General features: G+C 32.0%; 25 protein-coding genes, 1 long non-coding RNA gene and 8 pseudogenes across 65 annotated transcripts; 17 read left to right on the top strand and 17 right to left on the bottom strand.

The window, feature by feature from the left end:
* Positions 1 to 6926: 6926 nt before the first annotated feature.
* On the top strand, positions 6927 to 10147 carry LOC145189952 (uncharacterized). Of its 2 annotated transcripts, none has more exons than XM_080066688.2 (2): positions 6927 to 7971; positions 9101 to 10147. In XM_080066688.2, the coding sequence occupies exons 1-2, from the start codon at positions 7047 to 7049 to the stop codon at positions 9751 to 9753; spliced, it is 1578 nt and encodes a 525-aa protein (XP_079922814.2). In that variant the 5' UTR covers positions 6927 to 7046; the 3' UTR covers positions 9754 to 10147. The 2 variants fall into 2 exon arrangements, 1 of the variants encoding a protein (XP_079922814.2); XR_016453192.1 differs by having other exon boundaries at positions 6928 to 8258; positions 8484 to 10147.
* Positions 10148 to 14913: 4766 nt separating this feature from the next.
* Positions 14914 to 16549, top strand: LOC149887034 (uncharacterized). The gene has a single exon (XM_090089884.1). The coding sequence runs from the start codon at positions 14914 to 14916 to the stop codon at positions 16537 to 16539; it is 1626 nt and encodes a 541-aa protein (XP_089946010.1). The 3' UTR covers positions 16540 to 16549.
* LOC149887033 (uncharacterized) lies at positions 16127 to 19777 on the bottom strand. The gene is made up of 2 exons (XM_090089876.1): positions 17762 to 19777; positions 16127 to 16330 (listed from the first exon to the last, which is right to left on the bottom strand). The coding sequence occupies exon 1, from the start codon at positions 19659 to 19661 to the stop codon at positions 17949 to 17951; it is 1713 nt and encodes a 570-aa protein (XP_089946002.1). The 5' UTR covers positions 19662 to 19777; the 3' UTR covers positions 16127 to 16330; positions 17762 to 17948.
* An 8895-nt stretch (positions 19778 to 28672) lies between these two features.
* On the bottom strand, positions 28673 to 30469 carry LOC145186005 (uncharacterized). The gene is made up of 2 exons (XM_080062045.2): positions 30226 to 30469; positions 28673 to 29928 (listed from the first exon to the last, which is right to left on the bottom strand). Exons 1-2 carry the CDS (start codon positions 30467 to 30469, stop codon positions 28673 to 28675), a joined length of 1500 nt encoding a protein of 499 aa, XP_079918171.2.
* Positions 30470 to 41754: 11285 nt separating this feature from the next.
* LOC149887032 (uncharacterized) lies at positions 41755 to 51649 on the top strand. Its single transcript, XR_016453200.1, has 3 exons — positions 41755 to 41874; positions 41966 to 42186; positions 51212 to 51649. It is a non-coding gene; the product is annotated as an uncharacterized LOC149887032 (long non-coding RNA).
* Positions 51650 to 79904: 28255 nt separating this feature from the next.
* LOC149887031 (uncharacterized) lies at positions 79905 to 80732 on the top strand. Its single transcript, XM_090091464.1, has one exon. It carries the CDS (start codon positions 79905 to 79907, stop codon positions 80730 to 80732), a length of 828 nt encoding a protein of 275 aa, XP_089947590.1.
* A 7972-nt stretch (positions 80733 to 88704) lies between these two features.
* On the bottom strand, positions 88705 to 90977 carry LOC149887030 (E3 SUMO-protein ligase ZBED1-like). Its single transcript, XM_090089872.1, has one exon. It carries the CDS (start codon positions 90784 to 90786, stop codon positions 88933 to 88935), a length of 1854 nt encoding a protein of 617 aa, XP_089945998.1. The 5' UTR covers positions 90787 to 90977; the 3' UTR covers positions 88705 to 88932.
* Positions 90978 to 97792: 6815 nt separating this feature from the next.
* Positions 97793 to 99922, bottom strand: LOC149887029 (uncharacterized). The gene is given in 3 exon segments (XM_090089911.1): positions 97793 to 98927; positions 99261 to 99525; positions 99668 to 99922. Coding segments are annotated over 3 exon segments (531 nt in total). The 5' UTR covers positions 99797 to 99922; the 3' UTR covers positions 97793 to 98790.
* A 2111-nt stretch (positions 99923 to 102033) lies between these two features.
* LOC149887028 (histone-lysine N-methyltransferase SETMAR-like) lies at positions 102034 to 103215 on the top strand. Its single transcript, XM_090091463.1, has 2 exons — positions 102034 to 102982; positions 103208 to 103215. The coding sequence occupies exons 1-2, from the start codon at positions 102034 to 102036 to the stop codon at positions 103213 to 103215; spliced, it is 957 nt and encodes a 318-aa protein (XP_089947589.1).
* A 12230-nt stretch (positions 103216 to 115445) lies between these two features.
* LOC145190590 (40-kDa huntingtin-associated protein-like) lies at positions 115446 to 128700 on the top strand. Its single transcript, XM_090089905.1, has 3 exons — positions 115446 to 115861; positions 123690 to 123805; positions 128050 to 128700. The coding sequence occupies exons 1-3, from the start codon at positions 115623 to 115625 to the stop codon at positions 128616 to 128618; spliced, it is 924 nt and encodes a 307-aa protein (XP_089946031.1). The 5' UTR covers positions 115446 to 115622; the 3' UTR covers positions 128619 to 128700.
* An 897-nt stretch (positions 128701 to 129597) lies between these two features.
* On the top strand, positions 129598 to 130538 carry LOC145190297 (myophilin pseudogene; annotated as a pseudogene). The gene has a single exon (XR_016453196.1). The product of XR_016453196.1 is annotated as a myophilin pseudogene (transcript).
* A 1516-nt stretch (positions 130539 to 132054) lies between these two features.
* Positions 132055 to 135428, bottom strand: LOC149887027 (uncharacterized). 2 transcript variants are annotated; one of them, XM_090089868.1, is made up of 3 exons: positions 134568 to 135428; positions 134349 to 134412; positions 132055 to 134259 (listed from the first exon to the last, which is right to left on the bottom strand). In XM_090089868.1, the coding sequence occupies exons 1-3, from the start codon at positions 135008 to 135010 to the stop codon at positions 132424 to 132426; spliced, it is 2343 nt and encodes a 780-aa protein (XP_089945994.1). In that variant the 5' UTR covers positions 135011 to 135428; the 3' UTR covers positions 132055 to 132423. The 2 variants fall into 2 exon arrangements, with proteins under 2 accessions (XP_089945994.1, XP_089945995.1); XM_090089869.1 differs by having other exon boundaries at positions 134801 to 135033.
* A 2392-nt stretch (positions 135429 to 137820) lies between these two features.
* LOC149887018 (uncharacterized) lies at positions 137821 to 243269 on the top strand. Its single transcript, XM_090091462.1, has 3 exons — positions 137821 to 138118; positions 234134 to 234147; positions 242541 to 243269. Exons 1-3 carry the CDS (start codon positions 137821 to 137823, stop codon positions 243267 to 243269), a joined length of 1041 nt encoding a protein of 346 aa, XP_089947588.1.
* LOC145190786 (uncharacterized) lies at positions 142518 to 149800 on the bottom strand. Of its 6 annotated transcripts, none has more exons than XM_090089878.1 (10): positions 149581 to 149797; positions 148729 to 149325; positions 148429 to 148566; positions 148307 to 148348; positions 148020 to 148219; positions 147754 to 147943; positions 147423 to 147665; positions 146952 to 147061; positions 146696 to 146722; positions 142518 to 142844 (listed from the first exon to the last, which is right to left on the bottom strand). In XM_090089878.1, the coding sequence occupies exons 1-10, from the start codon at positions 149624 to 149626 to the stop codon at positions 142773 to 142775; spliced, it is 1665 nt and encodes a 554-aa protein (XP_089946004.1). In that variant the 5' UTR covers positions 149627 to 149797; the 3' UTR covers positions 142518 to 142772. The 6 variants fall into 6 exon arrangements, with proteins under 6 accessions (XP_089946004.1, XP_089946007.1, XP_089946005.1 ...); XM_090089881.1 differs by having other exon boundaries at positions 148429 to 148521; XM_090089879.1 differs by having other exon boundaries at positions 148429 to 148521; positions 148729 to 149340; positions 149581 to 149789.
* LOC149887026 (uncharacterized) lies at positions 149784 to 157606 on the top strand (annotated as a pseudogene). Its single transcript, XR_016453195.1, has 3 exons — positions 149784 to 150116; positions 156366 to 156500; positions 156847 to 157606. The product of XR_016453195.1 is annotated as an uncharacterized LOC149887026 (transcript).
* On the bottom strand, positions 157623 to 158563 carry LOC149887025 (uncharacterized; annotated as a pseudogene).
* LOC149887024 (uncharacterized) lies at positions 162233 to 163004 on the top strand (annotated as a pseudogene).
* Positions 163156 to 164961, top strand: LOC149887023 (uncharacterized). Of its 2 annotated transcripts, none has more exons than XR_016453198.1 (5): positions 163156 to 163294; positions 163531 to 163758; positions 164106 to 164273; positions 164438 to 164500; positions 164851 to 164961. XR_016453198.1 is itself a non-coding variant. In XM_090089915.1 (5 exons), exons 1-5 carry the CDS (start codon positions 163283 to 163285, stop codon positions 164922 to 164924), a joined length of 483 nt encoding a protein of 160 aa, XP_089946041.1. In that variant the 5' UTR covers positions 163156 to 163282; the 3' UTR covers positions 164925 to 164961. The 2 variants fall into 2 exon arrangements, 1 of the variants encoding a protein (XP_089946041.1); XM_090089915.1 differs by having other exon boundaries at positions 164168 to 164273.
* LOC145190798 (uncharacterized) lies at positions 167880 to 171461 on the top strand. Of its 4 annotated transcripts, none has more exons than XM_090089919.1 (5): positions 167880 to 167969; positions 169702 to 169770; positions 170035 to 170094; positions 170791 to 170829; positions 171031 to 171461. In XM_090089919.1, exons 2-5 carry the CDS (start codon positions 169719 to 169721, stop codon positions 171309 to 171311), a joined length of 432 nt encoding a protein of 143 aa, XP_089946045.1. In that variant the 5' UTR covers positions 167880 to 167969; positions 169702 to 169718; the 3' UTR covers positions 171312 to 171461. The 4 variants fall into 4 exon arrangements, with proteins under 4 accessions (XP_089946045.1, XP_089946043.1, XP_089946047.1 ...); XM_090089917.1 differs by having other exon boundaries at positions 170035 to 170112; XM_090089921.1 differs by having other exon boundaries at positions 167926 to 167969; positions 170031 to 170094.
* On the bottom strand, positions 173686 to 174796 carry LOC145190535 (epithelial membrane protein 1-like). Of its 2 annotated transcripts, XM_090089916.1 has the most exons (3): positions 174507 to 174796; positions 174115 to 174360; positions 173686 to 173956 (listed from the first exon to the last, which is right to left on the bottom strand). In XM_090089916.1, exons 1-3 carry the CDS (start codon positions 174541 to 174543, stop codon positions 173820 to 173822), a joined length of 420 nt encoding a protein of 139 aa, XP_089946042.1. In that variant the 5' UTR covers positions 174544 to 174796; the 3' UTR covers positions 173686 to 173819. The 2 variants fall into 2 exon arrangements, with proteins under 2 accessions (XP_089946042.1, XP_079923547.2); XM_080067421.2 differs by having other exon boundaries at positions 174115 to 174791.
* LOC145189896 (uncharacterized) lies at positions 180291 to 187155 on the bottom strand. Of its 2 annotated transcripts, none has more exons than XM_090089839.1 (12): positions 186913 to 187155; positions 186097 to 186210; positions 185920 to 186006; positions 185379 to 185504; positions 185220 to 185273; positions 184729 to 185133; positions 184089 to 184556; positions 183248 to 183913; positions 182909 to 183124; positions 181224 to 182825; positions 181055 to 181135; positions 180291 to 180837 (listed from the first exon to the last, which is right to left on the bottom strand). In XM_090089839.1, the coding sequence occupies exons 1-12, from the start codon at positions 186994 to 186996 to the stop codon at positions 180463 to 180465; spliced, it is 4278 nt and encodes a 1425-aa protein (XP_089945965.1). In that variant the 5' UTR covers positions 186997 to 187155; the 3' UTR covers positions 180291 to 180462. The 2 variants fall into 2 exon arrangements, with proteins under 2 accessions (XP_089945965.1, XP_089945966.1); XM_090089840.1 differs by having other exon boundaries at positions 186361 to 187135.
* On the bottom strand, positions 187537 to 227674 carry LOC145190779 (E3 ubiquitin-protein ligase SHPRH-like). 17 transcript variants are annotated; one of them, XM_090089847.1, is made up of 25 exons: positions 226474 to 227086; positions 226306 to 226396; positions 225696 to 225780; positions 219353 to 219403; positions 218785 to 218855; positions 208516 to 209000; positions 208191 to 208295; positions 206006 to 206126; positions 205544 to 205741; positions 203865 to 204496; positions 203537 to 203737; positions 203072 to 203208; positions 202342 to 202399; positions 202081 to 202199; positions 199159 to 199236; positions 198911 to 198999; positions 198647 to 198720; positions 194384 to 194518; positions 193618 to 193719; positions 190616 to 190684; positions 189606 to 189800; positions 189179 to 189361; positions 188842 to 189020; positions 188576 to 188665; positions 187537 to 187633 (listed from the first exon to the last, which is right to left on the bottom strand). In XM_090089847.1, exons 2-25 carry the CDS (start codon positions 226340 to 226342, stop codon positions 187582 to 187584), a joined length of 3546 nt encoding a protein of 1181 aa, XP_089945973.1. In that variant the 5' UTR covers positions 226343 to 226396; positions 226474 to 227086; the 3' UTR covers positions 187537 to 187581. The 17 variants fall into 17 exon arrangements, 15 of the variants coding, with proteins under 15 accessions (XP_089945973.1, XP_089945967.1, XP_089945974.1 ...); XR_016453187.1 differs by having other exon boundaries at positions 189713 to 189800; positions 226306 to 227674; XM_090089841.1 differs by having other exon boundaries at positions 226306 to 227674.
* LOC149887022 (uncharacterized) lies at positions 191645 to 193578 on the bottom strand. Its single transcript, XM_090089926.1, has 3 exons — positions 192434 to 193578; positions 192068 to 192302; positions 191645 to 191924 (listed from the first exon to the last, which is right to left on the bottom strand). Exons 1-2 carry the CDS (start codon positions 192562 to 192564, stop codon positions 192092 to 192094), a joined length of 342 nt encoding a protein of 113 aa, XP_089946052.1. The 5' UTR covers positions 192565 to 193578; the 3' UTR covers positions 191645 to 191924; positions 192068 to 192091.
* On the top strand, positions 221076 to 224067 carry LOC149887021 (E3 SUMO-protein ligase ZBED1-like). Its single transcript, XM_090089870.1, has 6 exons — positions 221076 to 221581; positions 221725 to 221969; positions 222072 to 222145; positions 222361 to 222721; positions 222880 to 223291; positions 223470 to 224067. The coding sequence occupies exons 1-6, from the start codon at positions 221222 to 221224 to the stop codon at positions 224025 to 224027; spliced, it is 2010 nt and encodes a 669-aa protein (XP_089945996.1). The 5' UTR covers positions 221076 to 221221; the 3' UTR covers positions 224028 to 224067.
* Positions 228389 to 233623, bottom strand: LOC149887020 (uncharacterized). The gene is made up of 4 exons (XM_090089927.1): positions 233335 to 233623; positions 230751 to 230798; positions 230347 to 230533; positions 228389 to 230123 (listed from the first exon to the last, which is right to left on the bottom strand). The coding sequence occupies exons 1-4, from the start codon at positions 233618 to 233620 to the stop codon at positions 228389 to 228391; spliced, it is 2256 nt and encodes a 751-aa protein (XP_089946053.1). The 5' UTR covers positions 233621 to 233623.
* Positions 238140 to 240225, bottom strand: LOC145180573 (uncharacterized). Of its 4 annotated transcripts, none has more exons than XM_090089890.1 (4): positions 239679 to 240225; positions 239017 to 239210; positions 238581 to 238740; positions 238140 to 238293 (listed from the first exon to the last, which is right to left on the bottom strand). In XM_090089890.1, the coding sequence occupies exons 1-4, from the start codon at positions 240223 to 240225 to the stop codon at positions 238172 to 238174; spliced, it is 1023 nt and encodes a 340-aa protein (XP_089946016.1). In that variant the 3' UTR covers positions 238140 to 238171. The 4 variants fall into 4 exon arrangements, with proteins under 4 accessions (XP_089946016.1, XP_089946017.1, XP_089946019.1 ...); XM_090089891.1 differs by having other exon boundaries at positions 238585 to 238740; XM_090089893.1 differs by having other exon boundaries at positions 239675 to 239893.
* On the bottom strand, positions 240771 to 242176 carry LOC149887019 (uncharacterized; annotated as a pseudogene).
* Positions 243270 to 243277: 8 nt separating the features above from the next.
* Positions 243278 to 249380, top strand: LOC149887016 (uncharacterized). Of its 3 annotated transcripts, none has more exons than XM_090089902.1 (4): positions 243289 to 244361; positions 244830 to 245023; positions 245300 to 245455; positions 249228 to 249380. In XM_090089902.1, the coding sequence occupies exons 1-4, from the start codon at positions 243815 to 243817 to the stop codon at positions 249288 to 249290; spliced, it is 960 nt and encodes a 319-aa protein (XP_089946028.1). In that variant the 5' UTR covers positions 243289 to 243814; the 3' UTR covers positions 249291 to 249380. The 3 variants fall into 3 exon arrangements, with proteins under 3 accessions (XP_089946029.1, XP_089946028.1, XP_089946030.1); XM_090089904.1 differs by having other exon boundaries at positions 244147 to 244365; XM_090089903.1 differs by lacking the exons at positions 245300 to 245455; positions 249228 to 249380 and having other exon boundaries at positions 243278 to 244365.
* LOC149887017 (uncharacterized) lies at positions 246178 to 249097 on the bottom strand (annotated as a pseudogene). Its single transcript, XR_016453190.1, has 4 exons — positions 248984 to 249097; positions 248631 to 248726; positions 248298 to 248452; positions 246178 to 247995 (listed from the first exon to the last, which is right to left on the bottom strand). The product of XR_016453190.1 is annotated as an uncharacterized LOC149887017 (transcript).
* A 2005-nt stretch (positions 249381 to 251385) lies between the features above and the next one.
* On the top strand, positions 251386 to 253290 carry LOC145197547 (uncharacterized; annotated as a pseudogene).
* On the top strand, positions 253285 to 261851 carry LOC149887014 (uncharacterized; annotated as a pseudogene).
* Positions 259019 to 261090, top strand: LOC149887015 (E3 SUMO-protein ligase ZBED1-like). 2 transcript variants are annotated; one of them, XM_090089874.1, is made up of 2 exons: positions 259019 to 260452; positions 260658 to 261090. In XM_090089874.1, exons 1-2 carry the CDS (start codon positions 259019 to 259021, stop codon positions 260973 to 260975), a joined length of 1752 nt encoding a protein of 583 aa, XP_089946000.1. In that variant the 3' UTR covers positions 260976 to 261090. The 2 variants fall into 2 exon arrangements, with proteins under 2 accessions (XP_089946000.1, XP_089946001.1); XM_090089875.1 differs by having other exon boundaries at positions 260698 to 260751.
* A 9499-nt stretch (positions 261852 to 271350) lies between the features above and the next one.
* On the bottom strand, positions 271351 to 272139 carry LOC149887013 (uncharacterized). The gene has a single exon (XM_090091461.1). It carries the CDS (start codon positions 272137 to 272139, stop codon positions 271351 to 271353), a length of 789 nt encoding a protein of 262 aa, XP_089947587.1.
* A 6752-nt stretch (positions 272140 to 278891) lies between these two features.
* On the bottom strand, positions 278892 to 284955 carry LOC145190797 (uncharacterized). Of its 2 annotated transcripts, none has more exons than XR_016453197.1 (2): positions 283402 to 284955; positions 278892 to 279348 (listed from the first exon to the last, which is right to left on the bottom strand). XR_016453197.1 is itself a non-coding variant. In XM_090089909.1 (2 exons), the coding sequence occupies exons 1-2, from the start codon at positions 283693 to 283695 to the stop codon at positions 279199 to 279201; spliced, it is 444 nt and encodes a 147-aa protein (XP_089946035.1). In that variant the 5' UTR covers positions 283696 to 283733; the 3' UTR covers positions 278892 to 279198. The 2 variants fall into 2 exon arrangements, 1 of the variants encoding a protein (XP_089946035.1); XM_090089909.1 differs by having other exon boundaries at positions 283402 to 283733.
* Between the last annotated feature and the right edge of the window lie 3403 nt (positions 284956 to 288358).

The following is a 288358-nucleotide window of genomic DNA, read 5'->3' as shown; positions in this document are numbered from 1 at the left end:
TAGGTGTTCGTAATACAAGAGGACCATCTCCAGTTGGATAAGAATATTTTACTGGCACTTTTTGATAGACTACTGGTTTTGTTGCTGCGTAAATTTCTCCAACTGATAATTTGCTCTCATCAAAATTTTCCATTGTAATAAAATTCATTTCTTTTCTATATACAAGATTTTTATTTAACTCAAAATAAAAATTTTTTCACTTCTTTATTAACCTAACCCTTTGACAAAGGAATTAACTTTATCATCATTTGAATTATTTCACTCATTTTACGGTAGCAAAACTTCAAGTTATTCTTGGTTGTTCTCAATTTCATATTTTCTCTATCCCAACGATATTCATCTTGTACTTCTAAATAATCATCAGCCAATTTAGTATGAAGATTTTCCATCTTTTCAAGGATATCATTCATATCATCTAAATTCTCTGCTTCATACATACTACAACGTAATTCATTCAACAGCAATTGATACCTAGACATGAACATATGCAAATCATTATCTCTCATTCGCTTATACATTGCAATTTCAGACACATTTATTAATTCAATCATGTTATTCATTTCTTTTCTATATGCAAGATTTTATTTAACTCAAAATCAAATTTTTTTTTCTTGCCATACAAAACGACGCGTCTATTTTTGCAAACGTATCAATTCATTATTATCTACCCATGAGTTGAACGAGTCTGGATATCCCAACCATTTGACTAAAGATCTGTTCTTTTGCTTTCGAATGACTTTTTCAATTCTGAATATGTCTTGAGTTGACTTTTGCATTTCTTGTTCATAAAATGTACCTTTAATTTCTTCACCGTTAGCATCAGCGATTTTATACGTGGGTGGATTCGTATGCTGAACTTTTGACACGGTAAAAACCTCTTCAGTCCATCTCGGTGTATACCCCTTTTCAAAATGAGACTTCTTTTTTACGATCCTCACTTTGTCTCCCATTGAAAATTTTGGTTCTGCTCTTTCTGTTTGCGTCTTTCCATTCAGGTTCATCCAAACCCTATATTTATTCTTTTTATCCCTGGCTTCCACTGGAGTCATTTTGATAGAAGAGTGTTTGGCGTTGTTGTAATTTTTCACCATTTCATCTAATACGTCAATGTATTTATTGGTATTGTTGGCTGAAAAATATTTAAACATTCTCTCTTTCATCGTTCTATTCCATCGCTCGACAACAGAACTTTTTTCCTCGTTTTCAGTGGAATACAATTGCACTCCCAACGCTTGTACATGCTTGTTATAAAACTCTTTACCTTTGTCCACCCACATCTTTGTACACCTTCTCTCCTCAAATATTTTGCTTAGAGCGTTAGCTACATCAACTCCAGTTTTACTCTTTAACGGAACGATCCATCCATACTTTGAAAACACGTCGATCACCATGAGCAAATATTTTACGCCGTTGTTGAATTTTGAAAACGATTGCATGTCAACCAAATCTGCGGCCCATATTTCATCCATGTCGTTCACAAACACTTTTCTTCTTTTAAAATGACGAATGGCTGGTTTATGAAGCTCGTTTGCAAGTTGATCCGTCCATTTCAGGTTCTCCGGTGCTTTTTTTTTAGACCTAATCCGAATTTAGCTTTGGCTTTGATGATGGGAGTGATCAGTTTTCTTTCGTTTATCTCTTTTTGAGTAGGGTTTGGAATGGAGTTCATTTCTTCAAGCATCATTTGATCTGCCAAATTTCTGCTTTGAACGTCGTTTAAATATTTATAAGCTAAATCATGATGGTATGCTGCATTGTCCACTCGATCTACCGGTTTGCTCCACTCTTGATACATGTCTGTGGATGTGAGTCTTTTGTCCAAGTTTGTGCCAGGTCCTGCAAAATTCATTCCTGGAATGTGCATTTCTCCTGGAAATTTTGCCCATGGAAGCTTTATTTTTTTTGAAAAATTGTTAATCGTTTCCACCAAGTCTCCTCCTTTTGCCGTATGCGAAGATGATCCTTTGAACGCATGCGAAGAAACAAACTTACATTTGGTTGTTCCGCAAACGTTGCAAACCCCTTTAACCATATACCGGTTGTTTTTTGTGATTTCGTTTCTCAAATGATTCGTTTCTGTTTTCCTTTTGCATTTAACACAGTACATTTTATTTAAAAAAAATATTTTTAAACTAAAAAATGGAAGTGTCTGATTTGTCATGGAATATTGGAAAAATCAAAAGAAACAACAACAAGCTTTTACCGAGAAGCATTCGAGGAATCATCGTTGGGAAATCCGGATGTGGAAAAACAACGTTGCTTCTCAATTTATTGCTCAGACCTGGATGGTTGGATTATAACCATTTGCAAGTTTTTGGAAAATCTCTTTTCCAACCCGAGTACAAAATACTAAAAAGTTCGTTCGAAAAAAAATTACCAAAAAAAATAATTCTCGACTTGTTCAAGGTGCAAACCGAAATTGAAAAATTGAAACTAGACCCTGAATGTGTTATCAACGATCTTTCAAAAAATTTTTCCGAAACCGAGGGTATGGAGTGTGAATTTTTTGAAACGGCTGACGATGTGCCTAATCCTGAAGATCTTGATTCATCCAAAAACAATTTAATGATCTTTGACGATTTGCAACTTACCAAACAAAACAAATGTGAAAAATATTACATCCGAGGAAGACACTCTAACGTCGACTGCTTTTACCTCGCTCAAAATTATTTCATGCTCCCAAGACAAACGATCAGAGAAAACACCAATTTTATCTGTCTCTTTCCTCAAGACTTAAAAAACATTAACCACATTTATCAAGATCACGTTTCGAGTGATATGGGAAAAAAAGAGTTTGAAAAGTTTTGTAGGCATTGTTGGTCTGAACCTCACGGATTTGCGGTGATTGATTTGTCGTCAAAAAAGGACAATGGAAAATATCGAAGCGGATTTGACACTTTTTATTTTCCAAAAGAAACCATTTAAATATGTCTGAATCCGAAGGATTTAAAATTTCACTTGTGAAATTCCATGAATCCGAAGGATTTAAAAAAAATGTTACATAATAAAAAAATGTCAGGCATAACCATCGACGTGGACGGAAATTCCAACGTAATCATAACAGAATTTTTAGACAAAATCGTTTTTGAAAAAGGAAAAACTTATGAAATGGCTTTTCTTGGGCTTGAGACGTACAACAGCTTTCCAAACATCATCAGCAAAAACAATTCTTTCCGGTATAGCATGAACAACGGAAGGAATTGGGAAAATGTCACCATTCCAGACGGGAGCTATGACATTAAAGACATCAACAATTATTTACAAAAGGTCGTCTCAAACACAATAAAAAATTATGCGTCTCAAAGCGCTAGCTACGTCACAGCAAATAAAATCAGCTACTCTCCCGATAACATAAAAATCGGACCCAATTTAAACACTTTAAAATCAACCATCACACTTGGAATGAATTATTTGATGGATTTGAACGTGGAAAACAGCATCGCATCAGTTTTAGGATTTACAAAAAGACAATTGGATCCTAATTCCGAATATGAGTCTGACGATATTGTTAGAATTTCAAGCATCAACACGATCAGAATCCTCAACAACGTCATCGGGTCTGCTTACGTCAACGGATCCCAACTCAATTGCATCTACTCTTTTTATCCAGCTGTTGGTCCTGGTTTTAAAACCATCGAAAGACCAACTCATTTGACTTACCTCCCTATCAAAGTCCCAGAAATTTCCACAATGATCACTCGCGTTGTCGATCAAAATGGAAATTTGGTTGATTTTCGTGGAGAGGAGATTACGATCCGTTATCACATTCGAGAAGTGAAATAAATATTTTTTCTCACATTTAAAAATGAGCAAATATGTTAGTGTTAAATTAAATGTGTCTCAGGGACAGATTGAAAAAATAAAAAAATCAATGATAGCAGGTAAACCTGTGAGCATCCGTATTTCAAAAGATGATTTTAACGGAAACGACGTTTTACTTGTAACACAAAATCAACATCGAAAACTTTTGGACGCTCTCCATCGAGGAGTTGGAGTCACCATTAAAATGAGCAAAACCCAATTGGAACATAACGCAAATGTGAAAGGAGGATTTATTGGAGCTCTTCTACCTTTATTGGGTATGTTGGGTAGTACACTTGCAACAAGAGTAGTTCCAGCTCTTGCTACCGGATTGTTAGCAGGTGTAGGATCTTCTGCAGGTTCTGCTATGGTTGATAAAATTGCAGGAAGAGGTATCGTTTATTTGAAAAAGAATGGAAATGGAATGAAAATGGGAACGCACAGAGGAAACGGATTATTTTTAACACCCTGGCCTAAAGGAGGATCATTCAAAGACGGAGTTTACGTTAAAAGCGGAAGAGGATATGAATCTATCGGCGCTGGTTTGCTTCTCGGACCAAACTCTCCATTCTCAAGCATCCCTTTTTTAAATTTAATTTTGTAAAATATACAGTGAAAAAAAACTTTTTTTAAAATGACTTAAATAAATTTTTTCTTGTTATAAAAATGAGTATTACAGAACAAGAAGAATTTGAGGAATTCCTTTACAGCGAACTACAGGAAATAAACACTTTTGATCCAGAATTACACAGAATGGCCATACAATTCCACGATGATAATCACAAAAAAAGAATTGATGAAAATTATATTAATAAAATTAAAAAATTAAATACCTTACCCATTCATACCAATACTAAACTCTTACTAAAACATGGATTTGAAGAACAACGACAAAAACAACATGCGAAAAGAATTAGAGAAACGCGAAGAGAAAAATATAAACATCTTTTTCCATACTTGAACTACTACAAAGAATAAATTAAGTCATTCACAACCTTTTTTTCATAATGTCATCTCATTATGAAAATGCACAAAAATGTCAATGAGTCTGCGCAAAAATGTTAATGAGCCAGAACCCGCTTTTTATAGTAGTACGAACATATCTAGATTTGTAGGTTAAAATAACATATCTGTTGTTTCCCATCAATTTATTTATATTAGCTTTTTGTTTATTTGGTTTTAATAAGACTAATTAAAGGTAAGATTAATTTTAGTGTTAATTTAATGAAGTATATAAAATAATTGTATAAATTTATTTTATAAATAGAAATTATGGGTCGTGCAAAGCATTGTAGTGCAGAAAAGAGACAACTAATTATTAAATTAAAAAAAGAAGGGAAAACATACACATTTATTCAAGAGACATTAAGTTGTTCTCCTATGATGATTAGAAATGCTCTAAAATGGAAAAATGTAGGCGAAACAAGGGGCCGAAAACAAAAAACGACTGAACATGAAGACAGATTGATAAAACGTGCTGCTGTTGCCGATCCTTTTGTAACTTCCCGCCATATTAAAGAAGATTTAAATTTAAGCGTTTCTTCGAGAACAGTACGTAGGCGGTTAGTACAAAGTAAGTTAGTCGCCAGAAGCCCAAGAAAAGTTCCCCTTTTGAAAAAAAGGCATGTGGTAGCAAGATTACATTTTGCAAAAACGCATGCAGATTGGCCTGTTTCAAAATTGCGTAATATTTTGTGGTCTGATGAAAGCAAAATTGTTTTATTTGGGTCAAGTGGACGCAGGATGTATGTAAGGAGGCCACCTAACTCTGCATACAAACCACAATACACCATAAAAACTGTAAAACATGGCGGAGCAAAAATAAATATTTGGGGTTGTTTTTCTTATTATGGCGTAGGTCCAATCTATAAGATTGATGTTGTTATGGACCAAGACATATATCTTCAAATATTACAAAATACCATGTTGCCCTATGCAGAAGAAGATATGCCCCTAAGATGGGTTTATATGCAGGACAACGACCCAAAGCATACCAGTCGCAGGGTAAAAAGTTGGTTCATCGAGAATAGGGTTGCAGTTATGGAATGGCCTGCACAGTCACCGGATCTCAATCCGATCGAAAACCTTTGGACGGATGTAAAAGAGGCAGTTTATTGTCAAAAACCAAAAAATCAGCAGGAGTTATGGCAAGTTGTCCAGAATGCTTGGAACAACATTCGTTTGGAACGTTGTCAAAATTTGATTAACTCAATGCCAAATAGATGCAAAGCTGTGATAAAAAACCGGGGGCATGCGATTAAATATTAATTTTTTACCATTGTTTAATTAAATTTATATCATTTTTTTGTTAATAAAATAAATTACTTGCAATATAACATTAAATAAATTAATACTACTATTATTATGTCCAACCTGTTTTTTATACTTATATAAATATTATAAATAAAAGCAAAAATTTAAAATTTTCTACTAATTAGTTTATCATCTCACACCTATTTAATTAATAATCCAGTATTACAATTTCATTTTCAGTAACTGTTGAAAGATAATAATATTAATTCCTTAATTTTAATCACACTACTATTATTTTGTCCACAACTGTATATATATATATATATATATATATAAAAACATATATACATATATTTACGTATACATATATTGTTTGTATGTCTTGCTTTTTTATAAAATTTCTGGTTTTCAATGCTTCTGTCTGTTAATTGAAAATAAATGAATTCAAATGACTTGATTTATTGAAAAGCTTTATATGCATCGTACATAAAATGTAGGTCTACTGTTTTTACTTTTGATTGATTTGAAGGTACAAGAAGCCAAAACTAGTATCAACATTTTAAGGGACATTTTTATTTATAGCTACAAGTTCCTGTACGGAAGGAATTTTTAAATTATTTCAATTAGAAATCAGTCCTCTCTTTCCTCTGCTTAGGACATCAACGTGCGCCCTTGTCAAATAATGTGCAGCTCTAATACCCTTCCCCCCACTCTGATAACTCTAGAAACGTGTAAGAGCGTGAAACATTTTATGGAATCGTCAACAAAAATCTGAAATCTAGTCGAAAGTTCTAGGAGTTTTTTTTTTTTTTTTTTTTTGCGAAAAGCCCGTACGTCTTATATGGCTAAAAGACTACGTCATTTCTCGCTCTTTGTACTGTATTTTTACATAAATATAGTTTAAATTGCGTACAGATAACACTTTCTTTAATACTCCCACAACTTGAATGGACTTTTAAAAGGTGGTAATATATATTTTTACGTCTATTATTATGATTTGGGAGCAATACTCCAGTATAATTACTGTAGCTACTGCTTTATTTTTGACAAAATGGGTTTTACAATCAGATGACACATCGTATCCCAATGTTTTTTTAAAAAATGACCTATCCAAGAAAATAGAAACATGTCTCGTTAAATACAGTAATTTACAAAAGTTCAAAAGTTCTAGCGGCTATAATCACTTTTATGAACTTCAGAATCTTTTGAGTTGGCAAGATGCATATCGTAGAGGTGATCTGCGATTTCATTCGGAATTAGATTTTAGCATTTTGCCAGTTAACGTAATTATTAAAGAAGATAAAAAGGGAGAAGATTCTCTCCAAACAATTTCTAATTTATTTTTTGACGATGGCTATGATTCAAGCGGATTGAGTTTAGATTCTCCAGCTTCTAGTATATTGTCAGGAACCAGGAATCCAGACTGTTTGTCTCTGTCTCTATCACCATCACTCTCGGATTATAATAGAGAAAATGTCAGTTATAATGACTTACCTGGAGCTGTTGGTTTTTCTACTGATTTTGACATTGATGCTTTTCTGGAGAATTATGATTCAAACTTAGAGGTTGAAAAGTCCTCTAAGATTAAAATACCATTTTCAAAATTAGAAGATGTTGATCAAGATTTAGATTATATTAATTTAGATTATATTAATTCTCCTCTTAAGAGTCCAACATTTGATGAATTTTTAGTAAGTCCTAATCCTGGTTTTCCAACAAAGTACGGGTTAGATATATCCTTGGAAGATCCATTCAAAATGCATTTCACAAACTCATCATATGCTCATGGCAAATTGTTATCAGATGTCTCCTTGAATATGGATGATTATGAAATAAATGGAATAAAGATAGAAGAAGATATTGATAGAGCCTTGGTAGAGTCATTGTCTCTTAAATCATCAAGACATGTTGCTAAAGGTAAGATTTAAAAAAATGTTTGTGTTCACCTTTTTGAACTGGCATTTTTTTTTAGTGAAAATGGAAATTTTGAAAAAAAATTCTTTTTTTTTTATTGATTTCTTAGTCATTCTAATACATGCTATAGAATAATTATTTCCCTTCTTTGCTAAAATGGAAGATAGCTTAAAAAATATTAGAGTTTTTGGTTTTTAAAATATGATTTGAAATAGGTGATATGTGTTATGAGAATATAGCAATTACAGTTACATGCTTGCTTATTTGGTACCTTTTTTTTAAAAAACATAGTTAACCCTTAAATGCATAGTGTTGCAGAAATGCAACATTTATTTAACACATATAAAACGTTTTTAAGATAAGTTTAAAATATCAAAATATCAAAATTAAATCAAATAAGATAAAATAAGATATCAAAATTGAAATATCATTTTCAAATTTATTTTTTAAACGAATAGACATCAAAATACATGTATGAATTTTTCTGATATTTTTAAAAAAATCATGCATTTAAGGGTTAAATGAAATGAAAGACTATGACTTCAAAATGTTTAAAAATGGTTTTTGTTTATTTCTTCACATTTTTTCAACTGAGCTATACAAGGGAAAGAATTTTTTAACTAAATTTCTAAGGTATGAAAATATCAAAAGAATTGTTTAAAGATTGTTTAAAATTCTGATGAGTTCTTGTGTTTATGTCAAGTTGATAAGTTAGAATATTATTGCATACAAATGTATGCAAAAGTATTTTGTTTGTCATTATTTTATACCGGAAAATATGGTAACAAAACCAACAATTTTATATAACCAACATAAAAACAACAAAATATAACCAACACAAAACCAACAATTTTATATAACCAACTTAAAATCAGTATTGCTTTTTGAATCATATATATCCTTACACAAGAAATTTAAAGGGTTTTATTTTATTTTCAAAGTAAATTTTATGAATAAAGAGTTAGACTTTGTAGATTTGTAATTTCCTTATGATTTGACATATAAGCAGCACCTCTATGTTTTTGTCTGAACCTTCAACCTTTTATTTAATTGTTATGTGTAGTTTTTGACATTTTCATTGTAGCAGACTCCACAATTTCAAAAACTAAGTTTTAAAGTTTAATTATTTTAGAATTGAATAATGATGAGGAGACTAAAGAACTTTTTTCTCTGACTGAGAATATTACACATAAAGTAGATCATGATTATTATCAAAGATCAGACTCGTATTTAGATTATAACTCTAAGAACAAGCCTATTAATTTATTAACTGAATCTGGACATGTGACTGAGCTATCTCGTACATTTGCTCCACCTAATCCAGCAAGAGTGAAAAAGCATGAAAAAGATTCAGAGTATGTGTGGCCTGATTTTCCTTATACATCAGAAGAGCTTGTGATGATGCCTGTTGATACTTTTAATGATGTAATCAAGGTTCTGACTGAAATCAGGAAGCATGTTGCAAAGGATATTAGGAGAAAAGGTAAAAATAAATTTGCTGCCCGTGGCTGCCGAAAGAGGAAAAATGACTTAATTAAGTATTTAGATAACGGTGTTGATGAGCTTCTAAGGAAAAAAGAAAAGCTCTTAGATGAAAGAAGAAGAATTATAGCAGAAACACTGGAAATTAGAAGAAAAACATTGTGGTTAAATAATTATATATTTATGCATTTGAGAGACAGTAATGGAAGTCTTTACTCGTCTGTTGACTATTCACTACAGTACACATCTGACGGTAATGTTTATATTGTTCCAAGTGGAAAAAAGAGCAAAGCAATCATTTGATGATATGTTTCTATTGTTTCAAGTGGAAAAAAGAGCAATCAAAAAATTATATTCAAAGATTTGTTCTTATTGATTATAGTTTCGAGACAATTTTTATACAATCATAAAATAAAAGAAGTTTTCAAAATTTTAAACTTTTTTTTTTTTTTTTTTTTTTTTTTTTTGAAAAAAGGTGAAAGTTGTAAAGAAATGCAAAAAGAATAAAGGACTTTTTTACCTTGATATATCTCTAATGTTATGTAAATACTTATGTAAGTAAAATTCAGATTTTTCTGCTCATTGTTTAAATAAACGATCCTATGGATAGCTATTCTTTGTTTATGTCACTTTACTGTAAATATTATTTATATTCCACGTTGTACTTTTTATTAGCTTAAAACAAGTTTTAAGAAAAGACTTTTTGCCGTTTGTTTTTGTTTTTTTTGTTTCACCATAATGTTCATGAGTCAAATTTCTGATTTTAAAACTTAAAAAATGACATATTTAAAAAGTTTGATGAACATTTTTTGTCTTCTTTTTTGTAGAAACATGTTTTATTTTTTCACTTTTATAAAGACATTTTTCGAGACATCGAGTCATTACTGTTTCCAGGACAAAAAGTTCTTTAGAAAAGCTTTATAGATCTATAGATTTTCCTAGGAAATCTTATAAAAGCCTTTAAATTTTTTAAATTTAATGCACTTTTAAAACGTTACAAGAAAAGTTTTTTTTTATGGGTTGACTTGGGAACAGTTTGATAGTAAAAAAAACTCCAGCCAAAAGGACAAGTCCCTAAACATTTCCAAATAATTCTTGTTTAGGAACTAATATAATATTCCTTTTATTTTGAAAGTGCATTCGGTTTTTCATTTAATAATAGTTAAGGAAACTTCGTTTTTTTTCTAACATCTTGAGAATATCTGAAAATAAATTAATATACAGTGTTGAACAAAATAATAGCAATGTCATCAAAATTAATGAATACATCTTATTCTTTACTCTTATTTGAATAATGAATTAAATTGCTGTGAGATAATAAACTCATTAGTAGAAATTTTTAAATTTTTGCTATTGTTTTACAAATGATTAAGCATTAAAAAAGGTTGGACACGATAGTTGTATTGATTTTTTTACGTTTTATTGCAAACAATTAGTTTTGTTATTAATTAGTGATTCAAAATTAATTAAGCAATAGTAAAACAATATTTAATCGCTTTCCCCCGGTTTTTCTATTATAGCTTTGCACGGAGTTATCAGATTGACAAGGTCCTAAAGAAATGTTGTTCAAAGCATTCTGCACAACATTCCATAACTCTTGCTTATTTTTTGGCTTTTTATTAAAAGCCGCCTCTTCTATATCCGTTCAAAGATTTTTGATGGGATTGAGAACAGGCGACAGTGCAGGTCAATCCCTAACTTCAATCTTTTTCTCCACGAACCAATTTTTCACTGGGCGACTGGTATGTTTTGGGTCGTTGTCCGGCATAAAAGCCCATTTTAGAAGCATATCATTCTTTGCACACTTTAACATGGTGTTTTGTAATATTTTGAGGTAAATGCTTTGATCCATAATCCCATCAATACTATAGATTGGCCATGAGCTAAGAAAAGGAAGCCTAAATATTTATTTTGCTCGCCATGTTTTAGCAGATTTTATGTGTCGCAGTTTGTAAGATGAGTAAGTTGGCCTTCTTACTTAGTTCTGCGTGCACTTGACCCAAATGAAACAAATTTGTTTTCATCAGATCACGAAATATTTTTATTTTGAAGCAGACCAATCTTCCTGTTTTTTGCAAGACGCATTCTTGTTATCACGTATCTTTCTTTCAAAAGAGGAACTTTCCTTGTGCTACTGGCGGTTAGTTTACTGTTTACTAACCGTCTGCATATTGTTCTGCAAAAGAAAATCTTAAATCTAAATCTTCCTTAACTTGGCGCGAACAAAAGGATCAGCAATAGAAGCACGTTTTGTCTGTCTACATGCTCAATTTTCACTAAATGTTTCTATTTTAAAGAAATTCTGATCGTCATAGGAAGACCATGTCATGTCTCTTGAATAAATGTTTTTCTTGCTTCTATTTTATAATTAGTTGTCTTTGCATGGCCCATAATTTCTTTTTAGAAAATAAATTTACTTGATTAATACGTATCTCTAATAAAGTCAAATTAACAAAAAGCCAAATATAAATAAATCGATAACAAACTACATATGGGCAATTCCATTTTTAACTTACGTTACACGCGCAACAACTTTATCAAATATTTGCATATTTAAACTTTAAATTAAATTTTTAGCTGATTTTTATGAAAGCTGTCAGTCTAAAGAATAAAACAAGCTAAAAAGTTTTGAGTCTGGCTAAAAGAGGGCAAATTTATTACCGAAAATGCCACTTAACTTACGTTACGCAGAAAACAAGGTAAAAAAAGTGTTGCAACTTTTTGGTCGAATATTTGCGAACCATTAATCCGGATCATGTTAGAAATTTTTACAAGATGTTGAGAATTCAATACTAATTACAATGATAAAAAAAAAATTATCAGAGGTGACCGGCAAAGAAAGATATACTTGTTTTCTTGATACTAGGTTTTTAACTTACGTTACATCACTTACTTTACCTTGCGATTATTTTCGTGGAATTTTTATATCTATTATTTCGTGATAGATTTTTTGAGTTATGTAACAAAAGAACGGCAGTTGTATTAAAACTCATTCATTCAAAGTAATTAACAAAAGTAATTTTCAATAACCGGGGCCAATGCTATAAACATAAAAAACGAAGTTTTTTCCGTAAAACACGAAGTTTTTACCGTAAAAAGCGAAGAAAAAAAAAGTCCATTGCTATAAACATTCAAAAAATTCCGTTTTTAAGATAAAAACTTCGTTTTTAAATCCAATGCTATAAACGAACAAGGGAATCGCCTTTTCAGATAAAAAATGCGTTTTTTCGAAAAAAAACTTCAGATAGATTTTTGATCTCAATTTTAGATATTTTCTTCGTGATTTTTGGCGGCCATTGCTGGAACAACGTTAGCGCTTCAAAATCATTGAACATTCTTTGTTTGTGTTTTTATGTAGATATTTTATAGATAAAACTGAAAAGGATTTTGGTAACTCCATAATAAACTAATTACTTAAAATCTGCATTTAATCGATATTCAGTTCCTTGTTGTTTTTCCTTGTTAGGTTTTCGATAGTAATTTTGGTTAAACAAATTTTTCATAGTGTTTGACGAAAGAAAAGTATAAATAGTCGATAAATATGCCATATAATACACAAATACACAACAAAATAATACACAAATACACAACAAATAAAATGCTGTCTAAAGAACTTAAAATGTTACTAGCAATATAAATAAGAGAAAACAAAGAGGTTCTTCTTGGGAAGCTTAGTATGTTTTAATTAGCAAACTATTTAAATAAAAATATGTATTGCTACATTATATTTTATATATATGTATATATATGTATGTATGTATATATGTATATATATATATATATATATATATATATATTATATATATATATATATATATGATATATATATATATATATATATATATATGATATATATATATATATATATATATATATATCATATGTTGGTAAAGATTCCATGACAGTCTCTGAGAACATGATATATATATATATATATATATATATATATATATATATATATATCATGTATATATATATATATACATGATATATATATATATATATATATATATATATATATATATATATATATATCATGTTCTCAGAGACTGTCATGGAATCTTTACCAACACAATTTATAGTATTATACAGTGTAGGAGAAGCTATTTTCAATGTTAGTGTATTAAGTTAATAAAACTATTGGAAGTATATATATATTTATATATATATATATATATATATATATATATATATATATACATATATATATATATATATATATATATATATATATATATATATATATATATATATATATATATATATATATATATATTAAATATATATTTACAAATGTTATAGTATAAGTATGATGTAATATATAGTATATATTAACATAATATAAGTATGTAATCAATCATATTTCTAAATAAAGATTTTACATTCATGTAAATATATATATACTTCCAATAGTTTTATTAACTTAATACACTAACATTGAAAATAGCTTCTCCTACACTGTATAATACTATAAATTGTGTTGGTAAAGATTCCATGACAGTCTCTGAGAACATGAAAAAAAACATTTGTGCCAATAAAATGAAGAAATGCTTAGTATAATGTTGCAAATTGCTTAGTATAATGTTGCAAATCATCTTTAAGCCTAGTTTCTAAAAAATCTAATACAGCTCTTGGTACTCGATACTGCTCTCGAAAAACGTTGTCAGAAACATCTTCGTTAAAAAAGCGAACATTAAACTAAAATGATATTGAAAAACAAAACAAAAATATAATTTCTGCGCCTATTTAGTATGATTTCTGATTTTGTTCGATAAAAAATCATTAAAAAAATATATATATATAGTAATTTTAAGTAATGTTTTAAACACCAACCTCTCGAGGCAATCGGTGGCGAAGCTCATTTTCTGCAACTTCGAAATCTAAGTCTTCATCCGAAAAAATTAAACTCATGTTTCTACTTTAATTTTACACAGATTTTTTAAACACCAAATACTAGAATTTAAAAATATTCATAAAAATAGAATAGATAGCACAGCATACTTAATGACTAATTAAATTCATTAAGTAGGCCTAATAAATAAAAGTTACAATAAAAATTACTATTATATTACTACTATATATTACGGATAAAAAAAGTTCGTGAATTTTAGTGACGTTTACGTTTTATGCTTTATAGCAATGGACGAAAAAAATACAAACAGCGATAAATTCTTCGAGATTACGAACTTTTTTTCGTACGTGAAAAATTGCGTTTTTACGAAAGATTTTTTTTCTCGAAAAAAACTTCGAATTGTTTATAGCATTGGCCCCTGGTGACTCTCTACTGACAGATTTTTTTGTAGATATTAATGAAGTTTTTAAATTCACCTATCCAACTTAAATTCTACCATTTTGCGCGGCGGGGACTGAACTCTAATTGTGTGGGTAAAAAGTCGAAAAAGCTTCCAAAATATCTGTATTTGAATTAGTATTTGTTTGTATTTACCTTTTGAACTCATCACGATGGGTAACAGAGGTAACTGTGCAGTAATAGGGTGTTCGAATAGCCATTATAAACTTTTTAAGTGGAAAAAACAAGAATGTAATGTTCATGAAGGTTTGAAAAAAGAACAATGTGGTTGTAATCGTCCTTTTAATCTTTACTGTTTTCCAAGTTCTTTAAGAAATTCTAGAAAAAGAGAAAAGTGGAAAATTTTGTTTAAAAGAGAAGGTAAAAATAAGAAAGAATGGAATCCATGCGACAGTGATCGTGTTTGTTCGATGCATTTTGTAGATGGAACACCTACGATTGCTAATCCAGATCCTACTTTAAATATGGGATATAATTCTACTAACATTAAGCCAAGAAAGAGTTTATATAAACGTTGCCCAAAATCGAACTTTTTAATTTTGAAAAGTATTAGCACAGAATGTAATGATATGAATAATAATACAAGTGAAGATAATACCAATGAGTTAAGTAATAATAATGATAATACAATTTATTTACCACCTCCAAGCTGTGAACATTCATATGCTAGTCAGTCATTGCTAAATGTGTGTGAAGGATGTAATTCTAAAACGTCTTTGATTGATTCACTCATTAAAAAAGTTAATTTCTTGAATATATCCTTGAAGCAACTAAACCAAAAACAAGTTAATCAAACTAAGAAATTAATGATTTTTTCATGCAACAAAGTTAAAACAGACAAAAAAATGAACTTTTATACAGGGATACCTACAATAGCTTTATTTAATGCTATCTTCTTACTTATTATACCATTTCTTCAAAAGCTTAGTTACTGGCGAGGACCAAAACATGTTCAGAATACTAGCAAATTAAAGCGCAGATTTCAGTCAACTAAATATAGAAAACTTTCTCATCGTGACGAATTTTTTTTAACAATTGTGCGACTTCGTCTTGGTATTCTTAATGAAGACATTGCAGAACGATTTGGAATTTCTCCTACAACTTCTTCTAACATATTTACCACATGGATTAAACTTATCAGCAGTGTGTTAGGTAGTGCTCTTATTGTATGGCTTCCACGTGAAACCATCAGGGAAAATTTGCCTAGTGTATTTAAGAATGCAGGATATTACAAGTGTCGTGTGATTATTGATTGTGCTGAAGTTTTTATTGAACGACCCAAGTCTCTTTTAGCACAAGCCTCAACTTGGTCTGATTATAAACAACACAATACATTTAAGTTTCTTGTTGGAATTTCGCCTAGTGGTTTTATTACTTTTTTATCTGATTGTTATGGTGGAAGATGTTCAGACAGTTTTGTTACAAAAGACAGTGGCTTTTATGACTTGTTAGAGCGTGACGATGAAGTCATGGCAGATCGTGGATTTCAAATTCAGGAAGAACTTTTGTTAAAATTTTGTACTTTGATAATTCCTCCAGGTGCTCGTCTCAAAAGTCAAATGATTGCATCTGAATGTAAAAAAACTAAAAAAATAGCAAACTTAAGAATACACGTTGAACGAGTCATTAATAGAATGAAAACTTATAGAATTTTAAAGAATGTTTTTCCACTAACAATGTTGCGTCATGTTGATGATATTGTGAGGGTTTGTGCTGTACTCTGTAACTTGAAACCTGTATTAGTCGATAATTCAAGAGATAGAAATATAAAACCTTAAAGTTGTTAAATAATTAAGTTAATTTGTTAATTAATTAAGTAATTTGCGTACGTGGGGGGTAGATGGGTGATGTTCAACAAGTGTATGTACGCAAACTCAAAAAATCGAGGTGTTCACTTGCCAATTAGTAAAAGGTGATTGCCGCCTACGTTCATGGCCTGCTAAGGCTATAAAAGTTGAACAGCACAAAAAAATAGTGATCACGTTTGCGAGCGTGAATGGAAAAACAGCACAAAATGAATTCTAGATAAATTAATGTTAACTTATTTCTAGAAATAAAACTTACTAATCTTTCAAGTTTTAATATTAAAACCATGTGGGGGGAGGGGAGGGTGTATGAAAATGTCATTAAAACGTCAAATAAAGTTACTTTTCAAAAAACTACGATGATTGAAGCCTGGGAACAAAAAAGACCTAAAAAGTTGGCCTCCCTGGCCTAAACTTAAGAGCCACAAGTTTCGCTTCCCTTACCTTTTCTAATCCATCACATTTAATTATATCAGCACTAATAATTAGGCACATAACGAACTAAGAAAAAGTTACTTCACGTTGAATTATTTTCCTAACGATATATCATACTTACGAGTCCAAAGGAGAAATATTTTTTTTATTATCTCTTAATTTCCACTTTAAACAGTTATAACTCACGAACCATAGAACCCCGTATCGTGAAATATTTTAGTGAAGGGAGGGGGAGGAGGATCATTTTTCAAAAAAGAGGCACTTTATAGTAGCAAATAAGTATATTGCTTGATCTTTATAACAAAATTTAGACGATACAGAGGACAAATGGTAGAAGGAGAGGGCGATTGCTACAAAAGGGGGCGTTAATTGCCCCGTATGTTCGTTCTCGAAATGCCGCTACTGATATTCCCGGGATTTTGATAATATAAAAAAAAGGAACATCCATATAATTTTGACATAGTTGTCACTTTTATAGTTGGGGGGGGGGCTGAAACACAAATTAAGGGAGCTTAGGCATTCAGAATCAGAATTTGAATAGAAAAAGCAGAAATTTCTAGAAATGCAGCCATATTTATTTTTCCTTATCAAATAAAAAACAAGCTATATAAACTGCCATATATTGTCACAGTGGAAATCTTATTAAGCCTGTACTAAATGCTACCGAGGAAGTCGAAGAACTTAATGATAAATATCAAAAAATATTTTAACTAACAATGTTAAATGCACTAATCAGTTACTTTATCAGATGGTTGGTTACCTGAAAAGGACAGTATTAAACAATGGCCAATGTTTTTCCCAACCATTCTCGCTTTCACACATTCACAACATATTAATGACACAAGCCAAAGTGTCACCAGTCAAAGTGTGGTTGATTATAAGTTGAATACCAATTGTAGGCAGTTTGCATAACAAGTTTAATCCAGTTTCCAATTATTCAACAAAGCTTAGTGTTGAATAAAAATTGTGCTCAAATAATGTTGATAGTAATAGTCTATAAAATCACACTTGAGTTCTTCCCATTTGTTATTGTCAAACTTTATATGTTCAATAAAATTTCCATGAGGTGTCCACACCATAAAATATGAGTGATGGTGCCTTGTAACAGCCATTTGTACAAGGCATTGCATATAATATGCATGATTTTTATTTAAAGAAACACCAACATCATTTTTAATCAAATATGGAAGTTTTATGCTTGGATCAAGTGGGGACAAGTAATTTATAGAAAATGGGCATTTAACTTCAAGACATGCAGGTGGACAACACAAACAAGTAACGATACAATCAGGACTACCACCAATGAAGGGAACATCTCTATCTAAAAATAGCCCACAATCATGCATTGCTACACCTTTATGATTGATTTTTAAAATTTCATAAAAACAATTAACAGCATTTTGTTCCATTTCCCTGCCATACTTTATTGCAGGTATGTTTGAATTAACAAACGACATGCCAGATATACATTGATTTAACTCCCACATATCAGCATCAATTTTATTTAACTTGTTCATTTTTGTCCAAACATTATAACTTTTTGAAGCTGTTATAACACCTTTTCTATATTCATACCAGTATTTGTTTTTATTTTGTCCTTTGGTCAACTGCTCAATTTCTTCAATATTTTTAAGCGTCATATGAAGTGTTATATTTTTTTCAAATGATAATATATCTTTTGACATAACCAGTATATCATTAACACTCATTAGATTTGATTGGCAAGTACTAACGTCGTTTACGACTTCTAAACTAAAGTCAATATCTGGTTTTGAGACAGCATTAAAAATGATGGAATTAGGCGCTATTTCTTTTAATGCTTTTGCAACATCCTGAAGATTAAGTTTAGTAGAATAATTAGAAATTGGATTAAATTTCTTATACAAACTGTCTACAAATGGTCTTTTTTTTTTTAAATGTTGAGAAAAATTTTCTCTGCTAAAATCTAGATTTTTAATTTTAACAGGTAAAACATCTTTTCGATTTGGAAGCCATTGATTTGAAACCATTGTGCAAGCCGGATTTGTTAAGCCCATTCTTACAGCAGCTTCAATTCTAAACATTGCTGCAGCAACATGGTTACATGTTTGGCTCATTCCTGCCATACATGTACAGTGACAAGATCGGATTTTAGCATTTTCTTTTTCTATGATCAACCACAGTTTATGGCTTGTGTCATTAATACGTTGTGAATGTCTGCATTCGCCTTTTATTGCACAAAATGGACTTTCCTCACTTATACAGTGATAAGAGAGTTTTTGAAGCCAGCCTGTTTTATAAAAACTAAAAGCTTTTGAATTTTTATAATCATTTAAGTCATTGCTGCCTAATTCAGATGGGTTAAACATCAAATAGTTAAAAATATCTGGATACAAAACCATTGGCCATTGTTTAATACTGTCCGCTTCAGGTAACCAACCATCTAATAAGATAAACGGATCACTGCATTTAACATTGTTAATTAAAAGTTTTTTTTGATATTCATCTTTAAGTTCTTCGACTGCCTCGGTAGCAGTAAGTACAGGCTCAATAAAGTTTTCCATTGCAGAAAATACACGAGCAACTAATTCCCTCTTCGTTCCAGAGACACGCAAATTTCGAAGTCTTAAATACTGCTTTAACTCATAAACTTTCATTTTATTAATTAAATCGAAATCCATTATGAGTTTATCTTAGGATAAATAATCTTAACAAAAGAAAAGCTCAATGTTTACTTAAAAATCCTTTGTACGTAAAAGTTTATTTTTATTTTACCCACACAATTTGGATCCAGATCCTCAATATTTCTACGCGTTTTTTACGATCGGATTGGTGTATTGTTAACACTTTTTTTCCGAAGCGCAAGAGCAACTTAAAAAATTACATTTGGTATGACAACTTTATTAATTTTTATTGAGTTATTCAAATAAGAAAATGTTACAGTTATTCGAAAATTTTACTTACGCTTATAATTTTTATGTGCCCGCTTAATTTTTTAAAATGCTGCTAACTATTTACTCTCCCCTGCTGAATAAACGGGAGGGGGTGGGGTCTTAATAAACAGGAGAGTCGGAAACTTTTCTAAAATCTAATAAACTTTAATAATAACGTTTAATAAAACGGGAAGGTCAAAGTTTTAAAAAGCTTAAAATATTTTTATTGGTTGGTTGTTCATATTTTCATCTAATATTGAGAGAAACTTTTTCTCAAAGTAAAAAAATAAGAAAATATTTTATATTGCTTCAAAATTATTAAAAGGGGGTTGGGGGGTGGGTGGGGGTGGGGGGGTCCTAATAAGCTCCGAGGATTCGGAAAAAAATTAAGGAATTAATAAACGTCCCCTCTTGTTTATTCGGCTGGCGAGAGAACATTAAAATCTTTTTAAAAGATTTTGACGCTAAAACTGCTCGAACAACTTTGAAAACACCAAAGTGGATGGAATCAAAATATTTTATTTCATTTAGTTTCAATAACGTGAAAAAAGGTTTGCTTGCTGTTGGTTGTTTTGTGTTATTATTATTATTATTTTTTTTTTTTGGGGGGGGGGGGGGTGTGTGCTGAAATATGCGACATACTTTTAATGAGAGAGGGGTGCATGTATATCTGATCGTTTGTGACAGGAGGAAAGGGTTAAAATTGACAAATATTGGGTGACATACTTTAAGGACGCCCCCTTAATTCCATTTACAAACCATTTGTTTTAGGAAAACAAAATTAAAAAGTGAATAAGAATATAATTTAAAATAAAAATGGTTACATCTTTTTATTTGTTTTAAATACTAAATACGTCACGGTGAAGTTTTTTCCGCTATGATCTGGCTCTTACCGACATAAAAGTAGTGGGATTTAGAGATATCTTTCACTTTTTTGGCTTGCTAGATAATTTGAGATAGTTTGAGTGCACAATTGCGCGCTGACTTTTCTTCCTCTGACAAATATAGAACTTTGACATTTATGTCTTAAATAGCATTCACAAAATCATTAGCTGATTGGATTTCAATTTTTCCAGACTTTACTCTGTTGGTTGCCAAACGCTTTACAGTAGCCCCAACGCCATCGACAACTCCTTTGCCGTGCATTGCTGCAAAAAAATGCCAAAATATTATTCTGTTAAATTTCTTTTCAAAGTGCATTATTGCGCTCATCACGACTTTATTTTTAAACTGCGATGTAGCATTACCGCTAAAAATGTGAATTTCTTGGGTATTAAATGAAATAAACTCCAATAACTTATCCAAATTTGCAATTAAGGAGGTCTTTGTGTGATCCAGAGAGTCAGATGCAATGGTGAAAGTTTTAAGATTTTTTTGCCAAATAGCTGCAGTTAAAAGAGAAATTTGATTTTGGCCATAGTGTGCTGCTTGAGGCTCATTCTGACTAAAACACTTAAAATTTTCTGCATAGTCAACCTGAATAGTAGCAACATTCAATGATGGATTCATGGATTTAGTAATGCTTATTTTAAAACATTTAGATTGGTTACCCTTGATATTGGCATGAGTTGTGAATTTTTCTCTCATACTCATAATGTGAGCAATCAATTCTTTACCACTTCCAAACTTTTTAACTTTTTCGATTACAGCGTAACGCTTTTCATTTGGTTTCTGCCATTGGTACCAACTTGTTTCAAAGTTAAGGGGTTCAATGGTGGCCAGGAATTGCTGGAAAAACTTTAGATCTTTGCATTTGTTGCATTTGTTGTAGAAACAATCGTTTAATGAGTCCTTACAAACAAAATTTTGAGACATATCTTTCCCAATTTTAATGTTACACAACAGTAAACGATCAACTTTCACCAAGGAATCAAAACCTGCTTAATCCAATCTTGATATCTAAGTGATCATGTTTAAAAAGTTGGTACGCTTCTTTCATGGTTAAAAGAAGGTGACGAACTTGGATCTTAATCTTCTTTCCATTTTCAATTACTGATACAAAGTCCCTAACATTTGGAAACAGTCGACTAATGTCATCTTCGCAGTAGAACCTTTTTACTTTTATTTTTACTTCAGTTAAAGCTGGATTATTCACGCTATTTAATGGAAGAGTAGTTTCTTTGTTGAATGATCCATTCAGCAATGTGGCTAGGACTTCGTAACGTTGTGCGGGATCTTTGGGCAATGATTTCTGGACTTTCTTGAGCAATTTCCCTTTTGTTTGAACACTCATAATGGTAGAAAAATTAACTGTTTTTGCAGAATCTTTCTTTTTGATTCGATACTTTCGGACTCTTTCCTTTATTTTTTCTCTTTCTTTCATTTTTTTTTCCGGATCTTGTTTTATTCGTTGACGATGAGCTTTTTGGTGATCAGCATTCATATATTTTTTCCGTTCGGAATCATGCTGGCGATAAGCAGCTTGATAAGTTTTAACTCTCTGTTTAGAACTTTTAGCCATTTTAAAATGCAAAGCAAATTTTGCTAAGTTTTGCTTGAATAACTTTTAATTAATCAAAACTTATTGGCATATAAAGAATAAAAAAAAAAAACCTTTAAGGAATTGCGATGTAAAATAGTTTTCGTCTTTATAAACAACCGTAACTTTAAAAATTTTTTGTTTTTTTCAAACCCCTTGGGAGTTGCGATTAAAATCGTTTTTTTTATGTTAAAAAACTTTACGAAAAAAGCGCTAAAACTTTTGGAAATAAATGTAGTTTTAACTTACGTTACACAAATTCAAAATGAAAATGTGCCTTAACTAAGCATCGTTATTCAAAAATCTTAATGTATAAATATAAGATTTAATATTCTTTCACATATAATATTACAAAATTTAAGTTTTCAAATTAAATTTTCGAAAAAACAGAACTTGATCATGTTTTTGTTAACTTACGTTACATGAAAATTGCAAAAGTTATTTTATTATTTTTTTGAAATATATTTATCTTTTAAAGAAAAAAATCTGACCAACAAGAAATTGAACATCTTAGCTCCATTATCACTTTAAAATATTTCGGAATATACAAAAAAAATCATGGGTAAAATAACATTTTACAGTGGTACTTTTTTAACATGACTACTATGACTTGCCGATTCTGGCGCATTGACATTTTTATAATTCTGCATCCTGATTTTCTGCAATCATGAATTGTGAATTATAGCGCATTGACATTTTTTTAATACTTAATGAATTCAAGATGGCGTCATGTTTTACGATTCTGGCGCATTGACATTTTCTTAATACTACATTGATACTTTTCCATAGTTAATGAATTCAAGATGGCGTCGTGTTTTTAATTTTTTCTGCAATCATGAATTGTCATTTTTGTTGACTTACCTTTTTGTGTCCTCGATAATCTTTCTGCACTCTGCGATCAAGCATTTTGACTTAATTGAAATTTCTTTGTTTTCCTCGATAATCTTTCTGCACTCTGCGATCAAGCTTTTTGCATCTGCCTCTGCCTCGTGTTCTGAGCCAAAGAGTTGATCATAGTCCATAAATGTAAAGCATGGTTTTAGTTCGATAATCTTTCTGCACTCTGCGATCAAGCTTTTTGCATCTGTCTCTACCTCGTGTTCTAGACTGAAGAGTTGATCATAGTCCATAAATGTAAAGCACGGTTTTAGTTTGTAGTGTCCAATGGCTAGCGTGTGAATTCCGTCTTGCAAGATGTGTCTTTTGTCATCGTTAGCGCTGAGTGCGACTTTGTTGATTTCTTCGGTGTAAATGTTATGCTGATGTGATCGGATAACGTTCATAGCTGCAAGCTTTTCATTTCCACTGAATAAGCAGTCTTTATAATCTTGATGAGTGATGTGTTTTTGAACGACTTTATTTTTAACCCCTTTGCATCTTTTCTCTTCTTTTTCATAGGTTTTGTAAGAGTAGAGCTTAGGGCGAAGTCCAACAAACTCTTTAATTATTTTTCCACCAGCCTCGTCTTTGAACATACCTATAATCTTATTATTTAACCCTACTTTAAACCCAGCGTTTTCAATAGCAGGATGGTCTTTAGAAAAGTTGCTCGTGTCAAATTTGGTTTCAAGATCGCCAGAAATGTCTTGATAAAAATCATCCGTTTCGATTTCATAGATGAGCGAGTCAGTGTCAGTCATGAGTAGTTTCGCGCGATCTCCGTATTTAGGTTTGATATAGTTGTAATGGAAATCAAACATCAAAGTTTTGCTTATGTCTAGAACGCTTAGTCCTAAGTAAACAGGCTTGTTGTAAAAGAGTTTTGTTCTTTTCATATGAACTGCAGTAAGGTTTTCATCAAAAATGGTATTTCTATCATAATTAGACTTTCTTGACAATTTCAAGACTTCTTTTCTTGTGGTGATTAGTTTAATATCAACATGCTTTCGAATATTCTCCATGGTTTTTCCAAAGACAGAGTTATTCATGAGTTTAAAAAATTCTTTTTCAAACTCGTTTTTAGCTTTTGCTCTTAATCCAGTGTTGAGATCGATGTATTGTTTCATGAAGGGTTCTTCTTCAAAGGTGACACCTCGATGAATTTTAGTAGTGATCAATCCAAGTCGTTCATAGAGTTTTAGGTTTTCATGATGAATGACGTATTTTTCTTTGTTGTTTAAATTAGGAACGAGCTTATCCACTTTATTAATTTTTAGTCTTTCAGGAGCTAAAGGATAGTCGTTGTGTAAATCGTGTAGACTTTTAGGATAATCCAAGTCCACTTCGAGAATACAAGGCATGGATTTCCAATTTAAAAGTTCATCTTCAGTCATCCATCTGAATCCTCTAAAAGGAAGAGGCTTACACATAGCCCATCCATATAAATTATTTGCGTCTAAATACTGAATGAATTTCGAAGGTTGTGAAGGATCATAATCACTCATGTATTTGTTGTTAGCAGTTCCATGTCGTTTGCTGATCATGCAAATTCCACCGCGTATCCCTTTTTCTATCATATTAAGCATATCAATATCAGACAGAAGCTCTAACCGAATTCCAGTTAGTTTTAACATGGCATCCCAACCCAAACCAGGTGAGGTGTAATACCAAGCAGGATCAAGCTTGTAATAGGTACGGCACACGTCTCTGAAATTTTCAAAGATATCAGCAAGTATCAACACGTCTGACTTGTTGTACAGTTCTTGGTAATCTTTAAACGTTTTACATCCAAATACATTCCAAACGTTTTTTGCATGCGCATAGTCTTCACAGCTTATTCCCTCATCATTCAGTTTGGAATAGAACGCTTCAATAGGAGGTAATTGCGTTTCGGAGAACTTTTCAATCGAGTCTACCCAGTCATAAGGGTAAATACCTTTTTTTCTTAATAAATCAAACTTTTCTCCATAGTAATATTGAGCAACGTTTTTGCATTGGTCGTTGTTTAGATTTTTAGCTAGATCTTCTAACTTGAAACTCATGAACCTGTAGCTATCGATAAACCTCAATTCTTTCCATACTTCCTGAAGTTTACCTTTCTTATTAATAAATTCTCTTACTTTGATTTTTTTCGAGAAACTGATATATTTTTCTTCATTGTTGGGTATGCAATTGAGCTTTCCACCTAATTTCTTGATGAACAAATGACTGTCATAACCGGACAAATTATGGAAAATGATGGGTATGAATTTTGGAAGTTTATAATTCAAGTTGCATTTGTTATGAGCAGCTCCTCGATACTTTCCAGTTAAATGGCAGTGATCCCACACTTTGTCACTGTTAAGATCTGATTCACAAATATGACATAGAGTTGCAGTCTCAAAATTCTTTTCATCCTCATCCGTTACCACTTTCTTTTTTACTATATCAATCTTGTCGAGAATCTTTATAAGGTCGGATTCAAGCATGGTTATAAACTTTTGAGCTACGTCATCCTCTTCGCTTTCAGCTGTGTACATGACTGGTTCTCCTTTGTAAAGGCTATCGTCAAAGCATTTGATATAATAGCAGAAGGAGCTTGGAACGTGCTTTTGATATTGTCTGGTGTACGACTCTTTATGATTATATTCAGTGTTATCCTCGATGGGTTTGATGAAACTTTCAAAGTCTGCATATACAACGTATGGAACTCTCATAGACTTGTTATAGTTTTTAAAATGAACGGTCGTTCCTTCTTTAGGAAGTTCGATTCTTACTGCATCGTTGTCATAGCAATAAGGTTGATGCTGTTGAAGCTTTTCTTCCTGGTCATAACCTTGTAAGCAATTTCTGCAATAATACATTTTGTGCTGATGATTTGATGTTTGTGTAGATAATAACCGACTCAAACTTTTAATGAGACAGTAATGGTCAGTGTCTTCGTTTGAAATAAGCAACAAATCAATGCAGTGCTTTCGATCTACAAAGTCAGATATTTTCAAAGGGTAAAGTTTTTTATTTTCATACCCAAAGACGTTGATGCTAATGTCTGGATTATTTTTCTCAAACTTATTGATTTTATTAAGCTTGACAGGAAACTCTATTCCTTCCCAATTCAGTTCTTCTGATTTTAGAACCAAGTCTTTATCAATTCTTTCGTTGTCTCTATTTTTTAAATTCAACGCTCGAGTGACTGACCATTTAAAGCATTGATCGTCCTTGTTTTCCATGTTGATGATCGCCTTTTTGTCTTTCAGCTCTTTAGACAGTTCAATATAGGAAGAACCGCTGATAGGTTCGTAATCAGTAAAGTTAATGTCCATTCTTAAAATCTTAGATAGGATACTATTAGATCCTAAGGCATTGTATTTAACACTATTTTCCAAGACTTTTTCTTCCATTTCACCCATGAGCTCTCTTACATCCGTAGTCGCTAGAATAATCTCCGATCTTGATGAAAAGCTCGCTTCCCGAGTCACTTCTTCACCAGTCATCATGCTTACAGATTTCATTTCACACGTTAAAACAATTCTTACCTTTGTATTTCTTTCCCCTTGCATGGTTTGAATGGCAGACTCTCTCACCAAATTAAAAAAGGTTGCAAGGTCGTTATATCGAGAAGAAGGTCTATAAGAAAATTGTCTTACAGAACCCTCTGCCGAATGTTCAGTCATTTTAAACTTTACTTTAATTGGTTTTACCACAGGTTGTTTTACAGCAGGTTGTTTATACTCTGTTTTTGATACAAGCGATTTGATAGACTTTATCTTTTCATCGATTTTGTTCACTGCTTTGCTTACCTGATTCTTGACTACTTCAGGAACGTAAGGCTCCACCCATTCTTTAACATCATTTAACTTAGTTTTAACATAGGACGCCACACTTTTTGTAGTTGCCTTCAGACTTGAAAAAAATGAAGGTCTAGGTGGAATGACCGGTTTTGGTGTTATAGCAGGTGTTAAATCTGAAACAGGTTCGTCAAGGATAGGTCTTTGCAAATGAATTGGTTTCGGAGCAATAGGAGGTTTTACTACAGGTCTTGGTGGAATGATTGCTGGTTTCGGAGCAATAGGAGGCTTTACCACAGTAGGTCTACGAAAAGCAGCAGGAGCAGAGACAACTCTAGGAGGTTGTAAAACCATTATAAGTTCTCCTTTTCTCATTTTAGAGTATCCTCTTATTTTTTGCTCTTTAGCAATTTCTTTTAATTCTTTCACCGTTTTGTTTTCCATTTTATTAACACAAGATTTTTTATTTAAGCCATTTTCAATTTTTAAATTTGATATATATCAAATTTAAAAATTTCTACCTCCAGAAATCTCATATTTGTAACCATCTATTACTTTTCCATTTCTGCATTCAAAGTACTGCCAGCTATGTCCTGTCTTTTTATGAGTCTCGTAAGCAGACTTGTACTCAGTCACCTCACCAGTATCCACATGAGTTATTTTTAAATGTAAAGGATTATTTCTAATTAAACCAAGTCTAGCATATTTTGGATCAAGAGGTTTCTTTTCTTTTTTCTCATGTATTCTAGGTCTACCAACAGGTTTCTTGTCTTTCGAGTTTTCCAAAATGACATCTTTATCAATCAGATTGTTTTCAACTGCAAGCATCATGAGAGACATTTTATTGTCTGACGTTTTGGAAACACCGTTTTCTTTTAACAAATTTTTCAAAAGTTTTCTTGTATATTTCATCTTTTTTATTTGTAAAGATTTTTTTTAAATCAAATTCGATTTTTTTAAATTTATGTCATTGATGAAAATTATTCTAAAGTTTTTATATACAATATCATTAGGATCAAGTGAATGATTTAAAATTGCGCTTTTTAGATTTCCAGAAATCTTTTTCTTCTCCTCGAAATCACAATCCAAACCAAGCACATAATTGTCAATCATTCTTAGTTTTTCTTTTTTAGGCAAGACTTTCCAAGTACTGAGATGCTCTTTGATTTTCTTTTCCATTCGTGAATATTCTGTCTCACCACTCCATACAAGTAGGTAAAGCTTGTCTCTCTCTTCGTCGTTGTACTCTTTTGGAATATTAAAATCTCCGTTTTCAGTGATGTAAACAGATTCGCGAAACACACCTATTTTTCCAAATGCAAGAAGCTCAAGATGTCTTTTTTTATTTATATCAGTCTCTTTGATACTACATTCTAGAAAAAATGGAAAAAACTGTATCATTTTATTATTCTTTTAACAGATTTAAATCCTTTTTAGGTCTACCCACGGGTCGATCTTCCTTCACGTCTTTAATCAATATGTTTTTATCAATCAAGTTGTTTTCAATCGCAAGCATTAATAATGACATTTTATTGTTTGACGTTTTGGAAATTCCGTTTTCTTTCAGCAATTTTTTCAAATCCTTTTTCGTATATCTCATTTTTTATTTTAAAAAATATTATTTTTGAGTCCTTTCAATAAACAAAATTAAATCTGCTTCCATCTGATTCAAATCTAAGCAATTTATCAGAAATGAGAACAGCAAAAGCCTGGGTGTTTGCAGGAACGTTCGCATTAAATGTAGCTTTTATTTGCACATCTACCACTGAAGTTTTTAGTCTCTCAGCCTGTTTGCTCACATCAAAAACAAACAGAGGACAAATGTATCTATAGTTTAAGGCAGATATATTAGGTTGACTTATGATATCGCTTACTCCATAAAGTCTATTGTCAAATTTAGAAGCGTCCTTATAAGCTCTTGAGTATTTTTGGTTGTTAAAGTCCAAATTGTAATCAACAGCAGGATATCTTTCACTGTTTAAAGTGACATTTATGTTTTTCAAGTCGCAGTGATCAAAGACTGCAGGATTTAGTTCTTGACTTCCAGATTTATTGGTTTGGAATCCAACAATGACATACCTTGGTCTTTCGCTAGCTGATCTTGCGCTTAATCTCCAACTAAAGTTATTGGATACAGGAACAGCGATGGTGTCGCATTGTCTAGATCTGAACGAAATTGGAACATTTACTTTTGATTCAATGATTTTGTAAAGATTGTTGCTAGCCACTACAGAGGGTGTGACATGAGGCATAAACAAAGACAGTTTAGTCAAATCCACTTTTCCTGCAGCTGTTGCAGCTGTTCTAAAAATAGCATCACTATCACTCTTTCTCACAAGAGCAATTGTATGCTTAAATCCATAGAGCACTTTATCGTAATCATCACAAAATCCAAAAATGTGCTTTAAAGGAATGCAAAACGAAAACGTTCCTTTTTCTTCACTTTTTGCAATGATGTAGTCTTGTCTTTGCTTAAATCCAGTGTTGTTGACAAGATCTGCTAAAGCCGTCGTGTCTCTTTGCCACAGCTGATTCATTCCTTCAGACACTTGGAACTCTACTGGATATTTGAGGTATCCAATCATGGTGGTAGCTTGTCCAGGTTCGTAAATGGTCTCCACCTCGTTATTCGACAAATGATAAGAAATCTGACTGAACATGTACATGAAACCATTGTTAACCAAAGTAACAACATCTGTATCAGCGTAAGAAGTTCCATCCGCTTTTAAAAGTCTTCCTTCAACCAAAAGGTAGGCTTCAGATGGAAGCGTGAACAAATCTTGCTGCTCAATATTGATCCTTATTTCTCCATCCACATTTATATTTTTATTCACAGGTTCGTATTCGTGAAACTCAAATCTCTCAATTTCTTCATCCACAATAATCTCTTCTGTAAAATTTAAAACATCGGAATTTGCCATTTTTATACATCAAAGAAAAAAATTTTTACATCCTCATGCAATCAAAAGTCCATTTCCCTTTTTTACCAAGTCTTGTATTCTAATCGCGTTGTTCTTCGACAATCCTGATCCAAACATAGAATATTCGTTCATAACTGGTGATGCTGACGCCGCTGCTTTGTTAACAATGCTCGAAATAATTTCTTTGCTTTTAAGACTGAGATCATTCTTTGCAGCTGGCTTTGGAGTTCCAGTCTTGGCATACAATTTCTCAATGGTCTTTTTACCTTTATCAATAGCTACGTCTTTAGCAGTGGAAATGGCTGTTGAAGCTAGCTCTTTTCCTGCAGATTTAGTAGCCATGATAGCTTCTCTCCCCAGTTCAGTTTTTGCAATTTTATTAGCCAAAGTAGATGCTGCTCTTGAAGCGCTTGAAGCTGCTGCTCTTCTCAAGAAATTCTTAAGCGTGTCCATGATTCCACTTCCACCCACAATATGCTTCTTAACATATCTATTTCTATAAACGATCATTTTTTTATTTACAAAGATTTTTTTTATTTCATATCGATATACGTCATCATAGCCTTGTATTCGTCTTTATTAATCCTATTCTGTCTCAACAGCTCATCGCAAATGGAAACAGCTACATTTCTCGACTCTTTATTTCCAGCATGCCATGCAGCGATGCTCAATTTGAGATTTTCCACAAGAGCATTTGGATCGCTTGGAAGAATAATCACACCATTGCCTTTTTTGACTTTGGTTTCACTTTTAATTTCTTCCCAAACAGGCTTTATAAGTTCTGTGTATTTTGGACTTCTTGAAGATATTATCCTGTTTGGATTTGATTCTGAAAAAATAGATCTACTTTGGAAAAGAATTTTTGTATAGTTATCCTTATCTTCTTTGCTTATAACGCTGCTGTTCAAAAACTCTTTTGAAATGTTCGGATTGGTTAGCAACTCCCAAAGACCTTGTGTTCCTTCATACTTTTCTCCTCCAACAATGATATCATTTCCATCCACCTCCAACCCCATTTTTCCAATGTGCATTTGTTTACCATCTCTACTAATTTCATAAGCTCTTTTTTTAGAACTTTTTACAAAACGCTTATTATACCTATTTAAATAAACGGATGAAATGTCTCCTAAATGATTTGTCTCATCAAAACTGGGAGGCACTTGTTCATTGCGACTTTCTTCAATGCTCTTGATCATCTTTTCATTACTTTCAATCAGAGGCTTGTAAAGCTTGCTCAAATCCGTCTGAAGATTAGCATCATAAATATTTTCATTCAAACTATCTTGATAGATTCTTTTTCTTCTTTCAACAAATTCTTTCACCAGTTCATCCCTCTTGTTAGGGTCTTGTATTTTAAAAAAGGACATTTTTTAAAACGCAAGAAAAAAAAAACGTAAAACACAAACTTATCTGCGTTTTTTAAATTAGTTTTTTAGATTCGCTTGCGAATCCGTTGAAAAATCTAATTTTTCTTAAACATGTTGTTGAACGCTTTTATTGCGTCTTCTCTTCCTTTTTGGATCAACGACTCTTTGGTTATCTCGTCAATGTTGATTTTTGTTTTAGTTCTTATTTCTTTCATCAGACTCTTAAACTTTTGAAGCTCGTCTAAAATCAATTCATACTCTGAATCGCTCACAATGTTGTCTACTAAAGCCTTTGAAATGTGACTGTTGATGGTGTTCAATTTCGACTCTGCCAACACTTTAATCTTTTCATGCTTCTCCGCTTTTAATGCTAGTTTTTTGTTGACTTGTCCTCCTACAATGGATAAAAACCCCATTCCAATAGCCACACCTTCACACGCAATCGCAATAGGGGCAGCAGCGATGGTGCTCAAAGTTCCAATTCCAACAACTCCAAGTGCAACGCCACCTGCTTGCAACGTAGAGTCTACAAAAGAAATGATTCTGAAAGCGCGATGATACTTTTTGCTGAGATGAACTCGCTTTTTCCTCTCGTTGTCCATCTCTTTCTGAATCTCGCTTATTTTCTGAAGCCTATAAACATGTCCTCCATCATCTGCAGGAGCTGTTGGAAGAACTGGATAAAGTCCATGCGCTTTTGCGTTAGATTTAGCATCGTGATTGTATTCCATTTTATATTAAACGAAAAAAAATATTTTTTTTCACTCATTAATGAAATTGACAAAGCATAAACTTTCCCCTTTTTTAATAATGACATCTGACTTGCTGTTATTGTAAATTTCCATGATCACATTATCCGTCGACTCTGATAGTATGATGCTGTGACTGAAATAATCCAGTTTTGATTTTAGGCTTTCCATCAAATTCACTAAAGCTAATCCGCTTTTAAGCTTTATTCCAAACATAAAAGTTATTTTCTGATGACTCAGTTTATTTAATGTGATGTCTTTTTGAGCAAATATTTCATACTTACTTCCCACTTTTACAGGAGGATGCTTCAAATACTTGTCGAAAAAAAGATATGATTTATGACGAGCCTTTCGATCGTTATTAAAAAAATTTTTTTTATGCACATGATTCTCCATTTTTATTATCACAAAAAAATTAATTTTTATAATACATCATTTTATTCCTCACATATAAAGAATAAAATGATTATTGTCTGCGTCCATTAAATATTATTGTTGGTCCTCTTTCAATTATTTCATATCGTTTTTGTTTTTTAAGAGTTAATTTTTCTTCTAATGTAATTTCAACTACAGACGGTCTCCTTATAATAAGTTTAACTTTAATTTTTCCACCAGGTTCAGTAGGCTCTGTTATAATTATTTCAGACGGAGGACGTTCAATTCTTCGTCGTCGTTCGATAATATCATGTTCTTGATTTCTTTCTCTCTCATCGCGTATTCTGTTTGCTCTCGTTTCATAATTTCCTCCTTGGATACGTCTCTCTTCCCTCGGTAATTCATTGTAATGTAAATCTTCAGGGTCATCATCGTCAGGGTCAACTAATATAAGTCTATTGCGAGGACGTATTCCGTTTGCACTCGCTTCAATATTATTGTTAGGTATATCCTCTGGATCATCATCTTCAGGGTCAACCAACATATACCAATTGCTAGGCCTATCCTCAGCAACATAATCATCATCAGAACTATCATCGTCTTCGCTTTCATAGAGTTCATCGTCTTCGCTTTCATAGAGTTCATCGCACTGATCTTCTAAAAATTCATTATCTGACATACTCATTGTTATTTTTTATATGAAAAGAAATTTATTTAAGTCATTTTCAATTTTTTCTTTCATCTGTACATTAGATCCGTTTGCGGATTCATGGAAATCACTAGTGATTTTTATGCGTAATAATAGGCTTGTCCTAGAAGAAGGTAAAAGCTTCCGGATTGACCGACTTGAGCATCACCAGAGTTGAGCGTGACAACGAGTCTTCTACCAGCTGCAACAGTAGGCATAGAATCTGCTTCTCCAAAATTTCTGTAAAAAGAGATGGTGGTGGCGGAACCGATGGATGAAGTGGATTGGTACAAAAGTCCAGTCGATTTGTTGTTGAATGAAGTTAAATTTGAGCCGTTCCACGACGACAAATAAAAATCTTCTAATCCAGAAGAGGAAAAGATGCATGTGCTGTCACCGTCATATCCTGGAAAATACGTGTAATTGTTGGTGTTGTACGGTGTCCAAGGAGTGAGAACAGTGCCGTTACCTGGAGGTAGATTTCCATCGTACATTCTAACTCTTGATTCCCACCAGTTTCCAGAAGCTCCAATGATGTGCATCCTGATGTATTTCAACGACACGCCATTTCCTTTTCCCGCTGGTGTTCAGCAAAACGTATTCGCTGCCATAAGTGGTGTTCAAATATCGAAACGTTCTGCAGTACAGCTTGTAAAGAGGGATGCTCGCAGGAATGGAAGCAAGTGTGGAAATGAACGGTTGAATCCAGTACGTGATGGCAGTAGCATTTCTGTTGACGAGTTGAATGGAGATGTCGTTTCTGAAAGGCATGTCTAATGTGAAATATCCTCCCAATGAAGTGGTGTTATACATGTTGCATCCCTGCAAAGAATTGGCGTAAAAAGCTCCTCCCAATGGTGAAAAAAGCAAATCGGTAGCAAGTCCTGTTTGATCCACTCCAATTCCTTCCGTTGTTTCTGCATAATTCCCTACATTGATTTCTCCGTCAGTAAAGATTCGAATAAAAACTTGACCTGGAATATTTGTGTCAGAGGTGCTGTATAAAGCCAACCACAATCTTCTCAGCACTCCGGATTTTCCAGAAAACGCAAACACAGGAGAAGTGGTTAACGCTGCCACTGTCTGAGACTTGAATCCCAAACTTGTAAAACTAGATCCTGGAACGACACTGGTCAAACTCGATTTTTGCAACAGCAAGTCTACATAATTCTTTGTTGCTCCATCTTGCGCGTTGACTGGATCAGTCACGTTGATCAATTTGTGAGAGTTCAAATCCAAATCTGCTGTACCTATGACTGTTCCACCTGACGAATGCGTATCTACATAATTCTTCGTAGCTGAATCCGAAGCTGATGTAGGTTCAGCCAAATTAGTTAGTTTATGAGCTGTCATGTTGATGTCGGTGTATGAAATAGCGTTGTAAGAGACTTTGGTGTCTACATACCCTTTTGTTGCTGCGTCTTTTAAATTGGTTGGATCGCTCACATTGATCAGTTTGTGTGAATTCATGTCGATGATTCCAGTGATGGTGCTAGATCCGTCTGTTTTAACACACTGACTTGAGCTGACGTCAACGTAGTTTTTGGTGGCAGCGTCATGCAAATTAGTTGGCTCATTCAAATTGATGGCTTTGTGAAAATTTAAATCCAAATCTGTAGTTCCAATCACCGTTCCTCCTCCTGACGAATGCGTATCTACATAATTCTTCGTAGCTGCATCGTGTGCGTTGGTGGGTTCACCCAAATTGATGATTTTATGAGAGTTGTAATCTAAATCTGCAGTGATGGTGCTGTTTCCATCTGTTCTGACATAGAGATCACCTGTTATAGCTGTTGCTGAATAAGGATCATAAAAATACCTCCCTAATTCAGTTCTTCCAAATTTGTCAATCATTTTTTAATGAGGGAAAAAATTTTTCACCAAAGTGTGTTAACAACGCTTTGAAAGTTCACCCCTTCCTGTAATTTTTTCAAGACGTAGAGACACAAGTGACCACAATAAGACGTATCACCAAATTGAACTCTCTCGCTGTTATAATAAACAGGGCTTTTCAAATAATGAACTAGCTCGACAAGAGGAGGTTGAGCATAAGAGTCAAAACTGTATTTTTTGTCTCCGTCTTTATACCAGCAGACCCAATGAAATCCATCTGTGCTCGAATCTCCCGTATTGGTAATGCCACATTCTTTTACTCTTGTCTTTTCTGGCAATTCATCCCTCACAAAAACACCTCTAAAGTTTTTAATTTTAAGCTTTTTTGCAGCCTCTATTAATTGAAAGTTGGTAAGAGGTTTGTTCGGTAGTACAATCCCTTCAACGTTGATCATTTTTTAAAATTCAGAAAAATTTTAAAAAATCGTAGATTTTTCATGGATTCAAGGAATCTAAAAATTTCACATGTGAAATTCTATGTATTCAAAGAATCTAAAAAAATTTTTTTAATCCTGCTCTATTTCATCTGATTCTTTCACCTCTAAATCCAAGTTTTCACACAGCATCATGCTATGAGGTAAAGACGCATTTTTTACGATGACAGCCTCCACCAGTTTAACTTGAATAGACACAATCGAAGGACCAATATATACCCCCTCAATTCTAAGTCCTCCAATAGCATAACATCTTTGGTTGATAAAATCATGTCCAGAGCATTTGACCAAATTTCTATTACTGCGTTCTCCTTTAACTCCATTTTGTATATCAAGATTTGTTTTCTTTCTATGGAATAAAGAAGTAATGAGTATTTCATCTTGCACATTTTTAGTAAACGTCTTTGCATAAAAGACTGGTGCTGCTTCAGGATGCTCAGCTTTATATTTTAAAATACTCAATTCTTCTGAATTAATTTGCTTTTTTCTTCCTCCTTTTTTAAGTTTGGTTGACAATTTATCTACTTCACCTCTAATGAACAAAGTAATCTTTTCCATCATGCTAATAAACTTTGCTTCTTCTTCTGTCTTTCCCTTTTTAGCATCAAAGCAGACAAAAGACATGGAATAACCAGTCAATTTTTGTGTTGCTGGTTCTTTATTCTCGCATACACCATACGAAAATAAGATGGGAGATCGTAATACAAGAGGAGCGTCGCCATTGGAATAAGAATATTTTAATGGTATTTTTTGATAAGTTACTGGTTTGGTCGCTGAGTAAATTTCTCCGACTGATAATTTACTCTCATCAAAACTTTCAATTGTAATAAAACTCATTTCTTTTATATAGAAAAGAAAATTATTTAACTCGTTTTTCGGAATAATGAAAATCTACGATTTTTTAGATCATTTTTTTTCATAGAAATCACTTCTTTATTGTTCACCCAAGAGTTAAAAGAGTCTGGATATCCTAGCCATTTGACTAGTGATCTGTTCTTTTGCTTTCGAATGACTTTTTCAATTCTGAATATGTCTTGTTGCGTCTTTTGCATTTCTTGTTCATAAAATGTACCTTGTATTTCTTCATTGTTAGCATCAGCGATTTTATACGTAGGTGGATTCGTATGCTGAACATTTGTCACGGTAAAAACCTCTTCAGTCCATCTCGGCGTATACCCCTTTTCAAAATGAGACTTCTTTTTTACGATCCTCACTTTGTCATCCATTGAAAATTTTGGTTTTGCTGGTAATGTTTGATCCTTTCCATACAGGTTCCACCATACCCTACCTTTATTCTTTTCATCGCTAGCTTCCACTGGAGTCATTTTGATGGAAGAGTGCTTTGTGTTGTTGTAATTTTTCACCATTTCATCTAATACGTCAATGTATTTATTGGTGTTGTTGGCTGAAAAATATTTAAACATTCTCTCTTTCATCGTTCTATTCCATCGCTCGACAACAGAACTTTTTTCCTCGTTTTCAGTGGAGTATAATTGCACACCTAGAGCTTGTACATGCTTGTTATAAAACTCTTTACCTTTATCCACCCACATCTTTGTACACTTTCTCTCCTCAAATATTTTTCTTAGAGCGTTAGCTACATCAACTCCAGTTTTACTCTTTAACGGAACGATCCATCCATACTTTGAAAACACGTCGATCACCATGAGCAAATATTTTACGCCGTTGTTGAATTTTGAAAACGATTTCATGTCAACCAAATCTGCAGCCCATATTTCATCCATGTCGTTCACAAACACTTTTCTTCTTTTAAAATGACGAATGGCTGGTTTATGAAGCTCGTTTGCAAGTTGATCCGTCCATTTCAGGTTCTCCGGTGCTTTTTTTTTAGACCTAATCCGAATTTAGCTTTGGCTTTGATGATGGGAGTGATCAGTTTTCTTTCGTTAATCTCTTTTTGAGTGGGGTTTGGAATGGAGTTCATTTCTTCAAGCATCATTTGATCTGCTACATTTCTGCTTTTAACATCGTTTAAATATTTGTAAGCTAAATCGTGGTGGTATGCTGCATTGTCTACTCTATCCACCGGTTTGCTCCAATCTTGATACATATCGGTGGATGTGAGTCTTTTGTCTAAATTGGTTCCAGGTCCTGCAAAATTCATCCCTGGAATGTGCATTTCTCCTGGAAACTTTGCCCATGGAAGCTTTATTTTTTTTGAAAAATTGTTGATCGATTCCACCAAGTCTCCTCCATTGACTTCATTCGCAGAAACAAACTTGCATTTACCTCTTCCGCAGACAGCACAAGTTCCTTTAAGCATATTTCTATTGCTTTTGCTTATAGAATGGTACAAGTTGTTCGTTTCTGTTATTCTTTTGCATTTGACACAATACATTTTTTTTTTATTCAACATAATAAAAAATGGAAGTGATTGATTTGTCATGGAATGTAAATAAAAGCAAAAGGAAAAACAACAAGCTTTTGCCTAGAAGTATACGCGGAATCATTATTGGGAAATCAGGATGTGGAAAAACAACGTTGCTACTCAATTTATTGCTCAGACCTAGATGGTTGGATTATAACCATTTGCAAGTTTTTGGAAAATCTCTTTTTCAACCGGAATATAAAATACTCAAAAACTCGTTCGAGAAGAAATTGCCAAAGGAAGTTATTCTTAATTTGTTTAACATTCAAAACAAAATTGAGGAATTAAACGTAAGCCCTGAATGTGTTATTAATGAAATTTCAAAAAAATGGGATAACACAGAGGATATGGAATGTCAATTTTTCGAAACGGCTGACGATGTGCCTAATCCTGAAGATCTTGATTCATCCAAAAACAATTTAATGATCTTTGACGATTTACAACTAACCAAACAAAACAAATGTGAAAAATATTACATCCGAGGAAGACATTCTAACGTTGACTGCTTTTACCTCGCTCAAAACTATTTTATGCTACCTAGACAAACCATTCGAGAAAATGCCAATTTCATTTGCTTGTTTCCTCAAGACTTTAAAAACATAAACCACATTTATCAAGATCACGTTTCAAGCGATATGAAGATAGAAGAGTTTAAAAAGTTTTGTAAATATTGTTGGTCACAACCTCACGGATTCGCCGTCATTGATTTATCCTCTAAAAAGGATTGTGGGAAATATCGAAGCGGATTCGACAATTTTTATTTTCCCAACTCTATATAAAAAGATGAGCGGATTTTATCTCCTTGCAAAAGCAAAAAAAGAAACTCCAACCATAAGAAACAGCGTCATCCAAACCGAGTTTGACAACCCCATTGAATTTGATCCTAATAAAAAGTATGAAATGGCTCTTGTTGGCTTTGACACTATTCACAGCTATACCAACATCAATTCGACAAATAATGTTTTCAGATATAGTCCCAACGTCGGTTCAAACAGCTACACCATTTACATCGAAGAAGGAGCGTATGAAATTAGCGAGATTAATGATTATCTTCAGAAGGAAATGGAAAAACAAGTTGGAACCTTGTATAGAAAGGATGGTGTTGTTATCGGTGCAAACCTAATGACTTTAAGATCTACTCTGAAATTTGGAAAACCTGGATCTACAACAAAATATTGGGTGGATTTCAACGTGAATAACAGTTTAGCTCCTGTTCTTGGATTTAATAAAGCAGAATATACCTATGTAGAGAAAAAAGAAGATCCGGCTAATCCGGATAAAGTCACAAGTTATATTGACTATTACGAGTCTGAAGCACTTTCGAGAATAGACGATGTGACCATCATCAGAATCACAAACGATGCGATTGGAGCATCTTATGATAACGGAAAAAGAACATCTGACATTTACTCTTTTCATCCTGACACTCCTCCAGGCTACAAAATTAGCGAAAAACCTTTCCACTTGATATACCTACCTATCGTGGTGGGTAGAATTTCAAGAATGGAAACAAGAATTTTAGATCAAAACGGTAACTTGATCGACTTTAGAGGTGAAGACATTATCCTCCGATTTCATGTGAGAGAAAGAATAACCTCTGTGCTTCAAGATCTTTTTACGAGCAGCGCTGTTCAACGATAATTTTTTTCTTTTATTTAAAAAATGAGTTACCAAAAAGTAAAATTAAACATTTCACAAAGTCAATCTGACAAAATAAAAAAAGCGATTCAAGACAAGACTGATGTCAATATAAGGCTATCTCATCAAGACTTGAACGGTGAACATATTCTCGCTATTACTCATGCGCAATTGAACAAAATTACAAAAGCGTATGAATCCGGTAAAGGAGTCACTCTTAAATTAAGCAAAAGACAACTTGCACACAACTCAACCATTGAAGGTGGATTCATCGGAGCTCTTCTACCGTTATTAGGTATGATAGGTAGCACTATTGCTTCAAGAGTAGTTCCTGCTCTCGCCACTGGATTGTTAGCAGGTGTAGGCTCTTCTGCTGGCTCTGCTATGGTTGATAAAATTGCAGGAAGAGGAATCGTTTACTTGAAAAAGAATGGAAGTGGAATGAAAATGACTGCTGCAGGATCAGGAGTCTTTTTAAGACCTTGGGTGAAACCTACTATTGGTGAAGGACTATTTGTTAAAAATGGAAAAGACTATCAATCTATTGGATCTGGATTATTGCTAGGACCAAACTCACCCTTTAATAGCATTCCCTTTTTAGGTGCTATTCTATGAATAAACTCTTGTAAATTGTACAAAGAAAAAACTATTTTATATATTTTTCAGATATATAAAATTTGCATCTTCACAATATATACGTCACTATCGTCAACAGTAATAGAACAAATACGATGACGAATTAAAATAATGAACTCGCTCTCATTTAAAAAATGAGCATTGTCTTATTAAACACAAAAATTATGGAAAAGTTTGACAAGGATAACATTGACGATATAGTGCACTTAAAATCCATATTTCTTCTTTTGGAAAACAGGCACAATCTGTCAGATGAAGCTATTAAGCATCTGATGGAGACCAAAGACGAATTGAATAAACGCAAGACTGAAAAAATAACGTTTATCGCCAAGACAAATCACCTCATCCAGCGATACCAAGACATTTTACAGACGCAGCTTTCGTTTGAAGACCGCGCTAAATTTGACGAAGAAAAAAACCAGCTTCAACGTCAATATTTTACCATTGCAGAAGAAACGCTTTCTCAACGACGGTGGATCGATATTAAAATTGCCCAAAAACTCGTCTTGCATACCAAATGTAAATTTTGCATCAACGACGACCCGAGCCAGTTTGAAATGGACGAGAGCAATAAAAAATACTGTCTCTTGTGTTCGGGTCAGCAAGAAATGTTAGAAACAACTGTTCCCAATAAAGACTACGACCGATCCAATTCAGTAAACAAATACACTTACTCGCGTATCATTCACTTTCAAGAGTGCATAAAACAGTATCAAGGTAAACAAAATTGCAAGATTCCTGAAGAAGTCTTTGAAAAATTGGAGAAAAAATTCAAGGCGCTCAACTTGCTGATTGATTCTGAAAACACCAATGTGAAATACTCTCGCATCACCAAAGAACACATTTTAATCTTTTTAAAACAACTCAACTACACGAACCAGTATGAAAACGCCAACTATATCTATTACGTGCTCGTCGGTAAACGGAACGATATAGAATATCTGGAGGAGCAGTTGATCAAAGATTTTAAGGATCTGTCTTTCTTATACGATCTGGTGTACGGAAAAGACAAGCCAAAAGAATTGAAAAGAAAAAGTTTCATGAACGTGCAGTACATTTTGTTTCAGCTGCTCCAAAATAGAAGTCACCCGTGTCGCCTGGAAGATTTTTCAGTTTTAAAAACCATCGACAAGAAACGATTTTACGACGACATTTGCTCCCATCTGTTTGAAAAACTCGGATGGAAATTCACACCCACCTTTTAATTATAAACCGTGCTTTACATTTATGGACTATGATCAACTCTTCGGACATGATGATTAAATATAAACTCAGAACACGAGGCAGAGGCAGATGCAAAAAGCTTGATCGCAGAGTGCAGAAAGATTATCGAGGAAAACAAAGAAATTTCAATTAAGTCAAAATGCTTGATCGCAGAGTGCAGAAAGATTATCGAGGACACAAAAAGGTAAGTCAACAAAAATGACAATTCATGATTGCAGAAAAAATTAAAAACACGACGCCATCTTGAATTCATTAACTATGGAAAAGTATCAATGTAGTATTAAGAAAATGTCAATGCGCCAGAATCGTAAAACATGACGCCATCTTGAATTCATTAAGTATTAAAAAAATGTCAATGCGCTATAATTCACAATTCATGATTGCAGAAAATCAGGATGCAGAATTATAAAAATGTCAATGCGCCAGAATCGGCAAGTCATAGTAGTAACATGCATCAATGAGAAAAACCGTAACTTTCGGAGCCATAAAAATGACTTAAATACATTTATTTTAGAACTAAAGGTATATTTTAAATAAACTTTCATGTGTCTACATCAATATTCATTTGTTAAAAACTGACAAAAAAGAGTTTAAAATTTGACTGCTTTTTCAGTTTCCGCCGTGGAATTGCCCATATATTTTAACAAGCGGATTGTTAGAAGGAAAAAGAGGACGACAGAAAAAAGTTCAATCGAATTGCGAAAAGAAAATTAAAGAAAAGCAGGCGGAAACTCTACCGTTTCTGACAAATATAAAAAAAGATTAATTCGTTTAAAGGAAAGAGCTAGAAAAACAGAAGAGGAGTAATTATGAAAACAATCGCAAATACATCCGGTAAGAAATATTAAAAGAAATAGTAAAAAAATATTATTTTTAATTTATTGACATAATGAATAAAGAGTCCTAGCGGCCATTATATATTAAATAGAACGTTACATTTAGAACAATTGAAGTTAAGACCCACTGAGGAAAAATAACTAATCATAAGTCCATAACCATTAACCGTTTCCTTCTTCTAACCAAACAGTCCCCATATCCTTAACTTCAACCTCAACCTTCCTCATAACCCTCAAACCCATACCTCTTTAACCCTTTATTACCCCCATCATACAAGCACCCTTCATCGAAGAATCAAAAGGTCAAACAGCGTAATATTATATCCTCACATTATGAAGAAAAATGAAAAGTAAAAAACCCTAATATTTATTAAAGATTTGAAATAAATTATGACATTTTCGTTGTTGTGCGAAAATGACGACGATATGTGATAATGATGGCGATTGTTCATAGAAATTTCTAATCTGAAAGAAGATTTTAAGATAATTGAGAAATTGATACTTTAAGTAAACTTCACTATAATAACCTTGGATTGGTTAAAAATGCTGTAATAAAGAAAACTATAGTTTCCAATTTCTTCAACTCAATAATAAGAAGAATTTATAAAGAAATGGAGATCAAACAAGACCAGTTTTTTCAGATCAGAATATTAAAGTACTCAAAAGGTAAAAAAAAAAATTTTTTTTTTATTTTACGCGATTTAATTTTTTAATTTTTTTGATTTTCTCTCTCGAACATTGAAAAGACCTTAAAGGTTAAAAAGTAACGATATGTCAAAACATTGGGGTTTGATTTTCTCCGCAAATAACTAAAAATAACGAAAAAAGCTTGATGTAAGCCTTTTAAGATAAGAAGAATGTTTTGAGTTTGTTAAAATTTAATATTCGTGTAACACGGCATAAAAAACTACTTAGAAGTTTGTTCTTTTTTCGTTTTTATTCGTTGTTAATGGAAAAACTAAACGCCCACGTCTATATGGTTATTTGCTTGTTTCGTGACCGACACAGCTACATAAGGTTTTAAACCCGTTGACTAGCCTTTAAAATTTAAAGTATTTAATCAGAACTTTGAATCTATAGCGATGATATAATGAAGACAATCAAAAAACGGGCGATAAAATGGAAAGAATCGAGAAACGATAATTTAACAAAGATTCGAGAAACGATTGTATGATTAAGAGAATTGAGAAAAGATCATTATGATTTAATACGCTGTAGCAATATCCATTAATATCCAAGTGTCAGTCTTAATCAATGTTAATAACTTTTTATATTAAGAAATGTACCAAAGCTTCGTTTTAAACATCTCAATGAACCTGAAATAATTTATTCGTAATCAGTTCATACACCACTGATTGCGAAACCGCAGTTAACATTAATTTTGTATTTTTACACGGATCATCGACTTTGACTACTGCATTGTCTGTATGGTAAAAGATGATTAAGTTTATTGCTAAAGTCTGCGTTTCTGTACTAAATTTCTCACCTTTTAAGACCATTTTTATTTGTATTCTAATGATTGTGCAGTTGTTGAGTGGTTACGTTGGTGTAAAATATGTAAATTTTATTTGTAAAAACTTGAAGAAAAAAAACAAACTATTATTTTAAAATTGAGTTAAACATCTATGAGAAGTTAAACAGAAAAACTTTCAAATTTCTTTTAGGACAATTCTTGTTTCTGGTTAATTGTAAAGCTGGTCTTATTAGGCTTCTTCGCTCGCCTTGATTATAAAAATAAGAAAACGTCGTTACTGGATTATAAAGTTTCTCCGCTAAAATCGTGAACACGCCAAATATTTGTTGTAAATCCAGTTTTGATAAGGAAATAATGCTGGCAGTTTTCCGAATATATTTTGAAATGTGATATTTCAAACACAAATAACATTTTCTCAACATTATAAAGCTCTACCTAATCATGCAATGACGTAAATAACTTATTTTCTATAATCACTTTGGCTATTGCTATTATTTCGCAATTATTGTTAAAAAAAAAGTCCAGCGAAATAACTTATTAAACGCATAATTACTTAGTAGACAAACAAAACAACAACAACAAAATAAAAAAAACAGTGAAATTTAAAAGTATTCGAAGAAACAAACACTGGAATTTGGAATTTTCTTTAAAACATTCTTTAAAGAAAATGTATTTGCTTTGCTTTGAAAAAAAGCCAACCTGAGATGTTGGAACTTGATTAGTAAAGGTTATTTGGTATTTACGCACACTTCTTAACGCAATTCTTATTTCCAATTTAAAGTTTTTAAGAATTTTCACAATTAATACCTCAGCCATTTTCTCTAGAGGTTTGTTGTTTGGAACACTGAAAAATATTTGAAGCTTGCTCTTTTTTACTTTGTAAGAGAGAACTTTAGTGTACTACTTTAGTGTAATATAGAGTTGTTGTTTTGCTTTGGTTTGTTTTGTTTTTGTTTATTTTAACAAAAAACAAAACAAAACAAAGCAACTTTAATACACTAAAGCAACGTGTCGTTTAAGTTATCCGCCACCATATTATGGTGGCGGATACAATTACAATTCATCTGAAAACGAAAAAAAAAAAAAAAAAACAAGTTGTTAAAAACTTTGATGCAATCAAGGTTTTAAGAAAATCGCCATAAATATATTTTTTCAATCTGGCATGAAAATTTATTCAAGTTAAAATGACAATTGACCAGATTAGTCTTATATACAACAAATGGCGGGAGAAGTTCACACGTTTTGTTACCTAAAATCCATTATGGAAACACAAGTCTCGGAAGTGCTTCTTACATTACCGGACTTTATACAATCTCTCTATATTAAGCATATTTCAATCATTTTTTCGCCACAGTCATGTGTCTACAGAAGAAACATTCAAGAAGGTTTTAGGTGTATATACTAGAAAAGTCTAAAATTTTAGAAGTTCGGTCGGTTTGACGGCTAAAAACTAGATTATTTTCAATAAAAATGTGCGCGAAAAGTATAAAAACTGTAGACGAATGAAAATCAAACAAGAAATTTTGATCTTGTATACATTCATAAAAAAGGAATAACTTCTCAGCTATTTCATAAATTAATAACTTTGCAGTATGACCCGCTTAGAAAAAATCTCGTAATTCACTTAACATACGATAATTACTTATTAAGGCATTGTGGGTATAAATTAATGTTTATGCATCTCAGTTTGTTCAAGTTTGTACGTCATTTTAATCTAATTCGATAAAAACACAACACTAGACACTCTAATTCCTAACGGAATAGTTTTTGCCGACTTAAAGAAGATGCCGTTATAATTCATATGATTTAAGATGAGTTGTTCTTTGTGTTTGTGAGTCTTGCTGCTTATAGTATAAAGACCACCTTCCGAGCTAAAGAACGAAAACTGATTGAGTCAATTGAGCTTTGGTAAGAATTCTCATTGTGATCTCCGAAAAAGAATTTTCGTTTGTTTGGTGTTTGAATTTTAATCTCAACATATCGCACCAGCAGAAAAAGAATGTCAAAAGCTTTTGTTTTTAAAAAAGTAATTGTTTTGAAAAAAAAGCTATTGTTTTGAAAAATGGAATTAAAGTTTAAGGTTTATCAGTAAATTGTGGTGTTTACAGAAAAAGACACTAACTCTTTTTTAACTTACACTCTGCTATAACTTAGTGGCATCTGTAAGAGCTGTTGCGTTAATTTTACAAACATGTCACCATTTTGAGCTTTCTTCTTCTGAAACTTCGATTTAAAACTGAAGCATTTAGAATTCTTTTCATTCGAAATTTTTTTCCTAATGAAAACTAAATCAAAACGAAATCCTAAAAAAACATTTAAGCTAAACATAAAAACAATTATGGTTCTTAATACAAAATTTTAAAGTCTCAAAAACTTTTTTTTATATGAAATGATTTTTAAAACCTTAAGATAAATTCACTTTATACAACATGGTGCTCTATGATAATCTGCTTCTTACTTTCAACCTGCAAGAAAAGTGTCCAATTCTGTAATATGTTTTGTGTCCTATGTTCAAAGACTTCCAATCCAATTTTACTAGAAACAGTTCCTATTCTCTTAGTTAATAGTATTCGCTTATTCACGGTGTTCTGTTATTCACGGTGTTCTGTTATGCATAATCTCAGTGTTCCATTAAAAAACAGTCGCATTTAGTAATATTTCTGCACTTATGCATTCCATAGTAGTTATACCAGTTTTTTTATACTTCCTCTTGATCTTAAATAAGGGTTAATCCATTTTTTTCTAAGAGGATTTTTATTCTCTGAGTTCACTGAGTTTTCTGAAGCCAAATCGCTTTCTTTAGATTCTGCACATTCATAGATTAAACTTTGCTCTTCGGAATGAGGATTTAAACTTTGATCTTCGGAATGAGGATTTGTATTTTTTGTAAAGTTTGCTAAGTTTTCGGGAACTAAAATTCTTTTTTTCACTAAAGCACATTCATTTTGGGTTAATTTCTGTTCTTCGCCATTGCAACGAAGGTTTGTAATCTCTGTAATGTCCGCTATTTTTTCTAAAGCTGAATTCTTTACTTTCATCAACGTGTTTTCATTTGATGTAAACTTCTGTTTTTCATCATTAGTATGAGAATTCGTGTTCTCTGTTTCGTCTGCTAAGTTTGAACGCGATGAATTGCTTTCTTTACTTGATAGGCAAATCTTCTGTTTTTCACCATTACTATGATAATTAAGCTGACTTTCAGAAATATTTTGATCCTGATTATGATTTTTTAAGTTCGTAATTTGGGTTGCTGAACTCTCTTGCGTATTAGGGTGAGCTATTCTTATTTGAGGAATTTTGTTTAGTTCGTTGATATTCGTCTTTGATCTTTTGTACAGAGAGACGCGATTGCTTGATGTTAATGAACTATTTTTTATTGGTTTTAGATTATAAACTTTCAAATTTTTTTTGATGTCTTCCTCCTTACCCGTTGAAGTCGATATTTTCGTTACAATCCCAGTTGTTGACCCAGTTGTTGACCCAGTTGTTAACCCACTTGTTGACCCAGTTGATGTAGAAGTTGACTTCGAAATACTTGATGAGTTTTTGTCATCATGTTTAGTCGAAGAATTGGTCATTTCAACCGTTTCATTTTCCCTCGATTCTTTTGGTTGAGACTTTAGTAAACAAAAATCATCATCTAATCTCTCATTTTTAGTATAACTAAGAGAGGAAGATGTTGTGTTTCCTGATCCAGTTTCTAAAACTTTTTTCTCATAATTAGAATCATCAAGTTGTTCTTCACCAACCTTTAACGAATTTAATAACAGCTTGTTTTTCTCTATGATTTGAAATTGCTCGAGACTTTCAACTAATTTATTTGCTTCGCTAAAACTTCTTTGTTTTGAGTTATTGGAACGAGTCCGAATGTCGCAGCTTCCGCTCCTTCCTCTATTTAAATTGGATTCTGCATCTCCTCCCACAACTTTCTTTAAATAACATAGAGAAGGCGATAATAACGAGCTAAGTTCTTCTTTTTCCTCTGTAGATGTATCAACACATTCTACTTTTTTTCGGCGTCCTTTTCGTGAGGCTATTCGCGTAGGAGACTTTGTTCGACATATTTCACTCATTTCGAAGATATTACCTCAATAATTTAACAAAAACTAAAGTCCACTCTACTGTCACACAAAGTTTTAAATATGTCTTGATAAAACTTTCTAAATTAGTAATAACAACGAGCTATATCATCTCGCATCAGATAGACTTAAAACTGCAGCATTGTTCCTTTAAATAGAGTTGTTATCTTTTGTACTTTACAATTGGTTTTCTTCTGCATAACTAAAATATGCTGAGATTATTTGAGATTATTAAACTACTTCAATATTAAAAGGTTTATCCAACAAAGCCCTTGTTGTTTTAAAGCCACTGATATCTAACATTGGCGAGGTCTGGGTATATAACAAATGCATACGCGTGAAGTAAGTTTAAGAAATGCAAAAACCTGCGAAACTTAAAATATTTTATCTTTTTTATTCACTTAAAATCTAAATTCGTTTAAGTAATTTAAGAAACACATAAGTTTTAGAATGAAAACACAAGTAGGTTTTCTTTACCATATTACAAATGATCATAAAATGCTAACCTCTTGTTTGAAGAATTGATTACCTTTTACCGTTTATGATGTCATCATAAATTGCTGTTTACTTACAGTATGCATTTATAAAGTTTTAAAACTAATTGGTAATGCAAATTACACTAATATGAATATAATTTCTATTATGATGTTTCATCACAGTGAAGCTACTAATTTAAATATTGTTCCCAAACTTTAGAGATAAACAAGGTCATGTCTCGTTAGGTCGGTTTGGAAAGATTTCTTGTTTTCAAATTGTCTCATTGGTTATTTTAAATAAAATATAGATTAAATTTATTACAACAGAAAGACAGCATCTAGAGCCTTAGGTACACACACGCATACACACACACTTATGCTTATCGATTTCAAGATGAAGACATGAATAGATTTTCAGCATTTTTTTCTTCTCGGTATCTATAGATTATTCGATCACAGTATAAAAACCATTCTGTCAAATCAAAATAACGTTATTACCAAGAATTTTACTGATTTCAAAACCTGCAGCGAATATATTTTATATTACAAACGATACTTAGAAACGGCAAGTAATTTCGCTAACAATTGTCGGTTTTTGTTGCTATGATACTGAGTCATTTGTAACTGTTTTTTTAAAATCTTTTTTTTTTTTTTTTTTAGTTACTTGTAAATAATTCTTATTTTAATTGAAGCGTGTATTTTTAATAACACGATTAAACGCTACGTGTAATCCATTCAACCTCGGAACTATTTAAGTCAAAATGCGATAAGCAATTTTAATGAAAATTTACTTATATATGTGTAAAATTTCATTAAAATTGCTTATCCCATTTAGTTTTTACATACATTTTTTTCAGACTTTTCGAATTTTTTTGACAATAAATTCAAGTCCAAACGAAAAAAGTTGAAAATAGAATATGCTCCTTTTTTTTAGTTTCCAATCATTTTTATTAAACATTTTTTCATCATGTTTTATCAAGTAGCTCATAATGATAAAACCTTCATTTAAAAAAGTGGGAATCCGTCGTGTTTATGTTTTCCTATTGCAATTTGCAAATTTACTAAAGTTTTATATAAAAATCAGCAAAATCTAAATCATATTTTAATCTGTTTTTTGTTTCACTTGTTAATATTTTGTTTCTTTTATTGTATTTATTTCTTTGTCTACTCAATCGATTTAAAAAATGTTAAGACGCTTTATTGAAGATATGTAAAAAGCCATATCGAGACTATGAAAGGATTGAGTGATATTTATTCCATATATATTTTCTCTGTTAGCCCTTGCTTGTTTAAAACTCTTTAACGTTTTAATAAAAACTTAAACATTTTACTAAACTTAAACATTTTAATAAACTTAAAAATGCACCATTAAAAATATACAGCTTTACTGTAAAATTTATTTTACAGATAGAAAATTTTAAATTAAAAAAAGAAGATAATAAATAAATAAAGGATTAAATCTTTTTTCTGTTTAACTGTACAGAAACAGATCATTTCTGAAGACTATCTCTGAAGATCTTCTCTGAAGCAGATAAAAAGTAAAACTGCGTTTAACTTAAAAGTTAAACAATGATCTACCAGATTCTATGGAGGAGATAAGAAATGATTCTATGGAGGAGATAAGAAATGATGTCAGTTAAAGAAATGATGTCAGGTAAAGGAATGATGTCAGTTAAAGGAATGATGTCAGGTAAAGGAATGATGTCAGTTAAAGAACTAAAATCGGAATTTTATTCAATGATTTTGACTGAATTGAAATTTCAAAGATAATGGTATAAACAGAATTTAATATTCTATGTATTATTGACTGTCAACATAAGACTCTAAGATTATGGCAAAGTAAATCTGGAGTCTCAGGAGTCATGTTCACACTGTATACAATTATTTCAACATTTGATTCCCTAGAATAGCTGTACTGATACCAGTGGTTCTACTACCTGAATAAAAATGCCATCTCAAGAGTGGAAGCAACTTTGATAAAAAAAAAAAAAAAAAATTTGTTTCCTTTTTAAAAATAAAGTTTGTTCTCTTTTTGAAAATAAACAAAAAATGTTCTTTCCAAAAATTCCATCGCTTTATGCAAAATGGATAACAGGATCGAATTTCCGGAATGAATACATCAACGACAGACATTCATAAAAAAAACTAAAAAGATGCTAAGGTTTGTATGATGATTATTGTGAGGATGGAGAATTAGATTAAAAAACAACGATCGGAAAAGACACTCACAAGATAACTCGTTAACTCTTTATATAAATAAATGATAAAGCGAAAAGAAGAAAAGTTAAAAACAACAAACGGAAAAAGACTTATACACAATGATTCCACTATCTATCACGTAAGTAAACAATAAAACTGAAAGAAAGTTCAAAACAACTGAGAAAAGACGTAAACACGAAGACTCATCAACCTGCCATATAAATAAATGAAAAGATATCGCAACCGGAAAACAAGCAAAAATTATAAAAGCTCAAAAAAAAAAGCCAAACAGAACCTTAGCCCGTTAACGAATAAACCTTACCCATTCCTAACCAAATTATCCCCAAACCTCGCCCTTTCCTAATCCAGTAATCCCCACGCCACTAACCTTGATCCCAATCTCCATATACCTTTTCTACACAGCTCTACAACCAATACCTCCCTAATCCCTTACCCTCATCACATCATCACAAAACAAAAGAAAATCACATAACAAAAGAAAAACATTAAATTAATATAAAAACGCCGCCCTCACATTATGCTAGTCATAGTTTGAAATGTAGATGAAACAATACAATCTTAACAAAACCTGAACAAAAGTCAGAGGCCTGGATCACTTCAATCACTTAAAGTCTATCTTGGTCTTTGACTTAAATTAATTCTAGATTAATTAATAGAAAGTAATTCTAGATTAATTAATAGAAAGTAATTCTCTTATTTGTTTTACTTAAATACAAAAATAATACACATTAAGTTATGCAAAAAAAAAAAATATTTCTCTAACCTTTTTTTTAGCCTCATTATTGAATGTTAATTGGGGACGAAACTTGATGCATCATATGAGACTTAATGCAAAATACTTGATGCATCATATGAAACTTGATACAAAATACTCTTGCGGAACCCATGCTTCACTTGAAGATATACATATGTAGTATTTGGAAAGTGTATTTCCTTTTGATACTATGTGTTAAAAGTGACAGTAAAAAATTAATTATTAAGAAGCATGTTGAAAGTGATATTTATTATTTAATTATTGTATGTGGGTGTTATTAAATGTGGTATTTGTAACTTAATTATTGTTATTAGTGTTAATGGTCAATTTATTGGTGCGTGCTCTCCACAGACCTCTTTTTTATTATATATTCTGTTGGTGGAGCATAGATACTCTTGCATTTATACTAGTGGAGCATAGACACTCTTGCATTTATACTAGTTAAAAAATATATTGTCTCTCCAAACGTTCAGCTTTTTAATCCTCGAGATTTTACACTATGTATGTGTTTTGACTTCTCCGCCATGATTCTTTGAACAGATTTCGACAGTTATTTATGACTTATTTAACATTTGTTTTTGGTCCTTATTATTAGTAAAAATCATAAACTATTGCGTCTTCGGTTGTCAGAAACATTTTTTAATTCGAAGAGTAATGTATGGAGGGAGAAAAGTTAAAAACAGCGATTAAGAAAAGATGTACACATAGAAACTTATTCACTATGTCATGTACAGGGTGCGGCAGCGGTTTGCGAGCTAGTTTTAGGCTAGGTTTCGCGATGTATATAAAAAACTTCTGAAATTTGTTTTTGTTGGTTAATGTTCAATGAACGTAATAGTATGTATGTAGTAGATTTGAATAAAGTTGTAAAGAAAAGTTGTTGAAAGTTTTAAAATGGAGGCCAAAAGGACTGAAATTTTTAATTTGATTCACACGGGTTTGCTTGTAAGTGAAGTGATTTGTACTTCTGGCCCGAGTTACATGCAGTCTTTTGACAGAAAGACTAAAAGCTTTTAGATTGGAGCGATTGAAGGAACTTCTGAATCTGCTGAAAAGCCATGCTTCATCAACAATCAACATTTTCTCAGGTGAAAAACTTTTTAGTGTTGATTGTGTAATCAATAGATGAAATAACAGATTCATAATCCAGAAAGGTTACAGAGTACCACCTGTGTGTCACACCAAGCACCCTCAGTCCGTCATGATGCTCGGAGCCATCGTTTCTAATGTAGAGAAATTTCAACCAATTTATATCAAAGAGAAAGAAAAAGTTACTTCTGATGTACAGTATTGGACAAAACGTTTGCAACCAACATCGAACAACGCTGAAAAGTGTTCCTGATTTTACATGTCTTAAAAATGAAACGAACTATACTACCACAGCAAACAGTTCAGGAGTCTGGAGTCATAGCATGCCATGACATGAGCAATCAGCTGACAGGTGACATTTTGCAGCGGACAAAACAAGTGCAACTTTTTTGGTTTGTTTCATTTTCTTAAGTCTGGTCCGTGTCAATTATTTGGTTGCAAATGTTTTGTCCAATACTGTCCAATATCAGCTTACTAAAACGTCATGTGGTACCATGGCTGAAGAAGATATTCCCAGAAAACAATCGTTCAACAGGACAATGCACCCTGTCATGGGTACAGAAAAATTCCACAATATCTTCAGGACAGTATGGCTAGTTTCTTGCCTAAAATCTTTTGGTCACCATCCAGTCCTGAATTGAAGCCCCTTGACTACAGTGTGTAGAGCATAGTTGAGAAAAAGGCTTGCAAAAAGGCCTACTCAAAGTTCAAGTTACTAAAGTCATCTATTACCCGTGCTTGGAAATCATTGTCAAAGGACTTACCTGTCAAGTAAAGAAATGATAAGTAGAAGTAGCAACGAAAAAAAAAAAAAGGAAAATTATAAAATCTCAAAAACAAAGTTACGAAGGACTTCCTGAACTACATACCGTACGAAGGCATTTACGAAAAAGAAGGGAAGAGTTTTAAAAGAGAATTTTTAGAGAAAGAGAGTTTTTTATTGAAGAATTTTTGAATAAAAAAGAATTTTTCGAAGTGATCGAAGAAAAAAAAAAAGAAATTTTTGAAAAACAGAAGTAAAGATAAATAATCAAGACAATAGAAGTCAGAAAAAAAAAAGTTGATTAAAGGAAACTAAGCAGAATTTTCGCTGTTTCTGAAAAAGAAAAAAGAACAAAGAAATAAAGATATTTAATGCTAAAAGAGCTAAAGAGAAAATTGATAAAAACAATATTAAACAGATATTATTCATTACGTTTATAAAATAAAAGTAATAATCTCTAGAGTAAGAGAGTATTATTTTTATTTTATAAACGTAATGAATAAAAGAGTGCTAACTATTAAATACTAATAGAACGTTTATTTTATAATAAAATATACTGAGGACGGGAAACATAACCTTAACCCTTTAACAATCAAATCTTGCCCATCCCTAATCAAATAGTCCCCAGACCCTGACCTTTCCTTACTAAGCTATTCCCAGACCCTCCACCTGAACTCCAACCTCCACATTGCATAACAAAATCTGCCTCAGTAAGAGAACATAGAAATGGAAAGATTTTGATCAACCTAATGCAACAATTTGTGAATCCCAAAATATAAAAAAGCTTATAAGTGAAGATCCAGAAATATCAAAGATGCAACAAGTTTATTTAGCAGCTCTCATGACGTTTAAAGTGATACGGAAAATAACCAAAACGCCATTCACAAAATCATCACAGATACCTACCACGAAATACCTGGTGATAATTCTAAAGTCGAGATAAAAGACGTTAGTTACCATTATTTCACTTCTGAACATTACAGTGGGTTGCATAAATGTCACTTGATTTTTAATAAAACTTTTTTTATTTTTTTTTTAAAATTTATAGCAAACAAAAAAGTTAACAATTTAAATTGTTTGAAATTTTATTAACAGTGGTTTTATAAATAAAATAAGAAAAATAAATTTTTCAAAAAAAAAAAAAATTAAGATTTTTTTACATTTTTTATGAGAAATGTTAACAATTGTTAAAAAAAAACAAACAAAAAAAACGGAGCAAAAATATAGAGTCAGGGTGCATTTTAGTATTTTGTATGCGCACCACGAACTTTCACACATGCACAAACACGTCTAGGCATATATTCAACCAGTCTGATGCATAATTCTCTTGGAAATTCTTTCTAAAGCTTTTCTAAGGCCTGCTGTAATTATGCAACACTGGCCATGCTCTCTTTGAACAATCTTTTGTCTATCCAAGCCCAAATGTTCTCGATGGGATTGAGATCTGGAGAAAAAGCTGGCTAAGGCATGACCGTAATGTTTTTCGACCAAGCCACTCTTCAACCGAGATTGCAGTGTGAGCCGTTGCTCAATCGTGCAGAAAAATCCATTGTTGTCGTCTTCTGTAAAAAACTCTGGCCGTTGGCAAAAATTTCGAGGGTTTCTTTATATTTGTACTGGTTCTACTGTTTTAAATGTTGTATAACTTTGTTTCTTTATGGGAGAAGCATCCCTATATTCCGACTGATCCTCCTCCGCCTTGTATCCTTGATACACAAAAACGCTCTTTGAACTTTTCACTAGCCAGCCTCTTGATGGCTAATCTTGACTTGCAATTTATAACCTAAAAATTGGATTCGTCGCCGAAAATGAGTTTGGCCCAGTCTTCTGCAGATCAGTGTCTTTCTATACACTACTTTAATCTTTTTTGGCGATCTGAGACAGGCAAAAGTAATTTTCGAGCAGCGACATAGCAATCTAAGCCTTTCTTATTTAGGCATCTTTGTACAGCCCATCTACTAAAATTAACGTTACCAGGCATATTTGTAAACCCTTCAGCAAGTTCGCGGTAAGAAATTTTAGGGTCTTTTCTAACCTTTCGATAGAGATAACTTTGGTCTTTTGAAGTTAGCTTTAAAAGCCTACCAAACTTGTTTTATCTTTTAGCAGACCCACAATTTGCCATCATATGTTGACTGAAACAGCTTTTCAGCCCATTTTCGTCTTTTTACTTTACCAAATAATTACCAATGCAAATAACTCAAGATATAGAAATAATAACTTAATTTTATTTTCACAAGAACATTTATATAGTTCGAAAGAAATCAACTACCAAATTTTATACCATTCGAATAACATTTCGTTAAGATATTTCAACTTAAGCTGTTAAATTTTAACTGACTCAATATCTTTGCTACATTAGAAATACAGGTTCTAATTGAATTAATAATTACTCAAGACTGGTTAACCTAATGAGTTCGAATTATATACCATTCGATAGAGAATCAATTAATTAACACATGTAATACGCTTTTAATCGTATTAATTTGTTGGTTTCAAAGATAATTTTGATAAAAACAAATATTTCGCATAAAATACTTGTGACATTATATTTATGCAACCCACTGTACGAGGAAGTAAAAAAAGATACTAGAAAAACAATCATACCAGTTAGATTTATAGATTTAAGTCAAGAACCTGCGTTTAATCAAGTTACGAATCAATGCCTAAATAGAAAAATCTGTGCCTCAAACTATGATGTTAAAATTGGCAAGGATTTCCTCACGGAATACAATGCGCGAGGTTAGAATTATTTTGTTCTATCTCCAATTTTAAAAGTTGGGAGAAAATGAGTTATTAATTTTAGTTAGCAATAATAACTTTTAAAATACGCATTATTTTATAAATTTTTTTCTAAATAATTTGCTTAAACATAAATTATTTAAAGCATAAGCTATTATTTCTTTAAAGATAAAAGCTAAAACTTTAAACAATTTTTACTTTAAAAAAAAAATCAAAAACTTTCTCCCAACGTTTAAACTTGGAAATAGAACAAAATAATTCTAACCTCGCGAATGGATCATAGACTTAAAAGAAAACAAGTTATCTCTGGAAATGAATGACAGCCCTCATCAGTTAGTACAACGTGCTATCTCAGAAAACAGGTCGTACCAACTTGACGGCAAGCACCAAGAAATCCTTACCACAAAATGAACATTTTTAACATCCATTTTACAAGGTTCCTGTAACTTCCCAACTAAACGTAATTGTTGCTTTAAATCAAATCCAGAACTTCTCTATCAAAATAATGTATATCTCCAACCTGCTCTTTTATCCGGTGAAAATAACAAAATCACATTGTTAATTTCAAACCTACCTATGGAACTGCAAGAACTTAAAATTAAAAAATAATGATCACACTCAAACATAAGAACTGAGACTCAAACATAAGAAATGAGAAAAAAAAAGTTACCGTAATAGAACCCTAAGCTAACAGAAAAACATATTGCTGACATTACTAAATTATTATTAAAACACCAAGGTTATATTCGCTAAATCTCCGAACCAGCCTGGACGCACATATCTCATGAGACACGTTATCGAAACAGGAGATAGTGCAGCGGTTAGAAAAAGACCCTACCGAGTGTCTCCAAAGCAACGAAAACAAATTGAAGAAGAAATGAAAAAAACATTGAAGACAAGATTATAAGAAAATCAGCGAGTCCCTGTGCAGCACCAGTTAGATCCAAAACGAAACGGAGAAGCTTTAGACTTTGGACTGATTTCAGAAAGGTTAATTCAGTAACTAAAAAGGATTTACATCCTCTTCCTAGAAGTGAAGGATAACTGGACAGTCTCAACGGTGCAAGATATTTTACAGCTCTAAATATAACGAGGGGTTTTGGCAAATTGAAAGGAAAAAACTTCTAAGCAGAAAACAACTTTTATAATATATTGAGGATTATTCGAATGCAACTTTATGCCCTTCGGATTTTTTAACGCGCCAAGCACTTTTCAGCGACTAATGAAGCATGTTCTACAAGAAGAGTTATGGAAATTCTGTTTAACACATATTGACGACAATAATATTTCCCTCCGTATTTTAGGGACTTGAAGAACCAAATATAAAGCTAAAGACTAGCAAATGCTATTTTGCGCAAGAATAAGCCACTTTCCTTGGGCACATCGTAACTAGGGATAGAATAAAACCGAACCAAGAAACTCTGCCGTACGAAGCTATTCTTTACCGAAAAATGTAAAAGAAACAAGATTGTACTTAGGATTAGCATGCTATTACCACAGGTTCATTAAGAATTTTAGTAAAATTGCTGCACCCCTGCAAAACCTGACCAGGTCAGGAGTCAAATTTCAATGGGATCAAAACTGCCAAGAACCTTTACTGGCTTTACTCAAAAATTTATCCTCTCATCAGATGCCAGCACAACAGGATTCGGTTTTACTCTAAATCAACAAATAACCGGTAAAGAAAGTCTAATCTTTATACGGAGGACAACAATTTTCAGTCAGAGAAAAAAACTAGTGTAACAGAAAGAGAGGCGCAAACTATAGTTATTGCAGTCAAGAAATGTCATGCTTACTTATATGATAAACGCTTTACAATAGTTATCAGCCATCGACCATTAAACTATATCTTAAACTCCAAAGAACCCATCGGAAAGATCACAAAATGAACTTTACTATTACAGTAATACGACTTCACTATAACAATAATGATGTTGAGAACAGACCTGATAGACAAAATATGAGTGCAGATGCTTTATCCAAAAGAACTTATAAAGGAGAATTTTCAAATGAAAATGATATATTATTCTGTTCAATGGCTGACCAACAGAACAAAGTTTTGGAAAGATGTTCTCAAGACAACGAAAATTCAGACAATGAGGTATTAATGGACATGTCAGGAGACCACAAGGATAACAATTCTGTAAAGCAGAAAAATGCTGAAACAAACTGAACAAATGGCTTACAACTGAATGAGGAACATTTCTTTATCCATAACAAGTCCAGAAAAAGAAGAACCTCAACGTTTACAACTATCCGACACAGAACTCTCGCACAAGATACTTTACCTTAAAGATCAACTAATTCCAGATGATAAGAAAGAAGTTTGTTTTGTTAGCTGATATAAATAATTACATACTAGACGAAAGCAACATTCTTTATCACATATACGAGCCTTCTAAGAAAATTGAAAAAAGTATTTACAAAGAACTAGTTATACCTCCTAAATTTAGAAATGATATCATATATTGGGCACACAACCATGCAACTGCCGGACATTTTGGATTTGTTAAGACTCTTGATAATCTTAGGAAACACTACCATTGACCACTAATGTACTCAAATGTTGAAAACTAGATACGAGAATGTACTCGCTGTTCGAAAAGAAAAGGATATCGTCCAAAATATAAAGCTCCTCTTCACTCAATACCAGCAGGAGAACTATGGGATCATATTGCTTGCAACATAATAGGTCCCTTCTCAGTAACACTATCTGGAAATAAATACATTGTGGTTTTCCAAGATAGAATAACAGCTTGGTCTAGAGCAGTTGCAACCTCAAACCTTAGATGCCGTTTTAAATGCACAACTGCTACTTGACTACATAATCCTACGTTTTGGAACCCCTAACACCTTTTTAACAGATAGAGGTAAGAATTTTCTTTCTAAGTTGATAAATGATCTCTGTAAAATAGTAAACACTAAGAAAATAAACACCACTCCTTACCACCCTGAATGTGATAGAATAGTAGATAGGTTTAACGGTATTTAAGCCAAAACACTATTTATGTATTTTAGTGATCAAAAAGATTGGGACGTACACGTAAACGCTGCGTTATTCGTATACTGTACATCTGCTAATTTATAACGCAGTGAATCACCATATTTCTTGTTATTCGACAGAGAGCCAAGATTGCCTCCATACATTACCTTTTACACTTCAATAGAAGTTCGTCACACAGTTTCAGAATATAGAAACCTACTGGCTACTAGATTACAGCACTCTCACGAACTAGCAAGAAACAGTTAACAGAAAGCAGGACTATTAAATAAAAAACTCTCTCTAAAAAATTGTTTCAAAAACTTCCTTAAAAACTCCGTCTTCCCTTCTTTTTCGTTTATTCAGGACGTTCTTCGTAACTCTGTTTTGAGTTTTCCATTATTTTTTGTTTTGTTGCTATTTCTCCTTTTTTTGCCATCTTTTATCTGTCATATTATCAACATTATTACTAGTGTCTTCTTTAGCATGACTTTGACCAAAGTTAAGATAGTCACCAACGTAAACATGTTTTAGCATTAAAATTGGCATCATGCTACTACCTGATGTCTTGATGATGCCTTGATAATGTCATATCCTTTATTAAGCCGCTTGAGATTAAAATTGAACGTTTTAACTCATCATCGTCACTCATCATCGTCACTCATCATCGTCACTCATCATCGTCACTCATCATCGTCACTCATCATCGTCACTCATCATCGTCACTCATCATCGTCACTCATCATCGTCACTCATCATCTTCGCCGTTTGTTCGGCAATTCAGCTTCAATTGTAACTAAAGTCATAGGAATTATCACTTACAAGCGGTATCAAAAAACCAATGTATTTTTTCGGTTCATTGAACCTCAGAATGATTCTTTAACCTGTTTGTCTCAGTTCCATCGTTATTGGTGATTTATTTTTAAGAAATTTGGGATATATGTCAGTAAATTTTTCATTTTTTGTGTTTAAAATTCTGCAGCTTCCAACTTCAAGAAAAATAGAAATGGTTAAACAATCTACAAAACATCTTATGGATCGGAAATCCAAAACTCTCACGATTTAAATAAGAAAAGCCTATAATTAAGCTGACTATCAAAACTGTCAACTGACAGAATATTGAGACATTACCCGTATTTACATAAAGAAAAACCCGATTTCACTTGTAGACCCTTCCACCTTCCATTTTTATTTTTTTAAATCACATGTTATAATAATAAAAAATTTCAATACTATCTTTTGTCAGTATGTCAAATCCAGTATGTCGTATTTAACGGTGCATAGTTATATTTCAAAGAGCGTAGAACATACTTCTTAAATGTTTTCAGAAATTTTTTTTAAAAGACGAAAAACAAACAGTTATTTTATGATTGTTACCGTTTTTGCTATTTTTAATAATTAGTTTAATAATTAGATAATTAGTTGAGGATTTGGGTCATTATAATTGTAAATTATCAACAAAGTATGTTAACTTGTATTTTTGCTTTTTTATTATGCTCTCCCATGTTTTCCATATCCTCCGTCATTAAAAACGTTACTTTTTTATCATATAAAACTTTACTTTGTGAAGTAGGACTTTCCAATATGGCAAATATTACTGTAAATGCAGGGCTATTAAAATCAGGGCTGTGAAGTCGGTAAGCCGCTGTTCCGACTTTGACTCTGACTGCTTCAAACAATATTTATTAGAAAACAACTTCTGAACAAACAACGTCTCTGAACTCTTGTTATGCAATAAACTCTTATGTAGTCACTAATAAAGTTATGAGTTTGTTAAAATCATGTATGAAACATTGTCTGTTGGACAGAAAGAATTTGTTCCTCTTTAAGTTCATATTCTTGAAGAATCTTTTCCACCAAGACCTGGAGAAATTCGCTGGTGTGATTAGCTTTGGTGTCTTTTACTACCAATATCAAGGTAACTACTTCATTTTTTTCAAAAACAAATTGGACATTGATTGCAAAATAGTTTACTCTGTTAAGAAACACGAAGCGTTCCTTGAGAGATTTTTTAAGTTCTTCTTTTTGTTTAACAGCTTCTTCAACCACTAATTTTCTTATACTCTCTCTCTCTCTCTCTCTCTCTCTCTCTCTCTCTCTCTCTCTCTCTCTCTCTCTCTCTCTCTCTCTCTCTCTCCAGAGAAACGAAGTTAATTGAATACTTACAGTCCTTCTGTTTTTTTACTAAGGATATGAAGCACAGTGTCAGACAGTTTAAGTTGGGGGTCGGGGCATCATGAAGTTATCTAGTTTAAGGGATGGGTAGTAGAGGAGAGCATAGTGAAGGTGATTTATGATTCTCAGTGATAAGCAGCAAAATATCCATTTGCTTATCACTGTTATAAAGGCCTTAAACTAACATGTCAAACTCCTTGCCCGCCAGTTGTTGCAAACTACAATTCCCATTATGTCTGGATATCCTACAGCTATCAGAGCATCCTGGGACTTGTAGTTTTGTAACAACTGGAGTACTAGAGTTAGGCACTAGTGCTCTGGACTGACAGAACAGAAAATATTTTAATGAGTAACATCTATAAAATCCATAAAAAAATTATGAAACTTTAAAAGATTTTTTTAAAGCTGGAGTAGGAGTCGGTACAATTTTTCCGACTCCGACTCCAGGAAAAATGAGCTCCGACTCCGACTCCACAGCCCTGGTTAAAATCATTTTAAAGTTGAGTGAAGAGTAAGTGGAGGCAAGCTGTTATCGAAGCTAATGATGGGATTTATTTTAAGAAATACAAAATGACGACACCAAGAACTGCGGAAATCCCATTTAATTGCGAATAAAAGTATTTTGCTAATTTTTGCATAAGGATTTTTATTGGCAAACTTATTGTAGCATATTTCTGATTGATTTTTTTATTATTATTATCATAGGGAGCCGTACATTAGCTAACATTTCATATTAGCTAAATATATATTTTTATGCGTTTTAAATATATTCATTTCAAATATATACATTTCTAATATATACATTTCAAATAAATACATATAGATCTCGGTAATCAAATTGTGAGGGCGGCGTTTTTTTATGAATTAATTATTTATTTGATGTTTTTCGCTGTATTTGAAGGAAAGGGTAAGGGAAGGTTTGGGTTTAGGTTGTGTGGAAGGGTATATTGGAGGTTGGCAACAAGGTTAGTGGCGTGGCGATTACTTGGTTAGGAAAGGGCGAGATTTGGGGATAGTTTGGTTAGGAATGGGCAAGGTTTATTCGTTAACGGGCTAAGGTTCTGCTTACCGTTCTCAGTATATTCTCTTATACAATAAAGCTCAATAAATGTTCTATTAATGTGTAATGGTAAGCACTCTTATATTCATTTCGTTTAGAAAATACAAATAATATTCTCTTACACTTCTTGCAGTGTTTAACATTGTTTATATCAATTACTCCTCTTTTTGTATCTTTTAAATATCTCTTCTTTAATTAAATCTTTTGGTTATTCTTCATTAATCAATATTAAAATCTTCTTCTTTTCTCCTTTTATTCAACTGCTTATTAAACTGCCCATAAAACTGCTTGTTCATCAAAATATTTTTCTTATCACAAAATTCTCTCTCTTTTTAAAATTCTTCTTAAAAACTTTCTTAAAACTCTAATTTACTTCTCTTTAAAACTACGTCTTCGTCCTTCTTTTAAAACTCTTCTTCTAACCGTCACTCTTTTTTTGAAAAAAAAAGTTTTCGTTTGTTTTTCAGTTGCGATACTTTTTCATTTATTTATATGGCAGATTCATGGATCTTCTTGTTTACGTCTTTTCTCAGTTTTTTCTAACTTTTCTTCTTTCCGTTTTATCGTATGCTTACGTGAAAGATTGATGAATCATCGTGTATAAGTCTTTTCCCGTTCGTTGTTTTTAACTTTTCTTCTTTCCGCTTTATCGTTTCTTGATATAGCAGGTTGAATAAGTCTTTGTGTGTACGTCTTTTCTCAGTTGTTGTTTTTTAACTTACTTCTTTTTGAGTTATCATTTATTTATTTGGAGAGTGGACGAGTCATCTTGTTTGCGTCTTTTCCGATCGTTGTTTTTAATATAATTCTCCCTCCTCACAAAATAAAGCACAACTCTGACTGCTTAAGAATTATAATATTATTTTCAACAATACCTTGAAATCTTTTAGATATTTTTCAAAAAGGCATCATTATGATTACTTTTTTAAATTAAGTTTAATAACAAAATATACCACGATTTTTGCTAAAAATCATGGAAAAACAGTAATATTTACAAAAATTATTTTTATCTTTTTTTCATTCTGTTAGAAATTAAAGGATACTGAAAGCACACTTGTGAGCCTTCACCTTTGCTATCCCACTGGTAAATGAAACGGGGAACCTTCATGAAGCCCCTCACAGGCACTCTTGACTACTTGGAAACCCGGGTTCTGGCTCATTTTCCTTTCGACCATAATGTAACCACGACTATTTTTTTCCCGTGAATGGAGGGTAATTGAATCATTTCCGTGGGCATGGGTTCTGGCTCATTTTCATTTTTCGCAACTGTTTTTCGCGTGCTAACTTTTTTGTACGCATGGCTTCTTATATTTTTTACGCATGGTGTGCATTTTGTGATCTTTGATTTCGAGCCATTTATTATTTTTTCTTTATGTGCGGTGCTGTAATGAAGTTTTTTTTAACAATATAAAATTGAATTTAAAAAGGGAATGCTGGAAAAGGGTGAATTAGGACCAAGCAGCAAACCAGAACCAATAGTTTCATACCCTCTTCCGCTCTTCACATAAGCTCCTTCTTTTATTGAACTTCCTTTTACCCACAGCGTTATAAACAATCCGTCTCCACTTAGAGTTTTCATCTTCATTCCGTTACCATTTTTCTTCAAATAAACAACGCCACGTCCTGCAATTTTATCCACCATCACTGACCCTGCAGTCGAAGCAAGTCCTAACAAACATGTTGCAACCACTGGAGCCGCTCTTGCATACCCAATAAGGGCAAAAGAGCTCCGATAAATCCTCTTTTTACTTTTGCGTTGTATTTGACCTGAGTTTTGCTCATTTTAATTGGTCACTCCGATTCCTCGACAGAGAGCGTTTACAATTTTATCATATTGCTTTTCCGTCACTAACAACACTCTTTTCCATTAAAATCATCTTTTGAAAGTTTGATGCTTACAGGCTTACCATCCATCATTGATTTTTTTTATTTTGTCAGTCTGCCCTTGTGAAACATTTACTTTGACACTGAAATATTTGCTCATTTTTTAAAACGTCGGAAAATGTTTATTTCACTTCACGATTGTGATATCTGATTGTAACGTCCTCACCACGAAAATCAACCAAATTTCCATTCTGATCAATGATGCGAGTGACCATTATCGAAATTTCACACAGTTTCACAGGAAGATAAATCAATGGGTGGGTCTTTCAATGATTTTAAAACTTGGACCTACGTTTGGATAAAATGAGTAAATGCAATTTAATTGGGATCCATTGATATATGATGACCCAACGACGCTGTTAACGATTCTGATTGTATTGATGCTTGAAATTCTAACGATATTGTCAGACTCGTATTTTTAATTGGAATTCAACTGCCTTTTCGTGAATCCCAAAACTGACGCGATGCTGTTCTCCACGTTCAAATATATTAAATAGTTTAATCAAAGTTTAATGGTTGATTTTAAAGTATTAGGATTAATTCCAATTTGAATGTTGTTTGGAGAGTAATTAATTTTATTTGCAGCAACATAACTTCCACGTTGAGCCGCGTAGTTTTTTATTGTGCTTGAAATAGACTTTTGCAAATACTCATTGATATCTTTAATGTCGTAACTTCCATCTGGAATGACAATGTTTTCCCAATTGTATGCATTGTTCATGCTGTATCTGAAAGAATTGTTTTTGCTGTTGATATTTGGAATGCTGTTGTACGTCTCAAGACCGAGAAAAGCCAATTCATAACTTTTCCCTTTGTCAAAAACGATTTTGTCTAAAAAATCTATTGTTATCACGCTTGATTTTCCCTCCATATCGATTATAATCCCTGGCATTTTTTTTATTACGCATCATTTTTTTAAATTGTATTTTTTGGAAAATAAAAATCGTCAAATCCGCTGCGATATTTTCCATTAATCGTGAGGTTGCGACCAGCAATGCTTGCAAAACTTTTTAAACTCTTCTTTTTTCATTTCTACAGCGACGTGGTCTCGATAAATGTGGTCGGCGTTTTTTGAATCCTGCGGAAATAGGCAAATAAAATTGGCATTTTCTCTGATGGTTTGTCTGGGGAGTATGAAATAATTTTGAGCCAAATAGAAGCAGTCGACATTAGATTGCCTTCCTCGGATGTAATATTTTTCGCACTTGTTTTGCTTGGTCAATTGCAGATCGTCAAAGATCATTAAATTGTTTTTTGATGCGTCAAGATCTTCAGGCTCAGGCACATTGTCAGCTGTTTCAAAAAATTGACACTCTATGTCTTCTTTGTCATTATAATTTTTCGAAAGGTCCTCAATGACTGGTTCAGGATTTAAATTCAATTTTTCGATTTCACCTTGTTCCTTGAATAAATCAAGGATAACCTCTTTCGGCAATTTCTTCTCAAAGGAGCTTTTCAGTATTTTGTATTCAGGCTGGAAAAGAGACTTTCCAAAGACCTGTAAGTGGTTATAATCGAGCCATCCGGGTCTCAGCAGCAAATTCAGCAGCAAAGTCGTTTTTCCGCAACCGGACTTTCCAACGATGATTCCTCGTATACTTCTAGATTAAAGCTTGTTGTTGTTCCTTTTGCTCTTACCGATATTCCATGACAAATCGGTAATTTCCATTTTTATCTTAAAAAAATTTTTCTAAATATAAAATGTACTGTGTCAAATGCAAATGAAAAACGGAGACAATTCACTTAAGTAACGAAGTATCCAGAAACAACAGAAATATGCTTAAAGGGACTTGCGACGTTTGCGGAACGACCAAGAACAAATTTGTCTCGTCAGCTTTACACGGATCAACAAAAGGGGGCGACTTGGTCGAATCGATTAACAAACTGTCCAGCAAAATCAAGCTTCCGTGGGCTAAATTCCCAGGAGAAATGCACATTCCGGGCATGAACTTTGCAGGTCCAGGAACAAATTTGGACAAGAGACTTACTTCCACCGACATGTACCTGGGACTGAAGCAAGCCTGTGGACAGAGTGGACAATGCAGCATACCACCACGATCTTGCTAACAAATATTTCAGCGACAGGCAAAACAGGAATGTGGCGGATGAAATGGTGCTCGAAGAAATAAATTCTATACCTAATCCCACACAAAAAGAAATTAACGAGAGAAAAATCATCACTGCCGTGATCAAAGCCAAAGCCAAATTCGGATTGGGTGTGCCCACGAGTGATCTGAAATGGACGAATCAGCTTGCAGAGGAGCTTCATAAACCAGTGATTTATCATTTCAAAAGAAGAAGGGTGATTGTGAATGACATTGATGAAATATGGGCTGCAGATTTAGTTGACATGCAATCGTTTTCAAAATTTAACAACGGCGTAAAATACTTACTCATGGTGATTGGTGTGTTTTCAAGGTGTGGATGGATCGCACCCTTAAAAAGCAAAACGGGTCTTGATGTGGCTGATGCTTTAAGTAAAATCTTTGAAGAAAGTAGGTGCTCCAAAATGTGGGTGGACAAAGGAAAAGAATTTTACAACAGGCATGTGAAAGCGCTGGGCGTACAATTATACTCCACTGAAAACGAAGAGAAAAGTTGCGTCGTCGAACGATGGAATAAAACGATGAAAAAGAAAATGTTTAAATACTTTTCAGCAAACAACACCAATAAATACATCGACGTTTTAAATGAAATGCTGAGCAGCTACAACAACACAAAACACTCTTCTATCAAAATGACTCCTGCTGAAGCCAGCGAAGAAAAGAACAAAAATAAGGTCTGGATGAACCTGTATGGAAAGGTGCAAACAGAAATACAGCAACCAAAATTTTCCATGGGCGATAAAGTGAAGATCACTAAAAAGAAGTCTAATTTTGAAAAAGGGTATACGCCGAAATGCAATAGACCCATCAAGACATATTCAGAATTGAAAAAATTATTCGAAAGCAAAAGAACAGATCATTGGTTAAATGGCAGGGATATTCAGACTCATTCAACACGTGGGTGGATAAAAAAGAATTAATGAGTTTGCAAAAAATAATCTAAAAATTTTCTTTTTAATATGTTAAAATGCATGCTCCTCTTAAATTGTTTAAAAATGTAGCCTCAGCAGAAGTCCACAGTTTGGATTTGCAATTGAGCCATTTGGAAGAGAGGATTAGAGAGTTGGAGCAAAGAAGACCGAGCAATATTATTGTGCCCATAAAAAAAGTTGGATCATCCTACCTATTAAAACGTTAACGGACAGCACAAGATTTTTGCTCAGAAAGGCATTAGATTTGTCGCTCTCTCGCACACGACGATATCGTTGTCAGTCGGACTGAATTTGGAGAAAGATATTGCAGTCGTTACTTTGATGAATAAAATCAACGATCAATTGAATTACAGAAAAAACGATGTTGTTATTTCAGAGTCTGTAGATGAAGTTATCATGGATGTTCACAATTACAGCAATCAGAACGTCATTGTTAAAAAAGGCAAAAAACTTTGTAAAATTAATCACATTGATTTGAATTAAAATAATGAATTGATTAAAAAACTGGAAATATTTAAAAACACAGATAAAATTTATCCGGTTTTTCCAACGGCTCCGGCGGATGAAGGGCACATTTACCGCCTTCAAAAAAATAAGCGAGATCCAAAAAGAAATGGAGAATGAAAAGGTAAAGAGAATGGCTCTCAGAAAAAAGTACCATCGCGCTTTCAGAATCGTCTCGAATGTAGACAATTCGCTGCAGGTATTGTGAATTGCCCTGGAGACTAAAAAATTCAGACTTTATATGCCGAGACTTGAATTGGATATTTCGAGGAAGAACGATTTCATGAATTTAATGGCTAAAAAGATACCCATTCAAGTGGCTTATAAATCAAACAAATGCAAAAGGCAGCTTGTTCCATCTAGTTGTACAGAATTCACCTGGTCGCTCGGAAGAATCACGGACAAAAGCATTCCAAGATTCATCATACTTGGACTTCAGCAGAACAGATCTTCCAGTCAAACTGTTAATCCAACCATATTTGACCATTGTAATGTCAGCAATTTTTACGTGACCGTTAATGGAATAAAGTATCCAAATTATAATTCCGGTTTAAATTTTGGAGAAAAGAGAGTTGTGATGGCCCATTCAGATGCATTCTCGTTTGATGAAAATTATTACGGCACAAACGAACTTATTTGCCAATCGGGGTTGTCCTTGCTTGAATATGTAAAAAATGGAGTGGTGTCAGAAACTGCTGAATTGGTGGTGAACCTTAAATTCCGAACAGAGACTCTTGCAAATACCGTCATATTGGTGGTCATTTCCGATAAAATGATGAAATTTGTTTCAGACGGAACCAACATGACTGCTGTTTATTAGGTACAAAGCACCCATCTGAATAAAGGGAATTGACTTAAATAAAATCAAATAAAAATGAGATACACAACATCGTATTTTAAAAATTTGCTGATGGAAAATGGTGTCACCAAAACGGCAGACACTTTGATGCCGTTGATGATACTTGCGGCTGAAAACAATCTGATCAATAAAGATTTAATTTTGGAAAGAGTAAAAGAAAAGAGAAATGTGGGATGTCCGAGAATATATTATATAAGACATGTACCAGAAAAAATCTGCGCGGACATTATAAAGGATATTTATCTAATTATTGTATTTCGATATTGAATGTTATGTATATTTTGAAAGTAGATATATTAATATTTTTACATTTCACTTAAGAAAGTTTGTGAAGTTTTGTACGTGAAAACGCACGCACTTTGCGTTTTACACTCGACATCAGCTTTTGCACAGTCTTCGGCTGGACTTTCTTGGTAGCTCTCATTTATTTTTGAAGTATTTAATGTTTTTGGCTTCAGTAGTAGGGAAATGCCGATTCTAGGACAAGCCATCAAAAAAATCCGACAATGTCCTAGAATCGGCATCTTATTTTACTAAACGAGACAAAAAATATTAAATAAAAATTAAAATAGTTAAAATAATTAAAAAGTGGGAGTAAAAGTCCATCCAAGTTTTTTTTGAAATTAGAAAAATTGACTTAAATAAAATCAATTTAAATATTAAAAAAAATGTTTATTGCGAGAGCAAAGTATGCAGGTGACTTGAAAGCCATGTTTGATCTTTTGTTTTGTAATATGAAGATGGTAAGCTTAAACATTAGTAAGGAAGGGATTCATTTAAAATCAAAAACAATCATTAATTTAATGTTCGAAGTAAATCTTTCAGCAGACCAGTTTGACGAGTACGTGTTTAACTTTGACGAGCCTTTGTATATTGGTATTGAGAGCTATATTAGTAAGGCATTTAAAACGATGAAGAGTAAGAGTTCAGTGACTTTATCGATTTTTAACCCTGGAAGTTTGATTATAATCAAACTTCCAGGGTTGAAAATTGATAAAGTCACTGAACTCTTACTCTACAATAATTATTGATAAAAAGTCTAAAGATAATTTCGAGTAAAGCATTAAGGTGACAACATTATCGATTTTATCGATTTTCAATCCTGGAAGTTTGATTATTGATGTAAAGTCTTCAGATAATTTTAAGTACAGCATTAAGGTGACAACAGAGAGTTCAAAATGTGTTTTTTCTTGATTATTTTTCATATGACGAAGAGTCTAAAAGAAGAGTCTAAAAGAAGAGTCTAAAAGAAGAGTCTAAAAGAAGAGTCTAAAAGAAGAGTCTAAAAGAAGAGTCTAAAAGAAGAGTCTAAAAGAAGAATTTCAGTTTCGAGATTTAGCGACATGTGTAGGATGATTAAGCCTACTTCTGAATTTAGCGTTACAAAGGAAAAAGGGTTGTTTATTTTTTCAATGGACACTCAAGATATTTTTTTAGAGAGTTTTAAATTTGGAGTAGAGGATTTGTCAGATGAGATGAAAGTTCATAGCGTGTATAAGTTGGAACAATTGTATCGAATATCAAAGATTGTTTTATTTTCTGACGTGTTGGATGTTTTTGTGGAGAAGGAAAATCCGCTTATGTTCATGTCTACTGGAAAAATTTGAGTAAAAAAAGTCTATTTTCTTTAAAAACATTTAAAAACGTTTTAAAAGAAGTTTATAGAATAGCGCCTAAGAATGGAATGCTTGAGAAGGGTGAATTAGGTCCAAGCAGTAAACCAGAGCCAATGGGTTCATAACCTGTTCATTTTTTAATAAAGAGCCCATCTCCGTAAATGGGTTTGTTTTTAGTCCAAGGTCTTAAGTATAAACCAGAACCTGCAGCAGCGAGTTTTACTCCTTTTCCATTTTTGCTCATGTAAACAATTCCTCGTCCAGCGATTTTATCAACCATAGCTGAACCTGCAGAAGATCCAACACCTGCAAGCAGTCCAGTAGCAAGTGCAGGAACGACTCGTGTGGCGAGAGTGCTTCCAATCATTTCTAATAAAGGTAAAAGAGCTCCAATGAAACCTCCTTCCACTTTAGAGTTGTATGCAATTTGTCTTTTGCTAAGTTTAAGAGTGACTCCTTTTCCATCGCTATATGCTTTTTTAATTTTGTTCAAATGCGAGTTTGTGACAGCGAGAACATGTTCACCATTCAAGTCTTGATGAGTGAGTTTAATGCTAGCATCAGTTTTATCATGCATTGCTTTTTTAATTTTATCAGCTTGTCCCTGTGAGATGTTGAGTTTGATGTTTTGATAACTGCTCATTTTTTATAGAAAAAAAAAAAAAAATTTTTATCGATCAACAGCACTGTTTGTATATAAATCTTGCAGCACAGAAGAAATTCTTTCTCTAACATGAAATCGAATAATGATATCTTCTCTTTTAAAGTCGATTAAATCTCCATGTTGATCAATAAGTTGCGTTTCCATTCTTGAAATTTTGTTAACAGCAATAGGTAGATAGATGAGATGAAAAGGTTTTTCACTAATTTTGTATCCAGGAGGAGCATCAGGGTAGAAGGAATAAATATCATTGGTCGATTTTCCATCTAAATAGGATGAACCTATAATGTCGTTGGTAACTCTAATGACGGCAAGTTCTTCAATTCTTACAATGCTTTCAGAGTAGTTAATAACGCTGGTGACTTTATTAGGGTCAACAGGATCTTCTTTTTTCTCAACGTAAGTGTATTCTTTCTTATAAAAACCGAGAGGTGAGGCTAAGCTGTTGTTTACGTTAAAGTCAACCCAATATTGAGTGTTTGTTCCCGGTTTTCCAAAGGTTAGAGTGGACCTTGAAGTGGTATCACTTGTTCAAAGAATGACTCCATCTGCTCTGTATAAAGTTCCAGTTTGCTTTTTCATTTCTTTTTGCAAGTAATCGTTGATTTCGTTAATTTCGTAAGCGCCTTCTTCAATGTAGATGGTATAACTGGTCGATCCTAGGTTAGAACTATATCTGAAGACGTTATTTTTCGAGGTGATGTTGGGGCAGCTGCGATAAGTCTCTAGCCCAACTAAGACCATTTCATACTTTTTTTCAGTTCCAAGATCAATGGGAACGTCAAAGTACGTTCTAATAACGCTGCTATCTACCGTCGAGTTTTCTTTTTTAGATTTAACAATGAAATAAAATCTGGACATGTTTTTTATACGATTTGAAAATAAAAATCGCTAAACCCGCTTCGGTATTTTCCCTGGTTCTTTTTAGAAGACAAATCAATGAGAGCAAACCCATGAGGTTGAGACCAGCAGTACTTGCAGAACATTTTAAATTCTTCTTTATTCATGTCAACAGCAGCATGGTCTCTGTATAGGTGATCAACTTTTTTGGTCTTGAGGAAAGAGACAAATAAAATTAGCATTTTCTCTAATGATTTGTCTAGGGAGCATGAAATAGTTTTGAGCGAGATAAAAGCAGTCAACGTTAGAGTGTCTTCCTCGGATGTAATATTTTTCGCATTTGTTTTGTTTGGTGAGTTGCAAGTTGTCAAAGATCATTAAATTGTTTTTGGTAGAGTCTAAGGATTCAGGTTCAGGAACGTCTTCTTCAGTTTCAAAGAATTGACATTCAATGTCTGTTTTTCTTTCCCAATTTTTAGAAATTTCTTTAATGACACATTCAGGACTGGAGTTTAATTCTTCAATTTTGTTTTGAATGTTGAAAAGTTCGAGGATGATTTCTTTAGGTAATTTTTTTTCGAAGGAATTTTTAATTATTTTGTATTCAGGTTGAAAAAGAGATTTTCCTAACACTTGCAATCGGTTGTAATCGAGCCATCCAGGTCTAAGCAATAAATTGAGAAGCAACGCTGTTTTTCCATATCCAGACTTTCCAACGATGATACCTCGAATGCTTCTCGGTAAAAGCTTGTTGTTGTTTCTTTTGGTTTTACCAATGTCCCATGATAGATCAATAACTTCCATTTTAATATATAAAAAAATTTTCTTTATGTATTTAAAATGTATTGCGTCAAAAGTAAAAGAGAAACCGAAACCATTCACATGAGAAACGAGATGACAAAAAATAATCGAAATATGTTAAAAGGGACTTGCGACTCTTGCAGAACAACCAAATGCAGGTTTGTTTCTGCAACAAAAGGAGGTGACTTGGTGGAATCGATTAATAAACTGTCGAGCAAAGTGAAGCTTCCATGAGCTAAGTTTCCAGGAGAAATGCATATTCCCGGGATGAACTTTGCAGGGCCTGGTACGAATTTGGATAAGAGACTGACTTCAATGGACGTTGAAGTCAGTCTCTTATCCAAATTCGTACCAGGAGTGGAGCAAACCGGTGGACAGAGTGGACAATGCAGCATACCATCACAATTGGCTTATAAATATTTTAATGACAGACAGAACAGGAATGTGGCAGATCAGATGATGCTTGAGGAGATGGATTCTATACCCAACCCAACTCAAAAAGAAATCAACGAAAGAAAGCTCATTACTCCTGTGATTAAAGCAAAAGCTATATTCGGATTGGGTGTTGGTAAAAAAAAAAAAATTCCCCCCACGAACCTGAAATGGACAGATCAGCTTGCAGAGGAGCTTCATAAACCGGTCATTCGTCATTTTAAAAGAAGAAGGGTGATTGTGAATGACGTCGATGAAATATGGGCAGCAGATTTGGTTGACAATAGTTTTCAAAATTTAACAACGGCGTAAAATATTTGCTCATGGTGATTGATATGTTTTCAAAGAATGGGTGGATTGTTCCATTAAAAAGCAAAACGGGTCTTGATGTAGCTGAAGCGTTGAAAAAAATATTTGAAAAAAGAAAGTGTTCCAAATTGTGGGTGGGCAAGAGAAAACAATTTAACAACAAGCATGTGAAAGCGTTGGGTGTGCAATTGTATTCTACTGAAAACGAGGAAAAAAGTTGTGTCGTTGAGAGGTGGAACAGAACGATGAAAGAAAAAATGTTTAAATACTTTTCAGCCAACAACACCAATAAATACATTGACGTTTTAGATGAAATGGTGAAAAATTACAACAGCACAAAGTACTCTTCTATAAAAATTACACCAGTTGAAGCCAGCGAAGAAAAGAGCAAGGTTTGGATGAATCTGTATGGAAAGGCGCAAACTGAAAGAAAAGATCCAAAATTTTCCATAGGTAACAAAGTAAGGATTATTAAAAAGAAGTCTAATTTTGAAAAGGGGTATACGCCGAGATGGACTGAAGAGGTTTTTACCGTGTCAAAAGTTCAGTATACAGATCCTCCTGCCTTATAAAATTATTGACACTAACGGAGAAGAAATTCAAGGTACTTTTTACAAGCAGGAAATGCAAAAGACCTATCAAGACATATTTAGAATTGAAAAAATCATACGCAAAACAAAGAGCAAGTCGTTAGTAAAATGGTTGGGATATCCAGATTCGTTTAACTCATGTGTGGATAATAGAGAATTGTTTCGAGTCTCTAAAAAAAAAAAAAATTTTTCAGACCCATTAAAAATGAGTAAGATGATGGTTTTGTTTGAGCCGTTTATAAACGAGTATCTTAAGACGGAAGATTATGAAGAGGTGTATTCTTATTCGCCATATGAGGAGAGGTATCATTACAAGATATATAGTTTTGATAACGATTTGGACTTTAGCATTATTCGTAAAAAGGAAGAGTTTGAGTTGAGAATAACGTGTAAAATATTCGTTTTGAAAAAAGCGGCATTGTGAAAGAGGATATATTCGAGTATGCTCGCAGAAAAATAAAGTCAAGGAGCAGAATAAAAAATTTGAAGAGTTTTCCACGGATTAAAAAATGAGTTAAGTAATTTTCTTTTCTTAATAAAAAGATGAACTAAATAACAGTTGAGAATTTTGATGAGAGTAAATTATCAGTGGGTGAGATATATTCAGCAGCAAGTCCAATTCAGTTTCAAAAGGTTCCGTTGTATTATGAGTACCCTTCAGGCAAAGGTCCAGTTGTATTGCGCACTCCTGTTTTACATTCTCTTGGAGTGTTTAAGAGTTTGAATTTAGAGACTAAGAATCTGAAAGGTTATTCCATGTCTCTTTTAAGCGAGGAGGGGAGTAAATTTGCAGAGGTAACTGAAAAAATATTAAAATACCTTCGCGAACAACTGAAAGAGTTGAGTCCTTTGTTTAAAAAAGGTGGAAGATCAAAGAAGATAGTAACAGAAGGCTTGTCTACTTTAAAAACAAAGCCTGGCAGTTCTCCTATTCTTTTCGGTAAATTGTATACGAAGAAAAAAGGGTCAGACATAGAAATAAGTTCAATGTTTTATTTGAAGAAGGATGGTAAAATGGAAGTGAATAAAAGTCCTTTAGAGTATCTTAATCAAAAATGCGAGGTGGTTGCTTCTTTAAAAATAGAGGGAGTGTTTATTAGTTCAAAGGTAGAGTGTATTCAAGTGAGTGTTTCAGAAGTGTTGGTCGTAAAGACTTGTCCTATTAAAAGCATCTTGACTGATTTAGAAGACGTGCAAGATGATTTTTAAATTTTTAAACAAATTTAAAAATGATCAACGTTGAAGGAATTATTTTGCCTAATGAGGCTTTAGCCAACTTTCAATTGATAAAGGCTGCTAAACAGTTAAAAATTAAAAACCTTCGAGGTGTTTTTGTCAGAGACGAGTTGCCAAAAAAGCCAAGAAGAAAAAAATGCGGTATTGTGAATACGGGAGATTCGAGAACGAATGGTTTTCATTGGGTGTGTTGGTTCAAAGACGGTGATAAAAAATATAGTTTCGATTCTTATGCCCAACCCCCTCTTATTGACTATTTAAAAAGTCCAGTTCTTTATAACAGCGAGAGAGTTCAGTTTGGAGACACGTCTTATTGCGGTCACTTGTGTCTTTACGTCTTGAAGAACATGGATGAAGGGTTTGACTTTCAAAGCATCATGGACACCCTTTGGTAAAAATTTTTTTGTAGTAAGTAAAATGATTGATAAGTTTGGAAGGACAGAATTGGGGAAGTATTTGTACAACCCTTATTTGGTGACATCAAGTGAGCTGTATGTGAGAACAGATGGAAGCAGCACCATCACTTCATAGATTGATTTTAATTCTAACAAAACCATTAATTTGGCAGAACCGACCACTTCTCATGACGCTGCCACGAAAAAATACCTAGACACGCATTCGTCAGGCGGAATTTCAGTTGAAACGGCAGACTTGGATTTAAATTTTCACAAAGCGATCAATTTGAATGAACCGACAAATCTTCATGACGCCGCCACAAAAAGTTATGCCGACGTCAGCTCGAGCATGCGCATCAAAACGGATGGGTCAAGCACGATCACGGGAGATTTGGATTTAAATTCCCACAAGTTGATTAATGTGACAGATCCAACCACTATTCACGACGCCGCCACAAAAATGTACGTGGACACTCGAGTGGCTTATTCGAGCATCAATTACTCAGACATTAACATGACGTAGCACAAATTAACCAATTTGGCTGAACCCACTTCAGCCTCAGATTCAGCCACAAAAAATTACGTGGACACGCATGCTTCAACTACAGTGGGAACCGCAGACTTGAATTTAAATTTCCATAAATTGATCAAGTTGCTCGACCCTTCAAACGCGCAAGAGGGAGTGACAAAAAGTTACGCTGACACTTTGTCACAAAAATCTGACTTTTTAGGACTTGTTCCAAATTCAAGCTTTTCATCCTTGGGGTTAAAGTCGCAAACTGTGGCAGGGTCGACTACCGCACCAGTCTTTAGCTACGTAGACGGTCCTGGAGTTCTGAGAAGATTATGGCTGGCTCTTAATGGAACCTGAACAAACGTCCCTAGACAAGTCTTTTTTCGAATATTGGCAGACGGAAAAATTAGAGTTGGGAATTATTCAACAACCACGGAAGGAATAGGAGTGGACAACACTGCCCTTGTTTGTGACATGCTATTTTCACCTCTCGGCGGACCAGCTTACGCCAACTCTTTGCAAGGATCTAACGTTGCCAACACCACTTCCTTGGGAGGATATTTTACCGTCGACTTACCGTTTACAACAAACTTAACCATCCAATTGGTTAATAATAATGCTGCAACCATCACCTACTGGATTCAACCGCTCATTTCCACATTCACCTCCATCCCACCCCTCCTTTCTTCCGTTAAATTTTACTGCAGGACGTTCAGATATCTCAACACCACTTACGGAAACGAATATGTTTTGCTGAACACCAATGGAAAAGGAAATGGCTTTTTTCTGAAATACATCAGGATGCATGTCATTGGAGCTTCTGGAACCTGGTGGGAGTCTAGAGTCAGAATGTACGACGGAAATTTACAACACTTTCCCTGGGTACGACGGCGACAGCAAATGCATCTTTTCCTCGTCTGGATTGGAAGATTTTTATTTGTCTTCGTGGAATGGGATAAACGTTTCTTCGTTTAACAACAAATCGTCAGGGCTGCTGTATCAGTCTAATGATTCCATCTGCTCCACCACCATTTCCTTTTACAGAAATTTTGCAGAATCAGACTCCATGCCAAGCGTCTCAGCTGGCAGAAGACTCGTCGCACGCTCAACTCGGGCGATGCGCAAGTCGGTCAATCCAGAAGCTTTAACCTTCTTCTCGGACAAGCGTATTATTTTGCTTAAGTAAATTGGTTCTGATAATAAAATGGACAGAAAAATGAGAATCTTGCGAGAGAAAAACGGGAAACTTAAAAGTTTTAAAATGGTGGATCCTGTTCAGTATTTAAGAAGCAAAGGGGTAGGATGGCGCGAGATTGAAATTTATAAAATGTATCTAGCAAATAAATTCTTTAAAATAAAAAAAGATGCAGTGTGTTCGAAGAGTTCATTATGATAGAAAGAAGGAGTGGAAAAAATGCGTTATTGTTTTTAACAATTATTTAAAACACCCTCCGTTAAAAGTAGGTGAGAGATATAAGATATTTGCTCAAAAAGATATTCATTTGCTTCGGCGGTCTAAGCAAATGATTCTGTTCATGTTTGGTATTGAGAAGGGGATAGCGTTGGTGAATTTGAGACATGGTCTTAATGTAAAGTTGAATTACTTTAATCACAGTATGATGATTTCAGAGCCGGTGGATCAGATCTTTATGGATATTTACAACAGAAGCGATAAGGATGTGATTATTAAAAAAGGCGAAAATTTGTGTTTAGTAAATTTTCTTTAAAAAATTATTTTTTTTGTCTTAATAAAAATGGAATACAAAAGTTATAAAGAAATATATCCGAGTCTTCCTACGACTCCATAAGAAGAAGGTCACGCTTACCGACTTAGGAAAATAAGCGAGATTCAGAAAGAGATGGACAATGAGAGAAAAAAGAGAATTCATTTAAGTAAAAAGTACCATCGCGCTTTTAGAATTATATCCAATGTGGACAATGCAAGTGTTATGCATAGCGCTTGGAACGGTTGGAATTAGTCTATTGAGTACGATTGTAGCCAGTCCAGCGGCGATTGCTTGTGAAGGTGTGGCTATTGGAGTAGGTTTTTTATCCATTGTTGGAGGTCAAGTGAATAAAAAGTTGGCGTTAAAAGCGGAAAAGCATGAAAAGATAAAAGTGTTGGCAGAGTCAAAATTGAACACGATCAGCGACCATATTTCGAAAGCGTTGGTGGATGGAAAAATAAGCGATTATGAGTTTCAGTTGATTTTGGAAGAGCTTCAAAAGTTTAAAGAGATGGTGGAGGAGATAAGATCAAAAGCTAAAAAAGGAATAGATGAGTTGACTAAAGAGTCTTTGATCCAAAAAGGATGAGAAGACGCGATTCAAACGTTCAACAACTTGTTTAAGAAATAAATTTTTTTTCTGTTTTTTTTAAAAAATGAACTTTTATAAAATACCCGAATAAACGGGATGAAATTGTGAAAAAGGTGTTGGCGAGAAGAAATAAAATTTATCAAGACAGTGTGAATGAAAACACGATGGATTCTCAATTCCAGATGGATGTGAGCAAACTGTTTAAACCGATCATCGAGAGCAATAAAAAGGTGATAAACAGCATCAGGTCTGAGGTTAAATCTGAGGTAAAATCTGAACCAGTGATGGAGTCTACTGCTATAGATGAGCCGGATATTACTGCAAGCGAAATGTCTTTGATGTATTTGATGAATCTTACAAAAAGAACAAGAAAAAAAAGAAATTTAAGAACAAGTTTGAATTGAGTAGAAACGATGGTCAATATACGATTGGAAAAATGGGAGTGATGTTTGAGGGAGATGATATGGTTGTTGGAGGTGAAAGGTATGAAGGAACAAGAGGTCTTTGGGAGTTGATGACCAATCCTAACATTTCGAAGAATTTCGACGTGACAGCAGAAGATGTGGCTAATTACTCGAAAATATTGGTAGATAGCGGAGCTGTAAAGCCAGATGCAAGAATGAACAAACCCAAAGCTGCAGAGGTTGAGAAATACAATCAATTCTTCATACCTATTGAAAAAGATCTTAAAGGAAAAAAAGTTCGTGGAGTCATCATTCTTCCAAGCGATCCGAATGCGTTGGTGGAAAAGCTTCAATTGAGTATCGCTTCTAGTCATCCTGGAAACACGGCTTCAAGAAACGAGGCTGTGAGCATATGTGATGAGCTGTTGAGACAAAAGGTGATTAGCGATTCAGAGATGTATTGCAAAATAATTTTTTTTGCTTATAAAAATTTATCATTTACAGAAAGAGATATGTGAGAAAACACGTGATTGGTGGAAGCGGTATATTTGACACAATAAAAATTTTATGAGACGAGCGGCCGCGTCGAGCGCATCGAGAGCAGCTCAGAAAATGGCTAAAAGCGAATTGGGACGTGAGGCAATTACAACGGCCAAGTCTGCAGGTAAAGAGCTAGCTTATTCTGCGATTACTACTAAAGATGTAGCTATTGACAAGGGAAAGAAAGCTCTTGAAAAGGTGTACGTCAAGACTGAAACACCTCTTACTCAAAAGAGCAAAGATCTTACTCAAAAAAGCAAAGACATTATTTCAGAGCTGGCTAAATCTGTCCCTCCAAGTCGAACAGGATTTGTGGACGAATATTCCATGATGGGCGGATCTTTGAGTCGTAAAAACGCCGTTTGAATCCAAGACCTGGTTAAAATGGGAAATGGCATGAAAATAATTTAATTTTCAGAACTTTAAAATCATCCAAGTGGCGCGCGTTCGGAACTTTCGGAACTTTCGGAACTTCGGAACTTTCGGAACTTTCGGAACTTTTGGAACTTCGGAACTTTCGGAACTTCGGAACTTTCGGAGGCCTTCTAAAAAATTTTTTTTTCTTTTATATAAAAAAATGGCAAACTCCGAGATTTTAAATTTTACAGAAGAAGTCATGATTGATGAAGGAATCGAGAGATTCAAGTTTCACGAGTATGAGCCCGTGAGCACCAATTTAAACAACACTGGAGAGATAAGAATTAATATTGAACAGCAAGATTTGTTCACTCTTCCCTCTGAGTCCTACCTTTTAGTTGAAGGAAGACTGACTAAAGCATATGGTTCGACTTATGCAGACTCAGATGTGGTTACTTTTGCAAACAACGGCATCATGCATCTTTTTAGCCAAATTTCTTACTATTTGTCGAATCAAGACGTAGAAACCATCTATAGCCCTGGTCAATTCACCACTTTGTTTGGCTATCTTAAATATCCGGTCCGGAGTTTCAAATATCTGAAGGAATGAATCAACTGTGGCAGCGAGACACGACCGTGGATGCTGATCTTGCTAATAACACTGGATTTATCAACAGACACGCTTACATCATCAAGCAGCCCGCTGATAAAGGAACCTTTTCGTTCTGCATTCCTTTGAAGCACATTTTTGGTTTTTGCGACGATTACGACAAAGTTCTTTATGGTTTTAAGCACACCGTTACCCTTGTGAGAAAGAGCGACACGGATGCGATTTTTAAAGCCAACGCCACAGGCGCGGGAAAAGTCGATTTTACAAAATTGTCTTTGTTTATGCCTCATGTCACTCCCTCTCTTTTGGAGACCAACAATCTTTACAAAATCATCGAGTCTAAAGTAGATGTCCCATTATCGTTCAAGTCTAGACAGTGCGACACCATTTCTGTTTCCGTGGCAAACACATTCAGTTGGAGACTGAGCGCGAGATCTGCTAGCGAAAGACCAAGGTATGTCGTGATTGGATTCCAGACCAACAGAGACGGAAGTCAAGACCGAAATCCATCCGTCTTTGATCACTGCGACATTAAAAACACGTATGTGACTGTAAACAGCGAAAGGTATCCTGCTGTGGACTACGACTTGGGCTTTAAAAACAACAAATTTTCAAGAGCTTACAGAGACGCGTGCAAGTTTGACAACAGGCTTTATGGCATTGACGACATTGTGGCTCAGCCTAATATGACCGGCTTAAATTACAGATACATTTGCCCTCTTTTCGTCTTTGATGTAAGCAAGCAGGCAGAGAGGTTAAAATCAACCGTGTTGGACGTTCAAATCAAGGCCATCTTTAATGCAAACGTTCCTGCAGGCACTTAAGACTTTGCCGTGGTGATCTCTGATAAGATGCTCAAGATTAAATCCGACGGGAAAATTATGAACGTTGTTTATTAATTTTCGGGGTTCTTAAAAATGAGGTGCACGAAAAAAGATTTGAAAAAGCTGCTGAGAGAGAACGGTATTACTCAAACTTCAAAAAGCAAAATGGCTTTGTTGATGCTGGCGGTGGAAAACCATCTGATTGACAAGAGCGAACGGAAGAAAGACGTGATGGAAGAAAGACCTGTAGGACGACCTAAAAAATGGAATTCGAGTTAAGAAAAATAAAAAAAGATGGAAAAAAGGGTTTTGACTCATACAGACGAATTTGGAACCCAGTATGTCGTTCGTGTTAATGAATCAGGTGATCAGTATGTGGAAATGCTCAATGGTGCTGTTCGGAACCGAATTAATCTGGATGAGTTAGGCGGTACTTATATTACTGATTATTCAGAAGGTTCACCTAAAGAGTGCGTTCAGCTTAATGACGATATATTTGGCGAATATCACGTTGACGAATTTGGTCATTCTTATTATTTTCATCATGCTATAAGGATCGTGATTAATAAAGACGATTATGGCTATCGATACATTATAACTGTTGACGAATCGGGAGAGCAGGATTTTGTTGGAGAGGATGATTTATTCGAGTCGGAAGAAGATTGGTCTGAAGATGAAGAAGATAACGAAGATTTGCCTGAAGATATGTTGGAGAATGATAATATTGCAAAAGAGTGGGAAGAATTTCAAAAATTCATTTCAGTTCATTGGATGGGAAGATTTTGCGCTCCTGCTGCCTAAACATTTTTAAATTCTTTTCGAAGAATTTAAAAATTGAATTTGAGTTAAGAAAATTTTTTTTCTTTGTTAAAGAAAATGGATAGAACGACCGTGAAAGAATTGCGTAAATCCGTTAAAGAATGCGGCATCCAAGGCTACTCAAAAATGAGAAAAGCCGACCTTTTTGAGGCTATAGAGTCTCTTAATGAAAGACCTACAGTGGTTGGGTTTGTTCGACTACCTGTTAAAATTTCTTTGAAACCTGCAAAAGTGCGGCTTGTTGTTGGACCTGTTCAAAAACCGGTTCCAGCACCAAGACCTGAACTGGTTTCAAGAATGACAACATCTGCGAGAGATGTTATTGTGGACAACTTTAGCAACCATCTTGCATTGATTAGCCCGTTTGTTCCAGAATAGGTGAAAAAGACAGTAAGAGACGTAAGAGACGCGATCCTATTAGCTCCTGTCGTTGAGAAGCCGGTTCCAGCACCAAGACCTGGGTTATTTTCAAGATTAACAGAAGCTGTGAAAAATGTGGTTCAAAGGCCGACATCCGCCTCTAGGCCGGTTCCTACGCCAAGACCGGTTCCTGCTCCTCGTCCTGTTAAAATAAAGTTTGAGTTGACCGATTCGGCTCTAAATTATATCACTGAACAATTTTACAGTCCTTCTGTTCGATATCAAGACCCTGCAGCCTTTTTAAACATGGTTAAAGATGCTGCGATCAAAGTCATAAAAATAAACACAAAAACGAACCTTGTTTTAACCTGTGACATCATACAAGTCAACATTGCTACTGGATTGGAAAAAATTCGAACTGTTTCCTTTCCGTCCAAATATGAAGTTATTCTCGAATCAACAGATATTGGAGAAAGCTTTGAAACATGGAAAGAAAGAATTCTTGAAAACATGGTCAATTACAGCAATGAGGGGTCTAATTGGAAAGTTCATAAAATTTTAGAAATCAGCGTGATTATGATTGACCACACCCCTCTTACCGCTTCGTCCTATATTGATTTGCCTGACGAGTTGAAAAATAAAAAGGCCATTATCAATATAAAAAACTTAGACGAGCAGTGCTTCAGATGGTGTGTTACTCGAGCGCTAAATCTGGAAAACAATCATAATAAAAGGATTAGCGAAGACTTCATTAAAAAATCTGAAGAATTAAATTGGGATGGAATTGATTTTCCAGTACATCTTAATCAAATCGACAAGTTTGAAAAAAAAAACCAACCCTTAGCGTCAACGTTTTTGGGTATGAATATAAAAAGATACACCCTTTGCGAATTTCTAAATGTTCAAACCGAACTCATGTTGATTTGTTGCTCATTTCAAACGACTTGACAAATCATTATTGCCTCATTAGAAGTCTAAGTCGATTGTTGTCCTCTAAAGAATCTTCGCATGAATACTAAAGACATTATTGCAGAAATTGCTTGCAAGGTTTCAACTCTGAAGAAGCGCTTCTTAAACATTCAGAATACTGCTCCGACCATTGTTCGGTTCGAATTGAACTTCCTGAAAAAGGGACACTCCTCCAATTTAAAAACTACAACAGGTTGATGAGGGTTCCGTTTGTGGTGTATGCCGACTTTGAAAGTTTCATTAAACCCATGGACGACAACACTAAATATAATGACGAAGAGCCGTACACGAAACAATATCAAAAACATACCCCAACCTCCTTTTGTTATTTAATCAAAGGTCCTGAGGGTTTTAAAGAAAAAATGGTCACGTATACAGCAGAAAGCGATAATGACGACGTGGCTCAAAAATTCATAGACAGTCTTACAAAAGATACCACCGCCATTTATAATAAATACAAGTACAAAATGAAGCCTGTCACGACATGAAAACCGGGAACATTTTAAAGACGCAGCCCAATGTCACATTTGCGAAAAAAATCTTGACGGTGACAAAGTAATAAGCCACTGTCATTTTACTGGAAAATATCAAGGTGCTGCACACAAAGATTGCTTTAAAAAATATATTCCAAAATTCATCCCGGTCGTCTTTCATAATTTAACCGGTTACGACAGCCATTTGTTTATTAAAAAATTAGGTGGAAAATTAAAATGCATACCCAACAATGAAGAAAAATACATCAGCTTTTCAAAAGGGATCAAAGTGGGAGAATATTTTAAAAAAGGTAAAAAGATTGAATTGATTAGAGAATTAAGATTTATTGACAGTTTTAGATTCATGGCAAGTTCATTAAAAGATTTGGCAGACAACCTTATTAGAGATTTTTGTTATGAATGCGGTACTTCAGGTCCAGATACGTGTAAGAAGAGCTGCCCGGATAAAAAACGAAAGGGATGTCATTGTAAACGAAATTGCGTAGATTGCAAAGCCAGACGAGCTAAGAAAGCTGATACTGAATGCAGAAACCTGAATTCGCTGTTCAACGGAACAAAACGAGATTTGTTATTAGGAAAAGGCGTCTATCCTTATGACTGGGTAGCCTCCATTAAAAAATTTTCAGAAACAGCATTGCCTCCAAAAAAAGAGTTTTTCTCCAAACTCAACGATAAAGACATTGAACCTGAAGATTTAAGTGTGTTACCTTTAGAGATTATCACGATCTTTACAACATGTCTGACGTCTTGATTCTTGCAGATGTTCTTGAAAATTTCAGAGACGTGTGCATGAAAAACTATGGGCTAGATTCCGCTTGGTATTATACCTTCCCCGGACGCCTGCTTGAAAATGACAAAAATAGAATTGGAGTTGTTAAGCGATCCTGATATGCTTCTCATGATCCAAAAAGGAATACGCGATGGAATAAGCATGATCTCAAACCGACTTGGAATTGCTAATAATAAATACATGGGCGACTCCTACGATCCTTCAAAACCGTCCACATTCGTCCAATATTAAGACGCCAATAACTTGTACCGATGGGCGATGAGCAAACCTCTTCCCACTAAAGGTTTTGAATGGGGTTGGTCATTACAAAAATTCATCGAGGTTAGATTTAAGGAGAGCAATTGGATGAAGCCATACATTGACCGCAACACCGATTTAAGGACCAAATCTAAAAACGACTTTGAAAAGGACTTTTTCAAACTAATGAACAACTCCGTCTTTGGAAAAACCATGGAGAATATAGAAAACCATGTGGACGTAAGGTTAGTGACTAAAGAAAAAGAAGCCCTTAAATTGTCAAAAAAACCAAATTTCGAAAGCAGAACCATTTTTGACGAAAGCTTAATCGCGGTTCACATGAAAAAGACATGGTTGGTTTACAACAAACCCGTTTACTTGGGAATGTGCGTACTGAATTTAAGCAAAACTCTCATGTTTGAACACCATTATGATTACATCAAACCAAAATATGGTGATTGGGCAAAGTTGCTAATGACTGACACAGACTCTCTAATTTATGAATTCGAAACAAAAGATTTTTATAAAGACATTGCCGCAGACGTGGAGAGGAGGTTTGACACGAGCGACTTTAAAAAAGACCATCCAGCCGTTCAAGGCGTTGGTTTCAAAGTTGGCGCAAACAAAAAGTCATTGGCATGTTCAAGGATAAGACTGGAGGCAAGCAAACTGAAGAGTTTGTTGGGCTTCGACCTAAGCTCTACTCTTACAAGATCTTTAAAGAAAAAGATGGGCACAAAAAATGCAAAGGTGTTAAGAAGAGTGTTGTTGATAAAAAAAATAAAGCATGGACATTACAAAGACTGCTTAATTCATGGGACTAAACATTATGCAAAAATGAAAATTATACGTTCTCATCTTCACGACATTTACACAGAGGAAGTTAACAAAATCGCTCTTAGCGCTGAAGATGATAAAAGAATCATTTTAGAAGACAAAATCAGCACATTGGCTTATGATCATTACAAAAATAAAGTTGAAAATCCATGCTTTAATTTAATCGATTATTCCATGCTGAGTTAAAACGCAACAGCTTATGATTTTGCAATGGTTTTATTAAAATGAATATCGTTTCACTCAACGAAAAAATATTAGAGCAGTATGATATCGAGGCTGCAAAAAATTTTGACAACTTTAAAAAAGTTCGCATTGAGAAATCTTTCTTCTTTTTGAAAGCCATTCCTCTTATTCAAAGGTATGAAGACATTCTACATACAAAAATTCCTTTTGATGAGCTTGAAAAATTTAGAGCTGAAATAGAAGACATTAAAAGACAATACATTCAAATGGCAGTAAAGCTTGTCGAATCCAAAAAGTGGAATCATATTAAAATTGAGCAAAAAATAAGACGCTTTCACAAGTGCAAATACTGTTCAAACGATGACTTAAAAAAATTTGATGTAGACGACTGCAATAATAAGTTTTGCCTTTTGTGCTCCAGTCAACAAGAGACTCTCGACATCAAAGTATATTGCAGCTCCAATGTGAAAAAGTTTAGCTCGTCAAGAATCAACCATTTTAAAGAATGCATCAAACAATACAGCGGAAAGCAAAAATGCAAAGTTGAAAGTGACGTCTTTGACAAGTTAAAAAGAAAATTTCGAGCTTTAAACCTTCTTGTCAGCTTAGATATTAAAAAAGACAAATATTTCAAAATCACCAAAGAACATATACTCATTTTCCTCAAGCAACTTGGGTTTGTCAAACATTATGAAAATGCTAATTATATTTATTTTGTGCTGACTGGCGAAAAAATTGACGACATTGAATACTTAGAGGAGCAAATCATTAAAGACTATATAAAATTCTCTTCTCTCTATGACTCAATTATAAAAAAGATATGCCTAAAGATGCTGGTAGAAAAAATTTCATCAGCTCGGAATACATGCTGTTCCAACTCTTAAGAAACAGAAATCATCCTTGCGAAATTAAGAACTTTTCTTTCCCAAAAGATATCTACAACAAAAAGATGTATGACGAAATTTGCACTTACCTTTTTAAAAAACTTGGATGGACTTTTACTCCCACTTTTTAATTATTTTAATTATTTTAATTTTTATTTAATATTTTTTTGTCTCGTTTAGTAAAATAAGATGCCGAATCTAGGACATTGTCGGATATTTTTGATGGCTTGTCCTAGAATCGGCATTTTCCTACTACTGGCTTCTTTTACATTGAACCTTAGTTTTCTTTTGACAAGAGCCCAATATCTTTCGGTAGGACTTAGTTCGGGACAATTTGGTGGATTGCAGTGTTTTTAGACGAAATCTACTTTATGTTCTCTAAGCCAGTTTAAAGTTGTCCCAGAGAAGTGACATGATGCTAAATCGGGCCAAAGTAACGGGTTACCCGCGTGTGTTCTTAAAAACGGCAAAAGACGTTTCTTGAGGCATTCTTTTTTGTATATTTTGGTGTTAATTGTTCCCGTAGTCACAAAACAAGAGCTTCTTTCACCACATTCACAAATTGCTTGCCAAACTAAGAATTTTTTAGCGAATTTTTGCATTCCAATGCATTTATATTTGGAATTCAGTTTCTTGCGATTAATTGCTGAATAATATTGGTGTCCTGGAAGAGATCGGAAATATGCAGCACAATAAGTTTCATCGCCAATAATCAAACAAGATTTTTTAGCACATAATTTTTTATAGAGCAGCTTTGAACATCGAATTGCGACATTTTCTTGCTTTTGTTCACAACGAGGAACTTTTTTCTTTTTATAAGATTTATAACCACAGTTTCTCTTTACTCTTTGTATAGTGGAAGCACTTGTCTTAAATTTATTCGCTAATGTTCGAACAGAAATCTCCGGTTTTCTGTCTAAGGCATCTTTTACCTTTTTACCAAGATCTCGTCTATCAAAACATTTTTTTCTTCCACTTCCTGATTTTCTTTTGATTGTACCAGTGTCCTTAAATCGTTTCACAACGCTCTGCACTGTTCTCAAAGCAATCTGCAGCTCTTTAGAAATTGTTTTGTTTGATACACCAGGATTTTGAACGAGAAAATGCAAAATATTTTCTCGCTTCTTATCTTGATTTGATGACATTTCAATTAAAGCTAATTGTTTTAATAACAGAGTTGTTTAAATTTTGAACAACATTAATACAATCACATTTTAAAACAACTAGCTATTTTAAATGATGTACGTTTTCCGTAAACACCACATCAGAACACGCGCAGATTTTTTCTGGTACATGTCTTAAAAGAAAAAAACCATTCAATTCCAAGTACACCTAGTTAAAATTCATAAAAAAAAAACATATCTCTTAACATATCTAGAACATATCTAGTTGAGACTAACTCATATCGAAACGGGCGAGGTGACTGAGTACAAATCCATTTTCAAAGCGACAAAAGCGACAAAACATGGATGGGGTTACATTGAGCGTCGAGATGGAAAAGTGGACAATCGATATAAAGTTGAAATTATTAAAAAAGGATGATCTGTAAAAACGGCAAAGTCGAAAAGAATTTTTTAACTTTTGTCTGGTTAAAAAATTTAAAAAAACAGCAAAGTCTAAAAAACGTGAAAAAAACGGCTAAGTCAAAATCTGAAGAAATGAAAAAAATTTAATTTGGGCTGTATAAATTTCTTCACAAATTAAAAAGATGGAAAACGAGCAGATTACTTTATTTGACATTCAATTGCTGGTTGAAAACATATCGAGACGAGAGGGTTTAAGACCTGTTGAATTGTTTGATTTGTTTTTTGAAATATTCTGTTTCGGAAGAATAAACAAAAAAGGGTTTAAACATGGCTTAAGTGGTGCTGATTTGATGGGGATGGAGAGATGCAGGGAAAAAATACATTCATTGGCTAAAAGATTATCAGCTCGAGACGTTCAAAATATAAGGAGAATGCTTTTTAAAATCTCGGCTAAAAATTCAAAATTTGTCGATCCGATACCGACACGACATATCCTCAACGAGCCTGTTCCAGATTCGTCGCCTGTGATGGTTCCTGAGCAGGTGCATGAGCAGGTGCCTGAGTTGGAAGAAGAGTACCCTGTGTTGGTTCCTGCTGCTGCTTAAACGATTAAAATTCTAAAAATTTTTATATTCTTTTCGGAAAATTAAAAAAAATTGAATTGATTTAAATCGTTCCAAATAAAAATGGTAAACGAAACAGTGAAAAAATTAATCGCCAATGAGCGAAAAGTTAAAAATGACTTAAATAAAAATCTTCCCATATATAAAATGGAAAGGAAAAACGTTAAAAGAATTGCGAGAAATCGCCAAAGACCGAGCAATAAAATATTATTACAAGATGAAAAAAGACGATCTCGTGAAAGTAGGGCTGGTACTGATTAATTTTTTTTTGTTCGATTAATCGTCTAAAATTTTAATCGATTAATCGATTAATTTCGATTAATTCTGAAGTCGACAGAATAACCTGCTTTTCACCACTGGTGAGGTGAAGTTGTTATCGGTAAACGTTAACTAACTACAGTATTCACAAACGTTAACAAACAAGACACTTAATGCCTGCTATACTGTATTCAGTTTAATTGACAAGTACAAGTAGGCATCACTTTAGCCAGTCACGTAAACAAACGAGGACGTTAACGTTTTCTGGAAGTAGACAAGATCGCAGTTTGTTGACAATGTACCCTGACGAACTAAACAGTCTTTCACAAGGAACAGAAGTGGCAGGTACACACAGAATTGTCTGTACAAAACTGCTCAGGTTAGGGTAACGATGCCTGTTCAGTTGCCACCACATGAGGGGATTCTCAGTTTCTGGAATTACACCTTCTTCTTGATATCGTGTAAGCTCAGCCAGTGAGCCATGTACTGTTTGTGATTCATCTGATGAGGATTGCGATTCCGAGTCGCTGACCAACAGAGTAAGTTTCAGTTTCTTACGCACAGGTTCTGATGCCTCGCCAGTGCTGGTAGTAGTTTCACGTTCAGCTCTCTGTCTTTGGTTACAGTACACCCGAAATGCATTAGAAAGTATTGTCCAAACTGCTTCACGTTTCTCTCTTGAGAGACAGCCGAGTTTCTTGTAACGTGGGTCTAATGCCACAGCCATTTGCAACGTTGGCAATGCATCAATGTTTTCAATGCGACCTGAGAAGTCATTTAGTGTTGCAGATTTGAAACGTGCTATATACCCTGGATCGTCATCATTAACCCGCAGAAGTCTGCGCAAAAAAGCTTCAAACGGAAGTACAGCCGAACATGTAGCATACTGTTCACTGCCAATATACTCAGTAGCATCTGCAAGTGGACCCAATACCGAGACAAACTTTGACATTTTCTCCCAGTCCAACTCCCTTAGTTTATCTCCAGTGTAATTCTCGGGATGGTCAATATGATACTGCTTAATTGCATCTTTCACTTCCAGCAATCTGGCTAACATTAGGTAGGTACTGTTCCACCGCGTAGCTACATCCTGCTGCAATTTGTGAAACTTCACATCGTCAGACCTGTTAGAGGTACTGGCTTGGCTGGCCTTTAGCTCTGATGTATTCCTTGAACTGCGCTTAAAATGTCCAACTAGGTGTCGACATTTAGCCAGAATAGGAGATGAATCAGCTGCTTTCAAACCTGCTAGTATGCTCAGTTGAAGACAGTGTGCAATACACGGTATATGGCTGTAATCCGTCCGTCCTATAGCAGCAACCATATTTCGTGCACTGTCCGTTACGAGACAGCTAATTTTTTCAGCAATGTTCCACGTTGCGGCAAACTCTTCATAGAAACTGGCAACATTATCAGCAGTGTGCCTTTCTTCAACATTTATGCAAGCTAAAGCGACAGACGTCAGTTTCCACTCAGAATCAATCCAATGACCTGTTATCCCACAGTACGATTCATTGTTGGTGGAGGTCCAAAAGTCAGTAGTTAGAGCAATACTATGAATGCATTCTAGAGCTTTCTTGTGCTCATTCAACTTCTCATTGTACATCTCTCCAATGACAGTGTCGATTGTACGGCGACTGGGCAAAGTATAAGTCTGGTTTTGAAGGGCAATACGAAGCACCGCCTCTAGTCCAGCATCTTCTACAATTGCTGTTGGACGTCCAGAACTGGCAATCCAATGAGCTATTGCCACCTTCAGGTCGGCTGAGACCTTTTCACTGACAGGCTTGTTTGACTGACACGTAAATAAATTGGTGATTGATTTTATCTGAGGGGTCATCTTACGTTCACTGTCGACAACCTGTTGATATTTCAGAGGATGCTTGTGCTGAAGGTGATAAGTCAGCGATGTGTTTGAGCCACGGAAAGCAAACTGTTTATTGCAGTGAACGCAGTATATTTTGTCACCTTCGTCTACTTTACCATCAGCATTCAACTTGAAAACAAAATGCTTGCTTAACTTTCCAGTTAAATGTTTGACAGAAACGTTGCTTTCATTAGTTGCCGCAGCCATATTTGCAAAACAAACTTTGTTTACTTTAGAAACGGATATAGAAATGTAAGATAATGTTCCCAGGTCAGTAAGTATTTTAAAATATGACAAAATTTTTAGTCGAGATTTTCAAGATACGCGCTTTCAAAATTAATTTTATATTTATCGAATTCTATTGAAAAATTCTAAATTTAATACTCTTTTTCGTCATGGCTAATGACTTTGAGGCCATGCTTTGAAACAATTGATTTTGAAAAGTTGCGTTTAGACGTTTTTAAAACTTTTAAAACTGAAAATAACTTCTTTGCGAATGATTTATATGAAAACGATATATTTTTTTTATAAATTTTTATGCTTAACATTTATCAAATTAACAGATATCAAATAATATTGTTCATGCTAAAATTTAAATTAGGCCAAGTACCATACCACTTCACAAATAATTTCTTTATAAATAACGTTAATAAATATAATATAAGAGAAACAGGTAATCTTGAGTTTATTCTAATTGAAGAATATTAAAGTTAACTTTAAAATTCGAGTAGTTTTAATACAACTAGTTGTACTTAATATATAGAATATTACCTATATTGAACATAATATATATTATTCACTTGTAAGGGCTTCGTGATAAGATCAGTACGATCTTCTTGAAGTCCTGTCTGTACTATTTTAATTATAATTATAATCTCGTTTATATATTTTGACTAAGGAAACTTGTAAATATTACTATTATAAATTACGAAACTTGTAAATATATATATGTACGGCAAAAAAAAATAAAATAAAATAAGTAACGGAAAACCGGCAAAAATTAATCGAAATATTACTGATTAAAGAAATTTTAATCGATTAAATAAATTAGCGATTAATCGATTAATTAATCGTTAATTTCCGCAGCCCTACGTGAAAGCAATAAAAAACACGCGACCTATCATCGCTCGGCGTCAAATTGTTCAAAGACCGGTGCCTGCGCCGCGTTCGATTGTTCAAAAACCTGTCATCGCTCCGAAACCGTCCATAATTCCGCTGAGACCTGTCGTTGTGAGACCTGTCAAGTGGAAAACACCTCTTCCTCCAAAACCAGCTCACTTGCAAAATCCTGTCATCGCTCCTGTTCCAATATTGGAATAGGAGCGATGACAGGATTGAAGTTGAAGAAATTTAACAATATAAATTTTATCGGACCAATCCACTATAGTGGATAACAATATAAATTTTATCGGACCAATCCACTATAGAATTTATATTGTTAAACTTCTTTTGCTTAAATATTAACAGAAATAAAAATAGAAATAGAGATAAAAACTAGTTTGAAAAATTGTTACGTTCATTTCAATAATTAAGGCAAATTAGTTCTTTTATTGAAAACTTTATGCATGCCTCTAAAATATCATTTATTGTTAAGACGAATATTAAGGAAAATTTTCAAATAATTTAATAAATAATTAGTTCTTTTTCGGAAACTGTTTGTATGCATCACGTTTTATTAAGGCAAATATTAAGGAAATATTGAGGCAAATATTTCAATAAAAAGTCCGTAAACCGAAAATGTGATTTGATCCGTGTTTTCGACTTTATAATCCGAAAAGTAATCCTTATTAATAATCTGATCCATTTTTGTGGATTTTAAATTCAATAAATAATCCAAAATATTCGTCCGATCCGATATGGCAAACTTAATCCAATTCGTTTCTTTTTTTTTATTTCGCTTTATTTTTCTTTTCAGATGCCTAAATTATCTAATATTTGGGAATTCTTCAAAAATGCAGAGGAAAACAAGACAAAATGCAAGGCCTGTGGCAAAATATACTTAATCAAAAAAAGCACCACAAGTCCTTTAAGGAACCATTTGAAAAGAGTCCACTTGAATTTATATAAACAATTAGAAAGGAAAGACAAGCAAAAATCAACAATACCAGACATTTTTGATGAGCTTACCTCTGAAGACTCAGATTTTTAACAAACACAAGAAAGAGGAAAAAAGAGGAGATGTCCACAGACGTAAAAAGATACACCAGCATCGCCACAGCCTGGACCAAGTGGAACTTGTGGCACTTCCAACACACAGACACGGCAAGGCAGAAAACAGGCTACCAAACCTGAATGGGAAGTTACTGACATCAATCAAATAAGAACTGTTGTTGACATTACTAAATGGGTGATTAAGGACACTCAACCATTTTCTATTGTAGAAACTGACGCATTCAACCGGATGATGAAAACTGCAACCAACGGTCAATTCAGAGCCATTACAGCAAAGAATATATCTACAAAATGCATTCCTCTCTTTTTTAAATTCATCAAGGAACAAGTAAAAAACATTTTCAATTCAGACAAGTCAAATCTTGATGGAGTGGCCTTTACATCCGACGTGTGGACCACTGATCACACCAATTTGTCTTTCATGAGCCTTACACTCCACTATATAGATTCAAAGTTCCAATTAAAGCGCTTCTTGGTAGAAATGTCCTACTTCCCCAAACAACATACTGGCGACAATATTGCCAAGGAGCTCAATGAGTCTATCAACAAACTTGAACTTGATTTTGGAGTCAAAACCTGGATAACAGTTGATGGTGCAGCTAATGTCCAAGCAGGTGTTAGAAAACCAATAGGGGTTCAAAGTGCAATTTGGTGTGTCGACCACCGTCTTAATCTAGTTGTCAGTGGTGCTCTCGATGATAAAAGATGTCCGAAATGGTCGATTCTCAACCACAAAATAACAGAATTAGTAGGTCACTTCAACCAGTCCTCTCAAAAAGCTATGACTTTAGTTAATGTTGCGAATGCCTTAAATAACTCCAGAACAAAGTTAGTACAGAGATGCCCCACAAGATGAAACTCTGACCTCCATCAAATGGAGTCTTTGGTGGATCTTCTTCCGGCGATGCATTCTTTAAAGAATCCGAACCCTACTGTTTCTGGAGGTTGTAAGTTGACAGATCTTTTACCAACAGATGATGAAGTGGAATCTATTCAATCTGTCATCCGGCTTCTGAGAGGCTTCTCAGAACTCTCTGAGAAATGCACCAGCGAAAAGAATGTTAGCATCTGTTCCGTTATTAATTGCGTATACAACATCAGAGGAAGATTAGCAAGGGAGATGATCAAGCTAAAAACCGAGGTGTTATCAGAGCTTGCTCACTACTTCAATAAAGATCTAAACTAAATATTCGAAGGGGAGTTGATGAATATTGAATTCTCTAAAGCTCATTTTTTAGATCCTAACAGCAAGGGCATGTGCTTTGTGGATGAGGGGGAAATATTTGAAGTAGTCAAAACTGCAGTAAAGAAAGCTATGGAAGAACTGTCAAAAAAAGAAATTTTGGCTAGCAAACGCACTCCTTCCCCTTCAATGTTGGATGATGAAGATGATGACGACTTTGATTTCACTGAACAACTGAGAAAGAAAGTGTTTGGTGCAGGTTACATTAATCCTGGAGGTGAAACAAGCACCAAGAAAGCCATTTCTGCTACAATTGAGGGGTATTTGAATTCAAAACCAGTTCCAGCAAATAAAAATGTACTGGAATTCTGGAAACAAAACCAGTATATTTACCCAATAATGTCAAGGCTGCACAGTGGGCCAGAATTCACTTTTACTGGACAAAATTCGTAACTAATTTAATATTAGAGCTATATTCACTAAAATTAGTTTGAGTACTAATATGATGTCTGCGCTTTTTATGAAGGTAATATTTTTTTATTTCGTTGCTATGGATACCTTTATTTTGCTTAGCAACAACCTATTTTTGTTATCTGCAGATATTTTATAAGTGCTATATTCACTAAATTTGTCATGAGTACCAATATGAGATCACACTTCTTACAAAAGTGATAATTTTTTAAATTTAGTTGCTATGGATACTTATATTGCTTAGTTTCCGGATACTCTCCTTAGTTACAAAGTGGTAAATTGATATTTGAATATTTTGTCGGATTTTTGACCCACCTATATTGAATAACAATTGAGTATTTAGGTAAATAATGTTTTAGGAGTAATAAAAGCAAAAATAGTGCAAGAAAACATTGTCAATTTTAAATTGCACCAAAAAAATTATAAAACAATAATATCGTTTGAACCTTCCCATCAATCATTGTAAGTTCAATAATACAATTCACTTCAATAGAAGATCTGCAAACCTCTAATAAAATCATTCCCAAGCTTTCTATTTCACTTTTAATGTACTGATCTTCTTCAATCACAGATTCCTTGGATTCCATTTTGTATGCAAATCTTATGGGTCTACAATTGGCTGTGGAGGACGACTTTTGATTTTTCCAAATAGGCACCTTTTCGTTGCTGTTGTTAAATCCAGTCAAATCCAATGGGACTAGACAAGTAATAAATAGTGATTCTTCACGCTTTAAATCTCTGTTAATGTCGGGTTCTGATAAAACTTGTTTATAAATACTTTAGCCAGTAGCACCATCAAAACCATCAATACCCGTTAGTGTCATTGTTTTTATTGCTTTGTCGTTCAATATCAAGTGCCTTAGCACAGGTTCCCGAACTCCACAGATTCTTATCAAAGTATGAATTATTAAATCTTTTAAAGGAACTGAAGCTGAATAGTCCTCCACTGTTATGTTTGCAGGATAACATTTCAATTTTGCATCTCTGACATTATCGTAAGCGGGGTAAATGTTATATTCTTTCTCCAAGGCTCCGCTTCTAACCAATTGATAGGAAGCTTTTGTCAGACTTGCATCAATTATCAAAGCCAGTGCTTCGTCTGCTGAATATTTAGTTGCTTTATGTGTATTTGAAATATTTAAAACGTTCTTGGCAGCAATAACAATAGATTATTCTCTAAATTTTTTATTAGCAGCAAAAAATAATTCATTGGATGAATGAGATTCAATTAAACAAGATACACGCCGTTTTTTAGTTTTATTAGAACTATTACCAAATACAACTGGTTTTCGACCACGTCTACTTGCAGTTGGTTCATTGTCTTTTTTTCTGACAATTAAATATTCATTAAGCCAGCTCACAAACTTCTTTTCAAAATTTTTGACCGTATAGCTTGCAGATTTCCACTTTTTTTTATACAAGTAAACAAATCGTTGAACAGCGTGTCTAAAATCAACGTCTTTAAAATCAGCAAATTTTGGCTGAATAAATTTTAATATATCTTCAGAAATATATTGTTTTGAAATACTAAGATTGTTTTTTTGGAGAAAATTATGAATGTCTAAGTTTAATAAAACCATATCTAAATTATTATTGTAGCAAGTATTTTGTATTTAAAAGTTTAATGTTATAATATATATGCCGTCCGGACTACTAATACTTGTTATTAATTAAGTTACTACAAGTGTTATTAATTAAAATTAAAAGTAATTAAATTACTGTTAGTGTTAGTAATTAAATTACTAACAACTACCGAAAATATGTTGTTGCTATGCTATGCAAAGTAAGGTATCCATACTAACCAAAAAAAATAATCCCATAAGAATTGTGAATCTCATTTTAATACATACCCCCAATATTGTGTACTTAGCGCATGTAAAATACTGTTAAAACAACGTTAATGTAAAAATGAGTTGTTGCCATGCAAAATTTAGTACCATAGCAACCAAGTTAAAACATATAAAATCTCAACGGGGATTTAAGGGGACGAGCAATCAATTAAAACTCAATTGAAGCATCATATAGCTCAAATAAATATAAGACAGCACATGGCAAATTGTGGTAATTATTAGTTATAGTGCGGCAAAAAACAAATTTCTTAAGGAATTTTTTTTTTTAATCTGTGATTTTCAAAGTATAACTGAGATAACATGCTATGACAAATTTATTTCACACATTTGGTTTTTCTTATCTCTAAACACTCTAGAATAACATGTACTAATTTTTTTTTCAAAAACGTAGATGTAATTGAAATATAACACAACGTTGATATCACCGTTAATTACTGATTTAAAATTTTTTTTTTTTTTTTTTTTTAATTTCAATATTCAAATGCTTAGAGTCCTGGTAACTAAGGGATTTAATATAAATAAGTTATCAATAAATCTCTTCTTATATATATAGATACTAAAATTAAATAAGTTTTCAAGATTAGACAACTAAAATTTTTCCCATTTTGTCCACCTACTGGTCCACTGTGGGCTGGCCAGAAAAAACCTCTGTATACCTGCTGCATCATCAACATCTGAAAGAGTTCTCTCAACAGCAGGGAATATATACAGCTCTAGAAAAACCAATTTTTCAATCTCAAAGGTTTAGATGTTGGTATATATGAAAGAAAACACTAAGCAACTCAGTAAAATTCAAGACATTGTGTGGCCAGGAAATGAATTTGGAAAATAATTAACTTTCAGTGTGATTTTGACTTTTTTCATTTTTTTTTATATTATAAGGAAACCATTTAGTTTCATTGTATATTTGAATATTATAAATAAATAAAAATCTTATCTTAAAAGCATTTTTTATTCTGAATTCGTATAAATCCGTAAAAATAATATCGGTTCGGATTCCAATTCAAAAAAAATTTTTCGAATCGCAATCCGATCCGAAAGTATCGAATTGGATTGCAATCCGAAAAAATAATCCGAAAAAATTTTAACGAATTTTTTTCTCATACATTATTTTCGGATCAAATCAATCCGTAAGTAATTTGAACCGTTTAGCATAGATAATTCAGTGCACAATCCGCAAACCGATAAACAGTAACGAATCCCCAGTGGGCATGCGTCGTCCGCACGACGTCCCACGGACGTGCTAAGGACTTCTGGACGTCTAACGGACGTCTTATGGACGCCGCGAGGACGACGCATGCCCACTGGGTCGGCGGTCTCTAAAAAATATATTCATTTCGAGGTGGCCGTAGTAAAGTTTAACTAGGCGCGCATTTCAAGCTTTATTTCAAAATGGCACTATAAACAATAATATATACATGTAAATTGTTTCGTTGACCAGCTGTCTTATTTCAGCTTTAGGTAATATAACTATGGTTACAACATTGGTGTTGCCTCATTTATTAAGTCTTAATAGTAATCAACTGCAACTCATTCCTTTTATGAACATGGATCTTCAAAAAATTTCTAAGCGTCACCAAAAAAATATAAAAAGTTAGTAATAATACTTTTTTTTATTCATAATAGTTTATATAAAAAACACATGAGGTTTCAATATAAACTGTTATGAATAAAAAAAAGTATTAAGTATAATTGTTACAAATATCACAAATAATTGACGAGTGTTCTCCGCAAGTGTGTTTAGTGCACTTGGAACATCTTGTAAAGTCACGTCGCTGACGAAGCTGACACAAATGACATGATTTTCTAATTTTCAGTAAGGCATCTTGGGGTGGATTATTCTGTTCTGTAGACATAGAAGCAATGGCGCGTCTAGGGCCAGGTTGAAATGCCGCTCTCGGATGTTCAATAATTCGGTGTTCCATTGCTGTTTTCATCATTTCCAGGCTCATTTTAAGCAAGAATTGTCGTCTTTTTGATCCACTATGATCACCTTCCCACTGTGGCTTGTTAAAGAGGAACAAAATACTGGCATTAATGGCAGCAAGATCGAGGAGATGGCCGAACAAAGTCATTGGCCAACGCAGTGTCTAGAAAAAATTACAAGATACAAATTCATTAAGATTATAAAAATCGTAAGGAAAAAACTATTGTTACTAAATTTTAGTCTTATCTTTCGCCGTGTAGTGTATTCAATGCGCTTCTTCTGACACTTCCGTAGATGTATGGAGAGTAGACAACATAATGACAACCTTGTTAGTTTTTGGAATGTAACTTACTAGCTGCATTTTTTCAGAATACACAGTTATAGAATCAAATTGAACTTGAGGAAGAAGTAGTTGGGGAGCGATATCTGGTTTGTTACGATTAAGGGTTCCGAGCAGAGTGATACTCCGTGCTAGAAGTTCTTTGACTAGCGGAATAGACGTGAAGAATTGGTCAGTTGTGATATTTCTCCCACTACCATGAATTGGTTCAGTTAGCTGTAGCACCACTCATTTCCCTTGCCCTACTTTTTTTTCCTAGCAACTATTTCTAAATAAATCTCAGCATTATAGTTAACGCCCACACTTTGATGCCATATTTGTCAGGTTTTTTTGGCATGTAAACTTTAAAAGGCACTCGCCCACATGTTGGAACTATTTGGTCATTGATGCAAACCATATAAATATCTAAATCATAATTCATTACAGTGTATTTCATTAAATAACTGGTCTAATGTACATAACTCAATAAATAACTTTCATAGTTTTGGCTGCATCAGCCAAGAGCTGTTTAAATGAAAGTATTATACTTAGGATGGGGGGCAGGCTGTTACCCAGCAGTAGAGTAATCAGCGTTATATGCCATTAAAAACATATTATAAAGTTAGGAAAAGTCAAAGAAGCTCAGGCTCATTAGATTTAGCTAAACCTCATAACTTTGAAAAATAATTTTGAAATGGCTGCATCAGCCAGAGGGCGCAGTTTAAGGGATAAAGTGATTTATGTAAAATACATTCTCACCTTCAACATGATTTGTAGTTCTGGGGCCATCATTTTCAAAACGATTCCATATACTATGTGGAAAAAGAGCATCTGGAGAGAGCCAAGTATTGAAAAAATATGCCAATAAAACTCCAATGCCAGTAATATTAGGTGCATTGTGAATAATTTGTTCCCAAAGTTCTTCATAAATATTAGGGTCTGCAAGTGGGAATGCAGCAAGACAGTGAACAAGTTTTTTTACATCTTGGTTGTTATAAAACCTTGTTAAACCTAAACTTTGTACCTTTAAAAAAATAACAAAAAATACTTTGACATTTTATTTTATTGATAAACAAATATGAAAGATTTATACAATACAGAAAAATATAATTTGAAAGGTAACTTTTTTAATGTTATTCTGAAAAAAATGTTTAAATAACAAAAACCTTTCATCATATTGCCTGCCCAAAATGAAAAAAACATCCGCGAAATGATACCCCAGGAAAAGTTATACTTAATGCAGATACAACTGCTGATTCAAAATCAATTAAAAAGCATGACACTTCACTTTCCATATCATTTTCTATAAGTAAGTAAACATATAGTAATAAGAATTTTTACAAATTAAAAGCAGTTGTTTTAATGTAATAGATTAATAATTTTCTCAATGGGCTTCTAAATGTTAAAAACTTGTGATAAATAAAAATGTCTTTAATATTACAATAAAATAAAAAAGTTCTTATCCATAATAACTTCTTTTATCAGATTAAACAACCTCACATAAGTTATTGTCTTTTTATCAGGCAATAAACAGTACAATATAGGAAACATCTGATCTGACATAAAGCAATGAATTGTATAAAGTTGTGCAAACAAATTGGGTGATGATTTAAATGTGCCATCCATGTACCATGTTTTTGAATGACATAAACGTTTTAGAAAAACTTCTGTACCAAATATAAGAATTTTATCATCTGATCCATTGTTTTTCAATAAAAAAATATTGCCATTGGAAGTCAATTCCCATTCTAGTCCAAGAACTAAATCTTTTCTATTAGTTGGTTGAGGTGGAACTAATTTCCTTTTTCCCCTTTTGATAACTCCTTTTGTCGCTTGATAACGTGGAAAATTTGCTACTACTTCTTGTCGTAAATCTAAATTTGAGCCACATGCAAAATCAAGCATAACTTTTCTGCTGTATACATACAGTATAAACGTTATACACACACGCACACACACACACACACACACACACACACACACACACACACACACACATATATATATACACATGCATGCATGCATGCATACATACACACACATACATACATACATACATACATACATACATACATACATACATACATACATACATACATACATACATACATACATACATACATACATACATACATACATACATACATACATACATATATTCATACATGTTTATATATATACATAAAGAGAGGGATGTTTGTATGTATTTATATGTGTATTTATAATAGAGGTACAAGAGCAACGTTGAAGTAAAATCATGAAAGATCTTTCTTAACTTTTGCATTGATTTTGTCGGTGTCTTTTAACAGCTTCTCTAATTTTTGCATAAAATTCTTTTTTTCGCACTCCTGCACTATCTGGTTCGTGAATATGAGAAGAGGAAGACTTTAAGTATACTGTAGTAGTTTATCACCTCCGCCTGATTTATCACCTCCCTCCATAGAAAACCTAAAACGAGGTTGCGCTTTTAGATAATAGCTGTTAGAATTGTGCCTAATGCGTCCGTTTCAGCGCAATAAACTTTAATAACAACAACTAAAAGGAAAGACAAGGTCAACAATTCTAGAATTTAAATTTACTCGGTCATGTTGTGATGTTCCAACTTTATATTTTTAAAAGGTATTTAAAGAAAAGCAATAGTGATATAAGTTATATTATAACTTATAGTTTTAAATTAACTAGTTATGCATTTTTTTTTAGAAATACTCTAGAATTTGTTTTATATGTGGCTGATTTATCACCTCCTCCTAGTAAATTACTTATATTACTTCTGATTTATCACCTCCTCCACCCCACCCCCCTAGTAAATTACTTATCTTACTTCTGATTTATCACCTCCCCCTAGTAGAATAGTGTTAGAAAAGTATTGAGCGATAGTTATAAAAATTATACAACCTACTGATGTATTTTTGTTGTAATTTTTTTATAATTTGTTTCTTATGATTTATTATCTCCCTCTAGAAAATTATTTATCTTACTTCTGATTTATCACCTCCCTCCTAGTTGGATAGTGTTACAAGAGAATAGAGCGATATTTTTAGATAATATATATGTTTAGTTCATTTCATGTTCAGTTATTATGTTTATGAAACGCAATGCAAACACTGATGAATAAAAAAAATAATGGATTTATTATCAAAAAATGATTTTAGAATATTAAAGACTCCATAAAAAACAGTTTGGTTTGTTGTGCACTACCGATAGCTAATGTTTTCTGTTCTCTCAACGAATTCATTTTTCAGAAATTTACGAATGTTACGATGTGTATTATTATATTAGTTATAAAAAACTTACTATGGTTTTACATAGTTTGTATGGTTTTATATACATTATATTATACTTAGGTCGTTAGGAAAGTTCGTAGAACTTCATCTATAAAGATACAATGAGACAGGAAATAATTAAATATTTATATATCATTTTAAACTGCGTTTAATTATGAACATTTTAAGTACTTGTTGAAGTATTTTGAATGTTTATTAAAAAAGTTATTTAAATTTTACTATATACGTTTTTAAGAAAAAATTTAAAAATGGATAAATTTGAATATCGAGCATATATTAAAACCCGTGCTCTACTTGGAGTTTCAGCACAAGCCATAACCGATGAGTTGGTTTTAGTTCATGGTGACCAAGCTCCAAAATATAGTACAGTTGCCAAGTGGGCTACTTTATTTAAAGATGGTAGAGAGAGTCTCGAAGATGATCCTCGCTCAGGGCACCCTCAAACCACGTATACAGCTGAGAATATTGAACGTGTGCGAGCCATTATTGAAGAAAATCCTCATGCAACACATGATATAATTGAAGCCCTGACATCGATTAATCGCTTTACAATCAACGAAATCATTCACAACGCACTTAAAAAAAGAAAATTAACATCACGTTGGATACCCCACGAGTTAACCGATCAAAATCGCAAGAATAGAGTTGAGGCATGTAAGGAAAATTTAGTTCTTTTCAGAAACGGTCCATGGAGACTATGTGATATTATTACAGGGGATGAGTCGTGGTTTTATTTGAGACAAGTTGGACACAAGTCGGCTAACGCTAGTTGGGTCGGTGAAGGTGAAAGTCCAAGAACTATAGTAAGATGCGACAGGTTTCAGCCGAAAAACATGTTCTACATCTTCTTCAAAACAACAGGTGTTGTTCATTTGGGTTATGTTGAAAAGGGAGACACCATTACTAGCGAATATTATATAAAAAATTGTTTGAAACCTCTTATATGCGAAATAAATAAGCAAAGACCTAAAACAGGCACTCAAAATTTCAAATTTCTCCATGATAACGCTCGACCCCATGTGACTGAAACCGTCACAAATTGTCTAAACCAAGCTGGAATTACAATAATTCGCCACCCACCATACTCACCAGACTTAGCTCCATCCGATTATTGGCTATTCGACTTGATAAAAAAAAATCTTGATGACGATACTGACGTCGAAAGTCAAAAAACTCGCATAACGAAGCTACTTCAAAGTATACCCAAAGAAGAGTATAAAAAAACGTTTGACAAATGGCTTGAAAGGATGCAACTTTGTATAGATAACGATGGACATTATTTTGAACATTTGATAAAACAAAATTAAAAAAAACTCTTCTTTTTTTTTTTTTTTAGAGGGGAGTTCTACGAACTTTTCTAACGACCTAAGTAGAAAAATATTTTCAAAAATCGTTACATAAAGTTAATTGATATAATTTAAGGAAAATAATTATTATTATATTGTCATGATTGTTGTGCAATTTGTTTTCAATAAATTTGATAGAAAATGTAAAAGTATAGACATTAAAAGATAAATACAAGTGAAAATGAAATCCGTAGGTGTCTTATTTTATACTTGCCTTTATACTCGCCTGACAGATCAGGTTTCGGTTCCAACTTTGTTTGAACTCCTAAGTTTTTTTTGGCTAAGTTTTCTGACTAAGTAATCCTCAACTTATGGCTCTGGCTCCTAACTTTTTTTCTCAGGCTCATTTAAATATATTTTAAAAATTTTAACTTAACATTTTACATATGAAAACTTCATAAATTTGTAGTTTGTAACGGGTGATGCGGAAGTTATTGGACAAAATAAAAACGTCAATAACTTATTTATAAATAAAAAAACAAACTACTATTATATTTTTTTTAAATAAAGTATTTATCTTTTAATAAAAATATATTATTTTTTATATGAAAAAAAACCACCATCTGCAATTGATCTCAATTTTGCTCTGACGCCTTTCATATGCGACTGTAAAAAGTTTAAATCAATTTCTTGTAGTTTTAGTTTAATGCGATCAATCAAAACTTGCTCTGTTGAAGCTTGCCAATCTCCCTCGTAAACCTTCTGTGCCAAATGTCCCCAAAAATATTCAATTGGTCGTGCTTGAGGCACACTTGGGGGATTGGATTCTTTATCAACGTAATAGACATATTGGTCCATCCAATTTAGAGAATCTTTAGAATAATGAGACCTACTAAATCTGGCCAAAATAAATAGTTAAAGTCTCCATGATACTTGTGAATAAATGGAAGAAGTTGTTTTTCTAAACATTCATTAATATAGATTGATGAATTGATCGCTACAGCCTTGGAAGCGTGAAGATTGTACAGCCTTGGAAGTCTTTTTTTCCTCCTCAGTGAACTACATCTCTTTTATGAAGTATATTCATGAAGATCTGCAATAAAATTTTATATAAATTACTAAAGAAAAAAAACATTCATGAACAATAAGTTGTCTCAAAAAAAAAAAATTGAAAAACCAATGTGTGGAAAATTAAAACTACTATCAAAATGTATTAGTAGTCGATAACAAAAATGTCAGCTCTCCAAATAAAAGGTAAAAAAGATGTTTTTAGACAATATCCCAATATATTATGATGGCACTTTGACTAGGGATGTTGCATAAAAACACCTTTTCTTTTTAAAATCTTATTGCAGTATTTATGTAGTTAGAGTGAATATTGAAAGATAAAATTTTATTTGGAGATGATAAAATCACTTTCGCAAAGTTAGTGATTTACTAGGGGAGAGGTGATAAATCAGAAGTAAGATAAATAATTTACTAAGATGAGGTGATAAATCAGCCACATATAAAACAAATTATAAAAATTTGCAACAAAAATACATAACAGCTTGTATAATTTTTATCACTATCGCTCAATACTTTTCTAACATTATCCTACTAGGGGGAGGTGATAAATCAAAAGTAAGATAAAAAATTTACTAAGATGAGGTATTAAATCAGCCACATATAAAACAAATTATAAGAATTTACAACAAAAATACACAACTAGGTTGTATAATTTTTATTACTATCGCTCAATACTCATGTAACACTACCCTACTAGGTGGAGGTGATAAATCAATACATATATAAAACAAATTCTAAAGAATTTATGACAAAAAAACATAACTAGGTAATTTGTACTTGTATAATTTTTATCACTATCGCTTTATTCTCTTGTAACACTATCCAACTAGGAGGGAGGTGATAAATCAATACATATATAAAACAAATTCTAAAGAATTTACGACAAAAAAATATAACTAGGTAATTTGTACTTGTATAATTTTTATCACTATCGCTCTATTCTCTTGTAACACTATCCAACTAGGAGGGAGGTGATAAATCAGAAGTAAGATAAATAATTTTCTAGAGGGAGATAATAAATCATAAGAAACAAATTATAAAAAAATTACAACAAAAATACATCAGTAGGTTGTATAATTTTTATAACTATCGCTCAATACTTTTCTAACACTATTCTACTAGGGGGAGGTGATAAATCAGAAGTAAGATAAGTAATTTACTAGGGGGGTGGGGTGGAGGAGGTGATAAATCAGAAGTAATATAAGTAATTTACTAGGAGGAGGTGATAAATCAGCCACATATAAAACAAATTCTAGAGTATTTCTAAAAAAAAATGCATAACTAGTTAATTTAAAACTATAAGTTATAATATAACTTATATCACTATTGCTTTTCTTTAAATACCTTTTAAAAATATAAAGTTGGAACATCACAACATGACCGAGTAAATTTAAATTCTAGAATTGTTGACCTTGTCTTTCCTTTTAGTTGTTATTAAAGTTTATTGCGCTGAAACGGACGCATTAGGCACAATTCTAACAGCTATTATCTGAAAGCGCAACCTCGTTTTAGGTTTTCTATGGAGGGAGGTGATAAATCAGGCGGAGGTGATAAACTACCACAATACACCATTTAGTGTTGTAATCCTCGCTTTACAACCATTAGTATTCAAAGTGCATCTCCAAAATTCTTTATCATTACGCAATTTATCTCTTCTGTAAATGTTTTCTTGAAAAATAGCATAAACTGTTTTTCTTCCAGTATCTATAAACTTAATTTCAAAATCCATTTACAGTATTGCGTAAGTTCACTTTCTTTCGTATATTTTAGATTAGCCTAAAACTTTTCTTAATGTTCCGGTTTTTAATTTCCAGACCATTTGCTTTGACGTTCTTTCGCTTTAAAACTTTTCGCTTTTACATCCTTTCGCTTTAACGTCCTACTTAACTCCTAACTTTTCGCTTTAACGTCCTACTACCGTTTTATACAATGATATGTTATATATACTATATGTCTAACTTGCGGGATTTTTTTGGACAAAAAGTGAAGCCGCTTTTTTTGTTTACAAATTGAATCCGCCATTTGTAATAAAGGGCAAAAACTATATCCGCCATTTGTAATAAGGGCAAAAACTATATCCGACGTGCGAAATAAAAGTTAAAAATGCACGTTTTTGCCCGAATTAGAAATGGCTCCCACGGCTTCACATTTCGGATCGAAGTTAGACATCTAGCATATATAATATATCATTGGTTTTATATAAACGTATATACCGTGCCGTTGTCGCGTGACTATTGTTCCCCCCATACTTTTGTCCCCCCGGAAAGTATATACCGGGACAAACTTTCCCACCGGAAAGTATATTCTAGTATAAACATTCCAGGGGGATACATTATTTCTTCCCCGCCCGTAATAAGTATTCCCCCGATAAAATTTTTACTAAAATTTTTATTTTTTTGATAAAACATAAGTTATTATTGTTACGCTAATTTATTTATTAAACAACATGCCTGAACGTTAATTATGACCGATACCAAGGAACGTTAATATGCATGGCGGATCTTATGTAGAATTTTCACATGGCCCCCAGTATTTTACTTTTAAAAAAAGTGATCAAAATAAAATAAAAACGTAATTTAGCTGTTAAAATACAGTTTAAAAATACTAAATAACATGTTCTAAATGTTGATAATTTGCATCCCCTTCTTGCGTTCATGTTTACGAGAGACGGTTTTTGGAAAAGGTGTGATGATTGATGTTTCCAAACAGCAAATGAGATGAGAGCGCATCATTTTGTTTTCAAATGTTTGCGTCATACCATTATTTCCATAAATTGCCAATTGAAATGCAAAGGCAGCTGCATAAACACCGCAGTCCGATGCATTCGGTTGTAGTGCGCATGGTACTACTATTACTGGAAGAAAACCTTCGGGATTAACAAGTTTAACATAGAGTTGTCTCATTTGAGCTTTAACATAGTTTGAAACTGAGCTATTAAGTCTATCTAAATACAAAACTTCTCCTTCAATGCATGCAGTTGTCACCCAATGGTTGACGTCGTGAAGAATGATGATCGACTCACAGGTGACTGTTTCGAACCCAGATCGCGTCTGAACTAGAAGAGTTGATTGATTGTTTTTGTTACCAAGATGTGTTGAAACCATTTTCTTGACCGCATCTATAAATCTGTCGTTCAACCATGCGTCTGAAGTCAGGATCTGTTTATCTCCAATTGTTAGATTGTACTTTGAAATCCACGGTTCTGATTTTGAAACCTTTTTTTGATAATGGATTTTTTCGACTGAATTTTTTAATGCTTCTGTTGCTATAATTTCATCAATACTCTGATCGGAGGTTGCAGTTTTAATTGACATGGTGTATTTCTGTGGTTCATTCCATCTTTTTAGGTTGATAGCGTTAACAACTTGTTTCAATATTCTTTTTTTATCTTGCAACCGATAAACTCCTTTGTCTAAAACATCTATTATTGTGTAAGGGCCGTGGAATCTTGGAGCTAACTTATCTCCCATTCGTGTGTCTTTGCGTCTATTGCATTTCAAAACTTTGTCGCCAACTGCAAATGATTGAGCTAAATGTTTAAATCGTAACGTTTCTTCTGTGTATTTTGTGCCATTGTAATGTTCTTTTTAGCTGCGTTTCTTTTCGCGCCAATTTTTTCAGAGAACTCAGCCATTCGCAATCCTTGTTTGGCTTCGTCAATTTTAGTATCCAACAGAAAAATCTCTCTTGCCCGGTTTTCCAAGTCGATTGGAATCTGAGCTTTAACTCCATACATAATCTCAAAGGGAGAGTATTTTGTAGAAACTTGTTTATTTATTCGATATGCAAAAGCCACCGGGTCCAGAAGTTCATCCCAGTCGTTTGCTTCGTTTTTAACAAGCTTCATTATATGGGTAATCAATGTTTGGTTGAACCTTTTGTGCAAAATAAATAAGTTATAGCTAGTAACTGTTGTATTTAAAACTATTAAATAATGCCCCTTTTTTACACAAAAAACAAATTTAAAAGTTATTATAAAAACTATACAAAAATAAAAAAAAGAGTATAACCATGTATCACCTTTCTGTCAGTCCATTAGTCTGGGGATGATATGCTGACGTTTTTGCCGATTCAATGTCTAATTTCAATAAAAGATCTTCCACGAGCTTGTTACAAAACTCGCGTCCTTGATCGTGAAGAAGAATGTGGCAAGCCCCAAATCTGAATACCAGACGAAGAATGAAACGATGAATAGAATCCGCATCCTTGTCCGTAATGGAATCAACTTCAGCCCATCTAGTCAGGTATTCTGTTGTATATACTTCTTTCAGTTCTTAGTTTCTTTCAACGGACCAATTAGATCTATTCCCCAACGGTGAAAAATGTCATGAACTGGGATTGGATGGAGCGTCGCAGGTGATGGTTTGTTGTTAGGATTCGCACGTTGACATTCAGGGCAGGATCCGACAAATTCGTGTATGTCTTTTGAAATCGACTTCCACCAATACCTCTCAGTTGCTTTTTTGATCGTGGCGTTTTGCCCAAAGTGACATCCTCCAACTATGTTGTTATGGAGAGTTCGTATTATACGGTTTCGCTCTTCTTCTCCGATTATAACTCGTTGTAGTCGTTTTTCATTTCCGATATGAAATAATTCTCCATGTACCAACCGGAAGGACTCTGCTTTCTTTCGAAATTTCCTCTTATCGTCTTTCGTATACTTCGATGGATATTCTTTTTTCCCGAGATATATAACCAGAATCTCGCTTTCTTCTTTTTCCATATTCTTTTTTCAAATAGTTAAATAAAACAAAAACAACTTATATTTGCAAGTTTTGTACTTTTATGTAACTAGTTGAATAATAATAGTTCACAAATATTCTTGTTCTTTACTGATAGCAAATGACTATAATAAATAGAAACTGTAAGTTATTTCATAAAAATGATCCGCAATTTTATGAAATTTTTTCACTAGGCATAACAAAATGCTCATACAGATTTGAATAACTAGTTCATAAATAGTCCAAAATTAAACATAATTTTAGTTATTGTTATCAATTTGTTTAAAGAAACCGAGTTTAAACTTATCTGACATTCTTTTTTTTATTTTTATTGATGCGTCTTATTCAATTGAAACTTTGTTTTTTTATGTAGTTTAATTTAGCATTTAAAGAGATTATATATTTATTAAGATTTATTATTTTATGAGATCATTCTTTAACATTTTATGGCGCAATCATATCAATTTGTATATTTAAGAAAATATTTAGGGGGAACTAATAACACGGAGGAAATTTTATTTCGCAGATGGAGGAAAAAATTATACAAGGGGGGAAATATTATTTCGAAATAAATTTTCCCCCCGGAAAGTATATTTCGGCCGGGGGGAAGTTTTATAATGGGGAATATTTATTTCGTGACACCGGCAATGTCGAGAAATAATTCTAAAATTAATTACCGGCCGAATTATTGTTACATATAATATCTTAACTAAAGAAAAAGGTTCTGTTACATGCAGTGATCACGAACTCAACACTGCACTTCCAAGAGCAGTTGAGGGTACCCCGGAACTGAAAGATGCTTTTCTTAAAGCCAGCTCACTTACTACCAGGCTTCATAAATCGACAGCCTTCAGTGCTTCGTTGAAAGATGCTTGTTCTAGGTTAGATGTGAGTAATCTCAAAATACCCTCCACAGTAACCTCGAGATGGAGCAGCCATTACGATATGCTGCACGTCATGCTTCGACTGAAGGTTCCACTCATATACTTACGCGATACAGAAGGTGATGATTGGAAGAAAACCGTACCTATAGATGAACAGTTCCTACTCTTTGAAACTATTGTTCCAGTGCTTAAATCTGTTAAAGAATTATCAGTTTTTTTATCTTCTGACACTGAGATCCGAATTGACATGCCACTGTGGAAAGTAACAGCACTCATCAACTTCATCGAGAAAGAAAAAAATAGTTATGTTACTCATGGAAACAACAAATTAGTAGAAAAATTCATGGAGGACTTATTATCAGAACTAAATAAGAGATTACCAGACAAAGGCCGTAAATTAACCGCATTTGCACTAGGACATTACCTTCATCAATTTTTTCGTGGACATCTTGATGTTGACGCTGAAAATATTCAAAAACTGGTTGAAAACCATCCCACAACCAAAGAATACTTTGAGAATTCTTCATTGTCTGTCTCAAGCTCCAGTAATAATAACGGTAGTAACGATTCCATTGCTGATAATGCACAAGGTTGGGAGAAAAATGAGTATAATATTATTTTAGCAAAGTATAAGGAAGATACTAATTCACATCATATACACAAAAACCCTCCTATTAAACTTGAAATGGAAGAATACCAAAAAACAAAAAGATCCAAAAATGCAGGAAAAACTGACACCTTAGCATGGTGGAAGCAGCATGCAGCGGAACTTCCTATCCTTTCGGGTGTTGCAAGATCTTGGTTGGCAACTCCACTAACCTCTGCATCATCTGAAAGAGCATTTTCTGCTTCTGGCCTTCTCATCACTGATAGTAGATACAATCTCGACAGTGACAAGGCAGATAAGCTTGTATTTATAATGCAGAACTATTCCGCTTTTGAAGATTACATTAAAAAATGGCCCATCGAACAAGAAAATTAAAGTGATATAGGACATGAATCAGACTTATCTTTGCCAATATTAAGAGAATAAAATCCTAAAATACCAACGAAAGTACGGCAAAGGAAAAAACAACGAATGGACGATAGCCAAAGTATTTTAGATTTTAAAAAAACAATAACTAAATCTCTAAAAAGCAATTGTACTTGTATTTTCTCAATAAAATTCAATAAGTCACATTCTAATTTTTTGTTTTTTTGTTTTATTTAGAGTCTCGATTCGAGACCATGCAATACTATACGATTCTTTTTATTATCGGTATCGTTTGGTATTGAAGCGATACTGATAGTATCGACATTGGAGCATAAGCGATACCACACGATACGAGACCTTCCTTCTCGGTATCGAGCGGTATCGAACCGATACTGATAGTATCGACATTAGTATATAAGCGATACCACGCGATACGAGACCATTCTTCTCGGTATCGACTTATACCATACCGATTATCTAGTGTCTAATAAAATGGTGCTGCTCTCAATGAAGATAAAACATTAAATTGAGAAAACAACTTTTTCAAACAAGTTTTTTGTTATATGTTTAATTTCTAACCAGTCATATGTCTGCAAACATATTAAAGGTCGAAAAAAATTAGTTATTTCAAGTTTAAAATCTGTTTTTTCCATTTTATACGAAAGTTTTTATTAATATGAGTGTGAAGAACACACAAATTGACATACGACTAGTTTGACTTTTTAAGTTAAACCTCTTAATGTTTATTTAAAAGTCTAAGCTCAAAATTTACGTATTTACATATTTACAAAACACTTTTGGATTACTATTCGTCATTGAAGGAGATCTGGAGAACATGGTCGAATTCCGGGTCTTCTTCAACTTCTTGCTCTTCATATGAATCACCATTTGTTTCTTTGATGATCGATCGTACATCAATACTACAAATCGCTCAATGGCCTTCATTGCCGTATCAGTTAAGACATCATTTTTTAAGTCTGACGTTGAAAGATTGTGAAATGCAGCATCAACTACTCGGTAGTTCATCCACGCTTCCCATGCCGTTCGTTTTCCAATCCCACAGAATGTTGATACTGTGTCACATCCGGTGAAGGCATGGAAGAATGGTAAATTTGACAATACACCATCTGGAATGTGTTGATGTAGATAGTGAACTCCTATCATTCGTCTTCCTTTTCCAACTCCAAAATCAATCCACAACTCTTTCACTCCAATCATCTGGCTAAACACAGAGAGCTATAACGATCACATCGGAGTCCACAGTGCGTATAGTTATAGTTAAGTTGCCATTTTTCAGTGCATGATTAGCATGGAGCAAAAGACGGCCATCTGCCTCTTCAGCACTACAAGGAGATATGGACGATACATCTAAATCTTGTTGACTGGCACATGCAGTTTCTTCAATGGTACAAACAATAACTTTTCCAACTATGGATTGCGTTAAAACGAATCTGGAAATAAGGCCGAACAGTTGCGTCTTATTGAAGTCCACAGATAGGAATTTGTCAAACTTTTTTGGAATAAGTGTACCCATTGTGACGTTTATGCGTTGCCCTGATCCACGATCTTCCCGTGTTTCGGACTTCAAGCTTTTTGAGACATAGCGATCAAAAACAATGTCAAGGCGCTGCACGGATCTCAGAAGTCTGTCCACGAATGGTCCAATCACATTTTCGCAGTAGTCAGAGAATGTCTTTGACGATCTCGGGTGAAACATGTTTACGAGTGCTGCACCATCAACAATCAGAGCAGAAACCTTACAGTCAAGGTTGAAGTCTTGTTGTTTCTCGCTACCATACTGTTCCAAACAAATGAGGACATCTGATTTGCTGGTGGCCTTACGCTTCCTTCCGAATTCAGAAATTGACGGCGGATAACGGTTGTTTTCGTGTGAAAAGAAATCCTCGATATCACCAACACGATTTTGACTTGCTACATACATTTTACAAAAGTAGTTGGAGTCATGTTTAAGATCAGTGATTTTAGTTTTATGCTTGGAACCTGGAATTTTCAAACTGTGGAACAATTCAAATTTGTTTCTTTTCAAAGGCTCATGGATTGACTTTTGTCTGGACACAAGACGGTCAACTACGTACTCGTTGTATTGCTGTTGCCCTGTGATCTTGGCTTCTTGAACAGTTTTTTCGGCTGAATTGGACATTATAATCTTATGGTTGTCTGCTGTCTGCAGTAACTGCTCCGCAAAAGGATTCCCATCATCGTGCAAAGATTTCACCACTTCAGACACGTGATGAAGATAACGAGTCTGAAAACTATTTCTGTCTTCATGATGGCAACGGTGTTGATAACCCAAAGAAGCAGAACAGCGAACTTCATTCTCAAACTCATTAATTATTCGAGAAATTTCTGGACCAGCCACCATCCACTTAAGAAGAGCAGTTTTGTTATGAAGTACATTGATTGCTCCTCCGTCACTCTTGATCAATTTGTTGTTCTGTTCGTGAAGCTGGTCATCAGACATGGCAAAGAAGTCCGAGTTAGTTTTCCTACTTGTGAAGTTGCCCTTTTTGAATTCCTCAAACACATAAGGGTGTCGGACAGGTAGCTCTTCCAAGGTCTTGATGAAAACCGGAAACCAGCGAGAGTAATTAGTTAGATCAAGTGCGAAGAACCACGGAGCAATCTGCTTTAGCATTCGCACGTACTCCTCGAAGTTTGATTCGCGAATACTGCGCACAAAACTCAGTAGCAGGCTCTCCAACTCCATAACGGTTTGCCAATAAAGAGACTAATTAGATTCGTTGCTTTTCCTGGAAATCCACTCTTCCAATGACTCAACCATGCTTATACGCCTCATCACGAAGAATGAAAAGAGATGCCAGGCTCACTTCGTGCGCATATCTTGTTTTCTTTACGTGCGACGATTTAAGCAGCAACTCACTCCTTCCAATGCTAGCAACCTCTGCTTTTATGAACATTTCAGTTCAACCACTGTCTTTCATTTTATTTTATTTATTCGTCCGAATTTGGTTATTACTACGACCGTGACCTAATATAATGGCGTCAACAAGACACAAATCTTTCTTATCTTTAAAGACCAATTTAACAAATTTTATTCGCTTAACGGTTTGTCTCGATTGTTTTACATACAGGAATATATAACCTTTAGTTGTGCAAAAGGATTTGTTGGTGTCCGGCAGTGAAATATTGTTACGTCAAAAAGCATCAACCGACTGCACTAAAAGAAGCAAAAACATTGCCGAAACTTTCTAGTTACCACAAATTTTACGCTTAAAAACTGAAAAACGAACCTCGTTACATAATTCCTAATTTTTTTTGGTAAAAATAAAAACTGTGGCTACGCTGATTTTACTTTGTACCCATCAACTAAATACTATTTTTAGTTATATAACAGTGGAACATACAAGTTTGTGTTATATTTTACAGATTTGCTGGAACCGGTGAAAAAAGGAAGCAAAAGTAGCAGCTTTGATCCCCAACAGGTTAAAAAGTAAATTACCTTTTATTGAAAAAATAGTTTTTTTAATACTAAAAGCTAATCGAAACTCAATTAAGCTCAATTAAAACCATTACCTTTTTCTTATTTATATATATATATATATATATATATATATATATATATATATATATATATATATATAGTGACAAAAATATAAACTTATTCTCACAGAACCAGATTCAAAATTTATATCAAAAGAAGAAGATTTGCAGTAGCAACCAGACAATCTCTAATGGCCTTATTATAAAAGGACAAAAATAGACTTCGACAAAGCACTAATTGCAACAATTTTAATTACAACTATCAAAAATGAATTGTCTATAAAAAATGTTTGTCTTTCTAGACAATCATTTTAAAAACGGACACTAAATGAACAATCTCGATTTTTTAATGAGGTATAGAAGATCTATTTCATATATAATTTGGACTTATAACGAGTAATTAAATTTTCACTGCAGCATCGTTTCAAAAACTGAAAACGAGCACAAAATTAAAAATACAATTTTTCTAACAGAAGTTCATTTTTTAATTTTTTGTCCAGCGTGTGCTGTTGATTAAAAAGTTAATGTCTATTTAAAAACCTCAAAATGGACTATTTTGTGCTCAATTGAAGTTCATTAATTACTCAGTTCAGTTGTTTTTCAGTTCTCAGTGAATGTGCGTGAAAATTTATTTTTAAAATGCCCTCTCCAGTTTGGGATTACTTCAAAAAAGTTGAAGGTAAGTTTATCATTTAAAAAATTTTCCTTAGTCACTAAAATCTTTATCACCTTCAATAAAATTATTTTAAAAATTCCGTCCTAAAATTTGTCACCACTTTAAATTTGTCACCATAAAAGTCATTTTTACCATGAAATAAAATTCAAATATAATGTATCGTATATTTTCTTTTTTGTTTCTAAGGGATTTTTTGGGTAATTTAGATTTTATTGGCAAAAATCAATATTTCTGGTTTTATGAAATCAAGTAAATTTAGACAAAATCATAGACACCAAATAGACAAAAAGTTATGCTTTGTAGACTTATGAAGTGAAAATTATTTTTTAACTGAGCAATCTTAGGACACCATCAAAAATTTGATAGACACAACAAGGACAAAAAATTAAACATTTGTTGTGTCCATTACAACATACAGAATTGTCTATGTCTGTGTTGTAAGTCTATCCATAGACTAGTCTGGTTACTAATTTGCAGTTTAAAAAATAATTGTCCGAGATATTGTTAAAAATTACGGTAACTTTTACGGACTTTTGGGAGTAACTTCATTTAAAATCTGTGTAAATCAAATATACGATATTCAGAGAAATTGAACCAATGTTGTTACAAAATCATCACACATCTACGAAGTTACTCAGATTAGTTTAACCAATCCATTACTAATAAAATATTAGAAGTAATAAACTTTTCAAAGTTAGTGCTTAAGAATGGATCGTGAGTTGGATGTATTCAAAAATTATCGTAACATCAACAATAATATAAAAAAACGGTTTTTAAAGAAACCGAATTTTATGGAGGCTATCGAACAGTTCGGAACGCTTTCAAGATTTTTGAAACAACAGGAATGCCCTCAGTATGCTGGCTTTTGTTGTCTGGCGAAAGCTCGATGTGAGAATACTTTAAATAATCCAGTCGCTGAAGCAGAAACTTTACTTGAAGCAGCTAGGTAAGATTCTTGCTGCCTGAAGAAAGGGACCATAAGGCTAAATTTTTGTATAGCAGTATCAATGAATGATCCAGTTAAGACAATTGTACCATGGAAGAAAGGAGTAAAAATTTTCAAAATTTTATCTTATCTTGCCAGGAATTATGTCCTTCAACCACTTCTTTTTTACCAACAATGAGGCATAGGTAAATGTTGATTCAGAGCTGCAGTCTTTTTGAATATGTAAACCTGAGTGACTTATGATAACTTACTTTAAAAGAGCATTAAGTATATTGAATCCATTAAAACATGAAAAACATTTTTAGCCATAATGTCCCTTTCTTTGTAGTATATCCTAGTTTTTAGAAGTCTCAGTGGCCATTTGGACACTTAGCAACAGAAGACCATTAAATATGTATAAATTTATTTAATTTCTATTATTAGCTATTTTAAAACAAAATCATCTTTCAAAATCTAAATATGTATCAAAGTTAAATAACAGAATTTTCATATTTATAGCAAATAAATTTTCATATTTATAGCAAATAAGTTTTCATATTTATAGCAAATAAGAGAAACTTGAAATTTATACAAGAAGATGCCAATATTTATGATGTAGAACTTGAAGATATTATAATGAAAGTTCCATCATCAATTGTTGGTCATGGATCATCTAGGCATCATCTTATGTTTGATGTTGATCTGACATCTTTTACTGTACAGTAATGTAATTTAATATAATTTAATTTTGTATTTTTCATTGTCTGCATTAAAAGATTTCCTCTAAAAAGCATTATGATCAAATCTAAATGAATCTGACTACTAAAAATAGTTTTGGTTGGATTTTAAGAGGTTTCTAACTTAAAAACCTATTTAGGGGATATTAATCTACTTAGGGCCAGATTTTTTGTATGATCATATCATATCAATTACTTCCTATTGATATCGACATAATTGCTTAAAATATAAAACTTCGCCAAATAAAAGGGTTTTAAAATCAGTAACCTTAAGTACAATGAGTTCATTTCTAATTGTACTTAGACCACCAGCTAGTACAGCAAGTTATCAAAATTTTTTCTCTTAAGTTATCTAAAAGATAGTGACAACTTTATTGTTGGCCAGAAGTTTCTTTATAACATAAAGCAAAGCTGTAATATATCATGATTACTTTTTAAAAGTCCAAATAGTTCATGATTACTTATTAATAAAATTATGGTCAAAGGAACAACATATCTCGGTCAAAGGTACAACGTACATGTTGTACCATTGACCATTTGACTACTTTTTTAAAAATGCTCAAAAATGATACTTTTTGGTTGAATGAGAAAAAAGTCAAAAGTATATTTTTTACACAAAATATAAGAGAATAGCATAAACTTTGAATGGTATAAATTGATTCAATAGTCAAGAAAAAAACGCCCAGAAACAAAAAGTGGTCAGAGGTACAACAGGTTCCTCTATATTATATCGTTAGACAAAATAATTCATTATATGTACTATGTAAGCATGGAATCAGTTTCTTAAATCCTGAATCTTGGTTCTTTATCCCTTATTCATTTGCATTAGCAGTTCGTTTTTTTTTAACAAACATTTGAGATATTTTTTATCAACAGATTTGTATCTCACATTTCCTTAGTAATGATAAGTCAAGTTTCTTCGTTGGAATGAGAGGAAGATGTGAACTATTTAAAAACAAATTTTTTTATTAAAACAGTCAAAGTTTTATAAAAAAATCAAAACAATGCTGCTGAGAATGGAATTACATAATCACATTTTTGTAAAATATCTTCAAATATTTTTAAAGATAAAACATGAACTTTTTTTAAAAATAATCAAAACATTCTCTATTACATTTTTAAGCATGTAAAAAAATAAATGCCAAAGTAGAAAATTTACTAAAAAAACTTTCATCATTTATTTAGAACTAAGTAATAGTTCTGATACATCAATATGAAGAGATAAATGATTTTAGAGGAATTAATTTATTCCTGCAGATATCTTATGTTTGTTCACAGAATTACAATCATAACTATTTAATCCTTTTTTCCTTGAACCTTTTGAATCTTTGATGTTTCTGCAAATTAGTTTTGTTTAATGCACAATGTTTACATCATTTTGTTTATACCATAACTATGAGAAGGAGAAACATTTTTGTAAGTACTCTAACATATTTGACCAGTAAATGCAGACTCATAAATATAAGATTACTTACTACAACTGCAAATAGATTGCCAAAGTAAGGGTTTTTTTAGCAAGCTTACGTTTTATGTATTTGATTTTCTTATCTGCTTATCATCTTTATCTGGGAACGTAATAGACAGCCTTAGAAATATGATGATAATTGTAGTTGATGAGTGTTTGATCCTCTTCAATTATACAGAATTTTTTAGAAATAAAATTATCATTTTCACAACTTTCTGCAGCAGGTTCTTGCTCTTTTTTCTTGAGTTTTAAAATGGTTTGGCACTTTTTATAATTTAAAAGAATGAAAACCATATTTGTCTTAAAAATATGTATCTTTTTCTTGTTCCCCTTGTGAGAAACCTGGGTTAATCTTGAAACCATTAACAAGTTTTCTCACCAGTTTTTTATCATCAGATTTTAGTTTGATTTTGTTTGAGAAAAATGTTGAATAGCACAATGGTGTATGGATGTATTTGCAATTCATGCTATTGAGTTGCAACCATATATATATATATATATATATATATATATATATATATATATATATATATATATATATATATATATATATATATATATATATATATATATATATGTATATATATATAAAGTAAGTTATTTTAAGTTGCAACTGCTTATATATTTACATTTGCAAAAAGGTATATTACATAGAATCATTGTATTTTTAAATAAATAGTTAAATTTAACTCTTAAAATTGAAACTCATTTTTTGTAAAAAAATTAATTATTTAAACAAAACATCAAATCAATATTATAATGAGTTGATTAGTCTTTTTCTACTTCATATTGCCAGTAATGCATGAATCCACTGTCTTACTTTTGCCTTGAATTATTAGCACTTCAATTAACTATAAAAAAATAAATGCAATAAAGATTAAGTCACAATTTTAAGATTAACCAAATTTTTTTTGAGTGCTACATTTGAACAATAATGCAGGTTTCCATTAATAATCTCAGCAGCGTGTCTTGTTTTGTGTCATATGCAAGTGAATTGTTAGTCAAATACACCTTCAACAGGGTATTCATCACTTGAGTCTAAATTCACAGAACTTTGAGAACTCAAATTTATCGCTAGTATACTTTTTAGGAACTTTAATGAAGTTCATTAATGTTAACGAACAAGAATCTCTTGAAAATGTTTCCTCACATCACTAACTGCTACTATTTTTAATGAAAAAATCCTCCTTGTCTGGGCCTACTCTTAATACCTTAGCAAATTTCTTATAGAAAACTTAAAATCAAGAATAAATACAAATAAAAATCATTTGTAAAAAAGAGTCACTTTAAAAATCAGAATTTACACAGAACTTGCAATAATCTAAAGAAGGAATAGAAAATGATTTCATATTTTGTCTAACATTTGAGTCCACAGAAAATTTTTTTTGTAGTTAACAAAGAAACAACATTTTCTTACTGTTGTATTTGATACAAAAAATATTTAAAATGTACTTTAGTTATTCTTTGTATCAGCATTTGAAAATATTTAGAAAAATCAATTGTTTCCATTTTTGTGAATTTTAATTGATCTTGTCTATAGTTTATTTTAAATCTTAAAGAGTTTTTCTGATAAATAAACTCTATTATTGCGTTTATTTCCTTTTAACAAATGGTGTTTTTTTTTTCCCATTTCTGTATAGGGTAGTTCCACATCAAATTACCCAGTTCATTGAATCATTTGTCTTCATTTTATGTTTCATGTTTTGACACTTGATTCCTATTTATTTGAAAGCATTCTATGCAAAATTTCAGCCAAAATATTGATTGGTTCCCAAGATACTGCAATTTTAATGTTGACTGAATTTTGATATTTCCCAAAATGGCCCTACTTTTCATGACATTTTTTTAAAATGTTTTTCTTATCAAATTGAGAAATAACAATAGCAAAAAACATAAAATTATGTTATTTGTTGCAAAATTCGAAGTCACATTTAGAATGCTGAAATGTTTAAAAATTGATAAAACTGCTATTTCTTTTAAAACATTTGAAAACCTTATCTAAAACTTTAAAAATTTATTTAAAATCATTTCAAAACACCATTCTCTAAAATTTTTTTTTGTTTAAATTTCTTTTGCTGTTTATAAACTTGTCTCAAAAATTTATGCTGGAAACAAAAAAACATTTTGAACTTTAATATCCAAGGTAAATAACTTCTTCAAGAAGTTACTAAGAACTATCTCCAAATACAATAAAACTAGTTGCAATAAAAATATATAGTCAAAAATATATAGGATGTTGGCTGATGAACACATCTATTTTTAAGGTTTTGAAGATACAAGGTATTTTGACTTTATTTGTAATTATTTACAATACTGTTGCCATTTTGCTTGTATTTCTTTAATTTCAGCTTTTTAAGAATATAGTTTCAACTGGCCATAAAGAGAGAGCTTGTAGAACAGATAATTGTTTCAATATGTTTGTGTTAAAAGTAGTCATCTCTTTGAGGTAAAGTATGCAGATGGACTTTTGGGCAGAGAAACTTAACTTCAGCAGCACCTTCTTCCTGGTTGATTTTAGTTATGATACTGATCAACTAATTACCATCATAGACTACCTAAGACTTGCTGCATAATTTCCTAAAGTAGCAGTATCAGTTTGAAATAAATCTTGTTGTTTTTTAAGTGCCATCAATCTTTTTTTCACTGATCCTATCTCAGAATGGCTTTCAGTGGGACATGGGAAAATAGTTCCATTTAGCTCTAAGACCATTTTTGATCTTTAGCTGGCATAGATTGTAAAAGCCTTTGCAATTTTTTTATTGTCTTGCACAACCATCAAAAAGATGCTAGACTTGAGTTGGCTAGGAATTGCATTTAAACAAGGTTAGATTGGAATGACGTTGTATGGTCTGCTATAGTATAGATATAGATATGTATGGTCTGAAAAGAAGTTCAATTTAGATGGGCCTGATGGTTATCAGTGTTGTTAGCATGATTTAAGAAAAAAAGAAAAAATTTTGAGACAAAATTTCAGAGGTGTTAGTCTAATGGTTTAGGTAGCCTTTAGAAGTAGAGGAAAATCAAGCATTGTATTTATTTAAGGTACTCTAAGATTCTAAAGACAGATTCTTATACAGCACTACTTAAAAATAGTTTGTTACCTTGCTTTAAAAAAATAAGTAGCAAAAATCAAATTTTTCAACAGGATGCAGCTAGCTCAAATCATACAAAAAAAAAATGGTTTTCAACAAATAAAAAAAAAAAGTTTTATAATGGCCTCTAAATAGCCTGGACTTAATCCTATTAAAAACATATGGAGTAGTTTGGTTCATTTGGCTTATGCAAATGGAAAAATTAATGTGGTGTTAAAACTTTGTTGGGGAGTGTATGATCTTTTTTTTCAGGCATAGTTCGATAAAAATCATTTGACTTGTAAAATGTTTTAACAGAATCTTCTACTTCTTTAAGTAAAACTTTAACCTTATGCAATTGAGAAATGGCTAACACCTCTTTCTTGTTAAAAAGCTGTCTAGTTTTCTTTGCCTGGTAACATGTAGCAACAAAGTTTTTTTGGACTTCTAATATCAACCAACTTGGGGTGTGAGTGTGAGAAGTTGAATAAATAGTCAGGAGTCTTATAATAGACAGGAGTCTTGTTACTTTAAATGATGGTATTCTTGTATCATGTTCACTCTGATTTTTTTTTTTTTTTTTTCGCTTTTGTAATATCTTATCTTCTGGTGATTTTTTATTCACAAGATTTGCAGAATTTATTCCCAGGAGCAATTTTCAAACTATTTCTTATCATGGTTTATGACCCTTCTATTGTAACCATATTAGGACTTTTTTTAAATATTAAAGAAATTGACTGAAAAGTTAAGTATATTAATTGAAGTTTAAAAAGCTTGTCTGCTCATTTGCTTGTTTGTATAAAATTTTATTTTGTTATGGTTTTTAAAATTTAAAGTTTCAATAACATCTGGATGTTATCTATGATGTTATTAAACCAATACAATCCAACTAAATAAGATAAGTTTCTTGGTATGAGCAGTAAGAAGTAACCATTTCTGAATAAGAATGACAGTTTTTCTTTCCTACTTTAGTTTCAGAAATAAAAAAAAAAGATCTTTTTAAAGGAGAAAAAAATTCTTTTTTCTGCTATCTACTAATAGATACAATATATATAGAAATAAGTTTTAATTTAATTCAAATAAAATTTTACTAATTAATGTTTAAATGAACTCTTTATAATTATATGATTACCAACATTTAAAAATCAAATGCATATCAATATCACACTTGATCACACTTGGTCAGTTTTTACATACACATTGTTATATAAAACCAAATTAGGATGTATTTTTCAGTTGTTAACATAATTGCCACACCTGATATGTAGGGCTAAAACTTAGTATGATTATTTTTTTCTTCTAAAGAGTTTTAAAATCAAGTTTAATACTTTATTAGTTTCTTGACGTGGTTTACTTTCTTGAACCTTTGAAATTATAGTTCTATGTTTTTGTTACTTTTCCAGTTTGATTTTTCGTGACTTGTAAGATTATAAGTAACTAAAAATATTAAAAGTAAAAAAAAAAAAAATTTAACACAGGGTTTGAGATATTTGAGTTGGGTTTTATAAATTAGTGGTTTTCTTATATTTAAAGCATGTTCTTTTCCTATTTCAGTATTTTAAGTGGATTTTTTGAATTTTCATCAAAAATATATTTTAAATGTCATACATTTGAAATTTCATAATTTTGATGCCATTATTTCTCATTTTACTAAGGAAAATGTTTGAAAGAAATGTTGTGAAAATTGAACCATTTTTGAAAACTGGGTTATTATTAAAATTACAATATCTCAGGAACCGTTCAACATGCCAAAATTTTTTGTTTGAACTTTTCTTTTAAAATAAAATTACAAAAAAAAAAAAATCTGAGAAAACATGATTCAAAGTTTCCAAAAATTTAGGTGATTTGATGTGGAATTTTATTTTAATTTTTTGGGACCAATTTTATATAAATTTTTGGTTTTTCTAAAATTTTTTTTTGTTTAAAAACTAATTACATGATAAGTTACAGATTGCAATATTTTCATTTTCTTCGTTTTTTATAAATGTTGTGTTTGTTTAAATGACCTTCCTTTAAGTTCCCAATAGCTTAATAATCTTCTTGCTGATATCACTATCTTTTAGATACTTCTAGAACACTCAGTTCTATATCATGGTTAAAAAATCCTCTTTTTTTTTCTTAACAATGGAGATTTTTTTTACTGACTTGTTTGGAAAGTAAATAGAAAATTTAAAGGTCTCATAACAATTCATTTAATGAATAGAAGGCTCCAAAGTTTGTAAGAAGTTTTTTTTGCCTCTTGAATTATATTTTAAGAAAAAAGTTTAAAATCTAAAAATGCTTAAGGAAAAATAAAGATTTTGAGCTGAAATTTTGACAGTTTGCTCTCATTATATATATACAATAATTGTGCAGAGTTTTTATTAAAATTTGAGCTGCAGAGTTAAGAGCCACTTCTACAATTAAAGTTAGCCATTTATGTTATACATAAATTATTATCCAGTCAGTTAGGTTTTTGTATCTTTTTGAAATTTTATGAAAAAAGAGAAAATGATGATTGTTTATTGTATTGCTTGCAATTAACTATATTATCTCACTCTACAGTTTATATGAGTAATTTTTTCTTATATTCTTAGGCTTTTCTTTGAAGCTGAGCAGATAAATGTAAAAATAAAATGTCCATCATTAGAGGAACATCTTTCTGAAGCTATCCTCTGTTACAATCAAGCACTGAAGGTTTATATTAAAGAAGGTACTCTATAAATATCTAATAAGTCTTTATTTTTTACATTTGATATTGCTTAATTTGTTTAATTTTCAAAACAAATTGACTTTTTTTTTTTCAAATTTGTGTTTTTTTGTCATTTCAAATTAGCATTTTTTGTTTATAAATAAATATATTCAGGATTTTTTATTTAAATAGATATGAAATTGGTTCAAATTTTATTCTTGCGTATTTGAGCTAAAATCCTGCCCATGTTCTAATATATGTTGATGCAATGTAGTTTACAATATATGTTACTGTAATGTAGTTAATGTATTTGATTTGATTACTTGCTGAATAGTTTGAACATGTACAACTAACATTAAATCACTTTTTATCTTCTCATCAGTGATTGTTAAATTGTTTACAAACTTAAAAATTGATCTTTGAGCCCATTTACTATCTTTTTATGTCCTCTTGTCTTTTTAAACACATTTTTTTGTCTTACTCTAAGATAATTATGAACAAGATACTCGCCACAAATAATAGACATGTTTGAATCATTTAAACAAAGAGAAGACATTTAAAAATGTCTTCTCTTTGCAGCCATTGTTTTAGTCCTGAAAAAATGATAAGGTATTAATTGAAACTGATTTAATTCGCATCGTAACCCTAAATACTTGTAGTTTTGAAAAATCTCACAAGCTAAAGATGCTACACAAAAATGGAGAAATCCTGCTAGTTTTCCAATGTATGTGGATGCAATGTAGTTTATAGTGTATGTTGATGTAATGTAGTTGGTAATGTATGTGCAATGATCATTTAGTTTTACTCTCAGTTTCAGTTACAAGTGTTCAATTTTTATACATTTAAGTACCACATAACAGGTATTGCATAAAGTGTGCCACATTTACTTTTTACATTTATCTATTTTAGAGAAATTGGTCTATATTTTTTTTTTAAAGTTTGTATTTTTTTTTTCTACAAGAAACTTAACTTTTATTGATACAAATAATTTCCGTTATTTTAGACATGAAATAATTGTCCATTACATAACTTTATAATACTTTTTCAAATCTAATTTGTTTCACTGCAAACATCAATTTGTCAACTAATGTTTTCTTATATTTTATATTTTTCCCAGTTTATTTAGTGAACAAATTTGTCCCAAAAAAATAGTTCAATGGTTTTTGTTGATTACAACTGGAAAATTGTCTTTTCACCATTATTTCGGAAAGATGATGGGCATGAGCGATTGCATGGTCTTAATGAAATGTCTGATTTCTCATCAGACACTTGGTTGCCATATTTTTGAGTTACTAAACTACTTGCCATATTGTTTCGCACTAAAATTTGCTAACCTAATTTTTTTGACCTTTTGATCATTGGTAAACAATGGCTCTGTCCTTTTACTTGACAATTTACATCACTTTTAAGTATTTGGTGAATCAAATCTTTTAAATTTGAAATCTCTCTTGCTATTGTTCTGAGAGACACCTTCTTCCAAGTTAAACAGGCCTTCACTTTGCAAATGTTCATTTTAGTACATGCGGTCCATGGTTGACCAGGCATGTGATATAAGTCAATAGCACCTTTCTCCTTGATAATTTCTGTGCTGTATGAAAACTAACTGAACCATTTAAATTATTGAAAGTCTTTTATGGTGTGTTACTCTTTTTACACTTGTTAAGTAATACACTTTGTAAGTTGATACTCTTCATCTAAAATCAAACAAAACAAACATTTGATAAAAATTGAAGATTTTGTAGAGAAAAAAAGAAAAAGCAAAATTAAAAAGAAAAAAAAATCAACCAGTGCAGCCCAAAAATTGAGCAAGGTAGCTAAAGAAATAAAAAAAGACTTTTTGCAATGCCCATTATATATGTTTAGTGTTGGAAATGGAAATTTTGGAAATGGAAGATATCAATCTTCTTAAAGTGTTTGATTTGTCTTTTTTCTGAGTTATTTTAGCATTTTTAGAATGTTACACACTAAGTTCAGCTATTCAAATGAAATTCCTCGTAGACTGACAAAACCATTTAGAGCTTTGATAACCTGTCCAGACTAAATTTAAAATCTTTTACCCTAAGCATAGACTTATCTTCAATTTCCAGATTATCCATAAATGTTCATATCCAAGATGTTCTAGATAAACAATCTTCTAAGAATTATGAACAATAGCCTTTGCAATGAGATTGATGTCAAATGGCTAATAAAATTTATCAGTTTTAAATTTTTCTTTTTAATTCTGCCAAAGTCTCTGTCACACAGCATTCTGTTATAACCTGGAACTAGGTATTTGATTGCTATTTCAATGAATTTGATGTTATATTAATTTTTCAAAAATGCAATAATTTACTTTTTTTTTTGTCTGTTTTTTTGTAAAAATTACTAGTTTTTTTTATGGCCTCAGGAAATACATTAGTGCAATGTTTGTAACAGGACAACACTTCATTAGATCTTTTATTAGCAAAGTTTTCTGAATAGATGTACATAAAAATATTTCTCATACTTATATCATGTACACCAAGGTTATACGCTGCTAGCTGCCTCTTGTAGTATTGATGACTAATCCCAGTTACAGGAAGAAGTAGGTTTTTTTAATAGTCCATAAATATAACTTTTCTATCATCTACAGCCAAAGCAAAATATTTACACTCCCTGATCTGCTCGTAGAAGGGATCCCCTTTTCTCTTGTAGACTTTATAATTAGTTTTCAGCTTTAAAACAACATCACTAATTTTACTGACAGTGGCAGATTTAATATCACTATCATATTTTTTACATGTGCATCACACACCTGTTTGCAGAAACCCAAAAACTAACATTGAATTCATAGTTGAATTTATCTCTGTATTGCCACTCTTTGGCTATAGTTTCATGTCTGGGTGTTTTTTAAAAACAACCTAAACATGTCAGAAATATTCAGGTCTGAGGTCAGTTAAATCTTTTTTTGGTTGTCTGCTCAAGAATAGTGGCTTTCTTTAGCAGGAAATGAACAAATTTGTTGATGGATAGTTTGGTGAATCTTATCATCAATTTTTTTTTGATGACTATGCTTTCCTCTTAAATCTTGTAGAGATTCTTTAAAGTATAGAACTTTTTTCTTCATATTTTACTTTTTACACTCTGTAGAGCTGATTCTTTTATTGTGTAACTGTAGCTGCCACAGAATTCTTTGTGGACAGTCTTACTCTGCTTTTGCCTAATTGTGTTTTCTTTCTTTATGGAAATGTAGTCCCTTGAGTAGATTTTCTGCTTTTCATGTTTGGCAAGTTAACTAATCTCTTTTAAAATATTATTCTTTTCTTCATTATTAAACTTTCCTAGGCATTTGCATCTTCAATCAACATTGTGCTGGCACCTTTCACCAACATCCTTTCCTGCATAGTTTTTGTGTGCATCACCTGCAAATATAAAGTTTTCATTTTTTATTAGGCTCCAGCATAAAATAGGTGAGGTTAGGTGTAAAGCATTAAAAAAATGAAATTTAGAAACTCAGTTAAAATAGTCATATGGCCTCTTCAATTAAATTTTAAAAATACCAAAAAGCAGCTGTACAACTTAATAATAAGTATACTATTCAATACAAGTAAAATAATAGTTATTAAAGCTGAAGATGAGATGGTAGATGAGAAGAAAAAAACAAATTAAACCATGGCATGTTAAAAATAAAAAATATAAATTATTGATTTTTAAACATAAATATATTATTTGAGACTTGTGTCTCTTTGATGCATTCTAATTGACTGGCAGTAATTTTTTGATTGGTAAAAGTTAAGAACATTTTCACCTTAAGATCTGCACTTGAGCACTTTTTCTACCAAGTTTTACCAAAATAGCTGAAGCTGACTTTTTAAACTCAACCACACAGGTTCTATTTCCATGACTTAAAGTTACAGGGATTATGTAGGTGAAGTATAATTTTTTTCATAAAAGGTTTTATGGTCGAAAATTCAACATTAAGGTGCACATCATCTTCGACCCTGAGAGAAAAAAGTTTACAATTCTCAACGTTTTTCAATTACACTCCTTTTGATGGGTTAAAAAACATTTTATGTGAGTTTTTTTTATCGTAATTTAAACATTTTTCACTTTTTTTTTTCTTTTACCAAATATTCAAATTTTGTTTATAAAAAACTACCATATAACATGTGAATTTACTTCTTAGATAGTAATTTAGATAATTATAATAGTTAGATAATAGATAATAATTTAGTTTTGTGTTCATAGTAGTGCAACCTAAAGTTCTTTTCAACAACACTACTTAATTATTGTCTTTGTTTGCTCAGGTAATTATTCTTTGGGGGCTTTTGTATCCTACGAAGTTGCTAACAATTTAGTAAGCATTGGAAAGTTAGACGAAGCATATAATCATTTTGTTCGAGCAGCTGAATTTCAAAAACAGTACAGTACGGTGGATTATTTATGCACTCTACAGGATGCTGCCGCTTGTAAACTAGTGAAAGAAAATTATCCTGCGGCTCTCAAACTTCTTACTGAAATTGCCATAACGATTGAGAGCATGGTGTCCAGTAATAAAGAATGTTTAACTTACAGCTTATTGCAGATTTTGCGGCATGTTGAAATAACCCGAGTCCTAGCTCTTTTACTGTTAAAGTCTTCTCCGATGGATATGAATGACGACCATTTGAAGTTGCTAGAAAAATACACTTGGGAAAATCGAGATAACGACCCTATTTTACCAGACAATATATTTTTATCAATACAATCCGTAGTGATGGCTACACAAGCTGCAGACGGAGAAACGTTGATTGAAATGGAAGAGCAGCTGTATGAATACTTAGATATTATTCAGTTGGAACTATTACATCGGATTGTTGTTGATGTTAATAAGTAATTTTTAAATGTTTTTTTTTTTTTTTCAATGTGATTGACAATATAGCTGCATACAATAATAATGATTATTAAAATATTAAAAACTATTGTGGTAGTTCAAAATGCTGCAGGTGGGCCAAACCAGGCCCGCGGGGTGCATTGTGACCATTCCTGAATTATCAAAATTACATGATCTTTCGTTTAAATTTGTTTGGTATTAAATTTGTTTTAATAATTAATAATTAACTTTGTTTGGTATTAAATTTGTTTGGCTTAAATTGGTTTTGTATTCGAAGATTTAACTCATACAAATTATTAAAATTGACCAACTTAAAATTTTAAAAAAGTTCAATAATACTAACCATAGTAACCATAGTAACATTTGACTGTTTTGCTTCGAAAACTCTTTAGTTATCTAGAATATTTAAAAATTGCAATAAAATTACAGATTTAGTAATCAAACTAATTACTATCCATACACGTCACGTTTGATTAGTAAGGCGATTGTCTGAGAAATTAATCTTTAAGTCTGCATAGTTTAAAAACAAACTTGTGGTTTGAATTAGGAAAACGCAGAAAATATATTTTACGAAAAAGTATTTTGCTTAAAACTATGAATTGATACTCTTAACTCTTAAACTTAACTCTTGTAAACTTATTTTAAAAGTAAAGTATTAACAGTATCAATCAACTTATTTTAAAAGTATTTATTAACAGTATCTCAATCAATAGAAGTCAAGAGTATAAAAAAGTGTTTCGAAATAATGATGACTCAAATGAAAAGTGATAACATAAATTTATCAAAGTTATCCGTTTTTATATCACTTGAATATTAACTTATTGACGCTTTCTTTATTCCCATAGAGATGTTAAATCGGATTTATACCAATCGGATTTATCCCAAATAAGGCATAAGTAGTGAAAGTTCGAGACCGCTTATAATTACAATTTAATCGAATATCACCGCAGATTGGTTTATATAAATAATACATTAATACACTTTTTGAGCGTTGATTAGTGGTGGAGGTTTTAGGGGATTTAGGTGAAAGAAAATGCTCATTAAAGCATAACGTATTGGGTGTTGTTTTGTAAGAAAAGAATTATGTCCGGATATTTGTTTTAAATTAACAGTTTACTTCGACTGTATACAATCAGGTACTCAGTGAAAATTTTGTGATTAGAATGTCACATCGTCCTTTAGGATACGGAATGACTGCTGAGTTAGCAGCAAAAAAAGCTGCAAAATTCGATCCCAACCTTGCCAACGACGCATTCGATTGGATCAAAGAAGTACTTCGTTTTGCAGGAGGAGAAGGAGCTGCTCTAGCCGATACGATTAAACCCATCGAGAAAGATAAAGACGTGCAAAATTACCTAAAAGACGGCGTTATATTATGTCATTTGATAAATGCTATCAAACCAGGAAGTGTGAAAAAAATTAACGACTCTAAAATGGCTTTTAAACAAATGGAGAATATTAGTAACTTTTTGACCGCTTGCGAAAAGGTTGGCATAAAACCTTTAGATCTTTTTCAAACTGTAGACGTCTATGAAGGTGTAAACATAAACCAAGTAGTAAACGGACTTTTTGCAATAGGTCGAAAAGCCCACAGACTTTACGATGGTCCTGCTCTAGGACCTGAAGAGGCAACTGAAAACAAACGAGAATTTAGTCAAGAGCAGCTTAGAGCAGGTGAGGGAGTTATTGGCCTACAGGCAGGTTCAAACAAAGGAGCATCGCAAGCAGGTCTTAACTTTGGTAAAACAAGAGCCATAATAGATTAAATGACGTTTTAACTTGGTATATATATTTGAATGTGATTGCATGGATCTGATATGGACTAGCAAAATTTTTTAGTTTTTTATTGTATTTATTTAGTACGTTGTTTAGTTATTTATTGTTTTTAACTCTGAGACTTTATAATAAAATTCTTTTATAAAACATTTGGTTTTAATTTAGTTTTTTGTCAAAAACGAAGCGCCTTATCCACTTAAATATTTTTAACCGGATTTTCTTAAAATGGATATTTCATGACTCGTTTGCACTAAAGCCCTATTGTCAGTTATATAAACTAGTAAAGTGCAAACTCGTATATAGTATTAATGCCTGACAGCGTTTTCTTTCGTACAATGTATTTTTAAAAAATTATAATAAACGAAGTTGCATTTTCTTTTTATATATAATTGCACAGCAAAAAACTCAACATTAAAATTAACACAGCAAACATAACACATTTAACAAAATAAACACGAAATGGACATAACTTAAACCACGCAGCCAAAATAGCACATGTTTTTCATTCCTAAAAAATGTGAATCGGGTGGTTTGGAGGGAAAACATCAGAACAAGAAAGAAAAAAGAGAGATGCGGGAAATATTCACAAATATATATATAACCAGCTAACACAAAACTTTCAAGTACGTTCGAAGAACGTTGACAACGTTCTTAGAACGTTCTTGGAACGTGCCCAACCGTTTCCAACGTTCTACGAACGTTTCTTGAACGTTTCGTGTTAGCTGGGTATATATATATATATATATATATATATATATATATATATATATATATATATATATATATATATATATATATATATATATATATATATATATATATATATATATATATATATATATATATATATATATATATATATATATATTTGGCTGTCCATTTTTTAAAAAAGATATATAAACATTTCAAATATGAAGACATTCGGATAACATTTAGATTGCCTAAAAATTATTGTTTGTTCATCAGAAAATGTTATGTTTTTGAGATAAAAGTGATTATCTTTACGGGATCTTCAAGCAGTTGCCACAACTGAAGTACGTAAAGACCACTCACAACCCTTAAAATGTAAAAAGTTGTTAAGAAAGAAAATTGTAACACATTACGCTATTGTTGCATTAAAAAGAATAGAATTGAGTGATAGAAAAACCACTAATGTGTTAAAGACTGTCCGGAAGAATAATGAACCATTGGGCTATTGAAATAATTCGAGAACCATTTGATCAATTTTTACAATTTTTTTTTTTTATAGCAAATTTATCTGCCTTTCAAATAATTTAATGGTAACTTTTAAAAGTTGTAAATAAAGGAAATGAATTAAAAAGTAGAAGTGAGAAAATTATTTTGGTCAAGTGGCTTAAAAATCGTGATGTTCCGTTTAAGTCGTTTGCAAAAAAAGTATAAAGTTCAAAGGAAAATTGTCAGTTGTTTCATCTAATTATGAAGTAAATGTCCACGGTGCACAGGTACATTAAGCCACTACCAAAATGTACTTTTTTTCTCAGATCATATTGGCTCACTTTGGGATTTGTTGTACATATTATTCTAAGACAATCCTGAAAATTTAAGACCTATTGGATAAAGAGCAATTTTGGGAAATAGTTTTAAAGTTTTTAAGTATTCTCTTGTTTTCAATGAATTATTCATTTTTATGGCATTTTTAATATTTATTATACTTCAGTACAAACTTTGATACAAATATTCATTCCATTAGAATATTTGAATATTATGGAATGAATATTCACCACATAATCTTAAACACTGAGATAGAAACAGAGGGCTGAGGGGCAAGAGTCCCCCCCCCCCTCCTTAAAACTTTATTTTTTTATTTAAATTTTGTTTCTGGCTGCCTTAGCCCCCGCTTATTTCTGAAATTACTGCGTTCAACATGTTTTTTTGCACAGGGGTGATTTCAAAGTTAAGTTTAAGAGAGGTTTGCTATTTTTAAAAAAATTATTCTTGACAGTAGTCAAGTCAAGGATGCCCTCTGACTTTGGTATGTGATCTAAATTAAATTGAAAAAAAAAACATTTTCTCATGAAAAAGGTATAAAGTAATCAGTTTTAGATAAATTACATTTATTTTCTGCTCTGCTTTGGTTTTTAGTTAGAATAAAATTATGTCTCTTTACTTGACCATAAACTATCTTTGATGCCTCTGATACTAGCTTCACGGACCTTTCCACTGACTGTGAATTGTTGGGTAAATCTGTAAGAATAGGTTTTTTAGAAGTCTGCAAAGCGTTCTCTAATTCAAATGATGGAATTAGGATAGAAGTTGGAGGTTCAACCTCAATTAAAGAAACATCAACTAAACTACTCCATGTATAAGCGTTAAAGTTAATAGGCATAATTAATTTTGCTTTGATTTTTGGTTTGACTTCAGGACTTACTTCTCTTAATTGCCTTATGTGCAAAACTTGCTTAATAGCTTGAGCCCTTATATCTTTTTCATCATCTTGCAACATAGAATATAAAAAGTTTTCTTGAAGACAGCAATAAGAGTTTCCTTGAAGATTTTGAAAAACAATTTGCTGTATATTATCTGCCTGATTTTTAACAAGCTCTATTGTCTTATGAAGAAGTCTAGGAGCATCTTTATAAAGTCCAGACCTTTTATGGGCAAACCACATGGGGCAATATACTTGGACTATATACTTTGTAATTGTACACAACTCATCTGTAGGATTCTTCGATCTTGCATAAACCATCATTATTCTTAAAGCTAGAGTTAACCATCTGGCATGGTAAACAGGTCCTGGTTTTTTTATTGAATATTTTGGAGATATAAAGCCTTTAGATATTCCAATACAGTACTCGTAAAGTTTACGTTGATCTGTACTAAGATCAGATAAAATATTAGAGTTTACATAGGAATCAATCTCTGAATGAATTGGAACAAAATCAATTATTGGTAAATCATGCAAATCACTTGCAGAAGCTTTTTGACCAATAGGGCCCTTATATTTCTTTGGATCGTTAGTTTTACCATCTACTTCAGCTATGACATGGCGAAGTGGTAACTCATTTTGGTGAAGTACACATCCTATTAAATGGATTCGTCGGTTTAAAAGCTTTTCTAATGTCACAACTAAGCCATTATCTGCACCAGTATTAGCAGAAGTATTATCAAGAACAATGGCTTCCAAACTACTAATGCTGTTGTATTTTTTGAGTATTTTTAGAGTCTCAGTTGCCATTGTAATTCCTGTTCCATTTTTTATTTCAATATGAGTTAAATATTTCTTAGAAAAAGGTCCACTTTCTGCAGTAAAAGTTAAGTGATGTTCATCTTTTACTGTTCTTTTAATAATAGGTTCTGCATATTGATCATATCCTAATATATGTGCTAATGTATTTTTGTCTTTTTTACTATCTACTCCAATGACTTTTAAATGAAAAACTTCTGAACTATGTTTTTCACTAATCATGGTTGAAACACGCTTTTTAGTATCAAATATCTTTTTTTCAGTGATAATTTGTGATCTGTCATTTTGAGTTATAATTTGATAGTCTATCAAGGTAGCAGTTGCTATGGCAGATGTTGCAGCGTCACTAACTTCGAACCTGATAGCAGCTTTGGCAATGTTAGTTAAATCTGTGTAATTTTTTTTACACAGTGTTTTTGCAAAAAACTCATGGTTTTGATTTTTATAATCATCATTATTATCTATTTCTACATCATAAGTTTCACTGATACAATCATTATCTGAATGAAGTGCCATGTCACTTGTTAAATAAATTTTCTCCTTACTTTTTTTTCTTGCGATCTTGGCTGTCTCTTTCTTATCAATTTGGCCTATCTGCCAAGTTCCAAAGGGCCCTCGCTTAACTTTTTGATCCTTTAAATACTCTCGTTCTAGAACTGGAACCTTAAGTTAAAAAAAAAAATTTTATAGCTTAGAGAAAGTATTTAAATAATAAAAAGCATAAAAAATAATTATACAAAAAAAAAAGTCACCTGTTTGCTTTCTTCACAGAGACATACATAGTGCTTGTTAGTGCAACCCTTGCATCGAACATTTCTAAAGGGTAATATGTATAATAAAATATAATGCCATAATTTGAGAAGAAATAAAAAAACTTTACAGCTGTAAAATTTGTTGACAGTTTAGTCACAAATTTGTGTGAACAAACATATTGTTTAATATTGTGGTTTTTTGAAAATGTAACTTTAAACCTGTCATCGCAATTTAAAAGAGGAAGTTCACATCTGCATGTTGATATGTCAAACAACTTTAAAAGGTTATTTTCCAACCAACGAACACTGTTTTTATGTTTTGAAGCTTTAGATCGTTCAGCTGCAATTACTTTTTGAAATGTTCTTTGTAACTTATTTCTTAGAGGTTTTTCCTTCATAAGTGGAAGATTTGGATTCACTTTTTTCCAAATTTTTAAAATTTCTTCACTTACTTTTAAAACTATGGCAGGAGAATCAATTTTTTTAGTTGTAATCATTTCTTTTTCGACCTTATAAGCATATTGAATAGTCTGTTTATATGTTGGAAGGTCACTAACAGGTAGTTCGTTTGGTTGCCCAGCATATCTTTCACTTTCATGTCTAGTTATAATATTATGCGTTCTTTTTCTTGTTGGTTTCCCAGATCCACATTTTGCATTCATTTTTTAATATTTAAATTCAGTCTGAAAAAGATTTTTTATATACTTGTTGTGTAAGATAATATAATATGATAATACCATAAATACAAAAGCAAAATATATGGCTAATATAAATACTTTATCCGTATTAGATTTTAATTATTATTTTATATTATAAAACATCGCAAAAAGTATCCTTTTCCAAACACATTTAAAAATGGCAAACTTGTTGTTATTATACAAATTTAAGACGCGAAAATAACATTTTAAGCGAGGTTCTGTCCTATTTCGCAATACTTAAATGGAACCATGAAAATGTAATTGGTTTTATTTTTCCCAAAATAATGACTAAGTTTTAAAATTTTTTAAATTGCAAATAATTTTATTGAATATAAATAGTACATTTCCCAAAGTGAGCCGAGTGTTGACTTTAACTTGGTAGTGGCTTAAGGTACATGCTCTAAGACCTTGCAACACATCCCCAGAAATTTTTTTTTTGGTTATTATCAAAAAACATTTCCTCATTCAAAAAATGTAAAAGACAACTTTTTTTAGTGAGGGCCTGAGGAGAAAATCACATGTTAACCCTTTAGCGCCCGTGTAGCAGATCTGCTACATAACTTCAGAAACCTTTTATGGCCATCCTGTCAACACAGTGATCTCAAAAACACCTTTTGTAGCATATTTACAACATATTTTTGTTGATCTGATTTAGCTAGGTTAATATAATTAGATAATCAAGACTTAAAAACACATCAAAATTGTCTTTTTAAAAATCGGATGATTGCTGTCAGACAAGGTATTTTCAAAGAGAGTTTTTTCCTGTTTTTTTACGAATATTAAAGCTTATTTGTTTATTTTATTTTAAATTAATAACACATGTAAGTTTTAGAAGTATTTAAGAGAGTTTCCTCTTTTTGAAACTATCACAAAATGCTATCTGAATTTATATGTATCACATATGCTACAATGACAAAATTGGGTTTGCTAGTGAAATTTTAAAATTTTATTTTTTAATTCATAATCTAGGCCCTAAAACAATTGCTTTTTGAAGTTTTTGGAGTTTTTTGAAAATTTTAAGCCCTGGTGGGCGCTAAAGGGTTAAAGGGTAGTGCTCAGGAATTTTGTTGTTCAAGATAGGTAACTAAGAGACATGAGGCACACTCAAATTTCTAGTATGTTGATACTAGTGTCGAATAGTTTAAAATTTAGCAAAAAATTAGGGTAATTGAGCTAAATCAACCCCGCCCTGAGCCCTTACTACTCCCTTCCTAGAACTAACCCTTATCAAATAGTGTTCCAGAATATTCCAATCAGGGTATCCATAAAAAAACTGGTATTCCTAAATCAACAATACAAGAAGTCAAAAAGAGGTGCAGCTACAAAAAACAGAAATTCCCTAGAAGATCCCAACAACAATTCAGCGAAGGCCAAGAATCCTCTTCAAAAGGAATGGAGCCTAAAGTTTTGATAAAAGCAATTAAAACCGAAAAATCATGAAAGTTATGGTTTAGCAAACCATCTGTTCGCGTGGTTTCAAAACTCAGCAGTTTTTAACGAACAGAAACGTAAACTTTGAAGATTGAGTAAAAGAACTATTAAAAAAGTGACATGCCTATGATCCGAAAGGGTTATGATTCGCCCGTCTTCTGGCCTGATCTTGCATCTTGCTATTACTTAAGAAGTGGAATCAGTTGGGTATCAATAAAATGGCGTCAATTTTGCTCCAAAAAATATGAATCCAGCAAACGTGCCGCAACTTCGTTCAATTGAAAATTTCTAGGCAAACATGTAATGTGAGCTGCGTGAAAAGGGCTAAATTGTGGTAGACATCAATTCCACACCTAAATTTGAGGTGTGGCATCACAAAATTTTACTAAAACCGTTGTCCAAAAACTCATGCGAGTTGTCCGCACTAAATTGTGAAAATGCTGTGATCAACTCGATGATGATGTTTTAATTTGCTTTAAAAAATTTTTAAAAAGTGATCAAAGTTGAATTTGTGGTGCTCGAAGTATTTCAAAAATCCTATGGGTCATTATCAGTTCATTCCAGACAGCCTTTATCTGCTGCAGTTCAAAGCTGCAGTTACCAAATATCAGCATCAGTCGTTCCACAACTCAGAGAGTGAGAAAATCCCATCGCGTTAAAATTGAAGGCAGATTTTTCTACTCGTGTATCTCTTGTTGTATATTACGTTGAAAAACTCCTTCCGGATATAGCTGGAAATCGACTGGCAGTTAGTTGCCAGAACTGGTCAATTAATTGCCAGAAATTGTCCCAGCAAACATAAGACGTCTTTAAGACCGTCTTATAATGGTCTTTAAATCATCTTGTCTTCAAATGACTTCTTCAAGACGTATTTATTTTTCAAATAATTTCAGCAACCAAAAATATGTATCAGTCGTCTTAAAGACGTTTTTAAAAAGACTTTCGGCGTGAATAAATTTCGTGTCTTTTAAAGATGTGAAATATTTCCTATAAAGTTTTTATCTCGACCAATAATAATTCTCTAAATCATTATTTTAGAAAAAGGTTTAATATTGGTATCCTTATGGAAACTGAAAATCGAATGAAGTGTCATCGTTTGAATAAAAGTTATGTTGAAATTTATTATGGCGTTAGAAGATGAAGATATTAAATTAGTACATCGGATTTGAATCCTGAATTTTATGCTTCACAGGCTGAGCCTGAAAATCTTTGAAAAGCTCTAAATAGTGTTTTTAAAGAATACGGAGAAAACAATAAGTCTTCGAGTTGTAATTAAGAGAATTTTGAATGTTATGATGCAGTACCACTATTGACAACAGAAAAATTATCACGAAGATTTGGTAATGTGGTCTTCTAAAAGCAAAATTTCTCAAAATCAATCAAACGAACTTTTGAATATTCTTAAAAAACATGGTCATTCAGAGTTACCAAAAGATGCAAGAACTCTTTTAAAATCCTCTAAAATTGTTACAGTAGGTAGGAAGTGTGGTGGAACTTATGCATATGTTACTACTGCTGATGGCATAAATTATTTTTTGAATTTAAAAAATGATTCTAAATGTATTGAGTTATCTTTTACTATTAATCTTAATGGGCTACCCCTTTTTAAATCTTCTAATCTTCAGTTATGGCCAATTCTTGGTCTAATAGAGAATTATATTTTCATCATTGCACTTTTCTGTGGAGATGGTAAACCAGACTGCTATGATGATTTTCTTAATGATTTTCTCAAAATATTTTTATTGCTAAGCAATGGAGATTTATACTTTAATGATAAAAAAATTGATTTTACTCTTGAAGCATTCATATGTGATGCACCTTCTCGCTCTTTTCTTAAATTTATACCAGGTTATACAGAATATTACTCCTTTAAACGATGCTTTGTTAAATGACTTTACAAGCAACATAGAATGGTTTTCATTTAAAACAACCCATCAACTCCAAGATTAACTGAGGAGTTTAATACCTTTTTTTACACTGATCATCAGAAATCTCTTACTCCTTTAGCTCAGCTTAAAAAATCTTGTGTTTCTGATTTTATTTTGGAATATATGCACATGGTTTGTGTAATAAGACCCTTGCTTACTTTTTTAAAGTCAGGTCCAAAACATTGTTGACTTTCAAATGCCTAAATAAAAAAAACTACCTGATAATCTATTAAGCTTATATGTTATGCTATCTGAATTTGCTTGACAACCATGTTCCCTTTTACGGTTTGATTATTAGAAAGCAATAAAGTTCAGACAATTTATTTTATACACTGGTCCCTTAGTTTTATAGCGTGTTGTTAGCAAAGATATTTATAATCATTTTCTAAAATTGCATGTTGCAATGGTGACAGTCAGATGTTTCCTAAATTGACTGTCTTCTTAAATGAAGACAGTCAATTTAGGAAACATCTTGCTTTTGCTAGAGAACTAATTAATTATTTTGTTATCGATTCGAAACATATACAAATTCATTCTGTATTTATAATGTTCACTGTTTACTTCATATTTGTGATGATGTTGTTAAATTTGATTGTTCACTAAATGACATATCTTGTTTTCCTTTTAAAAATTATATGCAGACATTAAAGAAAGCAGTAAAAAATTCAAAGGGTCCTGTTGTTCAAATAAGTTAAAATCCGTAAATAAAAAACCTGATTACCTGATTTTTCTTAGCCAGTTTTTAAATCGTGCGGAAAAAACCATTAAAGAGATCTTTTGACTCTAATTTATCAGCAAGCTCTTTAGCATTTTACTTGATTTTGTGGAGAGTTTTTGTACTCACATTCAGATTTTTTTTAGGTATAAAAATAATAGTTGTAGATAATTTTGAAATTGTATTAATAAATGCTTTGCATTCTAAATATTTCTTTTTCATTTTCTTTACATAATTTAGAATACCAGCAGATGATGTTCAAGATGGTTTTAAAGGTTCTTGAAAACCAGGAGCTCATTTTAGCAATTAAAACAACCCTATAGTAATATTGCAATCAAGAAATTAGAAACTATTTCAGAGTGCGAGGACTTAATCAAAATTTAGAGGATGATTGTGTTTGACTTGATTTGATAAATACTTTATCAATATAAAATAAAAAGTGAAAATAGTTATTTTTGTTTGATTATTTTTGCCAAACTTTTATTGAGATTAAACAGCTCAGTTTTTTTGGTGCAGAGGATTTTAAACAACTGACAAGATTGGACATGAATAGGTTTTCTTTATCATATTTTGTATAACAATCATTTTTGGTATTTGTTTGTGGTAAATATATTTTTTCTGTATAGTAATTATAGAAATCAATAATTTTAAATTGTTTAATATTTATTCATAAATTTTGTGTTATTTGTTCGATATGTTTTATGGATTATTTACATATAACCTGTTGACACAGTTCAGCTTAAAATTTTCTGGTGGGAAGATTTGTTTATTATCAACTAAATTATATGACATAATAGAAGGTAATATAAAATAAGTTTAAATTATTTAACTTTTAATTTAATTAGGAATCTATGTTAAGTTAAATTTATTTCCAATATATTTAATAAATATATCCTACATTGATATCCTTTACTTGATTTTTAGAAGTTGAAAAAAGAAGATTTGAAAAGGTTTGAAATGATGAAATTAAATGCTCCATCACAGAAAAAAACAAAATAAAAAAAGTATTCTTTTTTTATTTTTATACATTTTATATATTATTATATGTTATATTAATTGTTGAATAGAAAGATACTTGGTAACAATCCAACTAACTGTATTATATGCACTTTTTAAAATTATTTGCGTTTTTTTTTTTTTTTTTAATAATTTTCTTTTTCTTCTTTAATAATGTTTCTAAAAAACACAGAAAGAACTTGAACTTGCTTAATGGTGTTTTTAACGTTGTCAAAACCAATTGTAATCGGTAGTAGCAAATTAAATATACCATTACTTAATACAATACAATTTTCTTAAATTATGATTAAATAAATCTTTAAGCCGTCTTGTGTACGACGTCTTTAATTACTTTAAGCAGTTTTGTGTAAAACGTCTTTTCGATGGACAACATAGACCTTTTTAAGGCATCATTAAAACGTCTTTTTCCGTCTTGAAAAGACGTCCTTAAGACGACTAAAAGACGTCTTATGTGTGCTGGTTATCTTCAGTTAACCGTCTTGAATAAAGCGTCTTGAGCCCGTCTTAAACAAGACGTTTTTAAGTTGTCTTCAGTAAGACGCCTTCAAACAATCATGAGTAAGACGTCTTTTCGACGGACGACGTAGACCTTTTTAAGACATCTTTAAGACATCTTTTTTGATCTTGTAAAGACGTCTTTTTGTTTGCTAGGGTGGGGGGGGGGGGGGAGGAATTAACTTCTAGATGTCACAGATACCTGCTAGTATAGAGAAGACTTAGAAATGGTTGTTACTACACAATTAGAATCTTGTAGATTGAGGGAATGCAATGTATTTCGATACAACAAGTAGCAGCACTGGAAGACATAAAAATTTATCATAATCAGTAGCTTATCTTTGCATCAGTTTTCAATATTTTTATCGTCTGTGCCAAACGTCTCCATCAAACACATCTAGAAACACTGGACGCAATTGAATGTGGCTAAGTTTGATACTAGTATATCACATGAAGCGGTTGTAAATGCAATTTTTTATTTTCATTGTTCGAGTAATGTTAAAGCTCATATATTTTTAAGTTTGCAATACCCGCTTCTTGTAAGCTGTTCAATTGATGATCTAATTCCGATGAAGCTCAGTTAAATGCTTAGTTAAAAGCTTAGTTAAAGTTAAATGGGCAATCTGAGAAATTCTTGGAATCTCTACTGTGTTTCTTAAAGATGGTTCCTTGTTATGGGACTCTGAAGAAAACTACAATGCAGGCATTTTGAGTGTTCAAAAGCTGCAGATTTGTAATGACACTACGGAAAAAGGGAGTTGCGCTTATCAAACAATACAATAATATTATTATATGTGATGAAACTCAAAAACCAAATTGACCTAAGCTGTCACAGGATCATCGGTTACAATTTTCAGACTGCAAAAAATGTAAAGGCTGAAAAAACTGAACTTGCTTAATTGCTAAACTTTAAAGCTCTGTCGCGAACTTTAAACATTTAACAAATCTGTTTAAATTTTGTCTGTGCTATTTTTTATTCAGTTGAAAAGTCAGAGGTTTGAAATGTAAGAGTTTGAATTTGAGAATTTAAGAACTTAAACTTTTACGTGTTAATTTAAATTATTACTAATTACGAAGACTCATCAAGTTGAATGACTATAGCGGCTATTTTGTGTGATTCTTCCTCATTTTCAATTGTTCCTGACGAGATCTTCTAAATTATTTTAAAAGATCAAAAAACTAATCTTACTGCAACATATTCTTTTTTATGCATTCTTCTATTTTGTTATGAAAAAATATTGTAATATGTGCTTCAAACTTTTATACTTAGTTTTTCATGTTTTTTAAACATATTTTTTTATGTTTAAAAAACATGAAACGCCAACTCTTACCTTATCTATGGTACACAATTTATGCATTTAAAATCTAATTCATAACATTTTAGCCATCCTTTGTTGTATCTGGAATATTTTTCACCCGTCTTAGATTTTTGATTTCGAATTTTATCTTAAATTCTTGGAACTCTACTTGAAATAATTCGTGTTAACAATTAAACTGATTTCTTTACTAAAAAGGAATGGACCTGAACAATTAAAATCAAAATAACCAAATTTCTTTATTATACTGAGTATACTCAGAAAATTTCAGGCAAAAATCATCAGCTAGTATTTATATTGCCTTTCAAAGTTACGCTGGTATTAGGAGAAGAAAAGTTGCAAAAAACTGCTTTTTCAAAGAAGATCGCATTTTAAACTTTTTCTCTATTTTCTGGCATTCAATACAATCATACAATAAAAAATTAGAAAAATTTCTGGAATGCGGCGAAACTAGTTTTTGATATCACATTAACCATTGTAACTTTGACACCCATTTTTCTTTTATATGTTTGTTTCTTTTATTGTTATTTGTTATTTACGAAGCTGAGCTTGACTCGATTAATGCGAAGTTGACAAAAAAAAATTTATTGTGATAATCATTTTATAATTTACAAATTATGTTACAAAAACTTTAAGTGCATATCTATACAATTATATTGAATAAATTACATAAAACTAATTCTCATAATTCATTGCGGAAAGCAATGTCCTATGCACACTATAAAATGTTCATAGTATATTTCAACCCAAAGCCTTTCCAACAGTCTCGATGGTACTAAAGATATTCAAATCATATCGTAGTCCAAATTTATTTACAACTTTTTTCAATTGGATGAACTATGACTGATGTTACTATGGTTTTTTGCTATTTTCGATTTACGTTCCCGTCTTAAAATCTAAAAAAAAAAAAAAAATACTATAAATACAGCCGAGAAAAAAGAATTAGCCTCACCTTTATTTTTTGTTCTAATTTAACAAAAATCGCAGTGAAACAATTATGAAATCTACTTTATTTCTTATTACTTCTACTACAACTAAAAAGTTTATAAATTGGTATGTTTAATTAAGTACAAATGGAAAAAAAATTAAAAGTATTCAATTTGTGTAGAAAATTGAATTAGCCTCATTAACGTTATATGCAGAAAATAAAGAAAATATTTTGTTTTTATGCTCATTTAGTATTTAGTATTGCTTCCTGAATTTTTAATGACTTCAAATATGCGGTTTGACATACTAGTCACAAGATTTTGGATAGTTTCTATAGATATTTCATTCCAAGCTTCTCTGATATGAGTTTTCAGCTCTAAGGTGCATTCAAATTGCTTACCATTTTCATAAACCTTTCTAGAAAGTATTCCCCATAGATTTTCAATTGGGTTAAGATCTGGACTACGTGCGGGCCATTCCATTACGTGAATATTTTTTTCTCTAAACCAAGCTTTTGTAACATTTGAATTATGGATAGTAGCATTATCTTGTTGGAAAGTGAAATTTTCAACCATCAATTCCTCACCATGTTCAAAAAACTTAGTTCTAATAAGTCAATGTAGTCCTGTGAATTCATTTTTGTTGAAATCCATGCCAGTGGAAGTTTTCCAGCAAAGGAAAAAGCCCCCCAAACCATAACATTTCTACCCCCAAAGTTACGACTCATCCGAGTTTCTTTCTCTTTTCGAAGATCGTGCCAGTAATATTGATAGCCATCAGGACCATCTTGATTGAACTTTTTTTCATCACTAAAGAGAACTTGATGCCACTCTTCTTGCCAAGACATGTTTTATTTCGCAAATTGTAATCTAACTTTTTTATGACGAGCAGTAAGTTTTGGTTTTGGTTTATGCTTTTTCCAAACTGTGTTTGGATCTTCATGTAAGATTTGTCTCACACGTTGAACAGATACAGGTAATTGTAAATCAGCACGAATTTGAGATGCAGTCATGTGCTGAGCAGCAGCACCACGTACAATAACTCGTTTAGTACAATTATCAATTTTACGTTTGCCACGACTTCCCTTATAAGCTCCATAATTAACGCCAATCTTGAAGTAATTGTTAACCACTTTTGGAGATCTTTTAATTTTCTTTGCAATTTCCCGATTAGATAAGCCTGTATCTTTGTATGCTTTGATTACTGCTAATTCTTCATTCGTTAAACGCTTACCACGTCCCATTTCAAATTAAGGTATCAAAAACCAAATGTTAAAAACTTTATGAGCACTGATTTCACAGTCTTTGTTTAACTTAGAAAAAATAATAAAAAACTAACTCACAAATGCGTATCACCAGATCTAGACGATAACTCGTCTGACTTTTTTTTCCCGTGAACTTTGGGAAGTCAGACGAGAAAACTTTGGTTTTTGCGCTAATGCAATTTATCATCTACCGGAACAAATATGTTCCTGCGGCTTTTCTTTGATCTTTATGAAATATCGTAAAGTTTCGGGGGGTTAATTAAAGGTTGCGCCAAATTTAGTTAATTAAATTATCAGTGCTATTCAGAAGCAATATGACAAACGAAAAGTCAAAAAGCAAAGCAAAATGTTTAAATTTAATAAATTAAACTTGAATTTAATCTGATTGAACTTGGCCACTACTTACGAGTAAGAAAAGAAAGAGATGAAATAATTATTATTTTTATAAATCTGCAATCAGAAAAAACATTAATTTGAAATTACAAAATACTGGTTTACAAAATATATTCGACGTATATTTTAATTTGGCAAAAAGGTTGATAATTGGTTGAAAATAATTGATTTTTAATAATTGATTTTTAAAAAGTTTATCACCCCCGTCCTTAAACCAGCGAAACGTAATTACATTTCGCCATTATTCATCTTTTTAAATAACCAAAGTTTTCTCGTCTGACTTCCCAAAGTTCACGGGAAAAAAAAAGTCAGACAAATTATCGTCTACACCAGATCAAAATATACAAGTAAACTGAAAATAATTATTGATGAGGCTAATTCTATTTGTTACCGCAAATATCAAGTATTATAAATTTTATGGTTTTATCAAATGTACCGCAATTTAATTATGCTATATTATTATCTAAAAAGTTGTTATTTGTAACAATAATTATATGTGTGTGGATACAAAAGATGTACCGCACAAACTTGTTTACAGATTTACAAAATATTGGATCAGTACATGGTGAGGCTAATTCTGTATAAAAGAACTGTATAAAAGAACTTTTCAGAGAATTTAAAAGAACATGCTAATGATTAATGAAACTACCATCTTTATATGCCAAGAAAAATGTTCGACTTAGAGTGAAAATAGAATATGAAGATGAGTTTTTGAACTTAAAAAAAATAAAACATGAATGATGCTTTTGGATTATGATTCGAAATTCAGTTTAATGCAAATTAGGTAGTGTCATATTCCCGAAAATGTTTCGAATCTTTTGTGTGTGTGTGTATGTGTGTGTGTGTGTGTGTGTGTGTGTGTGTGTGTGTGTGTGTGTGTGTGTGTGTGTGTGTGTATATATACATGGCCGCCGAGAGGAGGGGGTGGGTGGACGGGGAAGATTTTTGGGGCCCCGTGTGTGTACAAACAAATTTTTAAAATAATTTTAAAAAGATTTAATCAGTTTTGACTTTTAAAAGATTTAATGAACTTTTGTTTTTAACTTTCAATGCCCAGAGCAAGCTTCTTTTGGTCCTGTGTATATAATTGGGTATATAATTGACCCGGGGCGCAAAATTTCACTCGGCTGCAATATATATATATATATATATATATATATATATATATATATATATATATATACACACACACACACATAGGTCACAGTTTCGTTAAAGTTGAGTTAGGTGCTGTATATGAGTTAAGTTATAACACAAGATCTAGATATTAGCACTTTAATGTGTAAAATGAAATTTCTGCCCGTTCTGTTACTCTAATTGCACTAAATATGACTTACACCACAGTTTTGATCCCCTAATAAGTGCTTGTCAAGGCTTTCAAGCTTGAAAAAAATGCTAAGTTAATTCAATATCGAGATTTATTTTCAAATAACGTTAGTTCGGACATTTTCTAAGTTCTATACGATATTCTCGATAGGAACAATAAATTTAATCGTGATCTGCGAAAACCACACGTTACAAAATCAATGTTCTCGATAAATTAAAAAAATCTTTCCATTTTTTACGAATCATGTTTCATGTATCACGTAATCGCGTATTTATTAATAATATAAGGTACTAAATTGTTTTAAAAGCAGTAAAACAAATTAACACTTGCGTTTACATTGTAAAAAACTCAACTTTGAATAAACTAAAAGCAAAATTAGCGAAAGTCATTTTAATGATCCAATATTTGTAAATTAATTTATAAACAACTCTTTGTACGTTTTTCAGTTTTTTAAAAGTCAAACAATTTCGTAAAAATACAATCATGAACTTATAAATAACGGGGTCCGATGCTAACTTTTTTCGAATCCTTGAGAAATAAAATTTACGAAGTGAATTATATATTACGTTAAATACGATTGGAAACGTCGAGTCTCTTCGAATTTAAGACCACCATTAGAAAAGTTTAAACTACATAATTCTCTCTTCCAAGCTCCTGGCTAAATGAGAAACTTAATGCCCGACGATATGTCAAAAAGTCGATAAATAAATGTTAAAAGTGCACGTGGTTTTTAAAACATGTTTAACGCCTAATTGAAATATACAGCCAAATTATTTCGCCGCTCTGATGTAAAAAAAAATAAAATAAGTAATAAAAAAGATATATATTTAGCTTACCTCTTTTTTTGTATGTGTTATTTTTGACTAAAAGAAAAAAAAGAAAAACAAAGGAGTTAACAATAAGTTCGAATTAATTAGTGAGCATAAAAAAACGTTCGAAAGGAGCCGTTGCAGCTGCACGGTAACCAACTTTTTAAAAAATCAACTGCGTTAGAAACGCGTAATCGAATGAAATTCAAACTCAATTTGTTTTTAAGAAGTAATATTTTGCTTGTTATAGATTTTTTTAAAACTGAAACAATTATTTTTTTACCTTTTTAAACGATATGTTGGGATCATTTCCTTGGCCAGCTAAGTCCATTGGAGATTGTCCATTAACAAACTGTTGGCTTTGTTGCATGTTATCCACGCTCATCTGAGTCCCTTTTGTAAGAGCATTTAGTTGTATTTTAGAAGAACATTTAGTTGTATTTTGTAACAACATTTAGTTGTATTTTATAAGAACTTTTAGTTGTATTTAAATTTAAATACCTTTTATAATTCGATATATAAGCTTCGATATTTCACAATTCGTTTCATTGACATTTTAGCTATCATGGAAAATTACTTAATCCCAAGGGGATTAAGTAATTTTTCATGATAGCTAAAATTTGATTTATAAGTACTTCATTTATTCATTTAACTGGGCTTAAGAGTTATTGCTTTTGAATAAAACAAAAATGTTGGAAAAAATCAATAATATAAGATGGTTATCTAAGCACAAGACAAAAATCAAAATAAATACCAGAGCTAAATGGGTTTATATTTGATCCCATAGTTCCCATTTCTACTGGCTCTTGACTACCTCCGATTTCAATTGGTTGTTGGCCTTCAATAGAAACTTGTTGTTGAGATGAACCGGTACTCTCTGGTCCGTTAGAAGATTGCTGCGATGATATTTCAGAACCTCCTGAAAGACCATCTAGGCCTTCTGTAGCCGCCCCTTGCAATGATTGAAACTGCTCTCCTGAGTTTACACCGCCAATTTCTTTTTAAAAAATAGAAGTTTTTCTTTACAACGGAAAGAAAAGAAAAACCGCAATCTCATCAAGTTTTAAAGAATTTCTAAAACATACCTCCAAGAGCCCCTAAACTTCCGCCAAATCCTCCACCAAGGTTTTGAAAATTTGGCGCCTCGGTGTTTACAGTTTCTTTTTGTCCTACTACGCTAACCTGACCCATACTTGACTGAGTTGCTTTAGTGATTTCTTCTTGTATCTGGGAGAGTTCACGATTACTTTCACTTGAAATAAGGGCATTGTAACTCTAAAAAACATGCAAGGTAAATATACTTGAAAACCTTCTCTCGTCCTTTACCTTTAGTGTTGCATTAACAACAAACCTGCATCTCTTGCGATGCTTGCTCCTTTGGGGAAAGAGATGATGCCAAAGATTTTTCTCCTTCTTTCTCTTCGTTATTGTCGCCGTTCTCATCATAAGTTTCTCCATTCGAAAACTTTTTTTCTTCTTCAGCTTCCATTGCTAATCGATCCTCCAGCTTTGTATCTTCCTTATAGGATGTTTTACCTGCGGTTTCCTCGGCTGCACACGAGAAGAAAATAAGATTTAAAATATTCATCATGGAACTTTAAAAAATAAATAAATCTAAAATAATTTTAATCATCGTACTTTTAGGAGAAGACTTAAGATGCGCTAATCCGAGAGCGTTTCCTAAAATAAAAATCACCCAACACAATAAGTCACAATATCAAATTAATATTGAATGAATGCATGACTAAAAAAATCCTTACGCAAAGCCGTTAAATCAATAGGAACATGACCCATAGGTTTTCCCCGAATACTTTTTACTGTTGATTCGCCATCTTTGTTTATTTGCGATGCAGCTGAAATTAAAGTTTCGCTTTTGTCAGAATGAGTTGCTAAGCGACCTAAAACATAAGTATATAGTAAATAAACACTCAAAACCCTAGAAATTGCGACTCGTTTTGCTTCGATTTGGTGTGTGTGCGATTTATAAGATGACTTTTCAGACAAACTGCGATTGTTGCACGAAATTTGTCATACCCATTACGTCATGAAATTCGTCATACCCATTTTTTTTTGAAACTTTAGCACGAGATTGTTCAACTTCTTTGCCATGTCAACCATCTTTTTGTCAGACTCATCTTCAAGAGCAGCATTTTCTTTGGCAACCGAATAGGCATCATCATTGCTAGCTTTCACTTTTCCCTTTAAACTGTCTTTATTTGTTTCTTTAAATATAAATTCTTTTATGTCAGTATCTTTGGATAAATCTTTTATATCTCCAGCTTTTGCTAGTTTTGCTAGTTCAACGTCCGTTTTTGTAAACTTTGATACCTCGTTACTTGTAACCAATTTCGCGAGTATCGATTCACTTTCAGACTTCGTTAACTTAGACGAATCTTTATCTGAGACTTTTGAGTCTTCGTCTTGCTTTTCTTTGTGTTTTTCGTGAAGCTTAGAAAGCTCCTCTACCTTTTTATCCAACGTTTCTTTGAGATCGACGGGTTTCAAAACAAAATGCTCAGTTTCGACTTTTGCTTTAGCTACAGTTTTTATATTTTCTTTGGCAGCTTGTTCAGATTCTTTTTCAGCCCTATCAATGGCTTCTTTTACTTGCTCTTCTCCGCTTTTGCCGGCAACAATATCCAACGGGGTTGAATGAACTGAAAGTAGGAGAACTTGGTACGCCATTTTTATGAAGAAACAGTTGATCTCATTAATTTTAAAAAATTTACGAAACAAAGAAAATTTAGCGTTCTAAAGATTATTGCGACGAAAGTAATTATGCCAAAATATTTTAAAAACAAAAAAAAAGAAGGTATTTTAAAAATATTTGTGATAAAATATTTTGTTTGGCTAGTTTTTAAAAATATACAGCTAATTATTCCGTTTGAATTTAAACATTAAATTACACCTACCGTTTTGTATTAGAAGTAAAATTAAGACAATTTCTGCGTAATTCATTGTACGTTTGCGTAGAGGAGGCCTAAATTGCGATTCACAATATTCATTTCAATAAATCTTTCTCATGTTTCTCAATTTAATATTATCTATAAATTTAAATAGTTTATGAAAAGTTCCTTTCGTTTCAAAATATTTCCAATTTGTTTTTAATTTTTTGCAGGCTTCAAAGCGTGAATGACACGGTTGAACGATTTTAAATAGAAGATTATTGATGGCCTTGATTAGTAAAACAGAACTTTATCATGAAAAAGTGAGGAATTAAAGTCTAGCAACGTTTTTGACTTAATGTGTAAAGGCGGAAGGCTTGAAAAATGTATGTGATATTTAGTTATTGTACGCTGATTTTTATGAAGAAACCGTATGAACCTGACGAAAGGAGAAATGCAAATTAAATACAGCACCAAAAATTTGTTAAATTCATATCAGTGGAAACTATGCCATGTTTGCTAGATCACATGCCGGATCGCGCTTGAAAACTATTACCTATACGGTAAGGTTTGGTAAACAGTTATTTAATTATCAGTTAATGTATCGTAATTAAAATAAGTCGGACAAAGCTGTCATAAATTTCAAGCCAGGACAAAAGTTTCACACTATGATGAAAAATTAAACTAGATAGAGTAGCTTCCTTGAAATAGCTTACATATCCAACCCCTTGCACCTAGTCTTTTGAAATAGCAAAATAATATATGCTGATGTCCAAAATTTCCCTGTAGGATGAATGAACGAGTTTCTAAGTATTCTCTGATTCAACAAAAGATTTTTGCCAACTTAATTATTTGTATTTAAAAAGTATTTTGATGTTAATTTAAGATATTAATTTATGATGACTGTTTATCTTTTCAATGTTACCGAAATTTTTGGTTCTGTTCGATCTCAGACGATCTCAAAGGGAATTTTTGGTTCTGTTCGATCTCAGACGATCTCAAAGTGAATTTTGTTTTCGATATTACCAAAATCTTTCCTTTGTTCTGTTCGATCTCAGAAGATCTCAGAGCGAACTTTATTTTAAAGATAAGGTCAAATATTTTGTAAAATTGACCAAAATATTTGCCGTTTATTTAAATCAAAAATTTATTCATAGCAGGAAATGTATCCGGATCCGAATTCTCTCTAAAACTGCTTACATGTAATGGTATCAAACATTGAAGCTCAGTCTAACTGAATCAAAACAGCCAAAATAAGAAAAAAAAACCGCGTTACCAAAATCTAAAAAGAAAAAAATCCCTTCTAAAAAATTGAAGGATGTCTAAGTGTCAAAAAAAGGATTGTTGCGTAAAAATGTCTTTTGGTTACCATGGGTTACCATAGACAGGAATATTGAAATGCTTCTTGAAAAGAATTAAAACATCTTACTTTATGGGTAGAAATTGTAGGAAGGAACTTTAAATAATGTGTAATTATAATTGGGCTCATCCATTACAACAGAAAAATAAACTTCCACGTTTTTAACAGAAATATCAACATTAAAGTTATTTAATAATAAATAATTCGATAAAAGTGGATAAAAAAGACAATTACATAAAAAAGAAAGTGAAATTAAAAAATCTATAAAAATTGTTAAAATTTCTTTAAGTAAATATACTTTTATAGAATGCCGAAAGATAAACAGTACAACTTAAGTAAATTGAATTAGTTTGTGACAAAAATATGAAGATTCTAAGATTTTGTTCTGGTAAGACAGCAATCTGTTTCAAGAGAGAAAATGTTAACCAAGGAAGTGTAAAATATAATGACGTTTATGAAAGTAATGTTGCTATATCTGAAGCAGCTTCTTCACAGAATTTAATTGGGGAGAAAAGAAGTTCTTTAATATATTCAAAGTTTACTGAGGGTTTGTGTCGTGCATTTGCAGCCGCAGATATACCCCTATATAAAATCAAAAAAATATATATGTATAGAATTTTTAGAGAAAGTCTATTGAAAACAAAGTCCCGTCTGAAACCACTCTTTACAGAGTGTTAAAGATTTGTATATTCAATATATTGGAACCTTTTAAAAATGGTTAACAATCGTTATTCGTGAATAATCATATTTGTTGACCATAAAACATAACTCAATTAAATTGCAGTTGAAAAAAATTTAAATGCTTCAATCCTTTTGCTAAAATTTTTAAGTAAATAAATAATATAAGTTTAAAAAGTTTTTATAATATCTGTCAAATTTTTGAAAGAATTTTTTTCATAAAAAATTAATTGCTTTAATAATTTAAATGTTGATAATTGTAAATAAAAACTTAAAATTTCATTTTCAATTTTAAGTATCAATATAAAAAAAAACCTTTTTAAGATGGTAAATAAACGAGTTAAATTTTGATAACAAATAATGAAGACATCAAGAAAATCAAACTAAATAAATTAAAAATAAAATGAAAACTAATATTATTAGAAATTAAATGCATAAAAACGCAACTAATTAAATTTGAGTTGTATAATGGCCAGAAGTAAACTCGCAGCAATTTTTCATGCAAAAAAACTCTTCACCTATTGAATATTTTTAAGGTTAGCATAATTGATCATCTGAAGATTTTCAATTTAAAGCTTCTGGTTTCTACCAGTAGATGCATAATGCCGATTTTAAGTTACCAACTGAGTCGGGGTAGACTCTTAGATAGCCTAGCTGATCCTAAGCCCTCAATCAGGTTTATTTAAGTCGTCTGAGATAGTCCCAAGGGTTACAGGCTAAGACCTGTGGCTTGTTTAATCTTAGGTCTCTGCCCCTAACTGTTGTGACTATCTCAGATGACTTAAATAAATCTTATCGAGGGCTCTATGATTAGCTATGTTAAAATCAGTAAAAAACTCAGCTGAGCTAGGTCTACAACATTGTCTACAACCGCCTCTACCACACTTATGACTGTAGTCACACCTATATTTTTGCGAGGTAGTCTTCAGAGGTAGGCCCAGCGGCCTGGCGAACCATAGGTTAACTACCACGACCACCAGCACCCAAACCAACCAGCACACCCAAATTCACCCCACCATCATGACCACCAGCACTCTAATTGTCTAAACCACCACAAACACCTGCACCAATATCCACACCTGAAACAATCCCTAATTAGATACTTAAGACTCCGGCTCAGATGTTTAGCGATGAAGATTTGATCAAGTTGAACAGAGAGTTGGGATTGAAGTGTGATGAGCCTGTGAGAGAGGCACTTGAAGAGACAGCTGAAGGGCTAACGGTGTTTGAGGTTAACCATAGTACCAACCTATTAAAGAATTATATAGTCGTCATCCTACCAGGTCATAAGCTAGAGTCTGATGCGCTCGAGCTACAGAATGGTATGACCCCCCCCCCCCCCCCCCCCCCGCATAACTGAATTGCTAGAAAAGGCGGTTGAGGAAAAAGGGCTGAAAGTTTTGATTGTCCTTGAAGTTGAGATGATGAAAGAAGGCTTTGGACTTGCCAATGTCCATGGTGATGGCTATGACCTGACGAATATTGCCATACAGACCGTCTACCTGAGGGGCAAGACTGCACTAACCCTTAACAGAAATGATATTGCTGATACGCTAACGAGATCCAAGGGAAGGATCATAGAACAGTTGGAAGTTTACAGGCTTAATGGATTTTGGTGGATCCCAGAGCGCTGCTATTAACTATACATCAAAACTGCTGTGTACCGTCCTTTCCGCGGGAGGAGCAAGGTGAAGACGCATACCTACATCCTCAAACGCTCTGTCATCAGCGTGAAAAATATGGATAACAGATGCTTCGAGTGGGAAATCATCTCCGCAAAGTATCTAGCAGACTCCCACGCTAACCGTCCGACTAAGTACAGCCGACATCTGGGGGAGATCAACTTCACAGAAATCAATTTCCCGATGAAGGTAATGGATTTTGAAAAAATTGAGCGTCTGAACCCCGAGCTCTCGGTGAACGTCTTCAGATGAAAGAACGGGCTATAGCCGATAAATCTAAGCAAGCAGAAAGGCTTCACTATCGATCTCCTACCGATAGTAGATAAGACCAATCCAGAAAAGACTCACTATGTCTGGATTAAGGACCTGGCAAGGATGCTTTGTCGAGCAAGCAAAAATGGGCATAGCAAACATCCTTGCCGTCGCTGCCTACATTCCTTCTCGAGAGCAGATCTCCTGGAAGCTCATTTTGAAGATTGCCTAGGTATCGGGGAAAAACCCCAGAGGATTGTGACGCTAGAGGTCGGTAGAAATACGCTAAAATTTATTGGCAAGAAAAAAGAAAAATTCGTGCCCTTCGTTATCTATGCCGACTTTGAGTATTTCAACATACCAATAGAAGGTGCCCAAGTCAACCCAGAAAAGAGCTCTCATATTGAAGCAGGTCCCATGTAGCTATTACTATGTGAGGGTACAGAGCGATGGGCAAACTAAGAGGCCATTCTTATACAGGGGTGAGGGTGCGGTTGAGAACATTTTGACTAGCCTGAAGGCTGAGCTGTCTGAGATCACTGAATTCTTTGAAGGTAAAGAGAAAATCATGAGCTCACAAGGTCAATACTTCTATGGGAAAGAGAAAAAATATTTCATATGCGACAAACCACTGCATAAGGACAAGGGTCCCAACCACTGCTAAATGAGCGTTAGGTACAAAGGAGCCCCTTATAATAGGTGTAGCATCAAGAAGTATGCTAGAGAACGAAAAAGCATAAAGCTCCCAGTTGTTTTTTACAACCTAAAAGACGGACATTTAATCATGCAGGCTCTCGTTAAAGCTACGGTAAACGATGAAATTAACTGCATCTCGAACAACATGGAGAAGTATATTCGTGCTTATAAAGTCTAGAGTTGAGCTTGAGCTCCTCACCAATATCGATATGCACCTTCTTTGAGAAGGGTCTCCGTGGCGTTATATTCAGGGTGCCCCAACTATATATATATATATATATATATAGTTTTCTTGCACAGTACTGTATAAAAAGGTCTATGCGAGAATTTCAAAATACATCTTCAACACGTCTGAAACCATTCTTGTTGAAAATGTATTTTGAAAATCATGCGCAGATGATAAGCATACATGCTGTTGAAATTCCAGTGGCGTTGTATAAGTAACTTGACAGGCTCTTTTTATTTATGTCGCTAAATCAAGTAGTAATCAAGTAGTAATCAAGTAGTAATCAAGTAGTAATCAAGTAGTAATCAAGTAGTAATCAAGTAGTAATCAAGCAGATCCCTTTGATTTTTCAAATTTATTTGTTGCATAAACTTGTAATTTTTTCAACGAAAATAACTTAAGTTTCTTTCATTTTTCTTAAAAAGATTTTAGTTTTTTTTCCTTTTCTACTCACTAATTACCAGTTGCTAATTATCACGCGCTAATCACCTGAACCTTCGTCGACCACCGGGTCATTCCACGCCAAGTAGTCCAGAGGTCCCCGCACTACCATCTCCAATTTTAATAAAATTTTGACAGTATGTTGTTAAACATGTTTCATGAACATTGCCAAAATTTCAGATCAAAATAATTATTATTTTGGATTTTGTGGTACTTTTTGTAAAGCTTACCCAAACTTCAATATCTGTCAGTAGCTAAAAATTGAATTTTTGGGTTTCTATATTTTTGCAATGAAAGGGTAATATATCTTAAAAACGTGGTTTATTAGTAAATCGAAGGTACAGATCACAAATAATTTATTACAAGTTTCATAATATGCCTACATTTTAGTCTACGGTTCGCCAAATATCGTCACAAACGCAACACTATAAATAATTTTTATCTATTTGTAGGGTCATATCTCTAAAACTAAAGGTTTTTGAATATTGCTATTTTGACTAAAGGTTCTACATACTGTCATAATAATATGGATTAATAATTTGCTATTTTAAAAATTTCTCTGCTGAGTTATTCTGAAAGCAATATGGCGAAAAAAGTGAAAAACCCTAAAATAAGGCATGCTATCGGAAAAATCTGCCACCTTTCTTTATCAAAAAAGGATGTAAGAAAGCTTAAATGTATTTAAATCAATATATTTCTGAAAAATTAAGACTGTAAAGATTAAATATTAATAGAGAAAAAACAAAAAAAAATTAAGTTTTACAGAAAATTCTGACTTTCTTTTTGATGCTTCCCATAACTTTCTGGACTGAGTGATTTTTGTAAGTTTTAGCAGCGTAATCCCATTTTTTCTTCAAATCTGTAGCTGATTTTACTGTTTTTCCACTTAATTTCAATTTCTTTTTTATGAAGGCCCAATATTTTTCATTAGGGCGTAATTCGGGGAAGTTTGGAGGATTCATCTTTTTCGGAACCAACATCACTCCATTATCATCGTAAAACTTTTGAGTAATGTATTGTGGCTAAATCAGGCCAAAACAATACCGAAGTACTTCTATGAGCTTTAATTAGTCGTTTTATACGAGAAAGACAACATTTCATGTATTCCGAAGATTTCATTGTGCCCAAACAAACATCAATTGGCGATTTTTTGCCGCAAGAGCAAAGTGCCTGCCAAATCATCAATTTTTTCGAAAATTTATCAGTCATTATATACTTGTATTTATCACTCACATTTCCTCTTATTTTAGAAGCATAGTAGCACTGCCCAGGAATTTGTTTAAAATCCATTTTAACATAAGTTTCGTCATCCATCAAAATGCATCCATTATGTTTTGTTAACAAGTTGTCATATAACTTTCGAGCTCGACTCTTTGCGGTTGAATTTTGTTTATCGTTTCGATTTGGCATTAGAGAGCTTACGATTAGAAAACTGCAACGGCAACTTCTGCAATTTATGACAAATATTTTACACTAGGCTTGCGCAATGGATGGGATTCCCTGAAATGCCGTTTTAAAACTTTTTACGCAACGTCAAAACATTGAAATTCGTGTTTTCTGAAAACGGCTTATAAATGGATCAAAGTAGTTCTTGCTCCAAAAGTGTAACAAAGTAATTATTTACTTTATGATACAAATTCAGGATATATACATAAGTATAAATGCATAAATAAATATATATATATATATATATATATATTTATATATATACATATACATACATACATACATACATACATACATACATACATACATACATACATACATACATACATACATACATACATACATACATACATACATACATACATACATACATACATACATACATACATACATACATACATACATACATACATACATACATACATACATACATACATACATACATACATACATACATAAAATGGACTTTAAGTTTATTAATTTATTCAGGTTCTTATTTTTTTATTTTTTAGTTTAATGAGATGGACAGAAGAACATGACATTTTCTTTCTTCGTGAAATATTACTCCATGAGCCATAAGATTGCAAATGCACTTAATTCTGCGAGTCAACCAATTTTTAAACTTAAGTCAAGAGCTGTGCGAGACCACTTAAATGTTTTAGTTGAAAACCAAAAAAAGAAAACAAAAGATGAAGAAAAAGCATCTGGTATTAACCCAGTAGAATCAGAGGTGGATATAGCTGTTGCTGATATAATGGAAAGATTCAAAGAGGCTGACGAAACACATTCATCACAAAGTGATGCAAAATTACTCAAACAAGTTAATGATCAAAGTAAAGCTACTGAAATGTGAAAACGTAGTATGGAAACTTTGCTAGAAACAACGGAAGGAAATGGGCAAAAAAAGTGCAAGCGTCCAAAAAATAATGGTTCTGAAACTATGGTATATCTACGAGAGAAAGGAGAAAGAGATGGAGCTATAAAAAAGGAAGAGCTAGAATTAAAAAAACAAAGTCTGCAGAATCAATCCGAAATGTTGAAACTCTTTCAACAACAACAAAGAATTATGCAGGAAATAGTGCAACAACAATCACAGCAGCAAGCGACAATGTTAGAATTAATAAAAAAACTTTCCAAAAATAAATGAAATTCACTTGAAAGTGACTAATATTTTCTAAAAAAAAAAACTTCTTTATTATTTTCTTAAAATAAAAAAAACTTATTTATAAAAGTTGATTTAAAAGTTCAAACATTAAGTGAACTAGTTTTTTATTATTGTCTTTTATTTTTATACAAAATATTCCTCAAGCGTAGGTGGATTAATACCAAAATAATTAGATGTCTGCAAACCATATAAACAACTTTAAGCATTATTTAGTAAGGCACAAACTATATACATTTTTTCCACAGCATTCAGGCCGATTTTTAAGTTTTTTTTAAAGTCTAAAAATTTAAAGTAGTTCAAAATATCTCCAAATAACCATTCAACTGAGACTCTGACTTCACTCATTCTCTTGTTCCAAATTTTCTGCTGTGGAGATAACATTGCACCTTTAAAGCCTGTTTGTAAATGCACTCTAAGAGGATATGCAGGATCACCATAAATACATAAGGGATTTCCTTCAGTATCAAATGAATGCTGTCCTAATAAATTTAATAAATTAGAGTCAGCTAACATTCCACTATCATGTTTTTTTCCCTCAACTGGTCCAAATAAGTTAGCTATAAGACCATTTGGAGCAACCACAGATTGAAATTTTAGACTGTGTATTTTTTTATGTCCATTGTAAAGTACTCTTTGGTTTTTTCCTAGTTTAGTTATTGGTCTAACAGTCCCATCTATGAATCCCCAGCAGTTTGAGAGAGGAGCTCCTTTGGGATGCACAACATCGGCAAATATTTCTAGATTATTTGGAGAAAGCCAGTTTTGATTCAGTGTTGTAAATAAATGAATCCAACGTTCATAGAGAAAGTTCATAACTTAATTTGAAATCATGCTTAATTGCGGAAAAGGTCGTCCAAAACGAGGTATCATATCGAGTAGTCTACATGGGTAGGAAAACCGTTTTAAAAAAATACACAGTACTTCTACCGGAGTAACTTTTAAGCCGTTATAACATACAAACTCTTGAGGTAGTTGAAATACATTGACTAAGCGATATATATATCACTACGTAGAAATCTAAATTCACTTTTGCATTCATCATCAGACATGATTTCTAAACAAAATTGCTTATAACACTAAAACGGTAAATCTGGATTCTTAGACGAATTAAATTTGTAAAGTAGTAAATATTCCTCGTCGTCTATGATATTTGATTCTAATGCAAGCAATAAACTATTTCTAACATCGCAGTGGCTACGGTACCGGCTGCTGGATCTTTAGCTCTGGTAGCTAGAGTACCGGCTGGTCTGGGTTCTAGCCAATGACGATGACGTAACTTATATTCATTACGTAACACCAACAACCAGAAAACCAGAAGCCGGTTTCTTAGCCATTGATGATTTAAAACCGGCTTCTGATTCAGTAAAATTTACTGACAAATAATCAACTTAATCGTTAGTACTATCCGCTCTGATGGTTAGTAGAATGAATGTAGGAGATATTTTTAATAATTTTAATGAGCTTCAGCTAACAATTAAAGAATATGAAAAATCAAGATTTGTATCTCTTTATGTTCGAGATAGTCGAACAATTGATTTAGCAATTAAAAAAGGCTTGCAATGATATATTAATAAAGAGTTAAAATATTATTATTTAACATACTGTTGCTATCATGGTGGGCGTCAATTTAAATCGAGATCAAAAGGGCTTCGTCCAAACCAAAGGTATTTGTAAATCATAATTAAAGTTAGTCAATAAAATCATAACTTTTTTCAACAATTTCTTGTAAACTGAAGGTTTCGTTTCACTAAAGATGCTATATGTAGACTTATTATTTATACATAGTACCTATAAAATTCAATGTCCATTTACACTTTGCATTGGTGTTACTGAAGATGGTGAAAAGTTCTGTGTGAAAAAAGTTATTAATGAGCACAACCATGCAATTGACAAAGTAATTTTTTTTTTTTTTCTTGTATAAAAGTATTAGTTTTTTGCTAAATTCTTATATAAAAGTAGTTTTTTGCCAAATTTTAGCTTAATTGATTTTACTTAAATGATAGTTTTTTTATATAGTTTTCTTTTCCTTAATTAAATCTTTGCTATTAGACTGAAAGGCATTTACAAACATTAAACACTAGTTTAAAAAGTAATTACTATCATATTTTAAAAAATTTAAAAAAACCCAATTTTTTCTGTTTTACAAAAAGAAAACTTTGCTTTTTTTATAACAAACGCTAAATTGTTCGACTATCTCGAACATAAAGAGATGCAAATCTTGATTTTTCATATTCTTTAATTGTTAGCTGAAGCTCATTAAAATTATTAAAAATATCTCCTAAATTCATTCTACTAACAATCAGAGCGGATAGTACTAACGATTAAGTTGATTATTTGTCAGTAAATTTTACTGAATCAGAAGCCGGTTTTAAATCATCAATGGCTAAGAAACCGGCTGCTGGTTTTAACGTTTAATAAGTAAAATTTAACAAGTAAAGTATTCCAAGTAAAGTTTAACAAATAACTAAAATATAAAAATATAAATTAAAATTTTTTTTTATATTTATTAAGGATTATTAAAACAATTAAACAGATTTCCAATATCCATTTTCATCAAAATAAATAATACCAGCCGGTTTCGTAGAACTACCAGTTTCTAATTCCGGATGTTAAGTAAACCAACTAAAAGTTACGTCATCGTCATTGGCTAGAACCCAGACCAGCCGGTACTCTAGCTGCCAGAGCTAAAGATCCAGCAGCCGGTACCGTAGCCACTGCGTTCTAACATTTCTTAAAGGAGCCATTTTTAAATTTTTTTTTTGTTTATTTCAAGATGTTTTCTTTTTTTTTTGAAGCGGAAATTCGTAACTAATTTTATTTGAAGACCGCAACTGCAAGTCGCAACCGCTCGATCCAGACCTTTGTCGTCTCCGTTGCCGTTGCAGTTTTCATATCGTAAGCTCTCTATTTTAACTACTTTAAAACTTTGATATCCAGTTTTTAACTACTTTAAAACTTTGATATCCAGTTTTTTCGCTCGATATCTATCAGACCAATCAGGATGTTCTTCCAAAAAAGTCTCCAACCGTTCGAGAGCTCTAGGATTTGCTGTGCGTTTTTTTCGACCACTTCCTTGTTTTCTCTGAATAGTTTTCTGTTCTGTAAACCGTTTAAGAACAGTATCTACAGTTCTTCTTGATATTTGTAATGATTTCACCAACTTTCTATTCGATATTGTTGGATTTTTTAAGTGTTTGTCCACAATCAAAAATCTTTGTTTAGTTTGCTCGGTTGACATTTTGAAACTAAATAATATTTTTAATTATTTTTTTCTGCCAAAATGTTCTATAATACAAACACTACCACACACAAAAAAATAATTTCAAAAAACGACCGTTCACTAGCTTTATAACACCGCAAAAGGTGGGCAGATTTTTCCGATAGCATGCCTTAACGTGTGTTTGAACCTCAAAAACTTGATGTGGGCAAACTTTTTTTGTTTTTTTAATTGTATTATTGGAAAGACCTTATTTCAAAATTTTATAAACAATAAAAACTGTCTTGGAGAGGTTTTTCTTATGAACGAAAAAAACTTGGTCAATATATAAATTTTTTGAATTTTACAATTTCGTCCTAAACATAAAGATTTATCACACTGCATCAAAATCAAAGCTTATTGTGTCAAAAATCAAAATATTTTTATGATCAAAAAATATTTTTTAACATTTGCTTGAGTTATTTCTAAGGATTTTCGGGTCTGGGTAACCGGTTTTTTTCGGACACGGCGAGTCTGTGGCTGAATACCCGGTATAAGAATCGGCGAGTTTCGTGATTTGAATGCCTGGATTTGTTTCAGACGCATCAGGGTGTTTTTTGAATCCATGACCTCTCTAGTAATCTGTATGTGATGCATAATAGCATGCTTAGATAATGCTATAGTTATATTATTTCTAGGGCAACCCACGGTAAAAAAAGTTCATAAAATCAAAATCTGGATTAGATTTACTCAACTACAAAATAGTTGGGTAAATCTAATCCAGAAAGAGGCAAAATATAAATTATAATATTTTCTAATGTATTTTAAAACAATTTTGCATCATTTAAGAAACTCTTTAAGGTATTGGAAGTGTGCACTTTAAGAAAATATTAATATGGAACATGAGTTGACAATAAGCTAAAGTCTATTAAATTAAATGTTGAAGCTTTTAGTAGAAACGCTGCTAATCTTGCAACACCCCATTTAGCAATTGATTTTATGTTAAGAAAATTAAAAGAATTTAATGGTACTTTAAGTAGAGGGCTATTAATGACAATAAAAACTAGAATATATAGCCATTAAATTCAAGATTTAGAAGAGCTATTTTAATCTTTTGAAAATGGTACTACGCCAAGGAAAAGAAAAAAACTTAAAACAGATTTATTGAAGAGATTATCTTATTATCTATAAAATACTGCGGATAAATGCATATTATTGGCAATTTAAAATACTAGAGAAGTTGAGGCAACTGACTATGGGCACCAACCCAGCCAACAAGCCAACATGGGCCCCATCTAATTTTTACCTGGGCTACGTGGGCTGATCTGGGCCAGGGTTAGCAATATAGGATTCGACATGGGTCTTATGTGGGATGCCCATCAAGCCGGCCATTGCGAAGCGGCCGGCCTATCTATAGTATAATCGGCCATGAAATATTTTTTATCGCGCCGAAATGAGGCAAGTAACTTCTATAGTGAATTTTTTCCTAAATTTGTCTTAATTTCTTGTATTTGATTCGAAATACATTACTGTAGAGATGTCTAATAAAGTATATAATGAGCGAAGTCGACGACGTCACATCCGTTCTAGGGTAGATGAGCATTTTTGCATTGCAGCTGAGAAATCTTTTGATGTTGCTCTAGCTGAGGTGGATTTAACTTTAGAGATAAAAACTGTTGATGGTTTTGAATATCAGAACGGAATTGATTCGGAGGGAAATATTGCTGATGAAGATTATTTGGTAGGAAGTTTGATGGAAGTTGAAGATATTGATCTTTGTGTAGAACACTGTGATGTATACTTCGATGATAATGATTTGTCAGATGAATTTGAAGAACACGAAGAAGTTGAGCAAGAACCAGATTGTAATGTTCGAGAGCGGTTAGCAGAATGGGCAACTCATTATAATATTTCACATGCAGCCACAAATGCACTTCTGGTTATTTTAAAGCCTCTTCTTTTAGATATCCGATCTAATGCAAGATCATTATTATCTACCCCAAAAGTAACTGATATAGTCTGTTGGAGGTGGTCAATACTACCATTTTGGAATATCTCATTTTTTAATTTCAGTTCTTAATGCATCAAAAATATCTTTAGATGACATACCAGGCATACTTACACTTCGTATAAATATTGATGGTATACATTTATCTAGAAGTTCAAACTTATGCCTCTGGCCAATCCTAGGAATGTTTAAAAAAATACCCAGGCTAGGTGTATTTACATTAGGCATATTCTCTGGAAAATTTAAGCCTAATTCTGGAAATGATTATTTACGGGCTTTTGTTGATGATATGCTTACATGACATGTTTGAGTTAACAGCAATTCTTTAAGTATATGTCTTTTTCTGATCCTTTTTCAGGCCAAAGTTAAACAAAAGAGTATTGCCTTCAGATTCTGAGTCTGAATATGATGACATTGTGGTTCCACCACCTCCAAAGTCCTTCATCCCTTGTTATCCCCTGCCAATATTATCCTCTCTGGTTTCATCACATTCACTAATTAGTTCTCAGTCACCTTCCAACTTCAACCTTCCTCGTCCTTCTGAAACACTGTACACTACAAGACCTTTAAATTTACTCAATGATTAAACTGGTAGGTATTGGTCTTGATATTGTGGCAGATTTTATTTCTTTACAAAACAATTTTGTGTATTGAATTATGTTTGATGGCATTATAATACTGAACTGAATGATTGGCAAATGGTCTTTTGTTATGCATATCAAAATTATGTTTTTTTAAATGAGGTGTCTTTTACCTCGTAATCTGTAATACATTAAAGAATACTATTTATTGTTAAAAAAGGTTTTAATTTTTTTTTTATTTTAAAGAAATATTTATCAGGTCAGCCCAAAAGAATTGAAAACCTTTTTGGGAGAGTCTTAAGACAGCTAGAAGAAGTTAAAGAAACTCAGTGTGTACAAATGACCATGATTAGAAGTCAACAACCAGTTCAAAATGTTGCAATACTTCCAGAAGGAGCCATTTTTCCTTTGTTAACAGAAGATTTTACATTAATGGAAGGAAAACTTGATGACATCAATTTCTTGAATAGTGTGGTAAGTAGTATTAAACATAATCTATGGATTCTGTCTAAATAAGTTATCCACCCACCATTTGTGAATTTCCTGAAATAAAACAGATCTCTTATCCATTTTTAGTTTATGTTTATTGTACATGCTATAAAGCCCCTAAGAAATCGCATGCTGTCCCATCATGTATACTGTGTGCTCATGTAAACCTCTGAGGGCAAATATAAATAATAAGATGTATATGATGATACAGTATATACCATGAGAAATATAAATCAAAGTGTTCTGTCTGAGAACTTGATTTAATTAATTTTAAAAAAAGGATAGCAGGACTATGATTCTACTTTCATAGAAAACTTTAAATTTATTTTTAGGTGAATTTTATTGGGGGCAATACTCTTGAAGAAGCAACTTGATTTAATTAATTTTAATTTAGATGATGGCTTTTGTGATGAGCAACAACTTAGCCATGAAATTTAACGTTTTTGGTCGTGGTGGAAAGAGAGGGTTTGGGTCCAACCGACTTTTTGATACTGTGTACGGTAAGTGGAATCTTATCTAATTAACGCTTCAATGATTCTCTCATTTCGAATTTTCAATTAATATTATAAATTAAATAGTTTTAGAGTAATAACCATGGTATCTTTCTATGTAAGTTCCTCATTTTCTTCCTTACTTTCCAGAGTTATTACATTTTGTATTTCAGAGGCAATTAAAGGAAACCAAAAAACAGCTGAGGTCAATAAAAAAGACTTTGAGAAGGCAGTAGGTAATTAGTGATAAGTTTCTTGTATATTTAATCTCTTTGTTATGAAAATCCTACTTTTATTAGGGTGTGAATTAAAAAAGAGTGCTTTCATAAAAGAACTCTTCCCCTTAAAAACTATACCAACAAATTTGCAGAACTGTATTGTAAACTTTCTTTGTATCCATCTGTAATAAGCTGAAAATTTTTCTGTTTTAAAAGTTATCTTCAGTCCTGGTATGGAAAGGTTAATCCACGAAATTTAAATCTAGAGTAACAGGGGATTATCATTTTGTCATCACTTAAAGTGAATTAATTAATATAACTGTTCTAAATGCAACGAAAAGTAACAATTTTGTATGTATTTGTTTTAGGAAAGTGGCTTTTGGGAAGTCGAGACCGCGACGGTAGCCATGCCAACCGAGTAAGGGCTTCGGGCAATAGCTGAATAATTCTTTTTATTCTCAATACAATCACTAACAACATCCATGTATATTTTTTGTGTTTCCCGATGATATGCAAAAGCTTTGCTTTTTTTCCCAAACCAAACAAAATGTCTCACGCAAAGTGGCTCGAACTTGTTTTAAAATCTAGATTTATGCGCAATTTGCTTGACTAACGTCATGTATTGACTTAAAATTTAACTACTTAGTCTACGCGTCAACATGCTAAGTCATGTTTAGTTATAATGAAGTAACCTAAGCAACAGAAAAGCGTAAATAAAGTATCGCTGAAGTATCTTTTAAAGAAAAATAAAATGAAAGAGTAGGATAAACAATTTTCGCCAAACCGTGGTTAGCCCACATGGGACCCAGTTGGAACCCGCGGCTAAATTACCATGGGCCCACATAGTTATTCTACATGGCTCCCATGTATTGGCCCATCAAGACCCCATATGGGACCCAGCTATCCGTGTTGGCTGGGAACCAAAAAGGGGCGCTTGTTTTTTTGTTATATATGTATTTTTTTAAATTTTAAAACGAAATTTTAGGCGACGATTATTCATATGCCTAAGAGCACCATCAATCCAACACGTCACAATTGCGGTCCTGGTTATAGATGCAAAATCTAGTTAAACAATACAGCTTTTACAACACATTTTCTGTAACAAAAAACTAAAAACAAATATTTTTATGTTAACATATTGTTTCTTTTCTACAAAAAAAAATTCGTGATAGAAAAAATTCAGTTGTACGAAACTGTAATCAACTTGATTCCAAATTACATATTTAAAATAGCTTCAGATTTGGAATTAATGTCTGAAACTACAATTGACGGTAAATTGTAATATCGACCTGTTGCAGAACTGATTGGATTTGGAATGACTGCAATAACATGCTGCTCAGGAACCATTTCTTTCTGGAAGTGCTAAAATTCCACTTTTTGCTTTTAACTTTTTTGCTGCTTTAGCCATTCTGTCTGATACTTTAAACTCACTACATATTTTTGTTCTTGACCAACTGTTTGGTATAAGAGTTAAAACTTGAACTTTTTCACGGGGATTACTGATTGTAGATATTTTATCTTTCAATTCTAATATCAAATCTGACCAGTAAATGCAATTCTCACACTCTACACTTGCACTGCTTAGTGGTAGGACACTATTATCTGGTGATAAACCACTAACAACAGCTGTTTTTTCTGCAACTGTTATTTGCACTTTCGAAATTTTGCGTTTTACATAACTAGCATGATCTCTCTTACTAACACGTTTTCTTAAAGGTGAAATTCCAAGCTCAGAAAGGCTAGTATTAATAGTGTCAGTTGAACAAAATATATCATCTATGTCATCAATATCGTCAATTTTTTCACTTGAAGAGCTTGTGGTTGAATAAGCTTTGCGGCAATTTGGACACAATAACCTGGACCTGGACAAATAACTTTATTTGTTAAATTCGAAAGACAGTCTGCAGTCTCTTGGTCAATACATCTCAAACCTTTAACTGAGCAACGATTGGCCATACCAAAAGGGTTTTAAACAATGGCGCTGTAAATGCGTGTATTTAACCAACAGCAGTGATTTGTGGTGGAAATAAATTAAAGTAATATTTTTAATTAAATCATAAGTTCGCCTCACAATCAAACTCTGCTCCTCGATCGAAAGTTCTGAGCAAAAGTCAATAAAACCCTTTTTTCGAGAATAAGTACTTAAATGACATAAACTTCCATCAAATTTTCCAATACAACAAGTAGTTAAGTTTTGTTCAACAGACATGTCAGAATATTTAAAATAACTCTTATTATAACATCCATTCTTATTTTCGTCTTCGAATATTAGATGTTTGTGATAAACTTAAATATTTGAAATTAATTTAGAGAGATTTGTCCGTAGAATAATAATATACTTGCTCACTAAAGTTACCTCTACATGGCAATAGTTAATATACGGACCTTAATATCATTTTTAAAATATCAAAAACTTTGCAGACCTAATAGCCTTAGCTTATAAAAACTAGATTTTTTTCGTTCATAAGAAAGATCTCTCCAAGACAGTTTTTAATGTTTCTGAAATTTTGAAATAAGGTCTTTCCAATAAAACAATTAAAAAAACAAAAAAAATTTGCCCATATCAAGTTTTAGGGGTTCAAACACACGTTATTTTAATGTTTTTCACTTTTTTCGCCATATTGCTTTTAGAATAACTCAGCAGAGAAATTTTTAAAATAGCAAATTTTTAATCCATATCGTTATGACAGTATGAAGAACCTTTAGACAAAATAGCAATATTCAAAAACCTTTAGTTTTAGAGATATGACCCTACAAATAAATAAAAATTATTTATAGTGTTAAGTTTGTGACGATAATTGGAGAACCATAGACTAAAATGTAGGCATAATATAAAACTTGTAATAAATTATTTGTGATCTGCACCTTCGGTTTACTAAGAAACAACGTTTTTAAGATATATTACCCTTTCATTGCAAAAGTATAGGACCCCAAGTATACGAATTTTAGCTACTGACTGAAGTTAAAGTTTAGGTAAGCTTTTCAAAAAGTACTACAACATCCGAAATAATAAACATTTTGATTTGAAATTTTGGCAATGTTCATGAAACATGTTTAACAACATACTGACAAAATTTTATCAAAATCTGAGATGGTAGTGCGGGGATTATTTCGGAAATTGGACCGTTTGGCGTGGAATGACCCCACCATCAATTTACCATTCAACTTACCGATTAACGTTGGAACTTTTAATGTTTAATTTAAAGCCACAGCAAATCATCTAAATAGAACTAGAGCAATTTTTAGAAAATATGATAAAGCCTTTAAAAAATGAATAAATGAAAATCTGTAAAACTTTTATGTCTTGAAATCATACAGAAGTTACTATAATTTTGGTTATTTTTTGCAAATGTCTAACGAAGCGTTAGAAATTGATAGTAACCATAGCAACCAAATGCACGAGTCTTCTCGTTTTCTTCACATTAAGAGTTTTTTTTTAAAAAAAAAGCGCGATGTACGAGAACACGTTTATTGTAAATAAATTAAGGTTCGTTTTTCTTTTATTATCATTCTTAATTGGTTCTAATTGCTTTTTTAATAAAATTTGAAACTGGAGTTTTAAAATTTAAATTGTTTTATTTCAAACTTTATCAAGATATTATTTTAGATGTTTTTCACGAGATAAAATAACTGTTCCAAAAGTCTTTTTTGTAAAGCTGGGAACTTTAATAAGAAAATTGTTTAAGGTTTTAAAAATTTTTCTACCGTTTTTAAGGCTATTAGGTAGATAATTTGGCAGATAAATTCGGTAGATATATTTATTACACAGATATATTAGGCAGATACATTCAGAGAAATAAGTATCCGAACAAAACATTTTATTGTGAAAAACAAATTTTTCAGGTTTTTTTCAGAAAAACATATGCTTTTGATAAATACTTTTATAATTATTCTAAAAGCAAATTTAAATACGATTTTATGTTGCAAAAAATTAATCAAAGGTAATTAACTTGCGTTGCTAAAATTTAACGATTCCTGAAGGAGTGTTAAAACTTCAACGAAAAATAATTATCCGAACAAGTTGTTTTGTAGATGAAGTTTTGAAATTGATTATTCAAAAAAGTTTTTAAACCAATAGTTTTAGAAATATTGTTGTTTTTACAACGAGTAATTTTTAATAATTAACTGATATTTTTGTAAATTCATTTGATTTACCATTGATATCATCAAGTATGGGAGTTAAAATCAAGTAATGGTCCCAAGCTCAGCGCAATTTGGTTATTGACTTGTTCAAGCAATGTAAAACATTTAGATCGATAAATAAAGCAACCTAAATGTTTTACATTGCTTGAACAAGTCAATAGAGAATAAAAGGTGAAGTATTCACACTCAGTTGTATTCGAGGTACAGTAAAATTTAGTGGAATCAATGTTATGGTATGGGGATCGATGGCTTGGAACGGAGCAGGTAACTGGAGTTTATTGATGGAATTATGGACTCTGAGGTTTATTTTAACATTCTCAATAAAAATCTTCTGGCTTCAACTAAACAACTGCGATTAGGAAAACATTTTATCTTCCAACAAGACAATAACCCTAAACATACGTCGAAGAAAGCAAAAGAGTTTTTTTATCCAAAAACAAATTGAATTACATGAATGGCCAGCGCAAAGTCCAGATCTCAATCCAATTGAACACCTCTGGCTATATATCTGGATAAAAAATATGGCACACGATATCTAAAAAGAAAAGAAGAGCTAAAGATCATGCTTCAAGAAGCTTGAGCTGATATCGGCTCAGATACGACAAAGAAAATAGTTGAATTGATGCCATGTCGACTTGCAGAAGTCATAAAAGCAGTAAAGCAAAACTAGATATTAAAAAGTCATAAAAATAATTACTCAAAGAAGCGTTAATCTTTAAAACTTTGTTCAGATACTTATTTAATTCTAAAAAATTGCATAATTTAATTGCATCTTAAATTTTTATCAATTAAATATATTATTGATATTTTTTTTTTTTGCATATTGAGTTCATATTAAAATTTTCTTTCAGAACAATCATTTTTTTTATTTTTGTAAAGTTATGTTTTTCTGAAATAACCTGACAAAATTTATTTTCCATAATAAAGAGTTTTGTTCGGATACTTATTTCTCTAACTGAATACCAGGCCTAATAAGCCAGATAAATTAGGTAGATATGTTAAGTAGGTTGTTAAAATCTTTTAAATAAAACCTTTAAAAAAATCAAAATTTAAAGGAAAATAAAAAATCGATTTAGAGTTGTTTTGAAAAAGAATGTGGTTGAAATTCATTTTTTTTGCTGCAATTTGGATTTTATTTGTTAAAGGTATTTTGTTTATTTTATTTTTTTTATTACGGGTAATATTTCATTGCTTTGTTTATTAAAGGTATTTTATTTCATTATTAATACCAAACAACATTTAAAATTACTCTGTTTTCATTTTTTTTAAGTTCATTTTTGTTAAATTTTAAAAGAAATAATTTATTTAAAAGACAATACTATTGAAGCAAAAAATTTATTTAAAAATTCTTTGTAATAAACAAATTTCTAGTTGTTTTTTTTTTGTTTGTTTGTTTGTTTTGCTGTTAGTGATAGCAATCAGCGAGCTTGAATATATGGAAGATACAGATGCCATATTTATCGACAGCGGTAACATCAAAGAAATAAGTATTTTGAATCATATTTAAAATAAATTAGTTTGACAATTTTTTTAAAGAACGAAAAAAAACTCGTTTTCAAAGTCAATTCGAACTCGTTATTAACGTAGTGGATAATGAACCCACTACGTTCATTATCCACTACGTTCATTATCCACTACGTTCATTATCCACTACGTTCATTATCCACTACGTTCATTATCCACTACGTTCATTATCCACTACGTTCATTATCCACTACGTTCATTATCCACTACGTTCATTATCCACTACGTTCATTATCCACTACGTTCATTATCCACTACGTTCATTATCCACTACGTTCATTATCCACTACGTTCATTATCCACTACGTTCATTATCCACTACGTTCATTATCCACTACGTTCATTATCCACTACGTTAATAACGAGTTCGATAATAAAACAACTTAACATCAAAAGATTTCATAGTCTTTCTTGAGCGTGCTAATTTTATTTTGCTGATACTAGCATTTTTTTCCTTTTTTTTTAGTTTATTCATTGCTAAAAACCTCCATGAAATCACATTTTAAAATTTAATCTTTACACAACATCATAATTTTGTTTTTTCAATGTTTATACGTAAACAGCGTATATTATGCAGTACTATATATAAACAAAATATGTTATATTTAGTTTGTAAGTAATACAACATATATTATTTACAGATTTGCTAAAAGAAATGCTTGGACGTCCTGTTGGAAATGGTAAGTTATCACAAACTGAAATTTCAAAGAAATATTTCAGGTGTGCAATAAATGCAATGAGCACGATCGACAAAAAAGGTTTTTGAAATAAAGGTCTACTGAATCTTTTTAGAAATTTAAAATGTTTAATCGCACTGAAAAATGCTTAATCGCACTGAAAAATGCTTAATGCGCTGAAAAAGTTAAACTTTCATTTTTTAGTCGAAAAGCTGAATCCAGTGAAACTTGGAGTACCATTAAAAACAAAAATGAAGATAAATTGTCATCATATAAACCCTGAAACATCGCTCAAAAGGAAGGCACTGCTTTACGATTTATGTCCAAATTATAGGAACAATGAATTTATAAAAAAATCTAATATTTTGGCCAAGGTGATAAAAGGCAATACGAACCAAACGTATGCAGAGCAGAAAAGAGCTTTCTATGACGCAGTAAATGAAATGGCTAGAGCTGCGGGGCACTTACCAACTCTACAGTTATAGCAGATAAAAAAAAATCTTTAAAATTATTTTTTGCGCTTTTAATTCGTTTCAAACTGAAGACTTTTTTCTTCTAACTTTTATTCAAGTCGATTTACTTAACATAAAACTGTAAAGTAAATGATAACAACAAAATTAAATTTATTATTTTTATTATCATCATCATTATTATTATTATTATTATTATTATTATTATTATTATTATTATTATTATTATTATTATTATTATTATTATTATTATTATTATTATTATTATTATTATTATTATTATTATTATTATTATTATTATTGTTATTATTATTATTATTATTGTTATTATTATTATTATTATTATTATTATTATTTTTATTGTTATTATTATTATTATTATCATTATTTTTATTATTATTATTATTATTACTATTATTATTATTATTATTATTATTATTATTATTATTATTATTTTATTATTATTATTATTATTATTATTATTATTATTATTATTATTATTATTATTATTATTATTATTATTATTATTATTATTATTATTATTATTATTATTTTATTATTATTATTATTATTTTATTATTATTATTATTATTACTATTATTATTATCATTATTATTGTTATTAGTTTAATACCAAAAAAATATAAGAAATTCAAAATAACTAATTAAAAAAATTTTCAAAATTTTCGTAATTTCTTATTTTGTTATTACTATTTTTCTATTGTTTTTGAGTCCATGCACCATATTGAAAAATAGTTTTCTTATACAAAATATACAGTGATAGAAAAAATAATAAATACATCACCTACACATTTAGAAAAATACATTTTATTCACAGCAATTGATGGTAGTTTATATAGTTTTTTTTATTTTTATATTTAGTGTTAATACATATATCTTTAAAAAAATTGTTAAGTTCTCTTTGATTGTTCTTATGTAACTAATAATTATGTTTAAACTAGCTTGAAACTTAGTGGGAAAAACAATACAGAAATGGTTAGTTTGAGTTTATATTAAGAAAAATCAAGAAAACTCAATATTTATGTAAAAAATAGTAATGGCCACATGCTGTTGACCAATTTTTGACATGTTTAAAGTGTGGAACCTTGAGGTGGCAAAAGAAAAACAACTTACCGAGAAGATGAATTATTCATGAAGTTAAAAAGGATCCATTTATCTCTAGCAATACCATTAAAAAAAATTTAGAGTTAAATGCAACCTCACTTACTATTAGAGGACATTTAGTTGAAGGAAATTTATTTATAAGATCACCAAGAAGTGAACCTTTGTTAAAAAAAACGACATGTAAAAGCCAGAAAGAAGTTTTTTCATATATGTTCTGCACGGATAAATATGAAATGGGGCATAGATTTTTAGACAAACAGAATCTAAAATTGATATTTTTGGATCACATTTTAGAGTTTGATACGATCTTCACACAACATCATAATTTTGTTTTTTCGATATCTATACGTAAACAAAATTTGGTTGCCAGCATGCCCAAAAAATTATTGAATTTAAAAAAATAAAGAACGTGCAACAAAATATTAACTAATTGTTGTAGGTAAAGTATAAATCAATAATATACCTTTTAAAAATAAAGAAAAAAAAAAGTTGTTTCTGTTGTCAATTGTTTCATTACTTATCTTATCTATTTGTTATATAAACATTGCATTTTCTTGAACTCAAACTAATCATTTCTGTATTTATTAACTTTTTCCATTAAATTTCCAGCTTGAACATAATTGTTAGTAACATGAGAAAAATCAAAGAGAAATTAATAATTTTTTGAAAGTTATATGTATTTACACTAAACATAAAAATAAAAATAAAATTATAGAAATTATCATCAAATGCTGAGAACAAAATGTATTTTTCTAAATGTGTAGGTCTTGTATTATTTTCTTTATCAATCTATATATCCTAAAATCTGAAAAAAATCATGCAATTTTCACGGATGAATACGAGCTTCTATAACTTCATTGCCTTTTAAGTTTTGGATTTCGAACAACTTTTTCTTAACGCGTTGCTTTTTAAAGTTTGGAATTGTAAACAAACTTAAAAAATGATAAAAATTCAACATTTCAATAATTCAATAAAAATTCAATCAAATTCAAAACGACAGAAGAGCACCAAGCTGATATATTTTGAGAAAAAGAGCGTTCGTGCAATTTCAACGTTTCACCAGTGAGAAAACCGCTACGAAAAGCTGACAAGTTTATTATATTGAAAAAAGTATGGACAAATTTTGTTATATTTCTTTTGTACTGTTTGGGTTGTATACCATAAGCTTAGCTCTCACTTTTTTCGTTGAAACTCTTTGGGTTTTTGTTTACATTCTTGAAATACTTGTTAGTTTTATAAAATGAATTAAAAAGAACAAACTATAGTTTACATTTTGAAGAGATTGTTTTAAGATTAAAAAAAAGAAAAGCTTAAAAAATCAGGACTATAAAAGTGGTTACAAATGTTTTGAACGATTTTCTTGGGCTCGTTGACATCTGAAGAAATATTCATTACTTCATTAACTGCACTTCATGCTCATAACCAATCCGATTGATGAAAATGCTACACCACACCACCCAATTATAAAAGCCCAACCGTAGTCTATGTTTTTAAACTTTGATGCGTAAATCGCCAAGGAGACAGCCATGCACAATCCTATAAATCAGGAGAACTTGTAATAAATATACAACTAATTACATATCGAGAAAATCTTTTTTAAAAAACTTGTTCATAGTGGTTTTAAAAACCAAATGAAAGCAATACTTAAAAAATTAAAAAAAAAAAAAAGCAAACTGGTTTTAAGTATTAACAACCTGCAAAAAGAAATAAACTTGGAGCTAGATAAACTTTCGATGAGTACAGCTGACACCCAACAACTAAAACCGCTAAAAAGCTTAAAAGAGTTGCAATGACAGCAAATGCTTGACACTCCCTTATAAACCCTTCGACGTTTCCAAAAGATTTACAACTTCCACTGTTACAAGTCTGCCACAAACCAGAAGTTTCCTTCCAAAAAAACATATCCGTGTTTTGCCATGCTGGTGCACTTGTCGCAGAAGCTATACAAAAGAGAGTTGCAACTCCTATTAACGTAAATCCGAGTCGAACACGGTTCTGATAAATTTTGAGGACTATCGTCATACTTGGTTTAAGATTAAAAACACGAAACGCAAAAATACAACAGCAAAAAATCAAAATCAAAAACCTAGTTTAGATATAACATATAGTGCTGTAATAACCATAAAAAATGCAATCTCTCAAGTTTATAATACTCTTGCCAGTAAGTTGTCTAAAGACTCTTGTGGTGAAATAAATGTATTGCATTTGTAAATTCTGCGCAAATATTTGCTAAAGGTGTTTTATAATATCATTAAAAATTTTGCTGCCACTGACAACTCTTTAAGTAATAATTAAAGCATTTCGATTGTGAATTTTAAATAAAAAAAAAAACTCATCTCATTCTGAAGAGTAGTGATTCTAAAGACAAATGGAGGAAGGAAAAAAAGAGTTCTATGAAACGTATGTTGCTTTAAACATGGAATGTAAAGGGTTGGTACAAATATTTAATGTTTATCATTTGCTTGTTTAACTTGTCAAAGATGGCAATCTGACGGTATTTTTTGTGCTTTCTATTCAAAAGTACTGTTATCCTTTTAAAATTAATCAATTGGAGTAATATTTTCCGTAAATAATCTTTTTAAGTTTCATTTTTTCATAATTTGTAAAGAATAACGTTTTTAAAGAATAACGTTTTTAAAGAATAACGTTTTTAAAGAGTAACGTTTTTAAAGAACGCTTTTAAATAACGTTTTTAAATAACTTAACAACGATTTTTTTTTATAAAGAACGAAAAAACTATGGTTAGGGCAAAAACAAAACAAAAAAAAAACAAACAAATACAATTTAAAAAAAACAAAAAAAAAAAAAATCAAAAGCGCAAAACAAGAAAGCATACAAGTTGATAAGGTTTATGGCTGTTACATGGCTTTTGTAATGGAATTTGCTGGATTAAGTTTCTGTATTGTTACTGTCCCATTTTCATTCCGATGGTAGCTCATAATTACTCGAATCCTAGTGAAAGGAAACTTTCGGCTTTCACTTAAATTTCGGTAAAAATTTCCCTTAACCAAATTTCGGTACTTTCCGTTTTCGCTGAAATTTCGGTTTCCGTCGTTCTTTATTGAACCCTCTTTGTTAATAATATACAAACTTTTGTTACAAGGTTTTGAGGAACTATTGGTGATAAACTGAAACTAATATGGAAATTTTAAAGACCACTGAAAAATATTAAGAGCTTTATGGTAATGAAGTTAAAAGTTTTATTTTAAAAAACATAGGAATTTTCTAATAATTATAAAAACTCACAATATTTTTCAAAATTGATTTATGAAATGTTTTCACAAAAACTAAATAAACAATTTTTTTTTACATGATTTATTTCATGCGTTCAGTCAAAAAAAATTATGTTCTTCGAAATAGTCACTAGCAGTTGTAATACCCTTAGGAACAGTTTATAAAACATCTCTATGAGAATTTACCTAAAAAGGGCAAATTAGCAATAGGAATTTAGACTTTATCCGACTTTTTTCTCTTCATTGCAGAAATGAATGCCCTTTCTGATGATGCTAATCATTTTCGGCCGATTTTCGGTCAATTTTTTTGTATTAAATCAAATTGGGACAAAGTGATTTCAAGACGGTTAGAAAAGTTTACCAGGTATTAGATTTCAAAGTGTCAGCGAACGTACCATTCGGCGTTGATTCACATAACTTTGTTTTTGATACTTCAGCTCCCATAATGAGCCCCGTAGTAGTGACCTACAGTAATCCAGAACGAGGGTCTGAGAACCATGATGGAAGTTAACCCATCCCAAACGGTTGGGAGGATTGCGGAAGAACTGGAAGTCAGTCACTAAGCTGTTTTGGATAGTTTGAAATGCATTGAAAAGGTGAAAAAGCTTGAAAAGTAGGTAACCCATGACGATCAACAGAAATTGTCGCGTTTGTTCTTGCTTGCTTCTGCGCAAGCAAATCCACCCGTCCTTGGGTTGAATCGTGGCGCGTGATCAAAATGGATTCTGTAATATAACTGAAGACGTTCAGGAAAGTGTTTGGATGCCAGCAAGCCCCCCAGGCACTTTCAAAAGGTGAAAACCCATCAAAAAAAGATTATGGTTACAGTATGATGGTCTGCAGCCGGTGTGATCCACTATAACTTCTTGGAACTGAGCCAAACCATCACTGAAGAGTCTTATTGTGCTGAAATCGATGAAATATTTGCGAAATTACGTCAGCAGCAGCCGGCATTGGTCAACAAGCGTGGTCCGATCCTACTACATGAAAACATTCGGCCACACTTTTTACAAATCAATGTTCAAGTACTAGATGAGTTGAGTGTCAAGGTTCTGCCTCACCTACCATACTCACCAGACCTTGCGTCAACCGATTACCACCTTTTTAAACACTTTAATAACTTTTATAGGGAAGAACCTTTGCCAATCAGCACTTGGCAAAAACGGCCTTTGTCAATTTCATCGAATTCCGAGCACCAAACTTTTTTGCTGACAGAATAAATTGACTAGTTTCTTGTTGGAAAAATGTGGTTCTTATTTCGACTGATTTGAGTAAGTATTACTTAGTATTATTATTTGAGTAAGTTGTTACTAAAGTTGTTCAATGTTAAAGTTTACCTACTAAAACCGACTTTCCTGACAACCAAATAAAACCGACTTTCCTGACAACCAAATAAAACCGACTTTCCTGACAACCAAATAAAATCGACTTTCCTGACAACCAAATAAAATCGACTTTCCTGACAACCAAATAAAATCCAGCGCGCCGTAAGTAGGCAAAACATTTAAATGACATCAATATCTCAATTCTGAAGAATAATGAAGCTTTTCTTTTGCCGCTTTTCTGGCTGCTAAGAAAGAAAAAAAGGAACATTGGTCTATAGCAAAAAAAATTTTAATGAAAAATGTTTTATCATTCGGAAAGTCCCAAAGGCAATTTGATGGTTAATTTAGTAAAAATTCAACGAACTTTAATATTTTTAAGAACAATAGATTCAGCTGACTCATGTAAAGAAACTAAATAACTGTACACCATTGTAGAGTTCAATGATGGCGTTGTGTTAGTGGGACTTCAATTATCATTGTTTTAATTTAATTTTCAAACGAGAAAAATATGGATTGTCTTAAATGATAGAGAAGTAAGTAAGTACCGGCCTAGGGAGTATCCTTGTCCCGATAGGAACCGAACGAGACCCGACCCGAACGGGTATCGGAAACCAATAAAAGCCAAAAAAAAATTTATCGGACTCCAATACCCGAATGGGTAATAGCCTTTAACGCCGATAAGATTGTGTAGTTGAAATTTTTCGTACTTGACCTGCCTCAATCTTTCGGGTTATAACTGTCCAGCATAAAAAATGTGTTTTTGTTTTCAGAGCTGTTATTAAAATGCTTATGATACACGAGAAAATGTGATAGAACTAACATGACTTTTAAATCATTTATAATACTTTTAAAAGTGTTAAACTAAAGTTTGCTCAAATGGTGATATTTAAATGTTATTTACAATATACCAAATAATGACGTGCTAATACTATTTGCTAAACGAGGATTAAATAAAATTGCTTTTTCTGTGTGCTTATTATTGGCAGAACAAGATCAAATGAAGAAGGAGCGTGTTAACTCTTCTGCAATGGTATTTTAGTCAAAATAAAGCTTTTTAAAGATATCGATCTGGTTAAAAGAGATCACCATTTTACTTTAGACAACAACATAAATGCTTCACCTCAATAATTCTGAGAGGGAAAAAACAGTCAGTGAACAAAATCTTCCATCAACTAATACTACTGATTTGAAATCTTGAAGTTTGGAATATGGAGTTTAATTCTTCGAAAACTAGAAGATGGAAAGATTGTACATTTGGATGAGTTCAGCTTCATTTAAAAAAAGCAACCAACTTTCATCTACAGAAAACTTTTTTATCTGATGTTTTTAAGTCGAAAGATGTTTTTATGTCGAAAGATGTTTTTAAGTCGAAAGATGTTTTTAAGTCGAAAGATGTTTTTTTAAGGTGAAAAGGTGTCTAGTTTCTTCTTACATGATAAGTAAGATAGCTAAGTAGTAAACTGATGAATAACTAAGTAGTGACTAAATAGTAAAATAACTGATGTTATTTTAACAATATAAAACAGTATTTACTTTCATAATGGTGCTTGTTAGGAAATAAAGACTTGATTGAGGATGGGTGCTATAGAGATTAAATCTAGATTAAGTTTTCAAAGCTCATGATCTTCCTTGGATTCTCTTTGCTCAAGGTGGTGCTCCCAGTCATTTGGTAAAGAGTGTGCAAACCTGGCTTCAGGAGATTACAAACGTTTGCTAAAAGCAGCTGGCAACCCTCTTCGCCTAGCTAGAGTCATTTTAATTTTTCAGTGTAGGCGTACATTGAGGCCAGGACCTATGATTGTCAGAATCCTAACATTTGTGCCCTCAAGTTTGCCATCACCAAGTAGTAGATAAAATACTAGAGTCATTTCAAGGCTCTAGGGTCAATGTTCGGGCAATTGATTGAAGATGTGATTGCAACTGGTGATGACAACATTAATTAAATATTACAAAGGTATCTTTAGTTTTATTTTTGTACAAAGCATTCGTACACAAGTATAAACTAGTACAAAGCATTTTTAGTCTAAATAAACATTAGTATTTATTATTACTATCTATTAAAATTGAGAAATAATAAAACTTAGTTAAATAAAGTTAGCTCAGTTTAGTTCGTCTGATTTATACACTTCTTCATCTGTAGCCCTAATGATTCTCACTTGATTAAAAAAAAACCTGGGTCAAAATATAGTAAATAAGTTTTCTTGGTAACTCATTGAAAGTATTTTTAGGTTTTTAAAATTGTATTGAGCGTGCGTTATGAAAAACTTTTTCCGAGGAGTTTTGAATAATGAAAATACTACCTTACCGAAATACCAATGTCTTTCTAAAATTTAAAAATAACTTTATCGAAATCTGTCTTTGATTTTTGGACTAGATTTTAGGATTTTTGTTAGTACTAAACATGCTGGTCAACAAAACCATGCAATTGATTTTTAATGTTGGTCACATAAACTAAATTGATGGCGTATGTAATAACGTAATAACAGCATCTTTGTTTTTAATGTCTAGATCACCGATGAGGCCGGTCCACCAAAAATTTTCTCATAAACATGCCACAAGTTGAGTTGAAAAATCCTTATTCAAGGGACATTTTATGCAGTATTAAGTCTACTTTTAAAGTAAAAAACACCAAGTTTTTTGTCTTTAAGGATATAAAATACCACCTACTTTTATTATTTGTTAATTGATGTTGCAAATTAGCCTCTTAGATTTTCTTCCGTCATACAGTGATTTGCTGTAGCAATAAAAAAGTACAAAATCTTCAGATTCAGGAAGTTTTGACAGTCTTTATACTGACTAACGATCTGAGAAGTGATCACTTTAAATCTATACTAAAAATTCATACACAAACATCATGTTCAACAACATACACAAAACCAGTACCACGTAGCGTACTTAAACCACATATCAGTTGGTGAACCTTATAAGAATTATGAATATTGATTACGATGACGAGGAGAATGGCGTGATTATTGAAGAGCAAAGCATTGAAAACAAAATCACGTTTGATACACTCGCCTCATAAAACTAGATGATACCTCTGTAATAAAAACCCGCTGTTATCAAAAAGCGTTCTTGGAATACATGTTTTAAAGATCTGAGCGTCATGTTTTTTTATACGAATTTATTTACATATATATATAAAAAGTAAAGCATATTTTGAAATTTTACTGTGGTGCGTGAAAGATTATTAATATTTTTTCAAAAAACAGTTGAAAACCGCTTGGTAGTTAATGCTATAGTCATTTATCTATACTTCAATGTTAGGAAATTTAGGGAGCCCTCATAAGATAATTTAGAAAATATTCATTATTTTTAGCATATTTTCAACCAATTCTAAATTGAAACAAAACATCTCATATAACATTCGAGTGCACATAGTTTCATTATGAGTTTCCGAATAAAACTGCTTCTATATAAATATTATTTATATTTAAAAAATAACTGACAAAAAATCTATCACTAGTATAGGAACAGGAAGTTTTCACATGAAGCAAACAGGACCTAGTTCAACTCCAAACATTGCTTTATTGTCCTCTGTTGCTATTGGAGCAAAATCAGTTATTGGTAATCGAATAAACTTACGGCTGGTGAATTTTAGTATTGTTGTTTTCCATTCGTTAGATAGATTTGAGCATTCGTCATTGATTACTCGAGGTGCGAACATAGATTGTTTATCTTCGGTAAATGCAAACTCTTGGCCTTCTGTTCCCATGAACTTCATGGCTTTTTTATAGTTATTGTTTTGGCTATCGTACCACACCAAAGTACGCAGGCAATGAATGGTCACGTTTTGATAAGCTTCATGACTCAAGTACCCAAGAAAAGCGAGCTGTGACTGATCGGCTGTATATGTAAGCTAAATAATTAGAAATACTTTTCTCAAGAAGTTTGATACATCAAAACAATTTAGCAAAAACTTTTAGAAACATTTAGTTTCATTGAACTTAAATTTGCATTTAAAAATTTTCTAAAAACCTTAATAGAAAGCCAACAGATTTTCTTCGTATAAAATTTTTGAAAAAAAAGTTTTAGTTACTTTTAAAACTATAAATTTTCTTATTAAAAATAATTACTTTGCCCAGTTCATGATCTTCATCAAACCATCTCTGTGCTTTTGTGTGTAATTTACCAGGCCAGGAATCTTTTTCAACAGACTGAAAGGAAATATACAAAGTAGTTGGGGTTTTTACGTTATATCCAAAAAAGAAAAACTAAATTTACAATGGACACAAATGCGCTCACCATAGCTTTCTCAGGAAAAACACACGTTGTAACTTGGGTTTCTTCATCAATAGATTTTGTGAAGTTACAGAAAACACGAATAGCATCATCTATGCAACCCTTATTTGGATCAATAAAATACATACCAGAACTTGCTTCTGGGTAAAAAGCATGAATGTCTCTACATGTTCGAGCAGGGAAATCTTTTGAGCCATTTGGTTTTCTAGATGCTTCAACAGATGACTTCAAAGTTTTAACGCGATAATTGAACTTCTTTTCGAGCTCAGTGAGTTCCTCTATTGTCTTAGTCTTGTTACTTGAGTAATAACGATAAACTTGGTAAAATGGGTTGAGCTCTGGTGGTGGATTCTCTCTGTTCTGATCATCAGGTGTGTTTGTACTTTCAGGTTGTGCTGGATTTGTTCCATGATCTTTAGCCTCACCATCAGCCAACCTGCCTCCCATCCATGGAGGAAGCATGGAAGGCCCAGGTAAACCCGGTGATCCTGATGGTCCTGGGCTTCCTTGACGTCCATCTCTTCCTGGATATCCTTTTAATCCAGGATCTCCAGCTGGTCCTTTTCTTCCTGGCAATCCCATAGGACCAGGCAGTCCTGGTGCTCCTTGTGGTCCCAACTCTCCAATTTCTCCTTTAGGTCCCATATCCCCTTGCTCACCAATAAATCCAGGTAGACCTTTTATTCCTTTAGAACCATTTGGCCCTTTTTTCCCTTTAAATCCCATGTACCCAGTATCACCTTGTTCTCCTCTTTGACCATTATCACCTCTATCCCCAGTAGGTCCTAATGGTCCAGGGAAACCAATTTCTCCTTTTACACCATCAACTCCTTTTTCTCCATCAACTCCTGGTTCTCCAGCTGATCCACGATCACCTCTAGCACCAGGTTCACCAACAGGCCCAATATTTCCTCGTGTGCCTTTAATTCCTACATCACCTGGTGGTCCTTTTTCGCCTTTCTCACCTCTAGGTCCTGGAGCACCTGGATTACCATTGCGACCAGCAGCACCATTGCTACCATCAGCTCCTGATTCTCCTTGTGGTCCTGCTGGCCCCGGTGGTCCATCATCTCCTAATTCTCCATCAATACCATCTGTTCCATCAGCTCCATTATCTCCAGGAGGTCCACGAGGGCCCAAAAGTCCTGGCATACCAAAAGCACCTGGAGGTCCAATCAATCCTATTTCGCCTTGTTTTCCTCTTGGGCCTTGACGTCCTTGAGGTCCTCTACTACCATCTTTACCTGGCTGTCCATTTACTCCATTAGATCCATCAGGCCCTGGTCGTCCAGGTGATCCTGGTCGTCCATCAGGTCCATTCCGACCTTTGTCTCCTTTAGGACCTATTTTTCCATCAGGTCCAGGTGGTCCTTGTGGACCTTGTTCTCCGGGTAATCCCATTGCACCTGGTAAACCTTGAAGCCCAGGGACACCAGCAGCGCCTTGTAGACCTGGTAAACCCTGATCACCTTTTTCTCCTGGAGGTCCTTTTAGTCCAGCGTTTCCTATTTGCCCAACTTTTCCTGTTCGACCTCGTGGTCCACGATTGCCTTTATACCCTTTTGGTCCAGCGTCTCCTTGAGGACCAGGATTTCCACTACGTCCCTTAAAAATGCAATATGCACATCAAATTTCCTTTTTTGAAAGTTCAAACAGCGTTAAAAATTTTTACAAGAACTATTATTTACCGTAGGTCCTTGTGGTCCGGGTTGTCCTGTTTCTCCTGGATTTCCAGGGGCGCCTGGTACTCCATTTTCTCCTGGTTTTCCATCTTCTCCAGGAATTCCAGCATCACCACGCGGGCCAGGATTACCAGGCAGTCCTGGTGGACCTCTTGGCCCAGTTGCACCTCTTGCACCTGGCTGTCCATCTCGTCCACGATCACCAACTTCGCCTATTTCACCCTTCAAAGCCAATAAAAACTTTTAAATTATATAAAAAGTTACTAAAACTTTTTTGCCCCACGAATTAATATCTTTGTTTGAAAAACTTAATGATTTTTTATTATTAGCATGAAGTATATTTACCTCATCTCCTGGTTGTCCTGGGTTTCCTTGAGCACCTGGCAAACCTGCAGTACCAATTTCTCCTGGTGGCCCAGGCTCTCCTGGCATACCAGTATCCCCTTGAGCTCCCTTCTGTCCTGGTTTTCCTGCAGGACCTTTACGACCAGGTTCTCCTGCAACTCCTGGAGCACCTGCTACTCCTTGCTCACCTGGGTAACCTCGTTCCCCTGATTTCCCTGATAAGCCATCAGCTCCTCGAAGTCCTGACGTACCTGGTGTTCCACGTTTTCCTTGACGACCTTGAGGACCCGGAGCACCTGGAAGACCTACTAAACCTTGGGCACCACGATTTCCTTGTTCACCAGATTCGCCTGTTTCACCTTGTTTACCAGCAGGTCCAGGAGCACCTTGATCTCCCAAATCTCCAGTTTCACCTTTATCCCCAGGAGGACCATCAAAACCAGCTTCCCCTTTGTTTCCTTTAAATCCTTTGTCACCTTTTTCTCCAGGAACACCTTGTAATCCTGGAACCCCTCTCAACCCTGCTTGTCCTGGAGGTCCAGGTAAACCATCTTTACCTGGCATTCCGCGCTCGCCATCTTTACCATCCAAACCAGCTGGCCCTGGATCACCTACTGGTCCTCGAACACCGGGAATACCACTTTGCCCTGCACGACCAAGTTCTCCCTAAACAAAAAAAGAGAACATAACTCTTAGAAATAAAAATAATTGTTCATTTAAAATATTAACGTTCACCTTTTTTCAAAAAAGTTTATTGCGCATTAAAAACAGAATAAGAAACGGGGTTTTAATAAATCGTTGTAATACAATATTCTATAAAAATTTAGATTAAAATTTTTACTCTGTTGCCTTTTTCTCCACGTGGCCCTGTAAAACCTTTTTCACCAACATGCCCTTTAATTCCTGGAATGCCAGGTAGCCCAGGACTTCCGGGTAATCCCTGGTTTCCTCTTTGGCCTGGAGCGCCATTAGGTCCTGGTGGACCAGGACGTCCGTCGGGTCCACTTTCACCTGGGGGTCCTGCAACACCAACCGGTCCTTGCAGACCTCGTGGTCCTTTATCACCAACTTCTCCTACTACCCCAGGAAGACCAGAAATTCCTTGTTCGCCTTGCTGACCAGGAAATCCCCGGGGACCTTGTTTACCAAGTTCTCCTCTTTCCCCTATAGGTCCCGGAGGGCCAGGTAATCCAATAGGTCCTGGTTGTCCACGATCACCAGAAGCCCCATCAGCACCATCAACTCCTGGTGCACCAGGATCTCCTCGATCACCAGGATTACCACGAGCGCCTGCATAGCCTGGTTCACCCTATAAACGATTAGAGTATAAATTTATGCGTAACACTTCTTAAGTTACAAATGACATAAAGGTGTATAAACTATAACTTCCATTCTTATAATTATTTGTTATTGAAAATTTTAAAAAGTATTTTAGCCTTTTTAAAATTTACAATAACAAATAATATAAGGTTAAAACTTACCCTCTGTCCAGGCTGTCCTACAGGTCCAGAAGGTCCTGGGTCACCACTTTCTCCTGCTAATCCAGCAGTACCCTGTTGACCATCAGAACCTCTAGGTCCTGGAGGTCCTTTTACACCAACGGGACCAGCAGGTCCTATCGGTCCCATAGGGCCTTCTAAACCAGCTGTACCCTGGAATCCAATAGTTCCATTTGGTCCACGTAGTCCTGGTTCTCCTTTAATACCAGGTAATCCAGTTTCACCTTCTTCTCCATTTCGACCAACATCACCTTTAGTACCTTTTGTCCCTTGTTCTCCTGGCTCTCCTTTTGCGCCCTTTGTTCCACGTTGGCCAGGAGGACCAGGAAGACCTGGTAGACCAGTAGAGCCGCTTGGTCCTATACTTCCAGCCTCTCCTTTAGGTCCCTAGAAGATTAATTACAACTCTTAAATCTAAATATATTATTTGGTTTTGTTATTCATTTTAAGTTTGAGCCAAAGTTATTACGTACATCAATCCCATTTTTACCACGCAAGCCTTTAGGTCCTTCTCTCCCAGGATCACCCTAAAAGGTAGCCCGCAGTTTACTAACAGATTTGAAACCATAAATTTTGATTATATACTTAAAATAACAAGTAAGGGAGCTACAACAAATAAAAGAAATCATTACCATAGGACCACGCGCACCAGACGCTCCAGGTTCACCCGTTTCTCCTATGTATCCCTTAGGTCCAGCTGGCCCGATAGGACCTTGATTTCCAATAGGTCCTGGTGGCCCATAAATAACCACAACTGCCTATAAGATGTAATTATAAAATGATTTAAAACATATATAAAAGAAATATGTTATGCAATAAAAACAAAAAAACGTCAACTGAGAAAAATGCTAGTTAAATTTAGATACAACAAGAATTTTTTCTCAGTAGACACTGTAAATAATAACAAAGAAAATAAATGCTCTCAGCTACTTTTTTGTGACATTGGTTGGTTGTGAGTTTTTAGAATATAAATAATTTTACGAGAGACTCTTTTAAGATATAGATTTATTTGTTAAAATTACCGTATTTTGTAAACAAACTATTTAAACAGATCAAGATTGCATGAGCTGTTTTTTTTTATGAGTTTAAACAATATGGTGTAAAAATTTTAAGAATGTTCAAACAAAAATCAAATTTAAATAGCAGTAAAATTGTTAAAAAAAACTATGATACCGATTGGTTTCCACCAGCAACTCCTGGCGGACCTGGTGGACCAACTTCGCCTTCGTCGCCTTCTTCACCTTCCTCGCCATCTTCTCCCTAAATAAGCAAATTTATTCAGTTTTTCTCTTTCTAAGCATGTTAAAAGTTTAATGAAGCTTTTATAACTTTTATAACAGCTTTTCATACATTAGGTCCGCGAAGTCCGGTATTTCCAATAGGTCCATCAATTCCAATACTTCCAGAATCACCAATTTCTCCTTTTGCTCCTTTTGCACCTTTTGGGGGGGTTCCAACAGTTTTCTAGCAAAATAGTTACACAGGTTATAGATTATATAATTCTTAAGTCTTTAAAATACTTTTGCTTATTTCCCAGCAAGTCATAGATACGATAATTAATTTCTTTCTAAAAACCAACAAATAAACTTTTTAAAAATATATAAATATAATCACCTCGCCTTCTTTTGGTCCCAACGTTACAAGGAGATTGCAAAATTAAAAGAAAAAAAAAGAGACGTTTTTAGATAAAATCATAGATACCATAAGGTGCAAATTTATAACTTTACTTTAAAACTAGCATCTGATCAACGGGGGAAATCTAATATCGAAACCTTAAAAACTTTTAATATTTTCAGCTGATTTACCAATGGAAAATTTTTCTCGATCAAACTGATACTTACGGTATAAATAGTACATTAGACAAGAGAATACATACGTGACAAGAGAATGAATGACGTATAAGGGTGTGGCATTACATAAGGTAAAAATTTATATTTACATCGATTAAATTAGATTCAGGTTTTCCATAATAAAAAAATATTAAGTAAGCAATAGTGGTAGTCTATTGCTTACTTTTGGACAGTTTTATTCAAGTTAAGAATAATCAAGATAGAAAGAAACCAAGGACGTTGTAGTTTCAACCGAATAATAGGATTATGCAGAAGAGATTTATGCCTCATATATTTTTATTGACTAATTAAATGTAACTCTAAACATATATCTAACCTCACCTGCGTCAGTAAGCTGTCCTTTTGCAGACCCAATATTTAACAATAGCAGCAAACTCAACAAGAGCAGCAACAAAGTCATTTTCACCACCCTTTTATGAGCCGGATGGCGATACTAGGGTTCACTAACTTTAAACCTAAGTGATACTCCGCGCGCTTTCAACGTAGTCACTTTACTGCTATAACTTAAACATTATTAAGTCCATCTGTTCTCGGAAAGAAAAAAGTCCTTGCTACTTGTGACGTATAAAGTACGTTGGCATTTCCGTTAAAAGCGACGGAAACAGTGTCAAGAGACGGAGGTTCTAACCGATAAAAAATCAATCAAAACAAATCGTGTCCTTTACATATCTCGAAATTTCACAGAAACTCTGCCCCCGGAATTTTAAACAATAGAAAACAAGTAAATAAACAGAAAGTAAATAACCAGGCGCACGTTTAGCCTTGTTTTCAATCCATAGTGACAAACAAAGAAATTAAAGAAAAAATGTTCAAACCAGTATAAAAACTTTTGATTTTCAAAAATAACTTTGCAAATTAAAACCATCTTCAAATATATTTTATTTGCTATTTATTAGTTTCTTAAAAGATAAAACTCCACAGAACTTAAAAAAAATTCAAATTATTTAGACTCATTTATTTCGACAATTGAAAACATTTACAACGATCAGGCGATCAATGAAGTTATATCTGCAAGTGTCACCAACGCTTGAGGCTCTCTAAATTGAAGAGAAGGCATTAATAAGAATAAGTTGAGATTATTCTTTTATATTTTGCTGTAAAATTCCATTAATAAAATTATCTTGCAACTGTTATCAGATAATTATCATTAATTTGTTAACAGATCAGTTAAAATAAGACTTAAAAGAATACAAAGTTAATTTTTATGCTTAAAACTTTTAAAGCAGAATAATTTTGGGATGGCCATATAAACGATGCAACATACGCAACATACGCCACAAAAGTAACGTAAATCTCGTAGCAAACGATAAGAACCTTACATTTTATATGCATAGTTGATAAAATCAATATTTAGTTTAAAAGGTCTATTCAAGTTTCAATCCAAAGTGAGACTATTTTATTTAAAAAAAAAAAACGTTGCAAGAGCAACGATAATCAGAGAATTGACAGCTGAAATATGGTACTGACAGCTCAAATAAGAATATTAGTCGGTTATAGATGCACGTTCTGCAACGTTTATAGAGCAAAAGATTTTCGATAAAAAATTTATGCTTTATTTAGAAAGCGAAAAACTAGAGAATATTTTTGTAATACCATATTAAATACTGATACAAATATTTTTATATCAGGTTTTAATGACATTTCTCATATCCTCTGTCCCATAGTTCATTCGTATTGCACAGTGATTTTATTATTTGACTGTGATTTAATCGAAAAACCAAACATCGGGAAAAAATTTCAAGTCGTAACTTATTCATAAGTCTTCAGAAAATCCTTCTCATCATTCAAAATTAGAAAAATAATGGTTAGATTAAAATTTGTAAATCTACGATCAGTTTTTTAAAGCAACTTATTTTAACTTATAAAATAGTGATTTTATTTTAACTGATAAAATAGTAGCTTTATAACAAAAATCTACAAACTTTATTATTTTGCAAAACTAGTGTTGAATTACTATGATTATACGTGTTAATACATACGCGTGAGAAACATGTTGTTTGTCTTTAAAAAACTCTGCGATCTTTTCTTCGATGCTTCCACAAATAATAAACCGGTGTACGAATGTCGATCTGTCGAAAAACAAAACTCTTTTATTGCAAAAATACCGAAACAATTCAGAAAAAACAGAATCGTTAAACGCTTAACAATCAACATGATGCACGTTCGAAAGCAATATGTTGAAAAGATTATTTAAAAAGAAAAAAGATTGTCAATACAAAAAGGAAATAGGTTTACAGAAACAGACCTCGTTTGACCAATCCGATGAATCCTACCAACAGCTTGTAACTCCTCTCCTAAGTTTAAAACTGGCTCAACTAATATAACGTGTGTTGCCTCAATGATATTTAATCCTTTTGAACCGGCTTGGAGAGGTAACAATAAAACATTTACAATCGAACTTTGTTTGAACTCTTGAAGCAACACCTGCCATGAAAAATATAAGAAAACAGTTTTAAAAATTGCAAACTCCACACAAAACGAAAATTAGAAATTTAATAAAGAAAAACGAAAATTAGAGATTTAGTAAAACGTAATGAAAGTTTTTAAAATTTAAGCAAATATAATTTTGTTTACTTTCATACCTGAAACTTATTATTCCCACCTTGAAGAATATGAAACTTGATATCATTTTCTCTTAATGCTAGCGATATGAGATGCAACACAACATACCACGTTGAAAATACTAAGACTTTACTCAAAGAGTCTTGTTCATGAATCCATAGAATTCGTCGAACAATTGCTGCAACTTTTGTGGAATAAGAACCCTGGGTTAACATAACAAAAGTAAATTATTTTGGACTGAAAGAAATGCGAAGAAAATATCAAAAAGATTTGGAGTACTTTATTTTAAAATGGAAATAACTTTTCAGCTTGCCTATTAATTGTTGTGTTTTCAATTGGAAGTAAAATAAGATACTTATAATTTATATAGAAACTAAATTATTATCAAACAAGTCGGTGTTTTATGAAATAAATTTTAAAACAATATTTTATACAAATTTCTAAAACCTTAAAAGTAATATGAGAATCAAAACCATCAGGCTTCTTCTGTTTTGTAACAACAATAGAAACTTGATGATTTGGAGTTCGGCATATGGGACATTTAATTAACTGACTTCTTGTGTGCAACAGAATAGAAGATTGTTTCTGTAATTCTACTAAACATCTACAGCATATACAGTGACCACAATTAAAGACTGCCCACTACAAACAGAAGCACAAAAGAAATTAGAAATCTTTAAATTACATGAAAAAAAAATTAAAAATTATAAAAAATTTTCAACACAGTCAAATTTAGTAAAGTCTCTGGAAATAATTTCATAAACTTATTCTTAAGAAATGTATTCATAAAAAAATTATTTGAGCCAAATGTAATAAAATGAACTTTGTTGTGCTGAGAAAAAAGCCAACAATGAATTATAGTTGATTACTTACTTTTAGATTTTGATTTTTGCTTTATTGAATTACTAAAATAATAAAGCATACAGAAAAACATAAACCTAAAATTATATAGAAAAACGTTAAGCCTTGTAGTTCTTATCTTTAGTTTTAAAACAATTAGATGCAAACTACTCATTAACCTCACTTATGAAAATTCCAAACTTTACTGATTCAGGAAACTTTAGAAATATGTTTTTTAAGAGGTTTACAACTTCCTCAATTTTGCATAATTTTTAAGTAAGTACTTTTCAGTCAAAAAGTTACAAAAAAAGTATAACCTTTTTCTCTCAAACCTTGATTTTATAATTACTGTATTTACTTATTGTAGTTAAAATACTATTGACACAATTCTTCCCCTTTCTACCCCTTCCTCTCCCCCCCCCCCCCTCTCTCTCCCTCAAAAAAAAAAAAGTTTTAGAAAGATCTTTTGAAACTGGAAAGGTGTTTTAGGAAGAAGAATAACTTATTTTTCTCCACTCCCACCATCTCTGGAAAAGTTCCTGCATTCCAGCAGGCACCCATGACAAAAATACCAGAGAAAATCACAAGATATTTATGGTAAGTGGTAAGTGAGGAACCTGTACACCAAGTTGTTCAACACAAATAGGGCAGCATTCTTGGTTGTAACCATCATGATCTGTTTGAACCTGAAAAACAAGAAAAATTTACATAAAAAATAACTTCATTATACTTATTTTTATTGAATAATGTAAGGAACTGCCTCTGCAGTTGATGTTAAGAGCCATTGTCTGAGAAATGTAGGCAAAATAAGCAAATTTTGAAAGTGATGACTCATTTCTAGATATTTTGTAAAAAACAATGAAAGTAGGCCACTGGTAATTTTTTTTTCTAAAATTTTTGTTAATTTCGGAGATATTGGGTCCCAAAATTTGGCCCGTTTTGAGAAAATTTTGAGCATGGAGTGCAATTGCTACTTTGAGAGTAGTTTTAGCAACATGAATATGACAGAAACATTTCTTTTTAATTTCTTTACTAATCTGGGTTGATTTCTACAGTAAAAGTAAAAATTCAATATGATTACATTTTCAGTTTTCTAGAAATCGTGGTCTGAAACCACAACATTTGAAAATTTACCCTAACTTTGAGCTCTAATATCTCTTAAGGCCAATACTTGCACGTAGTTTTTTTCAGGTGTTTTTGAAAGACACTAAGACAAACATTGATTTTTTGGAACAAAAACCATGTGCATGCAAGGACCTGGGAAGGAGTAACCTGCCAAAAATCACTTTTTGCGTTCAACACGCTTTGATAGATTACCCATAACAACTGTGGCCTTAGGTCCACCATGAACAGTATAAGTTATTTATTTTCCTTAAATATGCATCTTCCAATTTCTGAAAAAAAATCCATGTGCTCGGGTGATAAAAAGTCTACAGAAGTCCTAGAAGTAGCCTTATTTTGCCAATTTTTTAACTAAAAAAAATACCCTAGCAACGGTATAGATACACTTAGCAACGGCTACTTTACAGCCTTATTAATTAGTACTGCTATTAAAAATTTTAATATAATACTTTTTTGTAAAGAAACTGTACAAGAGAACTTGAAAAATTTTTTTTTTTTAACTTTATCATTGAAAGAAAGAACCATTAAACTTCAAGATCGTTTTTTCCGTTTAAAACTGATGGAAAATACAGTTTTCTAAGAATTACCAAAAAAATATAATAAATTTGTTAATGGCCAATCTGAATCTCCACATTGTCAATATCGTCTTTTGATAGTGAATAATCTCCTCTTTGCATCAACCTTACAAACAACGTCAAGAGAGGAACATTGGAGAATACTTTCTTTGGTTGGCCACTTGAAGCAGTTTTTTCCAGGTGTAACAGACAATTCCATACAAGAAACATATATACCATCATCATTGACCTAATGGTTGAGGTAAAGTAACGTCTAATCATTGCTGCTTCCTAAATTTTCCTTGAAATTAGTTAATCTGGTTAATAAACCAATAATTTTGTAATAGATCTCAATACACAAAAATACAATATTATAGTGTTAAAACTTCTTACATTTTTAATTATTGCAGGATACCATTACATAAAGTATGGAACAACAATCCAATCATTAATTTGAAATTCAGCAGCTAACTCCTTTGCAAAAAACTGAATATCGTTGTTTAAATCATCTTCTTCATTTTCAGGTGCATCTTTCATATCAACAGTTTCATCAATCACATCATCAGTTAAGTTAACCTCTTCACAAAAAGTGGTTGCCAACCTTCCTGTTCTTTTTTGCTTACTCCATCTAAAAAATTACACTTGAAGGATAAAGGAAATTGCTAAATATTTATCTCAAGTCCCAAGAAAAGAAAAAAGTCACATTTTTTTAGCATACATACTTTGGGTATTTGTAAATATACAAGTTAATTTACTTGCCTACAGAATAATGATCGAATTTGTTGAGTTGTCACATATTCACTTGGCTTTAACATTGTCCTCATCTGCTCGTGAACTTGCTCTGGATTCATTTTCTTCCCACATTCTTCTCCAGCCATAAACATCTGCATTAACAATGTTTTTTGCTTTGAAGAATATCTAAATACTTTTCTTTTTGGTATTGCAGTGATGTTTGTGAAGTTTTCAATCCCTTGTTTAATGATAGAATGAAAGTGCTATATGTATTTTTTTCAAGTTCTCTTGTACATTTCCTTTATAAAAAAGTATTATATTAAAATTTTTAATAGCAATACTAATTAATAAGGCTGTAAAGTAGCCGTTGCTAAGTATATCTACACCATTGCTAGGGTATTTTTTTTAGTAAGGCCACGGTTGTTATGGGTAATCTATCAAAGCGTGTTGAACGCAAAAAGTGATTTTTGGCAGGTTACTCCTTCCCAGGTCCTTGCATGCACATGGTTTTTGTTCCAAAAAATCAATGTTTGTCTTAGTGTCTTTCAAAAACACCTGAAAAAAACTACGTGCAAGTATTGGCCTTAAGAGATATTAGAGCTCAAAGTTAGGGTAAATTTTCAAATGTTGTGGTTTCAGACCACGATTTCTAGACAACTGAAAATGTAATCATATTGAATTTTTACTTTTACTGTAGAAATCAACCCAGATTAGTAAAGAAATTAAAAAGAAATGTTTCTGTCATATTCATGTTGCTAAAACTACTCTCAAAGTAGCAATTGCACTCCATGCTCAAAATTTTCTCAAAACGGGCCAAATTTTGGGACCCAATATCTCCGAAATTAACAAAAATTTTAGAAAAAAAAATTACCAGTGGCCTACTTTCATTGTTTTTTACAAAATATCTAGAAATGAGTACAATTTGAAAACATCACTTCCAGACATTGCCTAGATTTCTCAGACAATAGCTCTTAAACTTTTATTTATCGGAGCTCATTAGTGTTGGCACTTCATACATAGGTTGATCTATAAACATTAAGGAAATGTTAACAGTAACTCTATTAGATTACAAATAGACAATCAGTTGTTTTTTTAGTTGCAGATTTTTAGGCAAGTGTTCACTTAAGTATTTGGATATTCACTTTATTCTTCTGGTAGAAACTGACTTAGAAATCAAATTATTGTAATAATGAAAAGGAAAATTTACTTACAGTGGCAAGATTTCTTAAATAAAATAATTGTCCTTTTTTCTTGGCTAACTCATTTAAAGCAGCAGTTCTGTCACCTTCAAATGAAAGCTTGGTTTTGTTTAACTAATAATGAAACAAAAATAATAAAAAATGATGACTAACAAAAAACTTAAAAAAGCTACTTCAGTTGCTAATTACATTATTTAATGAGCTTTTAAAGTGAGTCCATGAACTAGATTTAAAGACTGCTAAATTTGGAGATATTTTAAACCAGTAATAACAAGAGAAACATTGTTGATTTTTTGATACTTTGTAATATAAGCCTAAGAAAAAAAAAAGCAAAACAGCAAACTCTCTATTTTCTAATTTGCTAATTTTTTAATAAAAATTCTTATTGATCTTAATGCTAACAAGAAAAAAAGGTTCTCATACTGAACTTCAGGGAGTAAATGATGACAGTTTTAGCAAAATCTATAAACATAGCTTGTCTACCTATTTTGAAAGCTCATAAAACTATAGTCTTAGTTATAGACAAAAACTAAAACCATGTTCTTTTAATTTTAGTTTTTCATCCAGTAAAAGTTTTTTGGATGAAAACCTAACATTTAAAGAACCTGACTTTAGTTTCCCACTTCAGTTGATGTTCACAATTCACAGGAATCCCTTTACACTGAGTTAAATTTTACTATTTCATTCAGTTAACAAAACAAGTTTCAATGAGAAAAAATATGCTCATTTGAAGTTAGTATTTTATAGTTAATACAGCATGTACTACAGATCTACTAACTTCTTCTCCATCTATGATGTAAGAGTTTCCAGTTTTTTCACTGTTTTGCTTGAGTTGCACTCTCATTGTACACATTTCCAGCTCATCTAACAACTGTAGTTGGCGATGATGAAAAAGAAATTGTGTGCGCAAAGACTAAAATTGAAAGTTTTACTCTTTAGAAGAAACCTTTTCACAAAAATCATGAAATGCTCAAAAAGGATAAAAGTTTGAACCCATCAAACAACCAAAATGTAACATACATAATGAAATATATAAGACTTCAATCTCTATATTCAAAGTGATTTAAAAGTTCTCTTTGATCACTAAGTGATAACAAAATGTTTCATCAAAATTATGAATTAAATAAACTGAGAAATCTCTTGATGCTTAAAAAGAAATTACTTTAAATTAAATTACAATATGAAAAAAATTCTGTTTTACAAAACAAAGTGTAAGCAACATTTATCTCTTAATATGCGCAACATTTCTCTTAGATTTCAAATGCAAAATTGATTATTTTAGCAGGTCTCAGCAGAAATATTATATTTAACAAAGTTTAATAAAGTTAATTCATTGGAATTTCATTATTTTAAAAATATTTGAAAATTTTTTAATTTTTTTTTTTTGCTAAAAATGTGTCTTTTTTTTAAACAAGCTCAACAAATTAACTGCACTTCACAAAAACTTCTTCCATTCACTAAAACAAGGTTGTTTCAATAACAATAATACTCTACTGTATACAGATGTTAATAATAAGACATGTACCAGAAAAAATCTGTGCGTGTTCTGATGTGGTGTTTACGGAAACCATACATCATTTAAAATAGCTAATTGTTTTAAAATGTGATTGTATTAATGTTGTTCAAAATTAAAAAACTCTTATTAAAACAATTAGCTTTAATTGAAATGTCATCAAATCAAGATAAGAAGCGAGAAAATATTTTGCATTTTCTCGTTGAAAATCCTGGTGTATCAAACAAAACAATTTCTAAAGAGCTGCAGATTGCTTTGAGAACAGTGCAGAGCGTTGTGAAACAATTTAAGGACACTGGTACAATCATAAGAAAATCAGGAAGTGGAAGAAAAAAATGTTTTGTTAGATGAGATCTTGGTAAAAAGGTAAAAGATGCCTTAGACAGAAAACCGGAGATTTATGTTCGAACATTAGCAAATAAATTTAAGACAAGTGCTTCCACTATACAAAGAGTAAAGAGAAATTGTGGTTATAAATCTTATAAAAAGAAAAAAGTTCCTCGTTGTGAACAAAAGCAAGAAAATCTCGCAATTCGATGTTCAAAGCTGCTCTTTAAAAAATTATGTGCTAAAAAATCTTGTTGGATTATTGACAATGAAACTTATTGTGCTGCATATTTCCGATCTCTTCCAGGACACCAATATTATTCAGCAATTAATCGCAAGAAACTGAATTCCAAATATAAATGCATTGGAATGCAAAAATTCGCTAAAAAATTCTTAGTTTGGCAAGCAATTTGTGAATGTGGTAAAAGAAGCTCTTGTTTTGTGATTATGGGAACAATTAACAACAAAATATACATAAAAGAATGCCAAAAGAAACGTCTTTTGCCGTTTTTAAGAACACATACCGGTAACCCATTATTTTGGCCCGATTTAGCATCAGGTCACTACTCTGGGGCAACTTTAAACTGGCTTAGAGAACATAAAGTAGATTTCGTTGAAAAACACTGCAATCCACCAAACTGTCCCGAACTACGTCCTATCGAAAGATATTGGGCTCTTGTCAAAGGAAAACTAAGGTTCAATGTAAAAGAAGCCAAAAACATTAAAGAGTTCAAAAATAAATGGATCAGAGTTACCAAGAAAGTCCAGCCGAAGACTGTGCAAAAGCTGATGTCGAGTGTAAACCGCAAAGTGTGTGCGTTCTCACGTACAAAACTTCACAAACTTTCTTAAGTGAAATTTAAAAATATTAATATATGTACTTTCAAAATATACATAACATTCAATATCGAAATACAATAGTTAGATAAATATCCTTTATAATGTCCGCACAGATTTTTTCTGGTACATGTCTTAGTAATATCTCATACATAAAATATACATAACATTCAATATCGAAATACAATAGTTAGATAAATATCCTTTGTAATGTCCGCACAGATTTTTTCTGGTACATGTCTTAGTAACATCTCATACATAAAATATACATAACATTCAATATCGAAATACAATAGTTAGATAAATATCCTTTATAATGTCCGCACAGATTTTTTCTGGTACATGTCTTAGTAACATCTCATACATAAAATTTAATATTGTACAACTTTTGATTTAAGCTGAAACTAGTTCTTGATTTTTTATAAAAATTTTCCAGCTGAGTAAGAAAAATATTAGTTAAACATTAGTTTACTGTAAATTTTGATGATTTCTTCAGTGGTTTGGTTCAATTTAAACCAAATTTTTGAAACATTTTTACAGCAATATATACATTTGGGAGTCCCAAACAATACATATTCACAGAATCAAAATACTTGGAATATATCCTGGTTTTATACCTAGAGTAGAAGATAACTACCAAATTTGAGGTGTATGGATATAAAAAAAAATCCTTGTAAAACTTGAAATTTGGATGAAGATCCATAAATTTAAAATGAGAAACCCAAAACAGTATATCTCCTTTGCTAAGGTTCAGGATAAAAATCAGGTACCAGCTGTTTTTCCCATTTAACTCATGCAGCTGAGTGTTTTTGTCAATAATTATCTCATCTATGATTGGTTACATCAAAGAAGATATATCCTCTGGATTGACATTCTCCCTCAGTTCCTGTATCATTAATGATTTTTTCTTCATCATCTATTTTTGGCTCAGCAAATGACACAATAACACTATTTTCTGTCAAGCACCATGTATGTCTAACAAAAGAATTCTTAAAGCCCACATTTTATTGTATTCTTCCACACATCCATACCATATAGCCATAAGATCATAAGATGGTGCCTGTATTATGAAAGAAGTCTAAAAAACCCAGGAATGTATCAAATAGCAACATAAAATGCCACTTTGTTACCATTTCTTCATCCTCTTCCTACTCCATCATCAAGGTCAGTTTTTTGTTGCCAGGTAGAATGATCCTAGCTCAAACAACTTTCTGTGGTCAGCCCTGTTTTTAAAAAGGTGTTCTGGACAATTCTATTTCCTAAGAAATTTTTAGCAGCCTGTGCAGTCTGATGCATGATGGACCCAGTTTGAAAATTATTCAAGTTAAATCTGTTTAAAGAGTTAACATCTTAATTGCACACTTTAAAATTTTCCACCCATTTTTTTAATCTTGCCTACAGGCTTTTTTTGGTCAGTGCTTGCACCAAATGACAGATGTGTTATATATGTCTCTCAACCTTTTTGTTTAAAACTTATTTTTGTCAAACCAATGTTAAATATATAAACCCAACTAAACTAAATAAATATTATAAACTATGCTTGTATCAAAAAATTGATTAGTTTTTACTTTTTATAATTGATTCCCTTCTTTTTAACCATTTCAGTCTTATCCCTTATCTTCTCATCAGGAAGTTATTTTAAAAACTGGCTCTGCACTAGACACTTACTACTTCTTTGAAAAGGTCCTAGTTGTATCCCAACAGTTTGTTCCAGGTACTTGACATGTAAGCTAGTTAGAATATGCCTGCTAAGGGCAACAAATGTATGGCTTAATTGAAAGGGCAATAAATTTATCATTCCCAAAAGGATAATAGAAATTTTGAAATACCTTAATTTGCCTACTTATTTTATAATTTATACCTTAAAATACCTAAAATTAGGCATGACTTTAGAGGCTCTATCTCCCATTTTATATATAGGAAGAAAGTTATCAACTTTAATAAGTAATAATTACATTTAAAAAACATTTTTTTTTAAATATAAATTACTTAAAATTTAAGTTTACTATGTTAAAAACTTAAATTTTTAGGATATCATTACTTTTAGAAAATGACCTTAAATTAATAAAATTAATAGAATGATAGAACTTTATAATTCTAAGGTCACATAATGTCTGTATAGTTTAAATAACATTACATTTACATCTAAATCAAACTTTCAAAATTAAAAAAACACACTGCAAAAATTCTGATGTGTTTTCAGGAAAAACAAACATTCTAGATGTTTGAGAAGTTTAACTTAATTGGGAAATTATTTAAAAAAAAAAACCTCAATTTAATTTAGGACGATGTTTCAGTTAAATGAGAACTATAAACTGGGTAAATTTCCCAAGGTTGTTAAAATGTTGAAAATATTTGCTTTACTTTAAACTCTTTCTTGATTGCATCTATGTATTTGATGTGTTCTTTTCCTTGATCCAATATAATAGAAGGTAAACCTTTGAGAAAAAGTCATTTTAAAAAGCATTAGTGCAATACATTCTGAATAAATTTCTATTTATGTCCATATAACTATTTTTATTCACCTAATGTTGATAAAAGCAGACAAAAACAAAAGACTTTTAACTGAAAATATTAGTTAGTATTTTCAAAACAAATACATTTTGAATTAAAAACTATTTTTTTTACCAAATATCTTTCCATAAGATAAAAACAATTTAAGTAGCCAGTCCATCTCTGTTTCAAGGCGAAGCCCAGATGCTTTAGTTTCAACCTCCCTAGAAAATACAATAAGAACATTTGTTTAACATAACACTGACTTAAATTAAGAAACCGTGATTCAAAGTATAGCAAAAAGATATTTTGATACAGCCTGGTAGAAAAATATCAGTTTTTTCTAAAAATTTTAATTCATAAGAAAGAATAGTGATGAGTACCTGGTTTGAAAACAATGCTGAGAGAATAGCATCAATTCATACAAACTCAATTTTTTTTCAAACTGACAAAAATTGCAGCTAAAAAAAAAGTTTTAGATTTCAAATCTTAAGTAAAATATTTCCGAAGAGTTCAAAATGATGCATCACATACTGCAGAATTTTGAGAGTATCAGTTGTTTGTAAACCTAAGAGTTATTTCATATTCAGTTCATGTGCTTTGTGATAAAATATGAAAAATAAATATAAGATGAGTTAAGAAAAAAGAGGCTAACAAAGAGGCTAATAAAGCCTAAAATTTTTAGATTGTTGAAGTGCTACAAGAGTCAAAAACAATATTTTACAAAATTAAATTAAATATAAAAGTCTTTGAAGATTAACTAAAGCCTAGAAAAGTATTAGAATATACTGTTAGAAGAAAAAAAGATTGAAATACTGTGAGATTCATAAGAAATATGGTTCAGGAGCTCAAGGTTTCTGAGGCATCTATCAGATATGTGGTCAAACCTGACCAAAGATATGTGGTCAAACAAGAGCCAAATCATTTATTTATTGCAAGCTTGAAGACATCCAACCTCAACAGATACTTAAATTTTTTTAAAACACAATGCAAAATGTACTGTTTTTCTGATGAAAATAAGATAACTGTGGATACAATCGACAAAAGAAGAAACGGTAGATCTATCTTCAAACAGTCTTTTAAAGTTATTGCAATTCAAATTAGCAGTATAGGTTGTACCAAGGACCTTTCAGCCATGACATTTAGGATCGCATATGGGAATTTTGATAATATTTTGGAAACCAATGTTTTCCTCTGGGTCAAAGCAAATTATCTCTCAGAATTTTTTTTGATCTCTCAGAAGTTCTTTTTATTGAAGATGAAGCTCCTTGCCACACATAAAAAAAGATATATTTCATAAAAATAATCTTTAAATTAGTTCTTATATATGTATAAGGCTAATTTTTAAATTTTCAAAACCCCATACAAACTGATAAGTTTTTTATTGAGACAAAGAACTCTACACTTACATGATTTGGTAACCATTGAGAAATATAATATTTACTTTAAATGATTATAATTTAAAATATAAAAAAAAAATTAGAAATTGTTTTTCTTGATTTAATTACGAAAAAGCAAAATGTTACATGATATAATGTAAATTAACGGAACAACTAAAAGTATATTTAACACTTTTCTTTTTGTTAAATATAAAAATATATAAAATTAATCTAATTCTTAGTAGCTGCAGAAAAAAAATAACAAAAACAAAAAAAAAATTACAAAATCAAGGAGAGATGTGAATGTTGGATAGGAGAACACCAAAAATAGAAATGAGAATGGGTGATAACAGCTACCAGATTTACTTTCAAAGTCTGGAACAAATGTATGTCAATACTTTTGGTCAAAGTAACAGGCAAAAGAAAAGAATGCATCTATTGGAATCTTATAAGGATTGAAAATTGCTCATTAAACTATACCAATTTGATAAAACAGTTAAGAATAAATGGCTTCTAAAAACAAATGGAAGAAGCTTCTAAAAACAAATGGAAATTTGGTTGTGGATTTGCAAGACTATGCAACTGTGGTTTTAAAATGCTTCCCAATTTTTTCCAATATTACTTTTAAAAAATTTAGTTATACTTCAAGTTGATTTTGATGAAAATTTCTTAATTTGTGGCATGATGAAATTCAGCCAGCACATTTGAAAAAAAAAGCTAGTAACAGTATTTATTTTTTTGGTTTGGTATAAGGATTTTTGTCAACTTGCAGCTGTTTCTGATTATAGAGTGATCAACAAACTAACCAATAAATAATCATTTTAAGATATAAATTTCATCCTTTACTATTTATGGAAAGAGAAAAGTTTTAAAATCATTAGAAAAGTATTGAATTAACTTATATCTTACAATGGTACAATATTTAGTTTGATAATGGCCTAATATTTCTTCATGAGACAAATATCTGGGCAGTTTGGCAAATTCTTGTTCTTTGTTACTACAACATCTTAGTTTTTTCATTCCAACTATTGTGAATTTAGCATAATGGCAGGTTGCTAGATCCTACCAGAATAAAATCTGATTATAATACTTTCAAATGATGAAAATAATTTGTTTTACAGACATGAATAAATCACTATTTAAAACAGATGAAAAACTCTTTATACCACAAAAGTATGAAGAGTTTAATATTGTTATAAGTTTGATTGTCTATTAATAAGCAGTAGCCTTATTTGGTCACAATCATGTAATACAGTAAAAAATAAAAACTAAGCTCAGTTTTTGGTGGATGACAAATGCTTCTGCTGGGATGTTTGATCATATAATACAGCTTGTAGCGAGTTTTAATGTGTATTCTTATCACTGTGTCCTATGTGGTTTCAAACTGAGGACCTCTATATCTATCAAAGAGTAAAGGATTTGATTTGATTGACCTGTTGGGCTAGCTCTCTTAGCTAGCATGGGATCATCAATGCTACTAACTTTTCTTATCAATGCTTAGTGATTAACTTAAGTGATAGCTTAGACCATTTTAATTTGCTTACTTCATTCTCTTTATATAAATTGTAAAAATGGCAAATAAAGTTTGTAAACTTATTGTAAAGTTCTTCAAACATCCAAACACTTTTTGATTAAATGTCTAAAAGAACTGAATCTGAATAATTTCTTTTTAATTGAGAAATCAGTTGAAATCTTTTGTAATGAGCCCTAGGACTCGTGAAATTGAGGCTTAAAAAAAAATATTGCAAAAAATAAGTGTCTTTAAAAATATTAAGGTCACTAAAACTTTTAATGATATTGATGTGAAAAGAAAGTAAATTTAAAAATTTTTTAGAACATGCATTACAAAATAACTTGTAAATGCAGTCCAACCATAAAGTAATTAACTATATTTAGTATAAAAGCATGTATCTAATTATTGCAAACCTTCCTAGTCCCACACTTTTGCTGCCTCGTAAACAACACTCAGCTGCCTCCCTTATACAAGATACTTCTGGAAATTTTACAATATTATTCAGTTCAATGTATATCTGTTTACGAGTTAACTAAAAACAATCATAAAATCCTTAAATGTTGTTTTCCCAAAGAATAGTTTCATATGGAAATTTATGTTGTTCTTTACAAGAAACTAAAATATCAAAAATACTCAAACATTACTCTCACTAAAGATTATCTCTAACATCTTACTTCTAATTGGTCAATATTTTTTTGGACAATATCCATTAAACTAGACAAAGAGCTGAACCTATATTGAAAAGAAAAAATTAAACATAAAAAATGCTTTGTATTTTTTAACTAAAGTAAAATATAAAAACACTTTTAATTTTTCCTAACATTTTTCTATCATTTGCTGATCAGTATCAAGGTAAATTTAAAACAAGACATTTGATTAAAAAAAAAAGAGCAACATCACAAAAGACCTTACATATCAACCAACATATTCAAGATCAATTGTTATAACTTTGTTATCAAAAATTCTTTTGCTATTATAGATTTGGCATAAAAATCATGTAGACTTAAAATAAAAGAAGGTCTTTATAATTAAAAAGTTAACTTAGACAATTTTAGCTGTTCCATGTCCTTTATTGCTTTAACATCTTCAGCTTGTCTTTTACTCAATAACACTATCTCTTACACAAAACAATACTTCCTTTCTTACATAGTATTACCATTACAAAAATATTACAAATTAACTACCATAATATTGTTGTTTACCTATATTTTCAAAATATAAAATATTTTTTTTGTATATTTAAATTGAAAAAGCTCAGTAAATGAAAACATGTTTGGAAAAAAACTCTAAATGCTTGCATTTTTTATAAAACATCTAACTCAGTGTGCTGATAAGAAAGTCTAAAATATAATTTAAATATAATAGCTTTCAAAATATTTTTTATGAAAAAATCTTTTCCCATACTTTCCACAAATTGATAAACTTGAAGATGCTTCATGTGTTAAAAGTTCATCTGTAACTTTACCAATAAAACTATCATAAAAACAGTTTTGATCAGCATAAATGAGTAGCTGTGCCCACCAAGGATTCTCAAAATCAATCTAAAGTTATTTCTTTCATAGATAAAAAACTTTGATACTTGACTTTAAAATTTCATATAAAAACTTTTAAAAACTACAATCAAAATCAAATGTATAAAAGATACTGAATGCAAAGTTTTTTACCAAAGAAAGATAATCTTTCACGAAAATAAAGAAAATAATCAACATAGAACCAGATGTTATTACAATTATTTAATAATGGTAACTTTGAGTTGATTAAATTCTATTAGTTTTAATATACCTTGTAAATATAACTTACTTAAAGGTTATGAACTAATTTTTAGTATTACTATTTTTTTTTCTTTAAAAAAAAATATATATATATAACCTTGTTTCTCTTTTCATTGATGTCCATCTTAACTTGGTCCAGCTCTTTTTTGCTTGCTTCAATATCATTTCTTATAGGAGTCAGATATCTAAAGCGCATATCTTCAATTTCATGAAGCATTTCAATCAAGCTTTGTTCATTATACTTGCTTGATTCAAATGATACCAGAATTTCATGAAGATTAAATAGAGTGTGCAATTTCTGTAAAATTAAAAGTTTAAAAGTATATTACTTTTTTATGAACAAAAATTGCAGTTATTGTATTAGTTAAAAAATCACAAAGAGTGCAATTTTTTAATTCATTAATACTAAAAAAATGATTTCTTACTTGCAATGAGTCAGTATGAAGATCTGAATGCTTCTTCCATGAAGATATTGCTTGTTCATAAAACTCAATTGCAGCATGAATATTATCCATAAGGATCTCAACCCCAGCTATGCCATTTATGGCACAAATCAATTTTCGATGTGCTTCTTCAGATTCAACCTTTGCATCAGAAGTTAGCTTTTTAACAAGTTTATCCATAGTAATATTATTTTTTTCAACAAAAAAAAAATTGTTTCTGACAACAGATGGGTGACAACATGCTTGACGCAGGGGAAGCATTATTGATAAAATCTGATTAACAGATTCTTGAACCAACTCTGACAACTTAACAGATTGATTTAATTCTTTTAACCCTGTTTTTGAATCAATTCTCCTCTGACATTTCTCATGTTCTTTGAAATAAAAATTATGTTCTATAGCAGAAAAATGTAGAGTTGTTAAAAACTCAGTCATCTTAGGTATGCCTAACTGCGAATCTACATGCACTTTGCTATTTCTCCAAGTAACTGATGCAACAAGGTTAAAGAGTTTTTGATGATCGCCAGCTCTGTAATAATCATGCAATGCTCTTTTCCACCAAACTTGTGAGCCATATGGCTTCACACATAAGAACATTAAAAGACCATATATATCTAGAAGGTTAAAGAGAAAAAACTTCTATGTTTATAAAACTTCTATGTTTATAAAACTTCTATGTCTATAAAACTTCTATGAAAAAACTTCTATTAAAGAGAAAAAAAATCTAATTTTCATAAAATATAAGAGTGAGCAGTTAGGAAGTATAAAAAAACATTAGAAGATTATACTGTGTAGTTTATTTTAAAACAATCATTCTTGGTTTTGCATGTTTTATGTACATAAAATCTTTATGCTTGTGTATGTATTACTTACATAAAATGTTTTACTTATATTTAAATGCTCATGCTTGTGTATATGTTATTTGTAAAAAATCTTCATGCTTGTGTATGTGCAATTTATATAAAATCAACATAGATATGTATGTATTATTTACATACAATCTTCATCTATTATGTTATGATATAAAAGCACATAGAAATTTTATAAAACACATTTTTTTAAATGTAACATTTTAAGAACTTTAAGTAGTTCTTTTTAAATTGATGTAAGAAATGACAGAGGATTGCACTAACTTTTTTCTGTACCAATAATGTATACATGACAGAACTATATTAAATTGTTTGGTCTAAAACTTTTCAAGTTAAAATTTTAACTAAAAAAAAAACTTTAATTAAAAGGTAGATTTTAGGCAAATGATAAAATAACAAAATTTGTTATAAATTCTGAAATATGAGGATGCTCTGCATATAAACAAGTAAAGTAATACAAATTTTTCAGTTTATCATTGTTCCTACAAGTTTTTATTACACTTAACTGTTTAAAAAAAATCATTAGAAATCAAATATACTGTTTATTAAAATTAAAAAAAAAACTAAATCTTCTGCTTTAATAAAAAAAAATCAATAACTTAAACTGAAACGCTTTTCTCTTTCTTATCCTGTTTTTATGTTGATCCGTCAAATGTGAGCTGTTCACTTTCCTAAAATTTCTGAATTGGTTTTCACTTCACACATTCAAATGAAACCTTAATTAATATCAAGTAGTAAATGGTATTTAAATCAATTATTAAAAAATACTTTGAAAAGTAACTTGATTTTTACCTTCAATTTTCTTTTGCACAGGTGTTCCAGTAACACACCATCGATGATGTGCACTGATTCGAAGTGACATTTCTACTAATTTTGTACCTTTACACTCTACCATTTGAGCTTCATCTATACAAATTCTCCAAAATTTTAAACCAATCAATGGACATGGTAAAATGACATACTTTTTCTTGTGGCGTAAAGATCTGTTTGCTAAATTGACATATTATTTATTAAGTATTTATTCCACTCAACACTGCAATCAAACAGTTCAAAAATATATTTAATATTGAAATGGACAACTTTAGGGAAAAGCTTCAAACTCAAAGTTATTTGTTAAGATAGAGAATTTTTGCAAATAATTGTTACTTTCAAAATGTTTTAATTTTTTTTTTTGAAACATAATAATTAAAAAAAGACAAAGATATTAGGATAACTAAAAATAGTTAAAGTTATATGTAAAAGACTTTTACTTACCATTATCAGCCATAACATAGTTGAAATCCAGTCGAAGTGTGCTAAATGAAGTTAAAATTATGTCATACTTTGCAAGGAATTTTGGCTGAAGAAACTGGTGATGTTTTACACCTTTGTAAACCTAAAAATTGTAATAATAATTATTATTTAACTGTCTTTGATGACAGTGTTTTTATTAAATGGTATAATATCGAAATGATGGTATTATATGTATTTGATGGTAGGATTTGTATTTAATGGTAGTGTATGTATGTGAATTTGTTATTTATATTCATGCAATTCACAAAAATTTTTAAAAACTAAAAGGATTTTGAAATGAAATGAAATTGATCTCTATTTCTAGAGCTTGAAAATGAAATGTTACTATTTAAAAAAAAACTGTCTTGGCTAACAAGGTCCTACTAAGGTCTTTGCTACATTTTTGTTTAAACATTTCATCATAATAATCATAACTTTAAAAAAAAAATTGATTTCATTGTTTTAATTCAATATAACCAGATTTTTAAAACTAGGGAATCCAGAATTCCTATATTTGACATTGAATCTTGGGATAAGTAAAAATAATGAGATATGAGATATAATAAAATGATGAGATAAAGAATATAAATTAACTAGATATTTGACAGTCATAAAATTCTGAAAAGCCTATGTTGCTATTGTTGCTATCATCAGAAGAAGTATTTTATCTTTCCCAAATGACATTACCCTTTGTGCTATAGTGTGGATTAGATACGGAACATTTTTAATTCATTATATTTTCTAAAAACAGCCACAATCACACACTGGTGAATCTGACCATTTTAAAACTTAACAAATTAAACTTTTGCTGTAAGAGGTCTTTGTTCTATCAAATAACTCTTTTGTTCAAGGGGCCATTTCTTGAAGCTTTTAAATAGATTGTTGAGATATTATTTTGTTAAAATAAAAGCAGTTAGGTATTTTACTTAGCTATTACATAACAACATTCATTGATTAATTTTATAATAATCTCTCTACATATTTTAATCCGAGACTTTTATTGACCAATCAAAATGTTGATAAAGAGGCTGCTCTCATTACACAACCAACCGTTAAAACCTTCCTCAGGGAATAATGGATGCCCCTTTAGCTTGTGTTTCTGTGGTTTAAGGAAACATACTGCTATATCAGTGGTAATGCTGCTGTTAGTGCTACAATAATCTTTTAGCATTTTACTTTATAGGGTCAAATGAGGGTTAAAATAATCCCATACTTGCAAACTTTTTTAGCATTGTCTGCCAATACAGAACTTTTCTAACCTATAACTTAGTAACTGCTCTGTCTATCTATCATTAATCATGCAGTTTTTTCACCTTTTGAGGTTAGCACTTTTGTTTTTTATATACTGTTTATAAAATTGCAATTTATTCTGTATAGTAATTTTTGTGTTATAACAATACATGGTTTATTGTTTATGGTACTACCTTGCATATTTATGAATCAAGGATTTACAATACAGTACTTTAAAGAAACTCAAGAGATTTAAAAATTGAATGTCATGACATAAATCCATCATGGAAAGAGACTTGGTAAAGGTAATTAATATTAAAGAACACCCAAAAATTTCTAAGAACTGTGTCTATGTTGTCAGTTCTTCAAGTTTATCTACAGCTTATGCTTGTGAGGATCACCAGAATGCCAAACTATTGCATGCCCTACTTCAGTTGATTAAAAGAACTCAAGCAAAAAAGATCTGCAAAGTTGATAATTAAGATTGTGAATGTCCAGATTTAAAATGTCCAGGAAGACAGGTTACAAACATACCTTATAAATACTTAGAGCAGAATGACGTAAGATTCTGTTTCAACCAATGGATGAAAAATGAATGATAATACTTTTTATTATAATTCCAATGTCAGATGAACATTTACAATCAATCTAATAAGGTTAGAAATAATCTTAAAAAGTTTCTTATTGGGAGTTTGTATAAGAACATTAATGCCTAATAATCCATTGATACTCTTGAGTCAGAAAACTACAGCACCATTTTATAGGATCCACCTAATTGTAAATCTTATGATTGGACCTGAATCTGTTTTTGTCAGTAGTGTAATTAGTATAAATTTATTAGAAACATGAGCTTATTTTATGCATTTAAAATCAGTGATTATATCAAACTAAGAAATATCTTTTAAGTGCTATCAAAAATTATATTTAATCAATATACCATATACTTTAGAGAATTTTTCTTCACATGTTTCTCAATTTCTAGAATCCATTGTGTTACCAATGTGTCTGGACACACTATAAGTGTGCAGTGTGTCTCTATAACCTAAATGATAAAATTAATTACTTTTTTTCCAAAACTTTATAAAAGTAATAATGGAATAATGTTTTTTTAAATGTTAAACACTGATTTTTAAATAAAAATTTTTAAATACAACTTAAATTTTAGTCTACAAGCATGTTGACTAATGTGTTCAACTTAAACACCAGAAAATAAAAAAATCTATTTTGTAATTAAACTCCACAAAACAACTAAAATAACTAACCTGTTTGATTGCACAAGTTGGACAGAGATAGTCTATTACATTCAAATCCGTAAAGCCTGAACATTTTTTATGCATGACACTGTCACACTCTTCACATTTAACTTTTATATTTAATAATTCATAATTGTTTGTATGCCCACATATATCACACACAGCAGATTCCAGAAATAAATACTTTTTATTTAAATTTAAAGTCTGTTCATTCTCAACTTCACATGAATCAAATAAGTTTTTGTAAAATTTTGTTTTTTTAACAGGAGATGGTAACCAACTATCATTTTTGGAGGACATAAAAATACCATCTGAGATTACATTTTCAGTATCGCTTGTAGCTACCTCAACATTTACGTTGCATTTCTTAGTATTGCTATTTCTGATAACATCAAAACTGTCTTCTTCTTTACATATGCTTTTTATGCTATCATATGAGTACTTAATCGGACATTGGTTATTCAAGATACATGCTAAAACCTCAACCGTTTTGCCTAAAAGTATAGAGAGAAAAACAATTCAATTAGTTTAACAAAGACACTTATTAGGAGTCATAAAAAATCATAAAAGAAATATTTCTAGAAAAAAATAATTCACAGCCCTTAATCCTGAATAAACTAGTTTGGTCAAATTTTTGATTTTGTTGTTGAAGTTAAAGTTGTTGTGATAAAAATAAATATGACTTTTTAATCATTTTTAAAAAGAATCATATATGCCCCTTGCTAATAAAAAATATTTTTACATTGATGCAAACATTTACACAAATTGACCTTATAAATTAACTCTATCCACATTTCTTTTTTCTGAATAAAATTACTGAATAAGTCATTTATGCCAGATAACAAAAAGAAACATATCAACTTGTGAATTTAGTAACTTAGTTGGAAAAGGAAGAATGTTTCAGTCGTCTCACTTATAATTGTTAATAATTGTTATACAAAAGTTCTTACAAAAATATGTGTAAAAATTTAAAAAGTTTTACAAATCTATAAAAATTTGAAAAACCACTTCAATAGCATTAATAAAACTTTATGAAGCCTTCATTTTGTTTTTCTTTAAGTTATAAAAGGTAAACAGCTTGAATAAGTAAATTTATCAACAACTGATAAATGATTACAGTTTAGAGCCGCAACTGATTTTATAAATTTCTTCTTTAACATTTTGATTTTGATTCAATTATTTTCATGTTTTTTTTTATTATCTTAACTAAAAATTTAAACTATTGAGAACAAAAAAATTCAAACAAGCAAAAATACAAAAACATTGACAATACTAAACTAAGATATTAAAATTTAAGAAAATGTTATTTGTTTTCCCAAATAACAGCTGTCATCCAATAACAAAAAATTAAAATATAAACATAAATATGCAAACTATAAATATGTCTAGTTCACAAGAATTATTTAGAGTATCTAGGCCACATTACACTTTCCAGTGGAGCAGCGAGACCATAACTAATGGTCTTAGCTGGGACTTTCTAAAAGAGGCATCTGATTATTGAACTTGATAGAGAGATATTAGTAGTTAAATTTGTTTTCTAGGCGCTTCAGAAGTTTACTGCAGACATGTGTAGTAGAAACTGGGAAATATCTTGAACAAGTTGTTTTATTTATATGTAGTGACTGCTAATAATGAACCATTAAAATCAGGTTGGTATGTATGAATGGATTACAAAATATGTGGAGACTAATACAGTTTTCCAAGTGCATGAAAATGGAACTCAAATGAATTGTTGCTCTTGCAATTGTCATAAACAATTACTTTTAGCATTTTGAGAACATTTAGCATTTTGGTAAAACTAGCTGATGAAAGAGACCACATAAGAGAGCTGGGATGCAAACAGATGCTTGCTGCACAGAAGCATTGCAACAATTTTAAGTTCCAAGTTTAAACTTCAATGCTAGAGAATACATTTATCTCATAAACTGGAATAACAAAGACTGCTGCAGACCTCCAATGATAAAACAACTAGATGAAGCAGAGCTACAAGATTATATTAAGAACAGGAACAACCAGCTTTTTAAGAGCCTGCCACAATTTCTATGCCAAAACCAAGCCACCGAGCAACATATCTGTTTAGTGACCAAGACCTTGGCAGCAGTTTGGCCTGAAGGACGAGAAGGATTTATGTGTTCTGGTACTGAATCCAGAAAGAAAATGAAAACGTTTGACAACAAAGCACAATACAGACTTTAAGAATCTTATTTGAATGTGTACTTGTGCCGTTCAACTTTTTTAATTAAGTAGATTAAACATTGCTTGGTTGAATGTAAAAATGTAAGAAAAATCTGAAATTGCTGCAAATTGCTGATATTACAAGAGTTAGAGAACTCATAGACCAAAAAATCCATGTGAACTACTTTTTTGTTTTTATTAATGCTACTATAAAGCAACTGTTTTACCTCCTGCCAGTTATAGATTTCCAAGTTTATTTTTTTACTATACTTTTAGACCACTTTAGTCTCTATAGTTCAAAGTGTAAAATTCAGTTCAGTTAAGCAGAGTTGGAAATGAATCCACTAAATTTGGAGGCTGTTAGGAATAGAGACATTTTAAAATGAATCCAGTTGTCAACAAAACAAAGTTCTTTGATATTAATTGTCAGTAATAAAGAAAATTCTTACTTTTGCAAGAGAAAATACTTTGATAACATCAATAATATGACACTCAAATTGGGGTTGTAACTAGAAACTAAGTAGTGCATTTTTTTTTTTTTTTACTTGTAAATATAGCATTTTTTAAATAAACTTTTTATAAATGCTTTTAAATACTTTAATTAAATGATATACAGGTGTTTTCAGAACACGTTCCACTTTAAAATGATTATATATACACAGTTTTCCTCACATAATATCATTTTTGTAGAACTTGTACACGCATTTTCTTACATCCACTATAAAGAACAAATTATTTTTGAATAATACTCTTTTTTTTTTTTGTAATTAAATAGTGTAATTTATGTAAACATTTATGCACAAGCCATTACATTTTGGGAACTTCCATTTTTCAGGGAACACCCAATACACATCCATCTGTTTGTAGAGCTACTATTGAACAGAAGTATTTACTCAAAAAACATACTCGAGTGGAAGTGGATTCAGTTCACTAATGTATAAATATACCTGAAAAATAGAACTATTTACTTTACTGCTGATTATATTTAAGTGATCACCCAGATAAACCCTGACAAAGTATGTTATCTGGAATATTTATTTTTTAAAACTTAAAAAGTGCTACACAATTAAAATCAATAAAGCCTGATAAAAAATTTTAGGATGTCCATATTATAGATCTTCTATGCATCACATATTCTCCAAATGGAGAATGGAAAAGATTTCATATATCTATTTTTATTTTAAGCATATAAATACTGATAATTAAATATAGTTTCTATAATGATATGCACTTTTTATATTTAACATTTAAAAAACTTCTTTATCATGATTTTGTTTTCAAACAATAGGTAAAGAATTACCTCTTTTTAATGTATGTATAATATTTTTAGGCTTTTGCAACACGAATCATCTCAACTTAAAATGAGTCAGGATAAATTATTGTAATTAATTTTAGCAAAGAAACCTCTGATCTCAATACAAAATTTGAATAATTTATCATCTGTATTTTATTAAAGGTATTGTTAAAATAAAAATATTTTTAAAAAATGTAAGTGAATACTTTATTCTTAAAGTAATATGGAGTAAAACTGTAAATATTTTTATTATAATTGAATTAAGCTTTTGTTTTTGAAAATTTGTTTAAAACTGAGATTTTTTATCATCCAGCTAAAATGCTATACTTATTTTAAAAAAGGACTTTAAATTGTATAAAATTTGTTTAACAAATGTTTATCATAAATTTAGCAATTTTAATAAATTTTATATAAATAATGAGTGAAAGTCAGCTAACAAAAATGTAAGTTTATTTTTCTTGTTAATTAGTTATTTAAACAATTAACTTCAAAATATAAATTCAATAAAGTCTTATAAATCATAGTATTTTAATGGGTACCTCCATTAACTTTAAGTTGTTAGAGATCTTCCATGGCATTGAACTGCATATGTTTAGACAATTCTGGAGTCATCTATAGCATTCAGACACATGAATTCTATCTTTTAGTGCAAAAGTGTTGTTGTTCTGACAATAGCAACTGAATTTCACCATGCCCTACAGATTTTCAATGGGTTTTAAATCTGGGGAATTTAGAGGCTGTATAAACAATGTAATATTATGGTTCATGGCTATGCCATGACCATTTTGGCATAGTTGCGAGACCATAATACTTTATCTTGTAGCATACCTACATTCAATATAATTGACAGTTGGCCTGATGTAGGTTGAGTAGCTGAAATTTGAACTGCCAGGTTACTAAAAAAATCACTCTGCATATGCAAATAGGTACTTTTGACATTCCACATAATAGTGGACCATTTCTAAGACATGCACCAGAAAAAATCTGTGCGTGTTCTGATGTGGTGTTTACGGAAACCGTACATCATTTAAAATAGCTAATTGTTTTAAAATGTGATTGTATTAATGTTGTTCAAAATTAAAAAACTCTTATTAAAACAATTAGCTTTAATTGAAATGTCATCAAATCAAGATAAGAAGCGAGAAAATATTTTGCATTTTCTCGTTGAAAATCCTGGTGTATCAAACAAAACAATTTCTAAAGAGCTGCAGATTGCCTTGAGAACAGTGCAGAGCATTGTGAAACGATTTAAGGACACTGGTACAATCAAAAGAAAATCAGGAAGTGGAAGAAAAAAATGTTTTGTTAGACGAGATCTTGGTAAAAAGGTAAAAGATGCCTTAGACAGAAAACCGGAGATTTCTGTTCAAACATTAGCCAATAAATTTAAGACAAGTGCTTCCACTATACAAAGAGTAAAGAGAAATTGTGGTTGTAAATCTTATAAAAAGAAAAAAGTTCCTTGTCATGAAGAAAAGCAAGAAAATATAATTATACAGGGTGACCGGAAAGTTCTGTCAGTACTTCACAATCAATTTATTTTTAATGTAATATACATAAACTACTGAAATTACAGTAACAGATCAGGTAACATATGTAGCGTAAGTATACCAAGAATTATCCACTGTCAATTATAATCGATGATGCCATGATTGTATGGCAGCACGAATTGTTTCCATAGGAAATTTTTCCCATTTGCGGATCATCATTTGTTTCATGGAGGCCAAGTTGTGATGTTGTTTAGCATTGACCTTGGACTCCAAAATACCCCACACGCAAAAATCAAGTGGATTCAGGTCAGGAGAGGACAGAAGCCATTCATCCTTAGCAATAAACTTAAGGCAATTCTTTTGGAGCCATTCTTGCGTTGTTTTAGCTGTATGAGCTGGTGCTGAATCCTGTTGAAAACACCAGTCTCTATTGGGATATAACAAATTGGCTTCTGGTTGCTAAATTGCCTTCAGGACACTCTCTTGATAAGATATTGCATTAATTTTGGTGCCACGTTCGATAAAGACCAATGGCAATTTTCCTTTGCTACACACTGCTGCCCATACCATCACTGAACTTCAATTCTGATACCGCTGAACTGTTCTTGAATACTGAGGTATGTCCTTTAATGATGTTGACCACACAACATTGTTTTTAGCATTAAAACTTTGTTCCATCACGAACAACTTTTCATCAGAAAAGATAATGTTCTTTACCGCACAATGACCATACTGGCGTAACAACATTTTGCATATTTGCAACCTGGCCAGTTTTTGATTTGCAGTCAATCCATGAACTTTATGCTTGCGATAAGGTTTCAATCCAAGGTCTAATTTCAATAATTCCCTCATCGACTCCCTGGGAACTCCTTCCTCCTGACCAATTTTTGCACTGACCTTTCAGGGCTCCTCCCAATTTTCTTGCGTATTTGTTTAATACGATCTGGGGTATGAACTGTTTGTGGACGACCCTACCTTTCACGGTCTTCAACACCACCAGTTTCATGCAACTGTTGGATAGTTCGATAAACACATCTCTCATTAATTCCATGTACCTTTACTAATTTGAATATTTCAGCACCCGTAAGTTCTTCCTCATAATGTTGTTGAATCAACAAACGATGAACATTCATAATGACTACAATAGAAAGAATAAACCCAGTTACTATTGACAAATTCAGTTACAATTGATAAGCATCATTGTACAGTTACAATGTACTAAACTGATACAAAACTGATAAAAAATTTAATGATAAACACTTGTAAATAATGAAATATGGGAGACCGGAAAGTATGCACATTGATTACTGACAGAACTTTCCAATCACCCTGTATGTTCAAAGCTGCTTTATAAAAAATTATGTGCTAATAAAACTTGTTGGATTATTGACAATGAAACTTATTGTGCTGTATATTTCCGATCTCTTCCAGGACACCAATATTATTTAGCAATTAATTGCAAGAAACTGATTTCTAATTATAAATGCATTAGAATGCAAAAATTCGCTAAAAAAAATTCTTAGTTTGGTAAGCAATTTGTGAATGTGGTGAAAGAAGCTCTTGTTTTGTGATTATGGGAACAATTAACAACAAAATATACATAAAAGAATGCCTCAAGAAACGTCTTTTGCAGTTTTTAAGAACACACAGATAACCCGTTATTTTGACCCGATTTAGCATTAGGTCACTACTCTGGGACAACTTTAAACTGGCTTAGAGAACATAAAGTAAATTTCGTTGAAAAATACTGCAATCCACCAAATTGTCCCAAACTATGTCCTATCGAAAGATATTGGGCTCTTGTCAAAAGAAAACTTAGGTTCAATGTAAAAGAAGCCAAAAAATTAAAGACTTCAAAAATAAATGGATTAGAGCTACCAAGAAAGTCCAGCTGAAAACTGTGCAAAAGCTGATGTCAAGTGTAAAACACAAAGTGCGTGAGTTCTCTTGTACAAAACTTCACAAACTTTCTTAAGTGAAATTTAATAATATTAATATATGTACTTTCAAAATATATATAACATTCAATATCGAAATACAATAGTTAAATAAATGTCCTTTATGATCTCCACATAGATTTTTTCTGGTACATGTCTTATAGTGTTAAAATTTTTATGTTGTTAACAGAACCTGAAAAATCTCTTTTGGACATGATTTTTTTTACAATTGGCTTTTTTAAGGATTCAAAAGCTTTTAAATCAAGATATTCATTTAACACACAGCATAGTAGGCTTAGAAACATTGTGCATTTCAGGTATACTTTGCCCAAATGTTTGTGATGACATAGAAGACTTCCTTTGATTGGTCATAGCAGTATCTTTTAAGCATAGCATTAAACTTTCAGCTCTTGGTTCCAGCTTTATGTTATGAATTGGATTGTTATTTTATTGTTTTTTTAAGAAAAAGTACAGTTTTTTGGAATACTTCTAACTGAGAAGCAATAGCTTATTAGCTAGTTGAATTTTCTTAAACTCAATTATTGAACTGGGAATAACTGTTTTGAAACTAATTTTTGATTAGCAGTTTTTTGATTAAAAAACTGCTAATCAAAAATGGGTTTCAAAAGATTTCATAATGAATAACAATGATAATAGATTATAATCATAACCATAACATAATATTATATAAAACATATTAGCGGAAAAGGCACTTATGATGGCAAACTGGTCATATTTCAAAAATATTGATTTTGGTGCATTAGTGATTAGACCAATGTGTAAATTAGTAATTCATTAATTCTGGTAAAAATTTGTCCCTCTGGCATAGATAATGTTTTTGTAATCAACAAACATAAATTTATGCATGTGGTGTTGTAGTTTTAATGCCCTCATATAGTTATAGTTACAATTTTCATCATGCAGAAATTAGATTTTGATGCATTTCATCTGCAGACTTTGTGCATAATTTAGAATACTTATTGTGTATATCTCTATCTATCTATCTATCTATCTATCTATCTATCTATCTATATATATATATATATATATATATATATATATATATATATATATATATATATATATATATATATATATATGTATATATATATATATATATATATATATATATATATATATATATATATATATATATATATATATATATATATATACATATATGCTAATTTTGTTAACTTTATATCTATGTGCTTAAAAATTCATTTTATCAAACCATTATGGCTGTTAATAAAATGAAAAGACTTCAATGGGAAGAAACACTAATGGAACACAAACGTTAGGAAAAAAAAAACGATGGCAATTAGCTGTCAAAATTTTCAATCTTCATGCCACAGCACTACATATCAAAGATATAAAAAAGGCAATGGTGCTATAAAATAAGATTTGGGAGGTCATAGAACAATACTAAGTCATGCCTTAGAAGATGAATTAAGTACACACTTAATGGATATGGAGAAAAGGTTTTTTGGTTTAACCACTAAAGATCCAAGGCAACTGGTGTTTGAAATAGTGGGAAAAAATTGCATCAAGCATAGTTTTAATCAAGATTTTAGAATGCCTGGTTAAAGATGGTTAAGCAGATATTTAAAACATAATCCACAAATCTCATTGAGAACACCAGAAAATACATGGTGCACATGCTTTTAATAAAAACAACATTAACTATTATTTTACCAAATTATCTACGATAATGAAAGAGTATAAATTTACTCCTGAAAACATATACAATGTTGACAAATCAGGCTTAAATACTGTGCAAAGAAGACGCCACGAAATATTGGCTACTAAAGGGCAAAAACAAATAGGGGCACTGAGTAGTACTGAATGTGGTCAGCACTTGACTCTATTATGTTCTATTAATGTAATTGGGACATTTGTGCCACCAATCTTTGTTTTTCCACAAAAAAGTTTAAAAAATAAAATGATGGATTATGCTCCAAGATGGCCACAATAGTCATAAAAGCTTGGCATTTTTGGAATATGCAAAAAAAAATGACATTATACTATTTTGATTTCCTGCACACTGTACTCACCATGTCCGACCACTTAAAGTTGGATTTTTTGGTCAATTACAAATATATTATGATCAAGAGATTCAGGCATGGCTAACACAACATCTAGGTATAGTTGTGATTTAAATATGCTTTGTTAAAAAGACCAGCTACTTGAAAAAGTAGCTGGTCTTTTTAACAATGCATATTTAAAAAGTACCATGTCAGCTAATGCTGTGCATGCTTTTGCCAAACTGGAATATAATTTCCCTTCAATCCAAATGCTTTTGAAGATTGGTTGTTTGCATCATTAACAACAGAAAAAGGTGATCATTCTCAGAACAAAAATGAAACACAAGAGTTTGAGAAACCAACATATTTGGAAATGAGTTCTCTCCCATCAGAAGCTTCCATCTACATTGGATCTTTTTTTTCAACACAAGGGTTAAGATCTAGTATACAAAAGTTGTCTCCAGTGCCTTTAACAATCCCTAAAACTGAATTGATAAGGCATTAAAATGTGGAAAAACTGGACCTCTGAATACTACACTGGTTATCCAGAACTAAAAGATAAGGCAAAAGAAAAAGATAGCAAGGAAAAGGAAAATTTTGTTAAAAAAACAAAAAGAAAGACAATAGTTGAAGAAAAAAACTGCAGTTAGGAGTTTAAGCAAGTAATAATGAAGTTGATTTTGAATCTGATACAGCATGTTTGTATTGTGATGAACTTCATTCACTACCTTGCTCTAAAGAACCATGGATTTGTTGTCAAAAATGCAAATCTTGGTGTCATTGTTTATGTGCAGGCATAAAGAGAAGTAGAAAAAAATTTATTTGTGAACTATGCTTATAGACCAAATATTAATTTTAATTTTGTTTTTCTGATAAGTTGTGTTTTGATAAATGAAAAACAAAAATAATTCTTGGTTGTCTAATTCTTTTAAAGTGTGCCATCATAGAAGCAGTTAGTTGCCTATAATGGCATACTTATACTTTTTAATAGTATAAACTTATAAAAAAGCAAAATAGTAAAAATTCTGAGGCTCATTATTATTCTGCATAATGGAGGGAAGTTAAGTATGCCATCATAGGCATTCTTTCCCTACATATGCATACTTATGCAATATATATTATGTAATATTATGTTATGATTATAATACTACTTATGAGATGTTAAAAAAATAAAAAATTGTTTAAATTGAGTTTTAATAGCAGTGGAAAAAGGAAGCATATTTTAGTAACTATATTTTATAAATGATATTGCTCAGAAATGATTGGCTATGAGATTAATTTAATATTTAATTTTTAAAAATACTGATGATATTCATAAAGTTACTTCTTGTGAGGTTGTGCATTTCTTTTTAATTTACCTAATCCCATTTCTTCAGCAAGTATACCACCTTTTGGCAATACATCCTGACTAAAACGCTGCTTCGTCAAACTAAACATGAAATTACATATAAATACATACATACATATACATACATATACATACATACATTACATACATACACATACATACATACATACATACATACATACATACATACATACATACATACATACATACATACATACATACATACATACATACATACATACATACATACATACATACATACATACATACATACAGGGTGATGACAAAAAAAATGAGACTGCATTCAATTTAAAAATGCTTGTATTTATTCTATTAGTTACATAGATATATTGTGTATATTTTATTGCAAATTTATTCTAGTTTTAAACAAAAAAAACGACAAAAAAGCAATTAAAATTCAATGATTGAAAATGAAAATAAACAAATCTAAACTAGAGCTTCATGAATGTGTGGGTATAGATTTTACATGGACAATAAGCAACATGGTAAGTATTACACTTATTGTCATTTTAATGCAGAAAAAATACCAAAAGCAACCATATACCATATAAATAAACCTGCAGAAAATGAATTTGGAACTCATCAAGTTAAAGGAAGTGGTCGAGTTGCTAAAAAAAGACAAAAAAGAACATAATTAAGCTGAATACTGTTTGACCACAAGAATGACATCTCACAGAGGGAAGCAGCTAGAAAGATTTAGTGCAATCAATCTTTTACATGCAAAACATTGAAGAAACACACAGATATTAAATGCAAAAAAAAAATAACAACGAAAATTCTATTAAGATGAGAGTTACAAAAATGCAAAATAAGAATGAGATGCAGTCGCTTATTCAAAAAACTGTAAAACTGATAACAAGTTTTATTTCACTTTAAAGCACAGTACTATTAATGGAAACCAAAATTTCTACTCTAACAACACTTCTTTAACACCACTAAGCATAAAATATAATCTAGTTGAAAATATGGGCAAAAAGTGTTAGTCTGGATTTGCATTTTAGCTAAAGGCATTTCTAAACCTTTTTTAGTACCTTGTAAGCAATCAATCAAGCAAGAATTATACTTGAGCAAGTTTATCATAAAAAGACTTGTTCCTTTCATCAAAGCAACCCTCCCAACGTACATGAATGCAGACCTATTGATGATTTTTAGTCTGAATTGAAAGGAAAAGTATACAAGAACAACTGGCAAGCAGAAACTATTAATCAACTTTGCATTAGAATAAAGTATTGATTGAATAAGATCGACTTTGCTCCCATACAACATCTTATGAGATTGGTAAAAGGTTGAACTGATAATATTCATAGAAATTGAGTTATAGAAGATTAATAAATATATACTTTTAAATTTTGAAAAATTATTTACTTAATACTTTTTTAATTTGAAAAAAATCTTTTAAAAAAAAAGGAGCTATGCCCTTTTAAACACAGTCTCATTTTTTTGTCGTCACTTGTTACATACATACATTAGATTACATACATGCATGCACACATGTTAACTCAACAAACAGGTGAAAACCTTTTTAACCATACCTTTTTAATTTGGTTTGAAATTTGGGCAACTAATTTGCCCAAATTTCAAACCAAATTAAAAAGGTATGGTTAAAAAGGTTTTCACCTGTTTGTTGGGTTAACATGTGTGCATGCATGTATAGAGATGTGACAGGTTTTTTTGGTTCTTGTTTTTTTGGTCGTTTTTTTGGAAAAAAAACACAGGGGTCCGTTTTTTCGGTTTTTTTGGTAAATATTCAAAAATTCATCATTTAAGCTACTAAATTCAAATTTAATAGAAATATTATTAAACCCATTTTCTTTTCAGATTTATATAGGAAAACTAAGGCTGAATTTGACTAAAATTCATTTTCTTTTAATATGCTTAAAGGTAATTGTTTTATTGTTAATTTTTAGGTTAACACGGTTATAGCAGTCCTGTATAAAAAATTATTAGTTAATTTTATCTTCCTCTATTTAGTTTTTATTGACTTGATTGTTATATATTGACATAATAAAGACTTCTTATCTAAATTTATTATACTTAACTACATTTACTCAATTTTAATTAATATTATATATACATGTGTATATTATTATTATTATTATTGTTATTGTTATTGCTATTGTTATTGTTATCATTATTATTATTATTACTATTATTTCTATTATTGTTATTATTATTATTATTATTATTATTATTATTATTATTATTATTATTATTATTATTATTATTATTATTATTATTATTATTATTATTATTATTATTATTATTATTATTATTATTATTAATTTGCTGTACTTATAAAGTTTTGAGTTGCAAATAAAAAGTTATATGCAGTTTAAATGCTCTTTTTAATAATCAATTATGTTCTCTATTTAACTATATTTAAATTTTAGATATTTTGCTTAACATTGTAAATTTTAATTATAAAAATGAATAAAGCAGGCCATACAGGGGGGAGAAATAAAACTGTAGTTGCCAATTTATTTATACCTATGAACCAAATTAGCAAAATGGAAAGAGTTAAATGCTCCTTTTGCTTTGACATTATGTCTAAAAACGGAACTCGAATGACTAAGCATATTGAAAAATGTCGAAAATGTCCTGATGAAGTAAAAAGTCTATATGCAAACAAATCAGGTTATTGTCAAAAACAGCAAGACTCTCCTGGAGATGCTGAACCAAAAGCAAAAAATCCACGATCTGATTCTTTTGGAACATCCTTTTCTAATTCAATTTGTAGAAGTAAAATACCAAGTTCCATGTTTGACAGCATGACAAAAACTGAAAAGGTGTGTATTGTATTTTTTAAATTTTAAGACTTATTTGAGTGATTAACTGATTTGGCAACTAGCTTATTAAAAGTTCATGATGTATAGATTTTAGATTTGTTTTATGATTGACTGATGTACCAGTATGACATTATCTTTTGCAGGAATTGATTGATACACACCTAGCCAGAGCAATATATGCTAGTGGATCGCCACTTCATATAGTAGAAAATAACTATTGGAAAATCTTTTTGAACAAGTTACGTCCTGCTTATAAGCCTCCATCAAGACATGATGTGTCAAATGTGTTATTAGATAATGAATTTTCAAGGATTTCAGCAAATGTTAAAGAGATGGTAGCAACTGCAGATTATCTTGGATTGATGTGTGATGGATGGAGCAATTTAAGGTACAGTAACAATTTATTATGATATTAGTTGATGCAATTGAAGCTATATTATTTAGTTAATAAACAGATCATATTTGTTTATATGTTTTTTCTTCTTTACAGAAATGAAGCTATCATTAACTTTGTAATGACATTGCCTTCTTCATCACCCATTTTGTGGAAGACATTGCCTACAGGTAAAACCATAATTCTAGTACTGTATACAATGGATTTACTTAACAGACTGGTAGACTTTTAAAATATGCATACTATTTCATAATTAACTTTGATATTAAGTTTATAACAAACAACACTGAAAACCATTTCAGTAAGCAGAAATAACATATCAGTTAATTGGTTTATAATATTTATATAGTACAGTATATATAATATATCCTAAACTGTTTTGTAGGAACATTAAACCATTCTGGTGAATATATGGCAAATGAAATAAAGAAAGTTTTAGAAGAAATAAATCCTAACAAAGTTTTGGGCATTGTGACTGACAATGCTGCAAATATGAAAAATGCATGGACTCGTCTAAAAGATTGTTATCCCCATCTTCATTGCTATGGATGCATTTCACATGGTTTAAATTTGCTGTTCACAGATTTTTTTAAATTGACAACTTTAAGTGTTTTGATGTCACAAGTAACTGATATTGTTAAAGAGATAAAAAATTCTCATTTATCTGTTGCAGCATTTAGAGATATACAAAAAAAATCAGCTAGTGTAGTAACATGCATTTCCTTGAAACTACCAGTACGAACTAGGTAATACAACTAAAAGTATAAATATACTGTATATTACAAAAAAAATTGAACTATGTAACTAATTTTATTATACGTTCATAAAAATAGATTTCATTTAGTAAATTACTTTACTCTAAATTTATCAAAGTTATTGTAATTTCTTTATGTTTTATTTAAAGGTGGGGATCAACTGTAGCATGCTTAGATAGCATACAGAAAAATAAGCAACCATTAAAAACATTGGCTATTTCTGAAAACAGTGGACTTAATTCAACAACAAAAATTATTCTTCTATCAGATGTTTTTTGGGACAGGGTTGAAAGTTTTTTCAAATTGCTGTCACCAATAGCTGATGCAATAAAGAAAACTGAATCAAACACTCCCATGTTATCTTCTGTTGTGGAAACTTTTCACTTCTTGGAAGACCACATTTTTAAAAACTTAACAGTTAGCCCATTCTCAAAAAAGGAAGAAGAAGAAGCCAAAAAGGTCTTCAAGAAAAGAAAAGATTTTTGTTTAACAAAAATTCACTTGGCTGCCAATATACTAGATCCCAAATTTCAAGGCAGAGTCTTGACTGGAGAACAAAAGGTATTTACTACACATAATTCATATATGATTCTTAAAACCAAATACATAAAAGTAAAATAAATAAAAGTAAAATTTTTGAAAAATTTTGAATTATCTTAAATAGTATTTTCAAGTTTGAAAATACTATTTAAATAATTAAAGTAATTTTAAAATTATTGAAAGAGAAATCTTTTTATAGATTGATGCATGTGAGGCGATACACAAGATTGCTGCAAGTATGCCTGAAGTAAACAAAGAAATTATGATGTTTGACTTGGCTAATTACCAATCAAAGGGTGGCATATTTTCCAAACCTTTTATTTGGACTGCAGTTGGAATAACTCAACCCATAAATTGGTGGAAAGGGTTGTGTTCCTTTACTGAACTATCAAAAGTTGCATCTAGAATTCTTCAGCTGCCAGCTTCAAGTGCAGCATGTGAGAGAAGTTTTAGTATTTATTCTAACATTCATAGTGCAAAAAGAAATCGCTTAACAACTGAAAGGGCTGGAAAACTAGTTTTCATTTCACAAAATTTAAAACTTGAAAATATTGAAAACTCCAGTTATGAAAATGGTACAAGCATAACTACTCCTCAAATTAATAACTTGAGTGTAAATAAAGTTCCTAGCACTTCAATCCCTTGGTCAGAGTCTGAAGCAGTTAACGTAGAAAGTGACAGTGACTTTGTTTATGAATCATTAGATGAATGTAGTCTAGGGTGGGAAGACTTGGACTCAGAAAGCACATCCATTTAGAATATCTTTTATAGTTTAAATAAATGTTAAAATTACTAAATTATTGAGTTTTTTGCTTAAATATTTACACTTTTTTTAATTGTGTGTATACTACACTACACAGTGCTACACTACTTAGCACTAAATTAATAACCAATTAAAACTAATAAAACATTATTATTAAAAAATATCAGATTATGTAAATTAAATAAAATTAGAGCTTTTTTTATAAGGGCTTACTGGTAATATAATTCAACATATGTAACAAACAATATAAGACCAATTTATTACATAATAAATATTAGGATTTTCTGTTTCTTTAAAGATTTGAAATCTGATATTAAATAAGCATGATATTGTATATTAGTATATTTAAATTATAAAAATGGTTATTTTGTCATGGACAAGTATAGTTTTTGTAAATAATGAGTGTAATATTTAGGATGTACAACAATATTTAAGAAGTAAAACATGACAAATAAACATTCTCATACAATATACCTAGATTTATAACTAACTTAATATTAAATTGCCTAATGAATATACTTAATAAATAGCTCTTTTAAGTTTTTTATTAAAACATTAACTTTAAATTGGTGTTTATATATTGTATTTGTGATAATAATTATCATATACTATAAACAGACAGAATAAAAAAAAACTCTTCCAAATTATTTACCAAGAAAAAGAAAAAAATTGTTTAAAAAGTCAAAAAAACCAAAAAAACACCAAAAAAACCAAAAAAACACGTTTTTTTGAGCCAAAAAAACGCAAGAGGAAAAAAACGCGTTTTTTTGCAACTCTATGCATGTATGTAATAACAAATGGAATATATCTAATAACAAATGCAATATAACTTCATGTATAAATGGAAAGATATAATTAAATAAACATGAAAAATATTCAATGAAGTTACTATAGAGTCACTAAAGTTTTATAACAATAACAAGTACAGCAGAATTATGATTTTTCATAAAGACTGTTACGATTGCAAGAATATTCTTAGTAAAAAACACTAATTCTATGTAACTTTAAAGATCATTCTGAAGCAATTAATTAGAAACACCCAGTTCTAAAAACCAGGTTTTCGAAATTAATAATTAAAAAAACCAGCTTTAAAATAACAAGTGTATAATACCTATGAATTATGCTTTAGCCATCACTCTAAGTATTGTTGCTGGGCAACAACATACAAATTTGGAAGACCTTGATTTTATATCAAAAAGGTTTCTCAATTTGAAAAACAAATCATTTGAAAATTATTTAAAATTTTCTAAAATTCTCTGAATACTTTTGAATTTTTTTTCTACCTTTTTACACACTATTACTTAGATTTCAGCTTTAATTGACCTTGCTGAAAAATACTTTTACTAAAAGTTAGTTATTTTCTAAAGTATAAATGATACTTTACTAAAAGTTGATTATTTCCTAAAGTATAAATGACACTTTTAAAGCTTTGAAAAGATCATGTGCTAAAGCTCATTACCAGATATTCTTTTTCAAATCATTAAAAATGGTTTCCTTATGAAAATTTTGATTATCTTAAAAACCATTTTAATTGAGTGCACTAATTTATACAGAAAAATCATTTGAGTTTTTCAAATGTACAAAATTTCAATAAAATCAAAGATGTATGGTTAAACAGCCTTATTGATATGGACTCACTCTAAAGCTATTTAAATATATTACCCTCCACTGTATGGGTTAAAATAGATTTTTGTTTCATCTGCACATATGATTTCTTGCCATAAAGGGTGTAAATCATTTTGATTTCCTAACAAAATAGGTAGCAATCAATCTATTATTCATATAAAAAAGAACTCTTATTACAAATATTATTTTAAGAATTACTATTATTATACATCTTTCAGATATACAAAAACAATTTTCAAAAATAATTTATCCTGAATCTTATTTTAATCACATGATAATAACATTTCTAATTAGCAAGAATAATGCTACTATTTTTTTGAACACTCAAATAAACTTTAGATTAAAGTTTCGGTTTATAGAAATTTGTGGGATTGCTCATAAAAAAAATTGTTTAGTCATTAATGATAAATTTAGTTAATGATAACTATTCTTATGTGAAAAATTTTTCCCTAGTTTTTTCATAAATTCTAGTAAAGAAAGCTTAAAACAATGCATACGAAAACTCTTGTCAGTACTACTTTATTGATAAGTAAGTGCATGCACATAAACCTAAATTTTAATGTGTATACACTAATATACAAATGATTAGAAAATACATAAAGTATAATAACTTAAGTACATAATGTTAAAATAACTACTGTCTAACCAGTTTCATAAAAATCTTTGTTTTCTTTGGATACCATCCAAGAAACAGCTTCAACTTGGTACTTTCTCAGGATTGGAAGAAGATCTGGATGCTGAAAATTTTCATATTCAAACACTGTATTTATTTTTGAGTTATGATTTTTAATATAATCATACAAATCCATGATACCTTTTAATTTCATACAACTTTGAGATGAACTTTGAATGAAATCATCCTTTAGCGAGAATAGTAATTGAAAAAGCGGTTTTAGTGTTCCTGTCATTTTACTTTTTGAATTAAATGTTGCATATAGTTTTTCATCAGGCTTTCTGAATGACTGAAATGCAGATGGATCTAAAATTACTAATACTTCTAGTTCACCATTATAAATAGCAGGAGAGAGAAATATATGACCTTGTTTAATTGCAGTATTCAGGCTATGTATCATACAACATTTTGCTTGTATATAACCAGACCATAAACCCTCATAATTCACATTATTTGTTATAACACACACATCAGATGATGCAACAATTTCAACATAAAATAGGTGCTCAGAGCCAGGATTGCTTTCACTGCAGTAAATTATTAACACTGAACATTTGTTAGTAATATTGAGAAGTTCTTCACTAGTATAGTTTCTACAGGCTCGAAGTGGAAGTTTTTTTAATTTAACGCTTCCATTGTCACCACTGTAGCTCTTTTCAATCTTAAGACATATGTTTTTTTGATCAGTTTTAAAAATCATCTTCTATTCTGAAATCTAGTCAGCTAAATATATCTAAGAAAAAGAGAAATTTAGGAAGCATGCAGAGTTAATTAAAGGGAAGATAACTTTATTTATAGATACATTAACGCTTATATTTATTAAACTGCCTCGTTTGAGTATCTAATTCAAAACAGCCAGCAAATAGTGATAAATTTTAACTTAGATGCAGATTTAAGTTATTTATATTAGAAATGTGCATTTTGTTGTTCATTGAAACCAACCTGAAGCTTTACTTAAACTCTCAATAGTGGAAATTTTCTAATTTTTTTAAAAAGTTTTGAACTTTTCTTTGGAACAAAACTTAGCAAAATAAAAAGAAAAGCTGTTTATTTGATTTATTTGACTGGTGCATGAATTTATAAGTTTTTCATTTAGATAACCATCTAGAAATGTTTATTTTGGTAATGTCAATACTTAATTGTGGAAAATATCAAAAAATCTCGTGATTTCGAAACTTGAATAGTTTTCTAACCCTTGAAATATTGCAGGTTGGAGTTTCTGGAGAGAAGACATCAAGGCTGCTATCTAGAACCTCCAGCCCACTGATCTCTATAATAACTGGATAGCGCAACTCCGAGCAAAACTTCTTATTTTTTGACGCCAAAATCGCCATATTGGAAAGCCCCAAAAATTTTAATCCCGTAAGCTTAAAGTTCTGTTTTTCGGCTTATCGCTTTATCGCACATATCAGATTTCATTGTTCTGGGGCTTTCCAATATGGCGGTTTTGGCGTGTATTTTGATATTAGAGATGCGCTATCAAGTTATTATCACTGATCTCTATAATAACTGGATAGCGCAACTCCGTGCAAAACTTCTTATTTTTTGACGCCAAAATTGCCATATTGGAAAGCCCCAAAAATTTTAATCCCGTAAGCTTTAAGTTCTGTTTTTCGGCTTATCGCTTTATCGCTTTATCGCACATATCAGATTTCATTGTTTCAGATTTCATTGTTCTGGCTTTCCAATATGGCGATTTTTGCGTCAATTTTGATATTAGAGATGCGCTATCCAGTTAGGGGACGTCCATAAATTACGTACGCAGTAAAACTAATGCTTTTGGACCCCCCCCCTCCCCCCTTGTACGCACTTGTACGCTTTTAACCACCCCCTCCCCCTCTGCGTACGTACGCGTTATTTATTAAAAAAGTATGACCTCCCCACCCACCCACCCACCCAAAAAAAAAAAAGTTTTCAAAACATTAAATACAAAAAAGATCAACATTTTTAGTTAGAGATTTTTCTGTACTTAACTAAAAAATGGGCAGTTATTAACGAAACGAAAAAAAAATGATTTAGAAAGGATTCGTGTTGCGAGTATTTTAAATTTAGCTATTTATATTTCCACAAATGGTATCTTAAATAAATTGAAAATGTTATGGAAAACAGGCATGAACTCTGCTTCTAATCTTTCATTAGTAATCTTCTCACTGACTTCTTCACTTTCACTTAAATCACTCTCCATATCAATCTTTATCTTTTGTTTTTTGTGTGCTTTCTTGTGCCGTTTCATTGCTGCCTCGCTCGGCCAGTATTTATTGCATTTGTCGCAAATTCCGTTTAAAAGCTTTTTTTCCAATGATGGACAATACAGATCAAATGGTATAATTTTGTACTTTAAGCCTTCTGTAGGTATGTCTTGTAGCAAAAGCCTATGCGTCAGAGGTGCAAAGTTTGAATGGTTTGATACGTTTTTAAAATATCGAGACGGTTCCATCGCTTTGTAACCATTTTCGCAGTACTCGTAGATGGCCGGAAATGGAATGAAACGTTGGGGGATGGTATTCAGCCAATTTGTTTCAAACGATGAACAACATAACTTGTCCTGGCATTTCACAATTTGTAGACAATATCGCGATTGCTGGCAATGTTTCTCTACCCAAACAGGATCAGGATTCGACGGTTTATGTGCTTTTCCAACTGGTACTGCCCGGCAATTAACATGGTAACCGTCGATGACGGTTTTCTCCCAAACTTGGGATAAAACGTCAGCCGCTTTTTGAAAATTTTCTACCTCCAGTTCTTGGTTGATTGTCTTCCCAGAAGAATCAAGGTGATTGCCAAAATAATCATGGGGAAGAACTATTCCAGCCAAATCAAGAGAAAGAGGTGCCATTCTTCTTTCAATCGGGTTGAAGGCTGAAAGCCCAGCTGCATTCACACCATGAAGCAAGACATCTAAATCCAGCAAGCGGAAGAGATCAACAGCAGTTGCTAACGTTTTAGGGAAGCGTGGTGCCTCATCTTGAGCTCCATCAGTCTCCATTAACATAATTGGTTTACGTCTAACCAACTTGGTTTCAAAAAGCTCCCTAACATCAAAAGCATGTGTAAAAGCATTCGATGTATCGTGTTTCCCACTTCTTATGCGTATGAAAGTGTCTCCACTGTAGGATACATTTCCATTATTGTTAACTTCGCATATGCCATAAACCGATGGGATTAATTTGTGCTGTGGGCCGACGACAAAGTCATGATCCATAAGTTTGACCTTGTATTCCATATGCATCAGCAACGGCGCTTGAAGGCTTGCAGCAGTAAGACCCAACGGTACCCTGGCTTTATCATCATTGGACATGAAAAGCACAGCTTTTGGTCCAAACAATTTGCAAACTTCAAACATGTCATCAATAAAAGATTTGGCAAACATTCTATCATCATTTCTTTTTCGCAGTGAATTTTCTGGACGTAGTAGCTTCACAGGAACTGTGTTTACATGCTTTTTTCCTTCAGAAGTGTTTTCACGTCGTGGTAAAAGACGAAGGTACAAACCACTTCTACTCAAGTTGATGCCTATTTTCGTCAGCTCTTTCTGAAGATCATCCAAAGTGGAGACACTGCGAAGACATTCTGTTCTTCGACGCTCGTCTGCTGCTGATGAACTTTGCACAACTTTTATGATTGTTGATAAAAGTTCTGGTTGATCAATTTCGAGCCGTGGTCGTCCAGGATGGTTTTGCATAAACTGTTTCAAAGCACTTGATACTTCAGGGTTGTTTTGACAAACTGTTTCGATGCTCTCTTTAAGTTTTTGTCTCCGTTTTCTTTGTCGTGCCGATTCACGAATCAATCTGAAAACAAAATATTACACAAATCTTTGATTCCGTTATAAAACCTTCTATACTTAAGGTTACCTGGATTCTGCGAACTTTGTAAATCCTCAATTAGAAATTCTTATTGACAATTTGAAAAACAAAATTTTGAAAGTTGCTGCCTGCTTAAAAGTTTGGTTTTTATGGCCAAGACGTCTTTCTATACTTCTAAGCTCTATTCGATATATCGCTTAACATTTACCTGTCCAAGTTTGTTTTTTCTCTTCTTATGCTTTCTTTCACATTGTCTAATTGTTTCCTAGTTACGGTAGACAAACCAGAATCGCGTAAGATTATCAAGGATGAAAGCTGTGATTCAAGATCTGAGATTTTCTTCCGACTTTTAACTTGCGCCGGATTTGCTCTTTCCTTCTCGTTTGATGTTAAATCTAAATTAGGAAATACCCAAAAATAAACTATTATAAATTCTTGACAGTTATAGAGATTGGATGTAGAGAAATTGGTCAAGTTGTCCAATTATAATGAATAAAACTATGCGATTGCAATATAGTCGTACAAGGTAGTTAAATTACCAATTCGGTTGATTTCAATATATAAAAAATCACGAGAGAAAAAGTTTGTAAATTATCACAAAAAATGGCTTACTAAGTTCAATCCTTTCAGGTTCTGCCGTAGTTGCGTTCGGAAAACTTTGTACATGTTTTTTTTTTTATAAGCATATGAAATTTTTGAAACAGGCTCGGGTATGCTTAAGCAAAAAGTTAAAAGAGGCTCAAAAATATGCTAAAGCTTAAGCATATTTCTAATAAAATATGCTTATTTCAATACTTTCTTAAAGTGTACGCGTTACTTAAGGTTAATGGGTATAAGAAAAATAAAAAGTTGACTTATGCTCTGTATTTGCTTTGGTTTTAATGTAGCTGAATTAATGTTATAGTATGATAATAAAAAATAAAACATATATACTATATACAAATGTTATCAATAAAATCAAAGATATGAACTTCGCATTCCTTCTCGTCCGGACCAATAAAGGTGTCATCTGGAAGAATTTCGTTGGCACTTTCATTTATAGCATCATCTACCTCCACTGGTTGAATATCACCCTGATTTCCTATGGGTTGATCACTTCCAGGATCAATGATGGATGGTGGGGGAACTTTATAACAATCAAGGCCCTCTGGTTTAACTAGCGAATCTTCTGAGCCATCAGAAGTCATTAAACATCCAGTCATCGTCCAACATTTCTTCCTTTGCTTGTCATACTTTGAAGTGTTTAAAGCTTTCCATGCTTCCCCTGCCCAATGTGTAATCAAAATTCGTCTCTCTTTTGCAGTGTAGGGCATTTCATTACTGAACCATCTATCAGAATGATTATCTCTATCGAGCCATTTTTGATGTTCAATGGCAATAAGTCTTTTCAGAGTGGCAGCATATCCTGCGTCAACTGGTTGCCAAAGGTCAGTGGCACTTGGTAGACCGTACCAGAGAAGTCCTTTAGCAGCAGCCACAGCATCTTTAAAATCCTCCTGCATCTGTCCCTTCAAGTTGTCCAGCAAAAGAACAAATTTATCAAGCTTTTGTTCTTTTACAAATGGAAGAAGTGTTTTATCACACCAGTGCTTACAGACGTTTTGGTCTAACCAAGCATTTTGCTGGAAGTAAACGTGAATATCTTTGTGCCATGCTAACTTTTCGTCTTTTGAAATGCGTTTTCCTTGACCTCTAAAAATGATGGCTAGCTTTGGTTGCTCTCCTTCTGGGCGAAACATAATTTGAAGGGAACATTGCCTTTTTTCCAATCCTGAGCCGGGTTGTGAGATCCATGTATTATGTGTTGCACCTTGACCCTTGGGTACATACTCATAAGTTTTCTTACCATGAACAACAAAGGGAAGTGGGCTCTGGTCAACATTGAGCCTTTGTCCAGGTTGGTACCGTCCCCATTTTTTGTCGTAACTTGGATCTTTAGAACCTGTTCTGATACACTTTTCTCTGAATGTGGCATGCCATTTCTGTAATAATGGTTCCATTTCTTTCTTATGTTTCCTTTTGTTTCTTTGTTTCGATCTCATTTTTAACTCTTTTTTTTGTAAAAATCGAACTATAGCATGAAGTTTTATTTCCACGTTTGGATCAATGTTTAATTGTATATTTCTAGCTTTACTCCAAAGCCAGGAAAAGTTTACAATATGACCTTTCGATCTGGCTTGTAAAAATTCATTGTAAATAGCTTCGTACAGTTCAAGATATTTTGTGGAACGTCTTCCCTTCAGAAACAATCTGCGATAGGATGATTCGGCATCTTTAATAATAGTTTCTTTTTTTTTAAGCCATCGCGAAATCTGACTTTGTGTTACACCAAACGACTCTGCTATAGTTTCTTGATTTGCCTCATAACCATAGGCGTTAATTGCTTCTGCTTTAAAGGCAGCAGTATATTGGTGGCGTTTCTTACCAGCTAATTGGCGAGACTCTTCACTTTTTTTCATTTCACTAACAACTTTGTTGACTATATTATTGAGCACATCTTTCACTGCTAGAGTGATAAGTTCTTCGTTTCTTTGAAGAACTTGTGATTGTGAATGTTTACAATCTTGTTTGCTAATTCCGTGAATAACTTTAACATGAAAAGCTAGTCCTTGTTGGCTTTTAAATAATTTTTTGCAATGTTTGCATTCAACACTAGTTTCAACAGCTTCTAACGGCAATCGGATTGCACTCATTTCTCCTCTGTGCATAACATTTTTTGTGAAACCAAACGCTGCCAATGTAGGCTGCTTTCTCTTTATTATCTTTGACATTATTATTATTATTTTATCAGTATCTGAAAATAAAACTTAAAAATAAAATAAACATTTTAAATAAGGTATTAAATAAACTACACATTAAAAGCGAGAGAGAGAGAAAAAAAAAGAGAGAAATAAAACACTTCAGAGCGACTTCTAAACTTTATGTTTTTATGTTCAAGTATTGAGGTTTAGGTTTTGCAATACAATGACTTCATTACTTCATTAAGTCATTGCATTGCAAAACATAAACTTCGATTTTTGTTGTTTTTGTTGGTTTAAATTTAGAAATATATATATTTAAAATCTTTAACTAAATAAAATTCTAATTTTTTAAATAGTTTATCAAGGCTCAGGAATATGCTTACATATGCTTATTTTTTTCCCAAATCTGAGCCTCTATATGCTTATAAGCGTTATGCTTATAAAAAAAAAAACATGTATTTTATTTGACGAAGACGGCACTGGATGGATATCTTTTTTCTTTTTGCTAGGCGGTGATAAAGTATTTCCCCAGAATGACATGATTGATCCTTTTGACTTTGTTGCTTTCACTTTTAATTCGTTTACTTTTTTTTCATACAAAGACTGATCATATTTTACTATTTTCCACAATTCCTGTGCGTGCTGATACTGCTTTTGTTTTTCAAGTGTTGAATATGCTTTCTTATATAACTCAAGGAGCTGAAGATACTTTTTCTCGTTCCCAACAATTTCGTTCGACATCTTGGAAATAAGCAGTTTTTTTTGTTGCAACGTATTCAGTTATTTGAATGGAAAGATAAAAGTTTTTGTTTATTTGGAAATAAACAATTTAATCATAAGATTCAGTGTCGTTAAAGCGAAGAACGTAAAAAAAATAACCTGACCCAAATTAATTGCAGTCACATTTCGCAATAAAAGGTGTTGGTTTTGAAGTATTACATTGTTAATAAAAAGTTAATAATAAAATATTAATTTAAAATAATAAAAAATTAACTTGTTGTAACGTTTTAATTGAAAAGATAAAAACCAGGTTGCGTATATAAAAAAAAGATTTTTTACATTCGAAAAGTTCATTGCTTTTTGTACAGATCAAGTTTTAAAAACATCTCCAGAGAAAGATTGTCAAACTGCGTACGTACTCGCTGTCTTGAAACCCCCCCTCCCCTTGTACGCATTTGTACGTTTTTTGGTAACCCCCCCTCCCCCCATACCTGCGTACGTACTTTATGGATGCCCCCTTATTATAGAGATCAGTGGTTATTATAGAGATCAGTGCTCCAGCCTCGGATAAAAACCCAAGGATCGATCAAATGAAAATTTTAACTTCTCCGAGGTTCGCATAGTGGGCCAGTAGGTGGACAAAATGGGAAAAATTTTAGTTGTCTAATTTTGAAAAACTATTTAATTTTAGTATCTACATATATTAGGAGAAATCTATTGATAATTTATTTATATTAAGTCCCTTAGTTACCAGGACTCTAAGCATTAGAATATTGAGATTAAAAAAAAAAAAAATTATAAATAAGTAATTAACGATGACATCAACGTTGTGTTATATTTCAATTACATCTACGTTTTTGAAACAAAAAATTAGTACATGTTATTCTAGAGTATTTAGAGATAATAAAAACCAATGTGTGAAATAAATTTGTCATAGCATGTTATCTCAGTTATAATTTGAAAATCACAGATTAAAAAAAAAAATTCCTAAGAAACTTATTTTTTGCCACACATTAACTAATAATTAGCACAATTTGCCATGTGTTGTCTTATATTTATTTGAGCTATATGATGCTTCAATTGAGTTTTAACTGATTGCTCGTCCCCTTAAATCCCCGTTCAGATTTTATGTATGTTTTAACTTGGTTGCTATGGTACTAAATTTTGCATAGCAACAACTCATTTTTTACATTAACGTTATTTTAACAGTATTTTACTTGCGCTAAGTACACAATATTGGGGTTATGTATTAAAATGAGATTCACAAATCTTATGAGGTTAACTTTTTTTGGTTACTATGGATACCTTACTTTGCATAGCATAGCAACAACATGTTTTCGGTAGTTGTTAGTAATTTAATTACCAACACTGACAGTAATTTAATTACTTTTAATTTTAATTACTAATACTTGTAGTAACTTAATTACTAACAAGTATTAGTAGTCCAGGCGGCATATATGTTACAACATTTTACTTTTAAATACAAAATACTTGTTACAATAATTATTTAGATATGGTTTTGTTAAGCTTACATATTCATAATTTTCTCCAAAAAAAAAGTCTTAGTATTTCAAAACAATATATTACTGAAGATATATTAAAATTTATTCAGCCAAAATTTGCTGATTTTAAAGACGTTGATTTTAGACATGCTGTTCAACGATTTGTTTACTTGTATAAAAAAAAGTGGAAATCTGCAAACTATACTGTCAAAAATTTTGAAAAGAGGTTTGTGAACTGGCTTAATGAATATTTAATTGTCAGAAAAAAAGACAATGAACCAACTGCAAGTAGACGTGGTCGAAAACCAGTTGTATTTGGTAATAGTTCTAATAAAACTAAAAAACGGCGTGTATCTTGTTTAATTGAATCTCATTCATCCAATGAATTATTTTTTGCTGCTAATAAAAAATTTAGAGAATAATCTATTGTTATTGCTGCCAAGAACGTTTTAAATATTTCAAATACACATAAAGCAACTAAATATTCAGCAGACGAAGCACTGGCTTTGATAATTGATGCAAGTCTGACAAAAGCTTCCTATCAGTTGATTAGAAGCGGAGCCTTGGAGAAAGAATATAACATTTACCCCGCTTACGATAATGTCAGAGATGCAAAATTGAAATGTTATCCTGCAAACATAACAGTGGAGGACTATTCAGCTTCAGTTCCTTTAAAAGATTTAATGATTCATACTTTGCAAAGAATCTGTGCAGTTCAGGAACCTGTGCTAAGGTACTTGATATTGAACGACAAAGCAATAAAAACAATGACACTAACGTGTAAGGCTGGTTTTGATGGTGCTAATTGCCAAAGCATTTATAAACAAATTTTATCAGAACCCGACATTAACAGAGATTTAAAGCGTGAAGAATTATTATTTATTACTTGTCTAGTCCCATTGGATTTGACTGGATTTAACGACAGCAACGAAAAGGTGCCTATTTGGAGAAATCAAAAGTAGTCCTCCACAGCCTTTTGTAGACCCATAAGATTTGCATACAAAATGGAATCCAAGGAATCTGTGATTGAAGAAGATCAGTACATTAAAAGTGAGATAGAAAGCTTGGGTATGATTTTATTAGAGGTTTGCGGATCTTCTATTGAAGTGAATTGTATTATTGAACTTACAATGATTGATGGGAAGGTTCAAACAATATTATCTGAAAAAAATAACTCATACCAATGCTGTTCAGTGTGTGGTGTCTCTCCAAAAAATATAAATAGTCTTGATATCCTTAATATAGATTATACTAACAGAGAGTTCAAATATGGTCTTTCCAGTCTTCATGCATGGATTCGATTTTTTGAGATTGTATTGCACATTGCATATAAAAAAGAAACAAGAAAGTGGCAAGCAAGATCTAAAGAACACAAAGAAAAGGCATCTGTAGCTAAACAAAAGATTCAGACTGATTTTATGAACAAAATGGGACTTGTTGTTGATTTTCCTAATGGCAATACCTCAAGGCGTGCTTTGGCAGCATAGGAACAAACAGCTGAATTTCTGGGTATTGCTCAAAACCTTATATTTAGATTTTTATTATCTTGGTAACGTTCTTTTCAGGATATGAAATAGACTGCTTAAAGTTCAAGGATTATTGTTTTGACACTTTTAGACTATATGTGTCCCTTTATCCATGGTATTACATGGCTCAATCAGTTCACAAAGTATTGATACATGGACATGACATAATTAAAATCCTTACATTACCTTATGTCAGAGGAAGCTCAAGAGGCTAGAAATAAAGACTTTAAATCTTATTGCGAAAATTTCAGCCGAAAAACATCCAGAAAAGCAATAAATACTGATCTTATCAATAGACTCCTAGTTTCCAGTGATCCTGTTATTTCATCACTGCGAAAATTAACATCACACCAAACAAATCATAAAGCATTTCCTTCAGATGTTTTACAATTACTTAAACAATCTTTAAACGATATTATTGTTTTATAATTTTTTAATGTAATTTAAAATTGATAATGTTTTCTTGCACTATTTTTTGCTTTTATTATTCCTAAAACATTATTTACCCAAATACTCAATTTTTATTCAATTTAGGTGGGTCAAAAATCCTATAAAATATTCAAATATCAATTTACCACTTTGTAACTAAGGAAAGTATCCGGTAACTAAGCAATATAAATATCTATAACAACTAAATTAAAAATATTATCACATTTGTAAGAAGTGTGATCTCATATTGGTACTCATACCAAATTTAGTGAATATAGCACTTATAAAATATCTGCAGATAACAAAAGTAGGTTGTTGCTAAGCAAAATAAAGGTATCCATAGCAACGAAATAAAAAAATATTACCTTCATAAAAAGTGCAGACATATTATTACTTATACTAATTTTAGTGAATATAGCTCTAATGTTAAATTAGTTACGAATTTTGTCCAGTAAAAGTGCATTCTAGCCCACTCCCAGTGGGCACGCAACGTTTTATGCACGTTTTATGCACTTTTTTTTCAGGTTTATCAGTCCATGGTATATGTGTGACGTTTTATGAACGTGAATAAAACGTTGGTAAAAGCACGTCATATTTGAAGCGTAAAAAAAAAGGTTATATTAATTTGTTTGCCTATATTTTCTAATTTCTAAGAAGCATACGCAAAATATATATTTAAATATACCTCTTAAAAGTTAGAAAATTTTGGGAAGAAAAATTAAAATAACAGTTTTTTCACGTCTTTAAATCGTTTGAAAATGCCGTACTTTTACCAAAGTTTTATTCATGTTCAAAAAACATCACACAAATACCATTACCCAGTGGGCACAGAAACGTTTAAAAAACGTCTATTTCACGTTTTTATGCGACGTGTTTTTTGGGCGTAATATCCGTTTATATGAAGTTACGAAATCACGTCTTTTTTGGACGTGCCGTGAACGTTCCAGATAAACTTACAATGAACGTGTTTTGGTCGTTTATTGCACGTAGTTAAGACCAGTTCTTGAGACGGAAAATTTGGTTGTCAAGAATTCTAGCAAACCAAATTTTCCGTTTTTTTTTTTAAAGAAAAGAAACGAAATATAAATGGATATGTAATTATTTTTTAGCATTAACTACATTCTGTCTGGACTTTCTTCACGTCGTTCCAGCGCAACAGTTCGTGGTGCTCGCTTTAAGTGATCTCCAATGTATCGGTCAATGACATCACGGGTGTTAGATTCCGATACGAGCGCAGCTGCAAAAAAAAACAACAATACATACATATATATATATATATATATATATATATATATATATATATATATATATATATATATATATATATATAAAATAATTCTGCGGTTATTATTAAACATTCTACATAGGGATAAAGTTAGTTACGATATTTTAACTTAGAACACGGCATTATCGCCGTGTTCGAATGCATAAATGTTAAAAAGATAGAAGACTCAAACAAACAATAAAATAATTAAATAGTGCATAATGACATTAAATAACAATACATTAATTTGTTAAAAATACCTACAATTGCTTTGTATAAGAGGGTTCGCTTGAAAGGACGCTTTCCTTTGTTTCCAGCTTTATTGAATTTCGCTTGAATTCGCCTATGTAACACTTCGTTCAGGCATTTGTTTACTAATTGAGAGGATGTATTACCCCCCAGCTTTTGCAAACGTTGGATCTATATAAATAATATCAAAGTTCTCTGATAAACAGATTTTATGTTTCACAATACATTAATCTTAATCTTATCGTTACGTTCCACTAAAGGTATGTGAAAAAAACTTGGAAATTGCACACACACTAGTTTAATAAAGGATCTTTATCTGTTGTCAAAGACCGTTAACATTTTTTTCTCCCAATATCTGGCAGAGAGTGTATTTCAAGTGTGATAGTTAGACTTCAATAGTAGCGTTTGATTAATAAATATAGAAAAGGACTCAAAAACATTAATTACCATTAACTCAAATTCACTTTTATCAACTAATTTCCTCTCTAGCTGATCAAATTCTTCTATGGAATTGCACCTCTTAATATAGAATGACGAATCATTAGGCTCAGTTCTCTGTCCAAGTCGATCAATAGCAGCAACAATATTAGCTTGTGTTGTTTTGATCTCTGCCATTTCCATGAAGAAAGCATATTGCCAACCTATGATAAACCAAAACCTAGAAGCTACACATACGAAATAATTTTAAAACATCATTTAATATTGGGATTAACTTAATCAAAACAATATTTAATAAGTTATAGCTTTTGAAAAAATCAAAGTCAATATTATTCCTTTGAAAACAATTACATTAAGGCAACATTTTATGATTAATGCAATTTGTAACATGAGACGAACCAATTTAACTGCCCTGTATTCAATCTTTGGGAGAGTAAACAAAAAGTGGTAACAAAAATACTCATATGGTGTGTAACTTAATTTTTGATATACTATAGCCTTTTAAAACAGTTTTGAATGGAAGAAAATCTTGTAGATTTTCTTCATATTGCCACTAGTAATATATATTACTTAGGGTGATTGGCTCATGGATCATTAGAGTCTTTTACAGAACTAATAAAGGAATAGTTGTGTCAAGCAAAATTTAGTTAGTAAGAAAAAGGAATACTTACACCTGAGATCCATTGTCTTGAATGTAACTGGAGGTTCACCATAGTTTCCAAGAAGATAGTTTGTATTTCTCTGCAAACCATCAACATTCTGTTGACTAGGGGGCGGTCTAAATGGCATCCTGTTTATTCTTGGTGATCTTTTAGGTTGTTCTAAACATTTCGGTAATTCTCTTGACAATAAACTTAAGTTTCCCATTGACTGTCCAAGCTGTGATGAGTTCAATGTTGAAGATTCTGACTGATAAGTTAAGCTACTTGAAGAACATTGTGCTTTTCTTTGTAAAATCGGCTCTTCATAATTAACAAAGGCAGCATTTAAACAGGGATTTGAAGTATAAATTAGTAATTTTTGAATTTGTTGGGACAGAGACTTTCTTGGTGACGGACAAAGAACAGTACTGCTAGCATCATCTACATCCAATATGGAAAGTTTTTTTTTAATTATAATCTCTGGGCTTTTTTCCTGAATACGCTTCTCAATATTGAATTCAAAATCATCTGAAAAACTATTAATTTTAAATTTACTAGGATCACTAAACATCAACATAATATATCAACATCAACACAGTATATATTCTCCTGAATTGAAATCAGTTAGGCAAGTAAAAATACAGAAAATAGTCTATCAATTATCAAAAGTGGTCTTGCCAGACTGGTAGGTGATAATTTAAAAATTATAAGTTTTTTCCTTTACCGTTTATCAATTTACATTACACAGCAGCATTAACTGTAAGAATTGTTATTATCATAGTGAAAGTATATTGTTAGTTCTTTTTCAAAATCAACTGCATTATCAGAAAGCCTATTTGTGTTTTTAAATATTTTTATATTAAGTTATATTAAATACTTTTTGACAAGACTTAGTTAAGTCAGGAATCTTTGCTCAAACTAGAACGCCTTTCCAGGCGTTCTAGTTTGATGTTTAGTGATCCTAGTAAATTTTAAATTCAAATCTATAATTGAGTGCTAAAAGAAACTTGTCTTCAGGGACATCAGTACACAAATATTCAGAATCAATATTCATGCAATCATTGCACATATCCTTTGTGCCTTTTTCAAGGCATATTTTCAGCAGATCAAACTCCTGCCAGCTCATATCTGGCGTCGCCCATTTACTTGTATTATACACTTGTAGACACTGTCTACAATTCCTTTTAGGTCAACTATGCCAGTATAAAGCAAAAACGTGCGCAATTCAGTTGCTTTCCACCTATCAAGCTCACTTAACATTCTGGGTTGTCGTACAAAATCACTTGGTAGCTTTCCATTCAGACCCACAAGTTTAAAAGTAATTTGACTTATCATATTAGTGGATATTTTCCCAGTATTGGTACCTTTAATAACCCCTTTTAAAAAATATAACCATCTCTGCATACACCCTAACCACACTAGATGCATATAATCTAATGGAAACATGTTAATAAAGTTTATTGTATCATGTTCTCTCAGAATTGGATAACTTTGTTGATGAGATCTTCCATTTTCATCTTTTTCCTTATAATCATCATTTTTAAATTTTTCATTTGTTCTCAAACTAACACCTTCCTCTTGATGTGTAAAGACTACTCGGTGAGTAATACTTTTGCCCGCTATTGTACATCTCTCACAAGAATGCAACCCAGAATGAGTAACAATTCCTTTAAACAAAGCTCTAGCAGGCGCATCACAAATTAAAGCATAAATATTAATTTTGTAATTAATTCCGTTAACATTGATAAAATTATCCTGCAAATCTTTTAAGTCATTAACAAAGTCTCTTAAATATGTATCCAAGGGTGGTTTGGTATTCCCACAATAAAGTCCCACAACAAACGGTTCAAAGTTCATAATAGAGGCAAGAATAGGCCACAGCTGAGTAGAACTTGATTTGAATAATGGCATTCCATCGATATTAAAACTTAAATACAAAGAAGTTTCTGAAATACAGTGAAGAATAATTTGTTTTGTATCTTCTGCCTTTAAACCCAAGTAGATGAAATCTCCATTATCAAGATTAGTGCAAATTATGTTTCGCTTAGTATTCAACAACGTCCTAGAGTCTTTAGGGACATTAAAGGAAGATTCTAAAAATATGTTTAAGACTTCGTTTATACATTGTCGTGTGCACCCATTTTTAATTGCCCAACTGTGTAGTTTTAAAACATAAAGCCTCATCATAACTGTAATTTTCAGTTATATTTTCATGACAAAATGATAACTTCGAACATTCATTTTCTGATGGTAAGTCATTAACAACTGGATCATCCAAATAATGATTTATATCATCTGGAGATATACAACTGTGTTCAGGCTCAGCTTCATCTAGGGGCTCTAGATTCACTGGAAAATTTGACATGGATATATCATACATTTGTACAACTGCCCTTCTACGTGCACGCCAAGAAGAAAGCGAACTAAAAAGTTTATAGTTATTTCACACACCTTCTTTCTTTTAGTAAATTTTTGTTTAAATCATTTAATAGTTAGTAATTCTAAATGGACTCAACAAAACATTAATTTAAACTTAACTTGAAAACCTGGTGTTTGAAAAAATTGTTATGGGGTTTATTTAAAACAAAAAAAATTTAAACCCCCAAAAAAAAATTTAAAGCAATAATTAGATTGGTCTATGTGATAACATTTTAATAACATATTACCTAACCTGAGGTAAAAAAGTTAATTTTTATTGCTATAGCTAGCTATCTACTGTAAATTGAAAAACAACAAAATACTCATAGCCTTACATATATATATATATATATATATATATATATATATATATATATATATATATATATATATATATATATATATATATATATATATATATATATATATATATATATATGTATATATATATATGTATATATATATATTATGAACTTTGAACCGTTTGTTGTGGGACTTTATTGTGGGAATACCAAACCACCCTTGGATACATATTTAAGAGACTTTGTTAATGACTTAAAAGATTTGCAGGATAATTTTATCAATGTTAACGGAATTAATTACAAAATTAATATTTATGCTTTAATTTGTGATGCGCCTGCTAGAGCTTTGTTTAAAGGAATTGTTACTCATTCTGGGTTGCATTCTTGTGAGAGATGTACAATAGCGGGCAAAAGTATTACTCACCGAGTAGTCTTTACACATCAAGAGGAAGGTGTTAGTTTGAGAACAAATGAAAAATTTAAAAATGATGATTATAAGGAAAAAGATGAAAATGGAAGATCTCATCAACAAAGTTATCCAATTCTGAGAGAACATGATACAATAAACTTTATTAACATGTTTCCATTAGATTATATGCATCTAGTGTGGTTAGGGTGTATGCAGAGATGGTTATATTTTTTAAAAGGGGTTATTAAAGGTACCAATACTGGGAAAATATCCACTAATATGATAAGTCAAATTACTTTTAAACTTGTGGGTCTGAATGGAAAGCTACCAAGTGATTTTGTACGACAACCCAGAATGTTAAGTGAGCTTGATAGGTGGAAAGCAACTGAATTGCGCACGTTTTTGCTTTATACTGGCATAGTTGACCTAAAAGGAATTGTAGACAGTGTCTACAAGTGTATAATACAAGTAAATGGGCGACGCCAGATATGAGCTGGCAGGAGTTTGATCTGCTGAAAATATGCCTTGAAAAAGGCACAAAGGATATGTGCAATGATTGCATGAATATTGATTCTGAATATTTGTGTACTGATGTCCCTGAAGACAAGTTTCTTTTAGCACTCAATTATAGATTTGAATTTAAAATTTACTAGGATCACTAAACATCAAACTAGAACGCCTGGAAAGGCGTTCTAGTTTGAGCAAAGATTCCTGACTTAACTAAGTCTTGTCAAAAAGTATTTAATATAACTTAATATAAAAATATTTAAAAACACAAATAGGCTTTCTGATAATGCAGTTGATTTTGAAAAAGAACTAACAATATACTTTCACTATGATAATAACAATTCTTACAGTTAATGCTGCTGTGTAATGTAAATTGATAAACGGTAAAGGAAAAAACTTATAATTTTTAAATTATCACCTACCAGTCTGGCAAGACCACTTTTGATAATTGATAGACTATTTTCTGTATTTTTACTTGCCTAACTGATTTCAATTCAGGAGAATATATACTGTGTTGATGTTGATATATTATGTTGATGTTTAGTGATCCTAGTAAATTTAAAATTAATAGTTTTTCAGATGATTTTGAATTCAATATTGAGAAGCGTATTCAGGAAAAAAGCCCAGAGATTATAATTAAAAAAAAACTTTCCATATTGGATGTAGATGATGCTAGCAGTACTGTTCTTTGTCCGTCACCAAGAAAGTCTCTGTCCCAACAAATTCAAAAATTACTAATTTATACTTCAAATCCCTGTTTAAATGCTGCCTTTGTTAATTATGAAGAGCCGATTTTACAAAGAAAAGCACAATGTTCTTCAAGTAGCTTAACTTATCAGTCAGAATCTTCAACATTGAACTCATCACAGCTTGGACAGTCAATGGGAAACTTAAGTTTATTGTCAAGAGAATTACCGAAATGTTTAGAACAACCTAAAAGATCACCAAGAATAAACAGGATGCCATTTAGACCGCCCCCTAGTCAACAGAATGTTGATGGTTTGCAGAGAAATACAAACTATCTTCTTGGAAACTATGGTGAACCTCCAGTTACATTCAAGACAATGGATCTCAGGTGTAAGTATTCCTTTTTCTTACTAACTAAATTTTGCTTGACACAACTATTCCTTTATTAGTTCTGTAAAAGACTCTAATGATCCATGAGCCAATCACCCTAAGTAATATATATTACTAGTGGCAATATGAAGAAAATCTACAAGATTTTCTTCCATTCAAAACTGTTTTAAAAGGCTATAGTATATCAAAAATTAAGTTACACACCATATGAGTATTTTTGTTACCACTTTTTGTTTACTCTCCCAAAGATTGAATACAGGGCAGTTAAATTGGTTCGTCTCATGTTACAAATTGCATTAATCATAAAATGTTGCCTTAATGTAATTGTTTTCAAAGGAATAATATTGACTTTGATTTTTTCAAAAGCTATAACTTATTAAATATTGTTTTGATTAAGTTAATCCCAATATTAAATGATGTTTTAAAATTATTTCGTATGTGTAGCTTCTAGGTTTTGGTTTATCATAGGTTGGCAATATGCTTTCTTCATGGAAATGGCAGAGATCAAAACAACACAAGCTAATATTGTTGCTGCTATTGATCGACTTGGACAGAGAACTGAGCCTAATGATTCGTCATTCTATATTAAGAGGTGCAATTCCATAGAAGAATTTGATCAGCTAGAGAGGAAATTAGTTGATAAAAGTGAATTTGAGTTAATGGTAATTAATGTTTTTGAGTCCTTTTCTATATTTATTAATCAAACGCTACTATTGAAGTCTAACTATCACACTTGAAATACACTCTCTGCCAGATATTGGGAGAAAAAAATGTTAACGGTCTTTGACAACAGATAAAGATCCTTTATTAAACTAGTGTGTGTGCAATTTCCAAGTTTTTTTCACATACCTTTAGTGGAACGTAACGATAAGATTAAGATTAATGTATTGTGAAACATAAAATCTGTTTATCAGAGAACTTTGATATTATTTATATAGATCCAACGTTTGCAAAAGCTGGGGGGTAATACATCCTCTCAATTAGTAAACAAATGCCTGAACGAAGTGTTACATAGGCGAATTCAAGCGAAATTCAATAAAGCTGGAAACAAAGGAAAGCGTCCTTTCAAGCGAACCCTCTTATACAAAGCAATTGTAGGTATTTTTAACAAATTAATGTATTGTTATTTAATGTCATTATGCACTATTTAATTATTTTATTGTTTGTTTGAGTCTTCTATCTTTTTAACATTTATGCATTCGAACACGGCGATAATGCCGTGTTCTAAGTTAAAATATTGTAACTAACTTTATCCCTATGTAGAATGTTTACTAATAACCGCAGAATTATCTTACATACATATATATATATATATATATATATATATATATATATATATATATATATATATATATATGTGTGTGTGTATATCAGTGTTTGGAAAGTTCCTTTTAAAAAGGATCTCGTTCCGTTCCCCGTTCAATTCGTAAAAAAAGAACTCGTTCCAATTCCTCGTTCATTAATCAAAAAAGGAACTTGTTACACGTTCCTCAAAAAATAGAACTCGTTCCTACTTCGTTCCTTTTTTTAAACTTATTTTTACATAGTAAATGATATTACTTATAGCACATTTAATACAAAATAAGAGATCTATTGTTTCGCTAAGCAGGCGCTTTTTTATAGTGCTTTGCTTAATCATTACTTTTAAAAAGTGTTTTAATATTTCTGGTGTACTGCCGGCCTAGTCTGCCTCTGCATGTACATTATACATATAAAATTGATATACTAATTTCAGCTCGGAAGTATGAGCATTATAAAACTGTTACTGGAAAATAAAGATTTAGAAAACAAGTAAAAAGTATAAAGAGAAAGAAAATTTTAGACACCAACTTTATTTTGTTTCAATAAAACTAATTTTTCAAATAGAGAGTCACACAATGTATGTCTTTTTTCAGTCATCACATTAGACCCTGTTGAAAAAAGCTGTTCAACCGGAGCACTCGACGGAAGAGGTGTGTTAAGTTCTAAAAAAAACTTTCAATACTGCTGGGTTTAATAATAACACAGTTAACTCTTTTGACTGTGATTTTAAATATAACTCCAACTCCTCAATACCAGAACTTGTAATTAAGTTGTTTTCAACTGGTAAACAGAAAAAGTCTTCTTTAGATGAACCTGTTGCTATATGTGAAGAGGATTCGATTTCACAAGATGTAGAACTAAGATCCACATTTTCAAACAAAGACTTTAACCAGGCTTCTGCTGTGAAACGTTTGACACCATCAAGCCATAATAATTTAAAACGCGTTACTAAACAAGATGCTAATATTAGTTCTTTTTTTTTCCAAATAGAACTAAATCGAGTTTTAATTGAAGTTCTTACTGTGTTGATAAGTGGACCACAAAAGTTCATATTTTTCTGTTGCAAAATAATTAACTTTTTATCCAAAGCATAAAGTGTTGGCAACAAATAACCCATGAACATTGATTCTTCTCCTTGTAAAAAGTCTAAAGATTGGGCAAGAGGAGTCATTACTTCACAGTATTCATGAATTAATTGAATTTCTTGATTTGTGAATCTTTGTATTTCGCAGAAATCCATTATATTGCTCATTTTGTTATGTCCATTAGAGTTTAAAAAAATATTTTTAATTTGTAATAAGCTATCATAGGTACAGTTCCATCTTGTTTTGTTTGGCGTTTTTAAATAAACCTCTAATATATTGTGAATTTTTTCAGCAACTCTATTTGATATATTTTGTTTACTCCATAATGATGAACACTTGCTCATTGCTTTCCTATAAATTTTCTTAAAATTAGTTTCTGAAACCTGTACCATTTTCTCAACATCATTTTTTGCTATTAAGTCTAGTGTATGACTAGCACATCTAAAATGTTGTGGTAACTGAACAAATAAGTCATTCTCTTCTTGTTCATGACTACTTTTGTCCAAAATTTCATATAAATTTATATTCTCATCACATAAATTGTCATTGTCATTATCTTCATCATCATCATTGCTATCTTCCTCATTCTCTGAATTTTTTGAAATTGGATATGATTTAAAAGCTTTTACAAAATTCGAACCACTGTCTGTTGTTGTAGCAACTATCTTGTTTTGTATTTTATAGGTTGTATGAATCTTATACAAAACATTAGCCAGAACAGTATATGTTTGTCTTCCTTTTAAGCGACTACATGCTAAAAATACTGAATGACGCCGGAGAGTCTTTTGATCTATCCAATGACAAGTCACCCCAATATAACCTCTTTTACCTTTACCCCAACAGTCAGCTGTGGTTGCAACATACATAACATCTCCAAGTGTTGAAGTAATATCTTCAATCATTGATAAATACAGATTATTAATACGTAGTTTTAAAGTTTTACTACAAATAATCTTCAGGTCTTTAGGAAGGCCTAACTTCACCAAATTCACAAATGATGGTTTATCAACTATATTTAAGGGTTGTGTTTCACTAACAATAAAATTTACAACCAGTTGATCTAAACTTTTTTGATTTAATTTAAATTGCTCATTTCCTTTATCGGTTCCATATTTCTCAAGAGTAGACTGCACCACTCCTTTTTTCACATTCTCTGATGAACTTAATTTTTTCTTTTTAACAAAAGCATTTTTTTTACCTTCATTTATAGCTTTTTCAAAAGCAACCATTTTGAATGGGTGAATTCTCTAATAAAAAAAGAAAAATTTTAAATTATTAGTTTTTATTAATAAGTAAATCAAACTTGAAACCTCAAATTCAAAGAATTACATTCTTTATTCAACATGGTGTAATTATTGAATTTAGTGTACCAATATATGCACCTATTCAAGTTTCTTAATGTTTACAATAATTTCTTTTTTGCATCCGCTTGTATAAGGTACATAGATCGATACTATGCATGCTAAGTATATATTTTATTTCATACATAATTCAAAGTAAGTAAACTGAATTAAATTCAAAATAGTAGGAAACACTAACACTTATTTACCTTAATATGTCGTTTTAGATTAGATGATGTATTTTTAGCTGTACTTATTTCTTTTCCTAAAGGGCCACACAAAACACATTTTGCATTTATATTATTGCCATTTATTCCATTGAATACAAAAAATGATTCTAAACCGCTCCAAGGCAAACGTTCATCTAAGAGAAAATGAAAACATTACATAGTGTTAAGCATAATGAGAAATTTTGTTGCATAGACTTGTGACTTTAGTTAAGCCAAGGACGTTAGCTAATAATATTACTTTAAAAATAATAAACTTAAGTCAATGCACTATAAATTAGATAAAAAGTAACAGCATGTTTTATAAAAACTTACCACTAACTTCAGTATTATTATTACATGCGCAATTGCTAACATTTTCAATAACTGAAACATCACTGACAATATCAGTAATCGGATTCATTTTGCCAACTAAAACCACGTGAAATAAAACTGCATTAAAAAGTCCTTTTATTTTATGTTTATTTATTTTACGCGGTTTTGGTTCGGATTAAGTTAGCCACATATACTAATTTTTAAACTATCAGAATTAATTCAAAAATTAGTACATGTGGCCAACTGAGTCCGAACTTAGATTGAAGATTATCAAAATACAAATCATTTTCTTTTTGAACTTTAAAAACAACTATTGCAAAAAGCAAAATTATAAATTTTTAAGGAACTATTACTTTTCGTTCACGTTCCTTCAAAAAAAGAATTCGTTCTCCTTCCTCGTTCCATTATTTTAAAAGGAACCAGTTCCAAGCTTCGTTCCTCATAAAAGGAACTAGATCCAGGAACTCGTTCTTCCAAACACTGATGTATATATATATATATATATATATATATATATATATATATATATATATATATATATATATATATATATATATATATATATATATATATATATATTGTTGTTTTTTTTTGCAGCTGCGCTCGTATCAGATTCTAACACCCGTGATGTCATTGACCGATACATTGGAGATCACTTAAAGCGAGCACCACGAACTGTTGCGCTGGAACGACGTGAAGAAAGTCCAGACAGAATGTAGTTAATGCTAAAAAATAATTACATATTCATTTATATTTCGTTTCTTTTCTTTAAAAAAAACGGAAAATTTGGTTTGCTAGAATTCTAGACAACCAAATTTTCCGTCTCAAGAACTGGTCTTAACTACGTGCAATAAACGACCAAAACACGTTCATTGTAAGTTTATCTGGAACGTTCACGGCACGTCCAAAAAAGACGTGATTTCGTAACTTCATATAAATGGATATTACACCCTTTGTTTTTTTATCCATATAATTATGGATAAAAAAACAAAGGTCTAAAAATCATTTATTTGACGTCATTTATTGACCAAACGTTTTCGTTTCAAATTTATCCTTTTGAGACGCTTTTTGAACGTTTTCAAAACGTTCTTATTCTCCTTGGACGATAAAACCAAAAAAAAAAGTCCAAATAACGTTTAAAAAACGCTATGTGTTTACTGGGAAACTTATCCTTTTAAAACGCTTTTTGAACGTTTACGAAGCGTTCTTATTTTCCTTTGACGATAAAACCTAAAAAAAACGTCCAAATAACGTTTAAAAAACGCTATGTGTTTACTGGGTATAAACTTTTTTTATCATTGACAGTTTTTTAAATTTCGTGTCTGTAAATTAAAAAAATAGTTTTAGCATTGGATCCCTCGAAGCTGTACTAGAATTTTCTTTTTTAGCAATATTTATTAGAACAATGTAATTCATAATAAGTAGGTTAAATTGTTCCAGTTTAATTTCGTACCAGATAAGTTAAGGAGCGTTTGTAAAAAAGCTTAGATAAAATAATTTAAATTGTTGGATTATTGTGAACATACCCAGCAAACATGTCAGCGTTGAATCAACGTTGAAAACTGGTCGCAGCGTAGAAAAAGCGTTACAGTGACAAAAACCACGTGTTTTCAACGTTGAATCAACACTGACATGTTTGCTTGGTAAATGTAAGTTCTTTTATGTAATTTTCTTCTTCTGATGTGGATCTGATTCTGAGTGGGTTCTAAAAAAGTTTACCGTCATTTAAGTAGTAAAAATTATACTAATTATACTTTATATTATCAGATTCTGATCTTTTATTTGAAACACTTGACGTTGGGAAGTAAGACCCTAAATTAGATTACACCGTCTGTATAAAAAAATGTAGTTTGAAACGAATGTTAAACTGCTAAAAAATATTTTTTAATGTTCTATTGTAATCAAAAATGTTTTTTGACAATCTTAAAATTTACAAATTTGTGTAAATAAAACTGTTTAGAAATCTTTCTTTTTCATTTTGAAAAACTTTGCTTAATCTATGCTATTAAAATCTAACGCTTTAAAAGTTTTTTACCATTCTAGATTGATTGATATGCAAAACCCTTGCACACAGTTTAAGATGATTCTCTTGTTGCATTCTCTAAAATTTTTTGATTTTTAAAAATTAGGTCAGAATATAATCAAATCTTAGCAAAGGTAGAAGGACATTTAAAAACTGTAAGGAAAACAAAGTTATGTAACATTCAATAATTATAATTTTAATCTGACACAAGCAATTTATATTTGGCCAAAAAAACACAGAACAAATAACAAAAATAGAACAAAATATGTTTCATCAACAGCGCATCTCATAAGTTGTTGATATCAGTGGTGTTGAGGAAGGTTAGCATATCAGCATAAGGTAACCTGGGGCAAAGCGAGACACCGGGGCAAAGTGAGACAATTAGGTTTTCCAGCTTTGTACAGAATTTTTTAAAAATGATTCAGTAATTTTTTTTTAATTATATTTAAAATTTCATATTTTTTTTTATGTTTTAAAGTAGTTTCCATCAGTTTTTTCATATAATATGACATAGAAAAGTCGGTGTAAAGTTTACGAGTTGCGTCAATTTGATTGAAAAATCAAATTTTTTTTTTTTTCTTATATGGAAAAATCCACGTACGCTGCCATTTTTTACCACATAACAAACATAATAATGAGTTTGTAATCATTTATTTGTTATCTTTCAGCCGCCACTCTTATTTTTATGACAGATTATTTTGCTTCAAAGATATTTAAGAAATTTACAACTTCACATTTGCGGGGAAAGTGCGACAACGCTAGTTACTGAAAAAGATCGTTAAAGTAAACGTTTAGGATAGCAAGTTTATAAACTTTATAAATCGTCAAATTAAACGTTTACGAAATTATAATTTTATGAAAGAATTTTATGTAAAAGTAAAACATAATTTTATTAGAAACTTTAAAAGAATATAATATAACTTTGTTGTCATTTAGTGCCCAAAAATTTTTAAATGAGAAACTACAAGAGAAAAACTAATCAAGCTAACTGGAACGAAGATGACATGAAAATGGCCATAACACCAGTAAAGGTGAACAAGATGTCTTTAAGAAAAGCTTGTAAAAACTTTAGTGTGCCAAAAGATTCATTACATCGGCGTGTTAAAAAGGCTTCACTTGAAAGTAGTTTACATACTAATTTACTAGGAAGATTTAGAAAAGTGCTTTCTGATAACCAAGAACAAGATCTAAGTAAGTATATTAAAGATATGGACAATTAATTTTATGGTCTCTCAATGATGGATATTAGATTGATAGTATTTGAGTTCTGCAAAAAAAATTTAATTCCAAATCCTTTTAAAAAAGATAGTAATTTAGCAAGAGAAGACTTTGTGCGAGGCTTTTTAAAACGCCATCCTGATTTATCACTAAGAAAACCAGTAGCAATTTCTATAAACAGAGTATTTGGTTTGAACGAAGATAATATTAAAATCTATTTTAGTAATTTAGAGAATATGTTAAATAAATATCACTTTGAGCCACATCAAATTTTTAATTGTGATGAGTCTGGGTTGTCATGCGTCCAAAAGCCATTAAAAGTTATCTCATCTACAGGAAAAAGGTGTGTTTCATCAGTGACAAGTGGGGAAAAAGGAGTCACAACAACAGATTTATGTGCATATAATTCTGTTGGTCATTATGTACCACCCACGATGATATTTAAGTGCAAAAAAAAGAAATTATTACTCACAGATAATGCTCCAGTTGGAACTATTCAAGGATGCTAAAAAAATGGCTGGGTTAATTCTGATTTATTTTTTGAATATATACAACATTTTGTTAAACATGTACGATGCACCTTGATCAACAAAGTTTTACTTATACTTGACGGTCATCGTTATCATATCAAAAGTTTAAAACTTATAGACTATGCTTGTGACAATGGATTGTTTTTGCTATCGCTACCACCACACACAACTCATAAACTTCAGCCATTGGACCGTGGATTTTTTAAGCCTTTGAAAACCTTTTTTAATCAAGCATGTATGAGATGGATGCGAAACCATTCAGGAAGACGAATACAAATAGAAAATCTTAGAGAAATTTTTAATGAAGCATTATTAAGAGCTGCTAATATGGAAAATGCTACTTCTAGTTTTAGAGCAACTGAAATTGTTCCATTTAATACGCATTTGTTAGAAAATGAATATCCAAGTACATCTTTAAGTGTTAAACCTCATGAAATTCACTTTGAACGCGATAACAAAAAAGAAAGTGAAATATTACAGCAGCCAGATTGACTACTGACTATTAATGAGTCATGATAAATTAAAGCCAGTTGAAAGCTTTTTAGAGACCACTGCTACTTCATCAAGTTCTTTTGAAGACATACTTCAAATTCCAAAACTTTATCCTACAAAAAGAAAATTAGCTGAAAAATCTCAAATTATAACTAGTTCTCCATATAGGAAAAAAATCTAACTTGAAAAGAACGATGAGAAAAAAACAATAGGAAAAAAAAAAAGAACAGTAAGAAAAAAAATTTAATGGAAAAGAACAATGATAATAAATTAAACAAAAAAAATATAAAAAAGAACAAAAAGGAAAGAAAATTAAAGAAATGCTTGATTGAAAAAAATGTAAACAATGAAGAGGAATGGTTTTGTCCAGTTTGTTTAGGGAAATGGTGCAATGGTACCAAAACTTCCTTCAAGCAAAGGTAATAATATTGAAAGTGCTACAATTGCATGTTTTGAAGGTTGAAGCTTGACAAATAAATTAAACGTCATGTGTTTTGAAACAACTGCCAGCAACTCCGGTTGTAAACAAGGTGCGTGCATTAAAATTGAATCTGAGCTTGGATGATCAATTCTATTTCTGGCATGTCGACATCATAATAAGAAAACTATTATTTCTAATGTTTGAAAAAATTTTCATGCCAACTCTGCAGGCCAGACGTATAGTTGTTTCAGCTTTTTAAATGCAATTAGGATTTAATAGATAAAAACCGATATGAGTCTGACATATTGGAATTTGTAACGAAACCATCAATTCTTCTGTTCTGCAAAGAAGAAATACAGAAGATCTACCCACATACAAAATATCGTGAACTTATTAAATTCACTTCTTTTTTCTTTTTTTCTCACCATCCAAAGGATTACATTTTATAAAATCTTGATTGCGTATATTTAGGTACGTGCGTATCTGCGATTTACGGCACCGATTTTAAAGATAAAATCTGTGACCATTTTTTCACTGCGTGCTCAAAGTAGGTGTCGTAAGGATGGATTTTTCTCGTCTGTTTTTTAGAATTTTATATTGACTTAGATAATATTTTAAAAGTAGAGTTTTGTAAGTTTATTGCAATTTGTTTTTTTTTTTTTTTGCAGTTACTAACGTTTTTAGTGATTTCATTGCTATTGAAAACTTCATTCCTGTTCTGGAAGTGAATTGACATTGAAGGGATGATAGTTTTTTTTTCTAACTTTTGAATCAATTTTATATATCTATTTTCTATGTACCTGCCAAATTTTATTAAAAAATAATGACACGCTCATATTCTATTTTTGCACACAGTAAAGGTACCAAATATTCTTCTGTTGTAGAGGTTGGGGGGGGGGGGGATTCACGATTATGAACATTTTGTATATTTGACTTTTTTTATTCATTAAAAAATTGTTTTTTTAGAAAAATGAAACTTTATTTAAAATAATGGTGATTTTTTTTAAAGTTTTCAAAACATGATTTACATACAAACACACACAAAAAAAAACCATATTCTGTTATTGAATATTATATTCTGTTATTAGTTGAATAAAAATATAACCGAGGCAAAGTAATGGGCTAAAAACTAAACAATGAAGTTTTATTATAAAACCACCGTAAGCCGAACGCTAATTTTTTAAGTTGGTTGCAGTTTTCTTAAACATTCCTTATAATGAGTTTTCGTAATACTGATTTAAAGCTCTTTACAATGATGTAAAATAATTAAATAGTTGAATAGTTTAAAAATTTTGTACATATATCTAGTATATCACTCGGCCCATACTTTTGGCCAGGGCCGGATTAAGCCTTTTTAGTGCCCAAGGCACAAACCCACATCGGTGCCCCCTTCTGCCCGGGGCCCCTGATTTTTCGCTGTGACCGCTGGTATGTTCAATATTATGCAAAGAAAACAGTTGTTAACAAATATTTTTGTAGTTTGTACTACTATCACTCATATAAAACCTACAATAAAGTATTTCTGTATTAAAAATAATAGTTAATAATTTTTGAAATAATAATAGACAAACTGTATTTTTTATTAGACGAAAAAATCAAAAAGATCATTTACATTTTAAAGTTTTTTTTTCAAGATTTACATCTACAAAAGTCATTTTGGGATCTGAAATTGAAAAAAGTATGCGAAAAAATGTAAATAAAAATGATTAAATGATATAAAACGAAAATGTAATTTACATAAAAATTTAAAAATTATGCAAAATAAGGCTAAAAAACAACAAACTTAAGGTGTAAGCTCCTATAAATAATTTCTTAATATCAGAATCAATAAATATAATAAAATAAATGATAAAACAGCTTTAATAATAGTTTCACGTTGTTAATAAAAAAATATCCTCAAGTGAAGTCGTTAAAGCGCAAAAAAAAAAAGCCATTAAAGCGCGAAAAAAATAATTAGTTTAAAAAAAATCTTAATAGAAAAAACCGTTTTATTCATAGCTTTATTTTTAAGCATTCAGGATTTTACCAAATTTAAATGTGGATTTTTATTATAATGTGTTTCTTCATTTTCATAGCACTTGTTCTATTTTCAGTTGTTTCTGGACTTAAATTTGTTAAAAAAAAAAATTTCTTGAGGACTTGGGGTGTCCCCAAACGCTTGGTGCCCAAGGCAAATGTCTTGTTTACCTAATGGTTAATCCAGGCCTGCATTTGGCACAGTATAAATACAGTGCCAGATGGATGGACTAAGTGATATACGCAATCAAGGTTTTGTTTGAGCCCCAATTCAAAATTACTAAGGAAGAACAATAGGGAATGCAATGTTTCACTTGTTTTCCTGTTACCTTCATTGTACATAACTTGTTTGCAGCACTTATTGCACCTAGAACATACCTGAACTATTTGAAAATGCTTGATAGCTACAATTACAAAAATATATCTGCAGTTGCCTTAAAAGCTCTCTGTTACCACTAATGATACCTCAATAACCTTGATGAAACCTGTTGCTGTAAGGTCTGGAAAACAGAGTTCAACTTAATTTCCAGAACGTGAGTTTATAAAAAAAAGATCATTCTTTGAAAAATGGTCACTTCTTTACAGTGTCTTTTCTTCAATTGGATCCAACGAAATGGAATGAAAATGAAGACTAAATAAAGTTAATCGGTATGTTGGGAACATGAATGTTGTTAACAATAATCCAGAAAGACCTGTAGATTTGATCCAATCTTTTAATACGTATCACACAAAGAATGAAGAACAGCAAGCAAAGCATCTTATAAATTGTAGAGCATAGAAGCTTTTGCATTTCAAATGGTTGTTGATAAAATTTATGAGGAGTAGCACTAATGAGGACTCTACATTAAAAAAAACCCTCCCAATGTATTAATAGTTACCTATTAAGTGGAAATATATCAAATTCGTCTACATTTTAATCAGCTAACAGCAACACGAAATATTATTTGATCCTTCTGACATTTTAGGCGTGAATGTACACACACACAAAAGCAGTTAAAAAATAGGAATTTTTTGGACGCACACTGTAAAACGAATCTGTTTTTCAGTGGTTTTTTTGAAGAACTCCTTGGTTTTTTAAAAAACCAAAACATGTTTTTTGGTTTTTTGAAAATCCAATCGGTTTTATGCGCAAGTATTAAATGTGTAGCGGTTTTTCAAAAAACCAATTGTTGCATTCGCCGTGAGCTTTTCCTAAAGATTTTAAGTTTTGAAAAACTATGATGTTAAGGAGTACCTCGTTCTATCAGTTCAAGATGATGGAATTCCTATTTTTCTGTGCATATCTTACCTGCTAAAGCACTCTGAAAGATGGTATTTTGTTGGAAATATTTGCAACTGCTCACAGTTTTTAAACTACTGCCATTCCTATTGCTTAACAGCATCATCCACATTATGCATCCAACCAGTGGGAAGTGAAGCCTCTCCTGAACCACTTAATGGGTATAAAACATCAGTACGATGCTTAGTTGCTTTGAAAAGTCAGGTTTTGTAATAGGTATATTTAATCATGGTTTTACAAATCTTTTTTGTGTTAATGGCATTAATCTGAAAAGGATTCGTAGAATATATGCATATCCCAACTTACTCTTTTCTAATTTTCCATTGGTAGCAGTCAATACCAATGTGCAATTTTTTTCTCATAAAATAAAAATTTGAATTTACTTCACCAAACAGTGGAATACATACTGACATTTAATTATTTTTGTATATATTTTAGAGCAAGATATATATGGCACAGTTTTGCTGGACATTGATGATTTTACACTGAATGAACTGATTTCTAGCATCAAATTATGAACCACATTCAAAATAGAACTCAGTATTCTTAAAACAGTATGTACTCAAGTTATCTATTCTGATTTGCCAACACTTGCTTAAATACCAAAAATATTTAATTTTAATGTATAATGTATATATTAATATAATATACTAACTGATTTACCTATTAGATTAACTAATCATTACCTATATATTTCAATTAAAAAAATATATGCATATATGTGTGTGTGTGTGTGTGTGTGTGTGTGTGTGTGTGTGTGCGCGTGTCTGTGTCTGTGTGTGTGTGTGTCTGTGTGTGTGTCTATATACTCACACCAAAGAAAATTATGGCTGAAGTAAGAAGAAGACATTGAAGTCCTGTCACGAGGCATTTTTGTTGGGGTATTTACAATTGTAAATAAACAATGTGTGTAAAACTCTCAATGTGGAATGTTTTATAACTTACTGATCTTTATTTTTTAAGTATTCATTTTAGAGGAAGATATAGATGGCACAGTTTTGTTTGACATTGATGATTTTACACTCAAGGAGCTGATTTCTAGTATCAAATTAAGAATCACGTTCAAAAAAGAACTCAATATTCTTAAAACATGCACTCAAGTAGTTCATTCTGATTTACCAATTTTGAGTCAGTGCTCTCAACACATAATTGATTTTAGCCCTCCAGTTATAAATTCAACATCAAGGTAAGATTTTGTAAGATTTATATCATCATAAGTATGTAATAAATATAACAATAAACATGATAAACAAGAGGGTTGGGAATATTTGTAAAGCAAAATAACATTACATACATTTAACTGCATTCCCTAAAAATTAATAAGCAGGGGGAATCCTAAAAAACTCTGGGAGGAGGGAGGTTCAAAAAAGTTAAAAGTATCCTTAGAGTATGTTCTTGTTGTATAAAATTTTATTGATGCAAATATATCTTTGACCTCTGTATTTAATAATTTAACTCATCCTGCATAAATTAACTTAGTTTGCATACCTTTGATTTATTATAACTGTAAGGGTTCCTAGATGTTATGTTGTACCAATATAAATACAAAAAAATCACAGTTGTAGACATTTTTATGTAACATGTCTTGTTTATTTTTTTATTATCTTCATATTTTCAATAACAAAAAACCAGAAGAATGTAATAAGCTGCTCCCTGGTGTCCCTTTTTTTAAAAACCAAGTTGGTTTATTCATTGGCACTCTTATAATTTCCTTGTCTAATATTAGTTTAAAGAAACATGTGTAGTGTTTTTCTATAAATGTAATTTGTCTATATTTAAATTTAGCTGCTTGAAGCTTCAAATGCATTGACCAATGTGGATATCAATAAGAACTTTTTACGGTCTTTGAACAGAATGACTGATGGCTTTTAAACTTTAGTAGAATTAAAGATGAGTCTAAAGACTAAGTGCAGGTCGCTTTTAACTGATACCAATGAAGAATCAGTCGAGAGTAATTGATATGCTTAAATATTGAATTCATTATATATATATATTAGGGCTTGCAAAGTTAACGCATTAAAAACGCGTTAAAGCGCTAATAATTTAACGCAAGTTAAAAAAATTAACGCAGATGAAATTTTTTAACTCATAAATTTTCATAAAACCCTAACCCTAACCCTGACGATTAGATTAGATCATAAATTATTTTGGCGATGCTAACTTTGGTTAGCATCAAAAAATAATTTTTGAGCAATAAAGAAATTTTTATACCACTTTCTTATTTCTAATCAATGTTTACTCATTGATGATGCCATTTTGTTTTATTTGTCTCAATTATGTCTCTCTTACCTTATAATTTTTGTTTTCGAAATTGTTTTGATCGCGTTGTTGTTTTGTTAATAAATTTATTAAATTTCCAAAATTTTAATATCTTATCCTGATGAACTTTATTTGTTAATAATTTAAATTATGGGTTCAAACGGCAATCAATCTATCCTCAACGGAGCCTTTATTTTTAAAGACGAATCAAAAAAATTGGTTATCTGTAAATATTGTTCCAAAGAATTTGCATATCACCGAAGTCTTACAACGCTTCAGTATCATTTGAACAGTAAACACGTGTTCTTCGCAACTACTAGTAAAAATCAAAACAAGATCGTGAGTTCCTCAAAACAACTTACAATTGAGGACAGTATTAAATCACAAAATGGCGTAAATAAACAAATTTCTGCAGATAAATCAAAGGAAATTACGGAAGCCATTGTTTGCTGGGTTGCCAGTAGCTGTCGACCACTCAACATTGTTACAGATCCAGGTTTGACGAATGTCATTCGAACAGCAACGTCCGACTACAGTTACAATCTTCCCTGTCAAAACACAATTAAAATTAAAATGCAAACACTCTATGAAGATGAGAAGAAAAAAAAAAAAGACCTCGTAAACATGGCTACTAGTATAGCAATTACCTGTGATCATTGGTCTTCAATGGGTAATGTCAGTTACCTTGGTTTAACATGTCATTTGATAGATAACAACTGGATGTTGAACTCATTTGCCTTAGGTGTTCATCAAACATTGGACCGACACACCAGTGACAATGTTTCAACCCACATCAGAAATATTGCAGATGAATGGGGATTATTTGAAAAAATGTTTTCTATTGGTACTGATAACGGTAGAAACATTGTAAAGGCTGTATCAAGTTTTCCCTTCAAACATCTTCCATGTTTCGCACATACCGTTCAGCTAATTATAAAATCTGCCATTGAAGAGACTGCATTTGACATAACACTAGCTAAATGTCACAGAATTGTTGGACATTTTAAACATAGTCCAGCAAATAATATGGAATTACATAAAAATCAGATTGACCTCGACCTGCCACAAGAAAATCTAATTCAGCATGTTGTTACAAGGTGGAATAGCATGTATGATATGCTGAGACGTATGTTGAAACATAAAAAAGCCATCACAGTAACACTTGATGAGCAAAACCATTACTTACAGACTTTGACAGAAAGAGAATGGGAAAAAATGGAGAAAATTGCGGATGTTTTGCAACCATGCAAAGTGGCTTCAGAATTGTTAGGTGGTAATAAATACGTATCTAGTTTGGTGGTTTTACCAATTATATGCCACTTATCACGTGAAATGGTTATTCAAGATGATGATCCTCGTTACATCGCGCTATTTAAAGAAAAATTTGTAAATGAAATGGAGCGCAGATTTAATGATTTTTCGAATGATTGTTGGTTGCAAATCTCGTCAGCATTGGATTCAAGATTTAAAAATTTATCGTTTATAGCTTCAAATGAAAGATCAAATGTCTGGCAGAGATTATCGAAGCTTCTTGAATCTGTTCCAGACCTCAGACCAGTATCAGTAGAACAAGAACCAAAAGAGGTGAGCATTTTGTAGTAATAAATTTGATATTGTTTTTTTATTGAATTATTCTAATGACATAATAATAGATTCAAAATTGCATTTATTAAAATAATCGTTTTAATGATAGATAAAACTCTATGAGTACTATAATATTAATTGAAATAGTTAGATAATATCTATATGCTTTATTTATGGTAATATTTGAATAATTATTTTGCAACAGCCATCAGCAAAAAATTTTAAAATGACATTCAATCTACCAGATCTGGATGAAGTTGATTCTCCGAGTGAAGATGAAGTGAGTCGATATCGAAAAGAACCCTGCGCCAAAATGGATTCAGATCCTCTTCAGTGGTGGAAGCTATATCAAGGTTCATATCCTCGATTAGCAACAATCGCAAAGAAATATTTGTCAGTTCCAGCGACTACAGTTCCATGCGAAAGACTGTTTTCAACCGCTGGATTCATTGCAGACAAGCACAGATCATCTCTGCTGCCAGATTCATTGAACATGTTATTATGTTTAAAAGACTGGCTTTAAGAAATTTTTTGTTTCAAGTTTTTAAAATATTTTATTTTTATTGGTTGTATTAGAAACAATATAAACTATAATTAGAACTTTTTTATGATGTTTTATCATTTGCATGCAAATAGATCAAATTATTTAAAAAACTTTTCCTGTTTGTTTCCTTTATTTATTTAAATTATAATGTTCGATTAATCGCGCGATTAATTATGATCAAAAAATTTAATCGTGCGATTAATTGCGATTAAAAATTTTAATCGCATGCAAGCCCTAATATATATATATATATATATATATATATATATATATATATATATATATATATATATATATATATATATATATATATATATATATATATATTAGGGCTTGCATGAAGGTTTAATCTTTTTGTAAGCAACGTTTTATTATTTTTAGACATCTCGAAGAATTTAAGTGCTACTATGCTTGTTCATCTGTTCTCAGAGTCTTCTATATGTCTTTGACGCGGTAAGGGTCTTGTCATAAGTATGACAAGTGAAAATACTTTGTTCATTATAATTTAATTACAACTTGATGTTTTGCTTTGATTTAGGATCCGGCTTGTCTCACTCCTATTCTCCGGATTAGAGGCCCAGTTCTAAGACCAATATCAATAGATCTTTTTGTTGATAAAATACTTGTTGCGAAAGACATCCCAGACTTTTCTTGTGGCGTCAGTATAGTTATGGCAGCATATTTTTTATTCGATATTGCTTATCCAAAGCCATTGGAAAAAACTAAATTTTATCGAACACCATTTTATTTCTGATAAAGTTAAACTTTGCAAAACTGCTTAACAAATTTCAAAGTTGTGCAAACTGTAATTGCAAAAGTTGTAATGATCTTTTTCCAGAATATTTTCAGCATTTAGATTTTGTTTTTCTTAACATTCAACATTCTTTATAAATGGGATATATGTTAACCGGTAGTTGGGTTTATTAAAAAGCAAATATGGGTTTGTTGAAATTCCGACTAAATAAGAAAAATATTGGTTTCTCAAAAAACCGATTTGAGTTTTTTGAAAAAAGAAGTATTTCGGATTTTGAAAAACCGACTTATTACGGTTTTTCAAAAAACCGAAAAAGGTTTCAATCTGGCTTCAGTCTGAAAAACCGATTTTGGTTTTTTTACGCACCTTTTTATTTTACCGTGCAATATCTACATGTATCTTTATTAAAATTTTATTGCATAAAGGACAGTGTAGATATGTTCAGCTTTGTATATTGCATTAGTATATTATTTCTAAGCTAATTACAGATTGTCTTCTTTATTTATTATCCGAATAAGTCGAGCTCTTGATACTCAAATTTTAGTAAACACGCTTAATTGAACTCCTTTTTTTATATATTGATGATTCTATACATGAATTTATTTTGAGAATTCAAAAAATATCACTTTAAATATAAATATTACTTTAAAAATAGAAATGCAAGAAACTTACACAAATATTGTAGAACATCAGGTTTTACCTGGTAAGCATTTATTTGATAATTGCTGTTTTTATGCATAGCAATCCCAAACATTCCTGTAGGATCCTTAAAAATTATTTGGAAGATTCGGAACGCAATCAAATTTTAGAATTAATTGAATGGCCACCCCAATCCCTCGATCCTAATGCCATTGAGTTATTGTGAGAAAAACTTGATAGAAAAGTACGGGACTACTATAAAATGCGGGTTCTGGCTCATTTTCATTTTTGATCTCCGTTTTGAATTTTTTGTATAATCGCGGTGTTGAAAATGTTTGATCTCCGTTCTGAATATTTTTATAATCGCGGTGTTGATAATGTTTGACGAGGGTGAAGACGGCGAGGGGTGGCGAAGACGGAGAGGGTGGCGATGATGACGATGAGAAAACATTTTTTTCATGACGTGATAAACACGCGTAATGAAAAAAGCTTTAATTTTTGCAAAGGTGTTTAAATCTTGCGAATTAGGCGTAATAATAGGCTTGTTCGAGAAGAAGGTTAAAGCTTCCGGATTGACCGACTTGCGCGTCGCCGGAGTTGAGAGTGACGACGAGCCTTCTTCCGGCTGCGACGCTGGGCATGGAGTCTGCATTTGCAAAATTTCTGTAAAAGGAAATGGTGGTGGTGGATCCGATGGTGGAGTTGGATTGTAACAGAAGTCCAGTCGATGTGTTGTTGAACGAGGATACGTTTGATCCGTTTCAAGAAGACAAATAAAAATCTTCCAATCCAGACGAGGAAAAGATGCATTTGCTGTTACCGTCATATCCAGAAAAAGTAGTATAATTGTTTGTATTATAAGGTGTCCAAGGACTGAGAACGGTTCCGTTTCCAGGAGGCAAATTGCCGTCGTACATTCTGACTCTCGATTCCCACCAGCTTCCAGAAGCGCCGATGATGTGCATCCTGATGTATTTTAGAAAAACTCCATTTCCTTTTCCATTTGTGTCAAGCAAAACATATTCGTTTCCGTAAGTGGTGTTTAAATATCTGAAGGTCTTGCAGTAAAGTTTGAAAAGAGGGATGGAGGCAAGAATGGATGCAAGAGTGGAAATGAACGGTTGAATCCAGTAAGTAGAGTATTGTAGAGTAGAGTAGAGTATATTGTAGAGGTATTTTTGTTGACCAATTGGATGCTGATGTTCGTCCTGAACGGCATGTCAAGAGTAAAATATCCTCCAAACGAAGTGTTGCTTAAAACGTTGCATCCTTGCAAAGAATTGGCGTAAAAAGGTCCGCCGATGGGAGAAAAAAGCAAGTCGCAAGCAAGTCCAGTGTTGTCCACTCCTATTCCTTCCTTGGTTTCTGAATAATTTCCAACGTTAATCTCACCATCTGTAAATATTCGAATGAAAACATTTCCAGGAAAGTTTCCACTGAGAGCCAACCATAACCTTCTTAGAACACCAGGTCCGTCCGAGTAAGTGAAAACTGTTGTCGTGGCGGCTGATGCTACCGTTTGCGATTTTAATCCTAAGGACGAAAATCCTGAATTTGGGACAAGCCCTAAAAAGTTGGATTTTTGTAACAAAACGTCTGCGTAACTTTTTGTCGCGGCGTCTTGCGCATTTGTCGGTTCGTTCAAATTAATCGCTTTGTGAAAATTTAAATCCAAGTCCGCAGCTCCAATCACCGTTCCAGTTCCTCCGCCTGTCGAATGCGTGTCAACGTAATTTTTTGTGGCTGCGTCGTGCGAGTTGGTTGGTTCTGCCAGGTTGATGATTTTTTGAGAGTTAAAATCAATGTCTGTAGTGATGGTGCTGGATCCATCCGTTTTGATATAAACGTTGCTTGTTGAGTCTGCGGTAAGATTTTCTAAATAAGCGCTGAACTCGTTTCTGTTGAATTTGTCAATCATTTTTTAAAAGGGTAAAAAATTTTTTAAAATTGCAATCACCAAAGGGTGTTGACAACGTCTTGAAAGTTGTTTCCCTCTTCACATTTTTTCAAGACGTAAAGACACAAGTGACCACAATAAGACGTGTTTCCAAATTGAACCCTTTCGCTGTTGTAAAAGACAGGGCTTTTTAAATAATCGACGAGCTCGACGAGAGGGGGTTGAGCGTAAGAGTCAAAGCTGAACTTTGCGTCTCCGTCTTTGTACCAACACACCCAATGAAACCCTCCAGTGCTCGAATCCCCCGTGTTGATAATCCCGCATTCTTTTTTTCTCGGTTTTTTTGGCAATATGTCTCTGACAAAAACCCCACGAAAATTTTTTATTTTTAGTTTTTTTGCTGCTTCCATCAATTGAAAATTGGTCAAAGCCTCGTTCGGTAAAATAACTCCTTCCACATTGATCATTTTGTTCATTTTTTTATTTTGTTCATTTTTTTATTTTGCCTCATCATTTTTGTCACTTACCTTTTTGTCACTTACCTTTTTGTCTCTTCCTCTGTCTCTGTCTCTGGACCGAAAAACTTATCATAATCGATCAAGTTGAAACAAGGTTTATCGACCGAATAAGCGATGCAATCGGGTCTTTTTTTGTAATGACCATAAGCCAACGTGTGTATCCCATCATCCAAAATGATTCTTTTATCATCGTCGGAGCTGAGAGAGGTTTTGTTGATTTCCTCCGTGTAAACGTCATGCAAATGGGATCGGATGACATTCATTTTGTTAAACTTTTCTTTTTTGGTTTCGAGACATTTTTTGTAATCGTCGTGTGTGATGTATTTTTCGACAACATATGTTTTCACCCCCTTGCATTTTTTGCATTTTTTTTCTTGTTTTTCTTGATGTATTTTGTAAGAGTAAAGTTTTGACCTGAGACTGACAAACTCTTCATTCTGTTTTCCTCCTGTTTCGCTTTTGAACATCCCAACAACCTTTTCGTTTAAGCCAACTTCGAAGCCGATTTGAATGGCTGGATGGTTTTTGTCAAAATTGCTCGTGTCGAATTTTTTTTCCACATCGTCGGCAATGTCTTTGTAAAAATCGTCCGTTTTTATTTCATAAACCAGCGAGTCCGTGTCTGTCATTAGAAGCTTTGCGTCACCAGGATATTTTTTTTTTATGTAATCGTAGTGGAACTCGAACATTAAGGTTTTGCTCAAATCCAAAATGGACATACCCAAATAAATTGGCTTGTTGTAAAAAATTTTTGTCCTTTTTATGTGAACAACAATCAAGTTTTCATCGAAAATCGTGTGCCTGTCGTAATTTGGTTTAGCCGATAATTTTATTGCCTTTTCCTTTTCTGTCACCAGTCTCACGTCCACTCTTTTTTCAATGTTCTCCATTGTTTTTCCAAACACCGAGTTGTTCAACAGCTTGAAAAATTCTTTCTCAAACTCGCTGGTGGCTTTTGTTCTCAATTCGGTGTTTAGGTCGATGTACGGTTTCATCCAATCCCGTTGCTCAAATTTTATTCCTCTGTGCACCTTTGAAATTTTCATTCCCAATCGTTCGTACAATTTCAGGTTTTCGCAGTGAAGGACATAATTCTTTTTGTCGTTTAAATTTGGAACGAGCTTATCCACTTTTCCAATTTTCATTCTCTCGGGTGCCAACGGATAATCGTTGTGTTCATCGTGAAGGCTTTCCGGATAATCCAAATCAACCTCCAAAATGCAAGGAACCGATCTCCAATCGGACAGTTCGTCTTCTGTCATCCATTCGAAACCGTGAGTGGGAAGAGGTTTGCACATGGCCCATCCGTACAGGTTGTTAGCGTCCAAGTATTGAATGAATTTTGATGGTTGGCTTGGATCGTACGAGTCGCCCATGTATTTGTTGTTTGATTTTCCATGCCGGTTGGAGATCATGCTGATCCCTCCACGAGCTCCTTTTTGGATCATTCGAAGCATCTCTGGGTCGCTCAACAATTCCAATTTTATTTTTGTCAGTTTCAAACAAGCGTCCCAAGCCAACCCGGGAGACGTGTAATACCAGGCTGGGTCGAGCTTGTAATGTTTTATGCAAACGTCCCTGAAATTTTCAAAGACGTCAGCCAGAATCAAAACGTCCGACACGTTGTACAAATCGTGATAATCTCTGAACGTTTTGCATTGAAACACGTTCCAAACCTTTTGCGCATGCGCATAATCTTCGTCACCTATTTCCTTGTGGTTTAGTTTTGAGAAAAACGCTTCTTTTGGAGGCAATTGCGTTTCATGAAACTTATCGAATCCATCCACCCAATCGTAAGGGTACACGCCTTTTTTTCAAAGCAAATCGAATTTTTCTCCTTCAAAATATTTTGCGAGGTTTTTGAACTCTTCTGGCTGTAGATTTTTTGACAAAGTATCCAAACCGATTGAAAGGAATTTAAAACTGTCGATGAACCTCAATTCAATTTTTTTTTCTTTGGGTTTTCCGTCTTTCCCAATGTACTCTCCCACCATGATTTTTTTCGAAAAGCTGATGTATTTCTCCTCGTTGCATGGGATGCAGGTTATTTCTCCTCCCAATTTTTTGATAAACAAATGGCTGTCGTAGCCTGACAGATTGTGAAAAACGACAGGAACAAATTTTGGGACTTTGTATTTTAAATTGCATTCGTTGTGTGCCGCTCCTCGATATTTTCCAGTAAAATGGCAGTGATCTTTCACCTTTTCTGTATCGAAAATTTTTTCTTTGCAAATGTGGCAAACTGTTGAGGATTTGAAATTATTTTCATCCTCCTTTGTGAGAACCATATTTTTTTTCTCGATTTTTTTAAAGACTTTTTTTATTGCTTTTTCCAAGCTGTCGACAAAAAATTCGCCAATGTCGTCGTCCTCGCTTTTCGATGCGGAAATTGTAGGTCCTCTGTTGTAAATGGTTTCGTCAAAACATTTGATGTAAAAGGAAAAGGAGCTCGGAACGTGTCTTTGATACTTTTTGGTGTACGACTGGTCTGGATTTTGTTCGCACGAGTCCATTGGTTTGACAAAGCTTTCAAAATCAGCGTAAACAATGAATGGAACCCTCATCAACCTTTGTATGTGCTCAAATTTCATGAACGAATTTTTTTGAGGAAGATCCATTCGTGCTGCGCTGTACTCTCTGCAATAGGTCGAATGTTTTGAAAGATCCTCCTCGCTTTTCATCCCCTGCAAGTATTTTCTGCAAAAATATTTTTTTACGTTTCTTTTAGATGCTTGTGATGAAATGAGTCGACTCAGATTTTTGATCAGACAATAATGATTTGTTTTTTCGTTTGAAATAAGCAGCAAATCAATTTCATGCTTTCTGTTCAAACATTCCGATATTCGCAAAGGGTGTATGGATTTTTCTTCGTAACCAAAAACGTTGACGCTGATGTCTGGATTATTTTTTTCAAATTTTTTGATTTGATCGAGTTTGGTCGGAAAATCAATCCCTTCCCAATTTATTTTTTTCGATTTTTCAATCAAGTCTTTGTCAATTCTTTCTCCGTTTTTTTCTTTCATGTTCAATGCCCTGGTGACGCACCACTTGAAGCATTCATTGTCTTCGTTCTCCATGTTTATTATTGCTTTTTTGCTTGACAGAAAATCGTCGAGAGGGATATACGAACGGCCACCGATGGGTTTGTAGTCAATTAAATTGATGTCCATTTTCAAGATGGCTGACACTGTGCAATTCGAGCCCATTTTGTTGTATTTTTCCATGTTTTCCAGGATCTCATCTTTTGCTTTTTCGTAAAATTCTCCCAAATCCGTTGACTCCAAAATAATCCCAGCTTTTGACAAAAAAGGAACAGTTCGATGCACCTCCTCTCCAGTAGTAAGGCTGACACTCTCCATATCGATTGTCAAAACAAGGCTCGCTTTTTTGTTTTTATTCTCTTGAAGAATTTTTATCGCACCGTCTTTCGCCAAATCTAAAAAGGCAGAAGCATCCTTTTGGTTTCCTTTGACTTGATGCGAAAATTCCCCACATTGCTCATTGTTCTCTTTACCACATTGCTCATTGCTCATTGTTCTCGTTGCCCACATTGCTCATTGTTCTCTTTACCGACTCTGGAACATATGGATCAACAAACTCAAGCAAGCTGTTGAAACTGTTGACGACCACATTTTTCACAGGCGTCGTAAACCTTGAAAAAACTCCAGGAGTCATCACAGGAGACGAATCTGGAACAGGATCGTCAAAGATATAACGTGACGGCTCTGGAACAGTTGCAACGGCAAAACGCGGAGCAGGATCCGGTCTCGAAACTGGGCTTTGAGCAATCGAACGAGGAGCAGGAACAACTGACCTCGCATCTGTTGTCTGTCTACGAGATACAGGATGAGGACCAATGACAGGTCTTGTTGTTTTTATTGCCTCAACGAGCTGTTCCCTGGTCATTTTTGAAAAACCTTTTATCGCTCGGTCTTTTGCCTGACTTTTCAATGTTGCCATTGAAACTTTTTTTCCTTTGACAGTTTTGCTTTCCATTTTTTTATTGCCAAGAAAATTATTTAACTCAAAATCAATTTTTTTGGTTTTTCCGATTTTTTCGGTCTTGCTGATTTTTCGCATTCTGTTTTCCATTTTTATTATGCCAAGAAAAAAAATTTTTTCTTTTTTTTCCGAGAATTTTTTTCAATTCTTTTTTTCCAAGAATTGAAATTTTTTTTCGGACTTGGAATTTTTTTTCATTTTTTCGGACTTGGAGTTTTTTTTCTGTTTTCGAGTTTTTCTGAGCCTAAAATGTCAATCCTTATTCCATTTTCCACTTTTCCATCTCGACGCTCCAAATATCTCCAACCATGCCCCGTCTTTTTCATCGCTTTGTAAAGGGATCCGTATTCAACCACCTCCCCGGTTTCGATGTTGGTCGTTTTCACAGACACAGGTTTTTTTCGAATCGAACCAAGCCTCTCGTATTTTGAATCGATCGGTTTTTTCGCATTTTCCGTTTGCGTTTTTATTTCTTTTTTCGGTCGACCCACCGACTTGCATTCTTTTGCACCTTTCAAAAGCGAATCTTTGCTTACGAGATTGTTCTCAACCGCAATCATCATCAAGGTCAACAAATTGTTTGAGGTTTTTGTGACACCATTTTCTCTCAGCAAATTTTTCAGATAACTTTTTTTTTAGTCTCATGTTTTATTTTTTAAAAAGAAAAAAAATTTTTAAATTAATTTTTTGTCAAGAATCTCATGACGCTTAATAAACAGCGTTCATGTTGGTTCCGTCTGAAACAAATTGGATCAGTTTGTCGGAAACGATCACTGCGAAAATAACGGTGCTGTCGGGTACTGCCGTTCGGAACTTTAGGTTGACAACCAATTCGGCCGTTTCGGAAACAACTCTTTCCTTTTGCTTGCTGATGTCGACAAAAAACAACGGAAACAAATTTTTATATTCAAGCAGAGACAAACCTGATTGACAAACAAGCTCGTTTGTGCCGTAATATTTTTCATCAAACAAGAACGCGTCGGAATGAGCCATGACAATTTTCTTTTCTCCAAAATTCAAGTCGTAATTGTAGTTTGGATATTTAATCCCATTGACGGTCACAAAAAAATTGTTGACATCGCAATGATCGAATATGGCTGGATTTGCGGTTTGACGGGAACCTCTGTTTGTCTGAAGACCTAACACGATATATCTCGGAACGCTTTTGTCAGTGATTCTTCCAAGGGTCCAAGTGAAATCTGTTAGACCAGCGGGAATGGGTTGCCTTTCGACTTTGTTTGCTTTGTAAGCCACTGGAACGGAGATTTTCTTTGCCATTAAATTCAAAAATTCGGATTTTTTCAAAACATCCAGCTCAATTCTTGGCATGAAAAGTCGGAATTTTTTTATGTCGATCGCTCCTGCGGTAACAGTTCCGGCGTCGTATTCTTTTTTTGTAAAGGTGATCGTGTGTCTGAATCCATAAACAAATTTGCTGTAAGTTTCGCAAAAACCAAAAATGTGTTTTAAAGGCACCCTAAAAGAAAATGCACCAATGGATGTGGTGTCTGCAAACAAGTGGTCTTGCCTGACGATGAACCCCGCGTTTCCAGTTGCGTTTGAGATGTCTTTATACCACATTTGCTTCAAACCATCGGCAAGCTGAAAACCGAAAGGATATTTTAGCAATCCAAGCATGGTTGTTCCCTGTCCTGGATACATGACTCTTTCCACTTGCTGTCCTGATAAGTCGTAAGTGACGTCGCTGAACAAATACATGATGGCGTTGTTCACCAAGGCAATGTTGTCTGTTGCTGCGTAAGCGGTTCCGTCATTTTTTTTCAGAACCCCTTCGACGAGGATGTAAGCCTCAGACGGAAGTGTTTGCACAGACTGGCAATCGATCTCAAAAACGATCGATCCTGAAGAATTTAAATCGAGATTCGTTGGAAGGTACTCGAAAAAATCAACTTTTTCAATGCCTGTGTCGTACTCGGGCATTTCATCAACTCTTAATCTGTCGGTGTTTATCATTTTTTAAAATGAGAAAAAAAAAATTTATGTCATTTTTGATTCGTCAAAAAAATCACGCAATCCAAAGCCCGCTCCCCATTTTGACCAGATCTTGGATTCTAGCCGCGTTCTTTTTTGTCATTTTCTTTTTTAATTGGATGGACGAGCCAAACATTTTTTTATGCAGTTCTTCCATCGGATTAATAGATTCATATTGCTTTGCCGCTTCGTTTAAAATCGTGCTAGCCAATTGGTTTGGATTGACCGTCCCCGTCTTGGCGTAAACTTTTTCAATCGCTTTTTTCCCTTTGTTGATGGCAACGTCTCTGGCGGTTGATATGGCAGAAGAGGCCAATTCTTTTCCGGCAGATCTGGCGGCGGTTATCGCTTCTCTTCCGATTTCGCTTGCTGCTGCTTTCCTCAATAAATGAAGAGATGACTTTGATGCGCTTGAAGCTATCATTCTCCTCAAAAAATTTTTAAACGTGTCAACGATCCCTCCTCCTCCGACAACGTTCTTTTTTAGATATCTTCTGTTGTTCACAATGAGCATTTTTTTAAAATGAGAAAATATTTTTTTTAATTCGTGTTTCACGACTCGATGTATTTTTGAATCGATCGGTATTCCTCTTTGTTTATTTCCCCCTGCCTCAAAAGCTCGTCGCAAATGGCCACAGCTTCGTTTCTCGATGCAATATTTCCAGCATGACCAGCTGCGATGCTCAAGCTTAATCTTTGAACAAGCGCATTTGGATCGCTCGGGAGAATTATTACTCCGCGACCTTTTATTCCCCTCGTTTTTGTGTAATTTTTTTCCCAAAATTTTGAAACAATATTCTCCCACTTTTTACTTCTCGAAGCTTTTGGTATGGTTGGCTTCCCTTCTCTCTCCATTGCATGCGTTTTGACCAGTATTTTTTCATAATTTTTCAAGTCCTCATTTGTTACCTTTGTCATATCAGGTCTGGATCTTGTGATCAGCTCCCAAAAACCTAAAGTACCCTCATACTTTTCTCCATCAATAATGATATCGTTATTTTCGATAAAAATTTCTTTGTCTCCAATAAACATTTTCCCACGTTCTTTTGCGTGGATTCCAAACACTCTGTCTGCAACGGCTGCTTTGGCTGCGTATTTTGACAAATAATCCAAAGCAGTATTTCCAACATTCATTTTTTCAAAAGACGTCTCGCTTTCTGGGTAAGCCAAAGCCAGTGGAGTGTTTCCATCCTCTTTGTATGCAATGCTCTTTATCTCGTTTTTCACTTTTTCGTTGCTCTCGATCAACGGTTGAAAAAACTTTGACAGATCAGTCTGATAATTTGCATTTGAAACGTCCCGGTTGAGGCTCTCATTGTAAAGCTTCTCCCTGTTGGCCATGTAATTTTTCACAATCTCCTCTCTCTTTTTCGGGTCTTGTATTTTAAAGAACTTCATTTTTTAAAATACGGAGAGAAAAAAACTTAAACAAAAACGAAAACTCGTTTGCGTTTGCGATCATTTTCCTTTTTTGTAAAGGTTATTAAGTGCTTGAATGGCTTCTTCTCTTCCTTTTTGGATCAGTGACTCTTTGGTCAATTCGTCAATGCTGCTTTTTGTTTTTGTTCGGATTTCTTCTGTCATGGTTTTAAATTTTCGAAGCTCGCTGAGGATTAGTTCGTATTCGGAATCGCTCACAAACCCGTCCATGAGCGATTTTGAAATGTGGTCGTTTATCGTGTTCAATTTTGACTCGGAAAGAACTTTTAATTTTTCGTGCTTTTCAGCCTTCAACATCAATTTTTTGTTTTGATGGTTTCCGAAAATGGACAAAGCACCCATTCCAACCGCAATCGAAACTGGAGTGGCAACGACGGTTGACAAAAGTGCAACACCTGTAATCCCCAAACCAATGCACAACGTTTGCAACCCATCGTCTGCAAAACGAATAATTTTTGCCACTCGATGATACTTTTTGCTCAAAGCCATTCTTTTCACTTTTTCATCCTCCATTTCTTTTTGGATCTCGCTTATTTTTTGAAGTCGGTAAATGTGACCTCCATCGGTTGGTGATGCTGGAAGAACTTGGTAAATGTTTCCTCCATCAGATGGTACTGTTGGAAGAACTGGATAAATTTTTCCAGTGTTTTTTATTATCTCCATCTTTTTAACAAAGACAGATTTTTTTAATTCGAATCGATGTGATTTATTTTGCAAAGCATTTCGCCTTTTTTGACAATGACGTCATTAACACTGTTGTTGGTTATATCCAAAACGATGTCTTCCACAGGCTCAGAAAAAATGGCATCGTTTTTGTTAAAGTTTAATTTTTCGCTGATCGATTGCATCAAAGTGACAACTGCTATTCCTTTGTCAAAACTCAATCCAACGGACAACGATATTGTTGTATTAGAAAGAGAAGCAAATTTTATGTCTTTTTGGGCAAAAATCTCGTGTTGCGCATTTATATTAAAACAGTTTGGGTGATCCAATTTTTTTTTTGTCACAATAATATTTTGCGATGTCTTTTTTTGCAGGTTTTTGATTGTCTCCACCAAATTTTCCAGCTCTTTGATTCTTTCCACCAAATTTGCTAAATTTTTGGTTCGATCCGACTCTTTGAATCGCTCCAACTCTTTTATCCTCTCATCCATGTGTCCCAAATACATTTTCGAGATCTCCAAACTCGAATCAGCGTGTTTCTCTGCCGAGGAGACGTTTTTAAAAAACTTGTGAGGGGCATGCATTTTTTATATGAAAAGAAAATGTTTTAACTCATTTTATTTTCATTTTTTTATTCGTGTTTTCACATTTCTTCGTCAGATTCCATTTCCCCCAAATCCAAATCATCACCCATGATGCTTTGAACTGAAGACCCATTTTTTGCAATGACCACTTCGGGAATCCTAGCCTGAATGGACTCGATCTGAGCTCCGACAAAAACACCTTCGATTCTCAAAGATGCAACAGCAAAACACCTTTGACGAACATATACCAATGGATCTGTTTTTACCAGCTTTTTGTTCTCCTTTTTGAAAAACAAAGAAGAAACCTCAATGTTTTTTTCGCTTTTCTTTGTAAACAATTTTCCGAAAAAAATGGGCGCTGCGTTTGGATTATCTGATTTGTTTTTAAAAATGGACAAATCCTCTGTCGTTATTTTTTTCGTTCTTCCTCCTTTTTTCAAAGTGGGAATCATTTCCTTGACTTTTTCGCGAAGAAATTTTGATATTTTTTCTGTCGTCTCGATAAACTTTTTTTCTTTTTCGCTAATTCCGTTTTTTTCGTTGAAACCGTGAAAGGACATGGAATATCCCTCCAGCTCGTTCGTTCCAAAACTGCAGTTCTCAAACACACCCAGAGAAAACAAAACGGGTGTTCTTAAAACAAAAGGACCTTTTCCAGAGGGGTACTCATAAAAAAGCGGAATCTTTTGGAACTGAATGGGTTTGGTTGCGGAATAAATCTCTCCAACCGATAATTTGCTCTCATCAAAATTTTCAATCTTCACGAAATTCATCTTTTTTATATGAAAAGAAATTTTTTTTAACTCATTTTTTTCAAACGGATCAATTCTTTATTGTTCACCCATGAGTTGAACGAGTCTGGATATCCTTTCCATTTGCTTTTTGTTCTGCGAACGATTTTTTCAATCCTGAATATTTCTTGATGCGTCTTTTGCATCTCCTGCTCATAAAAAGTGCCTTGAATGTCTTCACCGTTGGCGTCGGTAACCTTGTACGTGGGTGGATCCGTTCTCTGAATTTTTGACACACTAAAAACCTCCTCGGTCCATCTCGGCGTGTACCCTTTTTCAAAATGGGGCTTCTTTTTAGTGATCCTCACTTTGTCTCCCATTAAAAATTTCGGCTCTGGTCTTTCTTTTAGCGTCTTTCCAATAAGGTTCATCCAGACCATATTTTTATTCTTTTCCTCGCTGGCTTCAATTGGTGTCATTTTGATGGACGAGTACTTTGTGCTGTTGTAATTTTTCACCATTTCGTCCAAAACGTCAATGTATTTATTGGTGCTGTTGGCTGAAAAATATTTAAACATTTTTTCTTTCATCGTTCTGTTCCATCGCTCGACGACACAGCTTTTTTCCTCGTTTTCAGTGGAATATAATTGAACACCCAGCGCTTTCACGTGCTTGTTGTAAAACTCTTTTCCTTTGTCCACCCACATTTTGGCACATTTTCTTTCTTCGAAGATTTTTTTCAACGCTTCAGCCACTTCAAGACCCGTTTTGCTTTTCAACGGGACGATCCACCCGTACTTTGAAAACACGTCGATCACCATGAGCAAATATTTTACGCCCTTGTTGAATTTTGAAAACGATTGCATGTCAACCAAATCGACAGCCCATATTTCATCGATGTCGTTCACAAACACTTTTCTTTTTTTAAAATGGCGAATGACCGGTTTGTGAAGCTCTTCTGCAAGCTGATCCGTCCATTTTAAACTTGAAAAATTTTTTTTTTTTGCAGAGACACCCAGTCCGAATTTGGCTTTGGCTTTGATGATGGGTGCGATAAGTTTTCTTTCGTTTATTTCTTTTTGAGTGGGGTTTGGAATGGAGTTCATTTCTTCAAGCATCATTTGATCTGCCAAATTTCTGCTTTGAATGTCGTTTAAATATTTATAGGCCAAATCGTGGTGGTACGCTGCATTGTCCACTCGGTCCACCGGTTTGCTCCACTCTTGATACATGTCGGTGGATGTGAGCCTTTTGTCCAGTTTTGTGCCAGGCCCTGCAAAGTTCATTCCTGGAATATGCATTTCTCCTGGAAATTTTGCCCACGGAAGCTTGATTTATTTTGAAAAATTGTTGATCGATTCGACCAAGTCTCCCCCTTTTGTTGAAGATGATCCATTTGGAGCATGCGAAGAAACAAACTTGCATTTGGTCGTTCCGCAAGAGTCGCAAGTGCCTTTGAGCATATTTCGATTATTTTTTGTCCTCTCGTTTCTCATGTGAATGGTTTCGGTTTCTCTTTTGCATTTGATGCAGTACATTTTATTTTTAAAAAAATATTTTTTTAATTAAAAAATGGAAGTGACCAATTTGTCATGGAATATTGGAAAAAACAAAAGGGACAACAACGAGCTTTTACCAAGAAGCATTCGTGGGATCATCGTTGGAAAGTCCGGTTGCGGAAAAACAACCTTACTTCTCAATTTACTGCTCAAACCTGGATGGCTGGATTATAACCACTTACAGGTTTTTGGCAAATCTCTTTTCCAACCCGAATACAAAATACTGAAAGGCGCGTTCGAAAAGAAACTAAAAAAAAATACTATCCTCGAATTGTTCGGGTTTCAAGACGAAATGGAAGAATTAAAACTAAAACCTGAATTCGTCATTGAATACTTTTCAAAATTTTATCCCAAAAACGAGGACATGGAGTGTCAATTTTTTGAAATGGCTGATGATGTGCCTGAACCTGAAGATCTCGATTCAACCAAAAACAATTTGATGATATTTGACGATCTGCAACTCACGAAACAAAACAAATGCGAAAAATATTACATCCGAGGAAGACACTCCAACGTCGACTGCTTTTACCTCGCTCAAAATTATTTTATGCTACCACGACAAACCATCCGAGAAAACACCAATTTTATTTGTTTGTTTCCTCAAGACTCAAAAAATATTGACCACATCTATCGAGACCACGTTTCGAGCGACATGAAAAAAGAAGAGTTCAAAAAATTTTGCAGACATTGCTGGTCTGAACCTCACGGATTTGCCGTTACCACGGAGTTACCGTATCGATTTGTCGTCAAAAAAATACGATGGAAAATATCGAAGCGGATTTAACAATTTTTATTTTCCAAAAGAAGCCATTTAAAAAATTTTTTCACCCATTTAAAAAAATGTCAGGCATAATCATCGATGTGGATGGAACATCCAACATAATAGAAACAGAATTTTTGGACAAAATCGTTTTTGAAAAAGGAAAAAAATATGAGATGGCTTTTCTCGGTCTTGAGACGTACAACAGCTTTCCGAACATCACCAGCAAAAACAATTCTTTCCGGTACAGCATGACCAACGGAAGAAATTGGGAAAACGTCGTCATTCCAGAAGGAAGCTACGACATTATCGACATCAACAATTATTTGCAAAAAACCGTCTCAAACACAATCAAAAATTATGCGTCTCAAAGCGCAAGCTACGTCACCGCAAATAAAATCAGCTTCTCACCAGAAAACATCAAGATTGGATCCAATTCAAACACTTTAAAATCAACCATCAAGCTTGGATTGAACTATATGATGGATTTGAACGTGGAAAACAGCATCGCCTCCCTTTTGGGCTTCACAAAAAGACAATTAGACTCCAATTCCAAATACGAGTCCGACGACATTGTCAGAATTACAAACGTCAACACAATCAGAATCGTCAACAACGTCATCGGGTCGGCATACATCAACGGATCGCAATTAAATTGCATTTATTCCTTTTACCCCTCTGTGGGTCCTGGCTTTAAAATCATCGAAAGACCCACCCATTTGGTTTACCTCCCTGTCAAAGTACCAGAAATTTCCACGATGATCACACGCGCTGTAGATCAAAACGGTAATCTAATCGACTTTCGCGGCGAGGACATCACGATCCGTTATCACATTCGAGAAGTGAAATAAATATTTTTTCCGACATTTTAAAAATAAGCAATTACATTCGTGTCAAATTAAATGTGTCTCAGGGACAGATCGATAAAATAAAAAAATAAATCATTGAAGGAAAACCCGCGAGCATCCGCATTTCAAATGATAATCTTCACGGAAAAGACGTTTTACTTTTAACAGAAAGCCAACATCGAAAAATTGTTGACGCACTCAATCGAGGAGTTGGAGTCACCATAAAAATGAGCAAAACTCAATTGGAACACAACGCAAAAGTAGAAGGAGGATTTCTTGGTTCTCTTTTACCTTTATTGGGAAGGGCTGCAGCTAAAGCCGTCCCAGTTTTTGGTAAGGCCGCTTTGGGCGGGGTTGCCTCTTCTCTTGGATCCAATATGATCGACAAAATTTTAGGAAATGGAATAAAATCAGAAGGAGGGTTTCTTCCTTTTCTTTTACCTTTATTGGGAGCTCTTGCGCCCACTTTAATCGAAAAAATTGTTGGAAATGGTATTGCTTACCTCAAAAGCAATGAAAAAGGGATGATAATTGCCACATACAAAGGAGACGGACTGTTTTTAACACCCTGGGTCACAGGAAGCTCACTCAAAGATGGATTATACTTAAAAAGAGACAGAAAATATGTCCCCATCCTATCTTAATTGCTTCTCGGACCCATTCTCAAGAATCCTTTTTAAAAAAAATTTTTTGAGTTAAATAATTTTTTCTTGACATAATAAAATGAAAGGAAAAACAAGGATCTTGCGAAATGAGGACGGAAAAATTAAAAGCATAAAAACACTTGACCCCATTGAATATTTAAGGAGCAAAGGAGTAGGATGGCGCGAAATTAAAATTTACAAATCAATTCTCGAACAAGAACTTGAACAAAAACAAGAACAAAAACAAGAACAAATAAAAAAAGAAATTTTATGCGCAAGATTTAAACACCTTTGCAAAAATTAAAGCTTTTTTCATTACGCGTGTTTATCACGTCATGAAAAAAATGTTTTCTCATCGTCATCATCGCCACCCTCTCCGTCTTCGCCACCCCTCGCCGTCTTCACCCTCGTCAAACATTTTCAACACCGCGATTATACAAAAAATTCAGAACGGAGATCAAAAATGAAAATGAGCCAGAACCCGCATTTTATAGTAGTTACGGGAGTAGCAGTTATCTTCTAATTAAACCTTCTGGAGCACGTTCTAATAAAAATGGAATGGTATACCATTGTAAACATTGTGAGAATTAAGAGCGCATGCCAAAATCGGGAAGGATGTTTTAACGAGTCAATGATTTCCACAATATTAATGTTTTTAATATTTTGAATTATGTTGTGACAAATGTCGATATTATGCAAAAAAATATATTTTGAATAAATATTAACTAATAATATTATAGTTATTAATATATTTTTACGAGTTGACTATCCAGCCTCAAACTTTCTGTCGGTAGTAATATGAAATAGTATTTTAAATTCGATTGACCCTGGGACTAGGCGATATCGCGACAATTATTCACGAAAGCTTGCCCCTTACATATGTATTTTCGGACTTATGTTTAGTTCAACATGAAATTAAAATGATAACATAAAAGTTATATATTACAATAATAATAGAATAACCCGCCGATCAAAAAATCTTGATCAGGAAAAAGAAGATACATGCATACAAAATTACATTAAAAGAAGAAATAGTCATTAAAATATAATAGGACATGATTTAAAAGAAAAATAATAATAATCAAAAAAATTATATCAAAATTTTATACAATATACTATCTCCAACAAATTTACAAAAACATTGCGGTATTATTTGTACATTAGTCGGAGATTAATCATAGAGAGTTAAATAAATGTCTTTATTGAAGTTTGCACTTTTGACGTCAAAATCAATAACATGTCTGCTATCTGTCAAGTAGTCACCTTTTTTTATCCAGCTATCTCCATCAGATTTCCATCCATTTCTTAAAACTGCAGAGACCTACAAAAAACAAAGTAACTTTCACACAGAAAAAAAACTCAAACATATAAAATAAAACGTAAGGCTGATTACATGTAACATATATTCTTCAAATCATTAAATAGTTGGTTAAACCTTGTTGCTTCAAAAGTATTCAATTCCGACAATAATTTCTATATATAACTGATGCTGTAACTTTTCAAAGGAAGCAGAGTACATACTATAGGTTAAAACACCAAAAAGAGTAATTTGGTGAAAAAGATCAAGAGCTGGTTTCATTTCAGAAAATATATTTTGCTTTTATTATAAATCCAATTCTTTTTAAATTTTAGTTATTTAATAGTTATTATTACACAGACTGCATTTTCCCCTCTATCTAGCCTTCTAAACAGCCCTGGGTGAAATTAAAAAAACGCTGCATATTTATGCACAACACTGAGATCACTGACGTGGAGTGACGTCATGTCCGGGATTTTCCAGTGCGTTGTTAAACACTGTGACCGCAGTGCGGCGTTTCGTTTAAAATTTAAACTGTTTTGTGTTTTGCAGTTGCCAACATCAGTCTTTGAGAAATTAAATTTTGATATACAGTATTATACCGATCTTTTATGAAGCCACTAAAGTGTCATATCATCATAAGTCAGGAGTCCTAAAGCGTCGCGAAAGAAAACGTGCGATAGAAGCACACACAGAAGTATTGTCAAAAACTATTAAGCTCACGGTGATATTTGGGAAGCAATGATCAGTAACAGTTACAGAACAAGTTCTTCTTGATGATCCTTCTGCTCAAAGTGCTGCTGTGCCCGAGGCAACTTCTCATTCTCAAGATGTTCGAAATGTAGAAAATGACGATGACGTCAGTTTGTAAGTTTGGCGATGAGGAATCAGTTTGTTAATGAACTAGAGTTAGGCGCCGTGATTGATGCTACTGCTGATACTAAATCTTACGTTTAAAAAGTGGATGAATATCCAACTGATATTGCTTTGTGGCCAACAGCAGTTACTGATTTTATGCATGAGTACTGGGTTAAGAAGGGAAGTGAATTATGCCAAAATAAAAACTCGAGTTTTGAAGCATTTAAAGTTACAGACGGAGATCGGCAAGCACGATATTGCTCGATGACAATTTTTACGATTGTGCACGAGTGTACCTCAACAAAATTTAATCGATCGCAGAAAAATGCTTTTTGTGGTGATGGGTTCAATGACTGGAAGAATGGCTCAGCCACTCTGTGTGCATGAAAAGTCTACAGCCCACATAGTTGCCACTCAGAGCACCAGGAACCTTTCAGTGCCTGCAGCTCGTATCAATGAAAACATTGTCAAACTATTCAATGTGGAATGCCAAGCACGGTTTAGCATTGCGTAGCTACGATAAGTTATTGGGATCTGCTCATAACGGTAATGTTTTAGGTATTCTGGAACTGATTGCAAAATTTGATCCTTTGAGCATAATGGATCGCTTCAAGGATACATCTACTATGCTACAAGCTACAGATTTGGACCTTAACACAGCTGTCAGTTTGATGCAATCACTAACTCACTACATCACCAGTTTAAGAAGTGAGTTTGAGTTGTTTGAACATAAAAGTCAGGAGCTTACTGGCAATGATGTATACAACAAGCAAAGTGCACATATGTGTGTTAGAAGTACTTGAATCACTTTTTATGAAGGCAACAAAGAGGAAGTTAGCTCGTCACCAAGGGAGCATTTTAGAATAACTGTTTTTCTACAAATCATAGACAGCATCTTGGCTGCTATGCAGAAGCGCCTTGTTGTGTATTCAGGTGTTTAAGATAAATTCTCCTTCCTACAAAATATAGTTGATCTCCCTGACTCCTGTCTGTGTGAAGCCTGCAGCAAGTTGGTTCGTGCGTATTCAGTGGATCTGGAGCCTTCACTAAGTGAATAAGTGATTCAATTCAAGTATTTCTTAAATAGTTCAACACAGGTTGGTACATTTCCATGTATAAAGAAGAAAGGCGCCAACTACTGCACTGAAGTATTACAGTTTTGCATCTTCCCCATGTGTCTGCGAAACATTTCCTAATGTCAATGTTGCATTCCAGATATACCTGATTCTAATGGTTGCAATTGCTCAGGTGAGCGATCATTCTTGGCAATTGGACAAAAAACGCAATCCGCACAACGATGAATGATGAAAGATTGAATTTTTTGTCACTCATGGCAATTGAAATTGATCTACTACGCGATTTGGACTTTTCGAACATTATCAACAATTTTGCAAAAGCTAAAGTTAGAAAAGTAACTTTGACATCCACTAAATAGGTGTAAATTTGTTCACATTTAACTTTTATTCATTCACTGAACTAACGATTGACTAAGGTGAGTGAGAGTGAGTTGAAACTTACTGTATATACCTAGCACCCTAGGCCTAGGTCTACTTTTGCTCTATGTTATAAAATAAATATACGCACATCAACATATCACTATTTTTTCTGTCAGATAGGTAAGTTTTGCATAAGGAGCCATTAATATGTCACAAGCCTAGGGGCCCCAGATTACTTAGTCTGCCACTGCCTCTGATTGTACTGCAAAACATCAGTTGTAGTTAAGCCAAATAACACTCCCTCTATCATTCCAATTTGTCCTACATTATGGTTTTCACTTTCTATTGAAAACACTGGAGATTTACCACTAAGTGATGTTCCACAAACCATTTTCAACTTTTTTTATCCAAATGATGTTGCAATATTTTTTTGTTTACATTAAAATAGTTAAGACAAGTTATTTGCATCCAATACTAGATGGATGACTGCACTATTTTCCTGGCAATTTCTGACCATCTGCATTTTTTTTTTTTTTTTTTAAAGTATAACTATATACTGTTAACTAATACTTTATAAATAATACTTTACAAAATATAATTTAAAAGTATCTAGAGATATCATTTGTATACTTTTGATTATAACACTTATTTATCTGAAATTGCAACAAAAATGGTTTTTTAATTACCTTAAATCCGCAAATTTTGAATAAGGGCCTGTATGCATATTCAGTTTTTAATCTGAATAAAATGCAACTGTTAATGTATCTTACTTTTTGCATTTTTCTCTTCATTTTGATCTATAACTAAATAAACTACCAAGATTTAAGTTGTAGAACTTGGTGAATTTTGTATTTTGACGTAATTTCATCTAAATGATCAGCATTTATTCAAGTGTGGCACTTAATCGAGAATTTACAGCATATTTATGAAAATTAAAAAGAAAAAATTTAAAAAAATGAACTGGGACAAAAGGGCTTTTTTGCTCTATGAACAGAGAAGTTATCTTACCTCCCCTACTGGTTGGTACACTATTAACAAATAAAGCTAGTTTTAAAATTGCACCATGTTACTTTCTTTTTATACAACTATCTACAATAAAATGCCTAATAGTTACTATCTACATTTTTTTTTTTTTAAATGATAGTAATTTACCAACAAAAAAAAAACTTTTAAAAAACTTTCCCCATCCTGTTTCTAGAAATATAATTTACACTCTCAAAAATGCAATTTTTTAATCCATATATAGTGAGCACCTAAAACTGTTAGATGAATTATTTAAGATACGTATGCTCTATTTACAGCATAAGGATATTTAGAATCAAGAAACCTTTAGCACAAAACCTGAAACTTGTTTAATGCCAGTTACACTGCATCTGATCATTGATAAATGTAAAAAAAAAAAAAAAAAAAAACTTGAAATTTTAGAAAATATAGTAACAACCAAGAAGTAGATTTTTTGAATCAGTTGACAAGAAGGAAGCTTTGTATTAACAAATTCAAAGATCATACTTGATTAAAAAAGAAAAAAAAAAGAGTTATTCAAGCAAAACTAAAAAAACAGAAAACTATATTGAATGCAAGAGACAGGTTTTCAAGAAATCAAGAAGTAGCAACTAACATATTGGATAGCTCAAAAGAAGATGTAGATAGTGATTCATAAAAATTGCTCAAAAATAAATTTCTCTATATAAAAAAAAGTTAGGTAGTACAAAATTATTAGTTGCATATTTTTTAACTCTATGTTTTAAACAAACAAAAAAAAAGAACTATAAGTGATACTTACAGAGACTTCACTATGTGCTGTAATACTGTCAGTTGGAATGTCTGTTATTGAATAGGATAATGGCTTCACAGGATCATAACTTGAAAGATCAATGAAGTTTTTTTGTAAAGTTACAGAGGCAACATCTTGTAATGATACATCTTCAACTTTAACAACCAACCATGATCCATTTTTAAGACTGGCTGGTGAAGCACCTTTGAAATTCACAATACCAGATACAGTAAAACTCCAGCATTGACTCATAAAGAGTAGAAAGCAACAAACTAAATACAACATTTTCAACCTTATGTCCATGGTTGCTAAAACAGAATAAGTACAAATCTATGTTATTAACAAAAAAAAACAAATTTTATCAGTATTTGTTGCTATTATTACTACTGATTTAAACTTTACTGAACATATTCTAAATATTCTACTTTAGGCATCTTTAAAAACCTGAAGCTGAATGAAAAGAAAGACTTTAAATTGAATTCATAAACAAAACTAAAAAGCAATTGTTAAATATTTACACATTAATGTCAGAGGCCATCATTTACCAGATCCCAAATTAATATAAACGCATAAGTAACTACTACTTAAAAAAATGATGCGTTTAAAGTCTTAAAAGAACATCTTTTAAATATTTTAACTTTAAAATTAAAAAAAAAGTAAAGTCATTAGACTGGTTACATATTAAACTGGCTGTAAAACTGGTTCTTTTAAAAAAGAAAATTTATTTCTGAAAAGCATGTAACAAATGTGCAAATACAACATATATATATATATATATAAAACTAAAAAAGTCAGAAGAAACATTAAATAGTTAAACAGAAATCTGATATCCTTTTGTAATGAGTTTTACTCAAAGCAATATGTGGCCTTCTTTCTTTTACATATTGAATGGCTTCTTCTGGAGTCATTTTATATTGTTTTATTAGATAGCAAACAACTATTGTAGCACTGCGGCTTCTTCCTGCTTTGCAATGAACATAAACTGATGAACTGTTATTGTTTATGAACTCCAAGGCTTTTTCTATTTTGTTTAATGAGGGAGCATCACTATATTCAACAGTAGGAATATGAAGTTGCTGAACACCTAGTAACTTCCATTCACATTTGTTAGGACAAAAATATCTTAACTCATATGACTCATTTAATGTAACAACTCCAGATATATTTTCTTTAGAAATAAGAGTAACTGCTGTTTCATGAAATGGTAGTGCACCAAGTATAACTTTATCATCTATCCTATCATACCATCTTCTGCTAGGCGATGTTCTTAAAAAGCCATATAACAAAGTTGGGTAGAAAGCTAATCTTGCAATAATTGGCTGTGACCATGAAGACGAAAAGAAAGCAGAAATCATGATTAAAACTTAAACTAAATATAGGACTACCACCTTTCATTTGTAAGCCAGTGTTAATTAAGACTCTTGAAGAACTCTATATAAATAGATTATAATCTTTTTTTTTTTTTAATATTTTTATGTAATGCAAAGTTTTAAATTTTCAAAAATTCATCCGAAAACATGATGGCCGTTTATTTCGTTTAAGAAGGGAAATTTAATAGTTGGGGAGAGGGGTGAGCATTAGTTCAGGATGAGCATTGGACACAGGCAAATATTCAGCCGTTTTAAATTGATTTCAACTTTTAAATACAGATACCAAATGTTGTTTATAATTACTTCTTCCACAGAAAATATTGTTAGGTTTTAAACATTTGTTACTTGAAAATTTGCCTTTTGTTTATTTTGCCGCTAGGTTGATTTTTTTCACATTTTACTATGTATGGTGAATACGCTACTTTTTAGAGTGTTTTTGAATGTTTTAATTTGTTCAAACTTAAGTTTAAACCTAAAACTCAAAAAAAAAAAAAAGAAAGAAAAAATTAAAAATTTTATAGTATATAAAAAAATATTTATTTTTGAGGCACTCACTCGTAAAGAGTGAGGATTGGTACATTGAAATCTGGAAGCATTAGTACAGAATTTTTAATATCTGTTCAGTAGATTTAATATCTGTTCAGTAGGTACAATGTGGTAAAATATATTTTTTACAATGTGGTTCTTATTCTCAAATGCCTGGCTAATGCTTTCATACATTATACACTATGCACCTATGCAATTTAAATATGATTTTTTAAATACTAGTTATTTAAATAAATTATCTGTTTCTTGATATGTTATATAATATTTTGTTGGTTTTAAAATCTGTTCAATTTTTCATTCAAATTGCACATTTTTTAAAAAGAATTTTCTTACTGTAATACTCTAAACACGTTGTGTACCAATGCTCCCCATGTCAGGGAGCATTTGTATAAAAAACTATGTTTAGAAAATTCGAAAGTATTCTACTTAACCATTATTATTTCTGAACATAAATTATATCAAAATGTTGCTATTACATTTAAAAAATTATGAAAATTATTTGTTTACAATTTTTTTTGAAATTCTTTTTGTTTTTTAATTTCTTGTCGAAACGTACCAATGCTCCCCCCTCTCCCCTACACGATATTGCTACGTTAATTGTTTATTCGTCGTAAAACTTTTAGACTATAACGGTCTAAAGTTAACACACAAAAAAAGGTTTACTTTTTATTATAAGTTATAATGCTTGTATTATTAATTGACTTCATATTTCCTTCCGTCTTATTTCAAGCAGTTCGTTGATTTTTATAGCATTTGCTGTAGAATAAAACTTCCACGCTGTTAGTTGCGATTGACTTTACGTCGACTAGGTTGTTTTACATGAGTCCAAGAACTTACCACTTATTGATGCAACTTATGTCTGAGGAACAGAATTTTTTAAATTGCTTTTGTACTTATTAGTCTTTAAGAAACTTTGACTCTTTTTTTATTATATCAGTTATTAGCACACTTTGAAGGAATATATGATATACTGTTGTGTTTGTAACTCAAAGACTGGTTTTTGTAACATACCTTCGTTAACTTTTTTTTTCATGAAATTTTTGTATTATAATAAAAAGCTAAAAAGTTATATTCAAAAACGTCATTTTCGGATTTCATATTGTTGCTAATAATGAACATTTACAAGAAATAAAAAAGTAAATGATAAGTTTTCTAATATATTGTATTCATTGTTTTGTCTTATAAATATGTAAAATTTTGTAAAAAAAATGTTTGCATTCAACACATAATCATGTAATTTAAGGTTTGTTTAGTTTAACTGCATATCAAAATATGAATTGATGCTTAAATTTTTCTCTTTACAGAAAAAAAACTTTTGCATACAATATTTAACCATCTTCTTCTACTTTCAGTTTGATAATGATGAGCTTTTTGTTTTGCTACTTTAAATTTCTAAGATATTTTAACAAAGAACGATTTATTACAGTCGACTCTCGATATCTCGAATACTTGATATCTCGAACTTTTGAGTATCTCGAACTTTTTTAGCGGTCCCATGGACATAACGTACTAGTTTAGGCTAAAATCCTCTCGATATCTCGAACCTTATTATCTCGAACTTTTTGGTATCTCGAACAATATTTTCGGTCCACAGGGCAGTTTTCTCTCGTTATCTCGAACTTTTCAACATTTTTTTTTTCAAAAATGTTTTAATAAAATTTAATTTTTTTAAATTCCAATTTTCGAAAAAAAAAAATTTTTAATTCGATTTTTAAATTCGATTTTTTTTAAGAATCGAATTTCTGAAAAGTTTTCCTTTAATATATAATTTATTCTTTTTGTTAAACGCAGCAACATGCCGCTCGTTAAACGAAAACTCACGAACAAATCTATAATAGAAAAATGCAAGGCATTAAAAGACCTAGAGACTGGGATGTCTAACAAAGAGGTTGCCAAAAAGTATGGAGTCCCAAAGAACACATTATCAACCTGGATTAAAAATAAAACCAAGTTATTAACCTCACTGGAAAAAAATGGCACAAAATCTAAACGGAAGAAACTTCGTAGTGGTAATTTCAAAAATGTAGACAAGGCCATATACACGTGGTTCGTTGCAAAAAGAAGTCAACAAGTACCAATTGATGGTACCATACTAAAAGAAAAGGCACTAAAATTCGCAGAAGCATTAGGAGAGTTGGATTTTAAAGCATCTGATTGTTGGTTTCATAATTGGAAAGAAAGGTCAGTTAAATTTTGTCAAATCTTGTTCAATTTTAATATAAACAAATAACATTTATCTGTTTATATTTAATTTGTTTAGTTTTTTAAACGTGTAATTAAAATTCAATTATTCTGTTCCTATTTTTAGGAACGGCATCAGCTTTAAAATAATCTCAGGCGAAAGTGCCGCCGTGACGAATAATATGACTGCTTCGTGGAATGAAACTACACTTCCGACATTGCTTTTGAATTACAAGCTTGAAAACATTTTCAATGCCGATGAGTTTGGACTATTTTACCAGTGCCTACCAAACAAAACATACCATTTATCACGAGAAAAATGTTTTGGGGGAAAAAATAGTAAAGTCAGACTAACAGGCATAGCAGCAGGGAGTGCAACGGGAGAAAAATTACCAATGTTTGTTATTGGAAAATCTAAAAACCCACGGTGTTTTAAGCACATTAAACAACTTCCTTGCACATATAAAAATCAGCTAAAAAGTTGGATGACCGGAGACCTTTTTACAGAATGGGTAATGAAACTTGACTCATTTTTTCGTGCTCAAGACAGGAAAGTAGCACTCCTGGTGGATAACTGTTCTGCCCACCCACACATTGAAGGGCTAAGCAACATCAACCTAATATTTTTCCCTCCTAACACCACATCTGTCCTTCAGCCCATGGATCAAGGCGTAATACGAAGTCTTAAAGCTCATTATCGTCACAAAATTGTGCGTTTGTGTATCAAGGCTGTCAATAATAACGAACCCATGCCAAAAATTTCTATACTTCAAGCAATGAAAGATCTTGTTTCTTCGTGGAATGCTGTGTCGAAGGAGACTGTCATCAACTGCTTTAAAAAAGCTGGTATCAGCAAAACAAACAAGAGT

Source organism: Hydra viridissima, unplaced genomic scaffold, assembly GCF_058129835.1.
Source record: "Hydra viridissima isolate aposymbiotic clone 2 unplaced genomic scaffold, HvirCarnegie_v1 scaffold_6, whole genome shotgun sequence".
NCBI lineage: Eukaryota > Metazoa > Cnidaria > Hydrozoa > Anthoathecata > Hydridae > Hydra > Hydra viridissima.
This window is presented reverse-complemented; position numbering and strand designations above follow the sequence as displayed.

Excerpts from the sequence above, each read along its gene's own strand:
- LOC145189952 (XM_080066688.2), top strand. The coding sequence starts at position 7,047 with ATGATTTGGGAGCAATACTCCAGTATAATTACTGTAGCTACTGCTTTA. Across the intron at positions 7,972-9,100 it reads ATCAAGACATGTTGCTAAAG|AATTGAATAATGATGAGGAG; the intron begins GTAAGATTTAAA and ends TAATTATTTTAG.
- LOC149887034 (XM_090089884.1), top strand. The coding sequence starts at position 14,914 with ATGGGTAACAGAGGTAACTGTGCAGTAATAGGGTGTTCGAATAGCCAT.
- LOC149887033 (XM_090089876.1), bottom strand. The coding sequence starts at position 19,661 with ATGGATTTCGATTTAATTAATAAAATGAAAGTTTATGAGTTAAAGCAG.
- LOC145186005 (XM_080062045.2), bottom strand. The coding sequence starts at position 30,469 with ATGATCGTTTATAGAAATAGATATGTTAAGAAGCATATTGTGGGTGGA. Across the intron at positions 29,929-30,225 it reads AGACGTAGCTATTGATAAAG|AAGAGATTATTGTGGATGAA; the intron begins GTAAAAAGACCA and ends TAAATTTTACAG.
- LOC149887031 (XM_090091464.1), top strand. The coding sequence starts at position 79,905 with ATGAATCAACTGTGGCAGCGAGACACGACCGTGGATGCTGATCTTGCT.
- LOC149887030 (XM_090089872.1), bottom strand. The coding sequence starts at position 90,786 with ATGGCTGCGGCAACTAATGAAAGCAACGTTTCTGTCAAACATTTAACT.
- LOC149887028 (XM_090091463.1), top strand. The coding sequence starts at position 102,034 with ATGGATAAATTTGAATATCGAGCATATATTAAAACCCGTGCTCTACTT.
- LOC145190590 (XM_090089905.1), top strand. The coding sequence starts at position 115,623 with ATGGATCGTGAGTTGGATGTATTCAAAAATTATCGTAACATCAACAAT. Across the intron at positions 115,862-123,689 it reads ACTTTACTTGAAGCAGCTAG|GCTTTTCTTTGAAGCTGAGC; the intron begins GTAAGATTCTTG and ends TTATATTCTTAG. Across the intron at positions 123,806-128,049 it reads GAAGGTTTATATTAAAGAAG|GTAATTATTCTTTGGGGGCT; the intron begins GTACTCTATAAA and ends TTGTTTGCTCAG.
- LOC149887027 (XM_090089868.1), bottom strand. The coding sequence starts at position 135,010 with ATGAATGCAAAATGTGGATCTGGGAAACCAACAAGAAAAAGAACGCAT. Across the intron at positions 134,413-134,567 it reads CTTTTAAATTGCGATGACAG|AAATGTTCGATGCAAGGGTT; the intron begins GTTTAAAGTTAC and ends ATTACCCTTTAG. Across the intron at positions 134,260-134,348 it reads TCTGTGAAGAAAGCAAACAG|GTTCCAGTTCTAGAACGAGA; the intron begins GTGACTTTTTTT and ends TTTTAACTTAAG.
- LOC149887018 (XM_090091462.1), top strand. The coding sequence starts at position 137,821 with ATGTGGTCTTCTAAAAGCAAAATTTCTCAAAATCAATCAAACGAACTT.
- LOC145190786 (XM_090089877.1), bottom strand. The coding sequence starts at position 149,626 with ATGAATTACGCAGAAATTGTCTTAATTTTACTTCTAATACAAAACG. Across the intron at positions 149,341-149,580 it reads TTTACTTCTAATACAAAACG|TTCTCCTACTTTCAGTTCAT; the intron begins GTAGGTGTAATT and ends TGGCGTACCAAG. Across the intron at positions 147,944-148,019 it reads AAGCATCGCAAGAGATGCAG|AGTTACAATGCCCTTATTTC; the intron begins GTTTGTTGTTAA and ends CATGTTTTTTAG.
- LOC149887023 (XM_090089915.1), top strand. Across the intron at positions 163,759-164,167 it reads TCAATTTCTTGAATAGTGTG|ATGATGGCTTTTGTGATGAG; the intron begins GTAAGTAGTATT and ends ATTTTAATTTAG. Across the intron at positions 164,501-164,850 it reads AGACTTTGAGAAGGCAGTAG|GAAAGTGGCTTTTGGGAAGT; the intron begins GTAATTAGTGAT and ends TATTTGTTTTAG.
- LOC145190798 (XM_090089917.1), top strand. The coding sequence starts at position 169,719 with ATGTGGTTGAAATTCATTTTTTTTGCTGCAATTTGGATTTTATTTGTT. Across the intron at positions 169,771-170,034 it reads TTGGATTTTATTTGTTAAAG|TGATAGCAATCAGCGAGCTT; the intron begins GTATTTTGTTTA and ends TTTTGCTGTTAG. Across the intron at positions 170,830-171,030 it reads TGGACGTCCTGTTGGAAATG|TCGAAAAGCTGAATCCAGTG; the intron begins GTAAGTTATCAC and ends TTCATTTTTTAG.
- LOC145190535 (XM_080067421.2), bottom strand. The coding sequence starts at position 174,442 with ATGACGATAGTCCTCAAAATTTATCAGAACCGTGTTCGACTCGGATTT. Across the intron at positions 173,957-174,114 it reads AAGTTTATTTCTTTTTGCAG|GATTGTGCATGGCTGTCTCC; the intron begins GTTGTTAATACT and ends CCTGATTTATAG.
- LOC145189896 (XM_090089839.1), bottom strand. The coding sequence starts at position 186,996 with ATGACTTTGTTGCTGCTCTTGTTGAGTTTGCTGCTATTGTTAAATATT. Across the intron at positions 186,211-186,912 it reads AGCTTACTGACGCAGGTGAG|AAAACTGTTGGAACCCCCCC; the intron begins GTTAGATATATG and ends CTATTTTGCTAG. Across the intron at positions 185,274-185,378 it reads CTGGTGCGCGTGGTCCTATG|GGTGATCCTGGGAGAGAAGG; the intron begins GTAATGATTTCT and ends GCTACCTTTTAG.
- LOC149887022 (XM_090089926.1), bottom strand. The coding sequence starts at position 192,564 with ATGCAGATGTTTATGGCTGGAGAAGAATGTGGGAAGAAAATGAATCCA. Across the intron at positions 192,303-192,433 it reads ATTCGATCATTATTCTGTAG|ATGGAGTAAGCAAAAAAGAA; the intron begins GCAAGTAAATTA and ends GTAATTTTTTAG.
- LOC149887021 (XM_090089870.1), top strand. The coding sequence starts at position 221,222 with ATGAATAAAGCAGGCCATACAGGGGGGAGAAATAAAACTGTAGTTGCC. Across the intron at positions 221,970-222,071 it reads GATGGATGGAGCAATTTAAG|AAATGAAGCTATCATTAACT; the intron begins GTACAGTAACAA and ends TCTTCTTTACAG. Across the intron at positions 223,292-223,469 it reads TCTTGACTGGAGAACAAAAG|ATTGATGCATGTGAGGCGAT; the intron begins GTATTTACTACA and ends ATCTTTTTATAG.
- LOC145190779 (XM_090089841.1), bottom strand. The coding sequence starts at position 227,032 with ATGATTTTTAAAACTGATCAAAAAAACATATGTCTTAAGATTGAAAAG. Across the intron at positions 203,209-203,536 it reads TCAATGAAAAGAGAAACAAG|ATTGATTTTGAGAATCCTTG; the intron begins GTTATATATATA and ends AAATAACTTTAG. Across the intron at positions 188,666-188,841 it reads CATCGGATTGGTCAAACGAG|ATCGACATTCGTACACCGGT; the intron begins GTCTGTTTCTGT and ends GTTTTTCGACAG.
- LOC149887020 (XM_090089927.1), bottom strand. The coding sequence starts at position 233,620 with ATGTCGAACGAAATTGTTGGGAACGAGAAAAAGTATCTTCAGCTCCTT. Across the intron at positions 230,799-233,334 it reads GTCTTCGTCAAATAAAATAC|AAAGTTTTCCGAACGCAACT; the intron begins ATGTTTTTTTTT and ends AAAAACATGTAC. Across the intron at positions 230,124-230,346 it reads GAAAAAACAAACTTGGACAG|ATTGATTCGTGAATCGGCAC; the intron begins GTAAATGTTAAG and ends TTTTGTTTTCAG.
- LOC145180573 (XM_090089890.1), bottom strand. The coding sequence starts at position 240,225 with ATGTTGATGTTTAGTGATCCTAGTAAATTTAAAATTAATAGTTTTTCA. Across the intron at positions 239,211-239,678 it reads CAAGACAATGGATCTCAGGT|GTTGGCAATATGCTTTCTTC; the intron begins GTAAGTATTCCT and ends GGTTTATCATAG. Across the intron at positions 238,294-238,580 it reads CTTATACAAAGCAATTGTAG|CTGCGCTCGTATCGGAATCT; the intron begins GTATTTTTAACA and ends TTTTTTTTGCAG.
- LOC149887016 (XM_090089902.1), top strand. The coding sequence starts at position 243,815 with ATGTTGATGTTTAGTGATCCTAGTAAATTTAAAATTAATAGTTTTTCA. Across the intron at positions 244,362-244,829 it reads CAAGACAATGGATCTCAGGT|GTTGGCAATATGCTTTCTTC; the intron begins GTAAGTATTCCT and ends GGTTTATCATAG. Across the intron at positions 245,024-245,299 it reads AAAGTGAATTTGAGTTAATG|ATCCAACGTTTGCAAAAGCT; the intron begins GTAATTAATGTT and ends TTATTTATATAG.
- LOC149887015 (XM_090089874.1), top strand. The coding sequence starts at position 259,019 with ATGGGTTCAAACGGCAATCAATCTATCCTCAACGGAGCCTTTATTTTT. Across the intron at positions 260,453-260,657 it reads TAGAACAAGAACCAAAAGAG|CCATCAGCAAAAAATTTTAA; the intron begins GTGAGCATTTTG and ends ATTTTGCAACAG.
- LOC149887013 (XM_090091461.1), bottom strand. The coding sequence starts at position 272,139 with ATGGCCAACAGGGAGAAGCTTTACAATGAGAGCCTCAACCGGGACGTT.
- LOC145190797 (XM_090089909.1), bottom strand. The coding sequence starts at position 283,695 with ATGGACATAAGGTTGAAAATGTTGTATTTAGTTTGTTGCTTTCTACTC. Across the intron at positions 279,349-283,401 it reads CAGCACATAGTGAAGTCTCT|GTCTCTGCAGTTTTAAGAAA; the intron begins GTAAGTATCACT and ends TGTTTTTTGTAG.